General features: G+C 41.9%; 3 protein-coding genes and 3 long non-coding RNA genes across 15 annotated transcripts; 3 read left to right on the top strand and 3 right to left on the bottom strand.

The window, feature by feature from the left end:
• Positions 1–122,891: 122,891 nt before the first annotated feature.
• Positions 122,892–210,841, bottom strand: LOC140646396 (uncharacterized). Of its 2 annotated transcripts, XR_012040421.1 has the most exons (19): positions 209,832–210,047; positions 209,346–209,465; positions 206,070–206,144; positions 203,367–203,437; positions 200,431–200,658; positions 200,235–200,316; positions 183,061–183,147; positions 182,044–182,361; positions 177,230–177,381; positions 165,658–165,747; positions 161,564–161,593; positions 149,928–150,021; positions 146,118–146,487; positions 143,769–143,836; positions 138,511–138,622; positions 133,895–134,046; positions 132,145–132,248; positions 128,038–128,190; positions 122,892–123,526 (listed from the first exon to the last, which is right to left on the bottom strand). It is a non-coding gene; the product is annotated as an uncharacterized lncRNA (long non-coding RNA). The 2 variants fall into 2 exon arrangements; XR_012040422.1 differs by lacking the exons at positions 132,145–132,248; positions 133,895–134,046; positions 138,511–138,622; ... (1 more) ...; positions 146,118–146,487; positions 209,832–210,047 and adding an exon at positions 210,730–210,841.
• Positions 159,785–239,742, top strand: LOC140646397 (uncharacterized). Of its 7 annotated transcripts, XR_012040427.1 has the most exons (8): positions 159,785–159,991; positions 188,018–188,067; positions 208,269–208,393; positions 218,129–218,221; positions 223,549–223,615; positions 225,507–225,608; positions 235,161–235,255; positions 236,701–239,742. It is a non-coding gene; the product is annotated as an uncharacterized lncRNA (long non-coding RNA). The 7 variants fall into 7 exon arrangements; XR_012040423.1 differs by having other exon boundaries at positions 235,161–239,742; XR_012040428.1 differs by lacking the exons at positions 223,549–223,615; positions 225,507–225,608.
• Positions 239,743–249,971: 10,229 nt separating this feature from the next.
• KCNRG (potassium channel regulator) lies at positions 249,972–257,681 on the bottom strand. The gene is made up of 2 exons (XM_072850263.1): positions 256,753–257,681; positions 249,972–254,818 (listed from the first exon to the last, which is right to left on the bottom strand). Exons 1-2 carry the CDS (start codon positions 257,343–257,345, stop codon positions 254,566–254,568), a joined length of 846 nt encoding a protein of 281 aa, XP_072706364.1. The 5' UTR covers positions 257,346–257,681; the 3' UTR covers positions 249,972–254,565.
• Positions 257,682–257,823: 142 nt separating this feature from the next.
• On the bottom strand, positions 257,824–264,715 carry TRIM13 (tripartite motif containing 13). 3 transcript variants are annotated; one of them, XM_072850262.1, is made up of 2 exons: positions 264,697–264,715; positions 257,824–260,258 (listed from the first exon to the last, which is right to left on the bottom strand). In XM_072850262.1, the coding sequence occupies exon 2, from the start codon at positions 260,253–260,255 to the stop codon at positions 259,026–259,028; it is 1,230 nt and encodes a 409-aa protein (XP_072706363.1). In that variant the 5' UTR covers positions 260,256–260,258; positions 264,697–264,715; the 3' UTR covers positions 257,824–259,025. The 3 variants fall into 3 exon arrangements, with proteins under 3 accessions (XP_072706363.1, XP_072706361.1, XP_072706360.1); XM_072850260.1 differs by lacking the exon at positions 264,697–264,715 and adding an exon at positions 264,432–264,690; XM_072850259.1 differs by lacking the exon at positions 264,697–264,715 and adding an exon at positions 264,220–264,382 and having other exon boundaries at positions 259,026–260,258.
• Positions 264,716–272,954: 8,239 nt separating this feature from the next.
• Positions 272,955–282,993, top strand: SPRYD7 (SPRY domain containing 7). Its single transcript, XM_072850258.1, has 5 exons — positions 272,955–273,075; positions 274,037–274,153; positions 277,210–277,376; positions 279,029–279,131; positions 281,959–282,993. The coding sequence occupies exons 1-5, from the start codon at positions 272,970–272,972 to the stop codon at positions 282,054–282,056; spliced, it is 591 nt and encodes a 196-aa protein (XP_072706359.1). The 5' UTR covers positions 272,955–272,969; the 3' UTR covers positions 282,057–282,993.
• A 927-nt stretch (positions 282,994–283,920) lies between these two features.
• On the top strand, positions 283,921–287,687 carry LOC140648447 (uncharacterized). Its single transcript, XR_012041218.1, has 3 exons — positions 283,921–284,077; positions 284,247–284,344; positions 284,450–287,687. It is a non-coding gene; the product is annotated as an uncharacterized lncRNA (long non-coding RNA).
• The last annotated feature ends 671 nt before the right edge of the window (positions 287,688–288,358 follow it).

Genomic DNA, 288,358 nt, shown 5'->3' with positions numbered 1-288,358 from the left:
ATCCTTTGTCTGCCAGAGCAAAAGAGCAAGCTGTGATCAAATTTCTCTTCCCCACGTACATATTTATAGATTGTGATCAAGTCACCTCTTAATCTTCTCTTTGTTAGATAAACAGAGCGAGCTCCTCAGTTCTATCACAATAAGACATGTTTTCCAGACCTTTCATCATTCCCGTGGCTTTTCTCTCTGAACCCTCTCCAATTCATCCAGCATCCTTCTTCAATTGTGGAAATCAGCACTAAGAACAACATCCCACAGTGGTGCCAAAGGCAGATGTAGCCTCATGCTTCCTATTTAGCAGTCTCAGGACCAGCTCTTTGGAGGACAGCCTCCCCCAGCAGCTCCTGCTCAACTCGCATGCAAACCCCCCAGTCCCACCTTCTTTGTGGATTCCATGGCCACATCCACCGAACACTTGCATTTGGTGCAGTAGGGAGGTTTAGAGGTGAGTTGTGGTGTCCTCCCCCCAACCCCACTTACCACATGTGGGTGCAGGTCACCCACTCAGGTTTGATTTGTGGGAACTGGATTCCTGCTGGAGGAAAGCAGTCAGGAAGCTGCTCCCCAGGGTGTACGCGCATCCCAGCCGCTGCCGCAGGCGTTAGCCTCTGAACTAGCAACTGATTATCAGCCTGGGGGACACAACTAAATCTGATTTGACATCAAATGCTGTGCCGCATGTAGAGACCCCAGTGGGAGCTGCTTTAATCTGCTACTCCACTCCTATTCGGCCAAATAATTTGCTAATGTAGACATGGATAGTGATTCCTGGAATCTTACTGAAATCCTACTAAAAAAAACCCACTTTTGCTTGAATGCAGCTTCTCAAGTAATCCAGGAGATTCTCTATTCATGTCTGTATTTATCACTCTGCTGACTTTTTTTTCTCCTGCATGACTCTTTAGGAACAATTATATGTGAAGTCCAAGACAAAGCTCTTGAATAGCAGGAGGACGGCTATCACTTGTTTGAGAACTCCATTCAAAACACCAAGTAAATGATAAATTTCCACCACCAATTGCATTTTCAGGCCAATCAGTGTGCCAGCATCTAACCCACTTTCAGTGTGAGATGCATATTTCATACTGTATAATTAAGATTTATAATTAAGGAAACATTTGTTTTCTTAATCAAATTTTCATCATGTGCCAAGCTAAATGCCATACAGAATTCAAAGTACTTTACATCAAATACTATTAGCTGTGTTGACCATAATGATAATCTTGTTTTAAAAAGATATCAAGTTAGTTGTATAAACATCTATTTAAAGGTTTTTACTATGATAATCTCTTTCACAGACTTATTAGCAGGGTCCGACATCAACTTTAATTTCTCTAAGACCAGAGAAAGGCAAATGGAAATGCACAATTGGTGTTCTCATCCCATACGTATCTTATAAATAAGACTGTATCTTTCCAGTCCTCTCAAACTTTAGTGTTCAATGTCCTCTGGAAAACCATTATTTATAGTCAAAGGAGTTTCTTGACTTGTTCTTTTCAAACTTGTGGACAGAAGTTGTTCAAGCCTCTCATTTAACATACCTACTTTAGTAGCTGCTGTTTAAACATTTTCTTGAATTATTGTTGTAATGGAAAATACATCATCACTACGGCGGGACTATATATTTTCAGCTGTTTTTTTCCAACCAAGACAGAAAGCTATTCTTGTCTTTTCTGTGTTAGTATAAATAATTCCACCATTTCTATCCATCGAGAGAAACATCAGTGATAGGTTTTCTTCCCTAACATACATCAAAAACTTCTTCTTGTCCTTAACTTGTATGATCTTTAAATCTGTTGGGCAAATACCTCTACTTATATTTCTCTTGCTTCCCTTATGAATTTATCACCATTCCTATCTTCTGATTTAGATTAATTTTTGTTGCCTCACTCTTTCTTCTAATTGTTACATGTGGGTTTTTGTATAATAGAACAGCTTTCACTTAAGCCATGTTGTTTTGTTTTATAACAAGTATGGTTTTTTAGTAAAATGTTTTTAAACAGTTTGCAATTATCATTCACATTTTTCTGTTTAAATTCTCCCAGTAGATTTGGCTTATAATTGTTTTCAGCTTTACAAAACTGGCCTTGTTAAAGAACCGAGAAGGTATAGTACTGGTTCGTATTTTACTCTTTTTGCACACAAATATAATCAAGACACAATCTTTTGCACATAAGCAGATATTTGCTTCAGTTCTGTAATCAATTTCTCTCTATCTGTCATCATTAGATCAAGTTTTTGCTGAACTTCAGTGCATTTGAAATGCTAGCAGAAGAAATAAAAGCTCTGCTCAGTGGTTAGGGGAGGATGGACTCAAGGCTCTGCTCCACACTTGGCAGAGAGGAAGTTTGGACCCTTGCGGTCCTGGGTGAGCATCCTAACCTCTGAATAATGACCCTTTGAACCCACCTCTTAATAAATCTAGCCTTTGTTTTCCAATTTTATTCTGCCTTAAAAAATAGAGTTTTAAATGCTCCTAGATTGTAGTTAATTTTTGTGGTCAAAGTTGCATATTAATTTTCTTATTATTCACACCTAGAATGAGAAAAATATTCAGACTGCCTCAAAAAGATGTTTTAGTTAAGTCACAAAGCAAAAAAAATCCACTGTTCATATTTGTCTAACTATTACCAACCACTTAATATTCTACTTGTGCAAATTATCTCACCCAACTTTGGTGCCGTTGCATAAAACATACGTCCAGTTACCCAACACTGATGGGTCAGGAATGACTGAACTTGTAGGCCTCATGTCTTTGGACAGCTTTATCCTTTACTTGCTCGGGAGTCTGATTTTCTACTAAGCAAAAGTATATTGTTCCCTTTTTTAAACTTCTTCTTCATGTGACTTTAATATCCTCCAGGCTATTCAAGCCAGCCCCTCTGTTAAGAAATTTTTTCCTTTCCAGTGAGTAAAATATATCCAAACTACATGCTTCTCTTCTTAGAGAAGGTAGACAAACATGCTCAAAACCATCCTTCTGTCTTCAAAGATGGTCAGCTTGCAGCACCCACCTATGTGTCACTTCCCCACCGCTCTCTTCTGCTTTAGAGATCAAAATTAATGTCCTAGGAGGCCACCTAACAAATTCAGGGCTGTCATTACAGTGCCTTTTTCTTTGAATCCAAGGTAATGAAGCTTAACAAGACCAGTGGTTCAAGACCTCCTCAGTTGTTCTGAGTCCTTGAAGGTCTGTACTTGCCTGTGCTAGCTAGTGCCATCCTCTGCTGAACCTCCAGCACACCATTTGTGGAGAGGCCCTCTTTCATACATGGTCTTCTCCCTTCGACTGGGCTACATTTGCTCTTGACAGTGGGTCTCAGAGATTTTATTACATATGCCTGCCTAAATGACCACAGTTCTTACTTTCAGATGGATAACTTGCACTCATCATCTGTGTTTTTGTCATTTCTGGCTTAGTCCTGCAGCACATCCTTCACATGGGCCTACATTGCAATTTAATTGGAAGCAGGTTGTGGGGCAGAAGGCAATCACACACCTGGTATGTGCATCTCTGCTCTGGGACCCGGGTCGGCTACTTTTGAGTGGCCTGACTGATTTGAGTATGATGGTTTGGGCCTAGGAAGCCCAGAGCCTCCAGGGAAGATCCTTCCTAAGATGAGTATTTGGTGATGCATCTCTCAGAGATGCAGGCATTAGAAGCACTGATGACTGGATTATGTTCCCTTCAATATAACAGAGAAGGTATAGCCAGCAAGATACTCCCAAAAAGCTTCCTAGGCTTCATAAATCCCTTCCTGCAGTCTGACACCATCTGTATTTATTGACTTTTAGGACATGCTACAAGACCCATGTGTTGGAGCAGCTATTTGAGGAGCCTTAAGAGGACTGGTTGATGAATGGGGCTCCAGTGTTTATTTACTTCAGTTTGGTACAGGCAGTGAGTCAATTATATTGCATTTTAGTTTTGCAGTTGTAAGTTGGCAGAGTGCTTAGAGCCTATGTAGGAATATATTTTATTTATTTTAAATATCTGAAAAAATTTGAATAAATAAAATGATGCAGTTGGTGCAAGATTTATGATGTCCTGAATTTTCCATGATTTTAAGTGGTTGGGTTTGTACATGACGTGTTAGTCAAGTATGCAGTCCATTACCAGTCTTGTCTGGATTTCGAAACAAAAGGTCTTTTGTTGTGGTGAATCATAGGGAAAGCTTCGCAGGTCCTATTTTTATGATGACACTTACAAGCAAGAATCCTCACAAAGTACCATCACCCTTCCTGCAGAGGAAGGGTTAGGATTCATATAGCAGATACACTGCTATCTGTGAGCCTGAGAAAGCCCAACACTGAAAAAAAAATAATTGCTGAATAACTTCACAGTTTTTGCCATCATTTTCCGCATAAGGTATCCAAAGCATCTGCATCATTCAGCAACGACCAGACAGAACCATAAAGTCTCTCAACACCACTCACCCAGTTACGTGCCCCATTAATTTTCCAATCAGATTAATTAACAACAAACTGATTGCCTCCCAAGCCAAGCTCAGAACTGACAACTCTCTTTGTCATGGTAATGTTGACAGTAGATTTATGAAAAATACTCTTATTTAATAAAATAAATTGAATGGGGACTAGAAAACATCATTTATGGATGCTGTACAGTCCCATGGATGTTAACATCTTCAAAGCAGATACTCACTTTAGCCAAATCCTCGCTTAAGTGTCCCAGTAAAATATATCCTGAAGTCACTGGGAGCCTTTCCGCTGGCTTCAGTGGACATTGGAGTAGCCTCTAAAAAGCTTTCAAGGCACAACAGATGAGCTTTTAGAGGCTTTTCTACTGTTAGGACAAGCTTTCCTTAAAATAAATTTTGATGTCAGGAAGGCTCCCTAACACATTACCAACAGGGCCATGAAATGTTTGGCTGATCACAAATCCTTCCACACCAAACAGAAACCTTCTAATACACTGGAAAGCCACAGCTAGGTCTAAGAAATTCTTATGTAAAGCAATTTAAGGTAAATATGGAAATTAATAGATTAGAAAATAAATGTGTTGGGTGAGTTACTAACCGAAGTAATCCAGGCCTCCTTACCCATGTGCCACCGTATGCTCCACGTTCTTCCTTAAGCTTATCCTAATGTGTTTTCCTTAAGGCTCTTTTCCACTTCCTTAGTTCATGAAATAAAGTAACTTTAGCTCGTCTCAGTGCTAACAGATGTTGTGAGGAATTATTTTCAAGTCACTCGTATCCTGTATCTCTCTGTATCTTTTAGCTCGACTGCAGCAAATTTTAGGAGTTTTTGTCCAGAAAAAAAAAAAGAAAGATATTTACACCACACCCTCGCTATCATTAAATAAACCCAGCATCAAGTTAAATCACTGCAGTCAAAGTATTTTTATACATTTTAGAAGTCTTCTCGCATCCCCAGTTCTCCCTTGAGCTGGCAGAGATCCAGTTTGGGACACAGCTGTACACTAAAGTGTACAGCTCCAATTTGGAAAATCAGAGGGGGTGAAAACTCAGGGCAGAGAAAGGCTATTGTATTCACCAGTCCCTGCCTTACAGACTTAATAACAAATCTGAAGTTTCAGGAGCAGAGCAAGAGGCTCTAGCGGATGCTGATCAATTATTATTATTCTTCACTGCTTTTCAGTGGTATCCCTGCCCAAACACAGCCTTCCTAGAAGAGAAATTGCAGTCTTAGTTCAGTGAAGAAGAGAGGAAGGAACACGTAATGGAGAAGTTTTAAAAGTGCACTTCCAGTGAATTCAGGTGAGCATCCAAAATTTTGGCTATCTACCTGAAGCCAACATGACAACAGCAACACTAAGGAGCTTCCTTGGGGGTTATGGACCCAAAGTTCAATGAAGGTGGTGGAAAAAAATCACATGTACTTCAACAGGCTGCTGTTTACACCCCTGCTAGTTCAGAAAGTGCTGGAAGATACTTTCTGGGAACACTTCCTTTGAAGTTTCTAATGCCATTTTTTTAAATCCCAGAGATATAAATATAACCCATGCATCATGAAACTCTCAATTTCTCCTTTGCGAGCTCATCTACAGGGATCATGAAGTGGCCTGAGCAGCCAGTGTGTGACACACATGCTTCAGCACGCTGGCCCCGGAGCAAGGACTTGGCCAGGACACAGCACCATTGCCACCAGGCTGCTAACATCAGGCTTCTCTGGGATGGAAACCAGGGTGGGAAGGAGTAGGCACTATCGTGAACACTGCTGTGCCCCGGGGCTGAGGCTGCAGTTCCAGGCATTGGGGATCATGCACAGGTCCCTCTGTTTTGACGTAGCTTTTCTGTCTTAATGGCCTTGAGATAACAGAGCTGGGATTTTGCCTCAAAGACCCACAGTTTTCAGTGCAAAGGTCTCAAATTCAGTCTTTATGGTCACCAGGGAGGGACAAAACCACTCCATTTCTTGCTTATAAAGTTGTCTGTGCTGTGTTAAATTTACAAAGGCATACATGATGCCGCAATCACAGAAATGCTTAATGGAAAATGAGTTTACTTAACTATTTTTATTGTTTGTTCTTGATTTGGGAGTAATTCCATACGGTGGCTGGCACTCTTACATCTCATTATTTTCAGAGGAAGCCTGCACTGAAATAGGACTGGGTACAGGTCATACTTTCCTCTGGTTTAGACTCCCCACAATTCCGCCGACGTGAACAGCAGGACTGAAGCAGATTCCTGTGAGGGCAGAATTTGGCCCACTGATGTCAGCCATTTGAATACACATACAATATGCTGTAAAACCAAGTATTTATGAAGATTGGGCCGTGAATGTGAAGAGACAGGGCTGAATCATATTCTCATCCTGAATGAGTGATGACACCCTTTTATCCAAACAAAAGAACTAATGTCTACTGGAAGGATAGCCTGGGGCAGTATTGCTTTAGGAGAACAAAGGCACTTGGTTTGCTGTAGCATACGCAGTAAGAGTGCCGACAGATCAAGCAAAAAACACAGCTTAGCTAAAGAAGGACATTTAGATCTGCCCTGTGGATGGGACCGGGGGTCTGGCATTTACAGATTACACATTGGTTACTGAAATAGAAACCAGCGACAAAAGTTTGATAACAATAGCAAGAGGGGAAAAAAAAAAAGGAACATGAAATGCGCAGTTCTCACATGTGGTCACTGATGCAGAAACATGGTTCACGCTTGACTTAAAGGCCCACAAGATAAGCAGGGAAGCAGTATCTGGTCCGGTGGCTGAGTGGGGAAGAGGGAGGCTTTAGTGCTGCAAGACTTTACATTTCGTTTTACATGATGATGTCTTCAGCGGCACTTCAGCTGAAGAAAGATACAGCAGGAATGAGCAGCCTTCAGGGCCGTCTTTAGTTCAGAAGGAAATTACTCAAAAAAAATTAAAAATTGTTATTTACATGTCTGTGAGCACCAAGTAGTCAGGGTATTTCCTGAGAAACTCTTTCCCTCAGATGAAACAGAGTGACCTATGCCCCCCAGGCTGCACCATGGTTCCCCCTGGTCCCTCCATCTCCTGTCACTCTGCTTCAGCTCCAGCAGCCCCTGCGAGAGGACCAGCGGGAACAGAGCAGGCAGCTCTCCTGGGTGAGGGCTTCATCCTTCTAGTCGTGAAGGATGTCTTGTTTCTCTGGGTGCTGAGGAGCATCACAATACCACATCGGTCTGAGGACGTTGCGGTGCCCACCTCCACACCCACATGGGAATGCCACCAGCTCCAGGGCATGAGTCCTGACCCCAGGGCCTCCCTCCACTTTGCCAAGGAGAGTTTTCTGAAGATGCAGGCAAGAGCTGAGCATTTTTGGGCCAAGACAGGCCATTTCTTTTGATAGAAAATCGTGTGGGGTCCTGCAACGCTGACCAGTCTGGCAGGCTGTTGGGCTTGCAAGCTGTCCCCAGCCATTTTGTGCCCGGCCGTGTGACTGCACACTTGTTTCTCATGAGCACTTGTTTGTGGGATGAGGGCCCCTGAACACACGCCCCAGGCATGCAGCATTCTTATGATTTATATGTGCATTTTATACCACGTATGGGATACATATATGTAATGTAGGCATGGCCCTGCCCTCCCCAGATGACAACATCGCAGTGCAAACATCACGGCATCACTGATGCCAAAACACAAACATCATAAAACAATCATCACGGTATTGGGGCCATAAACATCACAACATCAACCCAGGCCCTAACAAGCGTAATTCATTCCTTTAGGCAGCGCTCCAGGAAAAATGACAAAAAAAAAAAAAAAAAAAAGAGAGAGAAAAAAGGCAAGGGTAAGTGGGTGGCACATGCACGTTGGGAGTGTGGGCACCTAAACATCCCCTTTCCCCGGGGTCCCCAGGAGGTATCTGCACTTTATTAAAACTGGCTCTTCTCATCCCAGATTCATGCATCTCAAATCGGGATAAACTCCTGTAACCACATTAGTCAATCCAGACAGATTCGTCCATTACTTAATGCATTACTCAGATTTCAGTAACAGAAGGTATGTGATCTACAGTCAAGTTCTGTTATGCTTGGATGAAAATAAAAACACTAAAAAAAGCTCTTGGTAACTGCACCTGTGAGACAAGATTCACTGATTTTGGGGATGATGGCTAAATGTTTTCTAGCAAGTAATTAAAAAAACATGTGTCTCCATTTACATTAACAGCTTTGTTCTGACGATCACATCGAAGGCCTAATTGACTAGCAACAAGCTATCTCTGTCAACAGAAAGTAAAGGGACTTTTTCCTCATCACTGTTTCAGCAACTAGGTTTGGTCCTGTGTAGTTATTCCTACAGTAGCAGGACAGCATAGAGAATTGGTGGCTGTTCGTTAGGAAACCAAAACAGTCAGGGGAAAAGAAACAGATTGCCAAAGTTAAAGCAAGGAAATCATGCCCACTATATCATGGTCAGATTTGTTACTCTAGAGTTAAAAAAGATAAAAAAGAAAGAAAGAAAAGAAAATCTATAGCAGCGTGTTTTGATTTAATCTCAAACTTACCTATAAGATTTTCTGTGGGCAGGAGCTTAATTTGTTTTTTTGCCAAGAAACATCTCCCAAAGGTTGCAAGTGATTTGGAAACAAAGAAAATGCATTTTAAAAGGTAGCAAACCTCCACCGCTCCTCACCCACTCTTGGTTTGACAGCCATTTGGGGCATTAGTGAATCCCTTGAGTCGTCCTCCATGGTTCTCGGCAGCGTGCTTGCTGGCTGCTCCCTGTGGCCGCTTTGGCTGGAGGTATCCCCGCTGGAGGATAAGGAACTGCTGCTTTGTTGCTGCAACTGAGGAAGGCTCCCTGACCTCTCATGCCACGTCACCAAGGACGGAGCTGGATTCATGATGACAAATGTTGTTTTTCCAGTGCTGCCATCCCAGTTCCTGTCCCTGGCTTCCCACTCCCTCTTCCTCCTCTCAAACCCATCAGAGCCCCAAGGTGCTCTGTGCAGGTGAAGGGAACAAGATGCCTTTGGGGACTGGGGTAAGGACTTCAGGGGACTCCTGCAGGGCAGGAGGAGCTTCCCAGGTTCTCAGCACCTTGGCCCACCGGTGCAGTGCTCCTCTCCTCCAGGAGGCTGCTTGGAGAGAATCTGATAAAAGCTAAATCAGAGCTAGAGGTCCACTGAATCCCACCAGTACTAACATGCCTGGAGATCCCTTCTACTCCTCTGCACCAGCTTGGTACCTCCTCTGCTAACCCTACCTGATCTAGCCTGTTCTGGTCCACTTGTGGAGACCGAATGTTTTGCTTGCCCCGGGCTCAAGACAGCCCTTGGGGTTGGTCCACATTATGGATGTTCAGTATGGAGCAGATCAAAAAGGACATGGATTAAATCAGAGAAGATGATCAACGCTGATAGCGAGAAGTGACCTTAAGGTCATCATTAAGCTTATACCAAATAAATACCCACACTGTGACCCCCAAGCACAACAAAAGCTAGGAGATCTGCTGGCGCTTAGCTCCATCATTGACCATGGCTATCACCCTCTCTGCAGCGTGTTTGCAGGCATCAGGCAGAGGAACTCAGCACAACCATACCCTGTGGTCCTGGCTGCTGACCTCCGCCCAGTACTGCCCATGAACAGGGGGTTTCACCAAACCCTGCATGCAACCCGCTGAAATTTGCTCTTGGGGTGACACATGCCACTCAAGACCCAGTAAAGGGGACCGTTCAAGGCTGACTGTAAATGTCAGTGTAGACATACCAGGAGAGTGTTTGGGAGGAAAGCCAGGAGGTGAGTTTGTGGGACTTTGTATCTGCAGTCTTGTCGATGTGTGTGTTGAAATCTCCCAGGATGACAAGTCAGGGTATTTCATCACCATTGTCAACAAGGTATCAGTGAACTCCTTTATGAACCCTTTAGTCTGTAGAGGTCTGTAAATGAGCATAAAACTCTGTGTTAGCTTTGGCTCAGGTTTCTATTGTCAGATGAATGAATTCAAACCTTATTCTCAGCCTCCGTTAGAGCTGCCAAATCCCACCCAGAGGAACTATCTGGGGCAGCAAACTGCTTTATCAAACCTCTGTGCCCCTGCACTTAGCTGAACTACTTGCCAAGTGCTGTGGAAGATCTCCTTGCTTTGCAGAAAAGGCCATGCACATCCAGGGAGGTTCACAAACAGTACAGATGCTTTCTGATCCTGTTCACCAAGTGACAGGCAGACTCCCACCCTGGGGGACAGTATATTCACTCATCAAGGGCTATCAAGCGCTCCCATGACTGTAATAAAATTGCATGGGTTAGGGCTTCAGCAGCTCACCTGCAGGAACCTGAAAGTATTGGATTTTTCCTGAAGTGTGCATCTGGCTGCATGTTTTCTGACTGGTTGGTTTCTTCCTTACTTTGCTCTGAAGTTTGGCCACAGCTAAAGACTCAGTGCTCAAGTGGGTAGCACGGGTGCTGAGGTGGCACAGAAATTGGTCTCTTTTTTTTTTTTTTTTTTGGTGAAGTGTGCCTTTTTCACATCTCCTGAGGTAGCAGAAGTCACTCCAAATGTAACTTAAAACTCCATTGTCAGCTAGGAGAAACCGCTGTTCCCTGTAGCTGTGACAGAAATCCTCTCAGGAGGACTCAAACCATTTGAGGGCAGTTTTCTGAGACCCATTCAGCCTGTATTGCCATCTTCCCTAGGCCTGCCCAAGGATGGTTTGGGTCCTACCCAGGTGGGCTCCTAGATAACGAAGCCAACAGCAAGAACATGAGTGCCAGCAGTATCCACAGCTCCACAGGTAATCAGACAACCAGAGGCACCCCTGGCTAAATGAACAAGACAGTGACGATGCTGCTAAGCAAAGGAAAGCCCCCTTTTTGCATGCTTATAACGCATGGGTTATATGTAAAAATACCCGCTAGTCAGCAGCAGTGTGTTGCTCATGTGAGGGCAATACGAGGACAAGTTTATTTCCAAGTCCCTTTCTCTTCTTAGTCCCTCGCCTTTGATTTTATGTGGGTTATCCAAGGATGAAGGTTATCTGAGGACTTATTTTCAGCAACAGATATTTTTAAAGGACTGGAGGTTATCTGAGGTTTAGCTTGAAAATAAGAGTACTTTGGAGAGTTTGCAGCCCCGCCTAGTATCGTTTAGTTGAAGATATGCCCACATGCACAACTAGTCAATTCACTCTGGTAATTTAACAGCGTTGTTGAATTCCTCACTGATGCAATGGTTTCACTTGCTAACTTTTATAAATAACACTTTCTAAAAATCTCTGTTTACCCAGGACATCCTGGCTAACAGTGTTTTGGCACAGGTTACTCGTTCCTTCATCATTTTGTAGCAAGACCTCAGCAAAGCAATCCACACAGACATGAAGCTGTTAGCCCTTACAAAACTCCAGCTCAAAACACTGAGTAAAATCTTCCTCAGTAGCACTCATTATCAAACCACATTAAGCCCCTTCTTCACCTTCAACTCTGCCCTCCCAAAAGATTCAAGTTCACAGTTTCAGGTTCTGTCTTCAGGGTTCTGACCCAGTGGTCACAGACTGTGACATCTAAAAGTCCACCTAAAGCTGTAAGAAGAAGGGTGGTTGACAAGTGCACTCCTGACATATTAAAACTACCTTCAACAGGGCAAAAACCCATCTGGGCTCAGAGGCTTCCTTACAGGCAGATCCCAAAGTGTGCAACAGACTCCCCAAAAGACTAATGGGCTTGATAAGTCTCATTACCAGCAGCTCTGCAAGCGAGTACAAACTTGTTTGTCTCCTTTTTGCTAATAAAAACCCAAAGCAGTGTTGGTGAAAGAAAACAGAAATTGGAAAAACTGTAACCCCCTCTGAGAAACTGTCACCATGCGTGCTGTTCACGTCCCCAGGGATAGGAGGAAGGAGCCGCATGGGACGGGGGCAGTCACCTTGTCCAACACCAGCTGGATGGGGCTGGGACACCTTGGTGATGTGAGCAAGCTGTGCCCAGGCAGGTTTTACGCCAGTGGGGTGTAAAACCCCAGTCCCAGGACATGGGGTGAGCTGGAAGAAGCTTCTCCTGCAGCCTTCAGGCAGCCTCCAAAAACCATAAAAACAGCCACAAACCAGGACCCTGTGGCCCATTACCTCCACATAAGCAAACATCGGCAACTTGCCCTTTCTACCAAAACCCATGTTTGCTTTTGTTTTAATTGAGCTGCTGAAGAGAGGACACCGATGTGGCTAGAAATAACATATTCAGAGGTCAAGAATTCAATCTGTTATAGAGAGGCCTACTGCTGGTGCTCTTGGCAGGGCTCGCATGGGGCTGCCGTCAGCCAGTCCCCAGGAAGCACTCTCGCTCATGGAGCGAGAGCGGTGCAAGTGGCCAACATTCAGGCTTGGCTGCTGAACCAGAAAAAGGTTTTCAAAACTTCAGCTCGGATCAACCTAAATAATTTTCCTGAGGCACAAAGGGATGGGGTGAAACTGAAAAGTGTCCTTCACTTCTGTTTCACATCTAACTGTTTCATTTTCAGTCACTGGAATGAAAAGTAGAGGGAACAAAAGGCCAGGCAGGTCCTATCCCTTCCCATAGCCCAGCGGTCGAAGAGTCCAGGATATGTGTAATCCAAATTAACTTATTTTTCCCCTTCTTCTGAAGGGATTTGAATCCCCATTTCCCCCATCCATTTCACAAGAGTGTCTCAGAAAGCTTTCTCAGGGCATTCTGGGCATGACTCATCTGTCAAAGCCAGCTCGTCCCCAGGAGAGACCAATATAGTCTCTCTCCAGGGTATGTGATGGTGAATAGGCTCCTTGGGGCTGGAGATATGGGTTCAGTGCCACTCAGACAGAACTGCAAACCATACTTGGCTGCCTCACACTTTTGGCACATGCCCTATTGACTTTTTGATTGCGTGAGGGTGTTAGGACATCACCACAAGTTTCAGGAGTGCCCCCTTGCACACACAGCTCTTCAAGCCCATGGATTCGTGATTCACTCAAGAATGACTGCAATCACATGAACAGAGTGTCTTGTTTCATCTTGCTTTTTTTTAAACTTCAACTACAACTGGAGGGAGACAGTCCATCCCAAAGCCCAGGCTTTGGCCCAGTGCTCCACATGCCTGAAATCTCATGACCATGTTTGGTATAAGGCTGATTGAAGCCTAGAAAGACTGTGAGAAGTTAAGCCTCGCTGTAGCCCAGCTCCACAGGGTACTGAGCGGCATCATCTAATCAGGAATATCATTTTGAGGTCGTTGTGTATGATGCTGGGGTTGAGCAAACCCTTGCATTACTCTCCAAAGGAGAGAGATAAAAGCACTGGGAAGAAAAAAGCCTAAGAAGCAGTCTTTCTAAAAGCAAAAGGAAAAAAATCAACAAAGATAGTAAAGCATCCTACTGAAGGCACTAGTATAGGAAAGGGCAACATCGGCATTTTTCTTTAGCCCACAACAAGATGAGTGCAAAAGGAGACTTAGACATGTGCTGTGAGGGAATTGTTCAGCATCAAGAGAAGGCAGAGAAATAGCCAGATTTCCCTTCGGAAAGGATGCCATGGAGCCGAGTTCAATGTTCAACATCCCCCCGCCCTGGGCAACAATCAGAAGCCCTTAACCTTAACGTTCATAGAGGCACAGAAATGGCTCGCCTACGGTGCAAAAGCGGATCAGGCTCCAGGGGATTCCCTGTCCCTCTGAGCAGGTTGTGCCCATCTGTGTTGTTACTGATAGCAATCATTATTGTCCAAAAGAAAACGGGCAGTGTTCGCAAAGAAAAGGCAGAACAACAGCAGGGTTTGCCAAGCCAAAGAGGGCCCCCCAACAAGTTGATGGTTATTTTTCAACAAGGGCTTATTTTTACTAAAAGGTGGTAAAATGTGTGTCATTGTGAAGTGTCACACATGTACATCACTTATAAACATTGGCATCCATGTGGCATATGACCTTTGTTCCTGTGGCAATTTTGTTCAAGAGAAATATATGTATCACTAACTCAGTATGTTTTCTTAGAGTGTAATGCTTATATTAGCATAACAGTGTCTTACAGCATCACTACAGCTAAGCTTGTGTCAGCATTTCCATTACAACTAACCCTCTTCAGGACTGTTTGGATGAAGCAGGATGTGTAAAGGACTGTTCAGGGGCTGAGTTTCAGTCTTAATTTTGAAAGCATTTGTTTTTGTTAAATCGGAACATGTCCAGGCTTCTTGGCCTCACATTTGATCGATCATGACTTAAATCCTATTCTGGGCAGTGGTGGTTTTTGTGGATCGGATTATAGCTATCTTTTCATAACCAGGAAAAAAATCTTGCCAAATAACATGATTTTAGCATGAGATTTGCAGTACACATTGCTATTCCTAAAGACCCAACTCCTGGCTTTTGTAAACTTCTGAGAAACTCCTATTTAACTTTTGTTTATTTGTTTGTTGCTGTGTTAAAAAAAAGCCATTTCTGAGAGGAGCCAGGCCACATGAACTTTAAAGATTCTCATACCTCAAGTCAAACATAAGAACTGCCAAAAGTGTTCATTTTAACTAATATTTTCAGCCTATAACTTTTCATGTTTATAGGCTGAATATATATATTCAGCTTATATATATATTATAAGATACAGATATATAAATATTATATTATATATATTCAGGCTTACATATAAATAAATATATTTAACTAATATTTTCAGCCTTATAACCTTCAAAAGTTATAGGCCCATGGCAACATTCGTGACATTCAACAAAATAAACTGACAGTGTTAACAGTGTACTTAACAAGCAGAAAACTCAGAAAACCCTCCAGTCCAACCCACATAACAACTGTAATTTAATCAGGGATTCTGGCTTGCAATATGATTACAAGTTATGGAAAGGACAGAAGTTACATCCATGGCAGGCCAGGGTTTTTGCTGGGTTTGAGTACTAGGCACATATTTAACAAAGAGGCAGTCCAGTATCAGGAGTGTTTATGGACAGACAGCTCAGACAACTAGAAGTCACTGGAGGATAAGAGAGTGGTTGTGATTATGTAGAGGAGTTGCAGATACGTATCAGAAAAGAAATTTCCACATAAATCAAACAGTTCTGACTCAATCTATCACAACTAGAGAGCTTTTGCAATATGAGGTTTTACATAATTTGGGGAATATTTTTCAATGTAAAGCTCTAAAGGCAAAAAGAATGGAGACAACAGTAAAATTCACATATAATCACTATTGATGGTGTCTGACGAACCTAAATGTTTCTCTAATACAGGGTATTGTGCTGGTAAGGGATAGATGTAGCATGTATGAAGAGCTGCTTTACTCTAAGAAAGCCTTCATCTGACATTAGTGAGGAATTCATGCATCTTTAATAGTATATCAAATGACAGCCCCAAATATCCTTTAAAGCAGAGGAGAGACATATTGGGAGATACCCATAGGTCATTTCTCCCCTCCTTGTGGATGTTCCTTTGGGGCAGGGGAATAAATGAACTGTTTTTCTTTTAGAAAGAGAGGGAGAGAGAGAGACATTATTTGCAAGTGAATGGAAAAAAAACCCCTTGACTGCAATTAGCAGATCTAGAGGAGTAGTCATAAAGCCTACATTATGTTCATAACACTTGTCACTGCAAAGATACACAACTCTCCTGATAGACCACAAGAGGTTTGTTGTGCTGGAAATTAAAATAATGTGGTGGACCAAGGAGGGCGTGGGCACAACCAGCCCTCAGCAAAAGCACCTGTCCCCTACCAAGGACCTGCAAAGAGAGGAGAAAGCAGGCTCTCCTTTCCCCCAGCGGCTTTCTCCTACTCAGGCCAGGGCACTAACACAAAAGGATGGGCAAGCTCTGATCCCTCAGTTCCGGAGAAAAAGTCACTTGGTATCTCCATACCAGAAGGGGACTCAGAGGTGTGGAGCTAGAGGTGCCGAACATGTCACTCCGAGCCAGGTGCCGGAGCTGGGAGGCGGCTGGAAATGCTCACAAACACCCCATTTGCCCCCTGTTCCCTCTTCCCTTTTTCCAGCCTCGGCACATCGGTCTTTCTGGGCTGGTTTTCAGAGGTGCCTGTGGATTGAAGGGGCAGGCTAAGCACCTGACTTCCGCAGTCTGGATTGCCCAGCTGGGGTAGCGCAGCTCCTGAGCTCTATGCCAAAAAGCGGGTCTGGCTCTCGCCCTGCTCCCTTGCAGGGAAAGGGAACACATGGCTTCAAAATAAAGGGCTTGGGAAGCACAGATTGATTCTCGCCACCCAGTCATGTCTGTAGCACCTTTGCAACTGGCTCCTTCCCCTTTAACAGCAACGTTTCTTGAAAAAACCCCGTTCTTTTCCCTCCTCAGTTGCTTTATGGCTGTGAATCCTCCTCTAAACTGAAAATAATGCACATCGCAGTCTTCTTGGTTGCAGTGGCTTCGACATGCCAAGCATTCTCATGCACATTAATAAAGCAAAAACTGAGACCTGGCACAGCTCTTTCTTAGTTCACTTTGTGCTTTTAATACTTCTTCTGTGGATGCAAGCCTTACTGTCAGGGCTATTCTTTATTAGATGGAAAGAAGCTCTTCTATTCTTATAATGGGTTTCATTGAAAAGCAAAGCCACTTCTCTGCATTTATTTAAGTGCAGAGCTAGAATAGAGACCAGCATGATGAATTTTAAACAGAGTTCACATCTGGTCCAGAAACCACAATCAATTTATTGCTGTATCTGAAACATTTTCAGCATCTGTCATATAATGTATTTTCACACATTTCTAACAAGACATTTTCTTGGACCTAACATAGACAGGTATATCTGTCAGTTCAATTTCATGCAAACGAAACAGAAGAATTTTTGGCATGGTTTATTATACTGTCTTTGGAGCAGTGTAACTATCATGTGAAAAGGGTATTATTTAAGGATGCCAGAAGCTCAGCAATTTCTTCCAAAACGTGGAACTACTGACTATACAGCAGATTTTATTTTTTTTAAATCTATACCTTCCTTTTTTCTATTTTGATAGAATCCATTATCCAATGTATTTGAGAGAGAGATGCATACCTCGATATTATAAAACCTATCTTAGCCCATTCTGGGAACTCTCGCGTTTTATGTTAAAGTGGAATCTTCCACTCATGATGGCCATTTAATCACAACTTTATTCAAAGTTTTATTAAAAATTAAATGGCAGTACAAATCGTATTAAAATCCTTAAGAGCTTCACGTTTTCACCCAAACCTCTCATGGGCTTTCCCACACAGAACCACAGATGTATCAAATAGCTTGACAGCACTGCAGCCCTATAAATAGGCACGCCAACTTGCCCCCATATTGGCCCCAGTACAACCATTTACCACCTCATTTTTGGCTACATAAACTGCCTTTAAGCACTTTCTCATTTGAAAACCCTGGGGTTCCTGTAAGAGCACTGCATCAGCACACAAAATCCTGCACTCCTCACCCTTCCCCCTGTGCTCATATAAGATCATGCACAGCCATTACTTCTCTGATGAGACAAATAAAAGGCAGTCAGGGGTCTGGGATGAGTATCATGTCCTGGTGATGGTTTACTTGGTTTGTTTGCTCTTTTTTATCTCATTCAAATTGAGAGAAGATGAAGTTTGTCGGGGCATAGTGGGGTGCATCCACAAGCGAGCAAGCCTGTGCTTTTGCTGTAAGCACGCTTGAGAAGTGGGGAATCAGATGGGTCTGCTGCATAAGAGTTCCCCACCGTGGGAGGAAGACCCTGAGATGATTAAACATCTGTTCCTATTAAATTAATATCTGCCATAATTAAGGATGACATTTTGCTCCTTGAGCTGAAAAAGAGGACCAAACTTGACTCTCAGAAGTGCTTAAAACAACGTGGTCCCTGCCTAGCAGAGAGGTTTTGGTCTTTTAAATGTGCTTAGGTATTGGCTGTAAAACTGAGCAAACTAACCTGTGGCTGCAGAAAACCTGCACGTAAAACTGGAGGAGGAGGGGGAGGTTTGTAAGCATGAACTGCCCAAGGCTGTCGGTGCTGGGGGGGATCTGCACAGGGGCCATGGTGCCACGGGGCTTAGTGGCACCGTGCAACCGGACACCATGGGCTGGATGGTCACAGCTCAGCGACTGAACCAGGTATGGGGTTTGGTGATCCCATCCCAGTATTTGCTTGTTTTCTCAGCTTTGCAGCAGGTTTTGTCCATCACTGGGCAAGAGTCCTATGAGGAGGGGAGTAGGAGGCAGCACCATCCCCTGCACCTCGCTGCACCCCGTGCCTCAAGGGTGCTCAGAGCTTGCTTTCCCATGTCAAAATCAAGGTGGGAAAAGACAGTCGAGGGGCCAAGGCAGGGCAAGGTATGTGCCTGTTTGCTGGGCTGCAGCGCTCTTGGGCACATCTGTGCTTCTCCCCCAGGAGCTCCAGAAAAGGCTTGAGTCAAACACGGAGCTTGAAAAAAATGCCAATTTGATTTCTATTGCATTTTAATTTGTAATAAATGCTTTACTGGCATTCTGCATAAGCCTGTGACAGTTTGAAAGTTTGCTCTTATGAAGCTGAGGTATTTATCTAATTTAAAGATACTGTGCTCTAACAAAACTTAGGAGCCTGATTCATACTATCACTCTTGTTTTATTTTTCTCCAGTATTAATCCAGGTTTTCACAAGCAGATTCTCTCAAGACATTTTATGTGGGCTTGGTTCCACAGTAAAAATAAATATATTTCCAGTGAATTTGCCACATGAAGCTTGCCAGCTCCTTTGAATAAGTTTAACCATTTGACTACTAAACAGCATAGCAGGTATATGGCGCTGAGCAAGTCCATGTGCCATACATGTCTAATTAAATGTATGTTTCAAATTAAAGTGCTGGTATCTTAGTGAGACGTAGTTCTTCAAAGAAGCCCATAAAAGTTACAATGGCACACGACAGCAAACGGGTTAAAGAGGTATACCTCACAGTGCGTCTAGCGCTGAATTAACAAGAAAGAAAAGGAATTTCTTCATGGGAGAAATTAGGTGATATCTGACATTTACTTAGAATCTAGCTTTTCCAATATATATTTCTAATTATCTGAGCCTGAAAAAGGGGGCACTCTACTTCACCTGTGGCTTTGAAGGGCTGTAAGGTCCCCATTTAATAGCAATGTTTTAAAATAACTGCATGTTGGTTTTTAGTACCAAGTTATTCAATAAAGTGCAGAACTGACGAGTTACAGAAAATCACCTGTGGAAAGAGCAGATTTTTATCTTTCTCAAAACACTGTGATATGTGTTGCCAAGATTTATAACTTCCCTAGAAGCTGGAAATCCAACTTTCTCCAAAGGCACAGAGAAGTCAATGACTGCTCTGCAATGAGAAAGCCAAATCTGTGGAAGAAAGCAGACTCTTGAGGAAGTGGAACACTTACATCTATTTACACATCTGCAGCCGTTTGGGACAACTGGCATTCAAAAAAGAAAATTCTCACATCTTTCTCCCGCTTAAACCATAAATAGCTAAGACAAGGTCCTCACCTGTCTTAAATTTTGCTAGTGCGGTGTAAAGAGGTCACAGGCAGACAGGGACTGACTTCAGAGGCAGATGGAGACAGGGGCTGCAGATGGATGGTGCAGGGTGGCAGGAGACAGCTGAATGGGTTAGCCCATCACTCAGCACGTCCCGTGGGCAAGCGTCAGGTGAGCGGGGCACCGAGCGTGAAATCTTGGCACACCGGTGGCGAGCATTTCTAATGATCAGGCTGTGATTTAAAAGACAAGTCTGAGCCTGCGGCATAAAGCAGATAGGCGGTGCCAGGCCATATCAGATTAGGAGCTGCACAGTCGTGTGGCGGGTTACAAGTATTTCAAATCAAAATACAATGATCAATTTTCCCCTCTCTCCGTCTGTGCTGTTCTGCAAAATGTTTTTACTGTCTCAGCTTTAAATATTGATGCTGAACATATGTATAGTATGACAATCCGCAGGCATTTTGTGCTTTAATTCTGCAGGGATAACTCAGCTGTCTCCAATACCACGCATACTGCACCAGTTGTAGTTTAGTGTTAACAAACCTGGGACCCTGTATTTCTTCAGCTTTTCTTCAAATCACCATTCATACATATTATGCTTGTTTCCTGTCACTGCACGACATCTTGAAGTCATAGGAAACGCATGTGCGTACCCAATTTGTCTGTGATGAGCCATGTTTGTGAGTTAAAGCTAGACCATTTAGACACCTTTCCAAAGAAGAACATGGCCTATATATCCCCGAGCTCAAAATGTGGCATCGTCTACCATAGCCAGAATGATGAATGAAGACGAGAGGCAAAAACTCATCGTATGGCCTTGGCCAGAAAGCTCCCTAAAATTGCTTCCACCGTAGCTTCTAGCCAAAAGGCAAATTAACCCCTGCATCTGAATCACTCGCTCATCAGCCTCGAGCAGGTCTGCTCACTTTCTCTGCTGCTGCCTGGGATCCTTTGTTTCCACTGGAGTCAGTCTGGGATCGGTCCCAATGGGTATTGCCCGTACATCTAATATCCAACAGAGGATCTCCTGAGGCTGCCTCAGGCTGTAGACCTCAAAAGGCTCAAAGGGAAGAATGGACTTCTTTTTACTGCATACAGCTCTGTCTGATTTCCCACAACTGTTCAACAAATGCTCTTCCTTCGTAGGAGAGGTTTGGCTAAGTCGCCACTGAAGACATTCATGTCCGGCCGAAACACAACGCAGAACATTTTTTTGCATGCTTGCAGCATCAGGACTCAAACTCGTGACAAGAACTAAGCAAATAATTGCTTTTTTTCATCTCGCTGGCCAAAAATTGTTTGGGGTTGACCAAAACCAAATAATTTTCGGTGTCCCCACCCAAAACAAAGTACTTCAAAACTTCAATCTAACAAAAGGTTTATTTCAAACAAAAGTAAATACAAAGCCTTTTGTTCTCCTGGGGAGTGGAGAGAGGAAGGGGAAGTACTTTATTATTTTTTTAATTAAGGCTAGGTCAGCCTCTAAAAATAGAAATCTCAAAACAAACGAAAGAATTATTTTTTTTCAAATATTGAGTCAAAATGTTTTGATTGTTTTTTTCCTTTCCCTCTCAGAAAATTTTAATGACTTAAAAGTGCACTTTCAGCAGGAAAAAACAACACAAAATTTAATCCAGATCAACTCTTGAACTGTTGCTTTCAAAAAAAAAAAGTCCTTTGCTGTGCTGTCACTCAATCTGCAGCCCACAGATGACTGGGATCAGTACCACAGTTGGGAGTAGTCTGCAAAACCATTGGAAAACAGTGTGCTTGCAAAGCAAAATAGTCACAGTTTTCCATGCAACCAGTGGGTGCACAAGTGTTTGCCAGGAGACAAAGGTCAGAGCTGGCTCCCTACTGCTGTCAGTTCCCATGAGGATCATCCTCAGGGTCCCCAATTCTTCTGATGAACCTGTTTATCACTCCTAAAGTAAAATTACAGGTTTTGGTGAAACAGCATCATATCGTGTATCTAAATATTGAATACTTTATCTCTCTCGCTCTCTTCCCCTTCCAACTGGTAAACACCAGTGGGACACAAGACAGTAGTAGGTTTTTTGTTGTTTTTTTTTTTAGTGAAGGGTGAGGTGGTTGCTAGACTGAAGGAGGCTGCTCTACTGCATTAACTCGGAATTAACTGCATGAACATACCTGGCAATTATCCAGTAACGAGCAGAGAGCAGAAATACAGAGAAGGCCTGTTTCTCCTCACTTACTCTGATCTGTGCATGGGCATAATGGTGCATGTCACCCAACGCATCTGGCAAATCTCATCACAGTGTCAGGCAATATCTTTATCCACCTCTGCTCTGCTCAGACATAGACATCTGCAGTTAGAGGAGATGAATCCCACCCATAGACACCTCCAATGGCTAATGCTAAAAACAAATGCAGAAGCATTCAGAGTGTGCTCCCCATTCCCAAACAGTTCATATATTTTATCCAATAATCATGTAGTGCCAAAGGAGTAAGTCATCCCAGAGCTCTGAACCTCCAGCTGAGAGACCTAATTCCCCGGCTGCAGGGAGAAGCACCCTCCTTCTGTGGCACAACAACTCTTGCATTTCTTCCTACGGCTTGATCAGGGGAGATGATGGACACTTGTTGATGGCCTCCTGTACCATTAGAGATGGAGGTGCTGTGCTGAGAGATGGAAGCTGTATGCACAGATCCCTTCAGGGCCAGTGGAAGTGAACTGTGCACCCTCCCAGCACACCTATCAGACCATGGTCCTCTCAACATCTAGAGGGACACCTCCTGTATTGAGTGGTGAAACAGGCACCACACCACCCAACCCTGACAAGATGGGAGCAGTTCTGGGCAAACACAGCACCACTGCTCCAGGATGCACTGGTGAAAATCCAGTGAAGTTATAGTAACAGCAATAGTACTTCTAATAGTAAAGAACAGGGTACAAGTTTTGAGGATCCCCATCTGGGATTTGGGCACCTAAATTCTACCATATTTTCTCTATAAGCAACTAAACCCTCAGCTACTCATTTGCATCTCTGGGCCTTAGTCTCCAACTCTCATCAGCAGAAAGTAGTCTGTCAGCTGATCCCGGAGGGGTGGGAATGCACACAAAAACTTCCAGGCTATGACAACCCTCACCTCAGGGTGGGTCCATACATTATTAAGTACATTAACTGTCACAGATTGGAGCTGTACTTTAATCACCGTGAGCTGCACAGATACTTTGAGGAGAGGCAGCTATATACATTAATGTGATACATTGACTTGCAGCTGTTGTGATAAAATTGTCTGGTCTGATTGCTTTCTGTAAAAGCTGTGTAATAGGGATTGAAAAAACAGTTTTCCAAAGGACCTCACTTAGCAGTCATACGCGTCCCTCTACTCCTGCATCTCTGCTGACCTCTCCAATGTGCTCTCAGACATTTCATTCCCCAGTATAGCCCTACTGCACTACATTTCCTTCGTGCAACGTGGAGGAAAGAGATGTAGCAGACACATAAATCTGACCTGGGAAGCACCTCCTGAAAGCTATTTGTGGAATGACTACTTGAGTTGATTTTGTTCTGGGCAAATCATACCTCCCAAAGGACGATTTTTTCCAGTGGGAGAACAGCTATCAGTGAAGAGCTGCTGGAATTAAAGCACAAGTCAGCAGTCTCAGTGAAGAGGCAGAAAATTGGTGATCAATTTATCTTCTTTCTCCACAAACTGTCCTTTCCACATCAAACCTCATACATGACAGCAATATAAAGAAAACTTCCAGATCTATAGCAATGTGTTACAACAAAGCAAGCTGCTTTTCAAGGCCAGAAATCTGGCTCTTTTAGCAAGCACTACCACTAAAAATCTTTTTTAAAGGCCATAGAAAAGCACATGCTAGCCAACTTAGCCCAAAATCTGAAGTCAAATAGACTGTGTAAGTTCAGTATCACTAAGGCTGGTGAATAATCAGTGGAATGAAATCTCTGCCCAGAAAAATACCCTGTCTATGGAGTAATGTTGCAGACACCCCTGAACAGATGGGACCCAGAAAGGTCTATGACATCTAGAGATGAAAATAGCTTTTACAAAAAAAACCCAAGATTGCAGGTCTGATTCTGATCTCACCTTGCTGTAAATCATAAGTCACTCCATTTAGGCTGGAAGTTAAGTGAAATCAATTTAGGACCCTTAATTTTTAGGGAAGGATAATTATTTTATTCCCTCCTTTCCAATTTGAAGCAGCCCATCAAGCATCCAGCTGGCTGCAGGCTGTAAAAGAGCATTTCTCTGGACGAAATCAACCCTTCTGCCTCCTTTAAATCCCCTGCCCTCTAGTAAAACACTTTTAAAACGTGTAAGAGCTATTTTTGTTGGGGTACGCCCAGTTGTCCCAGACATAATATAGACTGTCTCCCAGTCCAAGATCAACTCAAGTGGCCACTGTGAAGCTGTGAAGTCAGAGACATGCAGCATGGGAGCACCAGAAGTACCTTTTAAAACAAAAGGTAGGTCTTTCCCCTTTCCATGTCAAATCACCTGCAGCGGGTGGAGATTCAGCTAGCAAGTAGCTGCCTGGCCTGTTGTTGGCCTCTGAAGACATCCATCTCCGACAGGCTCTGTATTTAGGTCACATCCATTTTCAAAACAACTCAATTTCTTTGTGGAAAATTTAAAAAATTACTCCAAGATATATTTCTTCCTACATCTGTCAGGGTAACGTTACACATCCTGATCTGCGTGAGAGATGAGCAGGCTCACAGACGTGTCTTGGTTTGGAGCCAGACACTACCAATATTAAAACGTGCAGCTTCTGTGTCCAACCCAGCATCCAAACTGAAATTTTAAAAAAGCGCACAAAACTCTTGAGAGAACCTGTGTGATTCTTACCTCTGCTCACACTTCAGTGGTTGCAATAGCATTAAACCTTCTCCAAGTAGGGTTAATTCTATCTTTTAATTTAAATGAAAATGTTCTCCTTTTCCCATGTGAGCTTGTAAAGTCATGGGAACGTATTCTGCTGCCTTCCTGACATAAATCAATGGATATATTGGAGGCACAGGCCAAAAAATGTATACATTTCTTGCCCTTCAGCTCTATTTCACCCATAAGCTTTTGCCCACATCCTGGAACAGAAGAAATGTTTTCTTTCCATTGAATTTCCGACTTTCATATTTCTACAGAAGTTGGCCATCACCACACAGTTGATATTAACAACTTGACCCAGAATCTGTTAGGAAGAGAAATTCTTTTATGAGAATGACAATTATAATCCATCCAAAAATATCTACAAACAGAATAAAGTGAAATACAAGTGAACTTTTTTCTTGAGCATACTGACTAATACGCCTTTCCAGTCTGGCTCTCCTTCAAACATACCTTTATTTAATATGTAATTGCCAACTTGTTCATCTTACTCCTGTTCAGAATATGCACAAATTCATCACTTTTTTAATATAACAAAAGACTAAAAAACTATGAAGAACCAGACATTTTTTGGCCAACAGTGTATAAACTGTGACAGTTTATAAATTCAGGCTGCTGGGAAGTGCAAGTTTGTGGTCCTTTCTAAACTACCACATAGAATAGTTACAGGCAATGTTAAAAAAAGCAGGCAAGAAGGAGAGAAAAATCAAACTATAAATTAATTCATGTAACATGCTGTAAGATACAGTTGTCATTCCTGTGGACCACTATTCAGCTGGGGGCCTGTGTATGCTTGTTTTCCATACCTTTCATAACAGGTACATCTCTGCAAAAAGTAGCCTTGTCCATTGTGTTTTATCTTCAAATCTATCTTGAGCAAAAACACTGTTTCTCATGTGCACCCCAAAGTGTTCTGTAGCTTTGACATAGCATCTTTCTGCTGTCAAAGGAACCTGTATGACTCCAGCCCTGTTAGTGTGAGAGTACAATCTCTACTGAATTCACCCTTAAAGCAACCCATACAATAGGGAAGGCCACCATCACCACTCCAAGGCAGAGAATGGTGTCTCAGGGAAATCAGCAGCAGGATCCATCACAGTGCTTAGACAGTTTTTGACACCCAAATACCTCCTGCTGAACAACTATTCCCTACTGTCTCACCCGATGGTTTGAAGGACCCTGCATACCAAAATGCCCCTACCATCCCAGCTGGTGGTCTGAAAAACCCACTCTGTGCCAAAACAACCCTACCAGCCCACCCTGATGGTCTGAAAGACCCCCTGCACCAAAGAGCTCCTGGGCTTTGTAGACCTGTGTGAGTCCTGCTCAGTTAGAGACCCACTACTTGTGGTGTGTCAATCAGAAGTGCTTTGCTGAAGATGACATTCGGGGAGTCTGGGATGGTGCAGAAATGTTAGTCCAGACCCACTATCAGCATTGTGCCCCACACAAGACAACAGTGTTACCCTCATCCACAACCAGCTACCATCTTGTGTGTTTTCTCCTGCCCAGCTGGCTTCGCTGCCCACCTTGCACCTCCTGCAGTCTGCACACAACGGGCACCTGTTACTGCCTATTTTTGGTCAATTCAGCCACATTGCCCACCCTCTTGGAGTCCCTCCACTGCTTCCCCAAGTCACAAAACACCCTGTCCAGACCTATACAGCACTCACTGGCCCACTGCTAGTTTTTTCTTTTCTTGACAAGTAAAACAAGCTTTAACTTTTCCTCAGTCATTTGGCCTTGGTCTTCATACACAGTCGACAGTTCCCCATGTAAATGAAGGCTCCCCATACATATTCACTACTTATCCCATCTCTCCAAAAACACCTCTGTCTGAAAATGATCTTCTTATAGGATGTCCATTCCATATGTTCCACTTTCCTTGGGATTTCCTTCTCAGAGCCAGGCAATATTTCTTTTTGACAAGACATAAATTTCTTTCAGAAGAGCAAAAATGAATTTGGGTTGAATTTGGCTAATCCAGTTTCTGCTGGGAAAAAAAGGATAAAGTTTTTTAAAAGTGATGATTTTTTCCAAAACAGCATTCATTGTTTCAAATTTGACCAAAATTTAAAAACAAACAAAAATACCCAAACCCTGTTAAATACAAAAGTGAATGACCTCCAATCCGACCAAATGGTTTGAGTTAAGCCCAAATAGTGTTCCATTTTTTCCTTTTGCAGAAAATTGAACAATTCTTGTCCCGGGGAGAACCTGAGCTTTTTACCCCTTTTTTATTTCTGACATTTCATGAAGATCATAACCTGTCTATCCTGATGGTCTTTGGCAGCACACCACAGCAAGCAGGGTTGTGCTCCTATTTCCCTTCTCCCTATGAGCTGGTCACCACGGCTAGATTCACCCCAGCTAACTTCAGAAGCGTGAACCACTGCTTACCACCCTCCGGTCATACCGGAGTAACGGTCAGTTCTGGAGGCAATTCATGGAGCCTGTTTTCTATTCAAGGAGCTGAGAGTGATTTACAAGTCTGAATGCATGATGATAAGATATCAAAAAAATTGCAGCTTGAGATCGGTTTTTAAAATAAATATATTCATATTTTGGCATCAATTTGTCAAAATGCTGAACATAACCATGGATTGAAGGCAGTTGTCACTCTTGGAAATAAAAATTAATTATCTACTGTGATCAGCTGTAATCTCCTATATTATTCCTTAACTGATCTCACACTTCACAGTTTCAACATGCTCTTTAGCAAGGTGAATGTAAATACTGCCACACTGTTCCTAGATAGTGCGTCACTGCAGTGATAACAGCCACTCAGGGACATTTCTATTTAAACAGAAAGTTTCCAGGTAGTAAGCAGGTTGTCTGAATTATTTTTTATTATTATTATTATTGTATTTATTTTTTAATTATTATTTACCTTGACATTTTTACTCTTCTCAGAGGTGCACAGTGAAAGGATGACACAAGTAGCATTGCAAAATCTATTTGGATATTAGGGAAGAAGATCTCACCATGAAGGTGGTCTGATACTCCACAGATTGCCCAGAGAGGATGTGGAGCCTCTGTCCTTCGAGATATTCAGAGTTTGACAGGACATGGCCCTGAGCAACCTGCTCTAACAGAGCTGGACTTCAAAGCCGGCCCTGCTTTGAGCAGGGGTTGGACCACATGATCTTCAGAGGTCTTGTCCACCCAAAATTATTCTGTGATCCTGTTCCCTTCTGTGTTAATGTCTCTTTAACGGTTGCAGTCTCCCCATTTAATTTTGCAGGTTTTGACAAGTTCTCTGCGAGGGTCTTCTCTAGCATCTCAGGGATTTTGACACCTTGAGGAAACACAAGAAATCATTTGGGTTTGCGAGTGAGCCCGTGAAGGCAGACGCCTGTGTTTCATTGCTGCAGAATGTCCATCACTGGGCTGACACCAGACCCCAGACCTCACCTGTGTGCAGCTACCCAGCAGCTGGGGCCAGCGAGGCTGTGCCAGGAGCTCTTGTTCCCCATCATCCTCTTGGGGCTCAGGAGAAGCTGAGCCTCCAACATCTGCCCATGTCCCGGGCATCCAGCACACATAAACAAGAGGCTAAAGCCACTAGGTCTGGGCTGCCTTTCTCTGGCAAGCCATCAAGCTGAAGCAGTTGCTCAGCAGAAGTCTGATGGCTGGTTTATTAAGGTAAAAAATGTCCCCATTGGTCATGTGTCAGTGTCGAGAACTGGTGAGAGCTGAGGAAGAGCTCAGATAGAAGGTGAGCTGAGAGCACAGTTATACCCCAGCACACCTGGAGACCTGGGTAGTACTAGAGAAATTACTTTCTTTTTCCTTAATAAAGCCAAATAATTTATTTCCTGGCCTTTGCACTTTTATTACAAGCTGCTACGTGTAAATGGCTTTGTTTGTTTGTCCTGTAGTTTTATAGCTGGACGCTTTTGTAATTAAGGGTGTTTTTAACTGATAGGTGTGTAAAATTGAAGTGGGCAAGTGGAAAAAATAAACAGAAGGAAAGTTTTTAACAGAAGTTATTTGAATTGGCTGTGATGTTCTTCCCCACTAGCTAGTGAGGTTTTAATTAGCATTGAAAATCATAAGTAACTGGAGATGAAGAGCCCTATTAGATCACCCTGTCCAATTCCCTGCCAGTTCAGAATTGTGCCCAACAGCGTATTTCCCAGTGTTTTGTCAAGTCCAGCACTAAGCCTGTTCATTATATCAATAATATGCTCTTTCGAAGTAGCAGGAGGGGAACTGCTCACAATCCACATCCAGGCACTTTTTACAGTTTATAACAAAAAAGAATGATAAGTGAAGATGCAAGCCACTATAGAAATTTATATTCAGGACTCCGCATCGGGTATTTATTCTCATTATTCTTATAGTGGAGTTCTCACGTGGCCCAGTAAATATGAAGGATGAACTAAATGTCATAGCAGGGATTGCGGGAAAAGTGTTTAACTGCTTCACTGAAATGATTCTGAAGGGGCCCAAAAGAGGGAGGGAGGAGGAGCTGCAAAGCCATCTTCACTCAGCTCCTCCTGGCCTGGATCAGCCCTCGTCCCACAGGAATATCTTGCATAGCTTACTCACATTTTCAAAAAAATCTGAGCAAGAATTAAAAAAACCAAACCAAAACAAAAAAACCTCAAGAGCATATGTCTTGGGTGACAAATCCCATAAAACAAGCAGACAGCAGTGAGTTGTCAAAAAGAGGTGAAGGTTTCTGATAGACCAATGAGTCAAACCCGAGATCAGGACGGCTAGTATGAAAACTACAGTTTGGCAGATGGAGACAAGAGATCCCTCCACATCTAATAGCAAGACATCAGTAGGATTTCTTTAAAATATCAGTGACATTTTTCTAATAAAAAATGCCTTGCACAGGATACAACTCTGTTTTATACATCATTATAAGTAAAAATTACAGACAGTAAACTGCAACAGCAATTTTGATCAAAAGGTCATCAGCATGGACCAAAAAAAGCCAGTTTCAACCACAAGCCTACTTAAATACAGTTTTATAGAGACACAGTTATGCATACAAAACTTATTCAGTACTACAGAAGATCTTCTCAAGCTAAAAAGAAAATTAGAAGCAAAATTCACTGGGTATTCAAAACTAAGAAACAAAAATGTAAATGGTAAATGGAGTTCCTTAGATAGCCAGAAACATAATGTCATAATCAAGAAAGATAATGACATTGACTAAAAGGCCATCCTGGTGAAGGGAAAGATGGAGTTAGAAATAAAGGAGCAATATATGACAGAAGGGTGAGGAAGGAAGAGAGCAATTAATGTAAACTAAAAACTGAAGTATGGAAAATTGATATGGAAGTCTAAAGACATCAGGATAAACTACCCCTAAAAATAACAATAAAGGATATTTAGGAAACACATAAATCCTTGCAAAATCTTAAAAAATCATTCTAGACAATGTCTAAATTGCAGAAAAATATGCAAGGAGGCAGAAGTGTTGGACATCTAGTTCTGGCTTATGTGTGGAAAGCACAGTAAAATGCAAATACCATATTCATATCACCTGAATATGATAAGAAATATTTGACTCCATCATAATAAGAACGATGTTGAAGATCTACTAAAGATAATAATTTTTATATGAGGAGGCCCATAGAATGTACACCTAAAAGTTCTTAGACTTCTGCTTAAGGCAGTAATTGGCCAACTTATATTCAATTTTGATGCTTCTTTGAACGCTGGACCTATTCCACAGGCTCAAAGCATATAGTCATGTGCCAAAACACAGAAAGGGCAGGCTACATGGCACAGGTAGCCAAAACCTGGGTAGCTGGATGTTAATCCTGGGCAACATTTACAAGTCGATAATGAGTGATTCTATCACCAAAGAATGGGAAGACGAGGATATAATTATTGGTAATCAGTGCAGTTTCACAGGGAAAAGGTCTTGTCATCCTAAGAATGAAGTTGGACTGGTGTTTATTAGGTTGTTAAGTGTCTAGCTGAAGTACACGTCAACTTTTAGGGTGTGTTCAGCTCCCTAAAATTAGCATTATACGCAGTCAGTAAGGGCTGCAGTAACTGAACCAAGTGCTGGCTAAATGACATATCCAAAAGTAGTTATCAGCAGGCGAATTTTCCATATGGGTGCACCTGACGGAGCGCTCTGCAGTGATCAGAGCTAGGCTGTACACTGTTCAGCTCACTTTTCATCAGTGGCTTGGGAGTAATAAAGAGTGTTTTAAAGCAATCAAATGTAGAGCAGTGCACCTAACAATGAACAGGGAGCAATGTGACCGTATGAGAGCCCTTAGGCTCTCTAGATTTTTCACCAAGTTTTTTCCTCATCAAATGGCTTTAACCTATAGCTATGTGATGATTAGGTCAAACAGAAGAGTCCCCAAAGGAGAGGAGAGCTCCAACTCTGTAGCATTTGGATGAGGTGCTTAGGGACATGGTATAGTGGTGGTCTTGGTACTGTTAGGTTTACGGTTGGACTTGATGATCTTAAAGGTCTTTTCCAACCTATACAATTCTGTGATTCTGTGATAATGACAGTACTCAGCTGCTATATGAGCACTCATAGTTAGATCGCATGGCTGATGGCTTAGCACCATGGCTCCAACAGAAGAGGTGTAACAACAGCAAAATCCACTCAGGAGTGCCTTACTCAGGTAACAGGGATGGAGATTCAAGTCCTTGGCTGGGCTGGAGATGCTGAGGGGCTCCACCTTCTCATGCTCCAGGAGAGGACCACAATTAGCTTTCTGTCTTTGAGCTCTCTGCAGAACCAGAAACTTTTTTAAACCTCTCACAGGTGAGAATGTACCAAGCAGGAAAAAAATTTTGTCATGAGTTCAATCACTCCATCCCCTTACAGATGATAAAATAGCCAGCTAAGTCCAGAGAAAGGCGTGCACCTGGGCATTGCCCACAAACAGTGGTGAGAGGATGCTCGCAGTAGGCCTACATCCAGGTCTAGGATTTAGAAAATTTTCCCTGTATTCTGGCAAGACAGAAGGAAGATTTTCTGCAGTTCTGTCATCCATCTGCTTATAAAGGATAGTCAAATACCTGAGAGGACACCAAAAGATTTTTAAAATGTTTTGAAATGAAATATACATTGCCTTATTGGGAGAAAATCATAAAGCACAATCTGTTTACATTATTTTTTTAACAGATAGAAAAAGGACTGGGATGTGACTTGATTACAGCATATATAAGTACCTTCATGGAGAGAAAATGCCATATACCAAAGGGCTGTGTCACCTGGCAGAGAAAGGTGTAACAAGAACCAAAGTCTGGATTCAACTTCCAACCAAATTCAAATAGGAAATAAGGCACAATTTTTAAACACTGGAACAAACTACCAAGGGATTGTTAGAGTCTGCGTCCCTGGATGTCTTCAAATCCAGCCTGGATACAATTCTGGGTTCTGTGATTTAGCCAAGCTCAGACATTATTGGCCTTAGTAGGAGGCTGACTGGGTGAAATTTAATGGCTTGTGATGTACAGGGGGTCAGACTGGCTGATCTAATGGTCCCCTCTGGCCTTAAATTTTGTGAAAGACTTCAGCTAACTAGCAAAGCAAGTGCAAATGACCCAGTGGTTGTAATATATTGCCGCAAGTGCGGTTGACTAATTTTAAATAATTAGTTATAACCAAATCCTTTCTTAATCTCAAACAGGGGCAAAAAAAAAAAAAGGGAGAGGGAGTTAGTCTCTGAGAATAGTTCACTCAGCTTTAATCCAGAGAAAAATTGCATCAAACTCCCAAGAAAAAAAGGTGTGCAAGTCTTTTTACGGAATCAAACCTACATTTTACAAGAACCAAAATGGCTTACGTACTTAAAAGTCCATTTAGCGCTTGGCATAGAGCTATTGCTTTCTACACTGAGTGCAAGCACACTTCAAGGGCACTGGGGATCCGATTACTGTCCTGCGAAGTGTAGGGGTTGGCTGAACAACCCCAGAGTAACTCAAATACCAGGGAACCTGGCCTATTCCCTGTCCATAAAATACACAGAAAATGATCCCACTCCCTGACATTTTTTCAGCTGGGACAGCTGCTGTAACAACTCAGAGCTTTTCAATCTCCGTACAGAGCTCATGTATAACCTCTTGAAATTTTCAGCCTGGAACCACTTTTCTTCCAAGCCCGTTTCGCTGGAGCAACCTAAAGCACTCGGGAAAAGCTGTTTGATAGCCTCGGGGCGGGGGGGCATTAAATCAATGAAGAATTTAAAAGGTGGGGAGGGGGATAGGGGGCAGGGGAGTAGGGTAGAAAGATTTATAGCAAAAAACAACATACAGTTTGAATCTGGTCCAAGAGGAGCCACAGGGGGCTGGTGCCAGTCATCACTGATGAAAGGGTTTGGATTTGTCAAGGAGAAAGATGCTGTGTAAAAATTGCGTTCAAAGCCCCAGTGAAATTGCATTAAGGGGCCGGTCCCTACGAGCTTTGCCTCAGCAATGACTCCAGGTTTGTGCACTCTGGGACGCATACCGATCCCCTCCTTCATGCCCCACTCTTCCACAGCGGTCTTGTGCCTCCTGCTAGGGCAACGCTCCCTGCAAAGCCGACCCCGGCTGCAAGGAAATGCCGTGTTTAGAGAATCGGCTGCTTCGACACTCACTGCTGGATTTAACTGTTTAGCAATGTTTTCCAGCTACTTGACTCCCTCCATCACCCAGCCCAGCTGGAGGGCTTAGCATCTTTGGAGTGGTTCTTTATGGTTTTTTGCTCAGTGGAAATTTGCTGTAGCTATGACATGCTTCAAAATCCTCCCCGTGTGCCTGCTGATGGGGCAGAGAGCCCTACAGCCCACTCCTGCCCAGGAGAGGGCTCAGCAAGCGGCTGCAAGAGCTGCTTCACATCCTTCTCCTAAACCCTGCCAGCCCCCCAGCGCCCCTGGCACCCGCTTCCTTAGCATCAGGGGATGGGGGGACTAGTAATTTGTAGTACATTACTAGTAACTGTAATTTGCATGATTTAAGGGGCTGATGGGGTCCCCTCTAGCATTTGGCATGGGGATGTTACCCTTGGCTACGCTCATACTCAAGGGCATCAGTTTCCATCAGCAACTTAAAAAGCGTTATAATGGAAACAAAAAAGGCAGAGTCAATATAAAATTTCCACCAGTGAAATCTGAAGCATTCAGCAACTGAATGCAAAATACAAAACAGCAAACACTTTTGCAGTAAGCCATACACTGTCACCTTTTGACCGAAGCAGTCGGTCAATATTCAAGGTCTTATTCCTCCCAGTGGGCTGGAGAAATTAATGATAGTGCCAGGTATTTTTTTGATGCAATATTATTTAGTTTGAAAGACTGTACACAGAGTCTTATTTCATTGAACAAACTGGGAATCAAGCAGCAGGAGATTTGCCTCTTTGTTATACTCAAAAATGCTTTAGAGCTTCTTCTCAGACTGACAATGCAAGGTCTTCCTCGCTGTCTTCTCCTAGGTGTCGTTGCCCCCAGCGCGCTGAGCAGAGACACTCTGCATTTGCCCAAACCCCCCCAAGAAGGGCTGGCCAGCCCCCCAGGTCATCTGCTCAGCAGCTCCACGCCTTGCTTGCCTGTTGGGCAGTGGCTCCTGCTGTTTCAGCCCTCTCAGCCCAAAATACATCTCCCTATACTCATCCCGAATTAGGGAAGGCCAGACCCTGCGCCAGTCCTGGCAACGACAACCGGGGCAGCAACTTCAGCCCCACACGTCCCTGCTCTGCCCCTCCACCCACCGGGCACCAGGCTGCTCTCTGGAGAGTGTACTGGTCTCTGCCCGTCTGGCTTTTCACAGGCATAAATAAACACCCTGCTATGAGCTCTGCTTCACCCCAGGGCAGAGCAGGGACTTTTTCAGAGGTGTTCATGAGACGTGAAGCATTTTTCACCAGCTGCTGTAACCGTGCAGTATCACTTCAGCTGCAGACATGTGCACCACACCTACATCTTTTGGGAATTTCCCTTTATTTCACTTTCTAAAATGTCACCCTCATGGTCTTTTAGGTTACAGGCCTCTCCTCACAACACCATCAGTCCCAAGGCCTGAGGGCTGAAAGTTTAAAGTCTTGCCATGCTCACCTGGACAGGTTCTTAGGGACCTTCACATCAGGCCTAGTTCTGCATGCCCAGTCCAGGTTTTGCATCACATGCAAATGTAAGTCCTGGTTTCAGTAGGGTTTTGTTGTCTTATTGGGTTGTAGCCATGATAACAATCAAGCTCCCTCTGGAAAAGAAGCACCATTATTTGTGCCACAAGACCCATAGCTGTCCCATAGCTATGGCCTAGGGAATCTGCATCGCAGCTCGAGCAACATGAGAGATAAATCCGTCCTTGAAGCATGAGTTCATTTCTTGCTGCGTTTTTTCTAGCTGACTTGCAGCGTCACCATTGGCATAAACAGCCCTGACTTCTCCATCAGCTATTTCCTTCTTCACTTCCTCCCGCACCAAGTGCGTGTTTTTCACATTTGTATAGTACTTGCAAGCTCAGAAAAGCTCATCTGACTATGACTGAAACTCTGGCACATAGCTTGATTTTTTTTTCCCCTTTTACTGAACTAATTCTTGCGTGATATGCTGCCAACTTCACTTTTCCCCCCTTCCTTCTATATAAACAATATTCCTCTTCCAGATATTTCTTACACATTTGATAAAATGTGTTGCATACATAAGATGACTTTGGCTCAATTTTATAAAGATTTGGCATAATGCAGTATACTAACTCAACTTTGATTCACTAAAAAAATATATGTCATTAAGAGCTGTATATACTTCTGATTTTAGTGTACAGCCGTGATTGACTGTTTCAGTTGTAAGTGATGAAGGCATGGCCAAATATAAATAAAAGCTGTACACCACCTTTCAAAGACGTGCCTTTTGTTTATTTTATAGGAATGGATTAGGTTCTAAAGTTTTCAGGAGGTGTTGCTTTACCAGTGGCACTTCTGCAGCAGTGTTAACCTTGGTTCCCTGGCCAGATTCCAGTGTGGTTAATTATATTCTGCACACTGTGAAATTCCCACATAATTTTCAATTAAGGAAGTTATTTGCCACTTCTCCCACTCCTTGAAAATTGTTGGTAAGATCTGCTGCATACAAAATGGCTGCTGTGCTCCATCCCAGCGGTGACTGCATGCTAGCCAACACTCATCCACAAAGATTACTTGGATATAAAATAAGTTTAGTCCTTTATTCCAATCAAGGTCAGCAGAAATTCTTTGGTCTTGTGCCTCACAGGCAAAAAAGGAAGGACAGAGGCTGGGAAGTATGAAGATGTCTAAATGCATGCATGAACCTCACCTTGTTAGGACTATTTGGAGCTGATCTGCATCCAAACTTTAACTTGAATAGCGAATTGTTTGCATTAAAAGCCACTTATTTGTTGTTGAACCCTAGAGAGGGTGACAGAAGGATTACATCTGGCTGTTAAGGTTTCCCCAGGAAGAGGGAACATTCAAGCTAACATTCAACCACCCTTTCAAGGACCTCCCCAGGCTGGGTGGCCTCTGGCAGTAAACTTCCATGGCGAGCACACTGCTTGCTGGCCAAGATATCCTCAGACACAGCCAGAGTTGCTTTGCCCTTGTCTTGCTGCATGCACACAGTGTCCCAGCAGACGCTGGGTCTTGTTTTCCAGCCCATCTGCCACCCCAGGACATTGTTGTTGTTCATGAGGTTTGGGGAAGGGCAATGGGAAGGAGACTTTGTCTATGGGACTGTGAACCCATGTCAATAGCTTGAATGTCATGCCAGACACTCAACACTATGCCTCGTTTAGCTGGTGAAGAGCCTTTTCCAACACGATCAGGTCTATCATCCCACATCCCTTGTGGCCTTGCACCTTCAGCATTCACTGACAAGGCCGGGTCACGCTCCAGCCAGCTATCAGAGAGGATGCTGCCAGGATCACTGAGTGCTTCAGCCTTCACAGACCACACCAAAAAGGGAAAAGCCCTTCCAGCTCAGTACTGGGGGAAGGATGCATGCTGGAATGCTCTTGGCCAAACCAAGGCTGACCTTGGCCACAGGCTCAGCAAACATGTCTCCTGCAAGAACAGGGTTGTGTCTGAAGTCACATTCCCACATCATCGCATCCTCCCCAGTCCCTGTTTACAGTGACTTGTTCCTTTCCACCTCTGCCTGGCCTTAAGACACTTGAGTCTTCATTCTTCCCTTCCAGCCCTTCCAAGTTTGACTCACTCCTTTACCATTAAATTAACAAATATCATAGAACACTTTTCACCAGCTCTTCTTTCCCCCTTTTTCTTCATATTTTCTATACCCCCTTGTCACCGCTACAAATTGCCATGTTCAGCTTGTCCACTAATTGTTGGATTTCCCTGTCCCTTCTCATCAGAAACACATCTGTTTGTGAAGAAAAAAAGAGAAATATCTTTGCTCTCTCCTGTATTTTTTTCCCAACGCTCGCTGAAGATTCCTGTATACCGGAGGAGGAAGCTGTTCCCTCTCTTTCCAACAACTGTATGTAACACAGACATGGTACTCTGTGTACTGGATAGGGCTACCCTGCCTAAGGGTCTGTACCAAATGTGTGACCCTCCTATCTATCTCCATTGTACCTACAAATACATACGTACATGCCAGGTCTTCTGTATTGCAACACCATCTCAAACTTGCCATGCTGCCAAGTCTCCTCTTGCAAGATAGCTTGTGAGCAGATCCCCCACCCACTCACTTTTGCCCGAAGGTCACACCTGAGCACTCCTCCCCACCAGGCACCCCCAGACAAAGTCTGCTTGCCTCCCTACTATTGCACTCTCACCCCTCAACTCTATTTCAACATGACTCATTATTTCTAAGACTTTAAACAGGTAAATTGAATTATCTTCAGGAGGAGCTGACAGAAGCCATCATCTTAGTGAGAGAAGAGTGGTGGAAGAGTCCAACCTGACATTTTTTTCTACTGACAATACCCTCACGGTCTCACTTATTAAAATGTTCTCAGGAGTAGCCTATTCCATGTCTTTGTCAATGTAAGGAAGGTCTCCCAAGGCATTACATTATATTATGGATTGCTAAAATTGAGGTTGGCTATGCCAAAAGTGCTTTTCCAAATACAGTCACTGTTTTGGAGGCCAAATTGTTCAATAATGGCCTACATCTGTCAAACAGGGGCACTTCCACTGACCAAGTGATAAATTTAATCCATGAGAAAGCTCAGAGCACATAAATTATATTGTTCCCTATCCAACTAAGCTAGAGAGTAGTTAACTCACTGTGAAGCCATTATTTTATAACATCTGAAAAAATGTTCATAATAACGATTCTGTGGAGGCCGTTTTAGAAGTGGGTATAATACTGGAGTGCCTGTGGTAGTGACCCCCTGGGAACAGCCCCTTGTAAACCATTCATAAACAACATGGAGAGGGGGAGCTCTGTGTGTGGTCTTACTTGATCTTGCAACTTTGGGAGCTGAACAGCTCAAGGTGGATCCATTTCATAATCGCCTTATTTGTTTTGAAATCTCTCAGCATCCTTCAGATGACCTTCACAGGAGTATGAGGCAAGAACTTTAATTATTATTGTACATAAATCTAATGCTTATCACAGAGAGGCCCTCAATCTCTCCTGGAACCTCTATGCATTACTGCAATAAAAACAAAGTAATACTCCCACTAATTACAAAACGAGTACTTAATCTCTCCGTCAGTAAGTAAGTCTGTTGTTGTCATCATGGCTCACAGACCTAGCCCCGGTAACTGGCAGACAATAAATTCTACAAATGCTACGTGACAGACATCTATTTTGAAGATCCCTCTCAGCTCCTTGATTTACCCTGAGTTTCTCAAAATAACCTGGTAAACAACCTGCTAATGCTGATGGTGGGGGCACCGCTAAAATTGGTCCCTACTTGTCCGCACAAGCCCTGGGATTCCAGGACTTCAGCAGTCCGAGCATTTTGTAGCCATGCTGGGCATACGAAGTGACATATATTGCAGTTTCTTGGCTAACCTGAATTAGTGGTGGCATTCAGACCACCCCGGCTTGTAATTTTGAAAAGGTCACCTCAAAGGCCACCAGTGCAGACACAGGAAGAGACAGTGTTCTTATTTTATATCTTTGCGCTGCAGAAAGTCCCAGCAACAGAAGGAAGTAACAGATAGCTGTGGATCCAATATTTTTGAAGAGTTTGGTGGTAGAAGCAACCACAAGAACCCAACTTTGCAAACTATTCCCTTCCCTCAAATCCTAATTAATATAATAATATAAGGAATAGCAATGCTTTACATCAGAAAGGGGAATATTTTGAATAGCTGAATATTTTTATAGCTCTGAAAAAGTCTGCCTGCCACTTCACAGAACAAACAATAAGGTGTTGTCCTTGCCAGAAGGAGGTAAAATCTTATTTCAAAACCTGTTTAACAAAATGTTATCAACAGAATATGAAGACGGAGAGAAAGAAGAACAGAGATTACCCGAAGGAATAGTATGTGGGCCTTGTCACAGCAGAATGGGGTCTTGTCATTTCTGCTCAAAATACAAATAAAATATCTTCACAGAGATGTAGGACTTCTTAAAGGTCTGAATGAAAACAGAAATAAGAATTATTTCCTCAATGGACAGTAAATGCAATCTAATCCTGCCATGCTTCTTTTTACTGCATAATCAATAAAGTCAACTGGGGAAAAAAACCTGTGACAATTATGGCAATTGTTTCTTGTGCAGCAAGGTTCGACATCATCTGATGGGAGGTTAATTAATAGTTAACTTGGACAGCACAATTACCTAGTGAAACCACGTTGTTAAACCTCTGGCTGTAACTAACTTGTAACTTGAGAAGAATTTGCTCACATCTGGCTCTGGCCCAGGTCGGAGACTGGGGACTTTAATGGCTACTGACTCCTGCAGGTATTTAGATAAGTGTTCTGGGTTGCTGCCTCATGAAAACAGACCCTTGTTTTCTCCTTGCATGCGATTGTTGGGAGTATCACCTGTATTTGTTCTGCTCTGGAGATAACAGTAATCGCTGGCTGGCAGGGAAGTATCTGGACAGCAGCGTCCTGCTGTGCTCCAGTCCAACACACACAGATGCCAATGCACCCACGTGATGTACAACCAGCAAGGAGAGCATGGATTTCTTCTGGTTGATATCTGAACATCAGTTACATAAACATAGGATTAACTCAAAGGAGGAGCAAATCAGTCTGTCCTGAGTTCTACAGCAGATGGTGGTCAGGTCAGAACACGAACTGCATTTTCCCACTTGGGGCTCTTCTAATTAACTGGTATGGTGCCTCACAGGTATATGATTTGGAAGATGTGTCCTCAGCCCAAGCCCACGTTGTCTGGGCTTCTCAGTAACGTTACACGTGTGACTATTGCCCTGAAGTGCAAGGACCGGTGCACAGAGTGCTTGCGGGGTGAGCTGCTGCGGTTGTATGTTCATCACGCAGGATTTGTGACCCACGTGTCTCACTCTTTCAAGTCTCAGTTGATGTTTGCACAACCTCTAACAGAAGAGAGGCTGCTTTGCTTCTGAAAACTAGCTAATAAGTTACTTCTCATAACTTCAAGAGTTAAAGTCCACTTCTAAGACCCAGACAGTTGGTGGACCTACAAAAAAGGACAAATACTCTCCATTTGTGTCTATCCTAGCAAGTTGCTTAGCCTGGAAAGAGTCCTGAGTCATGGAAAGAGAGATCATCCCTACTGTTAAGCTGCCGGAGTGGTCCGATTACGGCACGGTTTGGGCCTGTGCCAGCTAGAGTATCCCCCAGCAGTTCCCAGGCTCGGTTTGTGAGCCAGAGAGTGTCCAGGAGCGGGTGGTCTACACGCAGCCACCCTGCTCCAAGCGCTGAGGTCCTCTGCCCGCCCAGGCACCGGCTGCTCAGCCTCACAGGGGTCAGACCCAAGCACGTTTTGTGTACTAACACACACACAGCCTCAACTCCCAGAAGAAAAAGCTGGCTTAAAGCTGTCAGAAGATATAAAAAAGAGCAGATCTGCTTAGTACTTGATGATGGGGGGAAAAAAGTTAAATCAAACGCTTTCCAAAGCTAAAAAGAGGACTTCACTGAGGACAGAAATGTCTCTTAATTGAAATGCTACTGGATGAGTTTTATACAGGAAAATGTAAAATTATTTTTATGTTGATTTCAAAAGGAATTTTATTTTCCTTTTTTTTTTTCCATTTTCAGCGTAAAGTACATTTTTGCTTTCACTTTCTCCGTTTCTCTCCACTCTGCCTTTCTCCAAGGGAAAAAAGAAGCAAGGAACTGGAGTGAAAAGAAGGGGAGCTCTTTGGGGTTCTGCTCTCACTTTTTTTTCTTCTGTTCAGAAGACAGCAAGGAAGAATAAAACATTTCTCCTGCCAAAGAAGAAACAGCCATAAAATCTATGTAGCTACTCAAAAGAAGGTGGAAAATGAGAAAGAGAATTGCTGGGAAAAAATTATAATAGAGAGAGGGCCTGGGCAGAGAGAGGTAAGGCATTGGAAGCAAGGTTGCATGTAACGGTTGACTGGAGATGAAATCCATCTGGAGCTGACCAGCTGCTTTGAGTGTTTGCTCAAGCTGTACCAACATGACTCGAACAATGAGTCTTCTGCTGGTCCAGGTCCAACCCCAATTCTTTAGCTCAGTCTGCACGCTCTGGACGTCTGCATCTTTAACAAAAAATAATCATCAAGGTGAAAAGAAGGGTTTAATTGGGCATATGGCACCCTCAAATGGGAAGGATGGAGACAGAGCCCTCTTTCTGTAGCAAGGAATTTTGTTTAATTTCCTTCTTGAGGAAAAGAGACAAGCACTGTATAGCATAAACAAAGGGGAAATGGTGTGATATTGGTCAATAAAACAGTGAGAGAAGAAAATCCAGAAAGCCAAGAAACGATGGACACTAGTGATTAATATTAATCAAATAAATTAAGATCCACTGAATCAGCAAAGTCACATGTTTGAGATTTATTTAATTTGCAAACTAAATCCTGGCGTGATCAGGAGTGATTCAGTCTATATACAGACACTTTTCTAGGGAAATCAGAAGTACTAAACACAATCTAGGGCCAGATCCTGTCTATTTGCATTTCTTATGGGAGAAGGTACAATGTAATATGTCAGTGGCAGAACTCCAGCTCACATTTACCCTGATCATGCACTCATTTCATTTGATAATGCACTAATTTGACAAATTCCAGGGTAATTGACTTTGAAAAAAAGAAAATTTTTTAATGTAAAGATAACTGTAAAGTTCCCCAGTGCTTCACAAAGCCTAAAATAGAGTCCATTTCACCCATTTCTAATTTGCAAGTCTGATTCTGTATTTAGCACATAAGTATTGCCATGTAAACGCTTGTACAGTGGCATTAAGAGCCATTGGCCTGAAAAAAAGCCATGGACATGGTGCAAATCTGAGACATTGCTAAGCATTTTGCCATTTTGTGGCTGGTCGTGCTTACATGTTGATTACCATGGTCTGTTCCAGTTATTCAACTGGAATCACCAACTGAGACTGAAACCCTGGTCACTATGTGGTCTGGGTCCTGAGAGAACAGAGGATTTCATACTACATTGCATTTTGTAAACAACAATTTGTTGCATACAAAAACCCACAAATATTATTTATCTTGATGTAGATTTCAAAATTTCAAAGAGCCAGGGCTAATTAAGGTTCAATAACAGATTCAATAATTTGAAGCCCCTTTTTTCTGTTTTATTATAGAGAAGAAAAGCAATAGCCATTATGTCCTAGTTTGTAAGCACTTTATTTGATGGTTGAGACTGGAAAGTATGTTAGTGTTGTTTGTCCTGTCAAAGGCTTTGGAATGGTCTGAAGTCTACAGAGCTACATCTGTTGCTATTTATCGTGGGGGTTTTTTGCCCTATTTCTAACACAGTTTATAAAATGAAGAAAAATCTTAAACACTGCAATTAGAATTTAATATGGGGACTTTTTCCTCCTAACAAAAATTAATTAAGCATTTCTCTGAACTTTCAAAAAGAGTGTGTATCTTGTAACACACAAACCCAAAATGTTCAGTTTTCCATCTTGTTTGTGGATGCAAATTCTTGTGGATACTCAAGTTTAGAAGTGGACTAACAGCAGGAGAGCTAAGCTCGCCAACCACATTTCTGTCCTTTGCACGTTTTTACACCATGGAGGTGCCTGAACATCTTCACAGGAGCACCGAGCCACCATCGCTGCAGTGAGCTGCTTCCCATCCACTCCTCGCAGGACAGAGCCCAAACCTGACACCCAGTTTTGTTCTGTTGCAGGTTTAAGCATAGAGCTGGAAAACCAGTCTGCCCCTCACCCCACAGTCGACAGCAATCCACAGTTATTAACGTGGTTTTACTCTCACAACACCTTAGTGAGAAAGGAAAATTTCATACCTGTTGTACTGGAAACTGAGCCAAGGATTGAAACCAGGTTTGCTGAATACCATCTTAATACCCTGCCCTGTCTGCTATTTGTCAGCTTTGACGGCATACCCGCTGCTGTGCCAAAGCCCAGCCTAAAGAAAAGCCCTCTCTTTCCATCTTCCTCCCCTGCAGGACAGACACAAAAAAGGGCAACCCACCATCTGTGCTTTTGAGTACTCCACAGGTCTGGCAGAAGGACTGGGATTTTAGCATGCAGTTAAATAAGACGTAGTCTTCTTGCAAAAAAAGTGTTGGAAATTACTCCATTCCTAAGGGACAACCTAGAAAGAGGCAGAGACAGAGCACAAAGCAGGTAATGAAGAGACCGTCAAGACTGGCACCAGCAGCAGAGCTGAAGAGTTATAGGGAATGGGTGGAGAAGAGCTTTACAGCCCGTATTTAAAGAAAGCATAGCCTTGGAAAAAAAGTTATGATGTAGCAGTCAGAGCTGTAGGCAGGGGATATATATTAAGCAATTATATGGAAACAGCACATGAAGGGACTAAGGAATAGAGAAAACAGAAGTAGAGGGGCATCCCAACCCTTAGCCTCCTTCAAGCGGAAAAAACGGGCTATATAGGAAGGAAAGCGTCAGCTTGGGGAAGTGAGATACAAACCATGAAGACATGTCTCTTCAGTGTCTCTGCCTCAGCTTTCTAAGAAGATTTTGGGCAAAAATTCCTTTGTGATATTCCAGATCCATTGACAACCATGGAGCTGTGCTTTCATCCCATCTTTGTGACATTCCTCTTCTAAAATGTAGAATAGTGCAGACAAATCTTAAAATATTCTGCGGGAAAATTCCTGCAGCTCACATATTTCATAGAATCATAGAATCATGGAATCGTTTAGGCTGGAAAAGACCTTGAAGATCATCAAGTCCAACTGTTAACCTAACACTGCCAAGTCCACCACTAAACCATGTCCCTAAGCACCACATCTACAGGTCTTTTAAATACCTCCAGGGATGGTGAGTCCACCACTTCCCTGGGCAGCCTGTTCCAATGCTTAACAAACATTTCAGTGAAGAAATTTTTCCTAATACCCAGTCTAAACCTCCTCTGGTGCAACTTGAGGCCATTTCCTCTTGTCCTATGGCTTGTTACTTGGGAGAAGAGACCGACCCCCACCTCGCTACAACCTCCTTTCAGGTAGTTGTAGAGAGCGATAAGGTCTCCCCTCAGCCTCCGCTCCTCCAGGCTAAACAACCCCAGTTCCCTCAGCCGCTCCTCATCAGACTTGAGCTCTAGACCCTTCACCAGCTTCGTTGCCCTTCTCTGGACACGCTCCAGCACCTCAAGGTCTCTCTTGTAGTGAGGGGCCCAAAACTGAACACAGTATTCAAGGTGCCTGAGTACAGTGCCCTTACCAGTGCCCGAGTACAGGGGGACAATCAGTTCCCTCATCCTGCTGGCCACACTATTTCTGATACTTTTTTCTGATACTACTTCTGACATTTTCTGATTCTATTTGTTGGCTTTAAAACCAGTAGGGATCTATCCTCCTGGTCAAATCTAAAAGCCAGTATTATATCAATAGCAGTACAAGACTGATTCAATTTTCTCCTTGTGAAAATGCAAATGACAAAAAAAAAGGTTAACTAAAAACTGGGAAAAATATGCTGCGGTAGTGTTTTGTGGGAGCCATCATGCAGGTCTCCTGTGACCCTTTCCTCTTCTGCAATCTGAATTCCCTTATTATGCTGCATTTCCCATGCACCACAAACTTTGCACTTGCAGACAGGAAAAGGAAATCCCTAACTATGGTCCATCATCTAGGAGGTAGTTCTTCCTACTATTTTCACCTTTGTTAGAAGTAATTCAGAATATAATGACAAATTATTTAAAGAAGCTTGAGTACAGCTAACCCAAGGTACAGCAGCAGTATTTTTACCTGAAATTATTTCCGTCCTGGTCAATGCACTTTGGCCTTCTAGCAAAATAATAAATAGGAAGCAGACATAGAAAACTGATTGTTTTCACAGGAATGATTGAGTTGAAATACCAAAATTCTGGCAGTGGTTGCCATTGTGAAATGTTGACCAGCCCTGGTAAGTATTTTGATTTTTGCATTATTAGCAGCTGAAGATATTTGAGAGAAACCCAGTCCAATGCTCTAACAAACCACTTGAGCTGTCTGCAACATTTTGTATGAGTTATTACACTAATGGGCAATTTAGTCATTACAATATGAGAAGTGACCGCAATTCAATTTTCTTTTAATTTTGTTTTTGCTCATTTTAATTAATTTTTATAATTATTATAGTAGTAATATTGCTTAGCACCCACATTGATCACAGTTAAAAAAAACCATTTCCCTGTTTTCCAGATTCTCAGCCTTTTCTTGGCCCTTTCACCATACTGGTGACATAGAAAACCCCCATAAATGTAGTGCAAGAGACACTACAAGCCATCCATCTTCTGTGCCACATTCCATATTCCATTAGGAATATATGTAGGATACAGGAGGCAGGTGGGATGTGTCACAACAGCTAAGTACAACTTATGACAACCTAGTCTGCCTTTAGGAAATTACATAGTCCAGGAAAAGCAATGAGTGGCATGAAGCCATCTTTACCTCATCTCCTCACCTAGCCCCTGTATTACTTGGGGTGCAACCATAGCATCCACTAGCCCCACTTAAAACTCCTAAATTACACTCTTAACAGGCTCAGAAATGGTCTGCACTGTAAAGAGTTTCCTCTTGAAGAGCTGTTGGGCACGGCTCAAACAGCCCAGGAAACACAAGAAATATACCTATTTCTTGCTGCAACCAGCATCCCTGATATGCTTTTAGGAACCATACCGCTTTCTGAACAGCATTCCTTGAAAACAGTCCTTTATTTTTAGATAGTCTTCCAGTCTTAAATTTGCCCAAATATACCCGAACTCTAACAACTTGCTAGAAATCAAGGGCAGAATATCACCGCAGTTTATTAGAGAAGGTGATGAGTGTTAGATAACAACAGATCCATTAAATATTTTGGTCTTCAATGTAAGGAATACTTCAAAACAGCCACATGAAAGTTAACAAAGTCACCATAGAAAGCAGCATATGCTTACACAGTAGGAACAACAGGATATACATTTAACACGCTTTATTAGTAAAATCAAAAAAGCATTGAAATTCCAGCATGTTAGCATACTCACAAACTCAGTGACTTTGCAAGAATCAAATGACATATTAAAAACTCAGTTCTTGCAGAAGCAGCTCCTTCTTTAACTGTTTGTTTTCTTTTCAGCTTTTAAAACCCTCTCGTCCACATATTGTCACAACCTTGAAATCCCTTTTTCTGATGAGTAATTCCACATTTGCTTCATTTCTACATCACAGTGTCATCTTAGTCACAGACCTGCCAAGCCTTCCTTTTCTAAGGATCTCATAAAAATGGACTAACCAGGAGACTTTTGACTCAAATATCTCATCCACTTTGAAACAGTTCAAAATAATAAATTTGTGTGATACAGAATTAATGCACCTAATTGTTCCTTTACAAAGAATCACACACTTCTCTCTCAAAATTTATCATTAAATATTTGCCTCCAGAATGGGATGCTCCCTCCTGTTACTCCAAATATACCTATGTCTGTTACAGAAACGAACAAGTATTTTTGACAGGCATCTCAAAATCATGTTCCTAGTTTAACAATTCAATGCTAAGTGTTGTAATGTAACAGATACTGTCACATAATCCTCAAAGGTCATGGCCTCACTGTGATTCAGAGCCTTTGAGTAAGACTGGATATCATTTTTAGGAAACATGCAGATATGCTTTGTTTCAGTTTTGTGGAAAAACTCTCCAATCTATATGTGCAGGTACTGCGATGGCTGTGACAGCCTATTCTGGACCCATGGATCTGAGCCTTTCTTTCTCACCCATCCTTTCTGGAGCCTGAGCATGTTCATGATACTTGCCGCTCCACATTAAGATAACAATCACAATTAAGTCTCATGTTTCAAGCTCCTCCTGTACTTATCAGGTGCTTTCATATGCTTGGGATCAACAGCTTTGAGGTCTGAAAAGGATTTTCCCCTGGGCAGGCTGGGAGAAGTCTGCCATTTCTGCTACTCATGGGGCAATGCACCAACACGTATCACCTCGATCCGTACAATCACAGAGGCACAAGAGGCTTCCTGTTCTCCACCAACAGCACTCGCTTTTTGACAAGAGGATATTCTTCCCCCACCCTGGGAACTGCGTAAAATGTGTCGGTGATGAGCAGGAGATCAGGTGTAATCTCTGCGAAATCTATGAAATGTGACTTGGCTCCAGAATCCAAGTGCATTTACTCGCTCTTTGGAGAGTTTGGTTACTGCCTTCTCAGTCAGCAATAGCTAATACCATTAACAGGGTAAATGAATGCGACAACCGGCTCCTCCTGCACTTGCTCGTAGATGACGCCACTTGGAAAGGATCGGTTACACGAATTACCAAAGGGACAATTGGATGAGGAAATTTGGGTTGCTTTGTAAAAGGTATGAGACTGTAGGCTGAGGAAGCTAGAGGCTGTTACGTGTCTTCCTTGGTTTAAACTAGAAGTTGAGTTGTTTTTCGCCATGTTTCCCCAGTCTCATGTCACCACGTCATTAGTTTGAATCCTTCACAGAAAATAAGTAAATGGCAAATGCTGCTTCATACCATATCTGTGCCATAGGTGATAACATGGTCAGTAATCACGGACATCCCCAGAGAGAGAAAGGCAACAGCACCTCTGCAAAGAAGCACTTCCATTGCGGGATTTTGTAACCTTAATTTAGGTCCAACTCTGCTTTCTCTTTTCTCTTTTTTTTCTATCATGTCCTAATTCAGCCTCATAATTAGTTGTAGTTCTAGTTCTCCCCCTGGATTAATAAAGCTGCATTTTCAGTTTACTTGTGACCCATCAATTTTTCTAGCTTCTAATAGTCAAACATGACTAACCCAATGCTTCCCAAGATAGCTATAGATAATGGCATGATTTTAACAGGTTTTGAGGACTCCAATTCTCCAGTGAAGTCAGTGAGCTCTGCAGGTATTTCACACCTCTAGAAAAGACTATGATGCCTGACTTGAGGCACTATGGGTCTGTATTTTAGCAAATGTTTTCACATGTGAGTACACAAAGGAGTTATTCAGCAAGATACAAGATCAGGGTTATAAGAGGCTGCCTTAGTGCTCTTTCCATCTCTGCAGTTATTTTACAGAAATAATGTATAAGGCCTAAGTATGGAAAAGATCTTACAGGGTTCAGTAAAATTTTGGAGAAAGCATCCAATATGTCTGAAATATATATACATGTATTCTGTTCTTTGTCATTTCACTGCTATGCTTGGTGATGTGCTGAGCACAAGTTCAATGTTCAACGACATTCAACAATGAAAACCCATTAATCAAACCTTATAAAGAAATAAGGAAAATGTAGCAGCCCTAAAAAATGTCAAGCTTGACTTCCCCAAATTTATTTTCTTCCTCTATATAAATCAGAGCTCAATTTACACTAATTGTTGTGGGTTGAATGTAAAAGGTATGGCTAAGCAGCCACTGAATGTTTGAGCTTATTTCAAATATTTGGACATATTTGGTAAGATTTTCAGACCCTGCTCCATCTCTGTCTCTTCTGCTCTGTGGGAAGGCTATTTCTTAACAGCTTGACAGTCCTCTCCAGATTTCCCCTGCCTTGGGTTGAAGTGGGTACAGGACACAGCTGGGGCTCTCAGCCAGCCTCACACTTTCAGGGCTTTAGTTAATCGCCTTCCTTCCCTTCCCTCCTACCCAGATAGCTCATAAATGACAGAGAAATGCCATTTAATATCTTATCTGCAGTCTTTATGAGAAGGAGATTGGGAGTTCCTAGTGTCCTTCCCAACAGAAGAGTGAAATTCACATAGTAAATCCTTTCCCATCACTAGCACTATTTCTTTTTGTAAGTGGCGGACCGTTGTATTATCCATATAATCTCTAAGATGATCTCTCTGCAATATTTCTTCAGTTCTTGCCCTAACGAAGTTCAAGCTGACTTAATGCAGAAATGAAGAAAGTTCCTGCTAGCCAGTTGTATGTCTACTAGGGGGAAACACAAAGGATTTGAATTTCCAGGGCTATTGCCAGGGCAACTTGTAAGGGGCACAAGATAGGGTTGCTAGGAAAGCAACAGCAGGAGCATTTCACCCAGAGAAAAACTACTGCCTAATCACAGGCAGGTCTAAATCCAGCCCTGATGCACAGGCAAGAGGGAAGAGCATCTGGTCATCATGTAGCAGAAAGTGGCTATCTGAGAGGCATCTTGCGCAGAAACCAAAAAATGTTTCACTGTGGCTATGCGTATCTCACAATAAATTAATATACAGAAACAGCAGTAGCTTGGGTAAGGAAGGCTCCTGTGCCATGTGAGACCATTCATTCATCCCTTCTGCTGGTGCTGCTCTTCTGCTGCTGCTTTTCTTCCTGCTTCCTCTCAGCCAGGGAATGAGTGTGGGTAGGAAGAAGGGGGAGCTCCCCATGGCTGCCCCATTGTCCAAAGGGCAGGTGGGGAGAAAGGAAAAGGGAAAACAGCTGAGCCTGTTGGGACCTCTCCATCATCGTTACCTTTTGACTCATAGGGTTGCTTACCCAAATGAACAAAGCCACAAAAATAAAACTGGGGAGCCTGTTCCTGCATCTGCAGGTTCGCTATGTGAATTTGTGCAATTTCTTAAAATCCTCTGTATCTAAGATACTCTGTTTGTAAAATGGAGCTAAGAGGTGCTGTCCTTTAGAAAGCATTTTCAAAACCTCGTATGAAAAATGCTTAGTGGTATGTCTCATTTTTACCAGTGCAGCTGTCCTGCTCAATTTATTTCTTCCTGGAGAAAGTGTGCTCTACAAAATAAGATAATACATTTTCTTGGCTGTGTTCCTCTAGCTCATGAATACAGTCCCCAGCTCCACTGAACATTGTAGCAGACAAGCAGAAGACATTGTTTGCAAAGTGTTTTTGTCTTAGAGAAGCAAAGGAAATTAATTGTTTTTCCATACAGTCCCTTACTCAATAGTGAGCTCATGCTCAGTATCAAAACCACACCTCTTAAAAAATATACTTATATTTTATCTATATTTTATCTATTCTGCATTTCAGCAGCCCGCTCTAAAACCCTTCAAGAGTCATAGATTTTGACTGGTTTTGGATTAGACTATAGATATCTTAGCTAGCATATAGCTACTCAACTGCATGAATTTCCATTATTACCTGAAAACAAGAGCCTCACTTAAAAATGGAAAAACTTCTCATGCTTTACTCCCTAGTTCTGTTCTCCAAACCCATGCCTGTCTGCCCACAAACAGCAGCTGCCACATCTCACCCTAAATATACAGTGCCCACCTGAGCTTTTAAACCTCCAGCAAAATCTTATTAAGAGACAACATAAAAAGTAGGCAAGGAGAGTTCTCTGCAGCTCGTAGTGAACCCCACTGGTGTTACAAAATCCAGAGACCATCCTACTTATTCTTGAGTACCTGCATCTGGTACCTTGACAAATCAGATCTATATCCAGCAGCGATGGGAGACGGTGGATGGAATGGTGAGCTTCTCTGTACAGCCATAGAAGTAACCCAAGAAGGGAAATGCAGGGAACAGAAGGGGACAGGGGCTACAAACCCATGCCCTGCTCCCATAAATGTGCTCTGGCTACCAAGATCTTGATACGGCGCTCTCTTATACCACAACATGCACAGCACTGAATTCTCCTAAGCCTTCACTCTCATCACCACATGATGAAAGTAACAAATTTCCTTTGAAATCCCTTTTCAGATCATACATATGGCACCTCATGGAAACATAAATAGCTGCTTGTGATTAACCAAGCTGCCACAGCACCTCAGTGAGCAATGGCTTTTTGTGTAAGTATGAAAAAATATCAGCTAAAATATTGAAACCTGATGCCCCAGTCAGACCTAAGAGGTCTTTTCCAATGAAACCAAACTTTTGCAGAGCTCACCAGCATTGCTGGAATCTGGTAGTGCCCAAGGGCAGCAACTTGGGATGCAGGCTCCCCTTGGTGGTGTTGGGATGGGTAGAAAGCGTTCACAGAAAAGTAAGAATGCAGTCCAAGGAGAAGTAGTCACAAATTCAAAATCTAAAGTTTGAATTAAATCCTTTTCTGACACAGGCAGTCCCAGGCTCTGGAATTTGTCTATCAAACCTCCCTTAAGGATGGTGCTACAGTTTCTAGACTATGTTTATTCTGTGGTGGCTCTGGGCCCAGATATGAAACAAGTATTTTCTGAGGATAGGTCTGATCCTACATTTAATGAGGATGCTGTGGTGGAACAGCTATTGCTACTGCAGAGATATATAAGGATGAATTACCTCTTTGTTCTTTTGGGGAGGGTTTCTGTTTCTTTTGAACATGTCTTTGAATCCTGAAGGTTCCTATATTAATGTGAAACTTCAGCATGCCCAGTAGAAAAAGGTTTACACAGACATAGTATACAGTGGGGAAAGGAGGTGGATCTTGAAAGGCAAATTATTTTTGCCCATCTAGCAAAGACATTAAGAACAAACCACAGCCTGCAGTATGGAGCTGGTCTTTTGCATGCCAGCTTTTTTTTTTTTTAGTGAAAACAGTGGAGTTTCTTTCTGTAAGATGAAAACAGGGAACATGATCTGGTAGCCACATGGTCAACACAAAAGAAAATCACAGAGGATACTCTCTTGAAAATTGGTGGCCACACCACACAACAGCTGTGCCCTTTATCCCCCTCGCATCTTGTTAGCCCTCTGAAGCAGCAGACAAAGAAGGCAAACTGGGTGTGAGATGCTCTCCCAGCCAGAAGAGAAGCATTATCAGGATATAGAGGTTGAGAGTGGCTGGCCCACCAGCACAGCCCTCCAGCATCTCCACCAGCCTGCTGCCTCCTCTCTGGTGGAGCAGCCACTGCATCTACGTAGGAGGAGGTCGTGGCCCAGAGATGCCTGGCATACAGAGCCATGCACCATCCCTGCCGAACCACTCCAACCCCGTCCCCAAACATCTCTTCAGCTCCCAGCACCAAAAAGATTGCACCACCACAGTTTGGCCCAAACCAAGCCTTCAGTATTTTGTCCTGCTATTGAGGGGCATATTACTGTGGTGGGTTTACAGAGGAAAACTTGAGGTACCAGGCATTCTGGGAGCAGTTACCAAGACCTTGGTAGAATGGGGAAGCTGCCATTTCCGCTGGAGTTTAACACAGGAAAGGCTTTTTCTGCTTTCACCTTTAGCTTTTCTGCTTTTTCTGCTTCACTGCATACCCACATGAAGGCCAGCCACAATAATTGCACTTTAAGCAATGCTCACTGATCTGATTTTTCTTGCTTATTTTTTCTCCTGAGTTAAACTCTAGATACTTTACCTAACCCTGATACAGGTTTCAATCACAGAGACCAGTTTGGGGAGACACTTCTCTGTGTGTTTTTCTTGTTTCCCTTCCCTCTGAAAGGGGAAAAAAGGGCAGAGGAAAAGGACAAAGCACTGGACGACTTTAACTATAGCTAAGGCAGATGCAGCCCCTCTCTTATAGCTTATACACATGTAATTGGTAACAGTGCTTGGACCTTGGACTAAAACTATACAAATTTCCTTTCATTTAGCCATTCCTTCCCCCTCAACCCCCCCAAAAAAGGCCCTAATCTAAATCAGATCTGGATATTCAGGAAACGTACAGGCCACTACAATGAGCAAAACATTTGCGAGTCATCCAGAGACTCAATTTCCTTCCTAAAGGAATAGCACAACAGGGTTTATTTTGTAAGGAGAAAAAAATCCCTTTCTGGGTGCCTACAGCAGGTTTGCTGTCGCTTTGGCTGAGCCCCTCTGGAGCACCCGAGAGCTGAGGACAACTTGTTCACTTTTTAATGATTTTTTATCACTACCTTGTCCACTTCCAAATGTGGAAAAAATTCTAGCATCACACTACTAACACCAAATAAAAACTTTAGTCATTTCCACCCTCTCAACAATAAAGAGAGAAAAGTGATGATAGTAGAATTTTATTGGCTTTATTTAAAGAGGCTTCTTCTCCCCCAACAATACTGTGCTACCACTATAAAACTTTTCTGACACATTACTTTAAACATTAGCGCATGGACATGCCAGCTCTGCACTTCAGGAGCTACAGTTCAATGCCAAGAGCTATTAGTCACATTAAGAAGTCTATTCACAATACGGCAGATAGACAGGAGAGCGTCTGAAGCCTCCTGCCTCCAGTGCCGCCCCGTGCCCTGTCCCCCTCCCTGTCTGCGGCCAGGCTCATACGCGGGGCAGCTAAGAGAGGTTTTCTACCAGCGGTTGGAAGCACGAGGGGGTTTGGGAAGGGGGAACTTTCTTTCTCCTGGTTTGAAGGTGGATGCCGCTTCAGCGCTCCACGGGGACTGCTGCAGTCAGCTGAGGACAAGTGATGAGAGAAGGGAAGAACAATGAAGTTAAGCAAACAGAGGAATGTCTCCTCTAGGTCTGGGGAACTTCTAGTCTAAATACATCGTTATCCTCCTTTGGTATACATGTGTGTGCTGCTCTTCAGGACAAATGGGGCCTTTCTTTTCAGCCCCTTTGACTTCGGCAAGGATTGCACAGCTGGGACGATGACTTGTCTCCTCTTATTAAAACCACTTCTTACAAGTGCTGACTGTGTCTATGTGTTCCTCTGAGTCACTTCTTCAGAAGAACGAGAAAAAGAGAAAATATTTTAAGACCAAATCTATCTTCTTTATGCACTTATGCCTATAATTAATCTGGTTTGGGGTGAGAAAAAGATATCTAATATTATTAAAAATTGTGATTTATTAAGTAACCATCCTGGGTGTTTATCTGTCTACATTTTTTCCCCATGTATGGGAAAAGACAAGAGAATCTGAAATGACCGGAGCACTCCTAAGCAAAGACACAGCCTAGCCAAGGCAGAAGGAATATTCCAGCAGAGACAGAGGGAGGCAGCATCCAGAGGGAATCAGACAAACCACATATACGACTGTAGAGAAGTCTTAACCATACATATAAAAATAGTAATATTGGTGGGCTGGTTTTTGTTTGTTTCTTTTATTTTTGCATTTAAAACAAGCACATTCTCCTGCTGATCTCAGGCAGTGCCAGTTTGTGACATAACACACATGCTGAAATACAATATGGAAAATGTGTACACACACTGCATAAGAGAGGCTACAATCTGCAAAAGTGAATGTTGCATCCATATATCAATTGAAATGGCCTACAATTCAGGGAGTAATTGTTTTGAAACAATCTCACATGAATTCACCTTCACGAGATTAGAGGCTGATGTCACCACGAGGGTGAAGTCATCAGCAATGACTTAAGCTAATGGGATAATGCCAGAAGAACTCGATCGGCCGTTGTGCAGAGCTTAACTCCTTCCGAGCAACAAGGAATGCTGAGAACTATTTACCTCTTTTGTTTGCAGCATTTCCTGAGTAGGTTTTAGCACAGGAAAGCTCATAGTTGACTAATGGGGACAGGGAATGAAATCTCCTTCCTACAGTGCTGCTGGTGATCTCTGTTTGGAGATTTTAAAGCCATATGTCTGAATTCAAGTTGAGCTTCAAGACAGAGAAAACTGGCAGTAAGCAACGGGAATAATTTTGTGATGTATGGTCAAGTTCCTGCAATACTAACTCGTGGGAGTAGTCCCTGCTCACTTTAGGTCACTGGCACAGTGGGATTGGGCAAGAGGACTTGGGCCCAGCCTTACACTCACTAGAGACAAAGATGTAGAAAAGAGATGTGGCCCTCAGTGACCACGGCAAGCTTTTCCCAGACATTATAAGCAAACCAAAGTACCCATAACTGCACGTGGTGTGGCTGACACAAAGCCATACCAGGTAGTGGTGGCAGCTCAACACAAGTTGGGTGTCTTCCTGAGGTAATAGAAAAGCACATGATTTAGAGTCAGTGGCATTAAAAATCTTCAGAGTCATCCCGGAAAGTACAGATATTTTTGTTTGACTGTGTAATGCGTGCTTGTGTGGGAGTGGTGTGAGCTTGTTCTATTTCCAGCCTGTGAGCACCGAGGTGTGACAAGCCCGCTTCGCCACTTGTTCGGCGAACAGTGCCGGCGGTGCCACTCCCTGGCAATGGTGAGGAGCTCGGACAAAGCAAAAACTGTCTGAAAGAGTGGTAAACCTAAGAGGTGGGCCTGATCCTGGGTGCCACAGAGTTCACTGGCTCCTTGCACTTGGATTAGGCCCCCAGAGAGGAGCATGCAGGAAGGATTTGTCGGCGTGGTCAACTGACCTTTGCCAAGCTTGAGAGTGCATGCTGCAGTGCATGCTGCCCTCGCTCCTGATGTGGATATCCTCGATGCACACGATCAATATGGCACTAGGGCAGCTCATCTGGCACTGACAGCGTTTAAGAGAGCCCCCAGGCCAGACGTTAACATGCTACAGCTTCACACACAGCTGCAGAGCTCAGGTGGGCTCCAACTCCGCTGAAGCCAGCTTTGCTCTGCTCTGCTGGAAATAAGATTAGAGCTTGGCCCTCTGTCTCCTTAAATGTTTTTCATGTTTTAAAGCCAAATATTCTATTTAACCCCCTCTTACTCTGCAGTGCTCTTGCAACTCATTTACTTCATGAAGCTTGAAAGAGAAAAAGCAAGGGAGTTGTTTTTACATTGTCTTATAAAATAAGTCTACATTTTGGGTTGAAATGCTGAAGGTTAAATGTTGAAAGTGCCTCTAAAAGTATGTGCTGTTTGAATTATAAATATGGAGAGCATAGAATCATAGAGTATCTCTAGTTGGAAGGGACCCATAAGGATCATCGAGTTCAACTCCCTGCTCTTCTCAGCACTACCTAAAACTAAACCGTATGACTAAGAGCGTCATCCAGATGCTCCTTGAACTCTGACAGGCTTGGTGCCGTGACCACTTCCCTGGGGAGCCTGTTCCAGTGACCGACCACCCTCTCAGTGAAAACCTTTTCCTCATGTCCAATCTGAATTTCCCCTGATGCAGCTTCGTTCCATTTCCTCGTGTCTTATTGCTGGTCACCAGAGAGAGGAGATCAGCACGATGCACAAGTCCAGCCAACGAGGACATATCTTTCCCAAAAGACCTTAAGTTATGACCTTTCCAATGTGGCTCAGCTGGTAGCCCATAGGCCAGGTGTTGCTAAGTAGGTTAGCCCATCATCTTCTCCACAGAGGAGATAGATAAAGGGTGGCTGTTTGGACAACAGGCACAGCCAAATGTCTCCTGTGCCTGCCCAGCTATCAGACCTGGAGCACCACAGAGACTGGGACTGCTGCTGGCTCCTGGCAGACAGGCAGAGCAGCCAGGGCTGCTGGCCCCTCTGGCCATGTTGCTGCAGCTCACAAGGGGAAGGGGATCCCAGAAATAAACTGCAGCCCTTTTGGCCATCAAAATGATATCTCCTGCACTTAAAAGATCTATGTTTTAGTTTCAAATGGCTTCATGTTTTAGTTTCAAATGGTTTCATGTTTAACAGCATATTCTCCTGACTAAGAAGCATTTGTTGAAGAAAAAATCTACAGCTGCAGACGAAAGGACTCTACGCTATTTTAGGGCCAGCTTGTCCTTGTTTCACAGGACCCACACCGTACCAAATATTGAGTGGTTCAGAAGTGTACTGCAGGCAAACATATTATCCCTCCTCCCTCCCTCTTCCACTGCACTCCCATCCAGGCAGCTTAGTTTCAAAGCAATCTCTCCACCCCGAAAATGGATTGACTAAGTATGAACTGACCACACTCACACATGCTGGAATGGAAGACATCTTCCACACAGGTAACTTATGCCTGTTTTGAAGAAATGAAGAATCCACGGATTGGGGGGTAGCTCAGTTTCTGCATTTCCTATTTAGGCCTCATGTTCTGACTTCTAACCCAGGTGAAGGATCTGTTGTTCCTGCTGGTACTGAAGGGAACACAAAATCCCCAGTGTCTTCTGAAACACCTAGCCAAGAGGCAAATTTTGAGCTGCATAACATGCTTGCAATAAAACAACAGAGCAGAGCAGAGCTAAGAGTATTGCTGTGATTTCCAAGGAGTGGGAACTACCATGCCTTCACCCCAAACCCATCCTGACCCTCATCCGAAAAACGGTGGTCCTGTAGGACTTACTGACCTAGCACAGTTGGATGCATCTACAAATCTCCACTTAGGGTCCTCATCAGGTGCCACACAGTTAAATGAAAAAAGAGCCTCCGAATTCTGCAGCGCCAGAGTTGGCAGAAGTGCATGAACTCCCTTTACAGCTAGTGAAGGCAAGGGAGCTCCTCCAGAGCTCATTTTGGGTCGCAGGAGGGCTGCCTCAACCTCTGAAGGCACCTACCTCCTTCTACCAATCTCAGAGGGACCTGGGGGGGACAAGGTGCCTGACGGAGGTGCTGCAGGTAAGCACCTAAATTTTGCTGGAAGGTGACCAACATTTCATGCCCTGGGAAAGCAGACAGCATACACTTTGCTCTGACAGACTTGGACATGGGTTGTGGTGCCCGGTTCCTCAGGAGACACTCTGAACCTTTCCTTCAAATAGACAGCTGTGGTGGGACCATCTACCTCCTCTGCCAAAGGTAAGAGAAGAGGTAATTCTACCCCTCTCATTATCCTAGTGTGCCTTATGTAGTGGCCTAAACTGGAAGCTTGTAAAAAATATTGAGACTTTATATTCTGCAAATCAAGTCCTGAAAAGGGAAATTTCTACAATCTTAATTACAATTTGCTGTAGGAGGTCCAATCCCAGCCAGTTCTCCAAGGCTTGTGGCAGCTGACTTATTATTCTAGCACGCTTGATGGAAATACAAAATTGCATATCCTTCTTCGTAAGATGATTTCTCGGGCTGCAGCGCTCGCTGGCTGTCAGTGGATTATATATTGGATTTTTCTGTCAGCATGTAATAAAAGGAAAGTTTAAAAAAAAAATAAAGCAATACATGAAAATAATTCCATTCATATTAGGTTTTGTATAACCCACCAGCTAGTTCTGGGCTGCCCATGTATGGATAACTGAATGAAAAGGAAGAGGTCTCCAACCCCTTGCAGAGCTATGCAAGGGCTGGCCATTAATTTCATTTTTATGCTACCAGGGAGGACTGGGGATTTCCTGCTACCAGCAGTGCTCACACACTGTAAAGGATCAGCTCTAGACTTTGCCCACCTTATATACCCAGAGCTGGGGTAAATTGCAGGAGAGGCTTACTCTCTGTTTTCTCCCAGGGTATTCATCAGAAGGCTTTCCCTATGCTATCCAGCTGAGGTTAGCCAAAGAAGCACCAGGAAATTACTGTGGGGATGCCTTCCCCTTCCTCATCCTTTTTCCTCACTCCTTCAAACTGCACGTAACAGAGCAGAACCGTAAATGTCTGTCCTAAATGCCTTAGCAATGTCCTTCTCAGGGCTTGCTACCCACCATGTCAAGTTACTCAACCTATCGATGAGTGACACTATCCAGTCTTCCCCAAGCAAAACCCACACACACGTTCAGCAGTGCTGGTCTCTGATGGATCCAGTGCACAGGATGCAGTGCACACCATTGCATGTCATGCAGCACGAGGCACATCTTTGTTGGCCACTGCAATCATCTTACCCCTGGTCCCCATGTCATGCAGGAGCCAGCTTTCGCACAGCAGGTAAAACTGATAACACATCTACTTGAGAAGGCAGCACCAAAATGATTAAGCAAGTCAACAGAGCTACTTTGCTGGTAAGATTTTAGTGAACTGGAAAGGATAGGAGAATTAGCCCAGCCACATATCTACTCTCTGACTTGGGAGAAAAATTTCAATTGTTTTATTAAAACATGCCTGAATTAACAGAGCTACTTTAAAATGACCTACAACTCATATTGTATCTAGATCTGGGCAAATAATCTGTTCTTCAATTACCTGGCAAACAAACAACAACAGAAAAAGATCAAAATCATTTTATTTTGGTTCAAACATGATTAATTTTAAAGTGCAATTTAATTCCTGTATTTAAAGTTAGGTACATTTATAAACAGAATATCATTTTGGAAACAAACAAGCATTTTATTTAGAAAACAACCTTTAATATTTTTTAAAGGAATCAGCTGTTTTTCAGCCAAAATAATTTGATGAACTCAACACAAATTTTGCCAGCAGCTTCAGTAACCCAAATCTGCATTTTTTTTCTGCACATAAATTGAAAGACCAAAACATTTCACCCAGCTCTAACTGCAGCTTTAGTCCTGAAAGATGTCCATGTTTCACTTCCCTGTGTTGGATGTGGCATATTTTTCTTTACTTGCTCTTAATATCTTCCATGATATCAGGGAATTTGAATAGTAAACATCGAAAAGAAAACCTTGCTTTTTGTTATCTGATCTTTAATCCCAGCTTTCCCCTTTGTACATTATGTCTAGGGAGCTATGTTTTTCAAAAACATAAGGGAAACTCATCTGCTCATCTGTCAACAAGCCATCCATCTGTAATGTCTGCTCTACATTTGTTTTGCTATGTCACTATGCACCGAATGTTTGATGCAGATGTTTTGACATGAGTGGTAGAGCAAAATGAAATTTGTTGTTTCCTACCACCACCACCCTCAAAAGAAGATTTATTTAAACAATAAAATCTGCCCTGCTTTTTAAAAATAATGGAGTACTCCGTGACAATGAGTGACTTCCCAATACCTTCAGTCAGGGTGTCACCTTGCTTCTTTAAGGAAATCACACCAGCAAACAATATTAACATTCCAAATCTTTTATACCTTCTAAAAAGATACAGAAGAGTGATTTGACTCTGATTTGCATATTTCTGTTGGAATCCAAAGCTCACCTTCTGTTAAAGACAGGCAGAAAACAGTTTGCAAAAGGCACCTCCCAGACAAGAAGTAGCCCAAACACTCAAAGCCAAAACTGAAACGCTCCTGTCTGTCCTGTATGTTGCACCAGTAATTGTGCCAGACATCTTACCACCTGAGGATGGATGGAAAGACATCTGCTTTCTTTCAGACAGTGCCTTACACTGAGCACTGGACTCCTGCTCGCTCAGTCTGCTTTCTTTAACTGCTTCCACTTCAGGAGAGGGGAAGGAAAAAAACCAAATCCCTCTTTCCAGCAAATATTATGTGGGCAGTGTGGCTCATGAAGAGGTGGTTGATGGGACACCCAAAACCGAAGTTTCAGGTTGAGATTATATTGTCAACAGGTCAGGAGATATTTCAAGGGTATGTTTCTTGTAAGGCGCATGAAGCCAAATCACCTGGGCGATACTGGGTTGCTGGATGGTAGCCTGATGGCAGTCTTTAGTCAAAACACCCCACCATATGTAGGAAAAGGCCATGGCCGTATCACCTGCTAGTGGACAGGATCATGGCATGCCCATGAGCCCATGCAGTGTGGAAGGCATGGATGGGTGCTTGTGCCTGACCCAAGACCCCAAGCCAGCCTGGCTTCCTCCCTTCCAGAGAGCTCCCAGGGCAAAAGCCAGGTCTGAGGGCTGTGCTCGGGAGTCCCCGCTAACAGCAGGGCTGGCAGATGAGTTTGGACTTGAGAACAAACTCCGACCCATGCTTATGCGGTTAGGTAGGCACATGGTAGGGGTAGAAGTTCATCCCACTGAACTGTACCTATAAGCCCCCTCAAGTCACTGGGTTGAGACAGGCCTCTCCCGGGAATAATGCCTTGCCTTAGGGTCTTAAATTAATTCAGAGTGGATCACACCCTGGAGCACCTCTTTCTCTGCAGGCTCTCAAAAAACCCTACCAACTGTCTTAGACTAGATGTCTAAATGTAGATGGAATTAGCTCAGCCATAGAGTCAACACCAGTACATTTTACACTTTTTTCTAAGTGTATTTCTAACCCTCTTCACGGCAGATAGGATCCTAGAAAATATTTTATTTTAAATTTACAGTGGAGAGAAATATGTCACAGTCACACTTCCAAGCCTGGTCAAGGTGTCCCCGGAAGCCATCCAGGGAAGGGCCTTTAGGCATGACAAAACCCTCAACCTGTAGAGGCATAAAATGAATTCACGACTGTGAAGATGATGCCACCTGGACTACTTCCAGAGGCAATAGGACCATCATAAATTCTCACATGGCTGCCAGCCAACAGCTTGCAGCTGAGGCAGGTTTTCTGCTATCCAGCTGGGAGGATGAGACACATCGGGAGAGGCAGATTGGGAGCAGGGGAAACAAGAATGAGAGAAAACAGCAGAGAGAGCAAAGGACTCCTGACTTCTAGCACTGAGTCTCATTGTACGACAAGGTTCAGTAGCTAAAAGACTTGGTAATATTTTTATTACTTTATACCACGTCATCCTCTGATCCAGATCGGCTCTTCAAGTCATTGCATCTCCCTACCACTGTAAGTGCAACCATGCTTGACTCCGTCTCATTTCCTATATGTACATCCACATTTCTTCGGTGTGCTCATCACATGAAAAATGAACATAAAGCCAAAATGCCATTTTCTGGAACCACCATGTTTGTCGGAGAGTTGCAGACAATGCAAATGCCTCTGTTTCCTTCTTCTTGAGCTAAGTGACTACAAGGATAAAGGAGTACTATGTGTCTGGAGAGGAATCACTTAAGAGGTTTTTACTGCAAAAAAAGTAACCTGAGACCTTGAAGGAAGAACTGCTGACTTTCTAGCTGCATTACCTGTGCCAGCTCCTCTCCTGATTTCATAGTATGCAAGGGCTGATAATATCAAAGATGTCTATCCTCTTCATACAGCTGTTACTATTGCTGCTTATCCAAAAAGTGTACCTTAGCGGAGGAAGGAACTGTGGTTATCTGAAATGTGATAGCAAGCACAGCTTTTCTGTTCAGGGATTCTTAGTCATTCTCCCATCCCTAAACCTGCTCTTGGAATTTTGGGGGGCTCTGTGCATATTCAATTCCCCATCATGCTGCACAGCCAGTTCAAGCTAGCAATATTAAAGAAGTGCTCCGGCTGCTTCAGCTGTTTCAGAGTCTGAGAATGATTTGGTTTCAAATCAGAAAAATCACCACTGATCCATTAAAGAGAACCATCTATGTGAGTGCTAAATGGCTCAAAGAGGAAATTAAGAACTAGCAGGTGGCACAAGAAGTTGTATATGGCTCCATAAGCACCAATTTAATCTGGCTGACTTTTCCCAAAATTAGCAAAGACACCAATCATGTAAATCAAGATGAAGTTGTTCCTCACAAATGAGTCCCTTCCTGGATGTGCTTTAACTTTGAACTCTTTGGAATTGCTTTGCATCTCTGGGGCTTCTCTGGGGATGGACATATTAAGTATCAGGAAACAAATCCAGTGTCCAGGTACACTTTCACCAGAGTCTAGGGACAAAAGAGAATGTGCAGGGCATTGTGCCTTTCTATAGGCACTTGCAAATAATGCTGATCTTTTTTCCTATTGCCATGTTGCATTGTAGACTCCTGTCTATTGTTCCATTCTCTGTCACATCTTTCAGCATTTCCCCTCCTCTTGGAAACCTGTATTTGAGATCCTTTTCCAGTGGCTGCTTCCTAAAATTCATTCCATTTCAATATTCCGTCTCCATGCATCAAAGGGCCATGAGTGTAATTCTTCCATTTCCATGGGTCCAGATGGATGCAAGTTTTTAATTCTCCTGACTGAATGGGTACATCTACTTCAGGGTTCCAGTTTGGATCAGGAGCACGCTTTGAAGTGAACCTCCAGGTTGTCCCCACTTAATGTGCGTTGGTTCACATTACAGAGCAGGCTCAGAGCACACAAACTGGATTCCTTTCAAATGAAGCTGTTGCAGAAGGTGTGCCTATGGAGCCAACCTGCTCCAGCAGCTAATGGACATGCTGTGCATGGCCCAGACTAGAGCCAGTGCGAAGTAAACCCCCCTGAAGCATGTACGGACCAAGCCAGGACCTCAGCCACAACTGTTTTGCCTTACAAACCTTCTCCTGTTGATCTGCACCTCCTGCTAATGCAGATACAGTCAGCAAATGCTACAGGAAGTCTAGGGTAAATTCCGAACCTAAAATCTTTCAAATGGGTGTAAAAAGAACTTACTTAAAGCGATGGAAAAGATGTCTAGCTGTTGCTATATGAATCTTATCTCTGTGTGAATACAGTTAACCTGCAATACAAGCATTCCCAGAAGCACAGCTTATTTCTGGTGTAACCTGAGTTTACATTTGTTCTTTTACTAGTATAAATATTTTAGTAAAACAGGCCAGATCACAACTCACAGTTCTCATGGTAAACTTTTAAGTCTAAACTGTTCACAGAGTGAACAAGACTCAGTCCTTGATCCACAGCCTAAGTGACTGGCATAAGAGCACTGCCAAACTGATCTCCCGAAGCCTGAGGAAGGTTGTGTTCTCATTGAAACAGAGATCAAGGCTGGGCAGAACATCAGAAGGATGTTCAGTGCTGGGCGAGAGCCAAGTCTGCGACCTCTCCTAAGGACCTCTAAAACTATGGTGATTAGGGAACAGGTGATTTTGTATGCTAAAGTTTTAAAGGCAAATGTTGCTCTCCTAGCAGCTAGTGGAAAAATTAGCATGGGGGAAATTCCCCCATTACCTTTGGGGAAACCAGTAAGTGTGAAACTTCCACAAAAGTACCATCTAATGAAATTCTCACTTTTAAGATACAAGACATGTGTTGTCTTGTACAATGTGACTTTTGGGGGTTGGGCCTGGTTACCTTTTCACTGGTTTTATGCTGATGTGAAGCCAGCTTACCATAGTACAGATATTCCTGATTTATAGCACTGCAAGTGTTAAAGCATCTGGCTACTTGGGTGTATGGATATTTCAAAAGGCATGAGGCCAATGGATAAATGGAGTTACTCAAGGATAACACTGATCTCTTTGAAATACAGTGTGGCATATCCCATTTCTATTATAAAATGAAAATTACAAAGAAAATAAAAGAAACAGTTCCATTTCCATTTACGGGAAGATATTTTACAGGATATGACACCACTGGGAGCTGGCAACTCTCTCTGTTCAAATCCATAGATATAATACCATTTCAAAATCATTCCCTGAACTATTGCCGTCATGTGTCCTATTCCAAGAAAGTAGGGCTTTGATCTAAGAACAAATTCTTTTTGAAGAAGGCAGTTATTAATATGTAGACTCATATACGGACTATGTGCTTAAGTGCCTTCCTAAACTGAGCCCTGGAACTGGTGGAATATGACAGAAAAAGTCCAGTGCATTCATTTCTAGAGGAGCCGTCCTCCTTGCACACATTACTATACTTATTTGCTCATCAGCACCATTCATACAAAGGTATTCATTCACCTCAGTGTTGTTATTTATGCTAGTGCTCCTACCTGCCCCTAGCCAGTAACCTTTGCTATTCAGAATTTATTAGTTTTCAGCTCGGTTTCTTTGTCTGTGTAAAATTTTGATTTGCCAAATCAGAGGACAGAAACAATATCGTGTGAAACTGGTGGTCACCTGCACCATACAAATAAAGAGCATTAAAATGCCACGTAGAATAAAATGAACACTGCACGCACCAAAAGCAATACCCAAAACTCTTGGCAGACATTTGCTTTACTGAAAATTAGAGTGAACTTCCAGCATATTTGCAAGCAGACAAAGGGGCTATGTTAACATAATTCACTCATGGCAAACCACTTAGCTGTCCTACTAAGAATGAATTGCAGCGAATACTGCAAAAATCTTTTGAATTTTGAAACAACTTTCATATAAACTTTGACAGTGCTCAGAGTGGACCTTGTCTGATATAACGAGTTTATACAATGGATTTACATCTCTTCATATGACTTCTGTTTTGTATTATTCTTATTAATTCTTTGTACTTTGGTAATTTCTAAGAGCCCCGGGAATGTACTAGGACCCCATTATGCGAGCACTGTACAGACACAGAAAGAGAACATGCACGGAAATGTTAAAAGTAATCTGCAAGTTGCACTGTGTCTGAATATGCTGTACTTTGGGAATGACTTTGTAAGCATTTTTTCAGAGCATCTACCACTCAGACAATGGACTGAAATACCTTTGGGAAGACTCTGCGTGATAGCACGCATTCATATTAGACATAGTAAATTTAAAACTCTCTCCCATATTACACAACAGTATTAGGCCTTTTGAGTTCTGTTAAAATGAAAATGTCTCAAGACCGTTATACTTCTGCTAAGCATTTTTTAAAGACTAAATGAAAGAAAATAATGTAGAGAACTACATACTCTTATAATTCAATTATATAGTTGTGTCATATTAAACTATGACCAGAATTCCTAAAAAAAAAATCAGACTCTGAAATAATTCTCCATTTATGATTCACACAAACATGTTTTATTGTTAGCACTCTGCAGATCAAAGAAAGAACATGTAGAAAAGCTGGGGAGAGTTTCTTTGCTCACTGGAATGAGAGTTTTGTGAATATAAAGCACAAGAGAAGCCTCTTTATTTAGATGCCTCTTTAGTAGCTGAGTCACGTACATATTGTTGGGCATGAAGGAAAGTTTTAAAACAGCCTGGCAAAATCTTACCTCCCAGGGGTATTATTTTTTTAATTGAAAGTATCACCAGTGTTTTCATCATCCGAGTAAAGGGCAGGCAGTGAGTTCTGTACTTTGGTTTATATACTTCCATGATAATTTTGCAGAAATGTTTTAAGATAACGTATCAAGCAGAAAATAAGCAATCAGCTAGCCTTTTCAATTTTTACGCACATGTGTGCCTGCAGTCCTTGCTGCCAGCATGCCTGAGCCCCTCTGTGCCTTGCATGGGATGTTTCTCCTGCACAAGAGGCAGCAGCACCATTGCCCGCTTCGCCGGGACCGAGGAGGCAGGCACAGCATGACAGCACGGGCTGCCCCGAGCTACACCTGCACCCAGAGCGAGGACAGGAATCTCCATTCCTTCCACCTCCTCCCTCCTGTCCTCAGCTCCCGTCCCCCTGTCCCCAGCACTGGGGGCAGCGCCTGCCTGCCCTCTGATGCCTCGAGCCAAGGAGAGGACGGGGCCACAGCAGCAGGCAGCGGGGGTGCCGGCAGCATGGAGGGAGACCACCTCCAGCCCAATATGGTGAAACCTCCAGGAGCACATGTCAGTGAGGCATGGGGGATGAGGGGCCACCATGAGGTGAGGGCAACCCAGACCAAGGGTACCTGCCAGGATGCTGAACCCCCTGTGATGCCTCTCCCCATGACGGGTCCCATCCAAAAAGGCTCTGACTCAACTGGGAGGGACGCTGCATGTCTAATAAAAGGGCATTACAATTGTAACAAGTTCTGCTTACCTCTGTAGCATAAGAAGAGCTGGAAGAGCTCAGGCCAACCAGAGCAGGACCCCGCTGTGACCCCAGCAAGGACAGGGTGAGACATCCCTTACCATACTCCCAACTTCTGCATGCCACGGGTTGGAGACATCTGAGTCTGCAGCTTTACAGGTCCCATCTCTTTCACCCTGAGGGGACTAGGTCTGCCTCCACGACTCAAGATGTGGGAGCACTGGGGATTTATACAGGTGGATGATGACAGTTTCTCTTTTATTCTGTACTCCTTTTGTCATAACACTTAATGGTCACTTTGTCTTTCTGACCACTAATAAACAGGGAGCAAATATTAACTCTTTCCTGAGAGGTAGAAGTTAGGTAGATGTTGTATGTATGTACATAGCTGATCTATGTTGTATGTATGTACATAGCTGGTCTTATATTTCCTCTTGTGTCTCACCTTGCATATTTTGACAGTGAATTCCTGGTCCCTACGTGTCTGCTTTTCTGCAAGCTTTGCCTCTTTTTCATAACTCAGTCACTCAGCATTATAAGATCTTCATGCAACTCGTCTCAGTTGCCTTTAGTTTTACTATCCTAAATCATTTTTAATTACCCATAAACATCACTGCCTTGGTACCATCCCTTTTACTAGGTTGTTTATGAAGATGCTGACCTATACGGGTGTCTATGGATACCTTCAGGTAACCTTTCTCCATTGTGTAAATTAATAACTTCTTCCTTGTCCTCTTTTCCTGTCTTTTAATCAAACATTAATCTGGATCTCCACTCTGATTCCATAACAGCTGATTTTCTTTGTGAGTTTTGAATTAAAGTTTTTGAAAAATCCAACCCACTATTTTAACCAGACAACTTTTACCTGCTGCCTGCTTGTGGTCAAGAACCCTTAACTTTTAGGTTAGGCTCTAGCCAGAGTCTTGAAAGAAACTGCACATTTAAAGCAAATGTTTTTAAGTTTTCTGTCTTCATATAGTCCCTGGGGATATCATAGCAATAAACAAACAAAGCAAAATTTTCACTCTGGCCTGAAGTATGACTTTCGACTTTACATGTGCCAAGTTTTGTGAATTAGTTTATTCTCCCAGTTATGTCAGCACACAGCATAGATGTCTAGTTACCTGATTTGTGGGGGTAATCAGGTACTCAAATGACCTAAACTGAGCAATTACTGGTGCTGGCAGATTACAGATGGAAAACTAAGACCAGGCCATAAAAATTTGATCCTTTGTGTCCATAGTTATAATAAAACAGTTATGGTTGGTGATTGATTATAGGAATATTAAAATGCAGAAAAAGAAAAAAAGCTGGTTTAAATTGCATTGTATTCTCATGTTTGGGGGAAAAAATGATTGCCATTATCTTGACATGTTTATCACTTTGAGGCTGAGCCAGTCGTTATCGTGTGAGTTCATTCCGTCCTGTAGCTGACAAATACTATCATGTACTATAAAAATCATTATGGCTCACTTCTGCAGCTGTAATAAAACAGGAAAGCAAATACAGTAACCATTTATATTTAGGACTTTAGTCCTAGCACACATCCAGTAAGACTGTGGCTTAAAAGTTTAGACAGAAAACAAGCCAGACTCTCAACTTGCTTGTGCAGGTTTTATTCCAGAATTGATCTCAACAGCAATCATTTTCATATGTGTAAGAAAAAGAGCAAACAGAATCAGAGGCAATATATTGACACCACATATTGTTGATCTCATGTGTTTGCCAAGGACTCATCTGCATTTTTTAGCTTACCTGCTTCTTTCTTTCGGAGTGAACCTCGGAAGTCCCCTGGCTGTGTCCCCTGGCTGCACCTCCTATCTGAATTTTCTTTCCATAGCACATTTTGCAGCTACTCTTTCTGCAGAATTGTTCTCCTGCAGGGCCTTCTTCTCTGAGCATTGCTCCGTGGGTACATGCGGATTGCTGCCACACTCTCAGTTCTGTGCTCAAACCCTAATCCCCCAGTTGGCCCCCACAACCTAACACTGATGTACCTCTGGGTTGTGCTCTACCATGCACCAAACTGCTCCCTTACCAAAGGGACACCAGGGTACAGTCGGATACTGCTGCCAGGGATAGCCCAAATTTAGCCATAGAGATGTCCATTGCTTGCGCGTTTACCCTGTAGATGCACGCGTCAATTCGGCGGTCTGGTCAGAGTCATACCTACCACAACTCCTATGCTTCTAGGAGTGATGTGGGGTTTGTTGTATGCCTCAGTCGTGCTCCTCGACCGGGACCAGATGTACATCATTTTAGTGTCAATTTGCAGCTTCCCTTCAGAGTCTGCTGCCACCCTACAGATTGAGGGGCTGAAACAGTTGAGCAATCTCACATGCCCCACATGTTTTGCCTTTTTCCTCATTCACCGTGCTTGAAAATGCTTGAAATATCTCTTGGTTTTGATCACAAAAACTAAATCAGGAACATTTTACACTCCTCATTTAGCTTTCACAGCGAAAAAAAGTCAGATCGAAACTGTAACATAGCTGTGGACACCTGCAGCATCAAAACACACAGATGGCATTTGCTTGCGTTTATAAAAAGACAGGTGTGCTCCAAGAAGTGAGAGCGATGGGTTTCATCTGGTTTTCTCATTTCAGGATGCCGGAATTTCCAAAATCTAAAAGCATGCCAAGAAAACAGAGAAGATAAATGCACAACATTGAACTATAACAAGGGGCTCTAGGGCCCATCTCAGCACTTCACACCAGTGTCTTCGTGGACTCACAACCCATCAAGGGTATATGTGAGGGCTGGTTTGGTTGGATGACCAAATTCAGCACCTTGCAGGATCAGATGTGAGTCAGCATCCTTGGAAGAGCCAACCTCATTTAGAGTGGGCTGGAAGAATATAAGAAAAATATCATACCAGGGACAATTATTCTGTGGTTAAACACCCTCCAGATGATTCACCAGAAACTGTATCAGTCTAACTCTCTTAAAGCCACCATTTATGGCTGATGTTAGTCTCCATGCCTGATATTCTTATGGAAACAAAATAATGACAAATAAGCACATGTGACAGAATGGCAGCCCCTACAGCACTGTATTATAACTGCCTGATGACCTGAGATGTTTTCTATATGTGTACACTGCTGTGGTATATTACGGGGGCTGTAAGCAAAAGCAAGGAGAATGACTCAGGATGAACTACCACTACCTCCTTGTACTCATTTTGGATATGTTAAGAGGCAATGGTCACATTTTTTGCTCTAGATATTCTTTATATTACCTCTGGGGAGCTCCTAGAGCAATGCTGAGAACCAAGGCCAAAGATCAGCAATGGAAAACAGCCAAGGGATAGCTTTCAGGTGGCAGTGCTGGTAAAGCTGACTGAGACAGGCACCCACAAGAGTATCCAAAGAGTTTATGCCTGCTTCCTCAACACCAAGGAAAGAAGCTCCTTTCAGTCTGATAGATATGTTGATAGTCTGCTGTTTTAAAACCCTTTCATTTCAACTGCTTGCAAACTACACTGTTGAAAAAGCAAAAACTTGGTGTTAAGCAATTTGACTGTCCGTAAACATCACCAGTCCAGGACCCTTAGCAAGAAGAACCATGGGAATCATGTCCAGTTAGGTAGGCTGAGTAAATATATTGCCACAAAGTAGTGAAGGCTCATCTGAAAAGTAGAAAAGAATCCCTCCTCAGGAGAAATAAAGACATTTACAGCCTAATGCATCAAGCGGTGCCAGAAAAGCTAGCAGGGATCAGCTCCTAGCAGCTGATCCAGTAACCGTTTGTTCAGAACAGCATTTAACCAGAACAAAACAAAAAGTGCTCTTAAGCTCCTTTCCCTTTTTTTTCCTGTGAGCCTCAGGAATATAACCACATGAAATACTTCAGCACTGATTGGCAAGTTTCTGTATTGATTGGCTTCAGAGTCTGATTAGATAAGACAGAGCCAACTAATGAGAGCCACTAGAAAAATCTACTGGAGTATTATCTGCTGAGATAAACTCCCAAAACCCCCAAACCAGTCTATTTAGTAGATCTTTTATCTAAACATATCCTGATATTGCTGACGGTACTATGCACAAACAAAACATGGGATACTAACAAAAGGGCTTTGTAAAAAAGGTGACTACTGTCCTGGAAAGAAAAAGAAAGCAGACAGCCTGGACTTTAAATCCAGAAGTTAGAAGTGGAAGACTGGCATTAACACCTGCCATTCCTTACCTGTAATTCAAGCTCACCTCTCACCCCCAAAACATAAAAATGAAACTCTAGGATATTTTTGTTAGATGCCTCATGTCCCATCACACTAACAACATTAGCTGTTACCCTCCTTCTTCAGAGGAGCAGCTGGATGGCTAGGAAAACGCTTTTCTTAAGCTGTGTGCTCTGCTTATATTCCTTCTTTCTACTTTGTCATGTTGTTTTTCAGCTATTGTACTGGATCTGCCTGAAGCCCTCCCTCAGTTTTCACACAGCTCTTTTGGAAGCGAAAAATCTTGCTGACTCGGTGGGGGTTTTGGCTGATTAAAACCTAAGTAAGTGAGGCAGGGCAAAGCCCGACGTTTGTGCTTCAGCCTTCCCCTGTTCAGTCTTGCTTTCAGCTCCACCATTCCAAATCTCTGTATTTTCCATAGGGTGGAAATACCAGTTGTTGGAAGTGATTTGGGGGTATATAGGACATGAGGGGAACATCCTGTGATACATGATCTGTTGGGATCTACGAAATGCACAGGACTCATTCAAGGCAGATGTCCAGGAAAGAATCCAGCCCAGCCCTGAGCTCATGCATCAACCTGAAATAATTAATAAGTCTAAAGAGGAAAAAAGGAGTATGAACAAACTGTGCACTCTGAATTTCCTCAGAGGAGTTCGCCTGGGAAAGGCAAGAAGCATTCCTCACCCTGCTCCGGCTCACACTGACAGGAGGTTAAGCCGCAGGGATGTTCCAGTGTACTGAACTAGGCAAGGGGTTTTCAGAGCTGTTATCTATTTTAAAATAAACATTCCAGTGTGTATTGTTATCATATTTTGCCCTGCTCTAGTCATTTGGAAAAAAAACTAAAGGCTTCTGAATATCACTTTCAGGGGGTATTTGTGTAGCATCTGGCTCACATACAAAAAAAAAATATATATATATATATATATAGTCTGTCCACTCTTCTGTTCAGGTTTTTATCTAAAGACTTTATTACCCAAGAAGGCAACTGCTCCTTGAAACTGATGAAAAAGGGTCATTATTAGGCATACATGGCAAGGCATGCAGAAGCTACATCTGGTATTCTTCCTTTTAGGGCTGTCACTACACCAATTAAAGGTCTCTCACCTATTATCTTAAGTCCAGAAACTCCAAATCACTCAAGAAAAATTTCAAATGGTTTCAGACAGCCTTTCCCTTCATTTATGGTACAGGTTTCCATAAAAACACAGTTTTCTGTCACCCCACAACCTGCTCACAGGCCTTATGGCCCCAGATCTGGAATGCTGATGCTCCCTGCAGAGCTCACATGGTTCAGTCATGGTTTGGGTTTCTTTATTGGGGTTAAGTAGTATATGGATACTGTAGATAAAGCAGCAGCAAAGCCGAGTGCATTTCTACTGCCTCAAAACAAGAGTCAGAGGAAACAACCAACTGGCTGTGTAAGAGCTTCCCACCCTTGGCCACCACCAACATCCAGGTAGCTGAGCAGACAGGCAGAGCTTTGTTTCCATTCAGTTCCTAACACAGCAGCAGCATACATTCAAAGCTGCTGTTATCTTAACAATCCTGTAATAAAAGTTTGGCCTTCCATGCCAGTGCAAAGGTTATCAACTTGTTTCTGAAACACAAATTCCCTATAAATCTACAAGAGAGCTGGGACGACTGAAGTGGCCCCTTTGCAGGTGACAAGGGGAGAGGGCTGGTCTCCAGAATGCCAAGCAGCTAGTGAGGGGGCCGAACTCCAACCTCCCGTTCCCTCCAAAGGGAAAAATGTTGATTTATGTGTACCACTTCACACAGGTTATCGTGTTAAAAGGAGAAAGCCTATTGGAAATCCCAGGGATTTGTATCTCCACTTGGATATCTCTCAGACTTGGAAATAGTAGCTTCTTTGTAGGATCATGTATAGACAAGTCACTAATATGAAGCTTATCCTGGATTTTGTCTTCATTTTGTCTTCTCCGGCCTAGAGGATGGGCAGGTTTTCAAGGGCTTACTGCCCAGGTAGGAGCAAAGAAAAGGGGTATCATCCAAGTGCTAAGAGGAGCTCAGAAATCGGCATGTTGATTCATCTACTCACTTTGGTGGTTTGACAGGAGCTGGGCAGTTCTGAAAACCTGCAACTGATTGTGGGCTCTGAGTCCTTTAGAAAAATCTGGCCCTTAACACTGTGTAATTGTTGAACGTTTTATAATTACCCACAGGTTTAAATTGTGAGTAACAAACAGACAAAGACTAAGGATTTCCTTGGCTGCTGAACTTTGAAAGCTGCTGTATTTTTTTCCAGTGACTTATTTATATCTAAACTACAAGGTTCAGTTGTCTGTGTATATGATTTATTAATGAGAACAAAAATCTCAAATACAAATTTAAGCAAAAACTAAGAAGGAATAATATACATTTTCTAAAATTTAAAGCAATTGGTAAAACACTCAAGGATTTTGCACCTTTGATATGAATAAGTCAATTCTAACATAATGCACTAGCAAAGAGTAGTTTCATACACTGAAACTGAGTCATATACTAGAAAAACACCCTATATTCTGTGTCCAGGAGTCCTTTGCATCCTGAATTGGACAGAACAAATGAAGACGAGAGTCTGTCTGCAATCTTTACTCAAAAGAAACTGAGCTGAAGTTGAAATTGGCTCAGCAGATAGCAGCTAGTAGTAGGAGAATGGGAATTACATCAGGTCATATTTAAACCATGTATCCCATGATGAATTTATTCACAGCCAACAAAAACAAGAGTCTAACATTTTGTTCTTGTATATGCTGTCTGCTCTAAGGGTGTCTAAAAATCCGTCTGTTGAAGAAGCAAGGCATCACTGGACTTTGTTTTCCTTCCAGATCTGCATTCTTGCCTTAAAGCAATTCTGTTCATTGACACTATATTCATGAGTTACTTAATTAGGGCATACTGGAAAAAACAGAACATATTTGCTACCAAGTGTGCCCTTTCCATGTGGAAAATTATTAAAACCTCAGAGACATTTCAGCTCTGATGGGAGGTGTCTTTCACTAAGTTGAATCAAACCATGCATATGAGGAAATGTTGACAGAATGTTGCTGAGTTGTAAATTATCTACAAATGTGAAATTGTTCTGTGTTAACTGTGGTGTTGCTTAAAATAATATTTACTGATGATTTATCTCCTGAAGTCACATAGGTAATGATTCTGTTTCCTTCATTTCTGCTTCCTCTTTGTAGAATAAAATATGTTCCCTGAGAACTTATGTTGTCTTGGATCCTGTCTTTTTTTATAATGATCTTGTTTTATATCTCTGTTCATTGGTACACTTTGATTCTCACTGGTAATAATTAAATTAATATTTGATTATGTGTTTTCTTGGTATCTAGTATAGACCTCTCATATATGTAAAAGATGTATGCAGTGGAGAGTGTGTATCGACATTTGTATGTGTCCTGTTTGCCATATTCAAATACAATAATTAAAATGGAGTACCACTGTGAAATGCAACTATGTGAAAACCTCTTATAATATTGCATCTTTGCTGTTACACTGAATTCTGGAGCTAAACTGCTTAGCTGGGAAGTAGAAGTTGGGTTTTATATATTGTGATCCTGTAAAGTAAAGTGAAATATGGAAAATCAATGTGGACTTTAATTACGGTGTTGAGTTTTTGATTGGGAACTACTTGTTTTGATGGGCAAGCAGGAATTTATTTAGCTTGCCTGTCCAATCCCATATGGGTTTGCAAGGCAGGAGTTAACCCAAGTAAATCTGCTCAGCATGGGCAGCAGTTCACCTGGAGCTCCACGGACCCTTTTCGCATTAGTAGCTCTCTGAAAACACCCAATGATCAAAGGAAAATACAAGTATCACGTCAGCCAATCTCTTACTTTTAGACTGCTAGAGGCACGGAATACTTCCAGAGCTCTGTCTGAACCTCTAAGTCCTTGCTTAATTTTTACTGAGTTCTTACTGAGGCAAATTCTGGTTGCATTGAAACAGAGTTCATGCTGTGAGTTGTGTACATCACACACACAGCTGCATATCCCACCTCTGCAGGGATGGGCTCTCAGTTAGCACCTGAAGATGCAGCCCTGTCTTTGTACATTTATTTCTGTATTTTAGTAATAATGTTGTGCTGTGGCCAACAAAATCAGAAACAGGCTGGTGTTCAGCTTTGGTGGCTGTCATGGTCTTTCTATGAAATTTGAGTTAAACCCTTTGCAACTTCTGGTGGCAGGAAGAAAAAAGATGGTCTCACAGCTCAGGCTGTTGAATGCTGCTTTAAAGAACTGGATCTACCCCTGCTGCTGCAGCACATTTTCTGTGCAGTGTCAGATTAATGAAACCAAACTTGTCACTCGAGTTCACTAATCACTTGCGCCTTTTTTTTCCCCGGCATGTTCAGCTTGGTAATCAGAGGTCCAAAGCGTTAAGCACTCACAAATGCAAATGAAGCCAGTGGAAACATGCCTGAGAATATCTGTGCTACGTGATGCTGGGCACAGCAAGGGTGGGATTCATCTCACCCAAAACCTTTATCTACACTCTACCTATAATAGGTGAAGGAAAAAGGACAGTTCTGTGTCTGTCTCACTATGCACAATCCCTCAGCATAGATGAGGCACCTACAGACTTTCAAGACAGGGAGCTCAGGGGGAGACAGCCCCACTGGTGGATATCTCTCTGCTGGTGAGCTGAGCCCTTCCCTAGGTGGTTCAAAGGTGGCATGATAAATTAATTGGTCCTGATGTTAAATTTTTCATGTGTCTGTTCCCTATGTGTAGAATAGAGGCTATCAGGAAGACTTCAGTTTCTCCCTTGTGAGAATTAGTAAGAAAAGCTCTGGAAAAAGACTGTCTTTAGACCAGACCATACAGTGCAGAAGACATGGGGTTGCACCTCAACTAACAAGGACTAAAACAACTGGCATGATAGCAGCTGTTCCTCAAGAGTACATCATCTGAACTGAGGAGGGTGAGCACACACAGTGACCAGCGTTTCCTAATGGGAGTGATTGATTTTGCAAGAGCTGCAAAGACCTTTTAATCTGCTTTGAATACACTGTGACCTCCATGTATTTGAGTCCATCAGATGAATATTTCTCTCTCTTCAGCAAGAAGACTGCTGCAGAGACTGTAGAAGTTGACAGATGTAGAAGTTGTACCTTGCTTTGTAAGGAAAATTCAGTCTCCTATATGACCCTTGCATTTGTACCAAATACCAGCTGTGTGAAACTGAAAATTCTCTTACCAAAGATTGAAACGGAGCTCCCTTTATTGCATTACCTCCATTCTTCCCCTAATTTACCCAGCCATAGGAAAATCAGCTCCAAGCTGTGAGAAGGGGCATTCGCATCCTACTCATGTAGGAGGGACTATTATTCATAAAGGCCCAGCATTTAATCGATATGGCAACAGTTGTCTACCAGCTGTAATAGCTTATGCTAGCTTGGAAAAAAGTAGTCAGATTCCCAAGTGATTCAGGCTTTGAGAGCAGTTTACACTGAAGCTCCAGGGCCTCCACAGCTCTCAGATCTTTGCCAGTGCCTAATCAAGGCCTTTATCTTAATCAACAAAGCCACCGATGGATTAAAACCAAACATCTCCATGACACACTGAGGCAAGTCTGATTTACTTGGGCATGCAACAACGCCAAAACTTTTCTGCCATAACCAGAAGCAGGAAGCAGTACAAAAAAGCTTAGATTTAAAAAGAATATTAACATAGATATGAAAAATACAATTTTGGATGCCCAGAAAGAACAGCTCCTTGAAGTTCCACATCGGTGAGGGCTGGAGCTCCCTAGACTGTGGGGACTGGGTCCCTCAAAGCAACATTACCTTACCAACATTGAAATACTACAAGGACAGTCAGAAAGTGAAGAAAAAGATGCAACGCTTACATTTTTCTAGTGAGTCAAATGATCAATAAAACCAAAATATAGCAAAAGTACAATTGCCCAGGATTCCCCTGCACAGTTTCTGTATCAGAGTCAAAGCTGGAGCTCGTCTTGGCATTTAGGAAGACACTAAAAATGATAGCCTTGGTATCTACTCATGCTTCCAGGAGAACATCCAAAGGGTGTAGCTCCTTGGCTGCACCTTGGTGAAGCAGCCAGTATTTGACATCCCACTGAGAACTGTCAGCTGCACCATTTGGCCCTGGGACTTTAATGAATTGCATAAATTAGCAGGGTGTAATTGTAAATATGATCCGAGGACAGTTTGAAATGGATTCTTGCTGAGTCTGAAGTGGGGTTAGGATGACATGTTTCCCTGACTCCTGGAAACGAGTGGGAATTTTAACCATTAATTTCCATGGCCAGGTTGTCCTAATCCAGGATTTAACAGTTTTCCTGCAGTTCTCTGAGATTTGGAAACCTTTATGCAGAAAAACACTCCAAAACCCTTCTTTTGATTTCCCTCAGAAGAATGGGTATTCAGCCTCTAGCAGTCCCTTACAAAACCAGTCCCTGCACAGGGAAGGTAAGATTAGGCCTTTAATGAGTACTTCATCCCAGGGATTGATTTTTGGTAATGGAATCTCTTTTGGTTATTTTTTACTTCCTTCCTTTTGTTATTTCTGTATTTTTACCCTTTTTTTGTCCTGGCATGTTTTCCAGACCCTGGATCCCATATTTAGTTTCCTGAACTTCTCCAATATTCGTTCTAGCCATCCTGGTTGCCTGCCATGAGTATCTGTTTCCTTCCTTCTAGTTTGGGGGGCAGGGAGGGAGGAAAACTGTTTCCAGGCCAAGCAGCAGTGCCACTCTGGAGATCGTTTGGCAGGTTGTGCAGCCTGCGAATGAATCATTGCTTGCAATGCTCACATCTTCCTCCGTTTCTCACTGTCTCTCTTCTAGGGAGCGAGGAAGAGGTGGTGCCAGTGGCTGCTACATTTAGTAACACACAAAGTAAAAGTAAACAGTTAAGATTAAAATTAACTTGATTGCTATTCAAAAGTCATGCGAATGCTATGGCATAACGCTTGACAGTTACTGGAATTACTCATTTTTAGTAGATTGTAAGTGAATCTAACCACCTAGCCTATGTGGCAGCTGTAGCCTGCTTCCCACAAGATGCCTCCAATTCTCTTATATACCCCTAACTGACTAATGATGATTGCTTAAATTTTCTCTGCAGCCCATGCTTGCTCTAACTTGTTCATTCTGCGTCTGCAGCCACTGCTTGATAACTTTCCCCAAGAATCTGTTCTTTCTGAATCCAACTTAGTAACCGCCTCTTTCAGCTTGAAATTGTGCTTGCAAGCACGTTAGTTTTCTTTCAGACTGTGCTCTCAGTCTTGCTGTAGACCCTTACATGAACACCTTAAACACACAGAAATCATATGCAGTGCCTTAACGTTTCACCTGCCTTTACTCCTTCGCAAAAACCCCTTTTTCACTACTGAAGGTGGAAGTTTAGGAACACGGTGGTGTAATGTGCACGGCCGCTGCTGCAGAGTCACCAGCAGAGCCTGGACTTTCAGATCAAACATGGCAAATGGCTACAGCCAGCACATCTGTGGTACCTTTGCTCTGATGGACTTTGCACTTCCCAACATAGGCTCAGTCCTGCCCCCACCAATTCTCATAGGACGAGGGTACAGTCTCAAAGGAAGCAAGTATGTTTTGTGTCTCATCTTTCAAGGGCCAGTGCTTAACCTCACAAATTCATCCTCTTTGACATTATAATCTCTGGTTGTAAAATGGATTTAGTGGTTTAACATTAAAATTTCAGGCACAGTTAAGGAAGGGATTGCAAAAGAGTTAATAAGCAAAATAGTTTAACAAACTTTGGCAGAGAAGATTGAAAAGCTCCAATGGTCTCCTGGTGAAAATAGTTTAGCCCTGGCTTTGCCAGTCTTTCCATTAAAAACTCTCTTAACTTTTTTTTGCTTTGTTTTTTAATTTGATCAGTTTTACTACTCCTGAAACTTAGAGGCTTTTGAGCATTGGACAAAGCCAGTTAAATTTCAGGTAATCGTTTTGCAAGCTTTTACACTTCTGTCAGCACATCTCAGACCTGACGTGTGATACCTTTGCTGTTTAACTCTTGGACCTCTGCTGAACAGTTACTGACAATTGTGACAAATGGCGTGGGTCTCGGTGGTGGACACAGACGCATTAAGGAGCATCAGGAAATCACCAAATTCATTTTGCTGGTAACCCCACGCACCACATATGAACTTTCGTCTCTGGAGGAGGTTGCATTCATGTCCCCACCTTCCCTTCCCCCTTGGTTATCCAGGATATTTGACTGAAGCATATCTCAGGGCATGGTCACACAATGCTCTGCAGGAGGTGCAGGGATTCCTGCGCTGGCTCCTCAGCAAGGGACCCTTCTGATGATGCTAAAATGTTGGCAGCAAAAGCCTCCCTAGCATTAGATCACTTCTGTCAGCAAATCCATTCTCCCTCCAAAAATACATGAGCATAGGAGGAGAAGCAGGCAAGAGGCCTGACCTAGGCTTGGAAGCACGTCCCCTCAAATGGCCCTCTGCAGAAACATCTGTGCTTGCTGAGACAAGGGGAGTGAGCATGGAGCAATTCTGGCTAAGTAAGCCAAAAAAATAAAAGCGACTGAGGCCTCCATGCTTGCTAAAAACAGCGACTCCTCCACTTTTTGAAAGCAGAGTCAGCACTCCCTCCTACACTGGCTCAACTCCCTTGACTCAGCTCTGCTTCCAGCTCAGCACCTGGAAGCATCAAGCTATTTCAAAGCAAGCGACACAAGGTTCATATTTTATCTCTTGTCACTCTATATTTTTGTTAAATGTAATCAATAAGTCCATTGCACAAAAAATTTAAGTCATTCATTGCTGTCCGTGCAGTGGACATCTGGCCACAATGTCTCCCCATTGCTCTGCTCTGCAGTGACTGCTGGAAGGTCATGCTTATTGTTCCACACCATTATAATGCACAATGGGACTACATTAAAGGAAACCACAATAAAAGGGATAATCTTCTCCCACCAAACCCACTTCAAAGTGACTGGGCTCTTCATATATAGCCAAGAGTACTTAGGTACATGAAGAATGCTAATGTAAGACTTTCAGCAACAGTTACAGCAGATTAACAAAACAACCAAAAAAATATCTGAACTCTTGGAAGAGATTGAGAACTTTAAATAAACTTCTGAAAGTAAAATAAAATCTCCTTTTCCAATGCAGAGATATTGCAGGTCAAACACTGTCGGCAAGGAGATTTTTGACCTGGGCAAACAGAGCCAAGAAACAGATGTGCACCTGCTCTATTAAGCAAGACACTAGGTGCACTGCTGCATCTGGCATTTGCTTCTTGGTTCGGAAGGTCGGAAGATCGTTTTGTTCTTGGAAACATACACTCTCACAATGCGTTCACCTTAATAGACATTTTCAGGATTACAGGTGAGAGCACCAACTGATTCAGATTGATTCACCTACTGGTGACATGATGCCAACTGTTGATACCAGGTGCCAAGTCACACACTCAGTACCAGTGTGAGAGATCAATGTTAGCAGGTGGGTACTCAGCTCATGCATGTTTTCTCCTGGGTGATTCCTCTCCCTCTACTTCATCCTGTCTCTATAATAAAATAAAATGAAAGAGAGAAAAAAAGAAATAAGGGAAAGAAAGAAGGTACAACAAAATAAGATAGCATTACAGGAGCTAAGCTCAGGGCACTGCGGCACAGGATGGGATGCTGCTTGAGACACCGCAAGAGGCCATGAAAGTTAGGAAAGCAGAGAAAACCTCGTAGCAGAAATGTGTCAACGAGGCTCTGAGACTGGCCTCCAGTGCGCTGGGATGCAGAAAAGGTAACATAACATTAACTTGGTGCCTATACAGGGAAGGTGGGAGTTATGTCATTTTCAAAGCATGGATGAGAGGGGTGAATGAGATGCACTGGAAAGTAAGGGCAGTGATGAAGAAGAGTTTCTGAAGCAAGCTGATGTGATGATATCAATGGAGTCATTTTGGGTGATCCTACAAAAACTAATAGCTACAGTTAGTTTAGGTTATAATTAGGTTTAAGGGAGGAAGCTGCAGGGGTCAAGTCCATAACCACACTGAAGCTTTAGGGAAAGCAGACACTTGTCTTTGCCATATTCTCCTTTCATTAACTTACACATATAGAGGCTTCACAGGAGGTCTGGACCTAGGACCAGGGATCAGTTCAGCAACACAAGGGGGTGTCAGTTCCTTTCCAGAAAATATATCAATAAATTTGCTATGGGGACAACTGTAGCAGTTGGTTGCTAATTAGCAAATAACAAATAGAAATTCTGCAGAACTGGAGGGCAAGGGAAGGTTAACCAACACATTCTGCTGCAACTATTGTTCCTGAATTATTCATTTTGCATGTCCAAATGTGAAGCCTCTTAAAAGGCCTGGCTTTCAGAAGAGCTGAAAATTTCCTTTTATTCAAAAAGTGCATCATGATGGTCTCTCAGGTGTGGGTAAGTCTTTAAAGCACCAACCCATCCCATTAGAAAATCTTTTGTCTATATATTTTTCAACACCAGAAAGAGGTCACCCACTCCTGCTACCTCCCCACAGTAAATCATTCCTTATTCCTTTTTTAAGATTTTTTTTTCTTAGTGCTATGGAGTTTGAAGATAGACATGAAGCAATCTCCTGTGAAATAGCCTGCTCTCTGCCATGTATATCAGTGTTCATATACTGGGAAAACAAAGTCCATCATCCTGTATCTACACCATATCCTGCCTTTCCAGGCAAAAGAAAAAACAACCTGACTGTCACACCTCTGCAGCCACATATGAGGGATACCACGGCCACCCCATCCACGGGTGAGGACCTGCTGAAGCTTTGGGGAGGTGGCGAGCACATAAATCATCTTGGCCTTTTCCAACAGAGACAATGAAAGATGAAGGTGGTTTGGAGGAGGTATGCAGAGCAAAGCAGGGAAGATACAGGGAGGAGTGAGAGCCAGGATAATTGTTTGGAAAAAAAGAAAGATGAAGAGAAAAATGCATATTTTTCTGTTTTTCTGTCTGAAAAATGCTGTTTAATGAGGTGGGTGGGTGTGTATGTGTGCACACGTGGCTTTACCCTCTCCTGGAAAGGCGAGGAACTGCTGCCCTGGGTGCCCTGCTACAGCAAGAGCCAGCAAATAACTTCTTGTAAGCAACCCATTGCACTGGGCAAACACAGCCTCTTCCCGAGAGGCTGCTCGGCTGCCAGTGTGCAAACTGGAACGCCTGTCTTCCTGCACTGCCTGGGTGCCAGGCTCTGGTGCTGGTTTTCATGCCTCCAGGGAGCCCTGTTTCCCACTTTTTAAGTCCCTTCTTTCCCAAGGTCCCTCCAGTCCCTGTTGGGAGGACTGGCCTCCTCCACTGGCACCAGTGCCCAGTGGTCCTGGGAGCCCTCTGAGCCGCAATGGGCATATGTGGCCACCGCATTCTTACAGAGAGGTAATCACCATGCAGTGGAAAATAAAGCCACAAGTTATCTCAGTTTACGCACAGGATACCTGTAAGCATGGCATCCACCTTTCCTCTTTGTCATCATTGGGGGAGCGGCCACAGTAAGAAGAAGGATGACAAAAGCTAAATGAGCAGGGAGAAGAGAAGACAAGAAAGAGTGAGCACACCTAGAGCTTTGAACAGAATATTTGTTTCCAAGTTTCAGTTATGAGGCATACCCGCTGGTAAGTGGATGAAACACTTTGGAGCGTGTCCAGAGAAGGGCAACGAAGCTGGTGAAGGGTCTAGAGCACAAGTCTGATGAGGAGCGGCTGAGGGAACTGGGGTTGTTTAGCCTGGAGAAAAGGAGACTGAGGGGACACCTTATCGCTCTCTACAACTACCTGAAAGGAGGTTGTAGCAAGGTGGGGATTGGTCTCTTCTCCCAAGTAACAAGCCATAGGACGAGAGGAAATGGCCTCAAGTTGCACCAGAGGAGGTTTAGACTGGGTATTAGGAAAAATTTCTTCACCGAAAGGGTTGTCAAGCGTTGGAATAGGCTGCCCAGGGAAGTGGTGGACTCACCACCCCTGGAGGTATTTAAAAGACCTGTAGATGTGGTGCTTAGGTACGTGGTTTAGTGGTGGACTTGGCAGTGCTAGGTTAATGGTTGGACTTGATGATCTTAAAAGTCTTTTCCAGCCTAAACAGTTCTATGATTCTATGATTCTATAACACCAGCATTTATACCAACGGTTATACCAGCAGCCTCTGATCTAAATGCAGCATGCTCTATTTTTTTTGTAAATTCATCTTGCATTATGGCATATCTGCTTACATTTTAAAACTACCTAAGGAGTAAATAATTTGCCCTTTTTGACAGGCATGCTGGGAGTTTCAGTCTATTACCCATTTGCTTTAAATATCAGGCCTTAAAACTGTGCTTGGGTTTTTGGCTTACATCACGGTTAATGATGCACTGTGCCTATTCTCTGGTTATGGAGGAATTCTCACATTATTTCTGGGGTAAGCTAACAATGAATGTTACTCAGAACAAATCCTAAGTTTGTGGTTGACTTGCTGCCAGTGTAGGAAATCACGTTACAACCATTATCTCCTCCCTCTCAAGCACAAAGTTGTAATATTAATTCCAATGCAATCTATATCTAAGTAAGCAGTGCGTATTTGGAGTGCAATATACTGCACCAACTCCATGTAATAGTGTCAATGTGGCATTTGCACTGGGGGGAACCATCTTGGCATCTCATCTTCCCAGGTTTTTTTGGGGCACCACCATGTTTTATGTTCAGCTCTATGCTTTTCTCTGCTTTGCAAAATTTGCTGCAGCAATTCTCATCAAATGAACCTGCCTTAAATGCGACCATTTAAATAGAGTTAACTGCACTTTTGAGCCCAAAAACAAAGACAGAAACAACATACACATCACATATGTCATACCTATCAAACTGCAAACACATCAGTAGAGCAAAGCAGAGCAGTTTGCTTTCAGATCTTCACTTACATATTTGTATAAAAATAGAACCTTCAGGAATAACAAAATACGTCTGGAGTCAGAGTGTTGCAATTAGGGTCTCGTTCACACTAATTCTTGGGATAGCATTAATAAAACACTCTAACTGACTGGGTTCAAGCTCTGTTAGGTGGTTGCATTCACATTTGGGATCCAACCCACCAGGGCCTTCAGAGCTCCATTTTTCTCTGATGTGGTTACCAAACAGTGGAACATTTCTAGTGTGACCAAAACTTAGTCATGCCTCAGTAACTTAACTCAGATTCCACATCTTCAAGCCTGAAAGTAGTTTGAGGGGCACAACTTTATCCGTGCCATCCATAAAAAGTAATTTAACCCTGTTTTCCTGATCGCCTTGGATGTTGTGGTGTGCACATATCACCTACCCTGCTTATGTGTGTGGTGCTGTCCAATAGGTCATAAATCCTACGGTTACTGCCATCCAGTTATGGCATATGGGAATTTTCCTCTAAAAAACCCTCTCCAGTGTTAGCACAGTGGAACTTGTATTCTCCCCACCATCAGAACTGAGGCTTTCAAACAGCCACATAATACAAGTAACAGGGGCAAAACCTCTATCTACTTTTACGATGGAACGTGATCAGTGTGTGAAAGGTCCATATGATGTGGTGACGACAGCAGAAGGAGACGGGACTGAGTGACTCAAGCTTTCCTTCCAGGCCCCCGTTACCATGAGGGCTCCCAGGGGCTCTTCTCCTGCTATAAGATAGCGCAGTTCTTTCCACTGACGTGGAGTTATGTCCAGCTCTGTGAAAGCTGAGCTCGTTCCTTGATTTGTTCCTCTCTGAACATCAGGTGAGTTATGGCAGGGGAAAAAAAGACATTTCCTTTCCCTCTCATCTCACTGCCCAAAAGCCAGTGGCAAAATTCAAATCCTGAAATCAGTTTCTTGACGATTTACAGTGACAAGACCCCAAAAGAAAAAGACAAATGGTAAGAAAGCAGAATATCTGTCTGAATATGATCCAAAGATTTTTCTTTCCGCCTACACTTTTCTCTGTCTCTAACCTAGGTCCAGGTTCCCTCGTAACTACAAAGGGTGTGCTACTTAATGGGGTTTGAAACGACCTTTTTCTCTAGTTAGAAAACAGAGCAGGTCAAGAAGTAGTAGTCTAAAGTGAGATTTTTCTCGGCATCACAGCACCTTCTCAGCTAGCAGACCTTCTCCATGACTGTCCTTGGAGCCTCTTCATGTTACTACTGGAAGGTGACTTGATTTTTAAAACCCTAGTCCTATACAGCCAAAGAAAATAAGAGGCTGAAGCAGATTCAAACGTGTTGATGAAACATTGCATTAGCATATGCAGAATCATGCGTTATATGAGTGTCGGTGAGGTCACAGCCTGGAAGCGGCACAGTTCTGCCAGTACAAAGCCAGTTCATCTCTATAACAGCAGTTGGCATAAAAGAAGGTAAAAAAATAAATAAAAAAGCCTTGCAGTCTTATTTTACAATTTCAGGATGAGTTTCATGGACCACTGGTTTTGAAAATTGTGTGTGTTTGTGGGAAGTGAGGTGTGGAGAGGGATGAGTGTTTTTATAGCCGAGCACAACAGAGAGGGGTCTTGAGAAATAGAAGATGTGATCCCACAATGGATTAAGCAGAGCAATTTTTATACACAGAAAGTGTTGGAAGGATGAACTGTAAAGAGAGAGAATTTAGTAAGTTACAATAACATTCTCTCCAACATTAACTACTTAAAGGCTAGGGGTACACAAGCTTTCCCTTTGCTACATCAAATGTGTACCACTTCCACATCCAAGAGGAACAGACTTCAAAGTAGGAGATGTCCACGACTGGTCAGAGTAATTTTAGCATTTTTTTAAAAAAATCTGTGCATGGGAGAGGTCCCATTAAAGTTCTAATCAGTCCCTTGGAGAGCACATTTTTCTGGAGCATAATACATTTTTGCATGTGGCATGCCAGCACCCAACCCACATTTTTTTCCACGAAGTGGGTGTTGTCTGGGAGTATTCTCTCGGGATGTCTAGCACTACAGAGCCAGCCTGTACCAGAAATCCCCTCTGTCTTAGCACCCTGATCCAGCTTCATGCCTCCCATCCTCCCTTACTGTGTTCCTCCAGCTCCTCGTGCTCTTGCACCTTTATCTTGTTAGCCAACTTGCTCTATCTGCCCACGGAATTCTCCGCCTGATGAAAACCTCCTGTGTGCGGCTTTTCCTGGTCTCGGCACTTGTCTGCTCTCAGACATGTAGACATAATATGGTCTGAGAAGATCAATTTCTTCTTTGAGGTCCAGTCTTATCTCCCAGACAGTGGTTTATGCAGTGGGTTCCCTGGGGAATTTTCCTCTTCACACATGGAGCCGTTCCCTTGGCCAAAAGCTAATGAATGTGGCACGTCTCCAGACTGCGCCATGAAGACAGGCAGGAAGGATGCACACCCAGGCGGGCTTCTTGTGCACTCAGACATCTACTCTGACGCATGGAGAGAGGCTTTACTGCTGGTGCAGCTCCCTTCACAAATGGGTGAAATATCCCAGTCTCTCAGCAAGGACCTTACGCAGCCAGTTCGGCTTTTTTTCCCCCCAATATTCAGTGTCTTCAAGGTGGACTGGGGCATTTCGTAGCTGAAGTCCAAGGCTCTGTATTTCTCTCCCATCAGCATCATCCCACTACCACCAGACCCTCAGTGCTGTTCGTGTTGCGGGTGGTGTTAATCACCCATTGACTGCAGTACCAGAAACATCAATGATGAGTTCCCCGGTCTCCGGGGAGGGGAAGCGGGGAGGAGGTACGGCGCTTTGGCCTAGCTCAGGGTGGCTTGCTCCATTCTTCAGAGACATTGGCCCTTTTGTGCAAGTTTCTCATGCCTTTTGGGGGCTCCGGGGTGTAGCTTGGACTCCAGTTGCTCGTGGCTCTTTCCCCCACGCCATGGAAGCACGGTCCATGCAATAGTGCTGGGGAAGCCAGTGCCCTGTTTTGCAGGAAGCAGCATGAGCTGGAAAGTTCAGGCCAGACACAGACTTCTTCCAATTTGGAAACATCTACATCTGGGATTTGATTAAGGGTCATTTCTTGCTATTAGCCATCCATGGCTGTACTGATACAGGCTTGGAGATGAGCTGGCTGCCCTGCCAGGTCCCAGGGCTGTGGACACAGCTCACAGGGCAGCAGAGCAGCTCAGAGGTGGTTTCTGTGTGGACCCGGGGGCTGCTGGCGTTGAGTTGTCCCACCGAGGACTGGATGGAATAGCTGGAGCCATCAGCTGCCCCATCAGGGACTTTCAGGGCATGGGATCCAAAGCCATCAGCTGCCAGCTGTATTAGTTTATCTTGCCTATTTACACACACTCCAAGCACAATAACTGTTTTTCCTGCTGCACCCTCCTTTCACACCACCCAGCACAAGATCAGCCATCCTCCCTTCTTGATGCAGAGCTACGTGGTGGCAGCGAGTCCCCCCAGCCCGCTCCCTGGGTCAGCTGGCCCTCCCTGGGCAGACACGGCACCCGTGGCACAGCCCTCCAACTGCTAGAGCAACGACCTAATTTGGGGGTTCTTCCTCCTGCTACCTGCCCCAGCAAGCCCCATAAATGACCCCCTCAAATTACCTGCACCCTCTGCCTTTCCAGATAACACGCCTGTTTCCCCAAGAGTTCAGCTGCAGAGATAAGCTTTTCCCAGTTTTCCTCTAGAGGGACCCTTACCTTGATTTTAGTTTTATTAGCTCTGATTAAAACACATTTAAGTATAAAGAAGCCTCACTAAACCCAAGCCGCTAACCCTGCAGAAATAGTGGCACAGTAACCGTTCCTACCACCGCCTGTCTTAAAACCGAGGGGAGTCCTTGGTGTGTGAGGAATCAAGACAGGACCGCTGCAGTGCGACTACTAAGTTTTACTGAACCATACAAAGCAAATATATTAATGTGTTTAGTCTTAAATGTAATTAAATGTTTCAGTAGCAAATTAAGTGAAGAAAACAAATCAACCACATGTTTTCAGATACTGGGTACATAAATATTAAATCATTATAAAAGGCATATGAAGAGGAAAATGCAAACATTATGCAGATTTTAATTTCCTCAATTATTCCTAATTCCCCCTGAGCCCTACATTCATTCCCAGTGATTACAGACAGACTAATCACTCAAAGCAGGACACCATTTAATAAGACGCAGCAGCTGAAACACAGAGTTTGTCACTGGCCCCATGTTGGCACTGTCAACACGGTGGCACTGTCGTCTCGATCAAGCTCCTCAGCCACAGGGGACCGTGGTTTGCGACTCGCGTGTCTGCAGGTACGTAGGTGATGTGCGTTTCACACTGCTCTGCAGTCTATCTGGGAAGATCTATCCGTCAACATCTGCCTTCTAAGGCCTACAGAGATCTATTTATGTAACTCTCTCTCTGGAGGAAAGGTGCTGGGAAAGCAGCCAACAATAAATGGAGTGGGTGTGGGAAAATGAAAAATAAGCAAGCAGAAATACTACATAAAAGAATGACCATATGTTTTAAGCCACAAGCTATATAAGTCACAGCTATAAAGTTGTGTCTGATAACAGATCCAGCAGAGTAGGTGTGTAGGGCCAGAAGCTCTGCGGAGAGGGTCCCGGTGGGGGGTCAGGTGTGGAGAACGGATGCAGGCTCAGAGACCTCTGCCAAGCACAAAACAAGCCAGAGCGAGCCCAGAGGTGGCTCTGCCTTTTTCCAGCCAGCCGCAGACCTGCTTTGCCCATCCACAGACAACATCCTACAGCCGACACCTGCCACGGCATCCGTTCACTGGCCACAGTATGGAAAAAGAAAACAAACGCCACTCAAACGTATACACTGCTCCACTTTGAGGACTGATATTGAGTAGACCGAGTTGTTGATTCTGGACCAGGAAAACCATGCATACTTTCCTGCCTTGTTCATGGTCTTCTTAAGGCCACTCTAGTGATCTCCAAAGTGACCGTCCAAGCAGATAAAGAGAAAACCTAATGTATAACTCGTCTCTCATTCAGTATCACATAATGCACAGGCTGGGACAGATTTTAATGGGCAACAACTGTATTTCAAAAAGCAAATTAAGATCTTTGCTCTTCCAATTAATATTTAGTGCAAGGGCTTCAAAGCAGCCTGCTGTCCTGTCACACGCCACGGGGATATGGGTGTGGGAAGTGCTCCAGCTTGCTGCCCACACAGCCGCATGTGCTGGTTTTGATATAGAGTTAATTGGGATAGAGTTAATTTTCTACATAGTAGCTAGTATGGGGCTATGTTTTGGATTTCTAACCAAAACAGTGTTGATAACACCAGGATGTTTTCGTTATTGCTGAGCAGTGCTTACACAGAGTCAAGGCCTTTTCTGCTTCTCACCCCACCCCACCAGCGAGGAGGCTGGGGGTGCACAAGAAGTTGGGAGGGGACACAGCTGGGACAGCTGACCCCAACTGACCAAAGGGCTGTTCCATACCATATGGCATCATGTTCAGTGTATAAAGCTGGGGGGAGAAGAAGGAAGGAAGGGGGGGACATTCGGAGTGATGGCGTTTGTCTTCCCAAGTCACTGTTACACATGATGGAGCCCTGCTTTCCTGGAGATGGCTGAACACCTGCCTGCCCATGGGAAGGAGTGAATGAATTCCTTGTTTTGCTTTGCTTGCATATGCGGCTTTTGCTTTGCCTATTAAACTGTCTTTATCTCAACCCACGAGTTTTCTTACTTTTACCCTTCTGATTCTCTCCCCCATCCCACTGGGGGGGGAGTGAGCAAGCAGCTGTGTGGTGCTTAATTGCTGGCTGGGGTTAAACCATGACAGTCTTTTTTGGCCCCCAATGTGGGGCTCGAGGGGTTCAAGATAACAACAGATTTGATTGGAATGTGCTAAATTGAATTTATAGCTGTTACTGCTGTTTAGCTTTTAATTGGCAGGCTCCTGTTCTTGCCATGGGGCTTGCTTGTCTTACTGTATATTAGAGTCTAGTCCTCGTTAGTGGCTGCTTTTTGCTTTTGCTGCTTGCTGTGCTGCGGTGCTGCTTATCACCTTACTCTGCTGTGCCTGGGAACATTTTGGTAACAGCAATGGCCATATGCCTGGGCTGGCAGATGGTCAGGGCATCACTGCTGTTTCTGTGCTGCTGTACTGGACAGGTTGGAACTCCAGTGTGAACTCGAGTCAAAGGGACTGTGACCTGTGGATGAGTCCACATGGGAGCAGGACACCCCAAAGCGTCTGTGGCGATGAATAAGTCCACACCAGAGCAGGTACATCTCGAAGCATCTGTGGCCATGGTTACGTCTGTGCCACAGCAGGTATACCTCTGAAGGGGTTGTGGCCCAAGGATAAGTCCACGCTGGAGAAGGTACACCTCGAAGCATCTGTGGCTGTGGATAAGTCCATGGTGCAGCAGGTACACCTTGAAGCATCAGTGGCTGTGCATGAGGTCATGCTGGAGCACCTCAAAGCATGTGGCCATGGATAAGCCCACAATAGAGCAGGTACACCCCTGGAGGGACTGCAGCCATGCTTAAGGCCACGTTGGAGCAGGTTTACTTCTGAAGGGACTGTGGCTGTGGGTAAGGCCATGCTGGAACAGGTGCACCTCAAAGTGACTGTGGCTGTGGATAAGTCTATGCTGCAGCAGGTATACCCCTGGAGAGACTGTGGCGCATAGATAAGGCTCCACTTGGAGCAGGTACACCCTAAGGGACTGCAGGCTGTGGATAAATCCAAGCTAGAGCAGGGGCAAGGGGAGGAGTTCATTGCAATGTTAAACCTTATGGTCTGATCCAAAGGGACCAGGGGTGGAGATCGCAATGGAAATACCTTTAAATTGTTGTAACCTATTATTTGAGTTGCATGTTACAGGAATTACTATAGCAGAAACTACCTGAACCAGTGGAACATAAGCCTTACAAGAAGCAGTGCAAGTGCAGCAGTGACCCGACCTGAGCTGGCTTTGGTGCCCAGTAACTCCATGCAAGACATCACCTCTCCTGTCCTGAGTGACCACCATAACAGATGGAGCACGAAGTCATGGACTAAATGAACTCAATGAACATTGGGTAATGAGAATGTATTGGATAGTGGGGGACCTGAGCATGATGTAAATGGTACGGAATAAGGGGTGGAGAATGTGCTGGTTTTGGCTGGGATAGAGTTAATTTTCTACATAGTAGCTAGTATGGGGCTATGTTTTGGATTTCTAACCAAAACAGTGTTGATAACACCAGGATGTTTTCGTTATTGCTGAGCAGTGCTTACACAGAGTCAAGGCCTTTTCTGCTTCTCACTCCACCCCACCAGCGGGGAAGCTGGGGGTGCACAAGAAGTTGGGAGGGGACACAGCTGGGACAGCTGACCCCAACTGACCAAAGGGCTATTCCATACCATATGGCATCATGCTCAGTGTGTAAAGCGGGGGGAAGAAGAAGGAAGGAAGGGGGGGACATTCGGAGTGATGGCGTTTGTCTTCCCAAGTCACCGTTACGCGTGATGGAGCCCTGCTTTCCTGGAGATGGCTGAACACCTGCCTGCCCATGGGAGGGAGTGAATGAATTCCTTGTTTTGCTTTGCTTGCATGTGCGGCTTTTGCTTTGCCTATTAAACTGTCTTTATCTCAACCCTCGAGTTTTCTTACTTTTACCCTTCCGATTCTCTCCCCCATCCCATCGGGGGGAGTAAGCGAGCGGCTGTGTGGTGCTTAGTTGCTGGTTGGGGTTAAACCATGACAACCCACTAGCTACCTGGTGTTCAGCACCTGGTGCCTTTCAACATGGTGGAAATGCTCACAGAAACCGAAGCAGGAATTAAGGCAGACTGTAGCAGGAATGTCAAAAATGGGTGGGGTAGTCAGTCACTTTGGAAAAGGGGAGTTGATTGTCACTTCTTAAGCTGCATCCAGATGAAACCATGTGGATTTGCTCACTTTTAAATGAGACACCTTAATTAATTAGTTCCAGCATGCCAGTCCTCCAGCCTGGTGGTTTGAGGGACGCCAGGGATGACAGCAGTCACTCACCAGTGGGGGGGGTCAGCTGCTTCAAAGGAGAAAGCACTTTTTTCGCTCAAGACAAGGACCTGAGATACTGTTAAAATCCCACCTTAGATAGCTACTGCAGGATGAGAGGTGCTGACCCAGAAGTGCCAGTTTCCCTCCACTGACTGCAAAGGGACCTCAGATTTGGACGCTACATCTGGTCAAGGTGAACCCCCTGTCTTCACAGCAGAGCACTGCCCTAAAGCACTCAATACTGTGGCATGAAGTCCCGGTGCCACAGTCCTGTCCCTCACATAAGACATCTCTTTATCATCTCACGCCATGTTACAAAATAGACCCCTAACGTTGCCTTATCCCTCAGCCCACAGAAGTGAATCAGAATTGAAAAGGTTGCTCCAAAAATCCACCTTGACCTTCCACTCAGCTTGGACAGGCACCTCTGCAGAGGGTGTCCTCCAGCTCAGCAGCGGTGCTGGAGGTGAGAACAAGGTGGGAAGATTTCCTCCTATATCCCAGCACATTTGGCAAGAAAGTGTGAAAAGGATGAAACAGGAAATATTTTGTTTGTGCCTGTTCACACCAGTGGGAACGCTGTGTGTAAGCAAATCATTTATCCTCCTCAAGCTTCCTGTGGCAACTAGCAACCAGATAGTTTGGCAGATGATAACAAAATGAGCACAGGGCAGATTGGACTCAAGGGCACTATTATATGTACAGTACAGTTCAGTGCTGTCTGCGGAGCGATACCACATTCGAAAGGAATGAAAAAGCTGAAGAAATAGCTCATCGAACTGAGAAAAGGGGTGACAGACAAAATGACTGCCACTTTACAAAGGCCATTTCTTCTCCTGCCACCCCCACAAATTAGCTCTAAAACTGCTGCAAGCAATAGCAGCAATTTCTAAACAGGCAGCTCTGCCCCTTGCAAAGATGGATCAGAGAATGGAAGTCTGAGATTGATGCAACCATTATATATGATCGTCAAACCAATACTCCCCAGTGTATTTTGTGCAAGCCATGTTTTTTCTTTCATATGACCTCTTTTTTGCCAGCAAAGAAGACTTCTTATTTGCAGGATTAAGTGCAATTCTTGCCAGATACTTTTTCAGCAGGAAATGGAATTTTTAGTTGTGGTTGTTCAGTTCTATTTTTCCTCTAAAAGCGATTGTTTCCCAGACTAAATTTCAACTTTTCATTAAAAAAAAAAAATCCTTAAACCCAAAATGTTTTAGTGTTTTTGGTCCAAATCCAGCTCAAATGCAGTGTAGTTTGAATATTATCCTCTCTGAGTTGGACTAGCCTATTTTAGGCTACCTCTTCACCAGTGTAAGGTGACTGCCTACGCAGGGAGACGCCAAGGCACCCTGGGAGCTGTGGCACAGCAGGGGTGTCCAACCTCTAGTGGAAAAGAGAGACATCATAGCTTCGGTACTATATCTTTAACCGCGCTGTAATTTCCAGGAGGCACCAATATGCTATGCTGCAAACCAGAGCTGTCGTTTGCAGCTGAAGATAGTCTCGTTTGGATTTTTTCACACCTAGTGAGGTCCTCCAGAAGGGAACGTGATGCAGGTGCAGGAGGGAAAAATAATCAACCTTCAACCAGCCACACAGCAAGGACACATCTGCCCTGTGTAAGGCAGCGCAATAGTTGAGTTCGTCCCACCAGAGTGCCCAGTAGCACAGGCTTATCTAAGGTCATTTGTGGTGGGGCAGAGGAGGGGAGGGAAACATGTCTGCTCACGGGGGAGATCATCCCAGATCACCTCCAGGGGCTTGGAGTGGGAGGCAGGTAGGAAGTGGGTGCTTGTTTGGGGGAGGCTGCGATGGGATGCCTCACACAGTGAAGATGTGGTCACAGGCAAGCAACCCCAAGGACGAGCCATGAGCCTTCTCCCTGTTGCAGGGCTGCTTTTCCCATCCTTTCTGTACTCCTGCATGCATCCAGCTCTCCTAGTGAAAATCTCTGTCACCCAGTTGTGATTTCTGTATAGACCATCACTGAAATCCCAACGTGCAGCTCAGCTCGAGGGTAAAAGCCTGCACACCGCTCGCTGCTCTTCAGAGGCTGCAAACGCACTCTGCCAAGTCAAAAGGCAGAAAACCAAGATTACTTCTGGCTCGAGGTCCAGCACATGGCAGCAGAGAGTTTCACCTTTCTGCTGCAAGATTTCATTTCCTGTGCCAAGCCCATGTCAAACGTCACGTCAAGCCTCTAAACTCTCCTTTTGGAGTTTTCCTTCCTGAAAAAAATGTGCAGTTTCTAGGAAGCTACAGACTGCTGTCTGGTTTGATGTGTGTGTGTATTTTTAAAAATGAATGAAAAATGTTCTGGATGGATATGGCGTAACAATATGTAAGCCTGAGGGTTCAGATGGTTAGAAAGCTGTATTCAGTGTGTGCACAGATGTAATTCACTGTAAGGAATATGTGACACCACACAGCAGTTCAAAGTAGCAGGCTGGTACTAATTACTATGCTCTTAATGACTTCATCCATCAAACCGTAACATGTTCTATAATTATACAGCACGGCCATATGACAACCAAATGCCCAGCCGCTATTTCATAGGAGATGGTTACACAGCAAAATTCTCTGTTGATTACAAGCAGAAAATTTGAAAAATAACTGCATTTTAAGTCATATGAGCCCCAAAAATGACTTCATTTTACCCTTTTGCGAGGAGAAAAGGTAAACCATTGAGGGTTTTGGAGGAGGGAGGTTGCACACAGATAAGGCAGGGAGGCTCTGGTGGGCTTCGCCACTTTTCATACAGATCTGGGATGTCTACAGCCCACAACTTAGCCCACTTGAGGACACCATGCAGACATGCCTTGGCCTAACAGAGTTGTGCTTCTCCACAAGGGCAGTTTGGTGGTGGGAACAGCATCAAACTGCGGCCAGGGGAACCGCCTCACAGGCAGGGAGTGGCCTCACCATCTTCAGAGGGTGCAGTAGGGGAGGGGATGAAGTTTGTCTATGACAGATCCTGAACTTACCCGCAGCTGTGGCAGGGCCTTCCCAGGGTCTGGGCACTGCCACTGCTCACATCACCTCCATCTGCACCGGCAAAGCCCATGTCTTGGCTCTTTCCCTCTCTAAGATGAACACGCTTACCACATCTACCATCAACAGCTACCCTCCTCCCCAGCAAAACAGCACACTCCAGTGCACACACTTCTCCCCCTGGGGAGAGGGTGTGAGATTAAACTCTGCGACAGATGTTATTCACACTGCTGCATGAGCTACAGAAAGATGTTCTGGTGCTAGAGCAGAGGAAGGCAGGGGTCTGGCCCCCAGTTTTCTGCAGCCTTTTCTTCATTCCCTCCAGAGATCCAGTCCCTTCATCGCTTCCGCTCACGCGGTGACGCCCTGCTCAGTGGCTCAGCATAGATGGAGGTAAGTATAGTTCATCCGCTCATCATTTGTGCAATGCTGACTTCACCCATTTCCCATACACATCAAAAAAGGTGAGTTTCCCACATTTTCATTTACTATTTCACCATTGCTTTTCTTCCAGAATCACTATGGAGGGTGTTATCCAGGAACCTAAACAATAAAACTACAGATAATACAGAATATATCAGGATGAACTCTGTATTCCCAAGCTAATAAACTGTGAAGCTAACATTGTACAGATATCCTGCGACAGACACCTGTAAGCCCTAGAGCTGACTGCTGATCGAGGCTGCGGTGGGTCTGGATGCACTGAGCTCGCCTGTCCTCAATCCAACACAGTGAAGCAGAGGGTTTGTTCCCACCTTATAAACCTAACTTGCGTATCAGAATCAGAGGGCTAATCTCCCTAGAGTTTCTCCGTAGAGTTGAATGAGTGAAACACTGAATAGGTGAGTTGGCTACCTCTTCTATGCATCACTAAGCCATTGACTACGTGTGTGTGAGTGCTTGTTTGCAAGATGCATTGGCACAGGGATGTAAAGCATCATATTTATTAAATAGCATAAGAAAACCACAAGTTTAGAAAAAAATGGTCAGGAGCAGACCAGAATGCATCAGATGGCTTCTTATATCCCAACTCAGAAGAAAATTACTGAACTTCAATGACCAGGTCTTGTCCCTAATTTGGGAGGGATGCAACTTCTGGGAAGGACATGACACAGACCCAGTCAGACAAGCTGAACGGATAGTCTCCAGAAAGCATTAAAAAATGCAGCTATCTTGCAGGATACCTTAGTCTTTAGCACAATATATGCTACATATCGGCAGAGTCCTCAGGCACAGCACTAGTTCAACGACTTTCATCAATCAATTGCCAGCTTTACCAGTCCATAAGTTTTTACACAGGTATTGATGACATTGCAGCAACTTGACCCAGAGGCCTGCACTCCTGATTCAGAGATGCAAGTTACTCATCATACGGAAACAACCAAATGGCTGTAACAGTCTAAAATAGTGCTTTATTCCAGGAAAAACAGCAAAAAATATTTTGTTTTAAAAATGCACAAAATGTACAGTGCTTGCTCCTGTCAGAATTTCCTAAAAATTTAGAGTATTTCACAATTTAATTATTGGCATAAAACTTGCAGTTCATAAGTATGAAACAGAAATTTTAAGTGCCTTTATTCTAGGAGTAGATAGTGGGAGTACTTACCTCTACGGGTTTTTTTGCAAGATTAATATAACTGCTGAGAAAGACCTACATAAAACAATTCTACTTCATCAATTTTTACATTCTTGCTGAGCGTGATGAGGTCTAATACTCACCTCGCTGGCATTTCTGCGTTGGTCTGTAACATAAAACCTTCAGGGTGCTGTCACCAGGCTTTTCTTTCCCATCTCCACGTGGCCACTGGCAGCATTAACTACAGAGCCTCTCGGAGTGCCTTGACCACAATGACCATACCCTGCTTCGTTGCCACCTCTCCTCTTGTCTCCTGGCTGTCTGGAGCTTCATCAGGATGGTTGCAACTCCCAGGGCCTCCTCTTCTCCTTCTGATTGCCAGGTGTTTTCTGTGGCCATGGGGCACACAGTTTGCTGGAGCTCAGTTACTAGAAATGCCTCATACTGCTCGGGTTTGTCTACAGAGCCTAGGGCCACTGCACGGTTCGCTTATGGCTCTTCTGGTTAAAACACATGGTTCAGCATGACATAGGGCAGCACAGGAATCTCCTGGAGCTCCTGAGAAGGTTTGGTAGTGAAATACTATCTCAAAAATATTTCCTTCTTTTTCCCAGAGTTTTTTTGCCTCCACCTCAAGCCATGCCGTGAACAGAACAGGGCAATTCTTGAGCCCCATTTGTTGCTGGGCTGTCAAGTGGCCATTTATTTCTACAGGTCGATGCCTGTTTCTAGCAACTTCTCACCCCTACACCCACAGAACTTCCTTACGCAGGATTTTGTCAGAAGTTTAAATGACTGAAGTCAGCATGTCTTGCCTCCTACGTACCGTCCTGTTGATGTCACAGAGAAGATCAATACATATAAGCTCAGGAAGAATCGTTTGCACCTAAAGCGTGGTTAACCACAGTGACCTGTTTCTGCACAGGAACAAAGAGTCCCTGTCTCACACCAGGCCACCAGCCACCATGGCAAGGTGACACACTGCTGTCCCAGACAGCGCAGCCCAGGCAGTGGCGGCTCTGAAAGGAAAGAGAAAAACTACCCTTGCAGTATAGACAAGGCATGGGGACCTGAAGAGACACTGCCCAGGTGCCACCAGCTTGGTCCTGCTTAACTGCAAGATCAAAGCCTCTGAGAAGACTGCATCAGTCACTATTCTCTGACATGAGGAATGTCACACTTAAATTGGATTTTTCTTAGGCTTATCCTGCACCTTGTCCCTTTTTGCATTCTGTGTTTGAGCACTAACAAGCAGTGCAGGGAAGGATTACCTTAACACTGGGGTCTCTGCTGCCTGTGTCACCTCACTAGAGCCATGCATTATCTCTGCCGGTTTACACCAGGCCAGCACAGCCAAGGGTTCATTGCTATGAGGTTTTTGACATGAAAGGAGATTGTTAAGGTCAAGCTCTCCATCAGTCAGCGGTTTGTACTTTGTGTTGTGCCATGGGGTTGGGTTTTTCTGCCGGTAAGGCCTTGCACACTATTGAAAATTATATTCCATTGCCATGTCTTGAGCTGACCCTGGCAATAGGCTGTGCACGTGAGCTATCTTCTGCACCTCCACAAACCTAGTCTGTGTCCCTCAAAGCTAAACCTTGCAGGTTGTTCAGCTCCCCCAGGATTTTTATGTTGTCTCTGCCAATTGCTCATCTACGTCCTGCCTTTACCTCAACCAGCATTTTCTAGGTTCATTTACATCCACTCTTGTTTTCTAATGAATAGATGAACAGAAAGAGGAAAGTGTTCACAGAAGGTCCCTCTAGCTAAACATTCATGATGGCTCCCACTCAGAAAAATCCAATTTACATTAAGAGTTTTTCACAGCTTGCTTTGGTGGGGTTTGGGTTTGTTTGTTTTTTAAATCATTAATCCAAGGTAGTCAGTCCCTCTGTCCACAAGTAAAGCAGCACGTGGTGCTCCTGAGACTACCACCCTCCACCATGGTTTTCTATCTGAAAACGGGAGGCAAAGAATTTCAAAGAAGAAACTGCTGCTGGGAAAGCACCAAGACAAAAAAGGAGGACCAAGGACAACTGGAAAGAATTACCTCACCCTGCATCCTGCATGCGTCATCCCTCTCCACCCCTCACTCCTTGTTACAGTCTCCACACCAACCTTTTCCTCTTGCTGCCAGCACCAGTGACTGCCTCAGCCATACCACTGGCATGTAACCCACCTGCACTTCATCTCTTTTTTTTCCCCCTACATCAACAAACAAATCTTCCCCCTAGGAGCCCATGAGGACACAGAGTGTTAGGCACCTTCCTCAGCTCCCACTGCCTTCCCAAGGCAACCACAAACACCAGCTGCCCAGGTTCACGGTGAGCGAAACGGTCAGAAGAGCCTAAAAATGGTGGAGCAAGTTGGAAAACAATGAACTGGACAAGGGAGGGAAAAGATGGCTCACTAGTCAAACTGGATGTTGCTTTCTTTGCCTTTCAAAAGAAAAGACTAGTGGAAGTGCTCTCACGCTTACAGCCAATCTTAAAGAAGGGCACCATGGCATTACATCAGCTACAAGATTACTTTGCTTTCAATATCACTACCCAAAGAAGAGTTAAACACACGCAATAAGACTGTATCATGGATAAATCATCCTCTATAAAAAGCCTGTTTCATAATAGGTGGCTGTGTATTATCTTTCCTGCCTTTGGGAGATGATGAAAAGGGGACTCATCACCAGCCACATTGTCTCCAGCATGACAGGCCAACGTGTAGGCGATATTTCACTCCACTTATGAGCAAACTTGGCAATTCGTAATTCTGTCTAACACAGGAGGACATGAAAGCACTTTGGAGGAAGTTCATGGGATGCCAGGCAATGATATCATGGCCCCAGGGGAGGGGCATTTTAAAGACTAAAAACAATAGACTTCTGCACTTTAAGCGGGGCAAACCTTCAACGTCGGATGAAGGACAGGTATAATTGTGTGTGTGTGTGTGCATACGTATGTACATGCATACACACACAGACTCAATGGAACAAGCATGTGCTTAGCTTAACATAGCTATCAAGAGTTGCAGCACTGCATTTCTCCCAGCCTCCACTAAAATAGTTTCAAAAAACAACGAACAAGCACATCATGATACTTAACAAGTTTTGCAGGAGCAGTTTAATGTGTGGCTTCGTTAAATCTTTACATGTCAGGCTGTCATAGCTGTATCAACAAGCAACATGCTGCCACCAAAAGGGTTGTCTCCATGAAACAACACAGCAGAGCTCACGCGGTGTGTGGGTCAGATGCTTAAGCAGGGCCAGGCCTGACCCACTGCCCATACAGCTAAAAGATGAAAATCACAGGGAAGGAAACAAGTACACAAATGTGTCCAAGCTGTGGTGGTCGCACAACTTCTCTGAGTTGCCAAGTAGTGACACCACATCCACCTACTTACTTTCCTGAAGAAAGTGCAGCCCATGTTAGAGCTCAAAGGCAGCCAGCTCCTGCCAGAGCCCCCCTGTGCCTGCCAAACTAGCAGAGGGCAAAGCATTATTTTAAACCAAGAACAGCGAGGAATAGGCTGTTGTGTCACAGGGCAGCTCTGCCTGCAGGGAAGCCCCCTCGCACCTCCATCCTCTTCCTCTCTGAGCAGGCTTCTCCTCAACGGGGGAGACAACAGGTAAGAGCCTGCCCTTCGAAATTCAGAAGCTAAACACTGAAATCCGAGGTTGCTACCCTTTGCAGTGGGTGCCCAGAAACTGATATATCGCTACAGGGTGACATATCTGACTTGTCTTAGATGTGACTTTGGCAGTGGGACGAACATCAAAGCTTGGGCAGATGAATCCTATGCAAGGCCCTGAGCACCAGAAGACACTTAGCAATCTCCTTTGCGTCCACAGCTTGGAAGCTCTTGTTCTTGGCTCCCAGGACAGTCCTTTCCTTGCCTTCCCAACACAGGGGCATCTTCTTTCTGCCCCCTCTCTTGGAGACACGAAGCCCCATCGGTTTGTGCAGGCCCATGGCTAGAAGGAAGTGTACAACCTGTACCTACTGCTCCCTGTTTTCAAAGGTCCAAAGGACATTTTAAGGACAATAACTGGTGTCCTGCACATGAGAAAATGGTTCTTTTCAGTGTATTTGTCACAGGAAATGGTATCATCCAATGGAGATGGGCTGGAGGCTAAAAATCAGCAGACCTGAACTCCACAATTAGTTTCCTAATTATGAAACATCTTCAACTCTGGAGCCCAGTTTCTTTGTCTATGAACTGTGAATCATGACTTCAAGTGTTTAAAATGCTTTGAATGCTGTTAATGAAAGGTGACATAAGAGAAGTATTTGCTCTTCTTACATCCAAATCAATCCGTGTTTTTTTCCCCTGAAGCGTTCTTTCAAATTAACACATTTGCTAGACTTCATTCAGTAACACTTTAGAGTGGGTTACTAGGGAACTCATCATGCAAACCTCAACGAGAAGAAGGCAGAGAACCCACTGCAATAAAACACAGCAGGAAAAAGAGGGTGTGCTTTTTTTTTTCCTGACTCAGTTACTTCTGGAAGAACGTGGGGTGGTGTGCGGGGGACCTGAGGAGAGAAAAAGTGGTCATGAAATGGTAATACTCCTGAAGAAGAGTAGCACTATGGCATTTCATTTATTCAAGGCTGTGGCAAATGCAGATTCTGAAGAAACAGGAACCACCGAGAGCTGATTTGTTTTTGAAAATTTTAAAACCTTTGCTTAGAAATAACTTTTTTTTTTTTTCATTTGGAGTTTTTCTTTTTGGCATTAACTTGATCTCATATTCAGGGCCATGATGGAATTTATTGCTGAAGGATCTTAATTCCAGCTCCTTGGGTTTTACATGCGTAACACCTAAGTGAGGAGCTGTGTGCTGTGACGAATGCCTCATGCATGCCAGCTGACTTAGAAAGGGTGACTTGGAATTTTTCAAGTTCAGTCTTTTTATTCTTTTTACAGTTCTCTGTTCTCATCTTCTCCCCCTCAGCGTATTTCCTGTTTCCTCATCCTGTAATAGTTAGGTACACGTAAATGGTGGATCAAACACCTTTTGAGCTGTTGTTGTCAAGTTTTATTAACATTTCCTACATCGTTTCCTGTTTTCATACTGATACCCCAGCAAAGATCTGCATGAGTGAGCAATGTAGCTGGTCAATACCTACCCTGAACTGCTGGCAGATCATCGTCTTCATAGAGGAACATCCATCCCAAAAGATATTAAAAAGCTGCTGCTGCAGCCATAAACTTAGTAGACATTAAAGGAATCATTTCACCCACCAACAGAGTTCATCCAGCTTTGAGGGAGATGCAATAAACTTTAAATATAGCAAGGCTGGACATGGACCTAGGCCAGGGAGTAGCAAAGGATGTTGCATGTGCCTGGAAACACAGGGGAGGTTTATGTTGGTAGAAAGCCTTTTCCCAGCCTGGTGTAGGTACGATCCTCTCACAAAAAAAAATGGCATAAAATGCCATTTCGTTCCTGCAATACCAAGTCCCATTCCTGAGTTTACACTTCCAGCAGTGCAGTGTCCCAAAGAGCACTGAAGTAGGCACTAATAAATTTAAGAGAATAAATAAAGTTTCCATCAACTTCAAAGCAGCAACTGCAAGAACAAGCCTTCTGCTTGCAAGTGTCAATGTCTACTAATATAATACTTAGCATGCAAGCTGCCCCAGTCTGTAAGTGTGTAATGCCGCAGGAAAACTGATTGACTAAGTCAGCATCAAGCAGTGACTTTATGGGGGTTGTTACGTTGCTCTCCATGTAATCTCCCTGCAAAATACAGCAATATTTCTTGACGGAAATACAAATTATGTGTGTCAGTAGGAGGGAACAAATCAAGTGCTTTGTGTTAGCCAGCAATATTAAAAGCAGCGGACACATCAAGGAGCATTCAGAATATGTCAGACAGTGACTGAAAGCAGTAGGAAAAAAGCCTACGTTCTCCCACATCAAGCTTCAACAGCGTTTGAGGGAGGGGAGTGGAGCTTTAAATGGTTTCAGGCTTAAAAAGAAGCCAAATCACAAGAGAAAGCTATTTCAGATCCAGTATGTCTGTGTTTCTAACCAAAAGTCTGTGTAAGAAAAGGAACAGAGAAGTGTGTTTTTCACAATTTTCTCTTGTGGTGTTTTGCTAAGGCTGTTACTTCACAGGATGTTCTATTGTCTTCACTGCCACGATGCGCAGAAATACTCTGCAAGCCACTGTGGGCTCTGATACAGTGCCTGGCAACATGAAAGATGTGTTTTTGCTTTCAAGACCGACAAACTGAAAATCAATATCTGAGAGCTTTGCTACCCACACTGGGCAGGCAACCTTCCCAGTTCAATGAGATTTTAATGTAAAGGAGAGAAACCACCAAGCCCACTGCATCCAGGTTGGTGCTTGTTGGACTCCTGAAGTCCTCTTGCTAAAGAAATCCCAAGATTCAACTATAATTGTGATCTTTTTTGGTTCCTGAGGTGCTTTCTACGAACCTGGGAGGATGGAAAGAGGACCACTGACTTTTCAAGCTTTTATTTACTGTGCTGGAGCCACGATATTTTTCCAAAAACATTCACAGCTGGGATTGCTGTGTAGTCAGGGGCTAGGACTACAAGAGAAAGCAACGAAGCTTTTTTCGGAAAGTCGTCAGCACAGACCTGGGACTCCACAAAGATCAGCAGCAATCACATCTTTGCTCTGGTAGCCTGAAATGAAGGTCCAGCATCAGAGAGCAGGAAGCCCTGACTTTGTACCACAGAAAACAAGATTTCTTCGTGCTCCTTAACCCGATGAAGACCTGGATTTCCCCATTCCCCATGAAGGAAAGCCCTGAAACAGTGGTAGGTAGAGATGGGAAAGGGTTGATGTCCAAAGATCTGGGACTACACTGCAAGAGAAGGAGCAGACCTAGGGGTATGCTTACCTCCACCGAGACCTATGGCCACTGTCTGTCTGCACACCCATAGCAAGCGGCAGCTTAGGTCAAAGTGGGCATTTCCAGCTGGGTGACTTTGGGGAGGTAAGAGCAACAAGCCCTGCTCATGTCAGGCTCCCTCTTGAGCCAAAACCAAAAGGTCCTTGTGAAGAATAACTTCACTAGCCCCTTGAAGATCCAAATCTACCTCCATGGGCACATCCTTCTCCACACCAACTGGCCCACAAGTTGGCTGGGATGCATCCTGCCCAGAGCCTCCCCACGGTGCAGGGCCCTGTAAGGGCCAGGCTGCCACTCCTGGCTGTGCCCAAGCAGCCCAGGAAGAAGTCCAGAGCCTCCCTGGGCTTCATGGTGACCTCCAGCACGCAGATGAGACAGGGTGGGGGGCTTCTGGGAAACCCAGGTCTGAGAGCTAGCTCAGACCTCTGCTTTAACAACAGTGTCACCATACCCCAGCTTCACTGCGGAGAGGAGCCAGCCCACCTGAAGGAGCAAATGCTAGAGAAGACCATCCATCACCATTATGCAAAATGTGCTTTTCCTGATGCAAATCTGTCCTGCAGTGCACTGCTGCCACGAGCATCCCCACCAGACCACTGACCTTTATTTCCACACCATGCCTCTGAGTACTGGAGCTTTCTTAGGTCACGCAGCCCTTCTTTGGCAGGTCTTTTCCCACAAGCCACCTGGCTCAGCATGTTCCCTGCAGCCGAGGAGCCATCCCTCACCCGGGGCAGACCCCATGGCAGGGTGGGGTCGGCAGACATCTCCCTCCCCAGCATTTGAAACTAGTGCAGTGTTTGCCTCAGCTCTCAAACGTCTGCGATGCCAAGTGTTTTGCAAATAACTAGTGGTGCATATCCCAGACGAGCTGTTGGGTTTGTCTGCTTGCCTTTCTCATTAGTCGTGCCTATGTGCGCTACAGCCTGCTCCAGTTCGGGACACTAAATGTACAACAAAACTCTCACAGAGGGGCGAGATGAACCAAAGTGCCAAAATGACACGTCTATGTGAGCGAGCTTGCATTCAGTTTTACAGCAGCTACGTTTTGCAAGGGGGGGTTAAAGGTATGGGGGGAGGTTAGTCTGTGTCATAAAATGTCAGTAAGCTTTTTATACAACCACCAGAAAAAGTCTTTTTGGTTTTTTTACACCTACAGAATCTTATACGTTGTCTTTTAGACGCCCCAAAAATTCCCCTTAGCACTTTTATCATTCAGCATCACTCCAGAGTTTAGTCAGCCAAACCATACCCTTTTCCAGTGTTAGATAAATTGCATCTTGAAAACAGCAGACACTAATATCACATCGTCCTAGAGCTGAGCCACATGTGAAATGTCTGTCCTGTTTTTCTACTGAGATGAGTAAGGTTTTCCTGTGTAATTAATATATAATATCTTTCTGTGTATTTGTGTAAATACATAGAGCAAAGATACCACTGTAAAGATAACAATTTGCCAAAGCGCTTTTTGCATTCTTTCAAATGTGGTTGTTTTACTTGCAGTTTGCCGCATTTTAGTCATGTTTTGACATTTGAAGAATTTTCACCGAAAATAGACCTCATACTAATAACACAACCAGACATAAAAGTCATAGTAATAAGGAGTAGCAGTAAACAACAGATTTACTATTTATTGCATACATTTATTATGTATTAATGTAATAGAGTATTTAAGTAAAATGGAAATAATTCTAGTATTTACTTAAAGAGGCTAAAATACATAATTTAAGTTACTTGCACATATTTAACAGTAATAGTAATGATCATTGATATGTATTTTTGGACAGATTTTGCCACTTTCAGGCATGTCAACCTCTTAAAGACAAGAGATCTACTGCTATGAATAAGTCCTGCATATTGTGAGGAAGGCTGCAAATTCTCTAATAACACAGAGATGAAGAATAATTTACAAAGACATAAGAAGACAAAGTCCTGATTGAAAGAAGCTTATGTTCCTCGGCATTTAGAGCCCATTTTCTACTGTCCACTAGCCCATTATTGCCAAGATCTGCAAAGAATTGGAAATTCTGTCAGTCTTGGATTCAATCCTTATTTAATAATCCAACAATTAACTTAAAACGATCAAGCAGACCAAAATGTTCAATTTATCAAGTGTTTTTACAGAATAAGAGTTGCCTTGTGATAAGTTGAGATATAGGACCTTATGGAATAGCATGCTCTCGATGAACAGCAGGATAAAATTGTCACTGATTCATGAGCAGCAAATAGGGGGCATAGAAAGACCAGAATATGCAGAAATATGGGCAACCAGCTCTATCTATGTTGATTTTGGACAGGAGGCATTTGTTCAAATGCATTCATTTATAGTGGGAGACTTTTTCGTGTTACTTTTTCTTGGGCTTTCCTGGAAGTGTGATACTTCTAGTCTCTTGCAGCAATAGCAGTTTTTTAAAGCAACATCTGAAGCGCTGCAGCAGGGAAGGTCACGGGGAGGCTGTTTGGCTGCTCAGCGTAGCCAAGCCATGCTCGGCCAGCGAGATGCTAAGTCAGCTCTGCTGCTTTGAGCACGCCTAGCATGGGCCTTCCTCCTCTTCCTTCCCCCTTTTAGCCAGCCCTTGTGTCTTCCAGATTGAAGTTTTCATATTCAAAATAAGGCTGCTTGCAATTGCAGCTGCATCTGCAGTCACCATGACACCTGTTCACAGCCATGCCAGCCCTTTGCTTTCTGTCCTTTGGGTGGCCTTCTGCGAAGCCACACAGCCCATTTATGCCCCCCGGTTTCTATTGTCACCCTTTGCTAACTGTAGGACACATTAAGGTAGTGCAATTCATTAAGCACAGCTTTCTATTTTGCTCTAAAACCTGAGCAATTACAGCAAGCAAAACAGTTGAGCAACGTACCATTGCCTTGGTTCTCACCCTCTGTTCTCGCCTTTTTAGGATTCATTTAATTCTTTATTAACAGATGCAGGCACAAAACTGCCTGTGTGCCCCATGGCTGCAGCTCACGCATGCCAGCAGGTCGCCGTGTCCCATGGCACGCTCCGGCTGGGAGCACCCCACCAAGGGCAGGTTCAGGCACGGACGCCAACCGGATCTGCTGGAGGAGCACAATGTGGAAAGGAAAAGGGAAAAGGCATCTCCCGGGAAAGGTTTGGGAGTTTGAATTTTTGCCAGCTTTGCTTTGAATAATTAGCACTGCTCGGGAACGCAAGCTGCGCCGTCAGTAGGGAGTTGTCTGGTTACACATGCCGAGGTTTTCTCCTCATCTGCCGGCAGCATCCAAGATCCCAATGCAAAGAACTGCTTTCCCGCACATGGCGAGGGGCTGCAGCCCCTCCATGAGGCTGGACCCTGCTCCAGGGCTGGGCGAAAGTGCAGGACTCCCCATGCAGGGCAGTGGGCAGGGGCCGGCCAGGGAGCAGGCAGGCACGTGGAATGCCCGCCGTCCTCCTGGCACCCGAGCCTGTTGCATCATCTGGCATGCTTTGCCTGTGCAAAAAGGTCGAATGTGGAGGCAAAAGCAAAAAAAAAAAGGCCATTTATTTATAAAAGGCAGATCTAAACATTTCTTTTTCCCCTTCTCCCCCACCTCGGCACAGCCCCACCCTCAGAGCAAGGGTGAGAGGAGGGGTCCCATGCAGTGGAACATGCTGCAAGGAGCACGGGCACAACACAAATGTCTTCTCAATGAAAAGTATCTGCCCTACTTGCACCGCACCGTTGCGCAGTCAGATATGCCTGTGTCATATGGAAACTAGGTTAAATGAAAGGGGTGTAGCTCTGTGAACCTTTGTTTCAGCATTGTTTCGTACCTTCTGGGTCAAGACCTGAAGGTTTTGTTCAGTTCTGGTCCAGATAGGAGTAGGTCCATAGGAGGTTTGTCTGAGTAAGAGCTGAGGCAGGAATTTGGGATTTGGGCTGCTGTGAGGGAAAAAGACACCATCCTGGAAAATAAGGCTTATTAGCCTGAAAGTGCTACTCTGTGTGTGTTTTATTGTGTTTTTAGCTGCCACACCGAAGCCAGCCTTCCCAAAGGATGCATCGGAGCCTGAAGCCGTAAAGCTGCCGATACCCCACCTTCCCAACCAGCCCGAGTCTCCCTGTCACAAAAATAAATATTTCAAATAAAGCCCAAGCTAGCACATTGTGCTGGGGGCAGGTGATTCCGCCCTGCCGGTGCGGACGCAGACCCCGTCCCTCACCCCCCGCCTCCCCGGGGCAGCAGCGGCTCTCGCATCCCCTTTCTGCCCAGGGACAGGGACCACCTTCCCAAAAGCCATGATCAGCAACCTCCAGGGATGCGACATGACCCAACATTAAAAATACCGTCGTGTTACAAGATGTGGGAGAGCCATGAGCAACCTGAACCATAACGCCGGGCAGATTATTCATGATTAACTCCTACACGGGCCAGATCTTACTCAGCAAACACGGGGCTGGGGCCTAGGCTGCACTTTCACAAGCAGTTCAGCCCAGTAAGAGTGAGAAAGGGTGCTTATTCCTTGTGGCAACGAAACGGTAAACAGCTTTCTCTGGTAATATCGTACCCACCGTGCTTTCAGCAATCACCATTTACACTGGGAGAGTGGGGAGAGGGGGCTCATGCAGCCCTGGGTCTGTCTTTAAAGGGAATATTGCCCTGCAAAAGGTGATCTAAAGTTTAACTAAACAGAATTTAATCTAAAAAAAAAACCTTGCAGCGTTCAAAGCCAGTTTGCAATTACTAAACATCATTATAGGGATCCGCTTTGCTCTTCAGACCATCAAGAGATACTGTCCCACTGACTTTCAGGTGGTGGATATGAGCCAGATCAGTAAGTTGGTTTACGCTGCCTGTAAACTCAGGTTTTATTACAGATGAGATATTTAAATGCTGCTTGTTCATGCTGAATACCGATGACATTGCGTTGCAGTATTTGTTTTTCCGTGTGTATCCGTAGCGTGGCCATCAGCACTGATTTGGTGTTCATGGCTGGGTTACAGCTTTTCTTTGCTTTCCTCCTCCAAACTGTGCTCACTGGTACTAGTGGTTATTTAAAAACAAGCCCATCACTGGATTCAGAATATTCTCTCACCTCTGTACCCTTCTTTTCCTTCCCAAAAACCTCCTGATAAAATGCTGCTTAATACATCTAGAGAACAGGAGAAAATGAGCATAGTCCATTCTCATCTGAAGCCCAAATACCAACCGAAAAGATTCCGCGATATTAAAAATTATGTTTACAATGTGATAACAGCATTTTCCCAGTGTGAATGGTACTGGTAATCATAAAAGCAAACACCTTAGGCCATCTCTATTGAGCACAGCTTACAGTATTGGTCCCAGGGGAGCGTGAGTACTCCAGTGCTCGGCGGAGGAGCTCTGGTATAACATATCCACTGACCTGCACTTGAACCTACCACTTGCTGTTTTCCTCTTATAATCTAAATCTGGAAATGTGCTGTCTGGTCAGTAGCGTACTACCAAATCATTCAGCTAAATGCTCTAGATGCCATAAAAGCGTGCCTGTGCTTGCAGAGCCATAGAAAATGAACTTGTAAAATATAGCCCGAGTGCAGCTCGCAGCCGCCGGTATCGCAGACGGCCCATGTGCTGCTGCGGAGGCACCTTTGTAATGCAGCCAGGCAGCAGCTGTGTGCATTGCAGACATTGTGGGTGGGTGGCTGTCTGCACGCTCAACAGCTGTCCCCGCCGCCGTGCCGTGCCGAGCCAGCGCCCGGCCGCCCTGGAGAGCGCCCTGTTTTGCTCAGCCAAAGCCGATTTCGGAGCACCCCATGAGAGCGGTGCCGCTGCTCGCACCCATCCTCCTCGGCGGGGTTTTGTGGGATGCGGACACCGCCACCAGCTTCAGTCACGGGGCGAGCCCGGACAGCCCGGGTGCAGCGTTCACCTCTGGGTAACTCGATCAGCTACCATGGCCGGCTTCGCAAAAAATGACTGCAGACACCAACTATTTTGTGGACATATTTGCATTAAAAAATACCAGGCAGGAAACTGCAGCTTTGGAGTTTTGCCCTTTTTATTCCTCAGCCCTGAAGTTTAGTCGAACCAATCCACTTTGGTGTGCCCACACGTTTGCTGGCTTTCGGCAAATCCTGTGCATTGACCCTGGTTGCACTAAAGTCATGTGCATGTTTAGGACTTCAGCATTTGTAAAGGACGCTATTCATCCCTCCATAATCTTCTTACCTTATGCCATCGGGTAAGAAAAACAGCCTTTAGTTTTGTTACCAAAAAAGTTCAAAAGCGTTCATTCCCAGGTCTACTTGGTCTACCATCAGTGGAGGGATGCTCTTGGACATGTTTGTAGAAGCCCTTGGCTTGCAGTGTAAGGGGGCTGGGGCAGGCTGGTGTCTCAGAAAAATGAACCTTCAGAACTGCATCTTCTCAGGGCAATTCAGAAACTGCTGTAGCAGCTGTAGAGGCCACCGAAGGCTTGGATGGCAGTGAACACCAAGGTCACCGGCAGTCGGAGGGAGCGGAGCGTGTGACCCCACCTAAAGCTGCCTGAAATCACTCTGCATCTTTCTACTGATTTCAGTGATCTTTGCCTTCCTCCCCGAATGAGTAACAAGGATCCCCACAGATTAGGCAAGTGAGATGCATGCACAGCCAGCCATAACAGTTTTAAAAGCGCTTACTTATGTTTAGATACTTTTAACTTTCTAGAAGAGGCTGACGCTCTCTGTGAGTCGTCATGGGTTTGCTTCTGGGGTGTTTTCCAGTTCCGTAGCAGAATCCCCAGTGGCCATTTCAATCGCTCCTGTGAGAAGGGACTATTTTTCGATGCGAAGTGTTTTTTTCAGGCTGTATATTGCATTGACACTTGAATAACATTAAGCAAACTGTTAACTCTTCTTAAGCTGTAATGTGTCACTTGGAAAGCTTTTAAGCAGGACCATACACTTTGCACATTCTGATTAAAATACTGGATTTTTTTAAAGCTGTACAATATGCAGGAAAGCACCAACTGTGCAAGCGAAAGCTGCTTTTTCCTTCTCAGGGTAACTGGAGGACCTCTACTGAATTTTCCATGCTGGTGATGTGCTCTGGCTGCAGAGGCAGGGCTGTGGCCCTTTCAGGCACAGGGGGTGGCAGGGTTGGGCACACAGAGATCTGAATCTTTGGGAGTATTTTGGAAGTACACAAAACACAAATGGAGAGCCTGATTTTTAAAATAGCATCTTTACAAGTGTCAATACTGAAACTCCAGCTCAAGACACAGGGATTGCAATGAACCAAGTGAAGGTTAAGCAGCTTCAGGCAGGACTTGGAAACCATAGCTCTAAACTACTCAGCAACATCTGACTAAAAAGAGAATAGGACTTCTCACAGGCTTAATGTCATACTGAAGGGGATTTTTCTAGGCTTGGAAGAGCAAGGAAAAATGGAAAAATTAACAGAATTTTTGAAAATCCTTGTCTGATGTTTTTCAGGTTTTTTTCACATCACCTGTGGGAACAAATTTGCCCTTTTTCTTTCCTCTCTGCCCATCTGGCTAAGCAGCTTTGGGTCAGAAGCCTCAAAGAGGGGTAGGCATGGGTTAGGTATTGGGGCCAGTTGGTCATCACCTGGCTGAGGTCCTTTCTCAGCTGTGAGGATGTTCTATCTTACACAGAAATGCCTTTTAAAAGCAAACCGAAAAGGGGAAAGGAAAACCGAGTTACACGAGGGATTTCTGTCCCGCTTGCTCCCTCTGACCAAGCAGAGAGGAGAGGCAGGCAGAAGATAAAACAAGTCTCAGAGGAGTCTCAACAGATGCTTTTCTGCTGTCTCAAAACCCCCTTGGCATTTCCTGGTGCACTGAAGATATCTCAGAGCTCATCTCCAGTGGCAGCACAAACACCATGTGTCTCAGCAAGCCTGACACCCGTGCACAGCTTCGTGATATTGGAGTTGCTCCACTTAGATAACAGCGAACAGCAAGCACCAGTACCCACGCTTCTCAGCAGGCCTTCAGGTCTTGGCAAGGGGGACATGGGACCTCTTTGGGGACCTCTTTATCCTTTGAAGAAACCAACTAAGAAGCCAAAGGAGATAGGTAGATCTGCTGTTTCCAATGAGGCTGTGGGCCAATGCTAGAAGCAAACCTAAATGATAAATTACTTACTGTATGAAATTATTAAATCCTACACTGTATGAAGACGTGTATGTTAAGAAGTGTCTAAAAACAGTTATTTTCATTACCCGCTGAGGACCATCTATCTAGCAACTGATAGGCTTTGGAAATTGTTTCATCAGCACTTGCCAGACACCCACTTCTCTTATCAGACCTTTGCTCCCAGGGAGCGCGGGGCTGGGAGAGCCCTCCTATGCTTATGACTTCTTCTTGGATCACAATGAATTCTTTATATTTACAAAATCTTTATTAGCCTCTGGAGGCCCCAGATAAAGACAAAAGACCATAAAAACGTCCATAGGAGGTCAGACCAAAGGTCCCTCTAGCCCAATATCCCATCTCTATTGCTGGCAATAGCAGATGCCTAGGGAAGAGTACAAGACTAGGGCAAGCCTATAATAAAACTACTATGATATACTCTGTCAACCTCCAGTGATTTGGAGGTCAGGGACTTCCTGACCCAGATATGGTATGTTTGTGTTTGAAGGCAGAGAAGGATTTGAATCTCTATTCCAAGCATTTGAATGCTACAGGAAAAAACACTTAACCCAGCTGGTAAGAGAAATAAATGTTCACTATAAATACAGAGCTGGTGGAAGCAGACCAAAAGTGCATTTCCAAGCCCAAGACATTACCTCCAAGAAAACACTCAGCTTTCTGAGGCCAAGAAGCATCTTTTAGCTTGAGAGGCTCCGGCTGCTCAGCATTCCCAGGGCAGCGCTCACCCAGACCCCTTCTTCCTTCCAGCTGATCCCCCAGGAGAAAACAGGGAGGATGAAGAGCTCTCAGCAACATGTAGGACAGGGGCATCCGAAGCCTTCCCATTCAATAATTCAATCAGATGCTAAAGGTTCTTCTCAGAATAAATAGCAGGTTGGGTAGGTGTTTCCTTCAGGCATCAAACCAAAATGGTATCTCATACTGGAATGTGGTGGGCAAGTGAATTATTTACTGGCCAGAGCACAGCTATCCCCGCTGCAGTTAATGCAAGGAAGTAGTTGCAATGTTGAAGTCAAGGGGTTATCACAGTGGCCCGAACGCAGGCCAGATCATTGGGCAATGCCCACCCACTAGCAAGCATGTGCCGATAGCACCCTGCGGCCACGCAGCCCCAGCAAAATGCTGCTGCATTGTGACTGGCAGCATTCGGACCCAGGTCACGAGGACAGCCACCACAATAGGTCTTGGTAGCGGCAACAACAAAAACAAGCACGGGTCCCTCTGCCGCTTGAAAGGCGGCACAAACATTCATTCCCCTGCAACATTTCTGCAGGGCCCCGGTGCTCACATGAAAGAACAACTGCACTTCAGACCTACTCCACTTTTCTCCGTCAGCCACCACATCCCCTATTGAAATCATTTCCTGTTTTATTTTTAAGATTGCTGCTGTCATAAGCTGTTGCTGGCGTGGGGGTGGGGATGGGAAGGTGGTGTCTGCCTGGCGAGCACAATAGCCAGCTGGACAAGGGGTCAGCTCAGCAGCTGCTCCGCGAGACAGCGCGGTGGCGGAGGGAACACTGTGAGGAGCAAGGGGAGGGTGATGCTCATCCCTTCGTAGCATGTCTCCGCGAAAATCGAGGAAAACGGGCTTGATAGGACGTGGGGAGAGAGCCTCCCACAATGCTTTGACTACAGAGCTGATGTTTCAAATCCTTGTGGTGCAAGAAAAAAAAAAGCTGTGAGGGACAAGGGTAGCTGTTTGAGGATGGGTCCCTGTAATTGGAACAGAGATACAACATACAAATCCAAATTCTAGCAGCAAGAGTCACAGTCGGCATAGCCATCCCCTCTCCTTATGGTAGGCATAGCAGAAAAAGTCAAAAAAGGGAACTTCAGACTGAAAATGGTGCTAAATGACACTAAGCTACTGACACTAAATGACACTGTTAAGCTACAACAGCTGCATTATTGCTAGTATTACCTTTGCCTCTGGGTCACAGGTTCATGTTCAGTTTACATCGGGATAAGTCTGTTGGGCCATCATACCCTCTCATGTTTTTTTTTTATTTGCCTTAAAAATATATTAAGCGAGTGGCATAGTTTAAGCGAGGTGAGGGTCAGATCAGAATGCAGAACTGAAATCAGTAACAACCCAGCTGCTGGAAATGATTTTGCAGACTCTGGAACAAACTACTCAGTTTCACTAGGGGCCACTGTGCAGCACAGGATCGGCCCTTTCCACAGGGCTGGTGAGAAGGGCCAGTGTCACGTCATGGACATGACTTGGGGTTTTTTTAATGTTTTGGTGCAACAAATTGGTTTGTGAAAAGCCAAAGATTTTTGCTCAAAGGAACTTTTTTAAAATTCACCAGCAATCCCTTTCCGAAGCCAGAATAACTGCAAAATTTAGCCTTTTTTTATGCCAGAACTCATGTAATTTTCATGGCTGTGAATCAGAACATCTTCATTCTTGTGGTGTGTTTTTCACTTTTATGAACACTAATTTCACTACATTTTTAGAGTGGTGACTTTAGCCACAGCGTGGCTGCTGCTAAGTTCCCACGGCTACCAGTAGGACTTTTATGTGGGAAATCTGTGGGCAGCAGGGAGCCTCCCTGTTTGTATCAATATGAACTTCCCAAGCACACCAGACTGACATTTTCTCAGCCCGAGAGTCGGAGCACACATGCTCTCACTTAGAGCTCTCTTTTCCTAAGCTGAAGGACATGTGTGATCATTTTAGTTTTGACAGTTTTCTAGTAGGCCTTTTGCACACACAGAAATCCTGGGCAAATGAGGTTTTTTTCTCTTCAGCCGGCAGAAGCCCAATCCTACAAACTGCTGAGTGCTGGTTGTAAGGCGCTAAGGGGCTCGAGCAAACACCAGGAGATGTACGGAGCATCCTCCCAGCTTGCGCGCTCCAAGCGTGCCGGAGACCCTCGGCACTGCGGAGGCACCCGTGTTCCCTCTCCACCATCAGAGATCAGGCTGTCGGTGCTGGCAGGTCACCATCGGCACAGCCGTCCCGCAAGAGTTTCCCAGCCTTTCACTCAGCAGCTACGCATTCCAGAGATGACCAGACACATAAACACATCTCCTGTACTTGCATACTGGAACACTTTCTGCAGCTGGGTAATAAGTTGAAGAGCACATTAAAAGCATATATATTGTCTCCCCCAGTTGAAAAAGAAAGTTGATTTTTTGTTCTCAGAACATAAAAATGCAGTGGGAGGGCAATGGACAAATTGTATGGCTTCAGCTTTATTAGAGATAATATACTGCAGGGAAAAATCAGCTGTGGTGGGATACTGTGTTTAGTCAACGTTTAGAGAAGACCACACAACCCACAAACATGACAGGACCACGCTCAGTGATCGTATCTCACTATCGCTTCCTATTTGCAGAACTGCAACCACAGTAATTGTGGAAAGGTTTCAGGTCCATAATCACTAATGATGGACATCTGTACTCAGGAACACAAGGCACTGGGAAGCAGGAAAGCAGAAACCCTCAATCAGTTGTTTATCACTTTAGTCAAAAAGGATGATTTCTTTGTCAGTGAGAGATGCTCCAGCTTTGCATAAAGCTGAAGCCAAAAGAAATCTCCAAGGCCTGATCCTTCAAAATGCTCACAGCTCCCTGTTTTTGATCCAAAGTGTTCAACTCCTTTATGAACCCATCCTTTGGCAGCCACTGCAACTTTCACTCCTCGTACCTGGCTGCAGGTGAAGTCCACATTACACTGCCCTGGGCATATTCCTCAACGTCGTGCCACGTGTCCCACATGAAGACAGAAATATTGTGAGATATACTGCCCTTCAGCTAGAAGTGAGAATGTCAACATATAATTTAGAGGGCTTGAAATGGAAAAGAAAATAAAAAGCTGAAGGTACTTTTACTGTTGTTGCAGCCAGGATAGTCTAGGGCTGTAAGTGTGGTGAGGTTTGCAGAAAGAGGTAATATCTTTCCCTATACCAACAGATAAGTTTGGGGGAAAAATAAGATAACCTTCCTCTAGCTCAAAACTATCACTGCTAGGCTTTAAAGTTCTCCAAGTTTGACTGTTAAAACCTGGAAACTGTTTCCCCAAGCAGGATGAGAGCACGGCAGTGTGACAGTCATGCTCATCGTAGGCTTGCAGCAGAAAAGGGAGCGTGTGCTCAGCTGCTGAGCAAAGCATGGGGCTCTGCTGTTGCTTCGTGATCAGAGGGAGCCCTGAGCATGTTGAACGCCCATGACCTGGGGCAGCAGTGGGGAGAGGCACGGCCTCCCTAGCCACTCGCTAACTGGTGACTCCAGAGATGCTACGCTTTGGCAGCGCTTTGTTTAAAAGGCCCAGGCCAATGAGATTTTTTTACGAGCAGAAGAGTCGGAGAGTGTACAGCAAAATTCAGAAGCTGTAAGGTGCACCAGGAAGATTTATCACAGAGGGTTTGTGTACTTCTCTGACATCAGGTCAATTTTTTAATATATCTGTTAAAAGATGCATTGAGCCATCTGCAATCTCCCTTATTCTCGTTATCTCAGATAATGAGACCGGTAGCGCATCCCAGGCCTGTTTCAATCATCTTTCAGTGTAAGTCAGAAAGAGAAACATCCAGAGACATCACAGCTGGGGCAAGATTCCCACTGAAAATCCTCACCAATGGCTAGTGTAACCACTAGTGCAAGAACACCAGAAAGATTTCTCTGTTGTCTAGGTTATAGCCCTGTTTTGTAAGGCAGTTTCAGAGTCTGTGTGTGCATGTCTGTGCCCATCCCCTTTGAACAGTAGCTGAACTCCTTGGCCAAAGGAGCCAAATGCGACAAAGACCTCAAAGTTACCAGCGTTTCTAAAAGCCATATGAAAATAATTGGCCAAATAGAAAAGAGGAGACCCATACACAACTTCTACAAGCACTCGGACTGAAAGTGGGGCTGTGGTATGAACCTATATGTTATGATGTCCCCCAACACCCACTGTGGGTGGAAGGAGCTACAACACTTCAACAGGGAGAATGGCTTCCACACCAGTTTGTGCCCACCCGTTATACAAATCCACTGGGCTTCAGTAGTCCCCATGTTCGAATGATTCCTCACTGACATTAAGAGCATGCTCATTTTCAGGGTGCGGTGCTGGAGATGGGGTTTTACTGGGGACCTCGGGGCTTTGCCCCATTGAGTCAGTGGCCGCCTAACCACTCTCTACTGACTCCCTGACCTCAAACGACGTCAATCCCGCCAGGCAGGAGACATGCATGGAGGTGACCCGAGCGTCGGGCTGGTGAGAGGGGCTAAAAAATGAGAAATGTGCAGAAGAAAAAAGGGGAGCAGCAAAAACAGGGCAGAAGAGAAGATGGAGGGATGCAGGAGGTCGGTACTTTGGTCTCACTCTGCAAAACTTGTATGGACTTTTTGGTGCCGAGTCATATGAAGGGAAAGTGGGTGGCTCTAGAGATACAGTAAAAATGAAATTAACTCAACTACCAAATTCTCAGTCATCCGCCTCTTACAACCACTGCCAGGAAGTATGAATAACCTATCTAAATTTAAATAGAACAAGAAAGAAAATACTATACAGTGTGACTAGTCCACAAAGAAACCATGAATTTGCTCTTTTAATAATTAAAAGTGACCCAGCATATTTTCCAGACCAATCATCTCTTGTTCATGGAATAAAAGGCTATCTTCACTGCCCGTGTATGCAGAGTGTGCTGCATTATCTGCCCAGATTAATTGCATTATTTTATCCGTTTGGATGAAATTACACTTTGTGAGAGTGACAAAGTAATTCCCCAAGCACCAGTTATTTTTCTGCTTAGAAAATACCATGTAAAATTATTCCATACTTGCTCATATTTTGTAAATTATGGAAGAAAAAAAAGTTCATTGCCATTGCCAGCATGAGACAAATGTTTCACCGCATATGACCAGGGCTGACAAAATTTCCACCGCAAGCCCATTCAAGTTCAGCTTGGGACACGCCTTACAGACTTTTGTTTTTACTTTTTGCTGTGCAGAACCAGTATACTCCTACAGCTCAGCTAGCGCATGTGTGCTTTGACCTTCAAAACCAGATTTCTAGATATCTTCACCCTTGGATATTTTTAATGCATTGACTTCACTGAATATGAGAAATATCATTAATATCTGCGTCTTGAGAGTTCTCCACCAGATAATGTCTGAAATTTAGCTCTCCGGGAGCTGTTTGGAGAAAGAGTTCACCACTTTTAATCCCTTGCAGCACAACTTCTTCACGCAAGTCAGTGAGAGTAAATACTATGCCAAATTAGTAAAGGTGGCAGGATTGAGTTCGCAGGCAAACCCCCCCATGAGTCAAACTGTCCCCCAGCTACCACATGAAATCGTGCTGATAGAGGTGAGATTGCGTGACTGCCATGAAGAGGGCTTCGGCTATTAACATCTGAGAGAGTTTTTCTCAGTCATGAGTGTGGTCCCAGATCTGAAGTCTATTAAAGCCTTTCAATCACTCCGGATTTGGCTTTAAGAAAGAAGGGCAGTTTCTGGTGTTGAGTCTGACTGCATGCATTGAAGCAACCCAAGTCATTGAATTGTTGGCACTGCTGCGATGGAAACAAAGAAGGAAGCAGAGCTGAAGGGACTTCTGAGAAATGTCGCAAACCAGTTAACCGGACAGGAATGGAACGACCTATCAAGCAATATGGAAAGAGGCTGGTTCCTAGAGATATGCCACATGCAGCCATTTTGTTCATAGAGCATCTTTCAGTGCTCCAGTAATCAGATCCCTACATAACGATTATGCTACTGGACAAGAAAAAATATATCCTTTAACAACGTCCATAAATTAAAGGCATAATCGAAGTAAAAAAATGCATCTTTTTGTTGCGGTACCACTATACACAACAGCTGTTGACTAAAAATTAATAATGTATTGCTTACTGCGCCTATATACTGAATCTCAACAAGTCTAATTTCATGTTAAAATCACTAGCCTTTGCCTTTTATCAGATAAAGAAAAGGGAAATTAGCATTCTCTTTTTCATGTTTCAGAACAAAACTATGAGCTTTGAAGTTCTGTATTTGTGAAAGAAACCATCGTGGCCTGTTAAAACAAGCTTTTGGTACTGAAAAGGTTAACTAATTTGGTTTCCCCGATAAGTTTATCTATGATCAGAACTGAGTCATACAGAAAATACTCCTACAAGATTTGACCTTTTACTTGTATCCCACACTGAGATAATATTATACTTAAAATGGATATCAATAAGAACTTTGTTTTAAAAAGTATATTTAAAATAAATTACTTTTAAATAACAGAAACTGTTTTCAATTAGCCCTGTTAAAGGAAATCAACTAGAAAGTTATGTATGCTTTTTTATTTTCTTTATATAAATTATACCCAGGAGTCCTATGATAGCAGCACTGTACAAACTATGCACTACCTTTATATTTATTTCTTATCAAAATAAACTTAACAAATTAGATTTGTTTTTACAGCACTTTATATCCAATAATGACAATGTTGTATTGGTCCCAGGATAAAAACAATGAAAGTAGCAGCTGAATGGTATTTTTATTAAGAGTTAACAAAAATGTCTTGTGCAAACAGAGTGTATAAAGAAAATTAATTCCATAATTCCTCATGATGAAGGCGTCCTTCTCTTTTTTCTTTTTTTCTCACAATATCAATCTCATTTGGAAAGATCATTTTGAGGGGAAAACTTGAAGTTTTAGCATGACTTACTCAGCAAAATGATATGGCTGAACTTAAACATTGCTGACTGCTAGGATTTAATATTAGGACCTGGCAAATGTTTTGATAACTTAATACTTTTTAAAAGAAAACTTGTTTGTTACTGAAGATTTTGGGAGCCCAGAAGAAATATAATCTAAAAAATAACAGAGCTAAAGATCCAAAGAGATGTTTCTTCTTTTTCCCATTTTTTCCATTTCCTCTACCTTGAACTGGTTCCTCCATGCTAGCATTTTAGAGGCCTTTTTATTGGTGGCAGATTCAAATATCTCCGAGATATTCACCGTACAACTCAGCAAGAGTCCACATTTTCCTCCAGCAGTGGAAAAATGGCAGGGCTAATAGTCTGGGGTTTGTTACTAAAAATGAGTCCTCATACAAAAAAAAAAAAAAAAAAAATTTAAAACATTGTTTAGAACATGTGGTTTGCTGCTATTAAGTTAACAGTGGAAAATCTCATTACTTTTAAAGTTAATTTTATTTTGTGGTGGGATTGTTCTCTAGGCTGAAGCAGATTTTCTCCTAAGCAGAGCCTCTAATCCTACCTTACAGTCTTCTGTTCAGCAAGTCACTCTTTGCATAGCTTGGCTAGATGCATGTTTTAAGTCAAAGTGCTGAATTAAAAGGAAAAAAAAGAAGAGAAAGAACTTTTTCCCACACGTGCCTCTGGGGCTGCTAGCAGGCACTCGTGTGCCATCTTCTCCAGCTCTTGCTCTGACTAGAGGAGTTTTCCAATAAAGATCTTAGGTTAAAGGTGCTCTTCGAGCAGTGCTGACAAAGTTTCTGCCTCTAATGAAAGATTAGATGCTGCTGAGTGCTCTGATGGGGTAAATTAGAGGTTGGACAAATTCTGATGCCAGCTCCGCACAGGAAGCACCATGGAGAAGCAGAGGTGTAAGAAAGCTGTGACATGGTTTGACGGACTAAGGGTTCTGAAAATCAAAGTGGCCAAACAGAGAAGAAAATAGAAGACTGTAAAGGTTTCTAGTTCAGGTTTCTTTTCAAATTTTGGAAGCAGCTAATCTGACTTCTGACTTTTCATTGAGGCTATAATGATTTACAATAACAGAGAACCAAATCTGCAATTTGAGGGGAAAATAACCCCAAGGCAGAAGCCTTGCTTACAGCTTGTGTGCTATATATGCATATATGTATCCTACTCACAGGTTACTATGACTCAAATCTGAAACTCTGATGGTTTAAAATACCAAGTGAGATTCGGAGTCACATAATATTTGCATTCCACCAACAGCCCAATGTTTTTTTTCAGTAACATATGCTCACACCATATAAAACGCACCCTTGTGCAGAGGTGAGCCATTGTATTGTAAATCCCACTCCCAATAATCCTCGTGTAACTCAGTCTGTGAGCTGTACTTCAGGATACCCCTAAACCTTCAAACTCAGCCATTCCCCTTGCACTCTGCACTTTCCTAGGTACCGGTTCACCACGAGAATTTGACATATGAATAAGCAAAAAATATGCACACAAGATCACTGATTATTTGATATTAATTTTTCTTTTTTTCTGAACATCACTCTAGTTCTTCTCAACAAAGTTGCTGAAGTCTGAGATCTCCATCTGGAAGCTGACTCACTTAGCTCCACTGCTGCTGAGGCCTTGCTTCTCTGTCAGTGATCGTTTTGGAAGCTCAGGAGTTCAGTCCCTCAATATTTTGGGGGAAAGAAAATGGATCAGCTGCCCAGCAAACAAAGGAGCCCTGACCAGTCTGAACTCATACACGCTCAGCAATGCTCTGCTAAAAGGTATCTCTGTCTCAGTGCCATTCGTAGGCTTGTTTCAAGCCAGTTGCACTACAGTTTTACAAAAAATGAAAGCAGAGCAGAGGGTTGTTCATTGCTTCGCTGTAAATAAGACTACCTCGGGAGGAGGGGTCTGATCTTCACAAGGGCATGAGCACCTGCAGCTCCCATACCAGCTAGGAAGAGCAGCAGGTGTTCAGCATCTCTGAAATACCAGGCTTTGAACTTAAAACGCATGAATCCTCGGATAACCTCCCAGAGGTGGAGTGACTCCTGCCATTTTGGGACTGGATGCCATTTAGCGCGTTGTTAGAGATTTAGGAAATGAGTTCAGAGCTGGTTACAACTCTAAAAAACATACAGACTGGGATTGGGGAAAGACCTAAATCACTTGGTTTACAGATGAATAAAAGCTAAATGTAACTAGCCTGGGACTGAGGAAATTTCATCTCTTGGCAGATGTCTAAAGTATCAGCTGAGACAGAGAGCGAGAGCAAGACCTTGCTCAGATGGAGGGTGACGCTTTAGAGCTGCGGCGTTCATCTGTGCCACGGGGTAGTGAAACCAACTCATTTTTGACATCTCACATATGCGCAATTGAAAAGTGAACTTGCAAAAAGGGGTTATTTCAAGAGCTGAGTGAAACTAGCTTGTTCAGTTTGCAGAGTTTTTGTGTTAACTTTCTTATGTTTTGCTTCATACAGTTCTATACCCCAGGAGTTTTGCTTTGAGTTTTAGCTTCAAACAAAGCAAAACTGATTGTAAACCACTGTATTTTGACTTTTCATGTTGAAACTATATCTCACCCAGAAAGTTTCAAAAGCCAAAGTGCAGAGTACTGGTAGCCTGGGGTTTAGCTCAGCCCGTGTTCAAGCTGTCAGACAGAGGGTCAGAGGCAAGCTTTCCCTACACACAGTGATGTTGAGACCTGGCTTTTCTGTGCAGTCCCACGTCTGCCTGAAACGACTCAAAACTACCCAATTTTATGTAGTTTCTTCCAGGAATAATAGGCGAAGACATCCCAGAGTTGTCAGATTAAACTAACATTAAATAGTGGCAAATTAGTAATTGTTATTTTTAATAGATTTGTTTCTAGCTAGGTCAAATAAAATTATTACAAAGGTTTGCTTAAACAGAAATACAGGGATACAGATAGCATTATTTACTGCTAAATGAATGCTGTTTTCTTACCTTTATCTTAACAGACATGATTTGTCACAAGTAGTACGGTAGTGTCCAGAAACACCTTCCTGAAGGAAGCTTTGAAGAAACACCTACTTAAACATATTTGTATCCTTTCTTTTATCCACTTTCTACATTTGTTTTCTTAGCAGCCCTTCAGCCCAATGGTTAAGACCGTGGATTATAATTCTTGATGGCCACAGAAAATCATTTCTGTCTAATTTACAACAGCACTTGTTATCATATTTCCATGGTCATCATTTAACTTTCCACTATATTAATAACCAAGACTGATTTTTACCTAGCAAGCTACCTAAACCCTCTAACTTGACAAAAACACTGCATAATTATTTCTCTTTCTAACCATCAGAGAAGGTCACTACGATGACTCTGGGTATCTGCATTTTTCCTGTGTGATTCACTTACACCAAGCAAACCCTCTAGACCTACATTCTTCCTTTTTTGAATTTCTGCTTAACCAATAGGATCAACAGGTCCCCTTCTCCGTGGGTGGTGATAATGTCAGTACACCACTACCCAAATAACCTTTCTCTATAGGGAAATGCTAACATTTAATTCTTTAAATTTAAACCACATGTATGTTGGTCTCATAACTGCACTCTGTATTAACTGCCTTTTGTTGTTAATTTGTATCACTAAAAGTCTTAATGAAACCAGTTATTTAAATTGGAAATGTTAAGTGCAGTAGACATCTAAAATTCATGTATGAGCTATAAAACATCAAAATATTTAAATAGTAACTAAATATTTTACCTAACCGTTGTAAACACATTTTCAGAATTAATAATGACACAGCTCTGTGTATGTTCAGTGTAAAGCTGTGTCTCAGAAGAGCTGTTCTTTTTAGCCCATTTCAGGGAACATAAGCAATGACTTTCGAATAGTTTCTATCTCTTACTGTCATCTTATCCAGAAACAAAAAGTGTCATTTAAGTGCTGTCTACATGAGACCTCCACCAAGAAGAGCAAATTATGTGTGGGTTGACCACATCCAGTTTTCCTCCTGGTACTCTCTGGAAGAGGCACTGCCCCTCTATACATTCTTTGCACACATTGCCATAGAGTGACCACAAATATACAGCTGCCAGTGGAGTAAAAATATTGGTATTTGGGACAAATACTCAGGGACTTCTTGTTCAAACAACATGAACCACAGTTGGGATAAAGTGTAACGGTTTCCTCAAACTAAATTGTTCCTCAGTAAAATTTAACACAACAGCAACTATTAAAAAATGAATAGACAGATTAGCTCTAAAACTGCAATTATATTAAAAACTAGGGGGGGTGGAAAGACTGTATAAAATTTTAAAGTGTTTTCTATAACCTCTAGAAATGAAACAGTTTATTTAATGTTTACACATATGATTTAGATAACATTTATATAGTTCTATACTTATAGTCATTATTTTAATTATATATTTCACATGTCATCATATAGATGTGTTATTTAATACATATAAAACTGTAAATCTTTATGTTGCAGATAACAGAGTTTAGATATAAGCACATTATGTTTTGAACAGCATTTTTTAAAACCTGTACCACCTCCCAGGTACAAATTCACACTGACATTTTTTTTTAAATCTGAATTCTGTAGCTAATTCCATAAACTAAATGTTACACTACCCAGAATACACTTCAGTCCCCTGGACTAACATTCATAAAAGGAACTTCTTTTCCCAGTCTGGCTGGGGGAGCTTACTGGGGCTGGTAAATTATATCAAAAATAACAGTCATCTGAGATGGTTCCAATAACTCAAGAGATATTCTGTGGGCTTGGTCGCAAATTTCAGCATGCTTAGGTTGTAGCTCTCCAAGGCTTCCCGTAATGTGTGTTCTTTCCCATTTCACAATCTTTCAATTAATTCCCAATCCATAAACTTTTATCACATGCTCTGGTATTTGGTAAAAACATTAAAAATGCCATTATACCCTTCTTAAGGGACAAACTGTTCCCAGTTCTCTGTAGGAGTCTTCCTCCACCTTCATTCAGGCTCAGATTCCCAGTGATCAGTGAAATGAATGACACCAAAGGGGTATCTGTTTCTTGTTTCAAACAACCATCGCAGCCATGCCTTGGGGGTTCATCCTGAAAAAGATTGATAAAGACTTAAAAAAAAAAAAAAGAGTACATGAAAACGGTTCTGCTTCATTCGCAAATTATAAAATTAATATTGTACACTGCTAAATCAGGTTTTATGATTGCTTTGTAAGTCACCCCACATCATGCCTTTTTCTGTAACAATTTCATTTTTTAAACTTCTGCAAAAGTAGTCCAAATTCCTATCAATCATAATGCGAGTGACTGATTAAAAAAAGCTCATGGGAAAGTGTTCTCTGTCTATACAATCCTAATTAATGCCTGTGGTGAATTTTACCCAGAATTTGCTACCTTCCAGTAGCTTTAATTTTTATTTTAAGATGAGTTATATATTTTCTACATATACAATATATAACTTTTATGTATTATATACAATGAATTGTTCTTGTTATAAAAGAACAATTCAGTAATGCTCAACCCCACATTGTACGATTCATATATAACTACACTAACTAATATATTCAAGATTTTTAAGTTCCTTCTGATTCAGTAGACCATCAAAAATGGACCTGATTAACATAGGTTTCTAATTGCCTGTGTAATTAATGCAAGTATTTCTCTAAGTCCCTCTGAGTGCCCTGGTACCTGAAATTACCGCTTTCTTCAGCAAAATTAGTTTGCTGCATCATGCCCAAAACTGAGGAATTAGGCTTACTTTTGCCAGACTCCCAACAGTTTTGAACATCAGACTGCTACGTTCCTGATGAGAAGTCCCAGATTTCTGGCCAGGACCTTTTGTGGTGCATACCCTCAGCAACAGCAGCTCCCAGCTCACGCACAGGTTCAGCTCAGCCACCATAATTCAAAACAGACTCTTGATAGCGTCCTGTTGAACACAATAACTCCGTACTTCTTAGATACAAAATTACTTTCCTGCCTCTATGTCTTGTTAAACTTAAATAAAACACCTTAGGTGGAATTACCTTTACAGCTGTGCCATCTTTAATTTTGTTAAGCATTTGTAGAGGCATATTATCTTTTACAGCATTTATCTAAAGGAGAAATTCAGATGCCTAAAAGAAGATACCTAATGCCTGCTGGGATACCCTGGAGTATCCAGGATATCTGTGCAGGGCTGGCAGATAGGATGTGGGACCTACAGGAGACCCGCACCTTTGAACTGGCAGTGAGAGCCCAGGTGAGATCCCCAGGGGCTCTAAAAATGACACAGGAGGTCTATGTTTAGGCACATGCATTTGTTCTAAAATTAATAAAATAAAACACTAAAGTTAAAAAACAAGACTAAATAAAATTTTGTATTATTTCACTTAACTAAAAACATGAAAAAAAATGGTAAAAACTCCAGAGAAATAATGTTGGCTAAATCTCATACTTTACTGTGTAAAATTTTGTTTAAATCTCATACTTTACTGTATAAAAACCTGTCGGAGATCATCACTGCTTGTTATCTAGGTCCTATAAAAATAAAGCGCATAATGAACTAGTCACACTCACAATACTTTTATACTTTCTAACTTCAGATTTTAGAATACCACTACATTTTCAAAGTTAAATACTCAAAAAGTCAGAGAACACTAATACAGGCTTCATGCAAACCCAAGACTACAGCTTTTACCTATTTTAGAGTGAATTTTTTAATTCTAAATTTATATACTATTTTTTTTCATTCACCAACCGAGTGCTTGACACTGTTCATGAGAAAAGTGTTGTGACATTCATAGTTAAATAACGTCTTGAAAAAGATATGGCTGCCTACAGTACAATTATTTTACATCACTTTGTTGTAATTACAAATTCTAAAAATGTAAAATTAATTCCCCCTTTAATAAGCTCCTCGCAGCCAAGCCTTGGAGCTTGTTCTCCTGTTTTTCCTCAAGCAAATTTGCCTTTGATCCCAGGAAGAGTTTTGGTGGAGCATCATATCACAGTAGCAAATAATCCTTCGTAGTAGCACTTCTAGAAATGGCTGAGGAGAAGATAAACCTGGCTGGACTAGTCAACTGGAAGATGACCATGATGAAGATACGAGAAAGGTAGATACAGCGCTAAGATCTGTCAGGTGAAGTATTTCTAGTAGGGTGTGGAAGCTGTTGCATTAATGTTGTATGCAAGGCAATAACAAACGATGCACACTTCTGCTTGCCTTTGTTTAAAAAAGATTAAACTCAAAGTAATGCTGGGGGATGGAAAACTAAGCTTCTGAAAGAAAACTACGCAAATCTTATTAGTTAAGCCTAGGATGCTCGGGCCCAAACTTCCCAGCTACATGCTGATGCAAATGGTAGGGAAAGGGACCGCGTGGGTCCCCACAACTCCCCCCAGCCCACAGCCCGCTCCTGGGGAAAGTCAACGCTGGGTGAGCGGAGCCATCCTGGCAGGCTGTGCACGGCACGCTGGCCCACAGCCTAGCACCTCTGCCTTACTAAAATCGAGCCTGAAAGGGAGCGTCATTGATTTTCCTAAATATGTCAGCATGGAGAAAACCACAATAGAGGGGAAAAACTATTTAATGTAAAAGGACAATATAGACAGGAGGGCCCTGGATAAATTTAGGCTGAAAGATAGAAAAATATTTATAATCATCAGAGCTGTGATGGGTTGGAACAAACTTCGAGTAGGATATAGGGTGGCAAGACACCTTCTGCATGGATTTCACAGTAAGTTTATTTTTAACAGCCAGAAGACTAGATTCGGTAGACCAGGAGCCCTCAGCAATGAACCAGCAGGGTCTTGGTTCTTTATAACTCAGCCATAGCTTTCTCACTGTGATTATGAGAAATCAAAAATCTCTTCATATTAAAGGAGGCTGCAGCTAATACCCAGGTGAACACTTAAAGGAACACATAAATATTATAATAGACATTAAAATGATTTTGTGATTATTTTCTGCTTGAGGCTCATTTATGGAGTAGAAAGTGAAATACTACTTTTGGTTACTTCGGACTAAATCCCAAGCAATTCTACTGATTTCAGTTGCTTCAATGAGATTACTTCAAGTTTGCCTTGAAGTAAATGAGATCTGAATTCAACACTTTAATTCTGTTTCCTTTGGGGGAACTAAAGCGGAAAGCCCATCATAAAGATTGATGAACATCACTGATTTTATAGTCATGGGGGGTGAGTAAGCAGTGGTGAAGATGTCACAGACAACAGTAAAAAGCAGAAGACAGTTTTAACTAGACATTGGTTTGCCTTACCAATCATCTGCCCTTTCTTGGTTATATGTCAGGATTACACACTGCACAGATTATTAAAAAATGCAGACAAGCCAACTTTCTCTTGGTTTTTATTTGGAGTAAAGTATCCTTCAAAAGCTATATTTTAAGCAAACATTTTTTTTTTCTTCTTTGTCACAGCCAAATTCTCCAGTTCAGGAATTTACAATATTTTCCTTTTTCCAGAATGACACCTGCTGGTGGGAGAAGCATGGATGAATTGCAGATACTTTATAGGTCTGATTGTAGCTAACCTGACATATTCTCTGAGCATGCTCATCACCTGTGTCCAGGCAAATTATTGAAAATAAAGATTTGGAAACTGTAAAGATGCTATAAGGAGTATGTTGTGGAAGTAATATACTTTTCCAATCTGATTTAATATTTGCTCTTAATAAGTCACCAAGCTACCTACTACTAAGACAATGCTTCAATGGTGTTTCAGTGTTGGACACTAGCACTATTTTGGGAAGCCCACAGCATTAATATGTCAGATTGAGGTGAAAGCCAGAAGGAAACCCTCCCTATCTTATGCAAAAAACTGCTGCGCTGCTTCAAACCCTCAAGTGCAAGTAAAACCAGCTGCTAATGCAACTATTGGTGCTTAACACCCCAAAAGATTAGCATCTCAAAGAGAAGTATTGTGCACATACATGTTCCTGACTCGATATAGGAGGGCATAGCTAGGAGAGACAGACAGCAAGTTGTACCTTTGCCAAAACTGTGACAAATACTCCTCCATACACCAGGCACTAGGCTCTGTAATGGGCTTCCATATTCACAGCACCTCTGATGCCTTGGGTCTATTGGAGTAGCCTCTCCTCCAGCTAAACTGGAGCCAGACTTGAGCTTTTGATGCTTCCAACACATTTACAGCAATATTTCCAAAAGTGATTTCCATTGCTAAGAACACCCCCATTGGGAATACACAACTTCCTTTTTCTGAGATGCCAGCTATCCACCATCTTCTATAAAGGCAAGCTAAAATGTAGGTGCTCAGGACCCTGAAGAAAACCCTGAAGCTGGACTCTAAAATATCTAGAAATATGAATTATTGAAGCTACTCTGGGATATTTTTGGACATTAACTTGTGGTAATTTTAAATAAATCAGATTTTGAGAACTGTATGTTTTAAACATGACTTACGAAGAAATATTTCTGGAAAAAATGCCCAGTTATAAAGAAAACAATATTAGAAATTCAATTCAGAATCAGAATTCAGAGAATTCTTTTGAATTATTTACAAGAGCATAGGCAAACATACACATTCAAATGTGTTCCCCTTGGCTAAATTATTAATATATAGGTATTGCTATGGTATACCTCATTGTAACATCAGAAGGCAAACTTTCTTGTGGATTGCAGTATTAGACTGCATTAGACTGGAGACTTGGCTTCTTTTCCTGGATTTGTCACTGGCCTCCTTTATGGCTTTCAGCAGATAACTTCACATCTCTGTTCCTTCAGTTCCCCCATCTGTGAAAAGAAGATAACATTGCTTTATTGTGATAGTTAAATGACTGATTTCCAAAGATTGTTTTTATTTTGGTAAATGCAAACACATGAAAAGTGGGTACATTGCTGTAAACTCACTGGTAAATATAAGAAACATGAGACTGTTTTAACAGATAGTTTAGAGCTGGAGAGTTTCTTTCCCAACATATTTCTTGCAAAGTTGATCAAAGCTTCAGTCCTACCTATGGCTGTACATACTTCTGTTTATAGAGTCCTTGTTTGTCACACTTATAATTGTGATCACCAAAAGCTGGAACCTTATCATAACTTCAGTTTATCCTCCTTAACCTCCTTAACAAAACAATGACTTCACGAAGTACCCAGCTACATCCCACTGCCTTCAGAGTGGGACCTCAGCCCAGGGTAAGCACTTTGCTGAGAACAGCAGCAGCCTGGAAGCAGAAAGACTGATATAATCCCCAAACCTGTGATAGCCTGGCCATCCCCGCAAGGTTTGAGCTAGCTGAAAAGCGGAGAGGAAATTGCAGAAAAGATGCTTGTGCAAATATGTTCCTATTTTTTACTTCCAGATCCTGAGGAGCTTACTGAAACAGGTTTTCTAGCTGCTTCCGCTTAGCTCAAGGAGCGTCTCCTTGAACACATTATCGACAATTGACCATGACTGTCTCAGTTCCGTGCTAGAATCCAGCAAAAAGACACTTCTCATTCCAAAGTGATAGCACTGCTTTTCTTGTCAGATTAGAGGTCAGCTTGAGTTTTGAGCTCAGGTTACTGCTCACCCTGAAGTAGTCCTTCCAGTTTTTAATGCTACACATGGCGAACGAAATGGGTGCATGGGATAGAAACAGCCTGGGATTCAAATAAGCCTCTGCACAAGGATGAGAGCTCTGAATTTGGCCAAATTTTCCTGCTCTCTCAACTCTACTTATTGAACTCACATGGCATGGAAAAACCTTGGCATTGGGATCACTTTCACGTCCCATTCTTTTTATTTCACCTAGGACATTCTTAACTTCTAACCATTTAAGCCTTGCTCACCAAACCGTGAGATACGTGTGATTGCCATAGACCCATCCCACTTCTTACTAGGCAGCTACCAGGAAACTGGTTTGGATCCGAGCAGCGTAGCTACAATGTTTTTAAGCGCTCTCATCACTTCTGGTAATGTGTTACCAGCATCATTTCCCATAGAAGCCCTCCCATCCCTTCCCCCACCGACCAGCATATGCCCTATGACGAGTCCCAGCTCATCCAAACTCCCTTAGCTGCTAAACCACGCTATGACTAAAAAGCTCCTCCTTGAAGGCATTCTGGCTTCAGCTGGCCTCCTCAGGGACAGCCATGGGCTCTGCAGAAGTGATCTCTAACATCAAAGTTAGGCATTACTTTAAAACTGATCCACACAGAACAAGAAATAACCATATATCATGCCACGGTTTAATTTGCTCACTAGTTTTGCATGTGTAGCTTTTCCTCTGCCTGATTGACATGCTTTTCTTCCTCCTGTAACCAGCTTCCTCCAGCTTTGGTTGATTCTGTACTTCAAAGAGTACTTTCTTCCCCCCAAAAAATATGAACTTACCTTTCTCTCTTTTGTCTCAAGCTTTCTTTGTTTGTAATTTCTGTATTTGTAAGGGAATTTATCAGCATGTACCTTTTTGTTGCCTCTCTCAGAGAAATTCCTCTCCTTCCAACCACAGTCCTTTGCAGCCAAGTCAGAGGGAACTGCTTATCTCTAGGGCACAGTAACTTCTCTGGGCTGCACTGACACCGTGCAGCCACTTCTCAGGGACCAGGTATTTGTCCCACAAGGATGAATACCAGGTGACTTATGTTTTCTGAATGTCACTTACTCTATATTGGCCCAAAGAGGTCTGGAAGGCCCAGGTTTGCAACTGGGGAAGTATGTCCATTTCTTCAGAGCACTAAAGGCTGGTGAGTGCTGGAAGTCCCTGGTGTGCAAGAGGAGCACGCGCAGGGGCAACACTGGGAAGTGTAATGCTGTGTAAGGAACCAGAGCTCCCGGAAACCTGAACCAACCCATCTGTCTGCACTTCTGCTTGTAGGACAGGATCTGAACGCAGCCACGAGTACGTGCTACCCTCATCGCACTTCAGGAAAGCTCACTGTGCTCTTTCCTGGGCAGACAGTCTCCCTGCCTGGGCCACGGGGCAGCAGAGGAGGTGTACACTGCTCCTTCGTTCCCTCTAGGAATGGTTAGTGCTATGCGGGAGTGTGACCCCCAGACGTGATACAGATCCAGAACCACAACAGTTCCCCTGCACAGAGGAAGTAAGAAGGTTCCTGAGTGGTGCATATTTTTGTATTTCTACTTTTTGCATTGTCTTTTTTTCCCTTCTACACCGTTTCCCTTTCTACAAGTTGTTTGTCGTTTTATAGTCCTACCCCAAACACCAGAATGACAGTTATGATTTTCCATCTAAAAACATATACTTTCAGCCAAAATGTCATGTATTTTAAACTCTGGTAGGAGCAAAACAAGAGACAATCTTCACTGTGTGTGCCTTCTGCATCTGCACAGGACTGCTAAGCACTGCAGACTGCGCAGGATATAATGTCAGTCCATGGGGAAAAAAACCGTAACTACCTGACCCAAACTAGCAGGTAAACTTGATTAGAGAATTGCTACTTCATTACTCTTCTCCTCCTCACGTCCCCCCTACTTCCCTATTTGTCTCCTCCTTCTCAGAGAAAAATATTTCCTGAGGTCATATTAAATATGTTGCTGGACCATAGCAAATTCTTCACTGAGATCCAGAAAGGTTAGGTTTTACAAGATGTCACTTTTCCAGCAAATCAAAGTACCAGATTTGCATACCATGTTCAAGGGGCTTTTTCAGATTTTTTTTTTTTCTATTTACTATCTAGAAATTTCTTTCCTTCAAGATCTGTTTGAAAGCTTTGCCCCCCTGAGGTCAGATTAATAGGCCTGCTCTTGTCCACATGACTCTGTCCTCCCTTCTGTGTTCTTGTCACATGGTCCCTTCTCTTCTTATGAGACATTCACATGTATGGTTTCATATACCTGTTCTGCCTGAATTCTGGAACAACAGTAATCCCACTCCCCTGACTGGAGCCCATTAATTGTCCTGAGCTTCGTTCCCTCGTTGGTTGGTTAATTGCCATTTCCGCACCGTCAGTAAGCCTCCAGACTTTGCCCTGTTGCTAGATCATCATCAGTTTATCCAACACAGATTAGAGTTCATGTTCATGGTACAGCAGCCTTTCTCTTTCCCACATTTTTTCTAGATGAAGAACTTTTTGCTATTTCTCTCAAGCTCCTTTCATTTGCTCTTGCTTTATTCCTACATATCCTGCCTCCTGAGACACAACTTTCTTTGCTGATCTCTCTTTTTCCTCTGTCCTTGCATTACCTACCAACATCGTTTCTGTGATGATTACCCATCAAATTAGATACAGTGCCTTTCCTGACTGTTTTTTTTCTTTTGTTTGGGATATAAATTCTAGGTAGTTTTCACATCTGAAACTTTAAAAACTCTACACCTCCTCCATATTTCAACCCCTTGGCTCCTCAATCCGGATGACTTCAGTAATTAATTCACATAGTTGATCAAAATTTTCCTCTTCAAAATCAGGAACCTTAACTACAGTCCTGCTTCTATTTATTCTTCTATTTAGTGCAAACACAGTAGACTTGTGAGTACTTGTTTCAAAGTTTCTTTTATTTTTATTCTTCCACAGAAGCCACGGTGCTCATCAAAACTAAGTCTGAAATAGGATTGGTTGATGTCATGGTTTAACCCCAGCCGGCAACTAAGCACCACGCAGCCGCTCACTCACTCCCCACCGGTGGGGTGGGGGAGAGAATCAGAAGAGTAGAAGTGAGAAAACTCGTGGGTTGAGATAAAGACAATTTAATAGGGAAAGCAAAAGCCACGCACGCAAGCAAAGCAAAACAAGGAATTCACTCACTACTTCCCATGAGCAGGCAGGTGTTCAGCCATCTCCAGGAAAGCAGGGCTCCATCACATGTAACTTCTATCTTCCATCACTGCTTAGCAACAACTGAAACATCCCTGTATTATCAACACTGTTTTCAGCACAAATCCAAAACATAGCCCCATACTAGCTACTATAAAGAAAATTAACTCTAACCCAGCCCAAACCAGCACAGTTGAGAAGTCATTTGGTGAAGAAGAAACAAGGTACCATGTTTATAGGTACCTTGAGAAATACATCTCTACTTCTGCATGCCTTCCTTCAACCTACATCTAGGAAGTCTAAGTCTCCCATAAAGACATAATTTCTAGTCATTATTTATTTCTCTAATTATACTACAGAGATCTCTGTTCATGTCTAGATTATAAAAATGAACTAAGGGCTACAGCAGCCATCTGGAATTATCTCTACAGGTTCTCTTTCAACTAACTTTTCCCAAAGTAATTTCAACACAGACAAATTTTGTGTTAGGCCAGCAATAAATACTAATAATCACTTTTTTTCTGAGGGAGAATTTATGACACACTGTTTTTTTGAGAAAGCCAGTATTCGATATTTCCAGCTCACTCCCAAAGCAATTGCATCACTGGACAGCACAAACCCCAGGGCTGCTGGACTCCTGGCTGCCCTAACGCTGGGATACCTCAAAAAAGCAGCCGCCTGTGAATCAGAAAGCCTTGGGGCTGAGTAGCCTGAAGGGGCAGCAGCCTGAGGACTCAGGAGGCTTGGGCAGGGGGACCAGAAAGGTCTGATCCTCCACCAGCCTGGCAGGAGGCAAGGGGAGGAAGCCAGAGAGCTGCTAGCCCACCACACGGACAAGGTGGGAGCTGGCTAGGCTGGGGCAGGGGGAGACTTGCGGCGGGACGGAGCAGGTTTTACTCCCTTCTAATTTTGGTCACGTAGCTTTTGTCTACCTTAAGAGGTGACTTTACCCACTTTGTTATTCACCGCCACGCCAGTGGTCTGAGCAGCCCAGCCCAGTCTGAGCAACCCAAGTCTTGGCTGGTGGGGGCGGTGGGGACAGGGCAGCAGCCCCCCGCCTCGGCTGCCTCTGGGGCTTCAGTGGAGCTGATGCACCCCGGGGACAGCATCTTCACCCCGCACAAGTGGCATTTTCCAACTGAGCACGGCCCCATGTGAAAACTTTTGACAAGCTTTCGTCTGCAGTGCGCTACCAGCTCCAGTTACCAGCGAAATATTGAAATCTTTCACAAGCATTAAAAATGTGAAGCAAGACCAGCATTTCAACCACCAAATGAGTAATACCTCTGAAGCAGACTCAACAAGAAGCTTGTGGGAATTTTTGTCTAGCATTATTTACTACTACAAATTGCTTACCAGATCTAGCCTGTTTAGACTGCTGTGCTTGTTACACTAACAGAAAAAAAGCTGAATTCTGGGAGTCTTTTTTTGTTGTGGTGTACTCTCACTCACTTTCACTAACACAATACAAAAATGATGCCTGGGATTACAATAGCGTGATGGAAACTTTCTACTACACTTCAGTGAACCTTAAGGGAAAACATGTACATATGTGCTACAGATATTATGTGCATTTCCAGGAACCCTGTCAAAATTGATCACATGAAAAAAAACCAAGACAATTAGGAAGAAAACTGCTTCATCAACTTCTTCCATTACTCATACCATAGGCAGATGTAAGATCAAAACCAAAAGCGTAATTTTCAAAAAAGCCTTTTGAAAATTTGGCTGGATTTCCTACCTTGTCACCTCCGTGAGCCACACAGAGAGTGAGCAGTCTGTGATCCTCTGAGAAGCAAAACACCACCTAAAGTAGCGACGTGGTTCAGGATTAGGTCCAAGCACCAAATTGTTTAATTCAAGAACAAACCACATTGTACTTTGCTTATGCATCTGCAAACAGAATAGGATATGATGAAACAGAAAACTCTCCTTGTGGTTTTGTGTATATCATCCTTGCCACTTTCATAATTAGAGGACACAGGCTACCATTAAAGTCAATTGCAAAGTTCCCATTGACTTCAGTAGATGTAAACCAGGCGTTAATATTATGCTTTTCAGTTTTCTTGAGGTTTAAACACCTCATAAAATAAATTTACAGATGAACTAGTAAATGTACACTTACAAAGAAACCTCCTAAGGAGTCCCTGAAGCCATATTTTTAAATGCTGCTATTCATTCTGTTTATATCGGATAGATTAAGGGACTGTCAAACAAGGGCGCACAGATCAAGAACAGCAATAAGAAATGCTGAAAATATACTCCAGAAATATAATTCCAAAAATATCATTTGACATGTTTGACAAAACAGACTTAGAAAAGGGTTTTATATTATGCGACATATTTCACAAGCTCAGAAAACCCTATCTATTTCTTTATCTGCCTATCCATTTCAGTGATCTGTAAATGAAAACATGACCAGCATATGCAGCAAGTTTTTTTTCCAGGAACCCTTTCAAAACCACTCACATAAAAATGCAAGAAAAGCTAATTGAGAAGGAGAGAAAAAGTGAGGGGGGGGAGAGAGTCTAACTGATGAGAAGTCAGAAATACTACCATCCGGAGCTGACATTTTCTTCTATAGAGCTATGTGCCCATTGGGCATAATTTTTGATCTCGCAGACTTTCCACATGTAAAACTCCAATTGACTTCAGTGCGAATGAATGAACTGCAGGATTTAATTAAGCCTGCTGAGGTTTGAAAAACAATCTCATATGCTGCCTCAACATTTCCATGAATTTCAGAGATTTTCAAGATAGTTTGCCTAATTCATTGCCAAATAATCACTTATAAATAATTATAAGTATAATGTGTAAATATAAATAGAAGGTGAGCATTAGATGATAAACAGGTACAAGGAACTAACAATTACCTAACCTGACTTGATGAAGGCTTTATTAAACGGAACGTCATACATGACATTACCAAAGAAAGAGTTGTGATTGATAGATGACATTTGCACAATCATCTTGTTCCAGATACTACTGGCACAAGCAGAAAGGCTCTTTTGGCAATTAATAACCACTTGGGAAATGTTTGCCTCTTACTACACAGGAGCACGGTAGAAGAGGCAGGGACACTGTCCAGCTCTCCAGAGCAGAATTCAGCTACCTTAACCTGGAGACCTTGTTTTCTTTTTCTACCATGCTCTGCTTCATTCAGAAAATACCTTGCACCTTCTCAACAAGTGAGCTAGAGTTCTGCAGTTACCATCCACCAATTCTCCTCAGTGCTGCTTCATCTCAGAGCAGACCCATTAGATATAGGGATGAAGCCATATGAGAAAAAACACAGTGCAATCACAAAAGCAGAGTCAATGTTTCATGCAAACACATGTTGGAAGCATACTGAGGCTGCAGAGATCATTCTGTTATTCTTAATTTTAGGATACTTGCCCATGTAGCTTGAATATTATCTTAAAGAAGTGTTTTGCATATACTTGTTTTTAAAAACAAACTAATAAAGACTATTTCCACTATGTGCATCATACCCACAGAGACCCATCAACTAGGATAGTGCCTTCAGGCCCACACAGACTAATAGAGAAACGGACAGCAAAGAATCACAGAATCATGGACTAACTTAGGTTGGGAAAGACCTCAGGAGGTCGTGTGGTCCCACCCCCCGCTCAAAGCAGGACTAATTTCAACTTTAGATGTGGTTGCTCAGGGTCTTGTTGAGGTTGTCCAACTCTCTATGTGTATTCAGGCTAGTGGCAGAGAGAAACTACGGTGGAGGCTTGCCAACAGCACATGAACAATAAAATTTGGGAGCCCTGAGCTGCATTCCAGCTCAGGAGGGACAAGCTCCCTACTCTCAGTTCCACTGCGTAGCATCACTGCAGCTCAAAGTAACGCCCAGGGACAATACTATGGGGGTTGCCTTTGGTTTGGCCTCTGCTGCACCCAGCTAGTGACTGCTCAGTCATTCTGTGAGGATGGTGTATGGAAAGTCTGATCACGGGAAGGAGCAGTGCGAGGCGGAGAAGATGAAATCTCGGGAAATACTTGCTGTTAGGCTTTAGTAAATCTCTAATCTATATCTTTCTGCATCTTGAAACAGTCAACCAAACTTGAAAGGCTTTGTGAGGATGGCAAAAGGCACAAACCTGACTCAGGCAGAGAAAGGTCCGTCTTTGCTCCAAAACTTTTTAAAATACAGGGGTCAGATTTTTTTTTACATAAGCAGAAAAGCATTTTTTTTACTAGCCTTCTTATAAATAGTTCAATCACTTTTCAATACAAAAATTAAAAAAAAAAAACCTAGAGACTGACATCGGATAAAAATAATTTTAGACTAAATACATTAAGTTTGGCAAAGCTCTGAAAAAAATGAAAACAGAATCTTATAACAGGAAGCATTAGGAAACCTTCCTCATGGGCAGCGCTGCCCGTCCTGCCTGTAATATTGTTTGTTAAGCACTTTGGAATCCGTAGAAGTGAACAGAACCACATAACTGAAGCTGCTGGATTGCATTTCTCTACTCCCCATTTCTGCTGCAGTATCTTACTGTTAATTATTGTTATAAACCGCAGCTGGCTGGTGGGAGCGCCAGTCAAGTATGTTTTCCTCTGGAACTAAACTCCAGGAAAAGAAAAAATTCTGAATATGCATTGCATCAGGATTAAAGACAAATTTTGAAGTTTGCTTCCAGAGAAAATGCTGGTGCATTCAAACCCTATTAATGTACAGGGAAGGGAGTGCCAAAGGACGAGAGCACTCCACAAATACAGCTGCAATTCCGTGAAGTCAGAGCAAGCAGCTCCTTGCCCACAAGATGAGGTAAGTAAGGGATGTAGTGTAACAGCCCACATAACACGAACGGATCTTGCAGCTCTATCTGGGCCATGAGGCCCCAAAACTAACATTATTAAACATATCATACATATAGCTTTTGTATTCAGCTTGGATTTTATTTGTGGATTTTATTTGACAGTTCTAAATCCCGATTGTTTTAAAGTATTCTTTCTACCATCATTATTATTAAGGGGTTGCTTTTTTCTGAGCTTCCAGTATGCAACATCACTAGCTGGTAAGGGATCACTGATGAACTCTCCATCCTGTCGTATTCAGCAGAAAGTTTTCTACTGATTTCAGAGGAGCAAGATTTTCACCCCACAGGAAATCAAGGTAAGTGGGAAATAATAGTCATTTCATCCAATTAAACAGTAAAGCTCACACATTTTCAGGACCTCAGTCCACAGACATTTCCTTTTTCTGTCAGAAAAATACAGTTGGGAGGATATGTAACATAAAGTACAAAAAAGGTGCTGTAACACAGAGTGAGACAAGGGGGCCAAAGCTATAAATTCCTTCCATCGACATGGTAATCTGTATTTGTAAAAGGCCAATATTGAGCAGGCAGTGAAAACAGAAACGCATAACCACATCACATCATTCCACTGCCAGAAACATTCATACTAATTTCCACCATCAAACACACAGTATGATTACTTAAAGACTTTTTTAACCAATCCTACTTATAAAAACAAAATCCTCAAGATGGTATAACTTCACATTTTCATATTCTGTAACATGAATATACATCAGATTGGCAACAATCTGTACCTTGTGTACAAGCCTCCTTCAGGGTCATTAACACGGAATCAACTCCTTGCAGTAAGTAAACACTTCTTTTTCTTGGTTTTTATGTTAAAATTTGAAAATTAATCTTGCAAGTCATTTTGAGCCAGCAAAACAGGGTCGACAAAGCAAGCACTGTAGTCTGATATCTTTTATTAGGCCAACTTAGAGTTCAAAAATATGCAAGCCTCCTTGACCACACACAAGTTCATGTATGCAGAACTCCAGGCTGGACCCATAAAATGTATTAAACTACTTGCTTTGTCACTACATATATATATATATAGTATATACGTATACAATGTATATGCATACACATTTGAAAGGCTTCAGAATAAACTGTTCATTGATACAGGTTTAAAATAACAACTCTGAAGGACTTCTGTGGGTTGGCATATAATCTTGATATATATCACTGGCTTTAATAAAGAAAATTTAGCAGCACACAAAACAAATCCTGCTTCTGATTTCTAATGAGGTCTAATTCCTATGAAAAAACTCATGACTCTTAGTAATAGTGTTAGCAACCATAGGTTCTTTGCTGCTAATAATAATAACAATGAGAATACCCAGCAAAGATATAGCACTGTGTTTCACATCAAGTGTTTTACAAGGAACATTACAGAGGGTCACTAACCTTGTAACAGCTATGATGCTTTGGGATGCTTTATGCAAGTAAAACCCACTCTAAATGGATATGTTTCCTCTGCATAAGAATTCAAATGTTTCTAATGTTGCTATGTGTCCACAAGGTGTGTGCATAACCTGCTCACCTCTGCTTTTCCTCCCACAAGCATGGGAACAGATCACCACCCAGTTCTTCAGCAGCTCTCAGTCCACATGACAAGCCTTCCACCCGGGGAACAGAAGGGCCGGTTGTGGGAGCTACATACAAAGAACGTATCAAAGAATTACAGTGACAAAGGCAACCACTCTTCTTTCTTCAAGTTGTGGCCCCTGTGAGACTCTTTCTGGGTGTTTTGTTAGGAGTGCAGTCACACCAGTAAATGCAAGCTATTCATTGGAACAAAGGCTGAAGAATCAGTGTCCTTCAAGTCTTTGTGCTATCAGCACGAGTACTGCTTGATAAATGTGAGCATCAGTGATGGCATGGTGTCTCTACAGCCCTCAGCTACTGGAACTCTGCCAGCACATGCTGTGGCAGTACCTTGTGCTCTAGTTGTATATGCCTTGAGATGGGTTGGTGGACCTAATTTGGTAACATCAAATGTGGCTCTGATAAAGTCTACTAACTCATTTTGAATTAGTTTGAAGTTGATGCTATGTCTTTTCAGATTTGATCCTGAACCACAAAGGCTGTTTGAGACCAAAGAGCATCACAGATTTGCAGAAGAGCTTTGGCTGGCTAAGGCAGTATGTTCAAGAAGGATCAACATTTTGATCCTTCTACCAGTGAACTGAGTCATGAGAAAAAATATTGGTAAGTGGATATACTGATTAATAAGAAATCTGAAACCACCTTTAGAATAAATTTAAGATGTGGCCTCAGTGTTACCCTATCCACCTGAAAATAATATGGAGGATTAGACATAAAAGCTAGAACTTTATTTATCCCTGAGCTGAGGTAATGGCTACTAAAAATGTGGATTTCATTGACAGATGATTTAGTGAACATGATGACAGACGCTCAAACATGGCTCCATTAAAGATAAAAGCAACATGCTTAAATCTCATGAGGAAGGATTTTTTCTTACTGGTAGAGAATGTATGTCAAGACCTTTAGAAGCCTAGGAACCACATAATGAGAAAATAACAAAGAATCAGCACTCATAAGTGTCTGGCTGAAATTCCTACTAAATGGGCTTTGATAGATCATTTTTTCCTGACAACAAAGACACCAGAAGGATTGTAGCTGCTCACTGCAACCTATGATGAAAAATACTTCCTGTAGCCAAATGGAAAGCCAAGGAGAGGACTTTCTCCCTAGAAATATGGGGTTTTGCACTTCTAGAGTGAATCTAGTCCAGAGATGTCATCTACGAACATCAACACCTTGAGGGGCAGAAGGAGGAGATACAGTATCAGACAAAAATATTGGGACACTATGTCCCTTGAAGATGACAGTTTTATTAGTGACTGGGAAGGTACTGAAGATCTAAAAACTAAAATTAGTTATGCTTTTGCTTCTGAGAGTTCAACCTCTACTGCCTGTTGCAGTGCCAGCTGCAATGCACTGGCTCAGTCGGCCTCAGTGTTTCGTGTCCTCTTCTTGTTTAGTATCAATGAGGGTGACTGAAAGGCTAGCTAAGAGCTGTCCTCCCTTTCTCTGTGGGCCTCAGTGCCAGCAGACTGCTGCTACAGTACTGGTCTTCTGGAAACACTGGTCTTGGGTGCAGCTGATGACAGTGGGTGGCCTCAGCCCTCTCATTAACAGGACACTAGAGGAGAAACAGAGACTTCTAACATGTGGTTCTTCTCATCAAAGGAAATGTCAAAAACAGGTCAGATTAATAATTCCCCAGAATTACCTACCCTTCTCCATTAACTACAAACATTACCTAAGGTGACGTGCTTAGATACAAACATCCATATTGCAGACATCTACATTTAGATTAGAATAATCCCATCCTAGACACCTGCATTTCAGAAGAGGAAAACATTAGTGCCTTATGGCACAGATGTACCTAGGAGGTGACACTATCATCACAGCCTTCCACGTTACAAAGACTAACAGTTTTGCCTCCCAAGTCTTCTCTGGGCACTCACAATGACTGATAAACTGCACTGCATACTTCTTTCACATATGGCTTAAAGCCTGGTAATTTCATAAAGCTGACCATTAAAAGAAATTGCACATATATTAACTACTATTTTATTTATTTGCCAACAAACACAGAGAAACACCTACTGTAACAAAAAATATAGCAACTATGAAGTACAGTAGTAACAAACTATCCCTAACTAATATATCCAAGCAAACACTAGGGCTGATCTACTTCTTTGCCAAGAAACCAAAAGGCAAACATTTGCAGTTTAGGGCTGCTTTTCAGCCTTGGATGGAGTCCTGTGCAGAGAAAGTATATGTTCTGTGATTTAACAGACTCAGAGAAAAATGAGCTTTTTCTCTTGCTTTGTAACAAGATTCCTCCATAATATTTTCATAATTAAAAACTAGGAGTAGGCAGGTGAGAGGCAGAGCTGTTCCATGTGAACAAAGAGATGAGAAAGGAAGGCGTAATTGGGGCTCCTACTTCCAGTTGCTACTGTACAAGCTATAAAATTGCTGTAATGTCTTTCTCAGAGAGCTTTATTACGTTATTTCATATTGTCTTCCAAGACAGAGTAGGCCTACAGACCTCCTTTGATATGTTTACACTGAATTAACATTAATGAATGATGAAGGGTACAATGAATGTCAGCTGACCAAATGTAGATGTCTACACAACAGTGAGATGAATAGTCTCTAAGCTCTGTTGATTGTATTAACTAGTTTGACTACACAGGGCATTTAGACACTCAACTCACATGTGGACACCTACGTTTACCCCAAAGGTAAGCATCTAAAATCTCTCCCAGGCCTCACAACTCTCACTGGCAGATAGGTGAATATTCCAGAGTAGCTTAGTAATGAACTAAATTATCTTAAAATGGAGAAATGGTCTGAAAACAATAGGAGGCAATTCTACTGAGACAAGAATAAAGCTCTACACTTAAGCAGTACATGAAGGATGGCGGATGATAGGCTAAGGAGCAGTTCTGAGAAAAATACCCTAGGATTATAGCTGAATAAACTGAAGATTAATCAACAGTGTCATTTCATTACGAAAAAAGCCGTCATAATATGATGGGATGTACACTTGACAAGGCATATGAAGGAATCCTTCCATTCTGGTTAGGTTACACCTTCCATTCTGCACAGGTTACATTGCATCCAGTTTTGGGCACTGCACACCAGGAAAGATGGAAAGTAAAAGTAAAGCTGCAAGAATGGCTGGAGGTCAAGAAAAATAAGTTATTCTCAAGCCGTTTCGAGTCAAGATCCAGAAGACGTAGCAACGGGCTTAACTTGCAGCAAAAGAGATTCAGGTTACAGATCAGGCTTGGACATATAACTTGCATATGAGAAAAAGGACAGTTTTCTAAAATCATTAAACACTCGAGTGAATGACCTTGAGAGGTTCTGAAATCTCCATTCTTGGAGGTCTTGGAGGAAAGCACGTTAGCCAAAAATCTGTTAAGGAGAATATAGATATATTTAATTCTGCCCTGATCAAAGGGAAGGAGTAGATGACCTCAGATCTGCTCTAGCACTGCTTTCTATAATTCTGTGATAACAACTCATTTGAGAGATATACAAGCAAAAATATGACTTGCCTTTCACTACAACAGTGTGCCATATCCAGAATTAGGATACATTGACTTATCTCATTCTTTTAAATAACACCAGCCAGTAATATTGACCTACTCTTAAGACAAAAACGTTCTCTTTTAAATAGCCACATTTTAAAAATAGATCATAGAATCATAGAACAGTTTGGGTTGGAAGGGACCTTTAAAGATCATCTAGTCCAACCCCCCTGCCACGGGCAGGGACACCTTTCACTAGATCAGGTTGCTCAAAGCCCCGTCCAACCAGACTTTGAACACTTCCAACGATGGGGCATCCACAACTTCTCTGGGCAACCTGTTCCAGTGTCTCACCATCCTCATCATAAAAAATGTCTTCCTTATGTCCAGTCTACACCTACTCTCTTTCAGCTTAAAACCATTTCCCCCTCTCCTGTCACTACAGGCCTTGGTAAAAAGTCTCTCTCCATCTTTCTTACAGGCCCCCTTTGTATACTGAAAGGCTGCAATAAGGTCTCCCTGGAGCCTTATCTTCTCCAGGGTGAACAACCCCAGCTCTCTCAGCCTTTCCCCATAGGAGAGCTGTTCCAGCCCTCTGATCATTTTTGTGGCCCTCCTCTGGACCTGCTCTAACAGATCCGTGTCTGGATGCAGTACTCCAGGTGGGGTCTCACCAGAGCAGAGTAGACGGGGAGAATCACCTCCCCTGACCTGCTGGCCACGCTTCTTTTGATGCAGCCCAGGATACAGTTTGGCTTTCTGGGCTGCAAGTGCACATTGCTAGCTCATGTCCAATTTTTCATCCACCAATATCCTGAAGTCCTTCTCTACGGGGCTGCTCTTGCTCCATTCATCCCCCAGTCTGTATTGATATTGGAGATTGCCCCGACCCAGGTGCAGGACCTTGCACTTGGCCTTGTTGAACCTCATGAGGTGCACATGGGCCCACTTCTCAAGTCTGTCAAGGTCCCTATGGATGGCCTCCTTTTCTTCTAGCGAATCAACTGCATTGCTCAGCTTGGTGTCATCTGAAAACTTTCTGACGGTGCACTCAATCCCACTGTCTATGTTGTTGATGAAGATACTAAATAGTATTGGTCCCAGTACGGACCCTTGAGGGACACCACTTTTTACTGGTTTCCACTTGGACATTGAGACGTTGACTCTAATTCTTTGGGCACAGCCATCCAGCCAATTCATTATCCATCTAACAGTCCATCCATCACACCCATATCTCTACAATTTAGAGGTAAGAATGTTGTAGGGGATTGTACCAAAGGACTTACAAAAGTCCAGGTAGATGACATCCCTAGTTTTTCCCTTGTCCGCTGATGCAGTCACTCCATTGTACAAGGCCACTAAATTAGTCAGGCACAATTTGGCCTTGGTGAAGCCATATTGGCTCTCTCTAATCACCTCCCTGTCTTCCATGTGTTTTAACATACCTTCCAGGAGGATCCGCTCCATGATCTTACCAAAGGACGGAGGTGAGGCTGATTGGTCAGTAGTTCCCAGGGTCCTCCTTTTTACCCTTTTTAAAAATGGGTGTGATGTTTCCTTTTTTCCAGTCACAGGGGACTTTGCCTGACTGCCATGACTTTTCAAATATGATGGAGAGTGGCTTGGCAACTACATCAGCCAATTCCCTCAGGATCCTGGTGTGCAGCATTGAAAACTGCACAGACATTACCATTGAAAACTGAAGAAAAAAATTGCGGAGTACCTCAGCCTTCTCCATGTCAGTTGTCACTAGTTCTCCTGTCTTTGTTTATCGGAGGAGGGGGGGTACCTCTTGAAAATTAAAAAAAAGTGCATAATTACATTATTGCTGAATCTGCAAATACAAACTGAGGAATTTCATCATTTTAATGCATAAAAAGCAGTCTTGCATTTACAGCCACGTTAATTATTTACTATAGTAAATATATGCATATTACGTAGCAAATAGTGATACAAAACTGTGCATGTGATTTCATGCAGTACTTTTGTATCTTTTTAAGTTGCCTGTAAATTCCCTGAAACAAAGATACCAAAGAAAACTTGAAAGAACGCAGCAGTATCGTCTCTGTCATATGTAAAGATCACTTTCATTTTCTTCAGTGACTTCCTTGCAGAATAATGTTAACACAGACCCAGAAGTATGATCTCATTCTTTGGCCTTTTCAAAACAGATGGGTTGGGGGATCACCATGAAAACTGCAACTTCATAATCTTCTAACATGGTTCAGAAATTATGCCAATCATTTGCACTGAATTAAGGCAATTTTCTGACATTATATTTCAGTGACCTTGTGCCCAGGGTTGAAAAAATACCTTGTAATTTGTTCTAGATGGCCCAACCATACACCCACCACTTCTGTGGGGTCCTAAGGCAATACTACGGAGCCTTCCAGCAAAGCAATGTTTGGGAGGAGGAGAAGTATAAACACTGCAATTAACATTTTAAAGCCGAATGTTCTTTTACATCTGTGTGGGCTTCATCTGCCTATGCTTCTTCCTTTCTGCAATGAATTGTCTTGTTACTGTTATCTATTTCTTAGGAGTTTTTACCAAGTTTTAGAACTCAATTGAATTTCCCAATTCAGTTTCAGGACAGACAGTCTTATCTGCATCATAGAACTCTGGGGAAAAAGTCTAGCGTAAATCGTGTGTCTCATGCTCTGCATACTGCTATAGTTGGATACATACAATGGCTCTTCTCTGTGCCTTGGGAAAACCCTGTTGAAAATTGTTGTTCAGCACATTGGACTTTTATATACCAAGCCTAAAAGAGTAGTCACACATGCCACCAGACTTTAATATTCATGACCTTATAAATTAACAAGGTCATCAGATCTATCAGATTACAATAAAATCCCCATGCCATTTTTGGCTTCTATAACCCCTCAAGTAGCAACGTAGAAGCCAGTGGCTCCAGGTCAGGGACTGTCTTCTGGAACTCCATCAGTGACACTCACCATCCGGATCCACAGATATTGTAGCACAGATGGTTTAGCTCTGTTATCAGGTCAAAGATACACTCAGTATTTGTCTACACAAGGTGCTTTGAGAAAATTAATCTGGATCAACCAAGTCAGGTAAACTATATCGAATTTAAATTCTGAACAAGTATCTGCACAGGTGCTTAATACTGTTTAGTAAATCTGCATTAGAAATCTATTGAGATTAACTGCTATGCTTCACAGATAGGACTTTGATACCAAGAACTCTGACAGTGGCAGTTTCTTAATAGGAACTCCCTAATGCGAGCCATAAAGCCTTCCTTCTTCTTAAGATTTTTTCAGGGCTAGGAGAGGCTCTATCTAAACCTACAATTTTTAACTAGGCAACAAGAAGAATGATGGCAGTTATGAGAGAAGTGATATATCCAGCAGATTAAAAGTTCATTATTATATATGGGGATATAATGGGAGGCATTTGGATACTGTACATTTAAATAGTGCCCTGCTGATATCAAGCCTTCCTAAAACTCAAATCAACGGGGTATTCCCAATGTGGAGATTTTGCCTCTCTTTTCATAACAATTAATAGAGACCAGAAGTGATTTCTTATGCACCTGACACAAAAAGCAAAAACTGCATAACTTAACATTAGACATCTAAAATACAGATGTCTACCTCTGACCTGTCAGATCATGCTCTACACAAATGGGTATTTCTGGGTACGCCCTAAAACAGATTAGATTAATTATATATTCAAAGTACCTACTTCTCTTCTGACTATAAAGAAGTGTGATGTGACATGGTGTATACTGTACACCTCTAAAGATAATTTATATTAATGTATATCAAGTTTTCCCTAATATTTGTTTCATCTCGGCATGCCCTGCAGAGGATGATTAAGTTAATGAATGTAGGTTTCAGATCTCTGGCTGCATGATGTATTTCCCCTGTCCCTGTGTAGGACATTTTCAGTGCATTTTCATTACACATCTGAATGAAAGTCATATTTTAATGGTTTATTTTTCTTTTGGTGTGTTCCAGAGATCCAACTCTTTTATTTTGCTTTTGCTACAAATAGCATCTAAATGTCACTCAGCTCAAATACTAGTGTCTCAAGACACCATACTCACCTGTAGAAAAGACAGATGCAAAAAGGCTCTAGGGCAGTGCCTCATATCAGATTGCAGCCCCACTGCCCAGACTGTGACACCACATTAACCCTGACAGACGTACTTCAGCTTGTGAGCCCCACTTCTCTGGTTTGATTTCAGTCAGGTCGGTGCCTCCCCTCATAGGCAGTGCCTTCATGTTAGGCCATAGTTTGGGAACTGCTGCTCCAGGCCTCATAAAGGCTTGAATTAAGTGTATGTAGTCTTTTCTGGATAAGACTAGGTGGTGACATACTAATCTAGTTTCCTTCTGCAACAGGATAACAGATGGGAGAAGCAGGAGGTGTCGTATCTTGACTGTTTTTGACACTGACACGTATTATTCTTCTACCTAAGACAGAGAAACACAGTTTAGAGGAAACTAGTATGGGATGAGTACAAACTGGCTGGCAAGTCATTCACTAGAAGCATTTATGAATGGTTAGTTATTGAAATGGAAGGATGTATAGAGTGGGATTCCCCAGGAATCTGTGCTAAATTTGGGGCTTCTCAGTATTTCCATTAACAATCTGAATGAGGGAAGATAAAATATGCTTATTCATTACTGCAGATAATCACATCCTAATAGAGGCTGCCAGCTCATGGGAAGATAGGACTGAAATTCAGATTATCTTGACAAATTGGAGAAATAATCTTAAAAATAGGTGGCAAATCAGTAAGGACATATGCAAAGTCCAGCACTTTCACACTGCACAAATACAGGCTAGGCAAGAATTGGTAAGACAGCAGCCCTGTAAAAAGGAGCTAGGGGAGCACAACCAGGATATAATCAACTGCGCTGCTGCAATTAAAAAAAAAAAGCAAACCCCATAAAGAGTAAGACAGCTTTTAGGAGACTTGAGTTGTCTGCTCCCTCAGCAGCAGCAAGCTCTTAGCTGGAATACTGAGTCTAGGTTAAGATATGGCAAAAGAGAAAGTGGGCAGAGTTCAGAAAAGACAGATAAGAATTGTCAGAGGTCAAAAAAAGTATGATACCTATGAAGAAAAAGCAAAAGGACTGGCACGGTTTAGTCTACAGATGACTACAGAAAACATGCCAAGAAAAGACCTTCCAACATGAAGGATGGTTAAACACTGGTATAGACTGCATGAGGCGTGTGTGAAATGTCCATCCCTGGATGTCTTTAGGAACAGGCTAGACAAATGGAAAAGACAGAGTAACAGTGGGCCATCAGGGCATAGGGAGAGGTTCGATGATCTCCGAGGTCCCTTCTAACATTATTTTCTAGGATACAGTCATTCCACATCTTCTAAACTTTTTGTTGTGAGTAGTTGTGTTTAGAGTAATTGTGCAAAGACCAGCATTTCTCATTCAGCATCCTTGGAGCTGAATGAACCTGAGCTTTTTACTTGTTATAAATTCAGTAAGTCCGCTAGTTCTCAGAGTTCACTGCACTAAAGCTAAGGCAGTTATACAGCCTGCTTTTATAATGCTTTCATCGAATAAATTAGCAAAGCTACTACCTAGAGTCTACATTATTGCTCAGCACCACTTTGTTAATTTGGAATCCAGATCTGGTGACTGATTTAGGAAAACAGTTCAGCTAATCCCTAGTGAATAGAAATCCTCAGCCTAAGATTGTATGGCTCACCAGATTCCCACACGTGCAAATGCAGCAGCTGCCTTGCAAAGGGAAGTTAAAATATCAAGTACAAACTTTAGGGGGTTTTCACATGACATGCTTATTTTCCTTCCTCGGAGATCTAGGGCTCCAAAAGGAAGGAGTAGAGACAACCACAAACTTTCCCAGCAGGTGACTTTTGTAGTAAGGTGGCAAGTGCACGTATGTATTCTAGAAAGCTCTTTGAGGGCAGCAATTCTGGCAGGAGAACGTTCAGAGCTACTATTAAAAAACCTAATTCTGCTAATTAGCCTTGTCTCGTTTCTTCAGTCAGCCGATACAATTAGCATGCATACCCATGTGATATCAATAACCTACATATTTTAAACTGTTTCCACGTAATTGCCTTCTGCATGATAAAACACATTCAGGCAGAGTACTATGAATTATAATTCCTCAGTGAGAGCTTCTGGGAAGGCATTCATTGTTATGGGAAGGCTCCTGTGCAGATTGCTTCCTGCCCGATAGGAAGCCCTTGACTGACCCACAATCTGTTGAGCTTTGGGAGACCACACAAGGCCCGTTCCTTCACTCAAACTTGGCATGAGGTGGGCAAGCAGCTGATTCTCCTGCGATGTTGAGATAGGCCAGTTGGTCAGATGTATGTTATATACTGTACCTGCTCCTGCAGTAGCCATCCAAATTTAGAAATAAATTAATAACTGTAATGAAAATAACTATTTTAATTATGACAACAATGAAAAGTCATTTCTTCGTCAAAATTATTATAAAGACATAATAACTGCTCTCAGATAAGTCCTTCCGAGTGGCACTGCATTAGTGAATGGTTCTAGTGCAGCTGAAACTAGTTTCTACTGAAGACAAGCACAAAGCTTCCACCTACCTATACTCGTGAGAATATCCCTCAACTACGATTCTTTCTATTGTCATATTATTTACACTATGAATTTTGAGAGCATTATGTAAGTTGACCAGTTATATATTGATTTATATATGACCCTGGATATCTCAGACACATGCCTCCCTCTTCTCATTCTTGCTGTGCCCTCCCACCCCACTTTTTTCACTTTCTTCCTCCCATACTCTCTTCCACTGTTTCTGAGATTTCTTCTTTTTCCTTCCAAATGAAGTTGTATGGGATTAACGTTGGAGGCTCTACGTACTTTTTCAACAGACTGATGCTTCTCTCCTCTTCTCAGGAGATAAGAGATTTACTTCTACAATACTCTCACCTCCTGCCAATCACAAAATGGAACTCAGTCTCTAACAGTGCAGTGCAGGACACTAGACCAGAACAGCTGAAATCCCTTCATTAGAAGCAGGATATTCTTGCCCACAGTTAGTTTCTAGTACATGTACATTTACAGATGCAAATGAGAGATCTTTTATATAATGCCTAAGAAAGAAATGAGGCTCAAAAGCTAAAGCTACTCAGATACTTACCTCCTACTACCCAACAAGAAATATTTAAACAGGAGTCAGATGCCCAAGGATCCAAGATGACATTTGAGGATCCAGGCCTATTGTCCCATCTGAGCTACCCAAGCACCAAATAATTCAAGATGCTCTCAGATGGATGAGAGTCTCATGTGGAAAATTTTGACAATGTTTCTGAACTAAACAGCCTTCTGGGCAGTGAATTAGGTGTTGCTGCTCTGTTTCCTGAAATCAGTATCAGAGATAGATGATGTGTACTAGAAATGGTTGCATGTTACATGTGGAAAGCAAGCGTCTATACAAAGACGTATTGATTACGTTAACTTAGTTACAGTTTTTGTAGTGTCACACGTAGTTGAACCACTCACTTGAGCTGTAATGAAAGGCAAGCTGCATTTACTAAAATAAGGTAACTGTTTTGTGATGAGCAAATACTTTCTGAATATCATTTTACACTAACGTGCTTTTAATAACTAACAAGATTTCCTTTTCATATAACATTTTATAATCTTTATCTGTCTTGCTTACATCCTTAGGCCATCGTGGCTATGACATGACTAGCACATTTTATAAGCATGCTACAACTCTCCATAATCACTGTAAGTCAGTATACAGAATTGCTATGATGAGTTAGATGGTTTCTGGACTCCCCAAAAATGATCTTACCCAAGTAAGCTTGTAAGCCAAGTAGGCAACATACAAACAAGAACAGGGTGTAACAGCTGATAAAAAAAAAAAAATTAAAAAATACCTATTAAAGTGAAGAAATGCTAATCCTGAAGACACATTCTTCTCCTTCAGATGTTTTCCCCAACACCCTTTTGTTTCTTTGTGGGGAAGAATGACTGCAATATAAGGAAAAAGAGACATAACTGGTACAGTACCTTTAAGTTTTATCCAGACTTCAGAGGCCTAGCCTCTAAGGTAGGATACAAAGTTCCAAATCAAGTGATTCAATTTGCTGTGAAATATGTGAGAAAATTTGGACTCTTAGAAGAGTGACAAATACGTAGTTGCACATTAAGTCAGGTAGAGTTAGGTGATACAACAGGCCGGGCATGTGAAGCTTCCGAAATCTCATTCCTCTCTGGAGTTTGCAAACCTTGAAGCAACAACTCAAAACCAGTTTGAATTCTGGGCTGGAACCTAGGATCGTCCTGGAGCACTGAGCATTGCTAGTATGAGTGAGCACTTCAGCGGGAGCAGTACTATTACATTTGCACATTGCGTATCTCCCTGGCCACAAACACACACACTTCGTTACCCAAACTACTTTCATTTCTATCTATGCAGATGTACATTACAGATATTGAACAAAGTTTCTCCATGCATTAGCCCTTTAGTACACTAATCATTTCGGTTACTCTTCCCTGAATTCCCTCTAGAGCACTTATTAATTTATGACTGAGAAGTAATATTCATTAATCTATTAAAATGAGGAAATATACATTCAGATGTATGCAGAGAAACTTTTTTTCTCTATTTACTCTTAATTTACATCTTGATGAGTCAAATCCCCGCTGTTACATTGCCAAGTCAAATAAAATTTCACCGGTGATTAAAGTTGTCCTGCGGGATTGTACAAAACACACATCTTTAATGAATTTGGTCTGCTAAATGCACACGCCTAAGAAAGAACTGCATTTTATACCTCTAAGCAAAAGTAATGAAGAAAATATCTTTTCGGAGCCACCGGCATTTCAGAGCACAAATCATTTTCAATTTCAACAGATGAGTATTGATATCTTTGATATAATTCCTCTATATAATAAGTCTAAATTATTTTCCTGGAACCATTGTCCCACACTCACAGACAGATAAAGGTACTCCAGCAGCTTTCAGCTTGCTTGGGAGCTCTGAAAGGCCACGGCTGAGATGCAAACATAACTCTACTTTTAAAAAATAATTACAAAAGAAAAGTTCCTGGCAGTTTTTTATTTTTGTCTTTTGCCCGTTAGTTTCCAGCTAGCGGGCCCGATTCTGCCACCACAAAGGAACGGGCAGAACGAGGTCTGTGAGCGGGAGCATTTCGGGTCGGCCCCGGGCCGGAGGGGGACCAGCCGGTGGTGCCGCTCCGGGTGACCCGCCTGGGCGGCCCGGGGCCGGCGGCCCGGCGTCTCCAGGAGGGGAAAAAACCCCAAACCGAGGGAGGAAACCACCAGGTGTATTCGTGCAGCTGTAGAGAAGCCAGAAGGGGTTGATGTTACCAGCCGTCTTTTCGAGCTCTGGGCTAGATACTCATTTTTACGTGGAAGAGATGCGGGATGCGGACGCCGCACCACGACCGCACGGCAGCCCCCTGCTACCGGAGAGCGCGGAGAGGCGGCGGCTGGCTGTAAGGAGCCAGGCTGTAAGGGAGACCTGCGCCGAGGGCCCGGGGCCAGCTGCCGCAGGCCAGCCCGTCCCCGCACGGACCTTCCGCAGCGGCCGCCCAGAGGGCGAGGCGAGCCGGGCCGGGGCCGGGGCCGGGGCCGGGGCCGGGGCCGGGGCCGCGGGTGTCCCCGGCGCGCTCTCCGCTAGGAGCGGGGGAAGCCCAGGCCGAGGCTCAGCCCCTCCGCGGCCCGGCCCCAGGCGCGGCGGCGGTGCCGCAGGCAGCTCGCCCCCTCCCTGCCCGCCCTGCCCTGCCTGTCCTGCCTCGCCTCCCTCGGCCCGGCCCCGCTGCTCGCTCCTCCTGGCGCTGCCTCCTCCCAGCCTGCCCAGCACTGCCCCAGCTGTCCCAGCACCGTCCCGGCACAGTCCCAATTGTCCCAGGACAGTCCCAGACTGTCCCAGCACTGTCTGTCCCAGCATTATCCCAGCACTGTGCCAGACGGTGCCAGGACAGTCCCAGCACCATCCCAGGATCTCCCAGCACTATCCTAACTGTCCCAGGACAGTCCCAGACTGTCCTAGCACTATCCTAACTGTTCCAGTGTTATCCCAGCACTGTCCCAGACTGTGCCAGGACAGTCCCAGCACTATCCCAGGCTGTCCCAGCACTATCCCAACTGTCCCAGGACAGTCCCACACTGTCCCAGCACTGTCCTAGCACTGTCCCAACTGTTCCAGCACTGCCCAAGCACAGTCACAGACTGCCCCAGCGCTGTCCCAGACTTTCCCAGAAGAGTCGTAGACTGTCCCAGCGTAGGACCAGCACTGTCCCAGCCTGCCACAGCTCCTCAGCGGGTACCCATCTTCCTCCCACGTGTCGCCCGGGTTGCCTTCGGGCGAGGCTCGCCACCCGTGTACCAGTCAGGCGGCACGAAACGGAGGGACTCGGCGAGCGCACCCCTCGGTGGCAGTCCCAGGGCCACGGGAAAGGTTAATCGTGCCCCGGGACAGCTCATGGCCACGGCCACAGAGACACGGACGGGAAAAGGAGCCGGGGGCTCTGCCGACGGGACCCACAAGTTGCTTTGCAGCCCAGCTGTAGTGTTTGCAGAGTTACCGTGCGCAGGGAAACGCCGGCAACGCTTCAGCTCCCCCAGGGAAGCCCGAGCACGGACAAATCCGCAGCTCGGGGTGTCAAGTTTGCAGAAAATGGCTGAACACAAATTTCTTTAGCATTTTCTTCCCGGGAAAAAAAAATAATAAGCTGAACCCTGGAGATAAATGACTGTCTGGTGGTAAATACTGACCAGCAGCAGCAGCTGGAGACGAATCGCCATACTGCCAGCATTTTAGCTGCAGCGTTTAGAGGAGAGGGGGAGACAAGCGAGATCTCCGGGCTGCCGCAACTGCCTGCACGCCCGCCCGCTGGTTTCGAGTATCTGCGAGAAAAAGATAAGAGGCTGGTGCAGAGGAACAATTTAAAAAAAAAAAAACCACCAACGAAGAAGCACTAATGACTTGAAAGTAGTTGCAGCCCTGCAGAACCGCTGGTCCCGGCTGGGGAGCGCAGCGCAGGTGGCAGCGGCAGGCGGTGCAGCGCCCGGCGGTCCCGCTCCCTCTGCCCAGCTCAGGGCGGCCAAGGCGGCACGGGGGGAGCGGGGGAAAACGAATATACCGGCCGCAGGGAGACCCCGCTGCCGGGAGGCTCGCCCGCTGCCCTGCGGGGAGACCTGCGGGCGATGGGGACGGCGCCTCGGCCGTACCCACGGACCACGGGACGGGCGGCGGCTAAGGGAGGGCTGCCCCGCGCTCCAGGGGCGATCGGCAAGGAAAGTCTGAAATTCCCCCAAACACACGCGTCCTGGGTTCAGCGGAGCGGGAGGGAAACGGCTGTCATGGTCCTGAAAGTTTCAGGTCCTGAAAGTTTTTTCTTGCTTTTCAGGCAGTCAGAAGTCACTTTTCGAGGGGGTGTCACTGTCGTTTACTGTCTTTACGTATTTCCAATACACCGGAAAGTTTCCATCCGAGCAATTTGAACATTTTACAGTAACTACTCATTTTGCCGGAAGCCAAAACTAGCCTGGGAAGCAGATCTGCCGCGGGCTGCCAGCGGCTCTCCACCCCGCTTCGCCTGACCAAGCACCGAGTGTAGGCACGGCTTCGGTGCCGGGACCCCCCCCGGCACCCGGCTCCCCCACTGGGCACCTCCCTGGGAGCAGAATCGGGCCCCCCGGGAGCTCGGGGCTTCCCTGGGCGAGTAAATACCCGAGAAGAAGTAACCATCTCAAGTCCAAAAGGCGGTTACACTTGAAAAACCAACCAGTTGTTGCTGCTTTTTTACAGCGATATTCCAGGCTTTTCCGACTCTGAACTGTTTTGCCTAATTGCACCGTTTGACCTTCTGCTAAAAGGAGGTCATTCTTCGCTTCTTTCTATCTGCTAAAGAACTCCTTATGTGCCGGGAGAAATAAAAGTACCAGCAGACACCCAAGGTGCCGAGTATTTGCATTCGGTATTTTTAACGACGAGATTTAAAACCGCTTAATTTAATTATGCCAAATAGGAAGACAACATAGGCGTCTGTAGAGCTCAAACTACCTGAATTTACACCCAAATCTACGCGAAGTTTGACAAGAGATGAAACCGGTAGCCCCGGTGCCACTGGGGCGGGAGAGGGACGGGGGGGGACATAAAAATATGGGCTTGGGAACATCTCCGAGGAAAAGGGTGTCCGAAAACAGGACGCTCAGAAACCTGACATCGAGGGGATGAGCTACATGTCGAGCCTGGCGGGAAAGCCAGCCGTCACACAGAGATTTAGTTATTATCAGCCAAATCTTCGGACTGGGGAACGAAAAGGGGAGAGATATTTAACACTTGCGGCTGGAGAGAAGCGAGCTCCCCGTGCCCCCGGCCGCCCCTCTCCGGCCAGGGGCGGCTCGGGGGCCCCGGGGGGCATTTCTGAAATGACACCCCCTGCTCTGGGCCACAGCTCTGAAATAATTAAAGTTTAAAAAATAAATTTTAAAAAAGAGAAAAACAAAACAAAAAAAAAAACCAGGAAAAGCCAAGTCGTCGCTGGGACACCGCTATCCAAACCCAGGTTACTGCAGTTCTTTCGCTAAGGGCTGTCATTATTTGCTGTATATATCCTCCCGCCAGTCACTCGTGACGAGCACGTTTTAAAGCCTCCACTAATTTACACAGAACAAAGACACTTTCCAGCTACGCTAGGAAAGAAAAGGAATTAAAAAAAAAAAAAAAACCCAACAAAACTCGGCTTAATTAAAAATAACGATTTTGTTCTTGGACAGCTACCAGTTCTTTGCTCTTACCGTCCCGGGGCTTTCGTTTAACCTCGGTAACACCCTGAAAGGCTACAATCATTTGGCATACGTTGCATCGTACCTTTTCAGTCCTGCAATACAGAGCAGCGCCGAGCTGACCGCAGGCTGCTCAGCCAGCTAGTTTGTTCGGTAAAAGAAACGTGGTGAGGCGCACGGGGTTAATTAAATTTTGCAGAGATCCAGTTGGCATGAGCAAAAATCATCCAGTCTTTAACAACCTGGTCGCACACGCTGGATATAGAGAACGACTTCTGAAAAAATAATTACGAAATTACGCAGCTCTAGATACACACACACAAAAAGTTTCCAGACCGAAAGAAAAAAAAAAAAGCCCCAAAATCTCGGTGGAAGCGACTCGTGTTAACTGCGGCTGCTGATCCCTCAGCTTCGCTTGACGCGCAGATCACGTCCGTTCCCTCCACAGGTTTCCCAAAATCTCGCTTGTCGAGCCCATTCTGCGGGCTTGACGGCACGGAGGGCGATTCGGGTGGAACGGAGGGGGCTCCGCCGCCCGCCCTCGGCCCCCTGCGGGGCTGCCCAAGCCCCCTGGAGCCGCCTGGGCGAGGGGCCGGGGGGGTCGGCAGCCGCCGGGGTGCCCCGCGGAGCGGGGGGGCTGCGGCGGGGGAAGCCGCGGCGGGGCGAAGCGGCGGGGCGAAGCGGCGGGGCTCCCGGAGAGCTCCCGAGCAAAGCGCCGAGGAAGAGAGCGGGACGCCGGAGTCGCTCCCGCTTCGCTGGAAGCGGAGACGCACCGTGTCAGCCCCGGCACGGCCAAAACCCTGCTCGCCCCCTCCTCCCTCACACCCCTCTCCTCCCCGGCTATCTCTCATTTTAATTTTTTTTCCTCCTCCCTAAGCACAAATGCCTTCTCCCCCTGCCTCTGACATTTGGGGCTTGTGAGCGAGGAGAGCTCTGAGGTGGCGGTTACCACCGCTCTCTTTCCGTGACACCACGGGGGAATTTTGGAGGTTCTCTGAAAAAATCAGGCAGGCGACGGCGTTGACTTTATTTGGCGATGGTTGGCAGCGCCCGCCTAGCGCAGAGCCGGAGGTGGCTGCGCGACCGTGGCTCAGCCCCACGGTGAGGCAGCGCGGAGGTCCCCCCGTGTCCAGCTGCAAACTCCTGTCAAACGGGGCTTGGAGAGGTGCCATTTCCCCACCGAGAAACAACCCTTCCCCCACCCCCAAAATCACAGCCGGCGTTTCCCTGTCCCCCCCTTAGGGGCACGGGGAGCTGCTTTCGATCGCTATCTCCAAATTTCGCTGGTTTCTTAAGAAGGGAGACTGAAATATCACCACTGCAGGAAACGCACAGCTGCTAAAAGTTGTTACTAAAGAGCATCAAATCAACTCCCCACCGCTGCAGTGAAAGTTCCTTTTTTAACAATAAAGGAAAGGAAATTGGATTCGATTTCTCCGTCCCATTTTGAAATGCGGCGAGTTGCCGAACTTGGCCAATAAAATCCTAAAAGTTTGCAAAAAGATACCAGTCATAATGATAATAATACCAAAAGCAGCGCTCGGAGCGGTGTGCAAACCCGGTAAACGCCTGACCGGCAAACCCAGGCGTTTGGAGCTGAGTTTTGTCGTTTCACTTTGGCTCCTGGTGTCACCGGCGTGTCCACACACACGACGTGAGAATTGAGGGGGGGCAAGGGAGAGGCAGCAAGCGCTTCTTTCCAAAAGGCGGAGTTTTTTTGAGGTCATTTCGTCTCGACTCTTTCGTCATTTTGAATATAAAAGAAAGCTGCCCGGCTGATTTTCCCAGTCCCTCGCCCGGCTGGGGTGATGCGGTAGCTTCGCGCACAGCTTACTTTAATCAAGCTGTTAAGATGTTAATCAAGATGTTTAATCAAGAACATTCGTGATTCTTCCCCCGATGCCGACCCTGCGTTTCATAAGAGGTCGGTGTAACTGTCCGAGCTCGCTGCAAACTGGATTAAACTCTGAGTCTGGAGAATGTGGACATTTGGAGCTTAACCGTTGCTACTTTTATGTTACATTACAGAAGGAATACGGAAAGCTGTTTGGTAAGCTTTCGAGAGGAACTTCAGTTTCCTTGTCTATCTTAAGAGCAAAGCAGTGTGCAACACGTAGTAACTTTTCCCTATAAGGCATATATTGCCCGGTGCAGGAAACAATCGGTATCACTTCGGAAAATAAAGTACAGCTCTTAAAAACTTGGGAAAAAACCCCTTGTCCTCCACTTAAATTACCGCTCCCCTCACAAACCAGCCGGTAAACCACCACCGAAGCAGGCACGCTGCTCTGTCCGCAAACCTGCAAAAAAAAAAAACCACCACCAAAAAAAAAAACCAAACCAACTCAAAACGCGGAGGTATTCCTGACGGCAGAAGCGAAACCGTCTCGATGCAGGCGAGTTTATTCGTAAGCCCGGGGAGCAGCGAGCCCGGGGGGCGGCTCCGCCCGCGGGGTGCGCGGCGGCGGCGGGAGCGCGGACGGACCCGCCGGGGCTGCGGCTGCTGACTCAGAAAAGCAATGTAGGTCATAACCAGTTTCCCTAAGTTACCTAAGTTCGAACAATTCAGCTTTTCTTTAGACTTCCCCAGTGCTGTTGCAACACCGCTGAACGCCGTGGCTGTTGCCGCAGTTCAGCCCCGGCTCTGCGCGACCGGGCGGAGCGGGCGTCCCGCTCCTCGGCACTCGCACGTTTCACCCCTCGCTTCCGTCTTCCCTCGCCCATTTCCACCACAACGCCACTTCTTAGATTTTTATTTATTTTACTCTTTCGTCTCAGGGGCGTGTTTCAAAAGAAAACTGTGCCAGCGCGTCACGCTCCCATTTTCTTCTAAATTTTCAGAGAAGAAGCGAATTGCCTGCCTACTCTCTGTTCAGTTCGGTTCTTCCCAGGAAGGCTTATTCACGGGTCGTAGTTTGGATCTATTCTTTATTGCCACTCTTTACTACTTCCCACCACCAGTCAATTTTTACACCATCAGTTCAGGGCTGCTAAAAGAGTTCGCTTTTGCCACACGGGTTTTGTACGCAAAAGACGATCCGTCTTTTGAGTGACAGCGAACACTCTCCCTCTTCGAACTAGGTAACTTTCGTTATTTTCTCCCCCCCCCCTTCTTTATTCTTTCCTTTTTTTTTTCCTTTTTTTTTACCCATAGCAGAGCGGGAAAAGAGCAGCCGCAGTCCCCACGGAGGATGAGCAAGCGTCGCGTTCCGCCGCAAGAGCAGCGAAGTGGGACGCAGACCTCGCTGCGAGGCGCCAAGTTGTAGAGGAGAGGAAAGCCCGGGATCAGGGGACGCTTCAAGAAAGGAACCACTCTAACGGAGTTTATTTTATTCACTCGCAGCTTTCCCCGGCCATCACCTGCGCTCCCCGCTCCCCCGCAAGCAGGGGCCGTGCGTGGACTGGGGCGGGGCGGGAGGGGGAGATTTCCGAGGGACTCGCACTCTCCCCCAGAACATCACCATCGGGAAGGCATCCGTTGTCACGAAGCATAACTAAGAGGGGAAATCATCTGTCCATGGATTTCACGATAGCGAGGAGCGGGGAAAAAAATCCAAACCTCGCCCTGTTCGACGGCTGTATTTCTGCTGGGCGCACGCATCGCCCGCGTGTCCATCACGGGTGTTTTTAGGGCGATCACACAGCCGCTGTCACGGTCACGCACGCCTCCAGCCTTCCTCCTTCCCTCCAGCTCCTCTCTAACCCCGTGGTGACACCCCGCCGGCCTTGGTGCTAGCAAGCGAGGATTTCCCCGTCTAAACAGAGCAAGTTTTGCCAACGGAGCAGGAGTCCCGTGAATGTTTCCCCGAGCACGTTACAAGCAGCTCCACGGAGCCCCGAGGCCGGAGCCCGGAGCGCCCGGCAGGCTCGGGCAAGCCCGGTCCCGGCCTCCGCCCGCCCGGGGCACGGCGGCTCTGCCTCCCGGGGCGGGAAGGGCGAGCTCTCGCTCTCCAAAGAAAAAAAAAAAACCGAGTTGAAAGCAAAAAAAAAAAAAACCCACCAAAAAAAAAGACGCCTTTTTGGTTTTTTTGAGGCTCGCTACCCTGCCCCGTCTCCGCCGGCGGAAAGCTCCCCCCGTCCCGCGGCACCCGAGGGCGGTGGCCGGGGTGACCGTGGGCGCTCAGGACGGGGAAGGAAACGGGGGGTAGGCAAAGCTCGGCACCCGTTTGGGAACACGTTCCCCAGCGTTGGCGGCGGTGGAAGGCCCTCCTCTGGTGTTTGCAGTTTTCTTTGTTTACATTCAGTTTAGAAACATTGGCCTTCGGCCAGAAAAGCGCCGGTTTCCCCCCACCACCCCCCCTCCGTTCCTTCTCGGGTGGCGGAAGAGAAGAGACTTTTAACTTTCACGACCCCCGAGGTCTTCCAATGTTTTCTCCTCGGCTCCCCAAATTAACCCTTCGGCCACCTCGGAAAGAAAACGGGGCTGCACTATGCATGTGCACCTGCCCTCGGAGCTTTCAATCGAGGGATCGCAACAGGTTTTACCGGGGGATGGAGGAACAGCGGGTGGGGGGGTGGAGGCGGAGGGCTACCGGCGAGGCGAGGCGCGCCGAACCGAGCGGCGGGGCCCCGGGGCCCCGCCGCTCGGTTCGGCGCGCCTCGCCTCGCCGCCCGCGGGGCGGTGCTGTGCGGCGGCAGCGGCGGCGGCAGCCGGGCGGGGAAGCAGCGCGGTTCTCCCCGCCGCCGCACCGCCCGGTTCTCCCCCGCCGTGTTCGGGGAGGCTGCGGCGGCGGGTGGGGAGAGCGCTGAGGTCGCTTGTATGCACCGGGCTTGTATGTGTGTGTGTCCGTGTGTCCCTTCGCTCCTCCACCCCGATATCTTCCTCCACACACACCCCCCCCGCCTCGGCGAGGAGTAAGTGCCACCGCTCCGCCTTCTCCTTTTCGCAATGTTGACGCAATCTATAAATAGTGGAACAAAAGGACCAACTTCCTCGCAGCTTTGCTGAAACTGCACAAAAAAGGCAACCGGGGGGGGGGGGGGGGCGGACACACGGTTATTTTTTGATTTTATTTTTCTCCGGTTAAAAGGCGAATCCTCCCCCCTCCCTCCCCCCCCTGCTACTGGAAGATTATTTATTTTTTTTTTTCCTCGCTGTCTCCTATGCTGGCAACGTCCTGCGAGTGGCTATTTTGCTTTTGCACCGAGAGAAGGGCTTTCCCCCCTCCCTCCTCTTCTGACAGTAAGTGCTATTTAACTACTGCCTTTTCTACGGAGGGGGGGGGCTGCCTGCTCGCCTACCTGCCTGCTGCCCCAGAGCGCGGGCAGGAGGGACCCAGCGCTCCGGGGACGGGGGGGTTTGGAGGTGCCCAGTGCGGTGGGGGGGCAAGCGCTACGGAGCGAGCGGGGATGCGCGCACGGGGGACAGGGCGTGGGGGACCCGTGGATTTGGGGCGGGCGGGGGGGGGGCAACCGGTGAAATAAGGTGATCGGGAGAGGGGCCGGTTGCCGCTGACCGCCGAACAAAAGCTGAGGCTGGTATTAAACGGGCTTTTGTTAGGGGGAAGTGTGTGTGTGCGTGTGCGTGGGCGCGGGGAGGGGGACACCCCGCCCGCAGCAAGTTGCCGTGCGGCGGAGGGCACCTTAGACTTGTTTACCGCTCGGCGCGGCGCTCACCGGCGTGTTTACCCTGCACACAGGACGCGGGGCTCCCTCCCCTCCGCTTCCCCCCCTCCCCAAAACCCTTCCCTCCTCCGCGCCCGGGGGGGGGGGGAGGGGGGAGCGGAGCGGGGTTTAAAGGGGGGGGTGCGCGGTCAGGAGATGCTGATACGATCACGCGTAAAACAACCCCCCCCCCCAGCCTTTGCCAGTCGGATCGGTGCAAGCGCAGGCAGTTACTGGCCGGAGGGAGAATTACATCATCCCCTGCTCCAGTGATGCTACCTTTCGTGCCGCTACCATGCGCGCAGGGAAACAAGCGGGGGCGCGCCTCCCCCCCTCCCCCCCGGCTCGGGCGCAAGCCCGAGCCGGGGGGGGGGGGGAGGCGCGCCCCCGCGTCACTCACACACACACACACACACACACACACGCCCGCCCGAGTGTTTACAGCGCTCACACAGGCGTATTGTGACGTTGCCTGAGTGACAGCCCGCCGCGCCAACGGGGGGGGGGCGCGGCCCCCGACGCCAAGGCAGAACACGGGCGCCCCGCCCGCCTTCCCCGCCCCCCACGCCGCGCGGGGACCGGGGCCGTGAGCGGTTCTGCGTGGGGGGGGAGCCGAGCCCAAGACGGAATACTTCAAAAGTTAAATCAAACTTACACGCTCTAGTATTGGGGTGGTTTACATGACGCCGGTTAATTTGCGTTCGTGACGTTTTATGACGTCCTAAGAGCTCCCTAGACGCTGGAGGAGCGATTTCTTGTGAGCGTGGGCCATCTGTGAAGCTAAACCGCTGCCTCGGGTCTTGCGCGGCCCCTCGGGAGCGGGCTGGGGGGCGAGGGGCCGGTCTGCCGGGGAACGCGCTCCTGACCGGGTTTGGCAGCGGGAAGACGTGAGCGTGGAAGGTGTCACAGCCGTGGCCTTGCACACTTCATTGTCCACAGCGGACATGAAAAAGCTGATTTTTTTTTTTTTTTAAACGGGAAATAGATTTAAGCACCAAGGACAAAATCTAAATTTCATACGTCGTATGCTTTCCCCAGTGTTACCAGTGTCATGTTATAGGGTTAGAAACTTGTTGCAATATGCTACTGGGCCGGGGAGAAAGTGGGGGGTTTTTACTCAGTCTGTGAAAAATATTGAAGTAGTACTTACCCACTGCAAAGTCAATAAATCCGTATCACACTAAAAACAACAAAAAGTGTTTTACAAACTGATACTTGTCGAGAATTGTTTGCCAGAACGCGGCAGTGTAAAATTATTACTAAAACATCAGCATTTACTCACTGCAAAATTCCAGTAACGTGAAGCCCTGTTTAGTAGTACACACAGTTTTTAATGTGTTAATGGTTTGGGTTTCTTCAAAGTGTATCACTTTTTGAAGTCTGTGTGTTTCTATTTGTGCAGAAAATAGACTGAGAAGCTTTGAGCTCCTACTGTTACAAAAGTTAAAAGGAAACAAAGTTGAGCTGCTAAGTCGGCAGTCTGGAATGAGTCAATAGTATCTCCTTTGTCCTGCTAGCTTTCTCTGCTGTGGTGTATCTTTGCTCTATTTCCTCTGCACAAGCAAATGAGCATTTCTACCCTCGGTATATTTAATAGACTTTATAGGTCTCCTGGCTTCTAAACGTTCTGACCGACCAGTAAAATTCGAATGCATCTGCCTTTCCAGGCTGCATACAGCAGTTGTGACCATCAATGACAGTACACTCACTTCTTTAACCACGTAGATACTTACACATTTTCCATTATCTATAATTAATGGGGCAAATTATTCTTGCTTTGTGAGCCTTCAGAAGGGAACAAATATGCCTTTTTAAAGTATTCCATCATCTCTTGTTTTTAGAAAAAAAAAAGAAAAAAGATTGGGACGGAGACACGAAGGAGATGTAAATAACTCCCCCCCCTCCCCATTTACTGGGGGATTCCCTGCGAGTCTCAGAGGGCAAGGAGGTAACATAGCTGGCTTTTACAACAGGATCACAGGTCCTGACACAGGGTCACAGCGAATCTATGCTTGGCTAGCCCTGTGCTCCAGTTTTGTTTAGCTGGTAGCTAGTCCCTTGAGGGATCAATGTCAACTTAAGCATGCTAACTTCTACAAGCAATGGGTTGGCCAGTGACCGAGAGCTGTAGCTGGCTCCTGGAGGGCTCCCTAGTTCTGCTGCACTTGGAGCTCGAGTGCTGCTGCCAGGCAGGCTGCTTCTGCAGCTCTGGAGCTCGTCACAGAAAGAAATCAAAGCGGCAACAGTATAAAGCAAACCCCAACACTGTCCGTTTTCTGAAAACAAAAGGTGGGTAGGTGTATTAGGTGGATTGGAAAAGCGGCTTGGGTAGGGATGTGGTTTATAGACCACGGCACAGAAACTGGAACCAACTCCCATCACTGTGAGCTAAGTTTCTGTGTACCTCAAACCCACTTTGCTCTCAAATTCTGGCCTTGGGATTGGTATTAGTCGTTCTGCAGATCTGTCATGCTCCCAGAAATGATAAACAAATGTTAATTCAATACCCCACATGTAAAGGTATTCGTGTTCAGCAAATAAAATAGGAGCATACTTTCTCTGTATTACATATATGTCTTAAATTAATCCATTAAGGAAGGCGATACATATATATAGATATATGCACACACACACACATTCATATCTCCTCATATTAATAGCCCCTTCTGGTTTAACTATCAGAAAGCATTGGAGACTAGAGTTGGGTTACTAGAGGACAAAGAAAAGTGAAACTATTAATTCACTGGGAGGTTGAAACCTGTATTTTAATATATACCGTATGTAGTTTTTACTTAATTTTATGTCACAATACAAAGGCTTTTTAGGTCTGCAAGATCAAGACAATATTTTTTTGGTTTTATAAAAATATAGCTTGTTTATTAATTTATCTAGGCCTGCTTTTCTTTTGATTACCTGAATTACATAAATGAGTAATTTAGCATATGATTATCTCAATGACCATTCCTTTCCCTTTTCATTCTTGAAAAATATTATCAGTCAACTTCTGCTGTAGTGTTGTATCTGTGACCATTTTGACTGTACCATTTAGTGTCTGATACTTTTTATTTTTTAAATATAATTTTGCACTTCCCCCCCCCAGTTATTTTAAAAAATGCAGCCTCATAATTCCTAATGATAACAAGCAGTTTTCTCTGGTGACCATAATGGCCTGTGCTATGAATTTCTACAGCTTCCATTTAAAACTCTAAATACATTTCTCTCTTTTCAGTTGTAAAGGGTGTTACTAACTTACATTTGGAAATTTGACTGATACAGACAGCATAGTCTTCCTGGTTCTGCAAGCAGGCAGTTCCAGTGTTTCAGCTTTTGCACAGTAGCACTTTAACAAGCAGCAGCCATGCATAACTAACAAGACTGCAAGTCCAGTTACTGCTTTTTAGAAGCCTGTACCCAGCTCTTAAGTTATCCGAAATGTCCATTTTATATTGTTGCAGCCATATGACAAAACTATTAACAGCAGGAAAGTGCAGTAGTTACTCACAATGGTTAAGATACAGGGGGAGAAAAAAAGTTTTAAAAAATTGAGCCTGAGGCGCAGGAAGAAAGCAGCACAGCTCCAGCTATCCTTTTATAGTAACTGGTGTTTTATGGAAAGTGGGAAAGAAAAGAAAACTCTCTCTTCCTTCCAGCTGCTAGCCAGTGATGGCATGACCCTTCTAACTGAAGACTGATAGCATTCTTAGAGAAATCTTTATGCAGGTTTCATTTCTAGTATCTGGAAATGAGAAGTATTGTTTTCCGCAGTTCCTTCTCTTGAACCTACTTCTGGATTCTGGGTCTTATCCTCTAGCTATATTGATGGATGTCTAATAGACCAGTTTTCAAGTTTGGCATTCATGCTTCATAAAAAGTAATTTATTTTTCAGAATATTTTAAAGTACTGTAGTAGTTTTCATGAATATATGCTACATGTACAGTTAACATGCTGAATACTACATATGTATAGATGATATTAGCTAATCAGGGCATTACTTTAAAATGTGCACATAAGGTGCACACAAGATACACTTACACAGACTAAAAAAGTGCTCTCAGCATGGATTACAGCTACAAATAAATCTTTTGTAAAAGATGAATGGAAATTAGGAAAACAGTAGTAGTTCATCAGATGAGAAATATGCCCTTTAGACTGCACGAAGAAGTAAAAAAAAAAAAATGCCAAAAACTAGGCAACACTAGCTGGCAAAACAGAATATCGAAACCACTGTACTTTTTCAGGACTCTTAGTATCCTTGTTTCTGGCTGAATGTGGTATGTGCATGAACATCCTTTCTTATAAAATAATAAATTTCACAAAGGTTCCACTGTATGACAGTGTACTGATTGGCTGTCACAACTACTGACTAAATATTAATTTTGGTAGTCTTTCCAAGTTAAATCTATGAACTACTATATCTGTATAACTTTTTTTAAATCCCTACCCACAAGTGAAACTCCAACAAACCGATTTCCTGACTCGCAAATTGTCTATCCTTGCTTGTAAAGATTTGTTTAGTAATTTACTTTAGTTCGTCAATTTTACTTTTATTAGTTGGTTAGAGAAATATTAGATAGTCTTTTTTGATTTGGAGTTTATTTAATTTTAGTTTTACAACACTAAACAGTGCGATAAACACTGCAGACTAACTAGAAGGAGCTCCACATTAGTGCGATCACTTCAGTTTCGTTAACTCCTACAGATTTTTATCCCTTACAAGCAATGATTTACATACCAGTGAGGGAAAATGAAAATGAGGGGGAAGCTCATTATAACCCTGTAAGTGTACTTAGTCTTTCCTAACAGGGACTAGATTAAACCTGGCCTATGTCACAAGAACTGTGAAGGGTGAGAGCAAAGGGTCCTTTCTCATAATGGTCATGCACAATTAATGCTCTCTTCACTCAACAGAGAAAACCAGACCCAAAATGGGAAGGAGGATCTGGGCTACTATTCTTTCACCTTCGCTCCCCACCCCCACCCTTTGAGTTGTAAAGAAAGGATCAGGTTGCACTATTTTAAAAGCTGGTGCAGTACGCACACTTCCTCAGTATATTGGAGAGCACTGGGAGAAAATCTCTCTCAGAGCTCCCTGCAGGAGCACATACTGCTTCACAACATCCTTTACTCAGGACTGTGCCTTATCAACAGAGCTGAGCCTTCAATTAAGTGATGAAAACTTCCCCTGTAAACGTACGATATTTTTAGGGATGCATACAAATAAGAATATTATTGAACTAACTTACCTTTGACACATGGTTTTGAAAGCTTCACGCTTGACACAAGTCATAAAAAACAATCTATCACAATAGCTCAGCACTACAGGTAAAGTAGACCTGTAAATAAATGAAAAAGGAAATTAAGCAACTTAGCATAATTTCCTGAACACACTTAAATAAACTGGATTGATTAACACATTAAAGAATATAATTGCTCTCTCTTTCATCCCACCACCTGAGCACAGATTGCTAGTTACTGTTCCTACAGACATTTCAAGTTAAATCATACAGCTGATGTTAAATCATACAGCTGATGTTAAATCTATATCAAGGTGGAAGATGGATGGTGTTTTGGCCAAGGTTTGGAATGGGAGTTCAAATGAAGGCCTTAATCCTGTCCCCGACCCTGAATTTCACCAGTGGCTTTTTGATTCTGAGATAGGGACAATTAAAATTGTCCTACCTCTCACTGAATCTAAGAGACAAAATAATGCTTACAGGATGTCCCAAGGCTATATATACTAAGGTTATAAAAAGTCTAAAATAACCTAAGGTGTGAAATAAGTGTTTAGCAATGTTTTGTTTACCTGTGTATTTGTCTTTTCAAAATATAAAAGTCACAGTTCCAGAGGCAAGGTGCCTAGTTAGCAGTGCCTACTGAATGTCAAAAGGCTAATCCAGCTAGGAAGATTTCCCTTAAAGGAGTTCTCATGCTGTATCATACCTCCACATAAAAGAACCAAAAATTATGGTGATGGAAATTCTCACCAGTCTTCCACACTCTTCACATTAGATATGAAGACCTGACTGGACAAAGGGCACTAAAAGCCTCATATCTCACCCAGGGAAGGATCCTTCCAGAGGAATTGTGGAAGGAAGCCATAAGCCTCCTCCTGTTGGACTAGGGGAAGTTTTGGGTGCAGTGGGAGAGTCTGCACAAAGCGCTGCATAGATGCTGGGCTGTGAGTCAGTGGCACTCAGAGGCTAGAAGAGCTGTATCATTATGGTATCATCTGTCAAGTGGCCCAAGAGTGAGAAGGTATAAATGCTGTTTAATCTTGCCTCAGCCACTTCTACCTGAGCTCTGTGAATTTTAAAAGGAACACAATCTCATTCCAGGCTTAAAAAAAGGTTGAGATCTATAGATAAAAAGCTGTATATTAGATCTAGGTATTACTATTGTAGTTGTTAATAATACATGATTTCAACATACAGACTGGCAGGCATTTAATTTGAAAGCAAGAATTAAAATAATGACAGGTTGTGTCATATGACAACAAATTCACAAGTAGTAGCGAAACTGTCCTTTTCTCACACATAAGATTAATCATTCTAGAGGGAGGGCCTGCTGGAAATATGCAAGAGGCACATGAAAATGGAGGGAAAGATAAGAAAAGAAGTTTAATGCAAGATGCTGAGTTGGATGACTGAAGTCTTCACCAAATAAGAAAGCAGTATCCTATTTACTTTCTGATGCTGTGTAAATGAATGAATCAAAGCCCACACATTCTCTTGCAAATCATGTCACAAGGATTCTACCTCTCTATGCCCCTGGGGTCATGAGTGACCATGTACTGACCCCTGACAGACTCCTGCCACCTTTTCTTTAATACAGCAAGCATACACCTCTCTAACCACTTGAGCCCATATGAGTGCTATACATCGCATGCTGCCTCCCCTTCCTTTTTTTTTTTTATTTTAGCAATCCTGTCATCTTTTATGTCTCTCTACAGCCTTTCTTGCACTGAGAAGTTTCTCGATACTTAAGCAGACACATGTTAAGGTATAAGGGAAAACATAAAAAGATAAGATTATTTCAGGGAGAGACTTGGCAGCTTTTCAGAAAAAGGAATACTTTATTTCAAAGAAAATAAAATCTTTTTCAACTGAAAGAGGCTCATGTTTATATTATCATTAAAACTTTTGCCAAAAGGGGAAGAAACAGTAACTGTAGTTCAAAAGGAAGTTCTGTTACAGTACCAACCAAAAAATTTAAGTTCTTGCAGTGTATAAAATATGTAATCAATGCTGAACTTCTGCATATGCCTTAAATACCAAGCTGTGAGTGTGGACTGCTCTTTAATGTGCCCAACAGCCTTAATGCTGAAACCTATACAAGGAGATAATTAATACAATAGCATTCACCAAGCACAAAACTGAGATATTCTTTCACTGAAACTTCTCCAGCTCTAACAAAGACACCATTCAAAAAAAAAAAAAAAAAGGCATTTCAAAGACCACTGTAGATGCTGGATATAGACTGATTCTTGAGTTAAAGACAGACATCCACTAGCCAAAAGGAATAACTCGAACAAAGGAGAGACTTTAAAGTTTCAGACTTTCTCAAGCTTGAGACCTCTAGTTTGAATTTATCTATGTTTTCACACATCAGTAGGTTCAGTGGAGTTAGAAATATCCAGTATGTGTAATGAAAACAATCTCTATCAGTGAATACAGCATGAACATGATAACATATGTTTTCCAAGCCTAGAGCAATTGTCAAGCAATTACTATTTGTCAAGGCAACACACTTGATAGTCAGGGTCATCTAACCCTAGGTCATCTCCTTCTACCTTATTCTGAGGCAGGTCTCAGTAACTCAGCTGCCCAGCTTTCTTTAATTTGCTCTGAACCTGAGTTGCAGATGCAGGTTTCTCTCGCTACAGGCAGCGAGAAAGCCGAGGGAGGCAGAGACAGCGGCAAGGGGTGCAGTTACTGCACCATGATGGCTCATATAAGCAACAGCTGCTGGGGTTTTGTTCCAAGATGAAGGAGGGCCCGTGCAGGTCAGAGGGGACTCCTGGACAACTGATGATTAACCAGGGCTTTCTAAAGCACTTGCAAGGCCCATATTGTGTTTGTTTAGGACCCAGAACTACAAGCTCATGTTATCAGCAGACTGGGTGGATTGGTTTGTGTCTCTGAGTTAAATTATCAATTCTAGCTACCTTTTAAAACAGAAAAGAGAAAGACCTTGTCTTACACAGTCTATTTTGGTCTGGGTTTACTTTTTTTTTTTTAATTTTAAAGGCCCTTATTCAACTAACCATACCCTCTTTACACAACATGATTATTTTTGCTATCCAGATTGTTATTTCATGCCTGTACAATTTTTATTTAATCATCTATATAACTAACCTCTGATTCTTAATTTTTACATTTTATGATAGAAAATTTAATGGCTTTTCTTTACCACAGGATTCAGTCTTCCAATTATAGTTTGTAAGCTGTGTGGAGATGGAAAATGGAATTCAATTAAAATGTAGCAAAAGAGCGCTTCATTTTTTATCAGTTAAATAACCATAGATGTACATAACATGTAAGAAAAAAAAAATCAGAACATATTGCACTGAAAACTGATTTATTCAACAAGGACTAATCACTGCTAGTTGGTGAACTTAAGTGATTGTTTCTGGTCAGCACGACCTTCAAGACTTTAGAACAAGTACATCTCATCCTTTTACAGTTTTCATTCATGGACCTGATGAGAAAAAATGAAATTGCCTGCTTTTTCATCTCCCAGTGGATTTTTCAATTTTGAACATACTAGTCTTTAATATAAAGTAGATGAGTACATTAAAAGAGGGGAAAAAAAGCTATCAGAAGCAGGTTCAGTATTCTGTAGGTTATAGTTCCAACTGCTCTGCCAGTGACTTCCACCCCTTCAGTGGTTTGACTTTCTCTAAAACTTTGGCATAAAAAATGAGTTGCATAGTATTTTTATTGTGTTATTTTAAAATACTATAGTAAATTTAACCTTAATACTGGCTGCCCTACTTCCATACTTAATTTTAAGTGGTCTTGTTAAAAAAGAAACATTTAATTTAAATAAAGCATATATCTAGAGCTCATTAAACATATATTAATCATTCCAAGAGGCCACACAAGTAACAGAAAATGTGGATTCCTTCCTTTCTGATTTATCAGCCATTTATGCTATAGTATGTTCAAACAGAATGGGTTCCTACTGTGCCTGCTGGTGTACATACAAAGTTAAAGAGACAGAGCCCTGGCACAGAGGTTTGCCTTCATTTGCTCAACACCTGAGGTGTTAAAAGTAAAAAGCCAAACAGGAGAGGCTTTTTTTTTTTTAAAGCACTGGCTGTTCAGGTGCAGATTTACCAGCAGCAGGAGGCAGAAGGTGAAAGGATGCTATGAAGGGCTCTAGATCCTCCCTTGTTCCTCCATCCCTTCCTGTTCCCCTCCTCCTCGAGCTCTAGCTGCATTCACCTATGCCTATCTACTGAAAATTGGAAGGGCTTTAAGCTAACCAGGGAACTGAACATAAGCCTCAACCACGTTAATCTCTGCTAAATATAGAAACTTCCCATTGATTTTCCTTGTCCTTGCTAAGTGACTTAGGAGGATAAACCTACTATCAGGACAACTCCCCAAGTTGGAAGGAAGAGAAGGAAAGTTATTTCTGAGAATGTCCAAAGGCTGCAATCCTGGCTTGCTGAATTGTGGAACATGACTTACAGATTTCGCATTACAGATCTGTGGATTTGATTTATTCATTTACCAAGGATCAGAATGAAATTCTTCCTCCCAAATTACTGTGATGGAAACAACACTATCCCACGGACTTTCTATTAATTTTCTTGCTCTTTTCTTTGGCGGGCTCAAAGATTTCCTCTCTGTAGTAGAGAGAATCTGAAGGCCACCATAAGGAACAAGAAAAGTCACTACTCAAAATTACAATGGTAGCAAGAAGTTTCTAAAGAGATAGAGATGAATAAAGTTTGGTTTAGGTAAGGGCATGATCAAGTGAGGAAAAAGAGGTGAGGTAGAGGCATTTCATTAACATATGTCATAAAATCTTTGAAATACCACAGACTATGTAGTTAGCAAAGCTGACAGTGCAGTAAAAGGAATGAGAATGACTGTCTAAGGTTGGCTCTAGTTGGTTGAATTTAAAAAGGGGAAGGTCCTAAAAGTTTTTATTTCATTTTTGCAAAGACTGTGAGTAGGCCAAGATTCATAAATAAACCTTATTTTAAGAATACAGGAAAGGTCAGACTGGTTCAGGCCAGGCATGCACTTGGCCCATTTAGCTATCTCCAACAGCAGACATAAGCCAATTCTTCGCCAAGTACTCTCTTAGAGAACAGCAGGACCAGGACAAGCACATTTGATAATGCCCATGGGTTCCAGCTCCGACTTTGTTTCAGCTCGGGGGGTTTCCTGAGCCTGATGTAGTTTGTCTAGTCAGTGACCTTTGCTAGATCTCTCTTCCAAGGTCTTGTGCAGTCTCTCCTTAGATCCATGTGAACTTCCTCCATCCGTACTGTCTTTAGGCAAAGAATGTCATATTACCCATGAACATATAAAACAATGTAATTTATTGCATTATTTGCTTTGAACCTGCCTACTGCCAGCTTTACCCTCTTTTTTTTTATTGATAGAGAAGGTGAAAAGTTGATCCCTGTCCATCCTTTTCATGTGTGATTTTAAAACATTTATTGCTGTTTGGAAGAAGTGTTAGAGGGGTCCTGTAATTAAGGTCTCTGAAGAAGAGTCCATTGCCCCTGTGCTGGAAATCTATTTCTTCTTAGCTCTGCCAATCAACCACCAGTTTGCCTGCTATCAGTGGCAGATGCTGAAGCTGCTATGGCACAGAAGTCCTTCCAAGATCCTGGGGAACTGGAAGCTCAGATGAGCACATTCTGAGAGAGCCATTCTTTCCCACTGTTAGGGAAGATGCATTAGAGGAAAAGATGCAGTCATGCATATTGTGCTCTTAAAACCCTGCTGGTCTTTCTGCACGCAGAATCTAAAAGAATAGTAGGGAGTGGAAATGAAGAGAAGAAAATTTGCCAATCCACAGAAATCAGCCCCATTCGAAGAAAATTACTTGCTAAGAACTAAAGCTCAAGGAATCAATGTAAACTTTATCTAAAAACTGAAGTAGAAAACTGAAGATAAAGTAGTTCAAGCTTCCTCTAAAGGAGGAGGGCATTGTTTCTAGAGTTTGGCAGTAGACCTTAAGTGGGCACAGTTAACATCATAATTAAAACGGCAGAAGCTTGTGAGAGTTTCCTATTATTTCAGTAGGAGATTCATAACCCATGCAGTATACTCCCATTTTCCCTGCTATGTGTTTTACAAGGTACAGGAATATTTCTCAAGCAGACAGGAAAGCCCAGTCTCTATTAGTAAAAAATTACATGGATAGGTAAGATAGGTCTCCATTCTTAGGTAAAAATATAAACAAAGGCCTTTCAGAAATCTTACTACAAGCCAAGGTATATTGTATCCCTGTACAGAAGAAGGTAAGCAGCTATTGCAGAAAAAATGCACTTTTAGAGAAATTATGTAAACTCCAGTTAGTGTCAAAGCTATGAAACAGTCCCATACTATTGAAGTAGAAGAAGTTAAGGGAGATTGACGATACTAGGATACTCAAACATAAATTCTTTCTGTTTAGGTTTGTGAGTAACTCTAGTTAAAGTGACTCTATTTGACACAAAATTATCTGTACTGTTGCAAAATAGTTTCTGTCAGCAGATTTCACCTAGGCAACATCCAGTCTATCAGCTATAATCATACTGGGTTTGGCTGCAGGATCCGATTATTATTTCGGAAGAGTATGTTTGGCTAAGCACGTAAAGAGACTGTACTGAAAGTTTCACAAGACACAAAGAAAGGTAAAAAAAAAGGCATACAAACCCCATGTTACTAAAAAGGCAAACAAAACATTTTTTCAGGAGCTCTCAGCATCCCTCTGGTTAGAACGGGACACCTATTCGTGTCTGTTATGAACAAGTGCACGTTTAGGAGTCCCCATTTGAAAAAGGTAACTCTGGAAGACAGATCATTGCTGTTGACTCCCTGCTATGATGGTTAGATATGCTGAAGGTTAGAAAGGCTCAGAGCTTCTAATGTTACCAGCTCTAACCCCAAATGTTGCCTGGTTCTGACTGGCTTAATTCAGAGCCATATGTCACATAAAAGTTCCTGAGGATGATCTTGCCCCTCACTGGCTTGTTGACAAAACATAGAATCAATTGTCACATTGACTATTGGCACTTGTTTGGTAAGTCCCTGAAAAACAAAACCAAATGTACTTTTTGTTCAAGGCAGAGGGTCCTGACTCTGAGATATTTAGATGGAGACAAAGCATCCCCTGAGCATCACAGAGATTCTGAATGTGAGCAAATCCCTCTCTCTGAATAGACCTGTCTGTCACCCAGACCCTTGGTACATTAAGATATGAAGATGACACTGTACTCAGTATCGTTTGTTCAAAGTTTAATGAGGAGAGGACTTCTTTGTGTACCATAGACATCTGATGCGGCACGTACCAGGTAGTTACAAGGCTGTGGTTTCAGTCAACTTTGTGCACAATGTAGATAAAGTACAGAATGTTTTGTGAGAGACTATAAATGCTGAGATGTTTTCGCTGATCTTAAAAGATGACCTAGAAGCTGATTTCATTGACCTGTTACTGCCTAGGATCTCTCCTCTGGGAAGTAAAAACCCCTGGTTAATATGATGTATAACAGCAAAACCATAACCAAGTGTTTCAAATCAATGTTGCTGTTTTTGTAAGTCTGAGAACTATTGATCATAGTTTTAGACCTGTGTGAACTGAATCAATCATCTGTTGTGGTACTACACATCAGTCCTTTATCTTCGGAGACGGGCTGTGATGACGGCTACTTTTTCTGGAAGGAGGCAGGGGGAACACAAACCCAACAGAAAATTCCTGCTTGGTTCACGAGAAAGACTGAAGGGTAGCACTGTAATGTAGTCCAGTGTTCCTATGAGGAATCTAATGTCTTTTCTCTGCTGCATGGACCCCTATGTAAAAATAGACATCTTGCAGGCTGGCAGTTCAAAATCCCTGAGGATTAGTGATTGGTTAGGAGATTATGGATACTACTCCAGTCTGAATTTGAAATAGCAAATGACAGTGCTGAGGCACTGATAGTTGACACTGAACTGCTAGCCCCCTCACCCTTTCTGTAAAGTTGTAGGTACAGAAGGCTCTGTCACTGATTTGTAACGGTACATTTGCTTCTGCAATCAGTTGCAGAAGGGAATCTACTTCTGGTGTTAATTTTTTCTAATAAACTGGATAGCTTGTTAGAGAGTAAGAGAGAGAAGAGCCTTGAGACCAAGTCACTCAGCACTATGTACAACACAATACTGAAAATACAAAGGCAATCACTACTATCAGGGCTATAAATGCATAAGGCGCTCAACACAAAGCCAGTCACTATCAAGGTCCCTGCAGGGAGCATGCAAGTAATAAAACAGGTCTTTTCAGGCCCTGGACTTTAAAATACATGAATCAAAGACACACCATATTGCTGATTAATCTTTTATCCCTTGCTACATGCATGGGCAGCAACTTGTGCTGGGAATCACAGTTCTCTTGCCTCCATCAGACTTCCCTGCCAATACAAGTGGACCCTGGTAATGGGTATGTCCCAGAAGCTCAGAATCACAGCTTTTAGGACATTGAATAAGAGACACTGTCTTAAATCATAACTATAGCTTTACTTGTGGAATTTAGAAATAGATTGATTTCTGTTCAAGGGAAGTTTTCTCCCTCCCTCCCCTGCTCTATGTTTCCTCTTGGAAAAAGGAAACGTTACTATGGGACATGTTGCTCTCTGAAGAATCACACTAGGGAAGATCTTAAACCCCAGTAACTTATGACTCCTTTATCCATATATAAAGAGATATATCTAGTACGTTAATTTATTTTGCTAGTGGTCATAAGGAGACTTAATTTACTGCATGAAATTAATTATATTATTACATACAAAGTTAAATGAATCACACTACATATACTGCATTATTTCCATCTTTGTGCTATGATGGAAATAATGAAATCATGAATGTTTGTACTCACATCGCTATTTAATGCCCTGAGGATAGTGGACATGGAGGTGCTTCAAGTAGTAGTCTGGTGATACCATCTAATGGATTCTGCTTGTCCAAATAATTTGTCCTTGCACTCATGGGGCACATACATACCAGCAATGAAATCCATCTACACAACCACTCAAAGAAGCAGCCAAAAGCATCCCAGATGAGTTATTCAAGCTCTTTATAAAAATTGGGCAATTAAAATAACTCTCTGTGCTTTGGCCAACGCAGATGGAAAACTGGGCTATGCAAATTAACACACACATAAACTGCATTAAGAAAGCGAGCATCTCTTTATACTGTTACTGTACATCACAATATTAGTCTGGAGAGCCCAAAACTACATACAAATACACTTTCTAGTACTCCAGAGAAAACGTTTTCTTAATTCTGACATTTTCTTATTTACTTCTCAAAATTGGCCAAAAAACTTCCACACTCTTAAATGCTAACACTTACACTTTCCAACCTATATCCAATCATAGGATTGTCTTTCTGAAGTACAGTTTCTGCTACTTTGTCCAGTCCAATTGCGGTTATGTTAAATAAGGGGATTACCACCACTTTAAAACATTATTAAATCTGCTAAAATAGAATAACAGAATAACTGCACACAATGTTTGCCCAATTCTACCTCCAGTTATACATTCTCCTGCCAACTTAAATAAATATTATATCATTCCAGTTTCCTTGTATATGGTTGTTTACCTCACTTAATCAAACTGCATATATTCTTTTTCTTCCTAACCACCCTTAATTATTCTTACTGTTTCTGAATGTCCTTATTTAATCTGTAAGTAATATTTTCAAAATTATTAAATGATAAATTCATTGGCACCTTTGAAAATGGGGGTTAGATCCTTCTGTATTATTAGCACTATATTTTCCTGAGTATCATACTGTCCAAAATAGACACAGGCACCTTGCTGGGGGTTGATTTCTATAGTAGCTCCATTGGGCCTCTGAAGATATGCAGGAAAACTAAATTTCTCATCATAGTAGATCCCCTCTGGTTAACTAAATATTTTCTTTAGTCAGCAAAAATTATTTTTAAACTGTTCAATAAAATATTAAATGGGAAAGCTGACAATATAGTTTGCATTTTATAACTTCAAACTATAAATATAAATGTGAATGTTCAATTACAAAAATTATTAAATTAATATACATGTTGAAAAGCAAGTTCTGACAAGTAAAACCAGACAACCTTAGATTTCACTTGTAAGTAAAAGGAGCCTTAGTAGTTTTTTCATTTTTCTCAATTTGTTCAATTCATTAAGGCATCTCACAATTTAGAACCATTATTCTCTCTTCACGAAACATCTTGGATCATAAGCTACTTCTCTGACTTTCAGGAGAAGTCAAGTCACTCAACTTTCAGAGGCCTTTTTAAAGCTGTATTTCACTTCTATCCAGGAATTGTATTTTCCTGTCCTTGTAAAAAAGTGTGAGTTAAACATTCTAAAGTTATTTGCTAGACACGTTCCTCCAAAAGCTTCTTTGACCTATACCATTTTTCTTCTATATAAACTGTATTAATATAAAGGTGCAGTGGTATGGGATTCATATTCTTGAATAATTCTATTCAAGTTGACAACAATCTTTCTCCAGATTGGCTTGTATTATAAAGGTTTTAAGACTTTGGTGGTCTTCTTCTAAGTTAATTCTCAAATAGCGTAAGTAGATGTCTCCTACTTTAAAAAAAAACATAAACCAAAGCCAGGTAAATCTAGATGATTCAAGTGCAGTATTAAACAGAAAAGTTATACTGGAACCCCTTGGTTCTATATCAAGATAACAAGACAGAGCGAGCTACAAAAGTGAAGGGGTGCTACTTCTCCTACTTAGATCTTCCTCTCTGGGAGGTTAACTGAGTGAAAACCACTTGATTCTCTCTACGCTATTCACATTTTTAATACAGCTGCTTCTAATAATTGAAACATCTCTAAGACAATCTGAGGGAAGAAGGTACAATAAAATGTCCATTTGCAAATGTTCACAGCCTTTCCTGTCACAGACCCAATACAAGAAAAAACACTGGAAGATAAACACTTTAATTTGAAGACTTTAATTATTGTTTGATATGAACACGTAAGACCTTAAGCAGCTAACAGATTATCACAGTAATAAATATGAACGGTTTTCTCATCATCCTTCAAATTGTATTTCTTAGAAAGAACAGACATGCTAGCCAGTATTCCAAACAGACTGAATTCTGTCAGTATTCTGAATAGGCAAATGATCTTCATTCCTTCAGTATCCTTGCTCACTTATGTTACATATTTTATGCTCTAACAAAAGCATATACACGAATGATTCACATTATAATCAAGGCCATGAATGTTGGTAACGTGAACCATACATATTCTTTAATGTTGTTTTTGAGTACAGGAAAATAAAATATCTTGAGGTTTGGAGCAGAAATACAAGTGATACTTTCTAATATCACTAACTAATTTCACTTTAGGGTTCCATTATCACAGCATAGATACTAGGTTTCATTTTTATTACTAACAGGCTTTACTTATCACAGTAAAAATAGGCTGTTAACCACAGAAAGTAAAATTCATCATCAAAGTTCTGGTTTTGTTTAGGAATCAGACCTTTTCAGATATTCTGTCAAATAATAAACTCTAGTTATCTATATGTGACTTAAAAGAAACTACATGTGTTTTGAATGCAGAATATTTCCCTGTAATATCTGTAAAGCTATACATACCTGAAGAGCATGCGCTAGATAGAATGAGAAGCCAAGGAAAAAGGGTATTGACAATCCTGAAACCAGCTTCCTGCCCGGAGCATCAAGTAGTGTAAGCAGAGTAATAGTACTGCTTGAATGAACAGGTAAAATGCTTTACCCTTATTGATGATCTGTAAATAGAAATTATATGTGTATGAACTTCAAAATAAAAATAAGTGAAAATTAAAATATAGAAAGGCATACAAAATACAAGAATACATCTATTGACAAAAAATGATAGCTGCATTTTTGATGATTTATCATGTGTTCAGACTATCCAATTTCATCTCCACCTTCTGAATTTATTTTTCAAATTACTTCTTAACATTCCAGATTATTTATTGAGTGGAGCCAACAATTATGAAAGAAGATAGATGTAAGAGCATTGTGATGACAGAAACTTTTTGTCTAATCTGTTATAAAATGCCAGTGAGGGAGATGCTCCAGCATCGCCAGATAGCCTGGTTCCAGTCTTTAACTGTCCTTGTACTTAGAAGGATTTTCCAAATATGTAGCCTGTTCTTCTTCACTGTAAATTAAGATAATTTTTTCTTGTCCTTCCACAACTGGGTACAAAAGACAATTGATGACCATCTTCTTCACAATAATCTTCAGATGTCAGATTATTTTCCCCAGTCTTCTCTTCTCTAGACTAAACAAATACAACTCTTTTGAAATGTGCCTTATAAATCTTGCTTTCCAAAAACCTTTTCACTCATGTGCTCTCCTATGCATTCATCTTCACCTGGACATCAAAATAATTTTCCTTTTCCAGATTTTATTTTAACACAGAGATACAACAGTTTTATTCACTGACTTTTATTCTGGCCATTTTGCATGAGCGTTCCTTGCTTTTGCTTCATCTGTAAAACTGGGTAGTATGAATGTTACTTGCAATTTTGTGGTACTCTAGAGCAGTAGGCCCCACAGACCCTTGAAACAAAATGCATCTATCCACCTCTTCAGTAACTTTTTTGGAAATCAGTAATGACACTTAATTTTTTTTGAATAATTCACTTGTTCTTATTTTTTTCCTTTTCTTCAAAGAACTGGATAAAATAGGGATTTTGTGTGCCTTCTACTTAGTAATACGATAGCTTTTATTTTTACAATTAACAGCTAAAACAAGAATTATAATATTCTTAATAAATAAGCAGACAGATAGATGGATGGACAGGCAGGCATAAATCTAGTTTTCTTTGAGAATCAGGCATAATAGAAGGAAGATTTTACTCAAAGCCTGTATCTCTCTCTATTGTCTCAAAATAATGTCTGCTGAAATGGAGGCAGAAGGATGTTGCTAGTTGAAGTATACTATGGAGTCTCTTTTTGACGATTACACAATTATTAGTTCGTGGCAAAAGTATGTCACGTTCTGCATTGTTTTCAATGAGTTTTGTCTGAATAAAGCCAAAATATTCTGGACCAAGAAAAGTAAAACAAAGGATGTAAGATAATAACAGATCAAAGAAGTGCTCTAAATACTGCAGTGGCTGTCTGTCTTCACATTTATTTCCAGATGCCTGCCTCTAGAGAATCGAGTCTCTCTACTTTTTTTAACCAGAGACAGTTTATCCCAGGAATCTCCAAATCATTTCCTTGGAAAGAAGAAGAAAAAAAAAAAGTGAAAAACTGGGCAGTGGTTTATGACATCTAGCCCAGATTTTCTGCTTCTTTGCTCTACTTCACTTGCACAGACTATGCAACTATACCACAATCACATATGAAAGTTCTTCTAAGAAGTGGTTTCTACGGTTTGGTTTTGCTTTTTAATATTCATAGTTTATTCATAGGGTACTTTCATAATGAATTCCTGAAATTTAGTAGTTGTTCTTTGTAATCTAGTTAATCTATCCAACTGCAAAACATCCAAATCCCATGATACCTAGGTGTGCTCTCAATATACTAAATGAGTGAATAGGCTTAAGGGCTCCCAGCAGCCTTACACTCCTGCTCAGAGCCACTCATTCCCCATCTCCGCAAAAGCCTTTTTACAATTCTTCTACCCTTCAGCCGAAATTCTGATGTAGTCATCTCCTTGCCATACTGCAATGTAGCTTCCAGCAGCTCCTAAAAACTATGTCCCCCCACTTCCTTGGGAAACACAGAGAGGCAAACCCCCAACAAGTAATTATTTGAGCAGGAGTGATGGGTGCAGAATGTATTTGCAATGAAGAGAGAAGCAGTTTATGAAGACTTCTCTAGCAGACAGTCATACTTGCACTATTTGCCCTAACATTTCAGAATCTCTTTTCATAGAAGTCTTAAAATGACTCTTTTCCTCAAAACAGGAACTACCAGTTCCAGAGTTCAGACATTAGGTTTAGAATATGCAATGTATTCAGAGAGAAGTGGACAACCTCAAATATTTTGTTTGGTTGTTTCATGTCATTTTCTAAAACTATGCTCGAGGGGATCACAGTATTGGACTTTTATATAATGCATTTGCATTTCAAAATTACAGGTCATTATAGAAAGAACACTTTTTTTTCAGCTAGGTATGTAATATATGTGACAGATTTGCTTTATATTTTTCTCCATCTATGTGTATATAATTCTACTTGTATTTTTCATTGATGTTCTCTTGCTTTTTTAATGTAGTTTCTATTATTTGCAAGAACATATTTCTATTATTTGCAAGAAAGTAACTCTCCTGAAGCTAAAGCAAGCCAAAGGTACAGAATCGTACATTCATATTACAGAAGTGATTTTTCCCAACATAGTTCCCCACTGTGTTGTACATAGGGTTGGTGGCAATACAGTAAAGGCAGAATAGCCCGCTAGTTCCTCCAGAAAAGCTGCCTGGATTTCTGCAGGACTGCTTCTCCAAATAAATTATGCTACTTAATCTATAGGTAAATTTATCGCTGAATAGTTCTTATGATGGTCTATTTGCTTCCCAGTGTTCCATTAAGAATCATTTCCTATTAAGAATTGTTTCTAAACACCTATTCCCAACCTTCCTTCTCAACTTCTGGCCATTTTCCTTTAATCTATAGCATCCTAAAATTTTTCTCAATTTATTTATTTCATTTACGTCCTTTATATACTGACTAAATTTAAAATTAGTCAGTATTGTATATACAAAAATTTTCATCACCCCAAATCACTCTGTTTGTGGATTATATACATTTAGTAAATTTAGCATGTTTTAATGAGAGTGGTTACCTTGTTTTGCATTTATCTGTTTTCTTTTAAACTACCTGTGACACCATACCAAAATGACTTGAGCATTATAGATGTGGTTATAACAGCACTATATGTAACAGATCTAGTAGCTCCTTAATTTTATATTTTTACATGTAACATACAAACACAGTGATGGCTTTCTTCGCATAAACCCAATGGCATTGTGATACCTTTCTTGCATTTACCACACTTTAGACAGATATTTCAAGCATTGATTTTGCAAAGTAAAGTAGCAAGTAGAGATCCTCAGCACTCACCGGAGGACCTGACCCCCTTTCAGAATCGGCATATAGTTTTTATTTGAGCAGTTTATTTCCTCTCTTTACTTCTGAGTAACTTAATGCGTTAGTTGAATATTGCCTTTTATGTTCCAACATTTTCTGACTTGCCACATTTTCCCTTCCCTTTTTATTTTCTGTCTTCAGACTTAAGCAGTTAATCCCAGTTCAGAAAGTAGTCTATGAATGCAATTTTATTTTCCCTTTTTGTGCATCCTGCATATAGTTTTCTACAACCTGTAAAATTAGAAATTATCATGAAAATAACTGGTGACCTCACTAGGTCAAAATATGACCTGGAACCTAATAGTAATTACATCACATACTGGAAAACTGTCCAAGTAATACAGAGATTATGTAAATCCCAAGATATTATTGCACATCCCTTTTTGAAATCTATATAAATATTCAGTAAAGCACTTATCCCAACATGTGCATGATGAGGTCACTATTTTATATTGAAGTGTGCCCACTTCAGCACAAGGTCCTTCTCAAAAGTCTCAGAATAAAACATCATAAGCAAATACATTATATTTCAGGCTTTTATCCTACAAGGAGGTCCACAGAGGTGGGACCCAAACTGCATTTTAATAATGAACTAAATCTATTTACCCAAAAGGTCATATACTGACCTTTTTATTGTAACCTTGCTTATTTTGAAAAGAATATTCCCTCATCGAACTGGCTTTCCAGTTTCCATTTAAAAATACTTCCACATCAGATAAATACTGTTTTACCTTTTATTGTCCTCCTCTGACTTTCTTAATTTACCATTTTTTCAGATTTTCTACACCTTTTTTCTTTTTATTAAGTCACACATTACATCCAAATTTATACATTCATTGACTTTTCTGTTCAAGAAACAGTAGTCTGAAAGATACCTATAGATTATTGGTTTTCATGCCCCTGCGATTTTAATTCAGAGCAGGCTATTACAGTTGTAATTATTGCCAACTAGATGTAGTTTATAAGGTTACATGTGTTTGACTGAGCTAAACAGGGCCCAGGCACATGCTTGAGCTCTACCATGTGATAATCCATGCCATTTAACTGTCAGCATGCTCTTTGGTATGCTTTTGGCTCAGGCCAGCGAGCACTCAGGTAAGACACAGCAAGATTTGGGGAATAGCATGGGCTAGGGACTGTTCTTAGTAGGCAGTATGAACGAGGCCACCCTGCTTCAGGAGAGCAGATGGGTTAGCCATGTGAATGTGAACTGTAATTTGCTACCAACTCTTGACTGGGCTGTTGCTCTTTTTTTTTTTCTAGTACACATGTCATATAAGAAATTAAATGCAGCTGAAAATTGGTAGAGAGTAAGCATACCTTCTTATGCTCCCATTACCAAACCTGTGTGAAGGATGAATGCTGTTGGCATGGGAGAGGGATGGAGCAGCATTAGGCTGACTGTGACTTCCCCGCAGAAGGAGAATTTTCAGCCTGTGAGTAGGAATGGATCTCGGCTACCTTGTGCTACCTCCAGTGGGCAGAACAGGGGTACAGAATCTGGACCCCTTCACATTTTCAGATACTTTTCTATATTTTCAATCATCATTTTTGTTTGTTGTCTCTTCAACTATCTTTTCAAATACATGATCTGATTTGTAGACAGTGGTCTCAGATTTCCTTTTATTCAGTATTACTCTATGGGAAACAAAGAGAAAAATTAAAAGTTGAAGAAATTTGAAAAAAATCTGCTTTCTAGTGTTTCTTTAAAAGTTTCATATATTTTCAGATTATATTAGCAAAACTATAGTAAGCAGCTAACTAGGCTTTCTCAGATAGCATCACATGGTCCGAGCTTTCTTTCCTCTCTATTTTATCTTTGCATGATGGCAAGCTTGAAGTTCCCATTTCCAGTTCCGTTTTCTTTTCTCCTACTTTATACTTCACTAAACATTTATTTACAGCAGAATCTTCCTCTTATTGTATTGCAAAGTTATTGCTAAACCATCTTTCTGCTATTACTCTTCAAACCCTTTACATTTCTGTCAGTGATTTTCACAGTATGTTTACCCTTTTTCTGGTCTCTTTATTAAACCAGAAGTATTGTACATTCATAAGGTCTTCATTTTAGATCTAGTATCTTTTTTTTTCTGATCACTATCCGATCCAGGACTGAATTAACTCTCATTACTTCTTCCAGTTGTTTTAAGTAGTATACAAAAATATCCTCCTGTAGCCTATTTTGAAACATTTCTTGCATGTAACTCAAATTCCTCTTTTACAGCTTTTCACACATTTATTTTCATATACATAGCAATATATGTATGTATAATATAGATATATTATAATATGTGTATATATATATCATAATCATAGAGACAGTCAAATGAAACAAACCTTCAACACAATCTTCATGGATTTTGCATCTTCCATTTTCATTTGTGAAATTATTTCTGTGTCTGCCAGCCATGTGAATTGCAGGATCTGCAAGCAGGGTGGTTGTTTTATAAATTATGCTTCCCTCACCTTATCTTCCTTATATAGCAACAGATAGTTATATTCTATTTATGTCTTAGCCACACTTGTTTGTAATGCGATCAAAGAACATTTCATGGAATTTGTACTGGTACTGCTCCTCTCAAGACCACATGTACCTAAGCTGTGTTTATGAACAGAAAGACCTAATTTTTCATGATTATTTCATTTCCTGCAGGACTTTATAGATGAAGTATGTTTTCACATCTCAATGTAGCAATATTCACTCGACTTTATTCTCCTCTTGCAAGTGTTTCCCTATGGTTACACTTACCCATTTGCTGACAAATCTTTCCTGTTTTGTTAGTATTTCCAGCTATGCTTTCCTCACTATTCTTCATAAATTAAAAAGATAGACATTTTAACTGGTTGTTTTAACTGAGACATTATCACACAAAAATTGCAAATCAAAAATACATAAACTTGAGTGTAAAAATAATTTTATCTTCAAACTACAACTCTACATTTTAGATTGGTAGTACTATTAAACAAGCAATAGTTTTGTAACTTAGCAAGCAATATCAATACAGTACTCTCAAAACCATAGTCATTTTCTAAAACTATGCTAATTCAAGTCAGTTTGATGTACTTCCTTCTAACAATAATATGCCATTGTTAGAATTGTATTATTTCTCATGATGAGTAAGACCTGATTCCATAACTACTCTACTGTAAAATGAATACAAGTCTTAAGTAAGGGACTATTTCAGGATCTGTATTGTATTATATAGTTAATAGAAAGGACAAATCTTCGGTAAGCAGCGGCGACTTAACTTTATGTATGCCAAATTATACCATTTGAGGATATACCCCAGAAAATCCTAACAGGTTTTACATAGTTTTTAATATTCTTTCTTTCTTTTTCCACGCATAATTTTCATATGGTTCATTTTTACAAAATTAGTTGCAGTTGATTCATTCTAACAAAAAACTTACTGCTACTACTGTACAACACAAAAACTCATCATCAGTGTAACTGTTTTAGAGATTCTAAATTTCCTCTACTTTCTAATCCTTGTCTGTAAAGTCATCCTCATGCTCAGTAAATGAATCTGGCAAAGAAGGTGCTTTTTTAATGGGCTCAAAATTATGCAAAGTCCTGCTTATAACTACACTAGTTAAAAACTTTTAGGCACCATAAATTACATTCTCAGCCACACCTCCAATCATTTTCTAGTAAGTTGCTATTATTACTGTCATTGCAAATTACTGTAAGTATCAGAAGAGGCTTCAGAATCATATTTTACACATCTAAACCGGAAAGTTCTGAACTTCACTATTTATGTTTTATCATGTACTTGGCATTCCTTTTATTGCAATCCAAAGAATTCAGATTATCTAAAGAACATTTAGTATAGATAATAAAATATGTAGGTAACTACCCCTCAGAAAACATTAACTTTTATTTAATGTTTCTGCTATAACAAAGCATGATTAGCAAAAATTATCCTGGATGCACATCTTTTAGTTGTCTTTTTTTTTAACTTTAACTGCTTATATTACTATCAATACAAAGCACTCTTTCCATTAACATTCCTCTTTATTTGCAAATAAAATCTGAAAACTTCTGCCATACCATTTATGAATGCAGCATGTTTGCTTTCATTCAGACGCTCTTCTTAAGTTAGCATTCCTATATTGAACAAGTACCATAAGTCTATATTTTTACAGCAATGTTTATCTCTGTCTATAATTATGATTCCATTGATGTAAGAGGCAAGGTACTTTGATCCAATGAAGGCACATGTGTCATAAAAAACTTAAAATGCTGTCACTGAATTGTTAAGTTTCTTATCTGGTTTACTGGAAGTCCTAAAATAGCAGATCCATCCAGTGTTTAGAAGTAAACATATTCTTGAATATATATGATCATGCTTAAGGCAATATTTTAGGCAAATGGATGCATATATGAGAGAAAAATGGATCAGTATTGAACCAAAAGTGTTAGGAGAGTCCAGTGCAGAACGGAACAGGAAACTCAGGTTAACAAAAGGAAGAAAAAAAGGGAGAAGACAGAGAATTCAAGAGAAGGAGAGATCTTTAATAGGTATAAATCAAGAAAATATTACCATAGGAAGGCAGAAAATAATTTCACCTTTTAATAAGTCAGACTTTACCAGTACACAACTTTTTAAATCTATCCCACTTTTTGCAAGTGAGCCATGTAGGACTCAATTTTTAAAATAAAGACTAATGCTATATTTTGTTAAATTTAAATGTCTTTAATATGGATTTTATATTCTTCACATTTGATTTTACATTTCTACAAACATCTTTAAATTACAGGTACATTAGGAAACCAGCACATTTTATATGAAGGCAGAAGAACAATACTTCTTGACTATTCAAAACCATAAAAAATTCACGAGTGCCATATTCTTCTTTTTCTATGTCTTCACTACAGTACTATCTCTCACAGAAAATACTGGTATCAGCATCAAAGGAAAGGGTCAGCAATCTTCCACATCAGAAGTTAGGACAATACTCTCAACGTGGAAGGTAGGATGGTCAGAGAGGTAGCAAGTGAAAAGCTTCAGAAGAGATGGCAGCTAAAGAGTCAGGAAAAAGAAAAAAAAACAAGGAAAGATAAGATAACAAGATCAAAAAGGACAGGAAAAAGCAAAATACACAGGAAATAGCAACAGTAACAATTGTGCTTATTCATTTTAGAAACAGTACAAGAAGAACACTGACAGAAAAGGTGACGAGTAAGGCAGCCATTCTTAAAAAGAAAGAGGTCTACAGAAAAGACCTAGTATGGTATGAAATGCTCAGTTATTCCTCTCTTAAGGTGACAGGCGACTCAACTTGTAGTTTGAGCTAGTCAGTTCAAAGCAGCATTCCTGCAAATTCAGTAGACCGAATCGGGCACCTCCAGAGGGCGATTCATCCCATCCTAAGGTCTGAACCTTAAGACTCAGAATCATGTATTTGAAATGTAATTGATTTTGTGAAGTTCACTAGGTTTTTGTGAATCTAGCAGTATATCTAAAAGCTGAATACTTATGGATAACAACATTTGGATTAAAATAATATGAGAAACAGCATATTTTCAACTTCCTTTACTCTGAACAAAGAAAATTTCCTAATGACTTTCATCTGCACAGAACATGTAATAGGTTTGTGCTGCATAATATTTTTTCATTACTGAACATGACTCGTGTTCACTATACTGAGCACAAAAATGAATTCTGACTCAAATAAAAGAAAGTTTGCTTTTCTGTTACGACTAATTATGTACTACTGGGGCTTTAAGTGTATCTGCTGTAAGTAAAAAAAAATCAAAGCTTGACATCACTGGGATTCTATATTCCCACCATTAAAACCTGATTCAGGAAATATCACATTTAACTGATAGTTAAAATGGCACTGCTGATATTTCAGTAATTTGTTACTAAATACAGTAAATACCATTGTGAAAAAAATGCTGAAATCCTATGTCATGGTCATGGATACTTACATTATAATGGTTATTTTAAATGAACTATAATTAAATACAAGAGTCATGGGTGAAGGGCTGGTATTAAAGTTGGTATATAGCCGTCTCTGTGCAGGAAGCTTCAGTGTGGAGCAGTTCTGCGGGGACAACCTCTTCATACCACCTTCACCAGCTTGCCAGCCCAGACGCAAAAACAAGACTCTGCTCTTACAGAACTGCAGTACCAAAGCATAAATAACCAGAAAAGAGGATGGGAAAGGGAGCTTTCCTCCTGGGCACTGAGCTGGGGGCTGGAATATACACCAAAGGGACAGTCCACAGTCTGCACTTTCTTGTTAGTATGGAAAGTCTGAGAGACATAATCCTGGGACTGTGAAATTCATACCTCATTGGAGACCTATGCATACAATGGTCTTCCATTAATGACTGTTTCAGAATACAGTCATGCTGATACTGCCTATTACTTGAGGACAACACAGAGTTGTCAGTTACAATGCAATTAAAAAGACATCTTTAAAATGTAAATATTGGTCCACTTGAAATGTGACTTTGCACTGAAAAATATATAGGATCGAAACAATTCTAGAGTCATGTAATATAAAATAGTGTAACACTAATGCAAAACAACATAACAGTAAGGGCTAATTATAAAATACAGCATGAAGTCTCTTATTTAGAACTTCTAAAAGTTGTATCTGCATTTAATTTCATTTTCCTTTTAGAATTAACATAAGGACTACAGCTATGTCAGATTTGCAGTACTCGTATCTTCACTGGGTGCTCTTAAAAACTGCTGCCCAGTGACACAGACACTGCACAGGAAAGGGAACCCTATCACACAGCAATTTATAATGTAATTCTTATGCAGACCTATCTCTCTCTATTAGCAGAAATTAATACACTACCTTCCAAAAAGTAGATGTTACCACTCCAAAATTATTTGTGAATTGGCACTGTAAGGCTCTCCCTGCTCCACCCATTTTCACTCTTTCTGTCCCCAGTCAGCAATGGGGCAGTTTTAGAGGGGATGCTACTCTGCTGTACATCAGCTCAGGGCTCAGTTACTAAAGTGTTGCTAGGTGGATAGTTAAGGCATTTTATGCATACCACCAAGTGAATATAAGAAAATGGGAGGTCCCTTTCTCTGTATTTAAAAATAAACAAGTTTTTAGCATGGTAATTCATGAAGACCAGTTATAGTCACTATATAAATATTAGTTAATTGCTCAGTTCAAAAACTACATCATTTCCCTAAACATTTACTCTGCTGTAATACCATATATACTCATGGGAATCATGCAGTAACTGAGCACATAAACGAACAAATTGCTGAATTAAACTTTTGTTGCCAATTTCCTAATTTATTTTATTTTATTACAGCGTATGGATGAAATCCACACAGTGATGTCTGACCTGTAATGAAAGCCAATGTAAGTAATCCATTGTTCTACAGCTACATTTGGTTATGAATTAATTGACTTTGCCTACTCCTGTTGAATAATGAGTAATTAGCAGTTTTGATTTTCAATTTCAGTATTAGGTTTTGCACACAAATTTTGCCACTCTTAAGTGTTACTGCCTGCCTGCCTGTGCCCTGCCCCAAATGCTAGCAACTAGAATTAACAACAGAAATATATATAAAAAACTGGCTTTGATTTTTTGATGTCTAATACAGTTTTTTTTAAGAGCTAACTTAGGAAGACAGAACATTGGGGCAGTCATCATTTCCTAGTAGGATAATGCATTTTGTGATTCAGGTTGGCTCTGAAAGTCAATTTAAAGCCTTCCTTAGAGGCAACTGCGCTAAAGCAAAAATGCACAGAGAGTAAAGTATAGCTGAGCACAGCAGTTAGTCAGAAAGCTGAAGTCTCAAATCTGTTTTCCATGCACGCATAAAGCATAACATGTCTGAGCACTAAATACAAAATATTAGTGTAAACACTTACCTGACTCCTCCCTTTCTACCCTATTGTTTCTCCTATGCTCATTACATTGTTTTTCACCTTTCCCTTCCTTCTGGTAAAGGAAAATAATTTCCTCCTCTCCATTTCAGTTTCTTCCTTTCACATGTGCTTTTTCCTACTCACCTGCACAATTTCTGAAATTCCAAAATTTAAAGCGACGCCCATCAAAATTTCACCTGGGGTGAAATACCAAGTTCTTAAAGCTTTTAGCATGGCTGAAGATCAATGACTTAAAATTTAAGTGTTTGCGTTCTCTCATTTCCAACAAGATATAAAATCACCAGAATAAAGTTTAGCAATGAAAATCTATTTAGATAACTGTAATCTTAGAATAAGATCACCATTCTGTGAAGAGCTCTGCTCATACAGCAAAACATAACAATGATTTTTGCTGATTTGGAACTATATTATTATCTGTGATACCTTCTTTTTATGCTTAGCTGTTATGACACGCGCACGTCCACTTCTCTCCTTTAGTAGCCATTTTAAATGATGCACTGAATGCTTCAACAAATGAAATTACTCATGTCTTTAAATACTTTATAACCAGCTTATGATAAGATATTTAGAAGGAGACAAAAATAGCTAAGGACTAGCATATTGTACACAAATGTAAATATTTTTTCTCCTGTAGCAATTCATAAACAACATTTATTACCTCTATTCATGACATATATTTTTAGATGCCAGCTCTTCTAAACACAAAATCCGTCTTTACAAGATTTTTTTCAAGTAACTTAATAGCCATTATATCAAATGGTGTTTCACACATAGTATCAACATTTGATGTTTCACTGACATGATAAAACAAAGTTAGCTCAGTATAAGTTACTTTGTAGAGGATAGTGCCAAAATTTCAAGGTGTTAACTCTCAATAATCATGAACTCCTGCAGTCTTTAAGATAAAATGAGATATGACAAGCAACAAGAGTAAAGCCAATTTTTAGGGACCAACACTGACTAACTAAAAGAGTGATCTCCATATCCACTATAAAAATCTGCCCAAGAAAGAAACACCAAAATAGTTTACCATTAAAATGTACCCTCTAACAAAAAAAAAAAAGTATGCTTTATTTTCTTATTGCTACAGTGATCTTGCTGCCTAACCTATTTGTATTGTCAGGTGCTGAAAGGCTTATTAATTAATTACTGAATTTGAAACTTTTACAGAAATCATGCTTCTGGCTGGCTAAGTTTAGTCATAGACATAGGTATGCAATCATATATTAAGAAGGAAAACTGTTAAATAAAAGCTTAAAACTTATGAAAAGATCTGTGCCAAAAAAACCCCCTGCATTTAAAAAAACCCTTGCATTTAGGAGGATGCCCTAAGACATCTGCTTTCAATCTTTCTGCAGACTCTTTAGTCTTCATTAACAACTTCTAAGGGATCTGCAAAATAATAATTAAGAAAAGCAACCATCCTGTCAGTAAGCTTCAACTTATCACCAGTAGGTGCAATCATCCACTGGATTGATTAATTAATTTATTTATTTTCAGGAAGGTCATAGGTCACAGAAAAATGCGCATCAAAGGGACCAGGCTTTAGAAATCAGAGATTTTTTCTGCTGTTTAGTAAGACGAACATTATCTAAAAAATCATAATTCATCATGTGGAAAAAAATCATCACATTCTAATGAGTACTACATGAAGAGGGGAAAAAGAACAAAAGAATTCATCTATGATCAGCAAATTTCAAATGATGGGACACGTCCTACTCGGAGAAGATGCAAACTGTATGTTGGAAAGGAGAGGCATTATTATTTTGCACCCAGCACTTCCACAGCATCTCATTTGAGTCCCTTTTTGCTTGGCACTGGTGAGGCTGCACCTCAAATACTGTGTTCAGTTTTGGGCCCCTCACTACAAGAAAGACATTGAGACATGAGACATCCAGCAGGAGCATGTCCAAAGAAGGGCAATGAAGTTGCTGAAGGGTCTAGAGCACAAGTCTTATGAGAAAAGGAGGCTCAGGGGAGACCTTATCGCTCTCTACAACTACCCGAAAGGAGGTTGCAGGGAGGTGGGTGTCAGTCTCTTCTGCCAAGTAACAAGTGATAGGAAAAAGGAAATGGCCTCAAGTTGCACCAGGGGAGGTTTAGATTGGATATTAGGAAAAATTTCTTCACCAAAAGGGTTGTCAAGCATTGGAACAGGCTGCCCAGGGAAGTGGTTGAGTCACCATCCCTGAGGGTATTTAAAAGACATGGTGCTTAGGAACATGGTTTAGTGGTGGACTTGGTAGTGTTAGGTTGATGGTTGGACTCAATAATCTTAAGGGTCTTTTCCAACCTAAATGATTCTATGATTCTTTTGTCTGCCTGCATCTGCAGTGCAGAACCCCATAGGCAGGAGGCAGAAGAAAGTATAGTGGGACAGAAGAGAAGCTTTAGATGGGAGGGATTTGTGGGATCATTTGTACCTTTGCGTGTAACTGTTCCTCAGGTAAGAAGGAAAGTAGGTTTTCCACTTAAAAAGGTCATGTGCAGGAACTGGAGAAGAAGCTGGAGTTCCAGAAGACACAGGAAAGGGTGTAGCTAGGGCAAGCATGGAGTGACCTAGATTCAGATAGAGAGCTGTAGCCGTGTTCTGTGGTAAAGTGACTTCCAACTGACCCCAATATATTTATCCAACTGTCATCTCTTCAACTCTTACAGAAACCCTGTTCTGATCCCTATTCCAAATTCTTTGTTCACACACACTCATCCCCAGTCCTACGCATACACCCCATCACTGCTTCTGTACCCATATGCCTTGCCTAGACTCATGAATCCCTCTCTCCTGTCACTCACAGATGATACCAAATAACCATTTTCCACACTACAGCAGAAGTCACTCTCTCCTCCCTTACATATTCCTTTCTGATACAAGGCAAAGATTCCCCTCAATCTCATATTCAACTAGTAGCTTAAGCCTGAGCAAAGGCAACTTCAGAATCATGTAAGTTAGCAACAGGTATTTAGCAGATAATATGAAAACACGCACAAACCACCTCATTTTCCATACATGTATCAAAACACACAAGTAAGAAATACAGAACAAAAAAAGGTTACACAGAGCATGCTTGCCTGCCAACTTTCTTCAGTTCCTTTTAAAACACTATTGTCAATAACATTTGTTTCCAGTATTTTGTTGAAATTTAATAAAATACACTACAGTAATTTTCCATTAGACAACTGATTTTTTCAGGATAAACATACACCATTACACCATTTGAATAAGGCTTATAATTTGGCATTTCTCAAATTCAACATCCCCATAATTCCTAACATAAAGATACGCAGTATGTTGGAAAACACAACATCTCTACAAACTACTTATGGATTTGCTTGCATAGTACTCAGGACAATGGGAAGTAACCTATGTCAAGGGCAATTAAAAGCACTGATAATACAAATATTTTATGATTCTGGAAAATTTTCAGTAGGAAAAAAAAGTAATGAGACCTGATATGAGGACAAAGATTTTTACAATGTAAAATTACCATCCAGGGAGCTGACATAAATTAAAAGAAGTTGGTCAAATAGAATTGGGATTCTATTAAAATTAATAAACAGATATTGTAGTAAGACATGCTAATACTTCTAAGGAAAGTTTACATCTGTTAATAATGACAGAATAGAAAATTTTAAAATCTGTTTTTTGGCAATGAGAAACCAGGTATTAATTCAAAGTCAGATATATATTTTAATCTAGTGGAGCTGACAAGTTTAATCTTTGTCTGATAAGGACCCAAGACTTGAAAAATTATACTCACTTCTCAGAAAACTAAATCTACTAGTCCCGAGTATATATGAAAAGTAGGGATAGCAAAGACTTTTAGTGATACTCAAGGACAATGCAATGATTAAGAATCCCGCAATTCTGTTACTGGGGATGGCGTGGTGGGGACAGAAGGGTTAATGCAACCAGACAGCTCTTCCTGGCTCCTTTCTGGGAACCTCTCGCTGTTCCTTCTGGTGGAGAGGCATACAACCTATCTAAAGCTGAGAAAGTGGGGAGTGTTCTCTACCTTTTCATACACTCCAGAACTGTGGTTCCCATATTTTTGGAACAACAGATCATTATCAGCCCTTAATGTTTTTCAAAAACCACCACACACCCATCCAATCAAACTTTTAATTGGAAACACTATTTAAAACACTGTTAACTATGGTTTAGTCAAACTTAGCTGTTCAACTTACCATAGCCTTGTAGTCCACCAGTGGTTTGTGGACCACAGCTTGGAAACGGTTCCAGCTGTTTCAAAGGTACAATGATGTCTTCTACTCCATCCCTCCCTCCAGACCTTCTGGTTTGTGTGTGAAACATTCTGCTTCTTTATCTGATTTCCCCTGGGATTAATTTTAGGGCCTGCTACTGCTTTTAGCTTTCTGAAGTAGTAGCAAACTGGCATCCTCCATTGCCCACAGGTTTGTAAACAACAGAAGTAAAACTGATCTGCCCATCCATAATGTTGCTACTGCCAGATAAAGGAACAAACAGTAGTAGAGGATAAAAAAAAATATCTGCAGATTTAGGAAAATAGGACCAGTTTACATTTGACTCATGTTTGAAAATTTATCATCGATCAATAAGTACTACACATTTTTATTTACAGAAAAGCTATAATTCTGCGCAGATTGGATTTTGGCCACAGCTAGTTCAGGACAAGTGGAGTTTTCAAGACCAGTAAACAGTTGAGTTTCATGCACTTGAAAAGATGCATCCACAAAACCATGGCAGATAAAGCTGGTGCTAAGCAGCCTTTTGCCATCTTAAAGATCACCTAAATTAAAAGAAACAGTGACCAAAGGTTCCTTGTTCTTCTATTAAGAGAAACAGGGAGTTATAGTCCCCTATGAAACACTTCCATGTATTCATGGTTTTAGAGACCTTTCTCACATTACCTACTCGTGAGTCAACATTCTTCCAAACTGAGGAATCCTGATCCATTTACTGTCCCTGCAGAAGAGCTATGCCATACCTCTTAGTCATCCTTTCCTATATCATATACAGTTCTCATCAATGCTCAAAACTGACCAGCATGCCAGTGCAACTTCTCTGTTTCAAATCATTTCACCACCTTTTGCTAGTATCAACTCTATCCAGAATGATTTTAGGAATTAGCAGGAGCTGCTAAAGATCCATGCAAACACCAGTAAGATGGCTTGAGAGCCCTGGCTTCTCACAGCAGCAAGATACTACCTATCACTTTAACGGTGATATTCCACCCCTGTGACAGGCAGGATCTCCAGGATCAAAACCTGTAGTTTAAGCTCGTTGGGGCTGTGAAACCCTGAGAAACAGGGAGGAAGAATCTTCTCTTCAACTTACAGCCCCTGCTGTGGTTAGAAAGAAAAGCTACAAGTCCCTGCCTTCCTGAGCGGCAGGACTGGTCACAGCCTGCGGAGCTCACAGCTTACAGGGTGATGGCTGCTGTAATCCAACAGCCACTGCCTCTCTCTGCTGATAGATATGGCCAAACAGCGGGGTCAACAATATCTGCCCTCTGTGACAGCCATGGCTCCTGGATCACCACAGGTCCTGCCCTGAGATCCTTCTGCAACTCTTCAGGGTCAACATGAGGTCTGACTCCAACTGAGTATTCTCCTTTTATCATCTGCAATCTTTATCACTGCACTTTTTCAGACCATTTAGGAACAGGTTGACCAGCAGAGGTGCCAGTACAAATCTCTGTGAGGCGGCATTGTTGAAACTGCCCATTAGTTGCTATACTGTTCCTTAACTTGTAACCCTTTACTAATTCACAAAGAATTTTAAGTAACTCAATACTTCAATTTGTTAACAGTCTTTGGTTACGGAGCTTTTTTAAAACTTTTGGGTCACCCTTTCCTGTGTATTTGTTGACTCCTTCAAATAACTAGAAAAGCTCTAAGACAAAACTACCTTGTACAAAAGCCAAGATGATGGTTGCCTATTACACCTACCCATGTTCCTATTAATTATATTCTTTATCACATTCACTGGCATTTTGTCTGTCATGGTAGTCAGACTTATTAGTCCATTAGTCCACGATCATCCCTAGAGCCCTTTTTAAAACGAGTGTTACATTTGTTACTTTCCATTCCTCTGTTATCAAGGCTAATTTAAGTGATAGATTATACAACACAGCTCATGGCTCACCAATTTTATTTCTGAATTTCTCTAGGACTACTGAATGAACAACATGCTATCTGGCAATCTGTTAATGTTTATTCCATCAATTTGTTAAAAAAATCTTTTATTGATATTTCAAATCTGAAATATTCCCTATAAAGAACAACTTTTATGTGGGGATGTCCCTAATCTCCCTGTAATAAACCTTGCCAATGCAAAGAGTTCATTTGTTTCTTCCTGCGATGGCTTTGTCTTTAAATAGTCTCTTTATCTGCAATTATCTATTGAACTCACCTCCCTACTAGCAAAATTTATACTTGAAAATAAATGTTGGCTTTTAGGATTTTAGCCCGTTGCATTTCAAAATCTTTTTGTTCTGCCTTATAATAGGTCTACATTTAACTTGCCAGAATTGTGCTCTTTTCTGCTTTGCTTGCTTGGATTTCACTTTTTGAAAAACCTCTATTTATTTCTAGTAACTTCCTTTACTGTTCAGTTGTGTTGGACAATTCTTATTCCATTGAGTTAGAATCAGAAAGCAAAGTCCCCGTGTCTCTTTTAATATTTATTTAAACTGTATCTTCATTTGTATGCAATTCTTTTTCAAACAATATTGGACTTTTTTAAAATTTTTATCTGTTTCTCTCCTACAAGTATGAGAAACTTGAGTATGATATGAGATATCACTACTGAATGGCTCTTCTATAGTCACTTCTTGTGTGCTAATCTAGACTAAATCAAGGGCTGTCCCCCCTCTTCTGGATTCTCTAGCTGGTTTGCTCAAAAAGTAGTTCTTGACGATACCTAAAAATATAGCCTATGCATGATGGCCTAATGTGGCCTAATGTTAACTTTATCCAGTCTATATATAGACAACCAAGAACTCATTATGATCAAGCTTTCAAGTTGTACAGCCTCTCCAGTCTCCCACAGTATTTCCCAGTCACTGTCTCGATCCCATCAATTAGTCCAGAGCTCTTACCAGACTTCTCCTGTTCAGAGATGGAACCACTTGTAATTATGCTTTGTGGCTTATTCTGATAAAATTATCTTATTTGACTATAATTTCTTTGGTATATACAGTGCCATTTGTCTGCATAGTCCAATCTACCATCTCTGCATCAGCTAGGCACTAAACATTCTATCATCTCTGTATAATCTATAGACTGACATTTCAGTGTCCCTTTGAAAGAAAGAAAAGGGATACATGCAGACCCACTTCCAGAAAGAGGGTGACATACCTGGGGAATTCCTGATGGAATTCATGCTTACCACTCTTCTGAAGAATCATTACCTTCAAGGCACAATGGAAACAGAGCACTACGAGATAGCCATGTACCAAGATACCAAATCAAAACTAGTGTAGGTTCCTTCTCAACAGAGATCAGATGGCATTTGAAAAAGGACCGACCAACAGTATGGCTGGAACAACTGCTTGTGGTTATTCAAGATTTCTGTACCAAGAGATGCTGTGTCAGGAAGGGAATGCACTAAGGAGCAGGACACTATGGAAGTATAAGAAGTCCTTTAACCTTTTGCACACACTGCAGAACTTTGTAATATTTGCATTTACTTCCTTCTAAGAGAAGGGAAAGCCTGCTCTTACTGCTGTGGAGAAGAGAGGAGAGGGATGCTTTCAGGACACAATGCCAGTAGCTATTGACTTGGGTTTGACAGTTGAGAAGGCCTCCGGCTGCAACTCAGTTCTTCCTTCCCTCTTGTGAGGCCTCTAGTTGGAGCACCTTCTTTCTGCATTAAATATGATGTGACATTAGGCACAGCAGAATCCAACAGCTACACTGCAGTATCCAGTAGGTATTCATTATTATTTATTTGTATTACCATAAATCTTGGAAGCCCTCACCCTGGACCACTTCCCATGATGCTGGGCCATGAATAAACACACAACAAAAAGTAGATGTGCTTGAATTCTACATAAAGAGACAACAGAGAAATTATGGCAGAGTACAAATGCAATGACACAGTACTACTGTGATAAGCATTGGCATTAATATACCTGCAATGTAACTGTTGTCTAGTTGGATTGTTTTAAGCTTCACAGTACATAAAACTTTTAAGAAGATATTTAAAGGAAGATAGTGAACAGTTCTGTTTATGAAGAAGTCAACCAATACATGAGAGGCAGCTGAGGAGAAAATATCCAGTGTGGTCTGAAAATTTAACAACCGAATGATGGAAGCTGGCATCATATGTTGATCAAAACCAGAGTCAACCTCTTGATACTGAAGGAGAGGTATCAGGTAGAAGTAGTCTTGATGGGCCTTGAAAAATAAAGACAGATAGCTTATCTTTATTGCTTTAAACTGAAGGAGGAAATAGAAAATACCAAAGGAGTAAGTTTGGAAACTGATATTTACAGTAGAGTAGCACTTTGACCAGATAACGAGCATGGCAAGACTGCATTTGTCAAGGCAAAAGAAAAAGATTTTCTAATAAAGAGATGATCTGTGGAAAACCTGGGCGAAAAACATAATCGTCTGACAAAGAAAGACCATCCTTGAAGGGTTGGAAAAAGATTCCCAAAACTCAGATTTAGCCTAGATTTGATGACTTAAAACAAACGACAGCATGACAGTGTCATTCATAGAGGATGCAGAGAGGTTTTGTGAGGGCCTCAACCTAAATATTAAAAAAAACCTATTAACAAAAGACCAATAGTTGTAACTGGAAATAAAGAACTGAGGGCACTACTGAAGAAAATTTTCATGCATTAGATCTGCTTAGGAGTGGAAAAGAAGATGGGAGGAGGTATATGAAACACATAAAACATTGTTTTTCCTATAAATACTGTGAAATGAGAAAATTCTTTCATGTCATATTTATTACTAACTTATTACAGCTATCTGTGCTACCACATTTTGACTTTCAAGGGTTGAAGAAAAACAATGTTCGCGACGTTATAATATGATGGGTGCCTCATTCGACATAAACAAAAACATGCTACATCCAGCTTGAAGACAGGACAGTCACGATACAAGCCAAGCGCAAACAGCAGCAGAGAAAAAGATCTCGCAACTTAAACTTACAACAACTAACATGCTGAATGTTCAGGCACATTCCTTTGCTTCTCCTTCTTAGTGCACAGAACCAGGGCTATCACCTCGGTTTGCCACTAAAGGAAACTTACTCTCTGTTGCTGTAGTTTGGTATTCCAGCTCTTGAAGTATTCCCAAGCCCCCACAATGTGTAGCTGTGCAGCAAATGCCCACTCCCTACATTCCACAACATCAACTCCTGATGTCAGCTTTCTTGCTGTTCTCCTAGTTTCAGTCATTTATGGCATCGTAGCATGGGTTAAACCAAAGAAACAATCAGATCGGGTGCTCAACAGTGGGGGTTAGCAGCAATGAGTAGTAGAGAGCTGGTTACAGCAGGGGACAATTCAGAGTTCCTTTTCTTCCAAATAAGATTTGTAGCAGTGCTACCGCAGGCAGAACAGAGCTGTGCCCCAACATTATCTCCCTCAAAGTACTGGGAAGTTGCCATCACAGGACGGAGAAGCAGTCACACCTAGGTGATCTGCCTCTCAGTGGTGATGAGTTAAAAAATTGAATACATATGAAACATCCAGGGGATTCCTCATACCCCACTCACTAGCATGTCACTTTCCTACCTTTTCTGCTCTGAAACTAGATCTATTCTGAGGCATTTCTTTTGAGCTGGTTCAGGGCAGGGCGGGCACAGCTAGAGGGTTTGGGGTTTCTTTGCAATCACCTAATCTCCCTCTCCTTTTCTTTTTTTACCCATCTTAGTGCAAGTAAGACTAAATATGGCCAATGGGATTAAAAGGTGAAAACAGTAAACAATTAGGTCTAAACATTTTAAAAACAAAATATGCTGATCAAGATTTTTTTATGCAAAATGAAACATCCAGTGTTCTCAAATATAGATTGCATTTCATATTGAAAAATCTCAATTTCATTTTATATTGCAAAATCTCAAAAGAATCACTGTTAAGTTTTTAAACTAGAAATTCGAAAATTCCCATCCTGTAACAAACATAATGAAATTGTGTTTTGAGCTCTGTTGAAGATGATACATTTCAAAATCATTAAGTTCTGTGTTTGATCAAGAAATCAAGGCTTTTGCTTAGCACTAATTGTAGTTTAGTATACATAACCCATTGTCCTCTGTTCTTAGTTGTAACTGTCATCCTGAATCCCCAGTTTATACAGGTAATTCACAACTAGTCACTGAGTCTTCTTCAAAGCCCATATACTCCCCTCCGAAAGAAAAAAAAAATTAGAGAAAAACACTTACTGAAAGTTTTAAACTTAAATCTATCACATATTCAGTGCAATGAGAAATACTAGTAGCTATGCATTTAGTTCTCTTTTCAGGCATATTTTTGCCATCCATTTTCTGGTTTTCGGTTTTGTTTGGTTTGTTTGGTGGGTTTTTTTCTTTTTTTTTTAAATTGGACTCTAGTTTGCTTTTGATCCGAGTTTATGATTTCTTCTTTGCTCTTGCTCTTTCTTCAAATTGCTTTCATTTCATGTTGCTCTTGTGCCAAGCAAAAAAAATAATCCTGTCCTCCTTAATCTTTACTCACCAGTTATTATCTGTGTCCCTGCTCCATGGGAAAGAATCTCTAATTGTCCTTACATACAACTCCTCTAGACCTTTACAGCCCCTTAATAATTATTCACAAATTCGATAACATTTCCAGTTCTTGCCTTTTTCAGATACTAAGACCCCATGGAAAACATTCTTGTATTTGAATACCAGAAAGGAAATACGGCATCATAAAAAAGGGCATGGAGTTTATAATACCGCTTTTGTTGTACAGGGAAAACACCTATATGTAGTTTTTGCTCATTTGTATATAAAAATTGGAGTCATAGCAATGACTGTACCCACAGCTACAGGAAAAGAACTTCCTCCTTAATCCAAGCACAGATATTTATAGTTATTTTGGGTGAATCCACTGACATATGATATGGGTAATTATTATTGATTAAGCACAAAGTATTTAGGTACAATAAAATATGTAGTTCCTGCCTAAGACTATAGCTAATCAGCATGCATGATCAAATTCACTCATAATGCGAGCTCAGTTTAGTTTAATTTAACCAAGTTACATTGACACAAGTATAAGTGTATATTTATTAACATTTCAATGTTCAACTCAGCAAGACAATTATGTTAGTAAATCAGTTTGTAATATCTACACAAATATTGGTGGTATAAACAGTTGTATAGATCTGTAAGTTTCCATTCAGTTTATGGGTGAAAATACAGAGCAAGTCAGAGACACACTACTCCGAAAATAATGAAAACAAAGAAATTAAAACTCCCTACCTAATAGCAGTACAAAAGGACTCCAAGTTCACGTGGTGAACTACCCAAGAATAATGAAATCCTTAATGTATATATTGTATATATTTTCTAAAAAGAACTGAAGTCAATTGACATAAGTCAAACCTCTTGATTCACCTTTTTATCATTATTAGTTTGTCAACATCAGTAAAGACTAACTATTGAAAAAAATCAATCATTTCAATGTACTTACAGCTGAATTTTCTCATCATGTGACCAACTATCCACAAAGCCTCAGTGCCATTAAGAAGTTTTGAGGAATATATTATTTGGTACTGCCAAAAAAACATAATTAAAAGAATGCATGTAAATGATATTAATTTTCTAATTAGAAATGTTTTATGATTATTTCATGTCTAAAGTACATTTGGGGGAAAAGCAGGACTTACATTATCCCAAAAGGCAGGTTCCAGCACAATCAATGACACACTGACAGAATTCACAGTAAGGAGTCACAGTAGGGTCCTGATCTTGCAACTGAACTTTCACAAAAAGAACCCTGCACTATTGCAGAATCTCCTTAATTTCAATAGGGCCCTACCCACACATAATCAATTACAGAGTCCGCCTATGTGGGAGTAACAACAGCGAGAACAAGGACCTGTTCCTCCACACACCTGCAAAAATATCGGGATAAAAAAAAATAAAATTAGTAACATGCAGCAAAACCTACTGATAGCCTGTTTTATTATAGCATTTAGCACATAATAAAGAAGTTCCATACATCTTTAAGTTGCATATTATTTATAGGAATTTTTAGCTCCTTCTTTAAAGAATGTTGGCTTAAAATTGCTTATGGATTTCACACATAGTGACAGCACATTATGGGAGCTTTTACTGATATGTACTTGAAATATAAATTTTTAATTATTATTTTCTAAAAATTAATTATCCTAGTTTATTTGGTCTATGATGCAAGTCGCTTTTTAGTGCTTAAACCTTCTTAAATAAAATCTGTCCCACAACACCCATTTTGGGGACACAGCACAGGCCTGTGAATTTATTGAGGTCTTCATGATCGTGAAAGTATCTGACCATATACAGCAGCATCCAAGACCAAGGTCTTTAAAAATACATGATAAAAAGTAGTTTAGTATTAATAATTTTTAGACTAAAAAGTGTCAGCTTTTTTAAACAAAAAATCCCTATGAAAATCAACTATAATTAATTATTTGCTAAGTTTAAGCTCTTAGTGAACACCTTTTAAAACACAGGAAGCACACGCATAATATTAAACAAGAATATACCACCACTTTGCTGTTCACACAAAACTTAACATTCATGATTTGACCTTACTGTTCTTATTAAAAACAGATCTACGTTGATCTTTAAAAGGAAAATACTGTAAGTTACAAGGTTTTTATATATTATAAACCTACAGCCATAGGTTCCATGAAATAATATTTAACTGGTGACACTATGCAAGAGTACTGGTGATAAAGGTTATAAGAGAAACTACCAGATCCTAGAAACATACAGAAAACATTTAAGACATTTCTTCATTCCTCTAATACAGACAGCATTAGGGAAACAACAATATTTTTCTAAAAAAAAGCTGGGACCAAATGAAAGGATTTGCGAATCTAACAGAAGTTCCATATAAATGGAATGCAGCCTTCTTTTTTTTTTTTTTTTTTTTTAATGACCAGTTGTTCTTTTACTGGCTTTGATTTCATGAAACAGCAGACATGAAAATAAGCAGAAAATGGAGAAGAGTATCACAGTTTTTTGTTCCTTGCTGCCAGGTTGATGGTTTTCAACTGGGCAGGAGGACAAACAAAAACATTTAAAATACACATTTCAGACTTATGACAAATTTCAAGGCAGTTGTCTTACAATATTGAATTGGAAGTGTTTCTTCTCATGTTACTGCTTTTAAATTTTATGTTTCATATGCATGACTCGTAAGCTTCTGTTATTCTGGGAAATTCAACTGTTTCTAAAGAACAGTGCTAAGTTCTGTTTAAAAAGTGTTATAAGATATCTTGACCCCTGTCTAATGTTATGCAGAAAATTTAAAAATATCAGACATCTGCCAAGTTAGTGCTGCCTACCTGAGCTTGCAAAGTGAGTGAACCAGTACCTCTGGCAACTGTAATCTGTCCATTTCTCACTGACTGAGAAGCTATGGATTTAGCATTTCCCAAGTTGCAATGCCATGTGATAACTTGATGCAGCCAGATCCTAATACTGTTTTCTGTCCCTGTGCCTAGCTCCACATCTTTGTTCACAGAGGAAGCTAATTGGAATATAATGCATGTTTCCTGCACTGCTTCAAGAGTATAGGTTGTAGGATGGGTCAGGGACACATAGCTGGAGTCTAAATTACAGTCAGTTTCTGGGGAGAGCTGAAAACACAGTTTTACAATTTTGACAGCCTAAGGAATAGCTCGGAGCTGACATCCAAACAGTCAAAGAAATGAAATACTGAAGCTGTCTCAACAGTTCCCTTCTCTGAAGTGGACAGGAAAAACATGCATCTAATCCAGGTATAGAAACTACCATAAAATGGAATGATTCACAAGTGGTTTGGGAGACTAGAAGGCCCTGGCAAAAGCAATTTTTTTTCATGACTAGCAGAAGTAATGAAGTCTAGTTACCTATCAGCGTGCTTCTACATGCCACCAACACACTTGTGCAGTAATCTCAGGCTGACACTACCCTGGTCTCCCATTCCCTTCTAAACAGACTTCCCTAAATTCCTGCAGAAAACACCAGCTTCTGACTTCTAGGAGAACAAGAAGCAGCTCACATTGTGACTAGGTCTGAGCTACACATGCGCTGACTGGCAGACCAACCAAGCAGGCTGACTGGCAAGTCAACAGGTTGAACAGAACAGAAAATTTCTGAGTCCACGCTGCAGCTTTTTCTACCCCTGGGGGCACTAATTTGAGTCCTTTCTCTACTCCCAGCTGCTAAATTTCACTCAGATTGTAGAAACTTGACTTTGTGACCTCTTTCTCTATATCAAATGCAGATGAATTAAGCGGTGGATTCAAAAGTTATTAGGAGAAAACACAATCCTATATATCTTGTTTTGTTCAGAAACTGGGCATGAAAACACTGTAGCATAATCACTGTGAAAATAACTAATGAATTTTTATGTCACTTATTGTTTTCATTCAGGAGTTACACCACAAACTCAGCTATAACAGAACACAGATTTTTACGTGGTGATAGCATAAATGAATCCAGAGAATGTAGAGATTGTTTCAATAAAACTGGCTTTGTTTTGCCACTGTGAACAGGGTTCCTAAATATATGTCGCTTCATAAAGGTGAAAATTTAACAGAAATAAAATTTTATATATATTTTTTGAACTTACCAAGACTGTAGTTGACTGCCCTTCATGGAGATCCCTGCTTCTTGTCCAATTCCATGCTGTCTCTCCTAAGGCTTAAGAGAAGTTCAGTGATACATAGCTGAATAAAGAACAGTGACATTAAGTCTAATGAATCTATTCGGTATACCTGGACTTTTCTTTTGTGGGGTTTTTGGTTGGGTTTGTTTTTTGTTGGTTTTTTTTTTTTTTTTAGAATAAGCATAGGGATTTTTAAAGAATCACCTTAAAATCCTGATGCTACTGCCTGAATCTAGATCCTGATATCCCAATTTAGGGAATAGTTTTTCATAACATGCAAGTACCAGTTCCCTTTTTTATAAATGGTATCCACAGTGTTCTCCTTACCCTTTCTATTGACCTAGCACTAAATTTTGACTCGTGTGTTTCTCGCCAAAATGGCATAGTTGAAATCAGAGGGTTTTATTTGTTGTTGGATTCCAGGAACTGATGAAAGAAGGAAAGAAACTGAAAAAGTATAATGACCTCTCCAAAACTCCAGTAAAAAGAAGAGAGACAAAGAATAGTCAGTGTGGAAAAGTTAATAGAAAACTGGTCATTAGAGGACAGGTTAGCAGGAAACAATGGCTATAAGAAGAGTCAGGGAAGTGAAAGTGATTTAACCAAAAAGGGGATGGAATAAAGGAAACAAAATTATCTTCTTAGTAGAGCAATGCGAATGGGCTTTTCAAAACTGTTTGACATTGGCCTATCTCTTCTTCTGTGAAGTAAAAGAATTATGTCAATTCCAAAAATGTTTTAGGAAAACCTTTAAGCCACTTAACTTGAACCATTTAACTTTAAGCATATGGAGTATCTAAAGTCTGCTCAGCTAAACAACTAAAGAAGTGCTTAAATTTTAAAATAAATTTAAATAATCTTGTAATCATTCACTATGTCTGTAGTATCAAGCACGCATTCAAATCTGAGCCCCAACTCCTTACCCTGCCAACGTGCAGACTCACACTTTGGCGCTAGGCTGGATCCAGCCTATTGGTTATCAGATAGGCAAAGTCAAGTACAAGATGCAAGGGACTAATGTGGATTCAAACTCTTCTCTCAAAAGCCATATTCATGTGAGTATTGTGCCTTAAGTACAACATTAATTGTTTGATGAAGCAGAATGTAAATAATTAAGTGCTTAAAGTTAATTCAAGAATCAGGTCTCAAAAAGAAAACTAAAGAAAAAGTAGCTGAGAAAGACAAAAGAAACAGATTGTTGAATCTGTATTAAAAATAAATGTCCTCTGGGTTATATGTCAATGCACTCTGCCTGAAAAATACTGCTTCTTTCTGGCTAAAGTATTAAATCTTATTTTTAATACACGAAATGGTAAATAACCCTGGCAAAGGTTAAATTAGTTCAGTGGTTGATAACAGTACTAAAGTAATTCTTAACACAGGGTGTAGTTCGTTATTGGCATAAAGGGCTCACCATCTCTCCTGCTTATTTAAACACACTTGCACTTCCAAACCCAATTTGGTAAATAGCTGGGAGAGGGTTAATATCCCGTATTCCAATCTCTATGGTAACAACCATAGAGATAGGAGAAAACGTGGAAATCATGACGCTAGTAGGGTTCTGTCCCTTTCACTCCTTACTCTACAATACAGTTACTAAAGGAAAACAGAAATTGAGCCACTTTTTGAGACACCAAAAAAGGTCTGGGGCACCTCTCAGCATCCTGTGAACTTCTGGTCATTGTGATCTGTCTCCTGAACTACAGATCATTCTGTGCACCATTATTTTAAACTGTCACCTATCTAAACGACCAGGAAGCCAATGTCAACACTCAACAACTATATTCTTACACACACAACCCTCTGCTACCAATATTCCATCCTTTATCTATAGCTGTAAAAAAGGAAGCTCTCTGTTTTTAAGATGTACGCTTAATAAATCCATACGTACAAGAATCATTACTTAATGAAGGTAGGGTGCTAAAGTAACATTAAAGACCTGATTAAGGCAGTGAGTTAGAGAGAGAATTAATTCCTCTATAGATTCAGTCACCTTTTCATAAAATGGTTAAATAAATTAATGTTTTATTCTTCTCAGGAGAATTATGAGCATTACTAAAATTTTATAAATGTTTTGAAGCTCAGATTTCAAAATTTCCCAAAAATTGGGAAACTAGAGAAGCAAATGAACAACTTACATCAAGCTGTCTTAAAAGAAATAAATTGAACAGCATAAAAGCAAACAAATTAGTACTAGCTAAAGCATTTCCAGATCCCTCACTCCTGCATTCATTTCAGTAGCATTTCATTTAAATGCAGGCATATGTATCTGCAAGGTTTAAGCTTCAATCTTTCAAACAATTCCACGTATCTGAACTTCACTCTTCTAAGCAGTGCTACTGATAAAACTACTCCTGTGAACAGAGTTAAGCACATGCACAGGACTAAGGCTAAAGCAAGTAATAAAGAAATTAGCTAATGAATTCAGTGTATCACTAACAATTATTTTTGAAAAGTCAAGGACAGCTAAGAAGATAGCAAAGCTTGAGAAATTAAGAGCTGAAACACTGGGGGAGGGGGAGCAATTAGGTTATGGTCCCACCAATTACCCTACAAAAATCTAACTTCAATACCTATTAAATAACAGAATCAATGCTAGGAAGAAAAAAAGTAATAGAGCATCCCTTCAATAAGTCAATAGTCAGGACAACCACACTATTTTCTCACCATTTGATGAGTCCTCTTCAGTTCAAGGCTGAAGTTCACGGGTGCTGTGGAGAAGATCACTTGGCAACTGCTCTGCTGTAATTAATTCATGAATAAAGAATGGGCTTCATTTTTCACAGATACCAAGCCAGCACTTTTCACAACCATTAAATCCACAAAAATATTAAAACATTTAGAAGTTACAGTTAGGCCATTTTAACAAAACTTTACCACAGAACCTAAGTTTAATAACAAATCTTTCTTAAATCCTCAGGGATATGTTCATTATTACGAGTCAGGCCTATAGCTATGTTAGAGTCAATATTATAAGATCTGAATGAAATATAGTAAATCCAGCCTTTCAACTACACCATTAGTCTTTATGCTGCGTTGAGCATTTTAGAGGCTGAAAAAAAAAATTAAATTGAAAGTTGGCTATTGAAAAATCAGTAAAAAAAAATGCTAGGGTTTTTTTTTCAACTGGAAGTTTATAGGAAATCTAATAAAGTAGATGCAAGCCCAAAGCCAGCACATACTTCTTGCAGTCCTTACTGCTTTCAGAAGCATCCCTAGATCAGGTCTATACTGGCAAATTCAGAACTCTGTTTTCACTGTACAATAGTAAATGCTGTCCACTTCAGTCCTTTATAGATTACAACCTCTGTCATTGCTAGCAGACTGAAATTGCAAAAGTAATGAATTCCAAATCCTGTATTTGTCTGGGTAAATCAGAGACTGAATGGCTACAGAAGGAAGTAGAAAACCCATACATGAAAGAGGACGTTCAACTACAGTTACTAGGTTATTAAACTGAAACTTTAAACTTCAACTGATATCAAATTTACAGAAGAGGTCTGAAGGGAGGTTTAGATGAATCTGTAACAGGGATCTAGAAGGCTGGATGAACGTCAGGGGCAAGGCAGGGCTCAAATTAGAAAAACAAATAGCAAAAATTTTGGAATTCCCACTGGCTGTATGTCCATAAGCCATACAAACACAGAATAGCAAAATAATATGTAGATGTGCAATTAATGAAAAGATTACTGTAATTATTACATGTGGGTGTACCTTGATGCCCTCCAACTGGTCTAACTTACCTAGGAACTGGACCAGATGAAGGTAATGGAGTAACATGCAAGTACCCAGGCAAGCCAAAGAATCTAACTAAAAAGTTACATGGTAATGACACAATGCCAGTTTTCATTACAACAAATTCCTCTAATCCTCATAGTTGTAAAATAAATCTTAGAAACACATAGCAAGGTAATTTGTAAAGTAATGTGTGCCTGAGTCAGAAGACAGCCTCCAGCTTTCTAATCATCCCTGACTAGCTATGAGCTTCCGTGCATTTTGGCAGATAAGTACCTTGCTTTGGTTTTGCCACCTCTCAACTGACCTAGGCAATTCAGTATATCCAAGCATGAAGCCTGCTGCATATAGGAAACTCCAAGTACAGGAAGCTGGGGGGATGTCATCTCAGCAGTGTGGGTTATTATAAGTCCCTCTCTTCCACTCTATACTCATTTTGTCTAGAATTTTAGATTACAAATTCAGGGTCTCAAGATCCTCCAGGGCCTAAATCCAGGATTCCTAAAGAAATGCCTACTAGGTCTCTTGTCAAGAGTTTCCCCCTTCTGACATAAGAGAACCTGTGCAACAAGGGGGAAAAATCTATCATTTCTAGAGACAGAACTTTCTCGGGGCTGGTGCAAGTCTATGGAATGAATGTGCCTAGGAGCCATCAGAAACCTAACTGCATTTTGCTTGAAGAACAAAACACATTACTTTGACCTTGCCTCACTAACATAAATACATAACACATATATGGAAGAAAAGACAGATAAAATAAACTGGAAACATTAAACTGCACATGCTCCTTCCCCTGGCAACAACAGAACAGATAATATGACAAATGCTGGTCATGTCACTTATTACAGTACAAGGAGATTCTCTGACAATATAATGGACACTCTCTGAGGAGAGGAATCTATAACAGAGGACAGGCACTCCTAGAAGTGTTCAGGTAGTGCTGTAATGAGAACTCTATGAGGAAAGGAGTCCATTACAGAAACTGCAGCTTAACCTCATATTTGCTACCATAGCAGATAAGACTTCCACAATTCTGATGAGCCCAGGTTGTTTGGAATGGAAATTTGATCTAAAGAATTGCCATCACTTTTGGTGAGGCTCAAAATCCCTTTCTCTCCCTTCTGTCCTCAGCTGTGTTCCTGCTGTGACTTTTTGGCTTCACTAGTCACTGAGGAAACAAACTGATGATCCTCTCCCAGATGCTACAGCCAGAGAATGCAATACCCACCTCGTATTACATGGATTTTTAGACTATGGCAAGTGCCTTTCTCACTTGTTCTGATACTCAGTTAAATATTTACCCATTCTGATCCTTAAATTATTATAATTGTGCGTTATTTAACTTAAGAGATATGAATGGAAGATGTAAATCAAGACTATTACATGAGGTTTATGTTTCATGCAGTCCTAAGTAATACTGAGAATAATGATTGTGTAGTATCACTATTAGCTCCTTCAGTCCGAAATACAAGAGCATAATAATGAAGAGAACTACTCAGTGTGCTTACACATAATATACGTTTCAGTCTGTACAGGATCGGGGCCTACGTGCATTAAGTATGGAATCCGAGAGCAAGTATTAGATATTAGGGGATGTAAAAATTTCACTTTCATTAAAAATCTTAATGAAACTTTAGGAATGACATCTGAAAGGACAATAGTGTGATTCATATAAGAGAATATCATGTCCTATTAAACAGAATGATGTACTATCTTCTATATCTTATTCTTGTATTACAGTTGGAAAAATGGGTGAAAAATAATAACTAGAATTATTTTAGGGCAAAACTATACACAGTCTAAGTACAGAGAAGTGGTATCAGCAACGTCATAATTTTATATTTTTCTTTACTGTTTTCATTGCTATTTCTACTGCAAAGTCCTCTTTTCACAGGCACATAACCTTCAGAGAAAAAAATTAGAAGACATTTACTATTATTCTTTTCAGTTGAAAGGCACACTTTTTGAAAATTTCACTCACAGTAATTTTAATAAAATAAGAGCAAAAATGTAAATACACTTAAAGTCATTTATATTTCCTCCTTTTTAACAGAAAGGTTTTACGAACTGAAGTTTTTTCATCTGGCTAATTTTCAGTGAGAACTTGGTTTAAAAAATTAGTAATCAGTTTCTTTAGCAATACCAAACTTCAAATCCAAGGAAAATATAATAACATAAATGCATAATATTAGCTATGTGATTACTTACATGTTGCCTTGCACTACTTTTTCACTAAGGAGCTCCAGAATTACATATTTTCTGAGTAGCAGTAGTTTTCGTAGCCATGATGGTCTAAGCTTTTTGAGCCCAAAAGCTTGCTGTTTTCAACTGTGTCAGTTGGTTAAAAAAAAAAAAAGAAGGAGAGAGAGAGAGAGAAATTACCTCTCCCTTCAAAACTTGTTCTGCTTATATTTTTGTCAGTGCAGCTCTAGAAGGGAGCAGTGGAATCATAAGAAGCATTAGGCCCTGAGCCTGCTAACGTTCGTCTGCAAGTAGTCCGAGTTCAAGAGGACTAGCTCACAGACGTGAAGGGAAGATTTTGCAAGTCAGTGGGAACAGAGCTCCCAAACTCTCATTATGTACTTTTGAAATCTTCCCCAAAGTCATGGGAACAACAGCCTGCAGGTCTGAGGCCTCTGATTTTGACTGCTTTCCTTTCCCTTTTTAAAAGCGTATCAGATAAAAAAAACCCACTGAAGTCAAAAATCCTGAGGAGCGGCTCGCAGTGATGCGTTGGGTCTCTCTACAAAGGCAGGGGGTCAGCACAGCCCGAGGAGAGCTCACAGGAAAGAATCCTTCAGCAGTCAAAAGTCAAGTGCAGACTAGTGTTCGGGCGGCACTGTAGCCTGCCTGCCTTCCCTCCGTGGCTTTAAGCAGCTCGCAACCTCCATCTCGGTTTCCCCATCTGTGAAATGGGGATAGGAGCACTAACCCAACTATCAGGTACCTTATGATCAGTCGCAACGCGGGGCGGAGGGGGGGGGGTGCGGCGTGAAAATGAAAGTTCACGTTTTCCCCTGAGCATTGCGAGCGGCCGAGGCGGGAGTGCTCTCAGAGTTGAACCTCGCTCCGTCAAGTTCCTCGGAGAGATATTTTTTTTCAAATGACCAGTGTACGGCACTCCGGGCCCAATCTGCCCTGAGATGCGCCCACACACCACCGCTCAGCTTCGCTCCGCCAGAGGCTGTTCGCAAGCCCGGGCGGGGGCGGGGAGGGGTGGTGGTTTGGGGGGGGGGGGGGTCGCCGGGCCGCTGCCGCCGCGGCGGGCGGGAGCCGGGCCGCTGCCGCGGAGCCGGTGCGGCGGAGCGCGTGAGGCGGCGGGAGGGGAGCGGCGGCTGCCAGGGCGGGATCGGGCCGGCGGGCTGCCTCCGCGCGATGTGGGCAAGCGCCGAGCGCTTCAAACCCTCCAGCTTCGGCGGGGTGCGCGGCTGGGGGGGCTGCAACCTGAGCGCTGCGGGAGCCGCGGGGGTCCTCGGAGGCGCGGGGGGGGAGGCGCTCTTCATATTTTCCTCAGGTTCTCTGGCGCACGTCCCCTCCCCCGCCGGCTTCCTCTCCCTACCTTCCCAAAACGCGCTGCCCCCGGCGCCTTTACCTTGACAAGTCCGCGGGGCCGGCGGAGGTCTCGCTCCCCCTCTCTCTCTCTCCCACACACATCTCTAACGCGCCACCTCTCCCCACGGGCCGGGACTCCGGGTGACATTTCTCTCTCTCTCCCCCTCCCTCTCCCCCTACTCCTCCTCCCCCCATTAGTGGCGGTTGGGTTGGTAGCGCGGGAGCGCGCGCTAGCGGGGAGGGCGTGGAGCGCGCGCTGGCTGCGAGCGGGAGGGGGGGGAGGGGCGGCATTGACAGCGAGCGCCGTGTCCGTAGCGCTGCCTCAGCCCGAGCGGCTCTCCCCCCGCGCGCCCCCCCCCCCTTCCCGGCATGCCCCAGGGCAGCGGGGCTGGCTCTAACGAATTTGAATGAAGAGCCCTGCTCTTTCGGCGCCATTTTCGAGTGATGCCCGATCGCATCGCTGCCGCGGGGGAGCCGCGGCTCGCGGGGCCGCCCGCCGCCGCGCCGGCTGCCGCCAAAAGTCACCTCCCTCCCCCTCCGCCCCCCCTCCTCTCTCCCTCGCCGCCACTACCACCGCCGGGCTTCGGAGCGGGTGCCGCCACAGGCATAGGCGGTAAGAGCCGGAGGGACCGGGCGCGGCTGGGGCAGAGGGAACTGGGCGGGCGGGCGAGGGAAGCCCGTCTTCGGAAAACGGGGGCAACCTGTGCCCCGTCGCCGCCCGCCGCCGGGAAAAGTAGCCTCAGGAGCCCGGCGGGCAGCGGGCGGGAGGCTCCCGGAGGCGGCGGCAGGTCTCGCCGCTGGCTCCTGGGCGGATCTGTCACTCGCTTCCCTCAGCCTCAGAGGGTGGGAGCGGGCGGGAGCGGCTGCCTCCTCCGGCAGGTAACCCCGCTTCCCCGAGGCGGCGGCGGGCAGCATCTCGCCCAGGCGGGGATCCCGGGAGCCCCGCTTCCCACCCCCGGCGGCCCGCCCCGGGGGAGAGCGGCGCGGGGGCGGGCGGGGGAGCTCGGGACGGGCGGGAGGCGCGGGACAGCCGGAGCGGAGGGTCGCGCCGCGGTCCCGGTGTGCGCCCCGCTCTCCCGTGACATGACATGACAGGCTTTCCTCTGATCTCCCCCCGCTCCTTACCACCCCCACCCCCCCGCGGATCCTTCCCTCCCGCCTTCTCCCCCGCCTCTCCGCCGTGGAAATTTCGGGGCAGCGCTCGGGACACGGCGGCTCCTGCTTCCCGGCTCTGCAGCAGCAGCCAGGATGACTTCTCTACTTAGATGCACATCTCCCTTTCTCGCCCCCCCCCGCCTCCTCCTTCTTCTCTCCCCGTGTTTTCGTAACCCGGATTAATGCCCCTTCGCTCTTTCTCTTCTCCCTCCCTTCCCCCCCCCCCCAAATAAGAGGACAACCTTCGCTTTTTTTCTCCGCTTGTTTCCTTTCCATGTTAGCAGATTAACTTCTCTGTTTAAGCGCTTTCTCCACCTCCCACTTAAGCACTTAATTTCCCGTGTCACGATATCGGAGCCGCCTTTAGCAGAAACCTGGGTGACGGTTATGCTGCCACATGCTATCACATTTATCATCTCTGTCCCTTTGGGTATTAACGAAGGACCAAAATGCTGTTCATCGCGTATTGCACAGGGCTATATTTTTTTCCCCTCTTAGCGTTAAAACGCGAGTTTCCTTCCTGAACTAGAGGGGGGAAACATAATCCGAGGCCATTTGAATCGTGCCAGCTATTTGTAGGTGTTTTTCCTCTCCTCCCACACACCCCAAAACCGAGTAAATACCCTCCCCATAGATAGCCAACCTAATACTGTGATCAGAGCTGGCCATTCACCTCCTCTTCTCCGCCTACAAAATTCTCTGTCACCCGGGTCGCTATTTGTCATTGGCTTAGCTATTTTTTGGTGGCTGTTTCTATGTCATTTCTCGGTGGCCAGCAGCTCTCGGTCTCTCGTAGCTGTATAAGCGCGATCGTGCTTATTGTGATAGGCGCCGAAATCGCTCTAGCAGTCTCTCCGCTGAGCGATTCCCCCGCCGCGCACACAGAATATGTGACACGGTGCCTTTTCCTCCACGACGCCGTTTAACCCTCTCGGGGCTGGGTTTGGCGTGGGCGCTCGCGTTTCGGAGTTGCGCGCAGGCACAAGACATCTTTTTGTCGCGGCCGTTCCTCGGTGGGAGCGCAGGCGGGGATAGCACCGTGCGGCGGGGTAGGCAGCTCCGCAGCAGCGCGGTAAGCTCAGGCGCTGGCAGGCCAGCGGGCTCCTTCCCGGCTACAATTTCTAGCGTTACTTTTTACTCCTCTTCCTACTTCCCTCTTCACTTTCGGCCGCCCGACCTTTTTTTTTTTGGTTGGTGTTTTTTTGGGTTTTTGTTTTTTGTTTTTTTTTTCCGGAGGCAGGAAGGCGTGTGGATATTTTCCCCGATGCCGTGTGATCGGCGGGCGCTCGGGGCTGCCGTCGAGCTGGCGGGCGCGCAGGATGCGCAGCGAAGGCAGCGTCGGGCCCCCGTTAAGGCGCCCGTTCTGCAGAGACTGGACCGGCTGCTGCCCCCCCTGGCTGGCTGCGGGGACGCGGTGCTGGGGCTGGGAGGTTGGACCGGGTCACAGCCTTTCCCCGCTCCTCTCCCCCCTCTCCCCCCACCCCCCCCCCCACCCCCCCGCACATCCCTCCGCGGCGTTCAAAGCCAAAACCGGCCGCCTGACGCTTAGCACCCTCGCCACCGAAAATAACGAGTTAACCGAAGAACGTAGGAGGGACGTAGAGAAGAGTTGGGGTGCAGAAGTGCTGTACAAAAGATTTCTGTGTACATGGCTGAGAGTGTGTAGTCTTAAAGTGAAATGCAAAACTTAGCGTTTCCAGCATGGCAACTGGATTGTGATTCAAGGTATTTTCTGTATAACGCAGAAATACAATAGTTCAAGGAGGTTTTTTTGCCTCGAATCCTTAGCTTCCCTGGATTCTTTTAATCCAGTACACAAATTACACTTTTTCAGTCCTTTTTTCCTGGGAATAGCTGCTTTGTTTGTCTCCACAATTTATACCTTTATGCCCTGATAGCTAGAAAATTCAGTTTAATCTCTGAAATTGTGATACGAATAAGACCCTATTGAAATTTAGCACTTATTTCTTTAGATTTGCATCATTACTTTCAGAGTGTTTTCAGAAACATTTTTAACAGTTAGTATGGGAATGTGCACAAAGCTGTTTCATTGTAGCTGTGTATGCTTCGAAATATCAGGATTTGAAGAGATTTACACTATTCAACAGTGGAAGTGCACTCACAGACACTGACTTTCACTTTCAAGGAAATAACTGTCCTGACTTATAGCTAATTTAGAAAAAAAAAATCTATAATTCAGTACTGTACAGGTGCGTATGCATTTTTTCCCACTGTTCGACAGTCATGTTCAATAGCATGCAATTTATATCTATTTTTCATTTTAATTAAAATCTGTGCTTAGCACATATTTGACTACATAAAACAACTGTTCTTTTCAGCTTTTTTATTTCTCAGCTGCACCATTCCCACATTTTACAATTACATAAAGGTGGGTGTGGCTAAAATGAAAGCAGTAAGCAATCTAATATCAATATATAGTGTATGTTAAGTAGGTTTTCCTTTCTTATATTTGATGTACTCCTTATTTTGAGATATTTGGGGGAAAAAAATCATGTGGTTTAAATAGACCCTTGTAGAACTGCTTGCATTTTTCACCTTAGTTAAAATGTCAAACATTAACTGGGATTACTTGGCCCTGGAAAAGTTGCATTTGGCGGAAATATCAAATGAACTTAAAGATCTAAACATATATATTTATGTTATATCGATAAGTGAAAGTTAAAGTTCTATGCTTAATAGATATTGCTTAGGTATACCATGTAGCACAGTGTGTGTATTTTTTTAAAAAACTTTTTTTGTAATTTGTTTCTTTTCAGTCTAATTCTTTATCTTGATTCTTGATGTTTTCCTAACATCCACATAAGCTTTAGTTGTCCTTTTTTTTTTTTTTTTAAGCCCACTAAGTTGTACTGAAAGTTTCCAAGAGGTACCCTTTCATTTTGTAGATATAAACCTACTGAAGCTTGGAGTAACTCTGAGATTTTTAATTTTCCAGAAATAACAGTAATTTGAAAGTGTGACTATATATCTATGTGACTTTTTCATGTGGTAGTGTAGTATTACATAGGAAGCTTATTGTAGTAACATTTTAAAGGCAGACTACATATACGATAGCAAGGTGTCATGGGGTTCTTTTTCTGTTTGGTTGTTTGTTTGGGTTTTTTTGCTTAGCCTCTGGAATTCTGAACTTCTTGTTATTCCATCCAAAATGTAATGTCATGGAAGGAATTTTGCTGCTAAATTGTAGTCTTTATTTCCTTAATTATCCTTATGACTAATAAGTCAGATTCTGTAGTGAAGTACAACTGGAACTGCATACACATTACCTGTCTATGTACACCCTGCCTGTGAACACTGTAGGGAAGGTGCACATCTCATCCATCTTGAATGTCAAAAGCCATCCCAACAGGTGTATCAACACTTTTCTGTAACACTTTTACATATGTACAAGCACACGACCTTTCTTTACATAAAAAGTAGCCACGTAACAGTTAGCATTTCTTTTATAGGACCTTACTGGTTTTTGTTATTTGCATTGGGAAGCAATTAACCACTGAATATATAAGGGAGAACTGAGAAGCTTATCAGTATATTCTACGAATATGCTGCAGGTATTCTGTTTTGTAGATACAGTCATCCACCCACACCCAAAGGCCCATTGCAAGTCATTCCAGTAATTTACATTCATTATAAACTGTCAAAGGTAGAGCGCATCTTGGACTAGTTTTGACTGTCTGTGATAGAAATAAAGAATGAAATTGTAGGCTTTTGTGTACAAACAGGAAAATATTTTTATGATAAAGTTTTTAAAACTAAAAATAATTTTATGTACACCAATAAGTGTTCTCCACATTTATTTTTTTAAACATATATATTATTACAAGTTCTAAACACTTAACATCTAACACTGGAACCCAATCTCAAAAATTATCTTTTCTATTATCAGTAATACTTGGAAAATTTTGTTTGAACAGGCTGCCCAAATTACTCTTGTACGTAGTCCTATGTGACTCTTCTCACAGCCTTCTATTTTTTTAATAGAACTAGTAATGTATTTTAAAGATATTAAAAAAAAGTTGATATGCCCCACAAATACGAAGGGGACATCAGACAGAGTGGAGATGTGTAGCTACAGATTTCCGGTAACTTTTTTTTCCTCAGTGAAAATGTTGCTTTGCAATTTTATTTTTGTTTTGTGCATTGTTGTCAGGAATTACCTAAAATTTTTAGGTAACTGATGTGTTAATACATAACAAGCTAGATAAGTTAGGTTTCAAAAGGAATCTCCTTATTGAAAAATACCTTAATTCTGGACAATTTGAAATACCTTAATACTGGACAATTTCAGAAATGGTTAGAATGAGCTAGGTATAAAAATTTCTGCCCATGTTTAATAGGGTGTAAGGCAATGTATGTACTGATTATTTTTTTAACCCTTTATTGTAAGTTTTTAAAACACTCCAATTCTAATAAATAAACTTTGGGCTACATCTATTCACTAGGCAGTTGATAGTACCACAATTGAGGAATAGTTTTGATCTTAGCTTCGTATGTTGTGTGAGAACTCAAGCAGGCTTGCATGAATGTTGGAGGAGGGTAGCAGAACTTGAGCTCTAGTGCAGCTAATACTTAAAGTTTGGCAATTTTTTACTCTAATATTTGGATCTAATAATATCTTAGTGTATCATTTAAAAAATAGGTTCTCTTCACAGAGAATACTAAGTTTTATAACTTTATATAATTCTAAACACTTTTCCATATCTCGGTAATGAACAGTTGCTAGTGTGTAAGGATGACCTCACACACACACATTTGTTACCACATACACACAACAGTGTAAAATGTAAATTATGTACACTTAGCTTTTATTTTGTTAAGTTTCCTGAGATGTCTTCTAAAACTGAAGACAATATTGTTATATTGCTCAAACCTGAAAAATAGCAGTGACTTTCAGTGATCGTTACTAATGTCTAAAGGAAACCACTGTTAGAAATAGGACCCCCCCACCCCGTGACTATTTAGTTTGTTTTTCAGACGCTGCAATTAGTGTATCCACAGTAAATAGATTATTAATAAACTTTTCAACATTGAATCTAGTTGCAACTAATTATTTTATTTAGCATGAATTAAAATTCACTTGAAGATTTGGTCCGAGAAAAAGATAATTACACATCGAATAGGGCTTAAGCTTGTATTTTCATTTTAAATGGTTTTATGTAAGTCCAGTTGCAATATTATCTTTAAGTATGTTAAATCTTAATATAAGGGGGGGGGGGGGAATTTTCAGAAGAACTTTTGTATTTCTGGTTTAAGAACAGAAACTTTTTTTTAAAAAGGTGAAATAGAAGATGTGTGGAATACATGAAAATAAAGACAAATTCCTTTTTCTTGTTAAAGCAGGGTGCTTATTATATTTCCATAGCTGTGAGAGGGATTTTAGTATTTTCTGGAATAGACTTAAAGAATAAAGAACAAATTTATGGAAATATTTGTAAACAGGTGACCCGATCTAGGTGTCGGCTACTCATTTATTAGCCATAGGATGTGACTTGTCATGGTACCTACAGTGAAAAAGTCAAAATAAATTTAATAATTTGGCTGTGTGAATGCATTGTTTCCTCCAGTAGATATTTGACTATAGTTACTACCTCTATCAAGTTATACTCTGTTCTTACCTGATCATGGCTAATTATTCTCATGGCTTTTTTTTTTTAAGTTTTAAAATTTTGTTTCATTTCTTGGAGTGTATTATATGACTGTAATATTTCCATTATATGTTTTAAAGTAGCTGATATTTGTAGGCTACTTTTTAATAAAGGGAGTAATGGTACTGCTGAAGAGCAAAAAAAAATTAAAGCTCCTTAAAGAAAAACACTACAAGTTAAATACTTAACAGTCAATAGCATATTTTAGGAAATATGACAGTAGTAATCACACATCCATTAAGTAGTTTACAGTTACCTGTTGGCTTGTTTGAGGCTGGAGGGAGAGATAGGGGGCAGGGAGAAAATCCCCCCCCCCCCCCTTTTTTTATTTTTTTCCTTCTTCCTCTTACTTTCATCTTAAAATGCTGTGGGAAGAATGAAAGCAGAAACATGCTAATCTTATTTGTTTCAGGAGGCTTCTGATAATAAAGAGGCATATCACAGGTGTTCCTAATCAAGTCAGTTTGGTTAAAAAAAAATAAGTATTTTTAAAATTAGGATTTCCTGTAACATAGACAATGCGAGGGTCAAGCCAATGACCTACATCTATGTTTGGGGATCAACCATGAAACTGTGGGTGTTGGAAATATGTTATAATACATGACACTTTTATTGCAGGTTTCGACCTTTCAATAGAGAGCTGATTTTGGAGAACGGCTTACTCCTGTGATTGAAAAACTCTCTCTGGAAGCTTGATGGAGCATAAGCATGGTATATATTATATTAACGTTTCTCTTATTACTTATGTTCTTTATTTTAAAAAATGTATACAGTAGTATAACTTATTCAGATTATTCAAAATAGGCCAGTTCTGATGGGTTTGTTCAAGGTTTTTTTATTTGTTAAAATAATTCTTCTTTACACTCCTGTAAAATTATAAGACTAAGTAAAAGTATTTGCAGAAGCTGTGCTCAGAAGCAAATGAAGTGGCTGAAAATATGTATAAAAAGCTGAGTTTGCAACAGCTTTGATCATTAGAGTTATATCAATTCTCCATATAGTATTGTTTTCATATTCTTGTCTTGGGAATTACTCCAACTGAAACGTTGCTAATCCAAAACCAAAGTATGGATGATATAGTGTTTATTTTTAAATAACTTTATTTTTCTGTTGGGAGAGTGTGTTAAAGAATAAAATAGAGAGCTAGCTGAGTAAATGTCTATGTACTGTGCAAAATTGTTTTTAAAGGCATTAAAAAACTAGCTACCTGACAAGCAAAGAAGCAGAAAACAGGAAAAAAGGTCTTGAGAGCCCTCCACTTATACCAGAATAGTCAGAAATGTTATTTATTTTATCTGTTTGTCAATAAATAGATATGATATAGTAAAAAAGTGAACATTTAAGAAAAATTAATATGGACTATGCTACACTCATATTGCAAGTCCTGCTTTGCACTAAAAGTACTAATTTGGCTGAAACTGAGAAATCCATTCACAGTAATCATAACCTATCTACTTGTATATGAATAATCTTAACTAACCATTTACATAAACAATGGAAATTAAAATAGTAAGTGCTCTTGGATTGAGTAAATTTGTTTAAATACTAAATGGAGTAGTAAAAACTGTAAGACTTTATCTTCAGCAAAATATATTACAGTACAACAAATTTTATGAACATGTCGTGACTTTAGCAATTCCAGCTTTCAGCTGGAATCCAGTTTTTATCCTTAATCAAATCTGTCTGTCTTCAAGAGCACATTTTTTTTGTAGGAAGTAATTGTACCATAAAACAAGAGAAGTTTTAAAAAACAAAATTTTAGATTATCCCAGTAACTGCTAATTTATACCAAGCAAATCCAGTGAGGTGTAAATTTCATATTTCCTCATTGTTGTGACTAATGGCTAGTGTAACTGAAGAATTGCTGGCTTTCACCAGTAATACACCTCCTGCTATAGAAGTATTTGAGGCAGACATGTTCTGAATATATTTTTCATATAATACTATGATTTTAGGGTAGTTAAGACCTCCTATGGAAAATTATCAGTTGAGAAACAAAACTTTGAATACAGAAAGTATAGGAAGTGAAACATAACTTTATATAAGCTTTGCAGTTTGTGATTACTAAGTAGGCAATTAATTAATTTTTAATTTTTTCTTTCTTTCTCTGATTAAAAATCACTGTGAAAGTATTTTTATTAATGATGTAACAGTGTTTGGGTAACATGCCTAATATGCTCCCAAATAAATAAATATTTCAGTCTGTCCAGAAACTCTGCTCTGAATGTACTGCACTATTGGGGTTTCCCCCCCCTTCTTTTTTCTTCTAGTTCTCTTAGGAATATAAGGATTTCACAGAACACTTCTTTGAATTTGTTCATTCTTTTTCTTTTTTTTCTGTACAAAAGCAATTACATTCTTGTTAATGAAAATCAGGATTATATTGCAAGGCAAAGGTATCTAAGGCTCCCTTGTGACATATTTAAAAGGTGAAAGTTTGATGGAGTGTTCCTTGGTCTGACACAAGTTTAGAGTATTTCTCATAGATTCTTATTCAGCAAAAAAATATGGTTTCTGGTTCACAACTGTAGATCAAAGGGATTTTAAATTTAGGGCCTAATCCTGCAAAATTTTAAATACACAAGTAGTCCTAATGACTCACTACCATGAATAAGGATTTGCAGAATCATGTTCTCATTAGATGCAAACTTTATTTCCTTTAATGAATAAAATATATTAAGGTATTTGAACTTTGAGACAAGTCTAAATAATTTTTATAAAGTCCAAGGAGAAGAGTTTTGCAGTAATGCAGTAATTGAGTCTTAGTCATTTACAAGCTCAAATATCTTTCAAGAGTGCTGCAGTTGTCAGTTATCATTAGAATCCACTTTCTAAGTGTTGATTGGCTCTAGAACATTTTTATGCTGAAATTTGGCCCATATTATTTTTTTTTTCTATAACTGTTTTCTATTTGGTAGTCAGCATGGCTGTTTCATGACCCAAAGAGTCGGTGAAACTTTCAAGAGAGATGTGGGGTTTGTTTGCTTTATTTTCTTATTCTTAGCCTCTGCTATTGCAATTCTTATTTAGCAAAACTGCCATTTATTTTGTTGGAAGTTGAGCCTGAAAGAAGGGCTGCAGTGCTGGCCCCTTAAAAATAGTTGGTGTGGCTATTGCAAATTGTATGCTTGACTTCGTAAACTGTTTTGCAATATCTAATTGTAATGAGGCTGAAGAGATAAAAATGTACAGACTTCTCTGCTGAAGTGCTCCTCGTGTAACTTTTCATGGCCACTTTTGCTATTCGTACTATATGTATACACTTGAGGCTCTACAGACCTTGTTGACTGAATCATAATTTGAAAGCTGACAATGCATGCTTATTGCTCATCTAAAAGAACTGTTGCAGATTACTTTGTCAACTCATCTGTGCTTTCTTTAAGAACTTCTCTTGCTTTTTAAAGGCAACTTAAATAATTTTCCTGAAAGAGTTTTATGTAGCTATAAATGCAACCCATGCCTAGTTATTACAACACATGTAAAATCAGCCATTGTTTGAAACCCTATGATATCTTAGGCATGGCTGTTCTAAGTTTTGAAATCTGAAACAACTGAATTTTCTGGATTTTGTTAGTTTAAAATAGATCCAGCCCTAACATTGTTTTAAAATGGAGTTTTGTATACTATTAGATTTAAATAGACATTAACTTTTATTATTAGATTAGGCATTTAATGAAACATGTATATAGGAAGGATTTAAGACTGGTATACTTACACCTCATTTTTCCTTGTCTGTTGATAAAATGGTCTTGCAAGGCAATAGGAAAAGAAAAACAAATTACATACAAATTCTTTAGGAAAAATAGTTAAAACATGCTAATTGGGATATTTAAATGTTTATTCTTCTCACTCAAACGTAAATATATGAAAGTAAGGCATTGCCCCTTTTTTATTTTTAATTTTATTTATTTATTTATTTATTTATTTATTTATTTATTGCAAGAAAAGCCTAAGTAGAAATTTATGTAAATCCATACATTTAAGCTGTGGGTGAGGGAATGAGAAATGTAATCAGAGTTCTTAAATGTTCAACTACTGTATTGATGGCTCGTTAATCCACCTTGTTTTAGACTGCTGTTTGCACACTAGCATGAAAAAAAGACATGTATGAAGATGCAATTGCTAATTGAGTAGTGTATTTGGATAAACCACTGTTTCTAGCTTTGTTAATTTTGAATTTATTTTAAATACATGGATATTCACCGTAAATTTTTTTCTAAGTTTGTTGGGGGCAGGATTTTTTTTTTTTTCAGAGAACAAGTTTTTTCTGTTACATTATTCTAATTTTTACAGCAATATTTTGAGAAAATTAGTGGTTTTTAGCAAAATATACTAAAATAACCTATTCAAAGCAAGAAGTCAGCAATATCTATTTTTTTAATTTGTGCAGTACTTAAAAATCCTAGTAATGTGCAAATATTGCTAAAATATTTACACCTTTCCATTAACCCACTAAATTTTAAGAGCTTGCTTTTTACTTCCTGTGAGACTCCTGTGGGTTTTTTTGTTTTGTGGGTTTCATTGGGTTTTCTTAAGCCTTCAGGCAAAGATTTGCATGATTTTATCCATCCACTTCTTAGTTGATACGAAGAGTGATTTTTTTTTTTTTTTTTAATTTCTCCTCTCCCCACAGAAGGAAATGGATTTAAGTATTAATATGGAAGTTAACATAAACATTTTGAAAGTATTGTGATTATGAACATGATTATGATCTTCCCAACTTCAAAATAGATAAAGCATAATATAAGTCACTTTTAGATATAGACAGGACTTCCAGTGGATCTGATAAATCAAAACATTTGCTTTAGAATTTCTGTATTCTTTTGGAGCAAAATTTTCTCATGGTAGAATGGGTAGATACTGTGGTCTTAAGTGTGTTATCACTTCAGTAATTCTGAAAACACTTTGATTTCTCCTGTTACAAGCTAGTCCATATTTTAGTCAAGACCAAGAATTAGAAAAGGAGGATGCTCCATCTGTTGTGAAACATTGTAATGGCTCTTATGAGAAAGTCTATCTCTAAATCAAAATATGCATTCAAAAGTCTATTGCAGAACAGAGTTCTCTGTTGATACTGTCACACTTATGTCAGTATCTTGCACATGCAAAAAAACCTCCTTATCAAAAAGAATGGTTATGTACTGGTTACCCTGTCCCTATGTTCCCCAAAACCAAAAGATTTTTTTCCAGATTCTCAGGAGAAGGGAGAATGATGCTTTTAATTCCAAGCACAGGAGTTATACAAGCAGCAGTCAAATGTGTATTTTTTCTTCATCTGTTTTATCACCTAACTCTAACAATATGTTTCAGGTCTCAGGCAGAGTGAGTATTAGTTAGGGATTGTAGTTCTGTATGACGAGTATTTTTTTAAACAAAGGGTCATATGCTTATCTTTAATGCTATGTATGTGGAAATCCATAGCCTGTATGATATGCAAGTGCTACTAATATGTTCTCCATACTTCTTTAAGTCCTAAATTTATGGTTTCTGTAATCAATTCAAGAGTAGATAAAATATGGTTTGAAATAAACTCACAGGAAAATGCTTGCACTTTTCTTTCTGGAATTACCAGGTTTAAAATCTGGATCTTCATTTGCATGGTGCCTGTTTTGCATCCAGGTTTAGAGTGTAACTAGGAGACTCTTGAATTAGCAGTGAGGGAATAATTCCTTCCAGGGTATTAGTACTGCTAGACTGTGTTCTGTTTTTACACCAGCAACTCTTCAATTTTCAGTAAGGTTTTGATCCCAGCTATGTCACTGTAATTACAGTGAATTTGGCTGTAAATACTGAGTGTTTGTTTCAGAAACTGATATTTTTCTGAAACTGCATAAGAAACTAACAGAATGTAAAATACAAGAATGTTTGTAAGTTACCTCTTAAATTTATTGTCCTTGATTTTTTTTCCCCTATTTAGATATACAGATTTCTTCTTGCATTTTTGTTGTGTAATACTTAATTTGTCAACCTCACAGTCTTCTGACCTGAAAATGGTAATTCAAGATGCTGTTCAAATTTTTTGTTTGTTTTATTTTTAGATTAATATAACTTATGTTGCTGACCCACTTTCCATGTGTAAAAACCTGAACAGAATTTGTCATTGAGGTAGGAATTCATGAAGGCTAACACTAGAGGGCAATTCAAAGTAGCAGCTTACCCCAGAAGAGTTACCGGTGCCTGTGGCCCTGTGTCGAAAAAGAGGGAGCCTATGGAGATTTTCCCAGGGTCTCCCCCAGGCAAAAGCTGGTCTTTGTGATTACCCTCTAAATCGTGTATTTAACTTGCTTTTCATATCCTTGAGTGCTCCACTGAATGAGGTGGAAGTTAAGCCAGTTCTTAGCTGAATTAGAAGTTAAGAAACATCCTCCACAGTGTCTTGCCTCACTCACTCTTGCCACTGTCAAAAAGGCATCACTTATTCAGTGGTATTTTTTGTTTGTTTGTTTTTAATTTGCTCTCGTGCTACATTGAGCCCTTTGTCTGAAAGATACTGGGGTTTGGGAGGTAAGGTAACATTGCACTGAAACTTATATACCTTTTGTTAAGTATCAAGGAAAATGGAATATATGGTGAGTAAAAAATATTCTTACAAATTTCTTACAAAATACTGCAAAGTTATGCAAATTAGTAAGATGGTATAAATAATTAATTTCATTTAAAAAAAACAAAAAACCAAACCAAACAAACAAAAACCAACAAACCACACCACAAACAGGATAAGGCATCAGACAGGTACAGACAGGTACTTTGTGTCTATAATTTTATCAAGGAAAATATATTGAATGTAAAAAAATAGTTGAAGAAAGATGAGCAATCCGGTGCTGTATTTAATATTTAACTGAGGAGGAGAGATCATCTGTGTATATTGTGTACAATTTATATAACAGTGCATTACATAACAAATCACAGTTTTCACAGTTGCAATGTTCATTATAGATTTACAGAACATCCTGAATGCTTGTAAATAATAACCTGTAATGCAAATGGTGATGTCACGGTTCTTGAAAAGCACTCAAGAATTCTTATTCTAGCAATGCAGAATCTCTCATTATATTGAAATGTATGCACCCAGCCATGTAAATGGTTGTGCCACAGTACAAATTTCAGCACAAGGACACTTAATGTGTGTGTGTTTATACCTATCTGTCTATCTAATTTTATATACATATATATCATATATTATTATATCTCTTATGTGTATTTGCATATAAAAAAGCTAATCTAAGATTAAAATGGCATGATCGTTCCAACACTGTATCAGTTTTTCAAGTACTATTATCTTTGCATTCTTTTGCACAACTTACTATAAATGTCTAAAACTCATTCTTGCTTTAACTGCTCTCAAGTTTGTTTTTTTTTAATAAAGCATACTTACTTACAATCACTCTGGCAGTGCCACAAATCAATAGAAATATTACAATGCATTGTTACAGTAAACATTTACACCTGCTTTCTGCAGGTCTGATCAGCAAATCCAGTGCAATTTGAAAATATGTAATCTGCTGGCAATGATGTGCCCAACCTTAATTGGTGCTGGAGCCTTTGGAAGAGAAATTGTGTCATCACACAGTATATAGTCCAACAATAACTGACCTTGATGAATCTGTGAAAGAAGAAAATGGTTTTCTCACTTCTTAATTTGCAAAATGCACAAAAGAAAAAAAAAATGGAACATGTGGAATTTAACCCACTGAAATTGTTAGATTCTCTGGGTTTTAGGGGAGGTTTTTGGGTTTGTTGGGGGGGGGTGTTGAGGAATTAGTTGATAATCATGTACAGTGATAAAGAGGTCTTAATCACACACATGAACTCTTGATTTTGAGAATGTGAATATTTATACCAAATCTAGCTGAATACTTGAGTGCTTAAACCAAGCATACATGTAAGCTTTTAAGGAACTGAATACTTAGTCTTTTGCAGGTAAGACACTACCAATTTAAGAATAAGCATTTTCATGCCAACATAACTCGTTTCCTCTTTTTTTTCCTTTTACCAGCTTGATTTTTGGCCCTAAATCAAAGAGATAAGTTCTGTCGCTAAGTTAACATTAAGGCTGTCTTCAGAATTTTGTTTATCTGAACAAAGCAAGAACAAATGTGTAAGTACCAGCAATGTGCAGACTAATATTGCAATATTGGTCTGTTCTATCTTTAAGCAGGTGGTTTCATGTGGCAGGCTGGAAGAGAGACTCTTTTTCTTCCCAGCTTTTGACAAAAAGATGACACATATGACTCAGAATTAGAAGGGGAAATCTGCCAGTTTGCATCAGTTCCTTAACTTGTGGGCTGCTATTCACCACAAGGAAAATCAGTATACTTGCACCAGTGCTTCTTGAGAGATGAGGAGTAATCATTTCTTTCAGAAAGTGTAGGATGATTGGAGTAGGCCTTTCATATGTTACACTAGTTTTTTCCTATAATAAGATATTTTTCAATTGTATTACATTTTTAGGAATAAAAAACCCAAATAATGTTCTTAAATGCTACATTTAATGTTTAAAATAGGAATCAGACATATTATAGCTTAATGCAGAGTAAAAGCAAAGGAATCTGCTTCCTTTTGAAAACATAAAACTTCTGTTTTGCTGGCACTGAAACTCAAAAACAATTGTAGATCTCCACAGCCAAAAGGTAAGTGTTTTTCTATTTTTTTAACCTAATTCCACATATCTGAATCTCTAGTTCCAGCTTTTAAGTAAGTTAGTAGGACTGAAAAAAAATTAAATATAGTAACTTTGAGGGCAGAATCCATTTGTTCTGAAGGGGAAAATAATTACTTGAAGTAAGAAAGATGTGATTTTTTCAAAATGTCATGCTTTAGACCTGCTAAAAAAGATAATGTACAACTTAATGATAATTCCAATTCTTTCATATAGGTTTGGGTTATGATGGACAGAGACTTCTTGCAATACTGATATTTGCTCAAAGAACATACTGTCAACTAGCTTTTATTAAAAAAACAAAAAAAAAGCCAAATGCTAATTGTTCAGAGATTAATGTCGTCTTTTTGGTTTGTGGATATTTACTAGGCAGTTTGATAGGGCTGAGAGTATAATTTTGGTGTGTTGGGGTTTTTTTTTTTACTACTAGTGTGCTTTAGGTATTAGACTATAAATCTTTTTCTTAATATATTAACTTCTAGTTAATTCAGCATGGTTTTACTTTAAGCTTGTTAGTGAAATATTGAAAATCTAGCTTAATATAAAGCCATAAGAGGCACCCAGCATCCTTATCTTTTATTTTCTTTTTTTTGTTTGTTTTTTTCCCAGTGGATAAAGTTCCTTTCACTTGGCAAAACTATTGTTGTTGTTTTGAAAAAGCATATCCTAAGTGAAGTTCATTTTCTAGCTGGAAAAATGAACTTCACTGCTTCGCAATCTGTGTCAGCCTTAGAAAGCACCATTTTATTTTGCATTAGCTCAGTTCTGCGAGTAGTGGGTCTCATTGATGGGGAAGTGGGGAACCAACCCATAAACATTTTTGAAAGGGAGTAATACGCATCTTTCAAAAGGTATATTCATACTTTCCAAGTATATTCATAGAGCATACTCTTCTATGAATATTTCACGGAGGAGTGGGGGGAAGATTAGAACAGCCTTCTGAGTTGCTGCTCCTGCATATTTCCTCAGCTACCATTGAATAAACAATAATCTAAGTAGATAATATGACTAGGAATCTGTACCCCAAAGGTGTTAAGGACACTTGAAACTTCTGCTAAAGTGACTAATTAAATAATGAATTTGTAGAAATACAGCTAAGGATTGGAAAAGTTATAGCAATTGCTAGGATGTGTTCCTCTGCTGTTACCTAGTGGATTCCCTTAACAGTTGATTTCTTCTAACAGTTCAGTCTCACCTTTCGTAAGTCATACAGTTGTCTGGCATTTTATAGAAGTCATGTAGGGATGATGTCAAGAAAAAGACAAATTTACTGTCTGAGCAGAAGGCAGGCTTACAAAAAGTAACTTCTTTCAGGACAGGAAAAGCTCTTTGTTCTGTGGCCTTGGTCTTTTTGTGCTTTGACCCTTATTTTATAGCATTGTCACTCTGACCCTAAATCTTTGGAAGCAGACATGCAGCAAATTTAGCCCTTTACAAGTGGGGTTGCATTCTGAGCTATGAGCCTGGTTTTTGTCTTTAGGCATTATAGTTCCATACCATGCTGAGGTGTAACAAAATCAAAATTTAAGATTTGTGGTTTTGTGTAGTGCAAGCAGTATTATTTACATATCCGGCCAAATTTTTTTTTCTGTATTGCTATGTTACTGTCCTATGATTTATTATTATTTACCAACATCAGATAAGATAGCAACTAGGAAGGTAGTCTGGTGAACACTGACTGATGTAGTTTCCACTTTCCCAGCAGTACTTAGGAAACTGATCCTGTGCACAGACCACCAGGGTTTCTGCAAAATGCTACTTGAGTATTAAGTAGTCTGTTAATGACAAGAAATGCTTTGCTGTACATTATAGTTAGAAGATTTAAACAGTAATACCTGCATGGCTTGCTTTCATAAAAGACTGGGTGCCAGCTTAGGAGAGCACAAAATTTTACACTAGGCCTGTGACTGCTCCCTGGGCTAAATGAGCAAGTCTTCCGAGAATTTAATAAAACTAACTTTTTTTTTAATTCTTTAAAAAAGCTAGAAATTAATGAAAAGGACAGAAAACTAATAGTCAACTGATATGTTTTGATTTTTTTTTTTAAGAATCTGATATATTTAAGAGGAGAACCTGTTTCCCTATCTTAATAACTTTCCATTATATAGCTGGATTGTATTGTATGGGTATTGTTATTTGAAGGAGGATTGTTCCATTTTCTCTTTTACCAGCAATGATTCTATATACTTCAGGTTTTGTAAACTTGAACTGTAATCATAAGATAATCTTTTCTGAAGGTAATAGTGTAATAATCTAAGGATATGTTTATTGGAGAACTTGGAAAAAATGTATCTTTTTTTTTTTTTAAATCTGAAAAGGTATTATGAATTTTTTTTTAAATACTAATATAGAAACTTAAGTTGTATTTTAAGACAGACCTGGATTTCTTTTTGGTAGATCCACTAGACTGAGTATCAATATTTTTTGTGATAAAATCGGGGGAAAGGAACTTTTTAATGACCACTATAATGAAATATAAAACTTACTTCATAGAACTTAGAAAATAGCTTCTTCGTTTTTTCTTAATTTTGTATGTGTCCTTTCAAGCAGAAAGAATGCTGGTACAGATTGAAAGTGTTCACACAGTTTTCTTCCTGTGTGCATGCCAAAGGTGCAGGGAAGACAGATTTTTTAAAGTTGTGTGCAAGCTATACCAGTGCAATCAAGAGGGATCTGGAAAGCTTTTCTGAAATATAACTTTTACAAACTCTGTTAGAACCCAGAGCTTGTTACACTTTACAAGTTCCCTGTAAAGTATTTCATATAGCGGTCTATTTAATGCATCAACATCTGACAAAACACTCTTTAGAAGCTGGGAAAAGAGGTGGGAGGAGTTAGTCTTCTTCAATTTTTTTTTTAAGCTAGAGTTGATACTAAAATATACTGATAATATACTAAAATGTACATTGATAATATTTGTGTGCTATATCAGTTTCCCTTAGTTCTGCTTTTTTAGTTAGCAAGCTATAAAAACTGTTTAACATCCTGTACTTGTTCAAGTCAGAACTGACTACCTTTAGTTTTTTGCTTTCCACGTAAATCCGCTGCATTTTGGTTGCTATTCATCACTCCAATAGAAGCATCAATATTGCAATACCAAATAACTGCCCTCACTTTGGTTTATTTTCATGATGGCAATGGGGGGAGGGGGGGGAAGTGCACCTCATACAAACGAGTATGTGAGTCAAGCTAGTATAAGCAGTGGTTGGAGTGCTGAGATGAAGTAATAAGGATGTAAAACTGAATTCGATGCTGATAGACCATAACTGCACTTCCAAATTTCCAGGTATTTTTATACTTCTGAATTTCTTAATGGGTTTACTTCCTGGTTTTTATTTTTAGCTGGCTTTGTTATTTTATGTTTATCTTATGCACTAGTTCTCCAGCTAGTCTAGATATGTTTGTTCATGATCCTTGCAGAGTTGGCTGGACACATAATATAGATTCTCCAAATTTAGTAACAGTAGATTTTGGTAATCAGCAGTTACCTGCTTAACTTTCATTAGTAATATTTTACATTGAAAACAACTTCTGTAGTTCCCCCAGTCTTTTGCCATGGTTATATTGGGAAAATTGTTGACATGATCAGGAAATAGTTAACAGACAATCCCTTTTCTGTCAAAGTTTGTATGCTTGACCTTACCCATAATTTACCACCAAAACTCCAGATCAGTGCTAGTTATCTCTGTTCAAATATTCATCTTCGTTTGTGTTCAGAAAATTATCCAAAGCATTAATTGTAACTTTTTAACACAAATTGATGATAGTCTTAGAAATATTCAACTGCTTGGTAGAAGGTATGGAATATATGGAGAGTGTGTATAAGCTTGATCCTTAATGACTGCTCCTTTTGGAGGTGAAGTGGGGCTAATTTATTTCTGGATCACAGTCATTGAATTTAAAAAAACAAAACAAACAAACAAAAAAACAACAAAAAAAACCAAAACAAAAAACAAACCACCCAAACCTAGCACAGAATTGCTAGGTTAGAGACAGATTGGTTTTTAGAATTGGAGTCTTAAACATGAGTTCAAAATCTTACTGTTATTTCAGGAGAATAGCAATTAAGGTGTATAGCTTATTCTCTTAATTCTTCTTCCTCTGACCACAAAGTAGCCTCAATTAAGTTGAGTGAATTAACTGAAAATCATAGGTTATACCTGAACCAAATAATAATGCAATAGTAGCCAAAAGTACACTGATACCTTTAAAGTAATACTTTGAAATATTTCAGTTGAATCTTTTCTGCTTTTTTTTTTTTTTAAACATGCATATCACTTTAAAGGCTGCTGACATTAAGAATTAGGGGGGAAGAGGGTTCCTTAGCAAAAGCAACCAGAAGGCAGGAGTAAAAGAATATTAAACTTGCATTTACTTCTAAATGTAAGTTTTAAGAATTATCAAGAGTTATAAATTCCAGTGTGTTTGCAGTATAAATATTACAGTGTTGAGTAAGCATATGACAAAAATAAAGTGAAACTACTATTGTTTAAACTGGTGGGGGCAGGGGGGAAGTGAACAGTGTATTATCAAGACACAGCTACATACACTTTTAGATCCCACAATTTTGATGTTTGAGAATAGAAGTGTTTAGATTTCTGAGTAGTGAAGTGAGATTATCTCTTTAATTCTGTCTTTTGCCCAGATGAATTTAGTAAAAAAACATTATGTATTTGCAGCAAGAGTTGCAGTTGAACTGTCAGTGTGTTTATTCATATTGAATGGTGTATTAGTGGCACTGAACTGTGAGCTCTGAGAGGAGAGCTTTGCAAATTCACCAGCAGTTGTCAAAAAAGCTATCACTGCAAAAATGTCCTGTCTACCATATGAGTAAGTTACTCTTTAGCTAAGAAGCTAAAGTGGGAAAACTGAGATATGGAGATGTACTTTCTGATGTCTGTGTTACGGGGGAGAATAGCACTGGTGGACAAATGATGTGATGCTTTAGACTGTGGGACACAAAGTCTTTCAGTGTCTTTCACCTTCAGGTTTCTACTTTTAAACTGAAATAAGGCTGAGAAAGGGCCACAATGAACAGTGAAGCAATAGCCTTGCTTTCATAGTGGATCTGCATTGCTTTGCATTAATGAGTAAGTAACACAAGCAGTGGAATATGGTTGTGTGCAAATGGTATATAAGCACTATCAGTGGGGAAGGTGTTTTGGCCAAGAAATATCAAGAGAGTGTCTTTGTTGTATGACCAAAAGGCACAAGGTAAATGTTTAATCTTCTGTCATGTTCTTGCGCATCTAAGACAATATACAGTATTTAATAGAAAGGCCTTGATATGTTTTACTCCAGGTCACTGAACTGTCAGATTGCTGGCTAGTGGTACCTTTTTGGATACAATATGTTACATAGAATTTAAGGAGCTTATTAGTTACAGTAGCCAGAAATTCACTTGTAGCTGGTTTTCATGGGGTCAGAAAGAGATTGAATGGGGCTTGGTGTTGTCATAAACTCTTAACCACAAACCAATAAAAACTGAACATGATATTTTATATTGGCCTTGGTCTTTGATAAATCAAGTAAGGAATACTGAAATCAAGGAAAGGCTCCTCCCTTGACTGGGAACACCCCAATCGTACAAACACACACCCTTTTTTTTTTTTTTTTCCTCTCCCTTTTTTCTTTTTTCTTTTTCTTTCTCTCTTTTTTTTTAACAGTTTAATTGCTTTTTCTAACAACATTCCTGACTTTCATGTATGTGTAGAGAGCCTGCTTCTATGGAATTTCAGTTCTGCATCTTCAGAATCCTTCCATCTTCCTCAGCAGAGCTCTCACTTTCAGGAGCTTGGGCGGATCTAATGGAGCTGCCTGCATACATGATTCCCAGCTTTTATTGAGGTCTCCCCTGTCTGTCTGTCTGTCTCTCTTTTACCCACAGACCTCCATCTTAAGACACAAGGATAGAGGTAGGAGAAGCACTCTTCATAGCATGACTATATTAGCTTTATGACCAAAACACAGAGGTACAAAGCTTTGTGCAGACACTCCTGGATTTCAATAGATTTCTGGCTTAGCTATCAGTACACTTTTTATCTTAGTCTTCCACCTTTCATCCTTCTCCTGTTCTTCAACTTCTCTCACATACAGTCTCTTCAATTTTATGTGAAAACATGCTTATTCTCCTTACAGAGAAAATATATTTTTTTAATAGCAATGTAGAAAATATTCAGTCATGTTGTGTTTGATTTTTTTTGTTTGTTTTGTTTTGGGGCATTTTTGGTAGTAAAGTTTAAAAAAAAAAAAAAAAAAAAACCCACAATCCAGTAATGCATGTAAGGTTTTGTGTTCATGTTTTGCGTGGGTGGAATTACCTGCAAGTTCTCTTATTAGTGTACTTACTGTAGAAAATAGCATAATAGTTCTGCCAAGTCTTCATTTCATGGTGTGTGTAGTTTAATTTTAGAGGGATTTACTTATGCAACAGAAAAAAACCTCCATGCTTAAGCTAGAAGCTAAAAACAACTAGGCAATTGAAACAACAGTATCTAGTTAAACACACATAGTTTACAAATGAAGAATTTGGCCTGAACATACAAATGAGAAATGTACTTCCAAAGGTATTAAATGTTGCAGCTGTCTTATTTATTCAATCTTTTAAGGTAAATCTACAAGTAAGAAGCAGTATTTTCTCTTGCTGGAGAACATCTTTCATATTCTTTTCCCAGAAAAGTTCAAGTAAATCTCTTACTGCTGGCTAGCTTTTTGCTTGCATCTATCTTTTTCTTTATCTTTGCCTTCCACATTATGTATATATGGTGAGGATTTTTCTTTACCTCTTCCTCTCTTGGATTATGCCTAGCACAGTTTCTTCAGGGGTGAAACCAACTGTCACAGCATACCTTTACAGTTAGGTTTACGTTGACTTTGCATTCAGGTTTTACTTCACCAAGGTACTGGGTAAGTTGTGCCTATATAATCTAGCTTGCCTATTTTAGCTGTCTGATTTAAAAAACAAACAAAGGTAGTAAGAGAGGGGAAAAGTGTAAATATATTTGTGCATGTATAAACTGTATCAGAAATGGCTCTTTTATACAGTTCCTAAAGTAGCATTTGTAACTAGATAGCTATATAAAAACCTCAGTGTTGCTGCAGCTACCTGTAAACTTACACTGGCAAATCTCACTTTAATTGGTACATTTGTAGCAACAGACCCTTCTAGCAGAGATTATCCTGCTGTATTATTGTAGGAGCAAAAATAGGAAGGGAGAAAAGGAAAAGTCACCAAACTTTCCCCCTTTGTGGCCTGCCAAACTTTTTTGTGCTTACAGATAACACTGTTAATTTACAGAAGTTGTTTTATCATGAACAGACTAGAAGGCTCATTACAATGGAATGGAGTGCTGGGGTCCGTGCTGTGTCAGTAGCTTTTGTCTTAATAATTTGGTATTAAAACATTAAAAAAAGCATAATACATGTTATCTAGGCAACCAGTAAAAGTACTGTATACACTTAAAATGCTGGCTTACTTTAGTGTAAGAAAGGGATACTTGGCAGGGATGTGAACTCTGAGTCTCTTGCCTACCTCTTCAAGCAAAGTAGCATGGTCATTCGAGGCTGGGAGCAGATGAACTCCTGCTCTTAATAACAGATAAGTTACTGTTCTTGCTAACAATCCATTGTGGGGTTTTTTTAATATATTTTTTTCCCTGAAATTGATTAAGAAGCACTTGTAAATCTGTCTGCCCAAAAACTGTGGCAAGGGTAACCTGCAGAGGTAACAAACAGCTTGAGGACTTATACAGTACTTGACAGAAGCTTATTTTGAAATTAGCTCTTATTCTTTGATATATTAAAGTTGTTTTTTTCACATCAGAGGTTTCCAGATGACCAAAAGTTAGATTAGAAAATAATCCAGAGTTTTTTTGTTTTGTTTTGAAGTAAACATCTGCATAATCTTTAGTTCCTCTAATCAGACACACAATTGTCCAGTTCCTGGTTGATGTCCCATTAAGGTATTATGCACAGTTGACAATAAAAGTCTAGAGCTTCACTGTAAATAAACAGTCCGGTTGGCAATGGACAAATGTTTTATAAACATTTTGTAGTTTATTAATACTGATGATGTCAGTACATGGAAACAAACGTTCCATAAGAAAATTCTGCATTCAGCTTTCAGCGTATGTTTCTATTTCCTTGACGTATGGTAGACACCTTGGCATAACGTAGCAGCACATAATGGTTTGTGGGTTTTGAAAAGGTGCAGGCCATATTGTGCTGCCTCAAAAATACAAGGATTTCATCATCGTGAAGAGAAATATCACTTATGAATTAGTCAATCTTGTGATGCTGATGTCTGTCATACTTTAGCAGCACGTAAATATTGGTGTTAAGACTGTAAATATCTCCAGTATTAACTGTGCTGCTGAAGTAAGGCTAGCCACTTCTGCATGTGAGTCATGAAAAAGGATGTTTCGTGTATTTCCTGATGCCTTTTTGTTATAATTTATATGTTGATTGTTTATGAACACTTTCTTGGCTTTTGTTTGTAGTTTCATCTATTCAGAAACAATATTTAGGACTTCATAGTATCTGATGGTAAATACAGAATAGACTTATATATAACTTTGAATGCTTTGGTTTACATGAAAGCTGAATTTATTAAAGGAGCCATCTCAAGCTACACCTGTCTAACAATGCTTTGGTAAGTGTGTTTGTTTATATATATAACAAAATTTATAAAAATGGTGTTACTTTAAATGTCAGTATTTCTTTATTAAAACTCTTAAACCTGTGTGTTCATTTTTACAGCGTTTTCTTAATGAATGGAACTGGGAAATGTTTTGTTGTGTTTTTAGCAAAGTAAGCACATAAAGTAAAAGTGCCTTTCAAAATTTTTAACAAAACTTAATAAACACTTCATTTCTTAAATCACTGTGTCTATAGACAGGTAACAATTTTATGGTTGGAAGTTTAAACTGCATATCTGACTGTGATTTTACTAATTTTTTTTTCTTATCTTCCACTAAGATGTTTCTCTTGCAGGGGAATCTTTCATTGAGATTATTGAAATTGCTGCAGTGAGAATGGAAATTACTTGGGCTCCTTTCCTTTTAAAAGCTGCATGCAAGAACTGTGTGGTGAGTCAAATGTAGACTAATGGTTATGTAAATGTCACTAATTTTAGATACAGTCAAGATCTGAAAGTGTGTTTCCTTTTAAGATTTTATTTTCTTCACTATCATGACTCAGTATCACTTGCTAATCTCATTAGCCCTGTTATATTTTACCATTAAAATACACATGGCTTCTTCAAATAAGTGCTCCCAGATTCAAGTTTATACATCATATAGGTGTTTTAAAAGGAGAAAAAGAGCTTATCTGCACTGGGGATTTGTTTTGACTTCAGGTTTCACAGGCCTGCTACCGGTGCAGTTGCACAGGTACAAACATGACATAGATGAATATGAATCCAAGTTGTTATAATTCATAAATCTGCATTATTTGATCATATAGAATTTCAGCCTGGTGTATGTGCTGGTAAAAATCACACTTTTCTTGTCTGCCCCTGCTCTGGATTTGAACTGGTGAAATTACTGATGGCTAAAATTTCCAATTTAGTTCAGACCTGAGCAGTTCTCAATAGTAAAGCTTTGCAGTATTAGATAGCCTACAGCTTTTCATAAAGTAAACGCTTCTGTGTGTACATTTACCTACTACGGGTCTCTTAAGATATGTGGCCAAAATGAGGTTGACTACTCAGAAAAAATACGCTATCTGGCTTGAAGTTGGATAGCTTTCTCACTGAGGCTTCTTTAAGTAGCACTATGTTATATTCACTTATCTGTAACTGCTTAATACTAAAGACCTGCACATACATTTCAGCCATTTGAAAACTTAGAAATGCTTGGAAAGACCAGACTCTGTGGATTATAAAAGAAAAAGACATTAGTCTTCCACTACTCCCCTCCCTTTAAAGGTCACTGTTTTTCATTAGCACACTGCAGACTGTGGTGCTTGCAGAGGGCCATCCATCCTGTTACTCTTTTAGATACAGTATTTTAATGCATCTAGGCTTTTTCTCCAGGACTTCTATGAGTAGATGGGAATCTAAAGAGCTGATCAGAAAGATTTGATAGCATGCAACAAGTCTATTTGCATGGCTTTGTTCAAGTCCAGTGGCCAAACCATTTGTTCCTGACTACTTCATTGTGCCAGTGCAGGCCTTCGTGTGACTAGTGAAAGAGACTGGTTCCTTCTGGTTCACCATGCAAACCCCTATAACTGGCACAAGGCAGGGGATGGTAGGGAATGGGAAGAAGCAGAAGGGGAAAGGTTGGACTGCCTTGTTTGGTGGCCCCAGCACCTTATAGCAGTTTAGTGATGTGATGAAAATACAATTTGAGCATTTGCAGAACCAGAGCTCAACTGAGGATCAAAAGTTCCCCTCTGGATTAAGAAAATGACCTCCAGTGCTTATGAAGGCCTAATCAAATTATTCAGCTCCTAAATCTTTGAAAAGAATGTCATATTTCTCGCATGGTTCACAGTTACCTTAAATAATATTATCAATTGCATTTTCCAGAGGTTTACCTGCATGGGCGGTGCCATAGGCCGTGGCTGAATGGAACTCCCTCTGCATTGCAGCTCTGGGGTCATAAGGATTGTGCCTCATGTAAGAAAGGAAGGCTCACTTTTCAGTTCAGGTGCTTATTTTCTGCTAGGCTTAGGAACTGTAGGGGAAAAAGATGCTTAATTCATATAAAAGAGAAATAAAAGATAGGCCCGCTTGAAAATGAACTGAGACTAGTAGCTGTACAGAAGTGAAGACAACTAGTGAGAGGAGCATGTCTAAAAATCTAATGTTGAAATGTGGGAGCCGAGAACTGATAGGGGAAGGACAGATCTGATGAACTGGAAAATTGGAAGGATTGGGACAGGTTGGGCAAAGATTTGGGGGTTTTGTTTGTTTCTTGAAATTGGAAGAAGCAGCAGCCTGACAGAAGGGGATCTGGCCTGAGGCAAAGAAAATGAGTCAGGTTTGGGGAAAGGGGCTTGCACACCTCAGATCATTCCTAACATTCACTAGAGCACTCTGCACTTCAGATCCGGAAGGGAATGCAGACTGTTAAGTAGTAGCTTTTGCTGTTGTCTGTGAAATCACTGTCAGTTTCATCCCCCTCATCATATTCCACACAGAAGAGGGCAACCTTATTAGTGCACTCAGCTACTTCATGAATTTTGGTCCTGAAAAGGAATCCCAAAATAACAGAGTAGTTGAGGTTGGAAGGGACCTCTGGAGATCATCTAGTCCAAGCAGGGACAGGCAGAGCAGGTTTTTTTAGGGCTGTGTTCAGTCAGGTTTTGAATACCTTCAAGGATGGAGACTCTGCAACCTGTCCTGTTCAGATAGAATTTCCTGCATTTCATTTTGTGCCTGTTGCCTCCTGTCCTGTCACTGGACAAAATGAGAAGAACCTGGCTATGTCTTCTTTACTTTCCCTGACCCCTATCAGCAGGCATTTATAAACTTTGATAAGATCACACACACACACACACACACACACAAGCCTTTTCTTCTCCAGGCTGGAGTCCCAGTTCTCTCAGCCTTTCTTCATGTGAAAGATGCTTCAGTTCTCTCATCATCTTTGTGGAAGTAAATAAAATGTTTCACCTAATATGGGAACTGGAACTCAAAGGGGGAAATGCTTTTTGGGGAAAAAAACAAAACACAACTTAATAACTTAACTGTAAAAAGAACATGAAGATCACAAAATGAAACGTTAAGAAGTTAGATAACTCCTGCTTTAAGATTCTGCAATCTTCATTTGCCCCCTTGTGTTAGTGTACTATGAAGCAATCTTCACGATTGTACAGAATATTTAATCTAATGATGGGATTGGTCTGGTGCCGTGCTGAGCCAGGGAAGATGTTTGTGGGCTGTGCAAGCAAGAAGCCTGATGCTGCTACAGGTGCTGCAGAAATTGGTAGAAAATTCTGTAGACAATGGAACAAAAGACTGCAAGTGGAGGAAACCATGTCTTCATGATTATGTCATGAGAATTCCTAAGAATTGGATGTGAAGGGGTTTTTTTCTGCCTTTATTTTTATGATGCTAAACAAGTTACCAGGCCATTGTTTTCATAGTACTTGTATTCCTCACTTCAGAGGTGGCTGACTCAAGACCCTCACGTCTGATGGAAACACTGGCTGTTCACATTTGGAGCTGAACTTCTTAGGAGTTGTCATTTGAATTTAAAATACTATGTAATGTTATGTCTGTTGACAGTCTCTTAACTCTGTTGACTGTCATCTTAAACAGGGTACCTCAAACTATTGCATACTATTATAGTTTCTACACCTCCATGTCACATTTAAAATAGGGCTAATAGACACTTATCTCAAAGGGTTGTCAGGTTTTTGTTTGTTTAAAAAAAACCACACACTTTTGTTTAGTAGCTGTACTACAGTAATGCATTTCCTCTTGGAATTTTCTATGGCATTTATTAATTCTGATCTCAGAGGAAGAGGTGAGTATTGTGCATCTTTTAAAGACCAGATCTGCAATCAACTTTCCTTGTTGCCAGCTCAAGCTGAGAAACGGAGTTTCCATGTTGTTGATTCATGGTCTATTTATCCAGTCCTGTGAACTCCAAAATACTCTGATTTGTGTCCTATCTTGTCACTGATTAATTTTGCATATATAGCTATTATTATTAAACACTTGTTTGTCCCATTTTTGTAATGTGGTTTCGTGAGTAACAGCTTCAATATTCTGCAAAGTCTTTTATACACTGAAGTTAATGTTCATGTTGGAACTCCAGCATATTTTACAATAAATTTACCTGTAAAGATCTATGTTGCAGAAAGAATGAACTAGTTAAATTGTAACACTATTTTCTTATGTACAGTGGTAAACAGTGCATCTTTAAAAATGTAAAGTGACCTGCACGTATGTATTTAGGACTTCTACAGGCCACTGTTCTTCACATTTCAAAAGCAGTTTTCTTGGTACTGCATATGGCACACTTTACTGAGTGAGAGAGGTTCTGTACTTGATATTCAGAGAGATCTGAAAATGTTTCAGCTTTTCCCTTAATCATGGTATCTTAAGTATTAGGGGAAATCTCTCCTAATCAGGTAGCAATACCAGCAGTAATGATTGAAATTTGAAATGTTTGGACTCCTTTATGTTCTTCATCACCACCTCCTGTCATAGAAGTCACAAGACATGATTGCTAGAAATATATCCAAAGTGGTGAGCTACTATTTTACCACAGTTTAACTTGAAGCAGAGCAGCAATTCTTCATTTAAAACAAACAAAAAAAGTTTAAAATGTATTTGAAGGAGCACTTATGTCTGAGATCTATGTGAGTCTCCTTTCTAAGGTGGCAGTTGTAAGTGTGTATCAGAAGAAAATGTTTAACTATAAACAGAAATAAGAAAAAATGATGGAGAAAATGCAATGGCACACGTGACACTGGTCATCTTTCTGTGAGGGGGCTAATATCACTGGGGTGTTACTCTTTCACTCTAAATTAAACAGTTTATTTCTGTTGGAAGTTATTTAATGGCTTTCAGGTGCAACAACTCAATATTTTTTCCAAATTTGATTCACTTATAATAGCTCTGTGTTAATAAATCAAATGAAATTTATCTAATATTGCTTCTGTCTCTTAATGTAAAATTTGAACCCTATGTTCAATAGTTGTGAAATTAACAAATTAATTATAGCATCATTTATCCAGTTTGAATCTTCAGTCTGAAGTATACAGTGCTGAGTAGCCAGAGGCTGGCTGACTTAGCTTCTGTTGAGAGATGGGAATAATATATCCATAATGTTTTCTTCTGCTGTTTATAGCCATAGGAGACAGCCATGGATAGAAAGTTTCACATTTCCCTATGGTTTTTGCAGGGCAAGCATGTGGCTTTATTACCTATAAAGGAACATTCTGTCAGCAGCTTTTACACTTTTAAGTGGTTTTAAAAGTAAAACATTTTGGAATCTCTCATAAAATACTCCAAAAAGCCTTAAGTATTATAAAATTTGAACTATATAAGGCATAAATTATAGAATATAAAGTCTCAAGTGTATACATTTTTAATATTTTATTGAAATAAAGGCAAAGGAAAAGCTTCGGGGATTATATTATTGGACCAGCTAGAATAGTCAACAATAATAGATGGCTATGGTTCTACAGTCCTGTGATTCTCAAGCCAGACAAGTTTGAGACTGACAGAGTCTTCCTGTTCCCTTCAATATTAGCCTGGCCCTGATATTTCCATGGTGGTTTCACTGAATGACTTTGGGTTAGTTTTTTGTAAGCTCAGCTAGCTGAATGTGCTTGCTCTATGAGCAACAGTGCTGGCACCAAGGAAAAGTTCCCTCCCCTCTTGAGAATGGCAGTCCAGTATTAAAGTTAACTTCCATTGCTTAAACCAATGTAAGGAATATTCAGCGCCTTATTCTTCCTTTCTTGATACTCCTAGAGACAGACTTTGCCTGTCTGCTCTTTAAATCAGTATCAAAGGGGCTAACACCATCTTGGCCTACCTCTTTTCTTCTACAGAAGATTGGCATCTACATAGGAAACTAACACAAAAATGCTCATCTAGGCATAGCTTCTTAGCATATGGAAACAGCTGTGACACACCTTTCCTGTCATCAAGACAATGTGAAAGTCTCCCTCTTTTCAAATAAGCAATATGTTATTTTCAGACATATCAATAAATATATAAACTGTATTACCCATTTATGTATAATGAAACTCCAGACGCAAACCTAAGGAACTTCCAGTAGTATCAGACAAAGATTAAAAAGAGCTCTTCTGTTTTGGGGGTCTGAAATCTGTTAAATGACCTGTGTGATTCCTAAACCAGTTTTAGGAATCATGCGTGGATGGTAGGCTGCACAGTCAGAAAAAGGATTTCACTGCAGATTCGATAACATCATGTAGCCAGACAGCCCCCTGTTGGTTGCATTGTTGTGGACGTTCCAGAAATGCATTGTGCTTGGATTCAGCAATTCATTGCACTCAACAAGCTATTTTTTTCATTCCCATATCACAAATAGAGAAAATAGGGAAAAAACCCTGTGCATTTGTAAAAATTACCTTTGAATCAAATTTTATCCCTCGTGTATGAGATAAATGTCAAAACTTGGTTAAATAGAGTATCTGCACTCAGTTTCTTAATGTCTTTATAGAAGCTTTTTGTTAAAGAGCTGCAGTGAAAATGTAGAACAGTAGTTTATCCTTGTGATCAAAACTTAAGACTAGCATACTTTAATATCACATTTACAGCCTGGCTAATGCAAAATATTTAGATGAACTTCTGTCAATAATGCAGTATTGTAATAGATTTTAAAACAGAAAAGTTTGTAAGCTAGCAGTGAACTAGCCAGACAGAGGCTCCAGCCTTATTTAATGACTGGGACTCTCTGCAGGCATGTCTATGAGAGCTTCTGCTATTTAACAAGGTACAGTTTTACCAAGAGGCTTGGGGGTTTTTTGTTCATGTTTGCTTTGCTTTAATGTTGTCTTTTGCATGTGGCTTAAGTTGCTACCAGTGCAACTAGCTGCTTACTTCCAGTTTGTGCTTTCCCATGAGTTAAGACACCAAAAACCTTGTTCTTCAAAAGAAATAGGTGTCTAAAATATTGGAAAAGGACACATATTAGGTATTTTGACTTTTTTTTTTTTTTAAGTGTTTGTAAAGAGAACCTAAAATCTGCCTTGTAATGGGCACTGTATATCCATGTGGTGATGGAGTGCTGTAGATACTGTACGAACGTACGCAAGCACTTATTTTCTAGAATCTGATGATGTATCCATGCTTAAAAGGCACTATTTGTGGTGGAAATAGGTGACCCAAGGAAACTTTCCAGGAAGAATTCTATCTCAGAAGCACAGGATCTTCTGCTCTGAGATAAACAATACAGAGGTGATCTCTTTCTGCATCAGGTATGGCCTAGGTTATAAAAGCTCATCTTCTTTTGAAGAATTTGATTTGTGGCTAAAAATACATAGCTGTAACAGTAGTAGAGAAACTGATGTGAAAATTAGTCTTCTACTACAACACAGAACAGAAGACTAGCATGATGCTGAGAAAGCCAAAGTGCTTAAGACCTCTTTTTCTTTCTCCCTTTCCCCTTTGGTACACATTAAAAGATTGACTGTAATCAGATATAACAGTTGGCAAAAACAACAGAGGGTAAGAATACATGCTGTGATTGAAGAGGGGGAATGGGAAAGACAGGGACAGACCAAAGAGCTGCTTAAAAATTGTCATGACCTACTAAAATCCATCAGAAGAGTTTAAGAAACTCGCTGAAGCAATCTCAAGGTGAGGGGACTCTCCCAAGAAACAGAAAACCTGGGTTTCAGGTTCTTCAGAAGCCTGAGGAGATTCGAGTTCCCATCTCCTGCTTCCGAAAAAGTGCCCGGTGGAAGTTGCCCACAGATGTTGCCCATCTTTCTTGTTAAGTCAGAGATATGTGCAAAAGAGAATAGAAGTCACAAAACAGTTTTGTTCAAAGGCTGTTGCAGTGATAACTATTACCGTTAGCAGATGAAAGCAAGCTGCAGGTAGGATTTCAAAGGGTAGTGGAATTTGCTTTTATTGGACTAACTGTGCAGTTCCTTGCAAGTTCCATACTCTTTTCCTAAGATGTTTCCTGAAGTAACAGTAAAATGAGCGTACAATAAATATAAGTACCCATTAAAGCTCACTAAAGAATACCTTATGTTTCCAGTACATGAACACCGAGATAACTGAATATTTGTGAATTGCATCTTAGACCTCTATTATGCCAAAGTTCTGGTTTTATTGCCAAAGAGAGCACCAGTAAAGGTGGCTTTAAACTGCTTTACGCTCCTACTTTCTCTAAAGCTGCTGAAAAGGGAAAGCAGGAGCAACTAGCAGCATTAAAGAACTTAATGGCTGTTCAACAACCAGCAAGGGGATTCTCCTCTTCTCTCCTTCACTCTACCATCAATTTTCTTATTTTTAATGTTTGAAGAGGCTTTTTGCCTTTTTTTTTTTTTTTTTTTTTTTTTTTTTTTTTTGATGGGAAGGTTTACAATCTCCCTCCCAAGTTAGTGGAATTGGTAAGAGCCTGTTCTGGGTGGAAGAAGATTCAAATAACTTACCCTGATCAGAAAAATTACAACATTTTTCCTCTGAGGAGTGGTTACTTACTCCATTTCCAAATTAGGATTAAGCTTTAGGACTTCCTCAAGGCTCTTGGAGTATCTGTAATTTTTATTTTGTTCAAGCAATTCTAGTAGCTTAGAACATACAGGTTACTTGCAGAGCTGTGATATTGTGATCAAGCATAAAGTAAGCAGCCTGAGAAAGACACTACCTTACACTATGAAAGTATCCTCAGTCAGTTACCTCTAAAACTGCACCTTTTTCTCTTTAGCTATGAGCAGTTGTCCAGAGCGGTGGATATTTTTAATGGTAATTGACAAATTCTTAACTGTATCTCTGTTTTTTCACATTTATTTCAGAGTTCTTGTAAAAATAGCATCTGGTCCTGGTGATTTATAGTGTTTGAGTTTCTCAGGCTGCCAACAGGCTCTTCCTTTGAGACGTCTAGGCCTGGTGAAACTACTCTGATTCCCCATAAAGCATGTCCTTGGGATAGGAATTTCTCTGTCACCCTCTATATTAAAACCAAATAATTTATATTGAGCTTCTTTTCCTCTGCCAATTTCTTTCATCCTCCTCTTGATACTACATAGACAAAACCAAAAAACCTCCTGGGTTCGAATATCTTTAAGAATACTTGGAATTCTTCTCCATGTGTGGGTTTGTGCATTTGTACGCAGGCACCGCATGCAGCCATTGGTACCTGTGCATCTGGTATTCTTGTGTGGGAGAACGTTGCTCAGCAGCACCTGTGAAAGCAGTAGCTGTGTGTCTGTGCAAGAGCAGTGTCAATCCTGCCATCCTCTTGTTCTAGCCCGGTGGCTACCAACAGAGCTCTTCATTAGCCAATGATATACCAGGTAGTCTTTTATTATTCACTAATTTATACTTACATTAACACTTAAATAGCTGTTAAGATTGTGTTTAGTTTTAGAAATTGTAGCATTTCTGTTATTTTTCTGTTGGAGAAACTGCTTTAGCCTAGGAGGATTTCCGTATCAATGTATACCCCATGAATGAGCACAACCTCCCTAGCATTCACTTACTGTGTAATGTAGTGGTGTCATTAAAGACTATCCGCATAAGGTATGTTTTACTTGGCTTGATGAGCATCACATGAGTCTTCTAAGAAGGCTGAGCAAGCAAAACATCTTGCCTCAAGATGTCACAAGCGATACAGGCACCTGGCCTCTGGTTCTAGTTTGCCTGAGCAGAAACACTGAGAAAGACCAGAAACACCAGAACTCTTTTGCTGTTCCCTTCTTGCCCTAGGCTGTCAGCAAGTCTCCTAACGTGCCTAGACCTTGATTAGAGGGTGACAAGGAACAGAACATTTGCAAAACACATCCTGATTTTCTCCTACATGAATTCTTATGAAGTTAAGCATAGCTCAAACCTGGGAACACCAGGCTGTCCGATGATGCAGAGCTGGAATTATGTTGGATATTTCATGGTATGTGGTCTGCAGTTCTTGGATCCCTCAGCAGCCATGATGCTAGAGCAGAAATTATCAGTAACAACGACACCAAAATTAATTTTGACAAGGTCAAATCACTTTTGGATCCTTCAGCTGAAAGCAGACAGCAATCCAGCACTCCACTGTCAAATCAGGCTCAGAATTACCCCTTATAAGGCTCCATGGATGTCCAGCCTTCGGTATTGATTCAACCATTCTCTACTCTGCTGGTACTGAGAGATCATTTCCTATAAGTTTCCAGCATCCTGTAGGACTAGTTCCACAGACAATATTCCTGCACTCAGTCAGAACCCAAAGAGGACTGAAAGGTTCTTCTGTAAGGTTCTCTTCAGCTGGACATTCTATGCTAGGTAGAGAGGTCAGGTGTGGTTCCTACTAGAGTAGCTTATAGAGATGGGAACTTCCTGCATTTTTCAGCATCGCTATATTCTCATTAACATTTCCTAAACACCAAGGGTCCTCGAGGTGCCATCCAGACCTTCAACTTCAGCCTTCAAAGAAAGCCTGTTGTTGCTGTCACCAGTATCAGAGTAGCGTCCATGTCCACATTCCGTTCTCGTTTTTCTCACTACACAGCAGCTCCTGACTCATCCTCTGCATCCAATGAGTACAAAGCCTTCAAAGATCCAATTGGCAGGACAGTTTTACCAAATACCAAAACCATTACTAAATGCCATCAAACTAGAATGCTGTCTCAGGACAGCCTTCTCTGGAAGGAAAGCTGTCTCCAATAACAGCAAAAATTGACACTTAAGAGCAAAAACAGGATGAAGTTTTATCTCTGTTGCAGAAAGAGCCACCTTCCCAAAATGAGGGTCCCAGACTATGAAGCCATACAAGCTAAATAGGGTATTATTAATTAATATTTGCAAATACTAATTTAAGAAGGTAAGAATTGCCACAGACATCTAAGGAGGAATTCAGATACGGTGCAGTACAGACCATTTATAGGAATAACAACTTTTCCAAAGACAGAAATCTTTATAAAGACAACTTCTTTATAGGTTTTCTGAAGTATGAGCAGCTATTCAATGCTTTGCAATCTGTTTGTGTAGACACGGTTGTGCACACTATTCTTAGGTCCCCAAGAGAGTAAACACCAGTTCCCAAGCACGGGCATCACAGAGCACAGGCTTTCCAACCGTACAGACCTACATGCCCTCCAGCAAAGCAGCACAAGACGTAAAGAGAAAAATCCCAACCTCCTTGTGTGTAGCAGTTCACCTCCTTCTTTCATCCATGTGGCAGAGTGTCTGACTGTTTGATCTGGAACATTTGGGATGTTCCACCTTTTCCTTTCAACCACTGAAGTGGTTTTATAAGAGGTTAGTGCCTACCAGCCGCCAGAGACAGACTTGTGTATTCTATTTTAGTCACTCATTGACTCCATCCTGTCCCAGGGCATTTTAATGAGAGCATGTTAGCTCACTAGTAACATCACTTCCTTCCCTGCGGAAAAGAGATCCCGCTTTATCTTTTAAAAAGGGAGGGGAAAAGGTGGTAATGACTCAGTTCCAGTACAGTGTTCGCTTTGGCTGTCCCAGATCTCAAGAGATGTGAATACATACCTCTGAAAGATCAGATATGGACTAATGTTTTCAGCTAGCAGTTTTTCACTGCCAGGTTAAAATGCCCTGCTCTGAGTTTTCAAAACAGTTATTTCCATGTTGTTATCCACCCAGCCTGAAGGAGCTGTGTGGTCTTTGTAGCAGGAGTCATTGCCTCCAGTGGAAGATCCGCGTGCTTGTCACCACTTGTTTCAGAAGAACAGAAATCCACATCTTCACATCCTGAATGCTCTGGATGTGAACTCTTAAGAATCATCACTAGATCCTCCGCTCATGGCTGTATCTTGGTGCTGGGAGTAGACGAGAAGTCAGTATAGATCCCTCCACAGAATACAGATGATCAAAACCATAGCAGGCTGATGTTCCATTAGCCTTGGACAATTTCACATGATGTTCAACTTTTCTATTCAATCTCAAAGCCTACCTCAGAAGCTCAGCGAGAACATGTGTCAGGCTTCCAATAGCTAAGCACAAGAGACTGCTACAGCGCAGCTTATAAGGCAAACTATAGCCAACGGAGTGGTCACACAAGTGTTCCTGTGCCTGTTAGTGCATTTTCCAGCCAAGGTTCTGAAATGAAAGATGAGTCTAGCAAAAAGATGATCTTTTGCCCATCCTTTTCCACACGTATCCGTAGAGATTTTGGGACTGCATGTGAACACCAGTGAGCTCTGGATTGCACTATCACACGTCAATTGTCAAAGAAAACTCTTACAGAGTAACAGCAGAAAACATCGTTGGCTAACCAAAGATGGGAGAAGAATCTCAGTTACATCAGGGGCCATGCAGTTACAATTTTTCATTTATATGCTTGACATGGCCATATGAATCATTAAGCCATTAACGTGTTCCAGGGATCCACAGTTTACTGAGGATCTTCAGAAGATGATGTTTTGAACAATCATAGGTAGCAAAGGAAAATTATGTGGCTTAAGGATTGACTTGCAAATGGGGAAAACATAATGTAAACCAGTCTGTTCCAGAAGATACATTTCCAGGTTATGGAAAATTAGGAACTTACTCATAGGGTTACTGCTCACCATACTGGAGCTGGCATTGAAACAAAGGCCACCAATAGGATGTATCCAGTAATTATCCAGGAGGCTTATAACCCCAGCGCTGCCAAAGCAGTGCTGGTATTCTGATCTTCAGAGTTTGTCTATTTGGCCACCAAAAGCTTAGCTTCTGTTTCCAGATGTGAGCTATCAACATGATTAACCCATCTTACGTCTGGATCCTGCAATGTTTCACTTCATAGCACAGATGCAGAACTGGCCTCCGAGAGAGAAATTTCGTTCTTCAGGTATGCAAACTATTGATGTAAGATGTTCTGCAGATCCACTTACCTAACACACTGGAAAAAAATGAAACGTCCCCATAGCCTCATGAATATTTAAGTCTCCCACCTAAGTAATTCTGTGCCTTTTTCACGTTCCTTTAGCAGCTATCACCCACCCACTCATTCACCCCTATAAGGTCTTCTGCTTTTCCTTGTCTGGTGGCGTTGAAATTTCTGGCAGCTCTGTTAACTGTCCTCCCTTCAATACAATAAACTGTGTCTCTTTGGTCCCACAAAGACAGTGACTCTTTCCAGCTGAATTTTATTCCTTAACTCCCTCTCTGTAATGAGAAAGAAGGGAGTTTGCTTCTTCTGTGTATCTCTGCTTGCCCTTATCATGTAGCCTTGGCTCCAGTGGCCAGGCCAAGGAGTGAGCTGAAGACGTAGTAAAAAGACGCAAAGATTAAAGGACAGAAGGACCAGCATGCCTTCTGTTTATTGTTGAATACAACATTGTAAATAAAACGGTATGTCAGCAATTATTTTATTACTCAGTTTAGTTATCACTGGGGAACAAAACCAAAAACCATAGACCAGTCTTTTCAGAAGGCCCTCAATGAAAGCTACAAACTGCCTTTGAAATTCAAAGAAAATTGAATTCCTGGCTCCAAATTACTAGTAAAACCCCAGACTTGATGTTTCCAATCTATTGCCTTTTTTTCCAGTGGAGAACCAGGATGGAACAATGTTGCAACGTTTAATTCTTCACAGTTTCAGCAAGCACTCAGCTGACTGGTGGAGCAAAAACTTGCTTAGAAAGCAAAGCCCTAAATTCATTCTCTAAAGTAGACTTGTGAACATTACTCTTTCCAACCTTTAGGGCTACATTCATCATCTTTCTGGCCAGAAAGAAGCCACCAATTATTGAACCATTGCATTAGAATGGAAACAGTAGAAATGGAGGAAGGATTCTTGGAAAAATTTACACATCAGATCACACTTCAGGGGGTTATTTCAGCAGAAACTACACGATGGTCTAGAAAACTGACATTCCCTTTTTTTTTTTAATAGAAGTCAGATTTATTTGTATTTTATGCGATGACTAGTGATTTACATCCCACCCACCCATTTGAGAATATTCAGGGCTCCAGGCATATCTCCAGCCGGTTCCAGACTATTCAAATCATTGTTGGTCCATCCATTTACTAGTCACAACAAGGCCTTCTGTGACTAATTATGGCCTGACTGCAGCAGGAGAGGCAGCTTCAAAGAATGGGAATCTTCAGACACACTAGCAGTTCCCTTGGTTCCCAAATTCTTTATTTATGTGGATTACATTGAGTTGACAGATTTAACTGGGCTGTTGAAGATATGGTCAAAGAAGCAGAGTCACTCCCTTCCCTTTTATTGTTTTCTGAAGACATAACAGCCATACGCATCTGTCACTAGAGAGAGGAAGTTCTCCATCACTGGACTTGATTTGGGCTTTTATACACTGTTTCAGTAGCATCTGGGAATAGATCAATATAATATTTGGTAGGGAGTTGTATTTCCTCGTGATGCACTGTAAATCTTTTATTGTAGATACTCCCACTGTTTATTGTTGAAAATCAATAAAAATAAACCTTGTAAAGTTAAAGCCTGGCAATGGTTCAGCACAAATCAGAGGGAAGGAGTAAGAGGCAATGAGTCTCCCTCCCCCTCTTGGATAGCTCCCAGCTTGTTTCCCAATGAATATTCAAAAACACTTTCCAGCAATCTGGGAACAATTTTTTTTTTTTTTAATATTCAAAGTTATGAACGCTTCGTTGTGATCTCAGACAGAACTTCTGATCCACTTTGGCGGCTTTCTGGTACTGAATTCAGCTGTGGATCAAAACCGAGTATCACCCAGATTGTGTGTTGGATATACCTTAGAATTTTCCCTTCCAGAGACAGACAAAAGCACATCAGCCTGGCTCAGCTCAGATTAAAGGAGTTATTTTTGAGCATTGGAAAATGGGAAACTAACCAAAATAGGTAAAAAGTGGGAACAGCCCAACATGGAGAAAAGTTTCTCCAAAGTCAGAAGTTACTACCCCTGTTTGCAAGCCTGTAGAAGCAGGGCAGGATGCAATTACTGCAGCATCATTCTTTTGCCCTATAGTTATTAATTCCTCATACACTGCATCTTGGGGTGGAGTCTTCTACTGTTTTCATGGGAATCAACTCTGCAGGGAAGTGAAAAAGGGTTTGGAATTATTTAGTAAAGGGAAAAACTTCCAAGTACTAAGGCCAGCGCTAAGAGATCAGTCATTCTTAGTCTACGCATAGTATCAATTGCAATAGCTTTATTAAAACTTCTATTCTTAATCAATTATACAATCTTATGGGCACTGACTGTAGAACCTGTAAGAATGCAGTGACTGCACTTCCTAAAAGAACAAAAACCCTCATGAATTGCCATATTGAAATCAATACCCAAAGAACAGGAAGGTGTTTCACGTCAGACTCTCTCCTTCCTGGTATCAGCAGATTCCTGAACAATTCAGGTGGTAAACAAATGAAATATCCCCAAAAGAGATAGGAAGGACACAAGAGAACTTCCCAGTATGTGAAGAAGCAGACGAAAAGTTACTTAAAAGCACAAAAATATAATCGATTACTATGAAACAAAGTCAACATGGTGCAAGCACAGAGGTACAGAAAGAGTGTGGTGCCTCTATCCTGCTGGGATATCCAACAGGCAGCACAAGACTATTGGTAAAGCCCTTGATAGTCTTGAATATAGAAATACAGGATGAAATCCAACTATAAAGGAGGGAAAAGTTACTAAAATAAGAAAGAAAATATAAGACAAATAAGGTGGTGTCTTTCCGAATCATCTGCCTTTTGCAAATCCAGCAGCAAGCTACCAGACGATCAAGTTATTTCACGATCTACTTCTGCCATGTAAACTGCAGTCCATGTAGGACAGAGTGACAGCGTTATCTTACCTTTTAGTTTCCTTTCCCTCTAGTGATTTTACTGTTCTGGGAGTCTGCTTGTGTGTTAAAAAGCAGAAGAGAGCTCATTGCTGGCTGTAAGTGAGCGAGAGGGCTGCCCCCCAGCACTACGGCCATCAATTTCTAGCATCTCAGGCAGTGGAACAGGTTGCACATTTTTGCTGAATCCAAGGAAGAATAAAAAGGCAAATACAGCAGTAAGTCTACTGAGATCAGCAAATTTTGTACCTTCCCAGGAAAAAGGAATTCTCTTGAGAAAGTTGGCAATGACTGGAAGAAGTGGAGCATGTCAGTGATCACAAATTCCAACTTCACTGGGAAAAAAAGTCTAAATGTTTCAAAATCCCATTCCTATTTAATAAAAAACAGAGCCAGATGTGAGTGATCAGAGCTGCTGGTTCTCTCATATGCAAAAGCAGGACCAAGTCACCAACAAGATGCTCCAGTCCAGCAGAGATCATATTGTGAGATTCTAGAGTCGAGTTGCCTGCCAAGATGTGGGTGAAAGTACTCATTTTAACACATAATCTGGTTTTGACCAGAAGGCTTTTAAAATCACTCAGACTCATAGCTAATCTGGGCTTCCATCAGCCAGACTCACTTCTACTTGTACAGCCGTTATCTTTGGTGGAATGCACCAGTGTGAACCATTCTGCGGATGATACACAATGCAGTCTGCTCTCTGCTGCATCGCTGCCTGTTCGGGACCTCAGAAGGGAAGGCGCAGTAAAAATATTAGCCACTACTTCTTCTAAATAACCGCCTCAGTGCCTGTGGGATGCGATGCATACCACTCCAAAGAGGGCGCGGAAAAATTGCCATCCTGCTTCAGCAACACTTTACAGTTACATAATCTTACAAGGTGGAGGGCAGCTGAAGATCCTCCTAGTAAATTGATGCTATTTTTATATTCATTTGTCTGCAAACAAACATACTTTCACCCCTTCCTCCATGATTACTGCCATTTAGTTGTAGCTCGAAGCTACAACACTTGTAGGTCTACCATTGCTGCTTCCACTTTCTGTACAAAGAAATCCAGGAAGGTGCTTTCTTTTGAAGAACCAGCTTAATACCAAACTATCTTCCATTAAAAGTCATGGTTATCCGACTGGTCTCAGTCAGACACTTTCACCAAATTTCTATCAGGTTACTGACACATGCACATGCTTTCAAACTCACTTAAGCAATAGTTGCAAAAAAAAACCCAACCAAAAGCATTGTATAAGAGCCTAGTCATGTTCCCTGCAGGTGCACAAGTGACAGAAGGCAACACTTCTCAGTTCAGTGCTAAGTGAGAATAAATGCTAGAAGAACTTTGGGAATCCAAACTTGCTGACAGTCATGTGCTTCACTTCAAAAGATGCATAGTGTCACAGCACGCTGTTACACAAAGTCAAGGTAAAGCATGTATGGTTCTTTACAGGACAGGACCTTGCTCTGGTATATTTTTCCAGAGCCAAAGTGTTACATTCTTAGCATGATGTTTGTGCTGAATAAAAATCAACCCACGAGGGGAACCAGAAAGTGTTCAGCACTAGCCCATCACAAGTTGTTACTGAAACGGTTTTACCAAATATTCATTTTGCCAAAGCCATGGAGCATGAGTGATGCCATAGGTTAAAACTCCAGGGCTTTTTAAAAATAGAGGTATTTCATATTTTCTTTCACCTTATTTTAAAAAAAGTAATCCAAATGTAAATTTTCAAAGTGGCTGCTACAGCAAGGAAAATAAACTCACTACTTCTGCGTTAGGTGAAGTAGCTTAATTTTGTTACTACAAGGGGTTCTGAAACTAGTCTCACTCAGTTTACACTGCTGCTATCAGCAATCATTTAAGGCATGATGTTAAACACAGCCTCAAGTCCATTTTTTTTTTTCCTTTCCCTGTAAAAAGTCATCACTTTTGTCTTGTGTTTCTTGGTAAGAAACTACTTGGTAAATACCACTATTATTGGCAAGTCTCTTCACCAACAATGTTCACAGTCACTGATTGATTCACTCAATACTCATCATCATTGGTTTCAGTTTTATCCCAATTTGAGGAATGGGAACTTTTATGGAAAGTCAGTACATGGACCTCAAAATTAACTTAGAAAACAAGTAGCGTTGTCTTTGTGGTACAGCAACCTGTCGGGACAGTCGTCCCATACAGCTTGGCTGCTGTGTCACCTGAATGCTGCCATCAGCAGTCTGACCTCAAAGTCCACCATGATAGGCCTTCTGACACAGACCTTCACAGAAGGTCTTCACAGAATCATAGAACAGGCCAGGCTGGAAGGGACCTCGAAAGATCATCTGGTCCAACTTTTTGTGGGAAAGGGAGCCTAGGTGAGATGATCTAGCACCCGGTCCAATCGCATCTTGAAAACCTCCAGCGACGGGGACTCCACCACATCCCTGAGGAGGTTGTTCCAGTGAATGATGGTTCTCACTGTAAAAAATGTCTTATATCAAGACGAATACGAACATATTGACATTATTGACAAAAAAAATCCCCTTTGAACTGAAAGCATACACTCTTATGTTCCTCAACATTGATTACATTATATAATGTGTAAGCAGCTTAGGAGACAGTCCCATAATCACATTATTCTCAACTCAAAAAACTCTAGAGGACCTCATTGCTGCCACTGAACTCCTGAACTTGTGTCAAGCTAAAATGCACTACAGTGGTAGCAGAAGACAAGAGATGTCTGTCTGATAGTGGCACCACCAGTCTGGGAAGATCCATTTCATTGAAACTCCTAAGGGCAAGAAACAGACAGGTGATTCCCACCACCCACCCCCGTTTTTAAGTGCTGCAAATAAAGTAGTAAATCCACATTCTAAAGCTAATGAAAAGCCAGATCTAATTAGTCAGCCAAGAAAGTCCGAACGAGCTCTACTTGGCTGTTTGTAACTTTGGAAAGATGGTGTTTTATCAACAACAAAAATCAGATTGAAATAATGAATCTTTGAAGTTATTGCTATCTTCTTTCCCTGCCTTGAAGGGAGGACAAAAGATTCTTAATTTATAAGGCCTCATTAACTTACCTCTCCTGGTACCTGAGTTAATTTTGGCATCTTTACAAAGCATTGTACAGGGCTAACATTCCCAAGGCTTTTAAAGCCACTTCTGCCAAGCCTGCCTCCTAAATATGTTTTGCACTTAACAAGCGTTAAGAAATCCTTTGTACTATTTTGTTTAAAACTCTACCAACTCTTCCATCTGAAGGACTGTTTATCACATTTTCACTCTTTTTATAGTTAACGGTCTAAAAATTAATTGACCCTTTGTTCACGAAGACCTTTATCATTTAATCCTCAGCACTGAAGAGCAGCTTTAATGCCTTTGGAGTGGGAGGAGAGGACAGAGGAGTATTCTGCAAGAAACAGTAACACATTATTTCATGGACACTAGTGGTGGCTTCACAAAGCCACTTTCTCATGTCTAGAGGCACACAGCAATACAACTCGGGATGTTTCAGTTACGTTGCTTTCAGCTAATTGCAAGAGAATCAGTATACGTGTATCTTTTGAAAGTAGAAGCAATATTCAATCATTGAGGTTTGCATTCCCCCTCCAGCCACTTCTCCAAACTGTTGGGATGACAGTTGTGTCAAGCTGTTATTTCTGCATGTATTATCATGTACTTAAAATCTACTTACAGATTAGCACAGAACATAAAAACAATTTTCTAGAAGGAATGGCTGATTTTTTGCGAGTCCTAATATAAATTTTAGCCACAGAGAAAAACAAAAACAACCCTTGAAAATGCTGGAATATGGTCCACAAAACCAGTATTGAATCTGTGGTTCTTTTATTTGAAGTTGAAGAGGGTGGAGCGGTAAAAGGCAGGAAAGCAATTTTTTTTTCTGAATGCTTGAAAAAAAAAAATTGTTTGTTTGTTACTTCCCTCAATAGTTGCAGTTTCAAACAAGCCAACAAAAAAGGCCCATAGCGCTGACACACCCCTGTCCCACCTTCAAAAGATGAAAGGAAAAGCCTTTATTTCCCTTTCTGTGCTTGGCTTCTCTTTGCCTGTGCTACCCCGGAGCTCCCTGGGGTTTGGTTCAGCGTGATGGTAAGGCCTGCTGGCCTCTTCATCCTTTCAAAACTGTAGCATTCAACTTTTTCTTCACTGGAGACTGTCCTGGTGCTTACAAGGCGAAATCCATCTTTGAGTAAAGTGTCAAGCAGCAGGCCTAGCACATTAGTACCGTTAACCAGCTTTCTATTATCAGGCTTTATGGAAACATACCTAAAATAAGAAAAAAGTAGTTACAACACACTTCAATTACTTCTTGAAGGATGGAATACATTTTTTTTAAAACAAACCAGGTCCTCAGACGGTGCAGGTCAGCACAGTTGCATGGGTTTACAGCAACCAAGGTTCCCGATATTTTTTTCCTCCTTTGAGGACAATTAACTCTTTCCCTCATTCTAAGACCAGTAATTCTCAGTTCATCCAGTTACATGTTGGGTAAGGAGCACTTCTCTTTCACCCCCACACCAAAACTTACTTTCTTAAGAAATAGCTGTGATAACCTCCATCTCATTTCATTTAATGGAGGAGAGGTGAATGGCATGCTCTGTATAATGCTGCAACAGTTTTTCAGCTAAGAGTAAATGATGGAAAGGACAGTGAAGTCCCATTCACCCCAATAGCATCACTTTTCATTACACGGGATCTCTCTCTACAAACAGTGACATTTATTGCAAAGTTACCTTGTACAGCAGGCCTTGTGGTAACAAGTATGAAAATCATTTTCACATTGCCTCAAATGATTTTATTTGATATAAAGAACAGTTTAAGAATCTATCCAGACATTTCAAGGAACAGAAGTCAGGTAAAAATATTGTTACAAAATACATAAGCTGACAGGGGTGAAACTGTTCCACAGTTCACAGGAAAGTACACCAAACATTCATGGAAAGCACAAAAAAGGTGAAAGAGTCCATGTCACCACAAAGACTAAGTCGATACAAATTCAGCAGGCAACATAATCGAACTCAACTTGTTTCATTACTCAAGCTTTTCTACTGATCCGCAGAGGAAAATTTTTACCAAGTCTGAAGAAATAAAGGAAAGAATCAGCAATATTTTCCCTGCTATTTAAGTTGCCATAGCCTACTCAACCAATTGTTAGTCCATTAAAATTAGTAATACATTATAGAGCTAAGGTTTGGCACATAAATGGATGTTGCTTCGCAAATGCAAAATAGTTTTTCTTCTACTTGCTTAGCTAAAGAAAGCCAGAAGAAAGATAAACTTTATTCTTTTTTTTTTTAAATAATCAAAAGACTGCTGTGTTGATTCATATATTCAGAGAGAATAACCCTTTTGGAAATATTTTAATGAAATTTCCATAAAATTCCAGATGTTCTAACAGCTACAGAGGACAAATTAAGTTACATTTTCTTATACAGTAGGAACGTGTCTCCATACAATAGAGACATCCAGCAAAAGCTTGTTTAAAAAATGTAAGCTGTCATTAGAATACGATACTGCTATCACAAAAATCACTGATATAGAGTAATCTTAATAAAAACAGAACCTGGCTCTGAATTCAAAGAAAACCCACTGTGTAGCATATAGTTAATAATCTACCCCTTCTCCCTCCCCCCGGTAAAAGGTTCTACAAAAGTTTTCCAGTCCCTGAATTGCTATCTTAGTTCCACTGGTGTTTTTAACCCTGTTTGGCCATTCTCTTTTTCCTCTTTTCCATGTGAAAGTCTTTTGGACCATGAGCTAGAGAGAGATTTTGGAGATTTTAGGCTTCCCCAGTACTTCACTCCTTATTTATTTTGTTTCCTTTGCTTCATTTTACTCTGTGTTTTTCAAGTCCTCTAGAAGGTCATTGATGCCATGAAATTCTAAAGCCTGGGAGAGCGAGTGAGGAGGAAAGAGCAGAGAGAGAGAGAGACCCAACAGAACTCAGAAACAAACATCGAGAACAGTATTTTAGAAAGTTGAAGTACAGGCATATCAGTGTAACAGAAATTAAACTAGGTACTTCAGAACTAGAAAAAGATAACATTAAACTAGCAGAAAGAAAGAAACATATTTCTTTTCTCTCAGACAGCTGTCTGATAGTTTCTTTAAAATGAGCTTTGCTAGCACGTAGCGTGTACTTCATGAACTAGAAGTCACGAAGACATTTCTATAATGAGAAGTCACACTAGGGAGAGTACCTGGCCACAAACTGGTCACCAGCAGAGTAGTCAGTACCACACTGAAAAACCATGTCGTGATGAGACGGTCTTTCCAAAGGAAGCGGAATGAGTGGTTTCTGAGAAGGAAAAGGGCTGTTCCAGCTCTGTCCTGACTGCTGCCCTGTAAACACAGTGATCTGTTCAGCTAGTGTCTCCACAGTGGTACTGCAGGAACCAAAGATCCGGAAAAAGGCCTGCATCTCTTGGACAGAAAAACGCACTTCCAAGATCTCCAGCCTCGGCTTCAGCAGGTGTTCCTGGCTCAGGAGGTCGGCCAGAGGGTAGAGCCCATAAAATTCTGCTTCTCTCTGCAGCCTCTGATAGTCTGAGAAATCAGTAGGTAAGGAGACCTGGAGAGTCCTCAAGAAGTCCATGATGTAACTAAACAAAATTCCATCTCTGTCCACAAAAAACTCTCCATTCACCAGTTTAAATTCCCGGTCATCATTGTTCAACATCCGTGCTAGCCTGGACTCAGGGAACTGCTGCAAGGTAGAAGCCCGGGTTACAAATCTCACACCTCCCACGCTCAGAACGACCACCTCTTGATTACTCATTGCTATCTCAGCCATTCAAGAATTGTAACTCTCTGATCTACGTGTTTGTGACTTGATCCTTCCTAAACTGCAAGGCATCTGCAGCTGCAAGAACCATTCAGTGCTTTTAGTAAGTGTTTGGAGTGAGGTGTGGAGCAGCGACAGGATTCCCAGGCAACAAAGATGTAAATAACATGTACAATAGTTTTGTTTGCAGGGTTTGGTTGCTTGGAAACTTTGATTCTTGGAATTTAATGTTTCATTTTTGAAATGAACAGCTTGCAAGGACTACTGGAAGACAGTGAATTGACCGTCACACCTTATTAAACCTTGAGAGAGGCCAATGAATACCCCCAAAGTATGGCATACATTACGTTTGTTTCCCAGAAATGTCAACTAAATGTTTTCATTCTATATATTGCTGTTCATAGGACCACTGCAAAAAGAGGTTAGATGCGCTTCAAGCAATATATTTCAGTATCGTATGCTCTTAAAGAAGGGCACTTCAGAGAACTCAAGCTTACAGTTCACTTTAAATCACTGTTATCCTACAGCCAAGTCAATACACTCAGAAAATTCAATTAATTCCTGAAACAAGGTACACAAAAATACAGTAACAGTAGGAGAGCCTATATATGTTCCAATGCTAAAGCACTTCCAAACACCAACAACATCCATACTCCTGTCACGTTACGCACTCTGTTCCAAGGAATCATCCCATCATTTTTCCTGGCTTTTGGAATTACGATCTGGAGAGACAGAGAGGGACAGGAAAGAAACTGCTATACCTGCCGCCTTTGCAGGGCTACAGCGCAAGCTGCCTTCCTGTGGCTGACCCGTGCGTGCCTTTCACTGCACTAAACTGTTTACATTAAGGCTGCTTTTTAAGAAAGTGTGGCTTCAGAGAAACATGGATCTAACAAGACAGCTCAGTTAGCCCAACAATTTGATGTTGGAAAAGTAAACTGCAAAGTATGTACTATCTGCAAAGTACGTACTATCTGCAAAGTACATACTATCTTGCGGCTTGTTCTTCTCTTATCAACCTCAACTGATTTCTCTTTACCCCTAGAATTTATGCTTGCCCTGAAGATATAATTTTGTATAGAACATGTAAACAATAACCAATATCTACAGTAATCTGAATGGACAGGATAATTACAACAGTTGGTTATACAAAAAAATACACCCATCTATTTCAGTGAGAAGTAACATCCTCAGATAGAAAGTGGTTCCAGAATGTGAATGATGCACTCTGTATTTTGCAGTGGAAGGGCAGTCTTCAACAAGCCTCTCAGTACAGCGTTCTTCTCAATCACCACAACTGTTCTTCTTCTTTCCAAGCCACCTCCCAGCTAGGAATTTTTTTAACTATGACCTTTTAGGAAGTGACACTTTTTATCTCTTTCTACAGTTACATTAACATTAAACTAAGTACACTGTTTGGCCCTATATTTTGGTAAGAAAAATGATTTACAGTGAATAATATTTCCATAATCACCACTGAAAGAAGAATCCAGAAACAATGTGTTTTTCAAAGCTCCATTTCATCTTCCAGTTTATCAGTGCTCAAACTATGTGAACAGTACAAATGTTTTGGAAACATTTTGAATCTTTGAATGTTTTCACTGGAAATCTTAAAAAACCAATTAATTTTAAGAAGTTCTATGTTTTCTTCACCAGATCTCTCTTAGTTCTTATATTTCAGCAGGGACTTCACAACAGTTTATATTTGCACACAAACTGTGCAACATTATCCAGTACAACCAACGTATAGTTTTTACACTTTTCTCTTAGAAGTGAAGCTCCATCTGTCATCTGTTCCCAGTAAAAGACTGCATGATCTGCTATCTCCACTGTATCTGCCAAATAGGACAAGCTAATTGTAAAGAACTGAGATTTCCAGCACTGGAGATTGTCAACGACTGACTCCACAAAGGACATTCTGGTGACAGCAAGAATAAGCAAGCAAATAAGAGAGGTCACTATAAATCTGCGCGAAAAGACTGAGGGAATCTTGAATTTAAGAGTGTTGTTTTCCTGAGGCAAGGAAAGTTTGTCCACATCAACTAGTTTTATTCCATTCCACTGGCTGGTATCAAAGCTCTTCATGGTAGGGCTGATGTCCACACTGGAACAAGGTAAAGGGGTTTCTTTGAGCACCTTGATTTTTTCCCTGAACTCCTGCATCTGTTGCAGAAATATAATGGGTTCAGACACATCTTTGAAGGCCTCTGCGATGTTAAAAGCCATCCGTTGCTCTTGCAGAATTGTGTTCAGTTTATTGATTTCCGGATCGTAGGCCTGCATCACTGCAAGCTTCATGGTCTCAAAGTCAGAGAGAATCTCATTTCGTTTCTGCTCCAGCGTGTGCTGCAGCTTCTCAAAGAACTCCTTCACTTTGTCAGAATCTTTGGTCAGCATCTGCAGAGCTTTCCTCTTACTGGTTTCTAAGGTATCCAGCCGCGAGAGGGCATCTCCACAACGCCAAGTTTCAAAGCCCTGAAACAGGGTTTCAAAAGCCCGCTTCTCCTGGGAATAAGCTTCTTCGATAGAACAGAACACGTGCTTTGTATGGTCACCACGGGTAGCACAAACCCCACAGATCAGCTGCATGTCTGTCCGGCAAAAAATGTTAAGGGGTTGCCCGCTATGCACTTTGCACACGGGCATTTTCGGAGTTACTTTGATTTTGTTATACTTCTCCACAATACCTTTCAGGGAATAGTTGACTTGCAAGCTGTTGACTCCAGTAACGGGAGTTTCCTTCCTGCACGTGGGGCATTTGAAAGGCGACGGCCTCCAAAGCACATTCCGCACGTTTCCCTCAAGAATTCCTTCCAAACACTTTCTGCAGAAATTGTGTGAACAGGGCAGGACACGAGGATCATCAAACAGGCTACAGCAAATGGGACAGGTGAGATCTTCCTCTAGGAGCTCCATCATATCCTAGGAAAGAGAAGAAAGATGGTAACAGAACTTATAAAATTTATTTCTCCTCCAGGGAAACCACGCAAAAACCGACCTCCATCCGAGACACGGCTCAGTGAGAAAAGGATCTACTTTCTTCTCGAGTATCCTTAAGACAGAGCCTCCACTGGGTTCTTGCAACCAGTCCAATTAGCTGTGGTGTCTGGCCACCAGATGGCAGGCACAAAAATGGCTCAGTGTCCAGGCAGAACCATTTTTGGATTCTCAGCTAGAAATGCAGGAAAAGAAGGCTTGCCAAACCCAGCAAGGACTTCGAATGAAAATAACTCATGTACTCATAATAACAGTTCAAGACTTACATCTTTCTTCACCAATGCAATACCCAGAAACTGCATTTTCACAAAAGATACCCAGCCAGTCAGCCCTGCTGAGATGCGATTACACTCTGCTTGCTCAACTCATCCAAAGCTTACAGTTTCAAACCCCATGCACCACTACTGTAAGAAGACAATATTAAAGGTGACTGAAAGAGCCCAGCTTCAGAAGTTCTTCAGCTACAGAATATGTGATGTGTCTCTTTGCTCTACCTGCAAAGACAAAGGGGAGTCACCACTCACTTAAAAAGTTAGCTTTTCTCTTGCTCCTGCAATATTTGTAAATAACCAAGTAAATGAGTTATTGTTGAGCTGCTCAGCACAAAGTTAAAATATTTCAAAGAACAACTGCCCATAATCCTTGATAATTCATCATGAAACAAAACTGTTAACCATTTTTACTCATCTGCAATCTCTATTTCCAATTCCATTCTCACAGCATCCATGCCTCAGCAATTCCTTTTTGGGGACAGGACCTACAGGAAGAGGATTTCTCATATACCCCTTTGTACTGGAAAGTCTCAGTGAAGGGACCCAGCGCAGCACCCTCCCAGTGCCTCTAACCAAAGCCAAGTTCTCAGATGCAGATACCTTATCGTTTACAGCATGCTCTAAAAAAACAAATAGCTAATAAAGACCAAAATGGGTGAGGGTTTGTATTAGCCAAAACTCTCAAACACTTAGTTTTGAGCTATAATTAGAAAGATGTTTCCCTTGTATAAATTCATTCCATATTATACAATATATATTCATACAGATATGTGATAAAATCCCTTTTATAAATTAAAAGATGCATCACAAAAAAGAGCATCAAAGTAGTTCTGTGACAGTAAGGCATATGAATGAGCTCTTTTAATTAGTTTTCATGTTATTACTAAGGTTCCTGTCCCCTCAAAGAGATATAAAGTGCCAAACATGAGAGCCAAGAGGAGAGCTGCAAGAGAAGATCCATGCTGCACGGGACAAGAAGAGCAATAACATCAACACCAAAGCAAAGGTAACTACAGGGAAGAAAGGCAAGGTCAATTCTGAGTTTCTTTCACAAGAGGACAGATACAGTCCCAGCAAGACTTCACATTAAAAGAGCCATTCTTGACAGGTATAAGTAAACCTCCCATGCTTCGCCAGTGATGAGGAGGAGGGGTACTCCCCGGGCTTGTTTGGATAAGGAGAGCTTGAAAAAGTTGCCAGCTTTTCCACTCATCCTCAGGACTAAGGTTATCAGGCAGAAGGCGGCCACCATTACAGCTAGGGACAAAGCCCCAGAGAAAAGGTCTAATGACTCCATTTACCACCTAAGGTTTCCTATAAGACTGCAGATCCCATTCAGAAACTTCATTTTCTGTGACAAGAAAGTCATTTTGAAGCACCTCTCAATGCCAGAACAATCAAGGTTTCTCTTCCGTCATCTTCCTACTGCTAAAAACAATGGGATGACAGGAAGAGGACGATTTTGCCCCCATACTCTTGAGTCTTCCTCTTTGTGAATAGTTCCCTCCTTCCAACTGGTACTCACAGCTTTAGCCATGATAGCACCACAAAGATCAGTTTTGCTCATGTGTTAAGAGGATAATAACTACAAAACTAAAATGACAGTTCTCCATCTTTTAGTAAATGGAAATTCACAGTGCAGAAAATATTTGCTCTGGTCCGTCTCCTTTGCCAGGGAGGATTTTACTTCTTAGTTAGGGAGCTGGAAAAGCAGCTTTGCATGCCTGACAGTGAGGACTGCAAACCACTGCAGAAAATGCTTACTACAACACGTTCCATCAAAATTGCAGGACAAACATTGAAGGCTTTCATGCTCCTAAAAATACAAAAAACATATACAAAAAGGTTTCATGATCCAAATAAAACTGTCCTGGTGCATTCCAACCCCACTTACCCAATTAAATAATTATGCTTTATAAATATAACTGAATTTCAAAACCATTATATGACATCATTAAAAACCTAGGATTTTAAAAAAAGAAATGGGCAAGACTACGAGCTTCCCCCCTCCCTTACAAAACCAGTAACACCAAACCAAAAATACTGAAAACTTGTATGACTGGTTGGGACAGCTGAACTTCTGTCTTCTTTAGGACATTAATTTCAGCAAGTAAATTGCCTGTGGATTGAAATATCCCTTTGTATTAGCAACTTGGTATTTGTGTGAGGAACTACAGCAACATTTCAACTTCTCCATTGGGAATTTCTCTGTGTAACTTCTGATCCAGGTTTGGATGGCCCTGGAATTCCGCACTCGTAGCACACAGACCAAAAGGCACAGCAGTTTCTTCCTTCACCTGAGCTACGTAAACTCTCTGGGTACAAACCCAGCAGATGTCACCCATGAGAAAGAGCAACTTGCAGAGTTTTATCATTAGGAAGAAGAATGGCAAAACAAATCAAACCATAAATGCAAAAACAACCACAGTAGCTTTTTCCCACACTCCAGAGAGAAATTCATCTAGTATGCTTCTCAGCACAGAAGTTGGGTTTATCAGCCAGCAGCAGGCTGAAAGCAAAACCAAAATTTCACCAAGCTTCAAACAAAACAAAAATATAGCTCTTGAATTACAAGTCTCCTGCAATGGCATGTAAGTATTCTGAATAAAACTTGACTGAGTCAGGCTGCATTTCCACAAGCAGTCGAGTCAGTCAGGAGAGGTCTTGTCCCCCTTCCTTCGCAAGGGCCCCAGTCCTTGTCAGGACCTCCTACAAGCGACTTCACCAGCCTTCTGTCAGACTGGTGTGTTGAATCAGCCCAAAAAAGGGTCCTGCGCAGATAAGGCAGGAGGAAGGGAGATGGGAGCTCCTCCTTCCAGCAGCAACCATCTTTACTCTGCTCACCACTTTGAGAGGAATCGCAACCTCAGTGGAGGGTCAGCATAGACATTTTAACATGGAACGATTGACCTCCAGGTGCAATAGGTATCCAGGCGGCCAAAAAGAGCTGATGAAAGTGGCCATGCTTTAAACCTGTTATTTCATGGCCAAAGTTTTTTCCAGGAGTACCAGGTAGATCCAACACTTTCAGCCTTCAGAAAGGTAGAAAGGCCTGGAGAAATAAGCAATTCTGGTTCTGTGCAGTTACAGCCCCAAGAATGCCGTTTCATCGACACGGTTTGACAATCCGCTGAGCACAGGACGCAGGGGCAGCACCGACGCACACTCCTGCGCTCACTTCCTTGTCCCTCTGTCCAGGCAGGAGTTCCCTCACTGCTTCTGGTTACAACCCCTCTCCTGCCAGGGAGGGATCCCCGACACCCACCTAAACGATGGCATTCCCGCCAGGCCCGGCCGCGCTCCCCAGCCGCCGGCCACGGCCTCCCCGGGGGTCACAACCGCTCCGTCGGGCACCGCTGCTCGGCGGCAGGGCGGCCCTCGGACTCACCCTGAGCCCCGCAAAGAACAAATCGGCACGGGGCTTATGCGGGAGGAGGGCTGCGAGCGAAACCAACGGCAACGGCCGCGGCCGCAGCGTCCCGCCGGCGGCCGAGAGCAGCCCGCCGCGCCGCCGCCTCACAATGCCGCGGCCTTCCCTCGCCCAGCCGGGCCTGCCCCTCTTGCCGCCGGCGCCCCCGGCGCGGCCCGCGCCGCCACCGGCCCCCGCTACTCACCATCCCGGGCCGGGGCTCGCGGAGAGGCCGGGGGGAGGCGGAGGGAGCCGGCTGCCCCGGCCGCCCACACCGCGCGGCGCCGCGGCCGGCCCTAGCCGCCGCCCTCCTCCGGGCCCGGGGCTGCCGGCCGCCGCTCCCGCTCCCGCTCCCGCTCCCGCCCCCGCGCCGCCCGGCCCGGCCCGGCCCGGCCCGGCCCGGCGCCCCCCTCTCACCTCGGCGAGCCGCGGCGGCGCGGTCAGTGGCAGTGGGCAATGCCGGGGGCCGCCATCCGCCGGCCGCCCCGCCGCACGCCCCTCCTCGCCGCGCCCCGCCGCCGCCGCCGCCGCTCGGCCCAGGACGGGTGGGCAGGCCCCGGCCCCGGCCCGCTGAAGCGATCGGCCGGGAGCTGCTGCCCGCCGGCGCGGACGGGGTGCGCCCACCCACGTTGGCCGGCGGCCGCCGATCCGGCCCCGGGGCCGGAGCTGCTGCGGCTCTTGCCTGTGAGCGGCAAGGAAAGCCCCCGGGGCTGCCAGCAGAGAGGAACGGGCGGCCTCGCAGCCAGGCGGTGGATGCCGCTTGTCTGAAGCCGGCGGCCGAGGTCTGCAGCCCAAAGCAGGCTGCCTGTTCCTCCGCCGAGATATTTACGGGTTTCTGTTGTTTATTAACTCTGCTAAATTAGACTTTAGACTGCAGCTCACAGGCGCGTGTTGCATAGCGTAACAAGGAGTGCTGCTGGGCAGCAATCCCGCTGAGCATCTTCCACCTCCTGAAAGCACTTATTAAAAAACCCCATCATTTTAGCTAGATATCCTTATGTGCTTCGTAAAAGGATGGAGACGCATTCGTATTTGCTTTAACGCACTGCCTGTACCATTTCCTACTGGTGAATGTGTTGGAGAGTAATGGCCTGTCAAACCCATGCAGGTCTCCCGCAATAACACCCACTAGTCCCAGGGAGACAGAGCAGGAGGGATCCCGCGTCCGCCTAGTTACAGGACTATGAAACTGCGGCTGGAAGTGCTGAGACTGCGGAGAATCTTTGTGATTTTTATCTTTTTAGCAGTCTTTCTGTTCGTTCTCAGTCAACATAACATCAAAGCCAAACTGAACTTACTTTTGAGTTAGACTCTGTGAAATGCTACATCAAAAGCTGTTCTGAAACGCACATACTCTGCCTCCTGCGTCCCTGTCACTCCCCTACTCTTCACTCACCCACTGCAGTCACGTCATTCATCAGCACAGGGGAGACTATTCACATTCAGGACTACCCACACAAGTAACAGCACAGGCTAGACCGTATTTCTATCAAATGAAGCTCTCTCACGCAGCTGACATCTTTCTTCCGATTGCTTAGGGATCTGGATTTTAAAAGCCATTCAATAACACATCGAGACTGTGGTTCCCCAACTTACTGCAGCCAGAAGAGGAAGAGCGCTCCTCTTCCTTGCCTTCCCTCCTGCTGCCTCCACCCGAGCTGGCCTGCCCTCTCAGCTGGACTCAACGGGAAGAGTTTGATCAAGGACAAGTATTTTCAAAAATCCCCTTCAGAGTCCTCACACGCTTGGGCATTTCATCCACTATCTACTGGAGTGGCCCCAGAAGGTAGAGTTGCTGCATAAGAGCAACCACGACCTTCAGGTGCACTTCAGCATCCTGCTTCTTTCTTCTTAGTTGTCCAGCATCTTCTTTGCCATTTATTAAACAAGTAATTCCAGGTCGTTTCTGAAAAGTGACAGCGTAATCCATTCCTCAGCTACCCAATTTGTGTTCAAGTGATATCCCAATGCTTGCGCATTTAAGTTTTCCAAGTACCCCTTGTCTTCACTTTTCCAACAGTCATTTTTATATCAAGAATTTCCTGATTCTACTAATCTCTGTAATTTCATGGTTAAAGATATTAACAACAACATGGTGTTTTAGACTCCTCACTCATTATTAAGTTCATATATTTCTCGTATAACTTTTTTCCTAATACATTTTTAGAGTACATTTTATTCTCCATTAATTTTTTGGGCTGGTCCTACTCTGTCTCCTTATAAATAAAGAAGGAGCTGTATGGGCATAAGAGTGGACACCTGCCTGCCCGGGATATCTCTTCTTCATTAGGACCATCTGAAAATGTTCTTGTCCCTCCTTGCCTGGGCTTTCTTCTGTCAAAGATGAAAGCTTAAACTTCTGGGCAAACGCAGAAGGGATTTCTGTGCTTGGTGCATAGAGACAGCGCCCAGCCAGCACTGTGTGTAAGTGTACCATGGCTGTCCTGAGCGTGATCAAATAGAATTTGGGCATTTTACTACTTCTAGCTGACTGACAGAGTTGCACACGACCAACTGTTTTGCACACATGTAAGTCCATCTTTCTATACTCTTTTAAACTCTTTGGTGTTTATAGAGGTTTTTCAATAGCAGTTTGCTTATGAGCTTGCACTCCTGCATTGGAGAGCACAGAGTGTCTTCCCGAAGCAGCATCAGAGGCCATTTGCTGAAGCTTCAGAGAAAAGTTCTGGCTGATGGAAAAGAGCATTAGTAGATTGGTGGCAATGTTTCCCTATCTAATAAGGAAACAAACCAAGGGAAATCTAGGCTCAAGGAGAGGCCCAGCTTGAAGGGAAGTGTTAGGAAAACTGTCACTTACCCCTGGGAGGGTTGAAAATACAGGGGTAGGAGTTTGGAAGGAATTATAAAATAGTGGCAACTTCCAGCTTTATGAGACAAACACCACGTTTGTTGTAAGACAAAGGGATAGTGCCTATTGTCACCTTTAAACTACAGAAAGAACCCAGATCGTGGCTCTTCTACTAAGCATTATGACAGGTGATTTCTGAGACTGAAGCTGTATGCTGTGGTTCAGTCAGCAACCTCAAAGTTGACTGCTACTGCCCTCCTCGCCTGTACCAGCTCTGCCAGCCTCGGAAGATGCTTTACCGAGCTGATTCAACCCGCCAAGCCAGCAGAATGCTATTCCCTTTTCTTTGGCGGGGTGAGTTTTCTGCTGATTCAATGAGTTAAACCAGCTCAGTGCAAGATTAGACAATCACCAGGTCTAACATCAGAGGAGTGAGGAAAAGAGGAATAAGATTTTTCCCTTCCTGTGGAAGCAAGCCACTAATGTGACTCAAGCTGTAACAGGTAATTTTACCCTGAGAGGTAGATTCATGGGGGGTTAAGCCAAGCCGAGACTATGCTACTGGCAAACAAGATAATTCCATCCTTTTCCCTTCCCTTAGTCATGCTTTCCTGATGCCTCCTCTCCGCTGGCTCTGACATTCATGTGGCCACATGTTAGGCTAGATCTGCTTGCCAACAGAGCTGAAAGCTAATCCAGTTTAAAAAAACAAAAAAGTTTTCAGCAGTATCAATTTTGGCAGCCAGCTGATCCTGCAGCCGAACAAACACCGATGCCAGGATGAGCCAGCAAGAGGGCCCATTTTGGTGGCAGCCTGCACGCACGTCAGCGTAAACCAGAAGTGTCCCCACAGGCCATCATTTCACAAATGCTTCCAGCCAGCTATTGCCGGTGCTGCTGCCAAAAGTAACACAGCCTTGCCCTTCGGCCACACCAGCTGCTCATTCCGGGCCCCAGGCACCCCCTGTGCTGTGCTGGAGAAGATGTCTAACACAAAACTGATTGATAAATGTAGCTGGAGTTAAAAGCAACTTTTTTTTTTTTCCCCAGGTTTGTATTCCCCATCAGTAAGACTTCTCTGAAGCCATGCTACCAAAGACCTGTCAGATTGTAATCATCTCCTAGGGTGAAACACCACGGAAAAAAGCTGAGTTGAGGTATTTTCCAGTCTTATCTTTGGCTGCAAGCCTGCCTTTTACTTCCCACTGAAGGAGGTTAAGGCTTTGCATCCCATTGCAGAGGTGTCAGAGCACACACAGATTATGCTCCAGTGTTGGGACAGCGACTTCTTGAAGCACTCTGCTTTAATCTGCTGTGCTGGTGTGAGCATACCCTCAAATGGAGAGAGACAATCTGAGATGTACAATGTAGCTGCTGTGGGGACCCTAAATACGGAAATAAATCTGCAAGAGCTTTGATGCCGATAGCAGCTTTGATGCCAATAGCAGCTTGGTAAGAAGATGCTGTGAGATAACACAAATAAAGGAACTATTCAAAACAGCTCTGTGTATCAAGGACCTTCCTCATGTATAAAAGTTTCACAACTATATCGTATCCGACTACATTTCTTTTCAACAGATACATCTGGACTATATTAAACACTCCAAACGAGGGATCAGAGAAAGCAGTTTCTTGTTATTGTTCCATAAAAGCTACTTTTAATACGCATTGTAGAAATACCAGGCATTAAAAATCCATGAAGGATCGTCAGTGATTGAAATGATCACCTGCTGTTTTGAGGTCTGAATTTCAGAGACTGCCTTGATATCTGCAAGGTCTCCAATGACTATTTTAGCAGTACTGGAAAGCTCCGTAGTTTTACATACAGAACTTTGACCCATACAGTTAATATTCAGCACTTTGCCAGATTTTCCCGCGAGGGGTGGGAAATCGATGATGAATTCAGTTATCTCCTTAGCGTAATCCTATTTATTTACAAAGAATGTACAGCCACGTCCCATTTCCTTGCACGCAGAGGAAGCAAATGGGAGGGAGCACTGTGCGGCTGTCCAAGTTTGCTGCTCTAGCCAGGATGCCTGCCCAGAAGAAGCTGTCCCTTGGCTTTTTCTCAGGGCCATGCACCACTGCTTCTCCCACTGTCTGCTGGCTCTCGCGTGGTGTTTCCGGTCCCGGACATGCACACAGGCAAACACAGCTGCAACCAATCTGTGCTCTTGCTGCCGCGTTCGCAAGCAGTCCCTAGAGAAACCTCTCTGACTTTCCCCAAATTAGTGCTTGCTCATACGAGTTAGCTCATCTTAGTGCTTGGCCATGTAGCCCTGTGCCGTGGGCAGCAGCTTCTAGTTTTTAGCTATCTTACACCGTAAGAGAACTTAATTGCTCCTTCCTGAACAAAGCATGGCCAGCGTGCCTGTCAGTTTTAATGAGGTTTGTGACTGCCTATAGATCAAAGCTCTGCTCCGATGGGTTTTGCTTATATTGCATAAAGAGGAAAGGAGAAGTGACCTCCAAAGTAAATAGAACAACGAGGAACAAAATTAATTTTCATATACAATTTCTTCTATAACTTGGCAAGCGTCAGATTAACTGTATAAAACAGAAGACTTCCTACAGAATGTTAATCCTCACAAGAACACATTATAATGAAGATTTCAAAAGCACAAGCACAACCTGTTTTTCATCTGAGACCTTGTCTGTATCATCTTCCAAACCACAGGCCTGACCCTGGGAGTGGAAGGACTGCTTTCAATAAACAAACCTTGACTTTCCAGTCCTGCACCATCATTTACTTCTGTGCAAGTTGCATGGAGACGTTACTAAATCCATTCCAGCATATTTAATAGCTACTTTTTTCATTGGTTTTCACAGGTGTAAATGCCTCCACAAAGCTCATGGCAGCGGAAAAGCAAGTCCCAGTGGTTTTTACTAGCAGGGCGAAGAGGAATTATTTTTCTGAGAACTGATTAGTCATGTTGTATTACATGCTGTAACAACGGGAGAGAGTTCCCCTCTCCCCAATGAATTTGGCATTATCAGGGAACCTTTCTGAAACATACTTGTCCACAGCCAGTAGATCTACTTTGCAGGGCTAATGAGAGACAGTTGTGTTTTGTGAATGAAGCTCTGAGCTAGAGAACAAAACAAGTCAATGACCACCAGCAGGACCTCCAAATACGCCTGCATTTATGAAATGGATGGGACTGGTCTTTTTCCTATTCTTCTAACATGGTTCCCAGACAAAATGTCTCTGCTGCTACTGTTCAAGGAAATAAAGTTAAAACCCTGTGAGCAGCAAACATGTTTAGGCATGCTGAGCATAATTTTGCTTCCAGTGTGGGAGGGCCCTAAATACTTGGCCTCCCCAGTGAAAGAAATGCAGATTCAAGAAAGGCAGAAGCTGAATTAACCCTTCATTACCAAGCACAATTATACTTCTAAATACTGGAGCTCAGATCTTCATTTCCTTGGGGCAGTTCTTTGCACACTGTAAAAATTTTGGTGTTCAAATATGCTCTAAACGGGCTGACAAGCACATTTACAAATACGGTACTATCCTGCTGGAATTGCTCACCTCATTCTCCAAGAAAGGCATACGAATAAGCCATGTTTCTTACCAGCTGATCAGCTGACTTTTGCCTTACTTCCACCGGACCAACGTTGTTATCTGCTTGATTTTGTCTGGCGCCGGAGCCTTCACTTGGGGCACGCGTACATCTTTGCCGCTCTTCCTGCACAACCGATTGTGACACCAAGCTGTCACCAGCTGCTGTCAAAGTGCTCAGCAGCCATGCTCTGCACCTGGAGGGAGGCAGGATGGGCGCAGGGATGAGAGCTGCACTGACCTTGGTCCCCCAAGGCTTCCTGCCCACCGAGCACATAGGCACTGAACTCAGTGTGCTCCAAAGCAGCAGCGGCAACTTTTCTGAGCTGTGGCACGCACTTTACCCCACCAAGTGCGGCAGTCTGCTGGCCTGTAAAACCAGCCTCTCAAGTTAAGAAAGCAGCGGAGCAGGAAGCTGGCAGCAAGGCGCAGCCAGCCACTGCTCTCCAAAGCCCTGTCCCCTTGAGTCCAACTGATTTGGCAATGCTGGCTTCATGTGGCAAGACGCATTTGTTTTCCCAGTGCTCATTTTGGGGAAGAAAGGACTTACTGGGGCACAGAGAAAAAAATTGGATGGGGAGACACTTGGAGGTTGAGTCTCTCTCTAAGGTTTTTTTATTTTTTAAATATATTAACATTTGTCATTTAGCATTTACTGTAACAAACCCACAGTGTGTGACAATAAAAATCCCGCAGTGACTTAAATGGGACTAATTATGTGAACAACAAGCTACCAATGAGAATCATGATGCCCTCCATACGAAATAAATAAACATCAGTTTCCACCTAATATTTACTTCTTAGAAGTTCAAGACTAATCCCATTTGGCATATTTTAAGGAAGTGAGCTCTTGACCCCAAATGTTTATGGGCTGTAACAGTAAGTCCAATAAAAGAAAGGAAGCATATTTTAAAGCTGCTCTTAAAATCAGATTGGTTTTAGGCACAATTTTCAGAAAGACAGTGTTTCACCTCATGTTTCAAGTAAAGGGGTAAGTGTGACTGATACAGCCCATCCAGACCAATAAGATATTTCTTGCTATGGAGTTTTCTTTTAACAGCGTTTTGGAATATCCGCTTAACCCCCCCAACAGATAATGTTGTACCACATGGGTTACATTAGTTGCATCATGTTATATACTGTAATAAAATGCTGAGCGAGCTTTCTAGGTGAAATGCAGCAAAATAAGACACCAGCTGAAAATAATGAGAAAAAACAATTTCATCCCAAATTGGTTTGGAGATAAATAAGCCTTTAAATATGTGTATTTAAATGATCTGCTGTCTGCAAAACATTCTAGATCAGCAGTTCACGGCACAACATTTATTGGATATTTTTCTGTAGATAAATAAAAATGTGAAGTAGTTACAGGTGGGCTTCTATGGCCACGTTATCACTATTTACTGTATTTGTTGGAGCCCGGTTTGTGGCACCTGTTCTGGATGCTGTGTGCTGTAGGAACACCTCTAAGGCTTTTGCTAGAGAAACACTTGTGTAACGTGAAGGCCACAAGTCAAGCTCCAGCGTTTTAGATTACATGGCATTTTGCCTCTAGGAAAGGGACACAAAGCTGGTCCCAAAGTGTGATTTGCAAAAAAATAAGTGCAACGATAGCATGCTGGCTTTTCACTGTAGCAGTCTTTACAGTCGAGTTCTACTGGTCCTGAGTAAATCAGGAAAAACACTCTACCAAAGCTTTTGAACAGATGAGAAAGTACTAGAAGCAAATGGGACCAAAAAGTTCAGAGTTAAGACTCACTAGCCGGACAAGTCTGGAAGGTGAGGAGAAAGGGCAACCCACAGGCAGCAAACGCCATGGAGGCAGGCAGAAGAGACCCTGGGCAGGAGAGGTGGCCAGCCCCCGCTGGGCCCTGCTGCGCAAACCTTTCGCTTCAAGGAGTCCTGTCTCTTTGGACTTTTCCAAGAAAGAATTAAAAAAAATAAGGGGGGAAAAAAAAAAGAAAGAAGATAAATGTGGTTCTTGTTACTTGGAGCCAGGAATAACTGACCAGTAAATTTCCACGAAGGAGGCCCTTCCCACACAGCCCAGCACTGTGAAGTTCGTTGACGTGATACCTACCATCTGCCCATCATGATCAGTGTCCCCTTTTATATACATATATTAAAAAAAGAATTGCCCTTTATATACATATAAAAATTGTCCTTCGGGTGGCCGTGTGCCGAGGCGGCGGGCGGCCGCCCGAGCGCAGTGCCACCTCAAGCCACCGCCACATTCAGACGCAGTTCCTCAGCTGTGAAGGAGAAGGAGCGGGGTTCCGGCTGCATCCGTTTTAATTTAAATTTTCACTTCCTGAGCAAAGATGGGGTTTTAATGGCATTTTTTTAGACCGTACTCGATCTCACGAGACCCCCGGGCCGAGCTGCGCCCGGCAGGGCGCTGCCCGCCACGTCCCGCCGCCTCCCGCCATGTCGCGCCGGGGCGGGCAGCGGGGAAGGGACGCTCGCCCGCTCCGCCGCGCGGCGCCACCTCCCGCCCGCCAGGGGGCGCTGCGGCCGCCCTCCCTCCCTGCCTGCCCCACTGGCCGCCGTTGCGTCTGCGCGGCGCGGCGGGGTCCGGCCAGTCATGGCCGCCTCCATGTTCTGCTGCTTCTCCTGGTGCAGGGATGGCGGTGCGGGCCACATCCCGCTGAAGGAGATGCCGGCGGTGCATCTCGACACGCAGCGCATGGGTAAGCGGGGCGGGCCCGGGTCTCCCCTCCCCGCGCCGCGAGCCGCCCCTGACGGGCCTGGGCCGGGGAGGGGGGCGGGCGGGGGCTGAGGGGCGGCGGCGGCGCGGGCGCCTCCCCGGCGGGGAGGCCGCAGGCCCGGCGCCAGGGGCGCGGCAGGGGGGGTAACCATGCGGAGTCTTGTCCGTACCGCTCTTTGAGCGTCATCCTTCGGATGAGCTCTCCACAAAACCGTTCCCGGGCTTTGTCGAGGAGAGGAGTGATGTGGGTCAGCTGCAGCAGAGCCGGGGAAAGAGCTGGGAGGAAAGCAGTGTGGCCGATCCAGGGTCCAGTGCTCAAGCGCGATTATTAGCCTGTGTTTATTCAGTTGTATCGGTGGGCCTTGGCTGTTTCCCAGGTTCTTGACCATGAGAATAGCGCCTAAAGATGAAGTCTTCCACTGGAGAAGAAAAACTTAGCAGAGGATTTTTTCTCTTTGTATTGGTAGGCATGTTCCTAACAAAAGGATTTTTTCAGAGGATAATTAAACACCTTGCAATCCCATCAGACATTTCTACCCGATGTGCCTTTCCTTCTCTTTGCAGATTTTTTTTTTCTCCAATGTATAGAGACAGGGTGCAGGGCTTTGGTCTCACAGTGAACCGTTTCTGACTAAATTGTAAGTTATGCTTCTGATGTGGCTGAGCAAAGGTTGTAATCAGCATGGTGCCGTAAAACCCAAGAGGTGAAATCAGAGCAGCATATAGATTTTAAATAAACCCCAGTTGAAAGATGAACTAGCCTGTAAACAGCCTTCTTTTTCTTACTTCAAAGGGTGGCCCATCATCATAATTCTTACAGACTAATGAAGCTCTTACTTGGGGCAGAAAGAACGAAAACTGTTCTCAATGTTTAGAGCTTTTAAGGGCTGCTTCCAGACTTCTAAAAATGTTTTGAAGTTTTGCGGGTTTTTTTCTTCTTGCAGGAACAGATGTCGTCATTGTTAAAAATGGCAGAAGAATATGTGGCACAGGAGGCTGCTTAGCCAATGCACCTTTGCATCAGAACAAGAGCTATTTTGAGTTTAAAATCCAGTCCACAGGTTAGTCAGCAAAAATGTACAACTTTACACTTGGAAGGTATGTCAGATTGCCTGCTGGTGGTCATATCTCAAATACCGAGCACATGCATCTTTCTAATTACATCCTTGAACTTGTGAACATTGGAGAGTTTTATAAGTTGTCATTGTGTAAAAGGAAATTTCTCTTTTTTTTTTTTTTTAATTGTGGCTCTGAAATATTAAAAAGAACGGTAAGTATATTACTAAAGGAGTGCAAATACTAAAACACTGTATTGTTTTGGATGCTGTTATATGCATGTTTTTCAGTTAGCATATTTTAGAAATGTTTTTTGGTAAATAAATGCTTATGACCACATAAAACACTGTAGCTATGACATATTTTTTTTTAAATACTGCAGTTTACCCAACAATATTTGTAGCTATTTGTCTACCTTCATTTGCTTTTAACATGCACTGTGTTTGCACAAGCAAGGGTAACACTCCTTGTGCTACACTTTGTTCTCCAAATCAAATGTGCAGCACTTATTCTGACACTGCCTTATCAAGAGGAGCCTTTCAGCACCCTGTTTCTTTATTTGTTTTGCACAGATCTAATGCAAGGCAGCTGAAAGTGAATGAAATTTGGAAGCATCATGCTTTTACTAATACAGTCAGCTTCACTAGTACAGAGTGTGCTCCAGGCTTGCCTGTATTCTGATATTAAAAATCGGCCTGTATTTTTTAAAAACAATGGACACTGTGAAAATGAAGCTGTTCTTTCCCTAAGCCTGTAGGGGGAGAGAAGAAGAAGGGAAGTGTTAGTCCAGAGACAGGCCTTACCATACCAGCTGGAGCTTGAACCCGGTGTTTTTTGGGTAAGGGTTGTTTGCATTCAGTTGGATTGGAGTGCAGGCAGCGTGAACACAAATCTGTCCAAAACACCTTGCAGTCAAACCAGATGTTTAGTTTTAAACTAAACCCCAGATCAGTCTTAACTTGGCAATTTTAGTATCCTTTCTGCTGGGGGAAGAATCCACTGCAGCTGTTGTTCATATATGGTCATTATTCACACAGATACAGTATCCATGTTCTTATACTTGAGAAACACAGGAAATAAACTCTCCTAGTCCGTATGAGCGGTGTCTTGTCTATGTCTTTGCTCCAAGGCAGGAAAATTGTAGATCTTAACTTAAAACTTCGATTCCCGGAAGTGTACCTGTGCAATCTGTTAGGGGTCATCTATGGGGTCACCTTGACTATTGTTTCTGAAAGTTTTCTGAAGTCTAATCTGAACCTTGTTCTCACTCTCGTCCTTTTCATTGTGGGCATGTAAGTATTGGAATAAATTGTTCTGCAATTTTGTCTTTTGAAACTAATTTTCTTACACTTTTGCCTCGTTTTAGTCTTCTGCAGATTAAAGAGTGCCAGGTTTTTTTTTTTCATTCTCTCCTTATAGATGATGGGGTTTTTTGATTGGTTTTGTTATTTCTTCTAGAATATCTCTAATTGACCTAATTTGTCTTGAGGTATGATGGTTAAAATGGGTGCTCTGCTCCAGCTGCAGCAGCAGTAGACATCCTTCATCTGCTGTACATACAATATGTCTGCTTTATACATGCCATATGTCCAGAATTTTTTCACAACAGTAGGGCACAAAGTCATGCTCAGCATGTGGTCTTTGATAACCCCCAAATTATATTCTATGAACTGGTTGCCAAGCCACTATTGTATTTGTGCCACTTACTATTCCTACTTACCTGCTGTTCTTCATAATTCAGAAAAAGCAAATGCATTTTCCTTATTTCAGACCTCTTAACCAAATTGTCAGGATCATTTAAAATTTGAGGGGCCTCTGAAGAGCTTGCAGTCCTGTCAGGTTGGTTTTGGCAGCACATTTAATAAGCAAATTGTTGCGTTATCCAAGTCATTGATGTGAATACGGAACAGTATCTGACCTTGTGCATTCAGTGCAAAACCTCAAACCCCACTTGAGTCATCTTTTTTGATTTGACAGGGTGCTACTGATAAGTAGTCCTGGAATACAGTTTTCTAACCAGTTGTGCATTCATATTCCTGTAACTGTCTAGACCATCTTTTTGTAATTTGACTATTTCAGTGTTGTATGAGTTTCAAAAACATTACCAAATCAAGATCTATCATATTTACAATTTCTTTTTTTCCCTAAGACTTGTCTAACCAGCTGAAAAAGGAAATTGTGTTGTTCACAAATCCATGCTAGTTGGATTTATTTTTTACATCCTCCTACAGTCTCAGAGTTTGTTTTCAGTATTTTTCTGGGAATAAAAGTTAAGCTAAGTGGTTACAATTCTCTGAATCCTTCTTTTTCAGGATAGATGCTGTTTATCTTCAGTCTCTTGTGACTGCTTGTACTGGGTCTGGCCGGGATGGAGTTAATTTTCTTCATAGCAGCTCCTATGGTGCTGTGTTTCAGATTTGTGACCAAAACAATACTGATAACACACTAATGTTTTAGCTGTTGCTGAACAGTGTTTGTACAGCATCAAGGCCTTCTCTGTTTCTCACTCTGCTCCTCCAGTGAATAAGATTGGGGGTGTGCAAGAAATTGTGAGGGGACATAACCAGGCGGATGACTCGAACTAACTGAGGAGATATTCCCTGCCACATAATGTCCTGCTCAGCAACAAAAGGGAGAGGAGGGTGTTTAGGGAGGTTAGCCATCTTTTGCTTGGGAATTGGCTGGGCATCAGTCTACCCGTGGGAGGTGGTGAGTGGTTGCCATTGCATCACTTTGTTTTGTTTTTTTCTTTCTTTCTTCCATTTCTCCTTTGCTTATTAAACAATTTTTATCTTTACCCACAAGTTTTCTTGGTTTTACTCTTACTTTCCTCTTCCGCCGTCCCACTGGGGCCTGTGGGGGGAAGTGAGTGAGTGGCTGGGTGGTGCTTAGCTGCCTACCAGGGCTAACCCACAATAGTCCTGGTATTTCCAAGAGATATTTCCTGGTAGTACCACCATGGCACTAGTTAAAAACACATTATTTATGCTGTCCTGCTTCAGTCACATAGTCTTCAAAATAATGGGTTTTTTTTTCTTACCACGTTAATGTCGCGTTTTAGGGATTTGGGGTATTGGAGTTGCAACGCAGAAAGCAAACTTGAATCAAATTCCACTTGGTCGAGATGTCCATAGCCTGGTGATGAGAAATGATGGAGCTCTCTACTATAACAATGAGGAGAAAAATAGACTACCAGCAAACAACCTTCCTCAGGAGGGCGATGTGGTGGTGAGTTTCTTAAGGCTTCTTTAGTTCCCCAGCTGTTCCCAGCTTCCTCTTATTTACAGCCCTGCGGTCAGACTGACCATTTCAGTCAAATTGTTCGGCTTGCATCTCCCAGTTTGGAAAGCGCTGATACAAACTCCTGTTGTGTTTGAACGGATCAGCAGCCTGGATATCAGTGGATGTCATTCTCAGCATTGATATGTTTCTGAATGAGGGACAGACTTGACCGGTGTTTGAAAAGTAGCCTCTAATGCTCTGTTGTGGTCTTGTTGCAGGATCTACCCTCCCATCACAAGGGTCCTACATTATTTGTTCAGGAAGGTCCCATCTCAAACAATGTGCTGGAATGCATTACATAGCTATGCCCCGTGCCCAGCTGAACTCAAGATCCTGTAGCTAACTGGTTAATGATTAGAAGGACAGAGCTGAGCAGAGATAGGTCCTGGGTGTTAAATGAATTGTATTTTTAGGCAAACTTTTGTAGGGAAGGAGAGATATTAAGTGGGGAGGGGGTAATGCTCACTGGGAAGACTATTAAGAATGAGAGGAAGTGGAGAATCCTAAGGTTTTGTTGTACCTTACTATTCCAGGTTTCTCAAAACATCTTTAAGTGACCTTGTTCAAAGGGTTGTGTTTTATTGCTGTCATTTTCTCAAGGTCTTGTAGAGATTTATTTTCAAAAATACATGGGAGCAATGCGATGAAATTTAGACCATTTATCACCACTACTTTTTCTTGCTGGGTAACCTTGCCTCTCTATAGCAATGGTTGGAAATTTCATCTTTAGAAGCCCCAAACAGCTAAGGTTGACTCTTCCATCCTTTACCCTCAGATACTATATTATTCTTTTAATCCTCTTCTGAAATTGTTTTTTTTTGAGGGTTGCAAACTGTTTCAGGGTTTGGCCAACCTATGTAGTCTGAACAGCTTCAACTAATCACAAAAAAGTAGCTGATGTGTTACTGCTAACTCCCCAGTTTTCATAAATTTCAATTTATTTTGTTCTGTCACGAAAATAGATTTCTGAAGTACTGAATGACAGCCCAAATTGTCGCACTCAGCCATACCAAAACAGTGAGAAAAATCATTTAGCTAACAAATAAGTAATTTATTACCTTGTTAGTGTTTGCTTTCTGCTCTGTAGTCAGCATATTTATAGCATTGTGTATGAAACCATTGTTTGTTGCTGCTGGCAGAGTAAATGAGCTGAGAGAGGTTTCTGTGTGGAAGTATGGACAGATAAACTTAATTCATAGCATTGCTATTTATTAAAGTTATTTCCATGAGGACATATAAACAAGAAGACTGCAAATTGCTTAATGTTCAAAATAATTGAAAATTTTGTATTTCTTTAACATGGTGAAGAATAGTTTGGAAATTTGTTTTGTAAACTTAGTAAGATGCGGTGTGCAGTACTGTGCTGCATCCAAATTGAATGAGCGTTAAGGAATCCTGAGTATTTGAAAATACAAATGTTAGTGGTCATTTATTAACTTCTAGTCCTTTGCAGGAATATTTCAAGTGAGGTTTTCTAGGATGCTGTGGTTTGCACAATGGTGTTAAAATTTGCCTGTGGCTATGAAAGCTAAATTAAGTAGCAATGTTATGTGTATAAACTTGTTGATGCTTTTTTGTTAATTTTCTGTACTTTGTAGGGCATTACATATGACCATGTAGAACTAAATGTATATTTAAATGGGAAGAACATGCATTGTCCAGCTTCAGGAATCCGAGGGACCGTCTATCCAGTGGTCTATGGTAAGTCAGAGATTTTCAAACTGTTTCACACTATGGACAATATTTTTATACCAGTCTGTCTTGTGAGCTATGTATTCTTCTTCTCACTTAAATGGAACACACATCAATCATTTATTTTTGGCAACTACAACAATAAATTGCATGAAAATACAAACCTAGGAAAATACAAAAGTATATTTTCACCTCATTTTTAATGCTGCTTAATAGCTAGGGAAAAAAGCACCGCTTACTGGCTACTTAACAGTGTCCACATCCAACAGGCTGGGGAGTTACTGCACTCAGTCTAAAAATTGCCAGGTGAAAAAACTGTGAAGTAGATGAAAAAAAAGAAAAACAACAAATTCGAACTAAAGTGGACTTGTGGGCTAATCTGATTTATCTTTGAAGCTTGGTATTTATGCTTATTAATTTCACATACATCATAAATGCATTCAGTGTTAAATACGAATAGATACTGAATTGCTGTTTGTATTTTCTTATGGAAGTAATAACTTTAATGTAGTACTAGCACAGCTGCTTGCTGAATAGTGGTACAACTTTTTGCTGCTATACCAAATTGATGCCCAGCTTTGAAATCCAACAATTGGTGAGCAAATTGTGGTAGCTGTTTTGCCAGCAACCATCAATACAACACAGCAGTTCTGAACAAGAAACAAATACCGTATCCAGTTAATCCCTGCATAGGCAGTTTAAGAAAGAATTTATGAATTATGGAAGCTGGAATTTGGCCAAGACATGTGTTAACAATTTACTCTTCCAGAACTTGGCAGTGTTTTTGCAGTTCCCAAGTAGTCAGAATTCTGTTTAACATCTTGTCTGAAAGGCAGCGCTTCCCCTAACTCAGTGCATAATCAATGCTACACTCTGGGTTGGCTTGTAACTTACAGCAAACGATAATTACTTATCAGATTCCCTGTGTTACACCTACAGCCATCTCCAGTTTATCTTTATTCCTGTGTGAGCTTCTAAGTAGTAGCCTCTTCCAAAATCATTTTGCTCTTGAGATAGCATTGGCTATGTGACATGGATAATTTTTTCATTTCATGGTCAGTTCCTAATGAACTGTTGGCATGTTCCCATTGATATATGATACATTTGTAATACTGAATTTTATGAACAGGAAGAAAATACTCTAGATATGTTGTAGAGCCTTTGAAGTCTATAAATGTAGCTGACAAACAGTATTTCCAAGCTATTAGAGTGGAAATTGTTTTATATGGTCGTTTTGTGATGTGTCCTTAAGCCACATGATGGCGCTGCCTAAATGCTGTGGCAGACAGCAGCTGCCCTGCAGCACTGCAGGATCTCCTTGTGCAAAAAGCTTCATGAGCAGTGGGAAAAGAGTTGCTGTGTGATAACTGACTGTTGCATCTTCCCTGTATTTTGGAAATGGTGTTACATGTAGCATGAAGAACACAGGTTGTTTTCAGAAAACATTTGGTGGCATGTTAGCCTACTGTAAATCATCATCTTCTCTGACTAAAGAAGTTCTGTGCCTGGGGAATGCAGTGACCTTTTATTGCCAGGTTCTTATTATCATCTTCCACAAGTGGGCATAATTTCATAATAATGATCATGTCTCCTACATATAGCTATAACAATTGAAGCCTGCAAATTGCTTTTGTGTGGTGCTTCCTTGGTATAAACTTTAAGTCCTTAATTTAATGTGAACTTCTTCTAGTCATATGAAGGGATTTGACCATAGAGAAGAGTTTCTTAAGCATTTACCCTATCCATAATTCAGACTAGAACTGTAGATACATTTTTTAAAAAAACATGATAGAGCAGGCAAACACGGTGCCAAGCTTGAGAATGTAAAACAGAAAAATGGACTTAAAGGTTGTTCCCCGCAGCAGCTGTACCTCGGGAACTTTTGCAGAAGTGAGATGCAAACACTGTGTAAGTACTACAGAACTGTACAAATATACTAATAGGAGTTTTAACTGAGCCTAGGAAGGAAAAATTCCTACCTTGGCTCTGAGATATCAAAATTCCAAACCAAAATATGGAGATGAAGCTTTTCTGTTTTGATCTAATGTTGCTAGTGTATCAGGTTCGTCTTGGAAGAAGTTGTCTTTGAAAGAGATCCTGCTTTTCTGACTGGTTGGGTATTTCAGTTGGCTAATGCAGTACATGAAAGCTTTGCTCTGAAAATCCTCAGCAGTTTCTTTTTTATATTCCACGTTGAAGGTAGTAACAGTTGTGTATCAGATTATGCAGGGGGTCCAAAACTGGGAGAGGTATTGTAAAAAAACATTAACTTCCAACTTAAAGAAGCAGTCAAAGAAGCTCTCTTTGGATCACATGCTAAAACAGATGGTCTGACACCAACCATTGCAGACATCTGAAACCTTGTAAACCTCCAGAAGAATCATTGCAGACAGCTGACGCTCCAGCAGAATTAGGAAGTGGACAGAAAAATATCCAGCTGAGGAGGTGACAGCCCTGCAATATGTATGTGGTAGTGTCCTTAATCTGTAGATTTCCAGAGAAATAGAGTAGAAAATTTGGAGGAAATTGCCTGAAGCCCTGCTAACACTCCCAGTGAAATCAAAGGTAGCATTCTCATTGACTTCACCAAGGACCATTACTGACTAAACTGAACAGCAGAAAAGAGAGATGATTTGCTCTCCTTGGGTATGTGTGTAGGGCTTTAGCAAATTTGTTGAAGAGATTTCTTTTAATTGTATTGTATATATGTAACGGATGTATTGGAGAATATTCTTCATGGTTTGAGCACAGTATATAATCTAGTAAGATGGTGTAATAGAGGATCAAGCTGTAAGTGTTCCTTCTCTAATTCCTTCTGTTTGGTTCTCTTCTGCAGTTGATGACAGTGCCATTCTGGATTGTCAGTTCAGTGAATTTTATCATACACCTCCACCAGGGTTTGAAAAGATCCTCTTTGAGCAGCAAATCTTCTGAATGTCTTCATACTGAAAATTTGCACCCTGCACTCTTACAAAAGCTTTGTCATCTTAAATAAAGCTTCACTTTACTTTTAGGAAACATATCTGTATTTTTAGTAAGTACTTGTGACTGTGGTCTGCAGAATTAATGTTAACTGCAACACCAGGTAACTGCGTTGCAAATACGAGATTTCTGGCAATGTTTTGTGGTTGAAAACGAGTGTTTTGGGGCAGGGTTTTTCTCCGATTTGTACTTGATGCATAAGGAGACTAAGGGATATTATTGACATCAGTATTACATTCAGTATTTTGAATAAAGTGGACCTCTGTAAAGCAAATAGTTCTTACACATATGATAGCTATGGAGATGGATAGTTCTCATGACTTTTTTCCCAACTTTTTTCACACAGAAGTTATGTACTTTGTTTAAAGGCAGCATTGTGTTTCTAGTCTGTGATTTGGAGTTGCGGTGTCCCAGTTGTGCACAGTGACTAATAACACGATGGCATAATGAGCAGCTAGATACTTTTTTTGGGGTTTTTTGCAAGGTGTAATTTAATCCGTTCCCTCAGTCTTAGACCGGGAAATATAACTTACCTATTTCTCCTAGCTTTTCATTGGCTTTTATTGTGACAAATAATAGGATACTTTCTAGTAATACTTTTTTGTTGAACCTTAACAGTAAACCTGAACACTACCTGTGTTTTTGAGGACCACCATGCTGTGTTACTCTGGTAAAAGAGTAAGTACAGATCACTCAACTTGTGTATGCAAAGAGCCAGGTGAAGGGTATGAGATGTTATGGTGAAGCCTTACATCTAAACTGTAAATTAGATTATTCTTTTATGGAATAGCTTATTTAATTTCTTTGTGAATCATTTATAAATGACTAATGGCTAAGACATTGTTCTAAAATGTAATGCCCTTGAATATAAATTGTGAGATGCTTTTTTCCCCTCTTGTCATATTTAATATACTTCCTAGAAGAATTTTTATTGTAAAGAGAATCTTCATACTGGATTTTTTGGGTTTTTTTTGTTTCGGCTCTTCCTGGGTTAATGCACTTGCATAAATGAATGATTTTATTTAAATATTTTTAGAAATTATCTGATTCTGAAATTTTCAAATACAAACAGCTTTCTCAAAGCCTTTCACCTTATGATTTTCTGCACCTGTCTCTTCATTCTGAGTGGCCTGTGTTTTCCTTCCTTTTAGCCTTGCTATCACATGACAGTGTTGGGTAGAACTTTTCAACCTGAAAGAAATGATGCCCTTGTCAGCATTATGGTATAAAGCTCAGGAGATTAGAGTGCAGTTTTATCGTTTCCCCTTGAAATCTGCTCTGCTTTGCTGTGGTCAGATACGTAATCTAAGTTAAGTGTAACATTCATAATGTTTCATTTCCGTTTTCCCCAGTTGATATTTCAAGCAGTTTCCCCAGTAGATGTGGGAGCAGCTGTCCCTGCTAGGGCAGAGGCTTCTGTGGTGGGTTTCCCTGGCTGGATGCCACATGCCCACCAAAGCTGTTCTATCACTCCTCTCCTCAGCTGGACAGGGGGAGAAAATATAACGAAAGGCTCGTGGGTCGAGATAAGGACAGGGGGAGGTCACTCAGCAGTTACCATCACAGGCAAAACAGACTTGACTTGGGGAAAATTAATTTACTTTATTACCAATCAAAACCAGAGTAAGATAATGAGAAAATAAAAACTAAATCTTAAAACACCTTCCCCCTACCCCTCCCTTCTTTCCAGGCTCAACTTCACTCCCAATTTTCTCTACCTCCTCCCACTCAGCTGTGCAGGGGGATGGGGAATGGGGGTTGTGGTCAGTTCATCACACCTTGTCTCTGCTTCTCCTTCCTCCTCAGGGGGAGGACTCCTCACACTCTTCCCCTGCTCCAGCCTGGGGTCCCTCCCATGGGAGACAGTCCATGAACTTCTCCAACGTGAGTCCTTCCCACGGCTGCAGTTCTTCACAAACTGCTCCAGTGTGGGACCCTTCCACGGGAGACAGTCCTCCACAAACTTCTCCAATGTGAGTCCTTCCCACAGCTGCAGTTCTTCACAAACTGCTCCAGCGTGGGTCCCTTCCATGGGGTGCAGTCCTTCAGGAGCAGACTGCTCCAGGGGGGGTCCCCCATAGGGTCACAGGTCCTGCCAGCAAACCTGCTCCAGCGTGGGCTCCTCTCTCCATGAGTCCACAGGTCCTGCCAGGAGCCTGCTCCAGCACAGCCTCCCCACGGGGTCACAGCCTCCTTTGGGCATCCACCTGCTCTGGTGTGGGGTCCTCCATGGGCTGCAGGTGGGTATCTGCTCCTGTGCCTGGAGCACCTCCTCCCCCTCCTTCTTCACTGACCTTGGTGTCTGCAGAGTTGTTTCTCTCACATATTCTCACTCCTCTCTCCAGCTGCAGTTGCACAGGTTTTTTTCCCCCTTCTTAAATATGTTATCCCAGAGGCACTACCACCGTCACTGATTGTCTCGGCCTTGGCCAGTGGCGGGTTTGTCTTGGAGCCAGCTGGCATTGGCTCTGTCGGACATGGGGGAAGCTTCTAGCAGCTTCTCACAGAAGCCACCCCTGTAGCCCTCCTGCTACCAAAACCTTGCCACGCAAACCCACACAGACAGCTTCCACACAGACTGAGCTTCAGATGGCCGATGCAGCTCTCCAAGTCCCAGGTTGCAGAGAGTGCCTGGGACCTCTCTCTGAGGTCAGGAGAGATGGCCCTCTCCTTCAGGAGGTGTGCTGTCTTGAAGAAGCTGTGCTGCCAAATGGAGGAGTTATAGGAGGAAGTGAGCAGGATGCACCACATCAGGAAAGATGAAAGGGAGACAGACAGGATCTTCTCTGAGACTTAACAGCTTGAACACCCTCAGATCCCATATGCAACAGGGAAGCAGGCAGTGTCTGCCTCGCACTATCAAGGTAAGCAAAACCTCTGGTGGAGGAGAAGGATGGAAGCTGGTGACTTCTGGCACAAAGAGGAAGCTTCCTGTCCCACCTAAGGGCTTACAGCTGTAAAAGAAGTTCACTGCCCTCAAAGTTGAAGAGGAGCTAGATGTGCCTTCAAGCAAAGAACCTGGTCCACCTTACCCTAAACCATGCAAGACTTACCAGGAATAAATGGCAAGTCATCATAATGGGTGACTCCCTGCTACAGGGGACAGAGGCACCCAGCTGTCAACCCAACCAACCATTTAGAGAGGTTTGCTGCCTTTCTGGGGGCCAGGATCTGGGATGTTGTGGAGAAACTACTGAAGCTCGTCCAGCCCTCTGACTACAACCTCCTGCTGTTACTCCATGTGGGCACAAATGATACTGCCAGGGGAAACCTGGACGGTATCAAAAGTGACTACAGAGCTCTGGGACGGTAGTCATGGGCATGGGGGCCCAGGTGGTGGTCTCAATCCTGCTGGTGAGGGGAAAGGGAGTGAGGAGGAGGGCACTAATAGGACAAGTCAATAATTCGCTGCAGAACTGGTGTTGACAACAGGGGTTTGGGTTCTATGACTGTGGGACCCTGTTTGCAGATCAGCGTCTGCTTGGGAGAGGTGGGATCCACCTCACTAAGTGGGGCAAAGCTATTTTTGCCAATAGGATGGCTGACCTCATTAGGAGAGCTTTAAACCAAGAATGACAGAGGAGGGAGAGAGTGAGGGAGTGATGGACAGGTTCGCTGAGCAAAGATCATGGGTGGTGTGATGGAAAGGGATCACAAAATCAACAAAATGGATTTTAAGCAGGGTCACCTCCAGTGCTTGCATGTAAGAAAGGAAGTGCCTCCAAGGCACCATTATGGAGAAATCCCCAAACCCTTTCTAGGAAGTCAATGTGCTGGGGTGCGTCTGTGAAGTGTCTGTAACACACTCAGAATGGGGAATAAACATGATGAGTTAGAGATCTGTGTGCAGTTGCAGGGCTACAGTCTTACTGGGATCATGGAGATGTGGTGGGATGGCTCCCATGGCTGGAGTGCTGCAAAGGAGGGATACAGGGTCTTTAGGAAGGACAGGATGGGAAGATGAGGAGAGGGAGTTGCCCCTTATGTGAGAGAACAGCTGGAGCGCATGGAGCTCTGCCTGGGGATGGATGAGGAGCCAGCTGACATCAGTTTATGGGTTAGGATTAAAGAGGGGACAGGTAAAGGTGGCATTATAGTAGATTGCAGAGTGTACCCTCAGCAAGTCTGCAGGTGACACAAAACTGGGAGGAGATATGCCAGAGGGTCATGCTGCCATCCAGAGGGACCACAACAGGCTGGAGAAATGGGCTGACAGGAACCTCATGAAGTTCAGCAAAGAGAAGTGCAAAGTCCTGCACCTGGGGAGAAACAACCCCGGGCACCAGTACATGCTGGGGGCTGTCCAGCTGGAAAGCAGCTTGGCAGAAAAGGACCTGGGGGTCCTGGTGGACAAGTTGAACATGAGCCAGCAATGTGACCTTGTAGCAAAGAAAGCAAATGGCATCGTGGGCTGCATTAGGCAAAGTATTACCAGCAGGTCAAGAGAGGTGGTCCTTCACCTCTGCTCAGCACTGGTGAGGCCACACCTGGAGTGCTGCATCCAGTTCTGAGCTCCCCAGTACAAGAGAGACATGGACATACTGGAGAGAGTCTGAAAAAGGTGCACAAAGATGATTAAGGGACTGGAGCACCTCTCCTATGAGGAAAGGCTGGGAGAGCTGGGACTGTTCAGCCTAGAGAAGAGAAGGCTCAGGGGGATCTGATCAATGTATATAGATACCTGAAGAGAGGGTGCAAAGAATACGGAGTCAGGCTCTTTTCAGTGGTGCCCAGCGACAGGACCAGAGGCAACGGGTCCAGGACCAGAGGCAACGGGTGTAAACCAAAACACAGGAGGTTCCCTCTGAACATCAGGAAACACTTTTTACTGTGAGGGTGACTGAGCACTGGCACAGGTTGCCCAGGGAGGTTGTGGAGTTTCCATCCTTGGAGATATTCAAAAGCCGTCTGGACATGGTCCTGGGCAACTGGCTCTAGGTGGCCCTGCTTGAGCAGGAAGGTTGGACCAGATGACCTTTGGAGGGCCCTTCCAACCTCAACCATCCTGTGATTCTTTCTTGAGGTGATGCTGCTATACTAGTTGACACATACCATAATGTTTCTGTAATCAAGTTTGTCAGCTCTTCAAACTCGAAAAGATTATATATACATACATATATACAAAAAAGGAAAGGGAAGGTGTGTGTCCTTTTTCCTTTTGATATCTTTCAACAATGCCTTCAACAGTGGTTCTTTGCCACGAAAGACTACTGAGATGAAAGTGCTTCTTGTGGAATTACATTTCTCATGTCCCTGGGGAAAGGAGGAAGTATTTAAAGAAATTCTTCTCACTTCATCTAACTGCAGCCAGCAAACAACTTTTTTTGAAGTCTGCTGTGTTTAAGAATATTTAACAGTAAAAGCTGCTACCTTGAGCTTGATGTAGACTTGCTTTAAAATACGGAGAACACTGTCTTCTTCAAAGCTGGCGTTTGAAATGGAAAGCATTTTGGTAAATATCAAATATTCAAAATAGCTGCTAAATTCACCAAGAATATGAAAAGAGTCTGCTTTTATAGCTCAAAGTTGCTCATTTCTCATCTTAAACAGAGTAAGATGCATTTGTAATACCACGCACTGTAACTACACCTCTTGTGATAAAAATCAGAAAACTTCTTGTTTTGTAACTGGTGACACAGGGAAACTGTATAAAATAAGGGGGAGTGAATAAAAGATTATTACCATCTATTTATCAAAATGGAAAGAGAGCAGAGTTTTCACCTGAAAATAAGTTTTGTGGTGATAGTTCATAAGAGAAGCAAGGGTACAGTTAACGTCATTGCACAGGTAAGAAGACGGGCCACAGAAAGAGAATGTGAATTAACCTGTGTCTCAGCATGTCATTTCAGCATCTGGCAGTAAACCCAGATGTTTTCCCAGATGTGTTCCCAATCCCAACTTTGCCCAGAGAAATGAGATGCAATACCTGTTTCTAAAAGTTGCACTAGAAAGTAGTTTTCAGTTAAGGTTTAACAATATATTTACTAGTAGCAAATTCATTTTAATAAGAGTGAATCATGCTTCCCAGTGAAATGGTTGAGGTATTTCCACTAATTGTTTGTACCCAAATGTTTTCTTAATCTTTGAATGTTACAATTTGGACACACCATCTCTTTGAGTGCAGAACTTTGTATTGACTAATCCTGTATGTTTTCTGAGCCCTTTTGAGATGATACCGTGGCAGCAAGATACAAAGTCTGAATCAGACTTTATTTGCGCATCCACAAACCAATAGAACTGAGGCCGTGTAATAC

Source organism: Ciconia boyciana, chromosome 1 (assembly GCF_034638445.1).
Source record: "Ciconia boyciana chromosome 1, ASM3463844v1, whole genome shotgun sequence".
In the NCBI taxonomy this organism is placed as follows: Eukaryota; Metazoa; Chordata; class Aves; order Ciconiiformes; family Ciconiidae; genus Ciconia; species Ciconia boyciana.
Note: the sequence above shows the minus strand (reverse complement) of the source record. Positions and strands in the feature narration are given on the sequence as shown.

Coding starts and splice junctions, on each gene's coding strand:
- KCNRG (XM_072850263.1), bottom strand. CDS start 257,345: ATGGCTGAGATAGCAATGAGTAATCAAGAGGTGGTCGTTCTGAGCGTG. Junction 254,819..256,752: donor GGTGACCAGTTTGTGGCCAG/GTACTCTCCCTA, acceptor TTCTTATTTTAG/GTATGTTTCCATAAAGCCTG.
- SPRYD7 (XM_072850258.1), top strand. CDS start 272,970: ATGGCCGCCTCCATGTTCTGCTGCTTCTCCTGGTGCAGGGATGGCGGT. Junction 277,377..279,028: donor CTCAGGAGGGCGATGTGGTG/GTGAGTTTCTTA, acceptor TGTACTTTGTAG/GGCATTACATATGACCATGT. Junction 279,132..281,958: donor CGTCTATCCAGTGGTCTATG/GTAAGTCAGAGA, acceptor TCTCTTCTGCAG/TTGATGACAGTGCCATTCTG.